At 43.2% G+C, this 288,358-nt stretch overlaps 11 protein-coding genes and 1 long non-coding RNA gene across 22 annotated transcripts in view; 5 read left to right on the plus strand and 7 right to left on the minus strand.

Annotated features, from left to right (window-relative positions):
- Positions 1-825: 825 nt before the first annotated feature.
- On the minus strand, positions 826-15,130 carry lurap1 (leucine rich adaptor protein 1). The gene is made up of 2 exons (XM_035416330.1): positions 14,253-15,130; positions 826-5,661 (listed from the first exon to the last, which is right to left on the minus strand). The coding sequence occupies exons 1-2, from the start codon at positions 14,460-14,462 to the stop codon at positions 4,975-4,977; spliced, it is 897 nt and encodes a 298-aa protein (XP_035272221.1). The 5' UTR covers positions 14,463-15,130; the 3' UTR covers positions 826-4,974.
- A 4,200-nt stretch (positions 15,131-19,330) lies between these two features.
- Positions 19,331-24,193, plus strand: ttc22 (tetratricopeptide repeat domain 22). The gene is made up of 7 exons (XM_035416258.1): positions 19,331-19,968; positions 20,314-20,369; positions 20,527-20,642; positions 20,741-20,859; positions 21,243-21,404; positions 22,282-22,434; positions 22,785-24,193. The coding sequence occupies exons 1-7, from the start codon at positions 19,402-19,404 to the stop codon at positions 23,319-23,321; spliced, it is 1,710 nt and encodes a 569-aa protein (XP_035272149.1). The 5' UTR covers positions 19,331-19,401; the 3' UTR covers positions 23,322-24,193.
- Positions 24,194-24,228: 35 nt separating this feature from the next.
- On the minus strand, positions 24,229-29,734 carry ttc4 (tetratricopeptide repeat domain 4). The gene is made up of 10 exons (XM_035416260.1): positions 29,380-29,734; positions 28,314-28,431; positions 27,784-27,945; positions 27,556-27,633; positions 26,905-27,029; positions 26,381-26,467; positions 25,898-26,142; positions 25,436-25,520; positions 24,960-25,042; positions 24,229-24,832 (listed from the first exon to the last, which is right to left on the minus strand). The coding sequence occupies exons 1-10, from the start codon at positions 29,491-29,493 to the stop codon at positions 24,730-24,732; spliced, it is 1,200 nt and encodes a 399-aa protein (XP_035272151.1). The 5' UTR covers positions 29,494-29,734; the 3' UTR covers positions 24,229-24,729.
- Positions 29,735-30,407: 673 nt separating this feature from the next.
- pars2 (prolyl-tRNA synthetase 2, mitochondrial) lies at positions 30,408-32,918 on the minus strand. Of its 3 annotated transcripts, none has more exons than XM_035412647.1 (3): positions 32,826-32,918; positions 31,559-32,149; positions 30,408-31,407 (listed from the first exon to the last, which is right to left on the minus strand). In XM_035412647.1, the coding sequence occupies exons 2-3, from the start codon at positions 32,129-32,131 to the stop codon at positions 30,526-30,528; spliced, it is 1,455 nt and encodes a 484-aa protein (XP_035268538.1). In that variant the 5' UTR covers positions 32,132-32,149; positions 32,826-32,918; the 3' UTR covers positions 30,408-30,525. The 3 variants fall into 3 exon arrangements, with proteins under 3 accessions (XP_035268538.1, XP_035268539.1, XP_035268537.1); XM_035412648.1 differs by having other exon boundaries at positions 32,779-32,902; XM_035412646.1 differs by lacking the exon at positions 32,826-32,918 and adding an exon at positions 32,674-32,819.
- A 1,130-nt stretch (positions 32,919-34,048) lies between these two features.
- On the minus strand, positions 34,049-36,004 carry si:ch211-121a2.4 (transmembrane protein 205). Of its 2 annotated transcripts, none has more exons than XM_035415961.1 (4): positions 35,794-36,004; positions 35,294-35,467; positions 34,867-35,030; positions 34,049-34,671 (listed from the first exon to the last, which is right to left on the minus strand). In XM_035415961.1, exons 2-4 carry the CDS (start codon positions 35,385-35,387, stop codon positions 34,369-34,371), a joined length of 561 nt encoding a protein of 186 aa, XP_035271852.1. In that variant the 5' UTR covers positions 35,388-35,467; positions 35,794-36,004; the 3' UTR covers positions 34,049-34,368. The 2 variants fall into 2 exon arrangements, with proteins under 2 accessions (XP_035271852.1, XP_035271851.1); XM_035415960.1 differs by having other exon boundaries at positions 35,691-36,004.
- A 251-nt stretch (positions 36,005-36,255) lies between these two features.
- Positions 36,256-49,888, minus strand: dhcr24 (24-dehydrocholesterol reductase). Of its 2 annotated transcripts, none has more exons than XM_035416085.1 (9): positions 49,820-49,888; positions 46,501-46,656; positions 45,664-45,769; positions 44,038-44,156; positions 42,490-42,753; positions 41,927-42,070; positions 39,634-39,831; positions 38,153-38,331; positions 36,256-37,838 (listed from the first exon to the last, which is right to left on the minus strand). In XM_035416085.1, the coding sequence occupies exons 2-9, from the start codon at positions 46,618-46,620 to the stop codon at positions 37,685-37,687; spliced, it is 1,284 nt and encodes a 427-aa protein (XP_035271976.1). In that variant the 5' UTR covers positions 46,621-46,656; positions 49,820-49,888; the 3' UTR covers positions 36,256-37,684. The 2 variants fall into 2 exon arrangements, with proteins under 2 accessions (XP_035271976.1, XP_035271975.1); XM_035416084.1 differs by having other exon boundaries at positions 49,334-49,880.
- Positions 49,889-50,382: 494 nt separating this feature from the next.
- On the plus strand, positions 50,383-53,889 carry LOC118225027. The gene is made up of 2 exons (XR_004764744.1): positions 50,383-51,251; positions 52,406-53,889. It is a non-coding gene; the product is annotated as an uncharacterized LOC118225027 (long non-coding RNA).
- An 8,886-nt stretch (positions 53,890-62,775) lies between these two features.
- bsnd (barttin CLCNK type accessory subunit beta) lies at positions 62,776-65,061 on the plus strand. The gene is made up of 3 exons (XM_035412455.1): positions 62,776-63,410; positions 63,730-63,815; positions 64,511-65,061. Exons 1-3 carry the CDS (start codon positions 63,234-63,236, stop codon positions 64,806-64,808), a joined length of 561 nt encoding a protein of 186 aa, XP_035268346.1. The 5' UTR covers positions 62,776-63,233; the 3' UTR covers positions 64,809-65,061.
- Positions 65,062-69,191: 4,130 nt separating this feature from the next.
- pcsk9 (proprotein convertase subtilisin/kexin type 9) lies at positions 69,192-75,731 on the plus strand. Its single transcript, XM_035412910.1, has 12 exons — positions 69,192-69,569; positions 70,173-70,364; positions 70,721-70,844; positions 71,067-71,200; positions 72,082-72,223; positions 72,367-72,563; positions 72,894-73,065; positions 73,275-73,445; positions 73,575-73,723; positions 73,847-74,012; positions 74,190-74,365; positions 74,704-75,731. Exons 1-12 carry the CDS (start codon positions 69,390-69,392, stop codon positions 74,899-74,901), a joined length of 2,001 nt encoding a protein of 666 aa, XP_035268801.1. The 5' UTR covers positions 69,192-69,389; the 3' UTR covers positions 74,902-75,731.
- Positions 75,732-75,823: 92 nt separating this feature from the next.
- Positions 75,824-127,451, minus strand: usp24 (ubiquitin specific peptidase 24). Of its 6 annotated transcripts, none has more exons than XM_035412905.1 (67): positions 126,597-127,451; positions 118,368-118,536; positions 116,465-116,532; positions 115,951-116,094; positions 115,531-115,653; positions 114,578-114,613; positions 113,679-113,807; positions 111,055-111,120; positions 110,860-110,934; positions 110,415-110,573; positions 109,846-109,960; positions 109,227-109,330; positions 107,856-107,963; positions 107,086-107,181; positions 106,572-106,733; positions 105,444-105,539; positions 104,428-104,535; positions 103,692-103,841; positions 103,240-103,371; positions 102,963-103,074; positions 102,505-102,581; positions 101,976-102,116; positions 101,834-101,887; positions 101,376-101,491; positions 101,162-101,228; positions 100,368-100,478; positions 99,699-99,797; positions 99,195-99,368; positions 98,728-98,813; positions 98,516-98,624; positions 97,454-97,612; positions 96,986-97,083; positions 96,667-96,762; positions 95,571-95,799; positions 94,878-95,040; positions 94,262-94,417; positions 93,018-93,088; positions 92,425-92,585; positions 92,154-92,215; positions 91,834-92,025; positions 91,415-91,529; positions 90,977-91,121; positions 90,738-90,857; positions 90,088-90,213; positions 89,753-89,851; positions 89,520-89,602; positions 89,286-89,427; positions 88,043-88,162; positions 87,472-87,692; positions 87,232-87,356; positions 86,713-86,854; positions 86,456-86,606; positions 86,214-86,309; positions 85,992-86,095; positions 85,669-85,782; positions 84,349-84,556; positions 83,671-83,760; positions 83,472-83,574; positions 82,755-82,876; positions 82,401-82,514; positions 81,961-82,026; positions 81,002-81,068; positions 80,771-80,849; positions 80,589-80,664; positions 80,392-80,478; positions 79,814-79,924; positions 75,824-79,614 (listed from the first exon to the last, which is right to left on the minus strand). In XM_035412905.1, the coding sequence occupies exons 1-67, from the start codon at positions 126,879-126,881 to the stop codon at positions 79,552-79,554; spliced, it is 7,947 nt and encodes a 2,648-aa protein (XP_035268796.1). In that variant the 5' UTR covers positions 126,882-127,451; the 3' UTR covers positions 75,824-79,551. The 6 variants fall into 6 exon arrangements, with proteins under 6 accessions (XP_035268796.1, XP_035268795.1, XP_035268798.1 ...); XM_035412904.1 differs by having other exon boundaries at positions 103,692-103,844; XM_035412907.1 differs by having other exon boundaries at positions 113,742-113,807; positions 126,597-127,450.
- Positions 127,452-127,620: 169 nt separating this feature from the next.
- bloc1s2 (biogenesis of lysosomal organelles complex-1, subunit 2) lies at positions 127,621-131,552 on the plus strand. Its single transcript, XM_035412911.1, has 5 exons — positions 127,621-127,824; positions 128,526-128,642; positions 128,975-129,094; positions 129,492-129,596; positions 130,682-131,552. The coding sequence occupies exons 1-5, from the start codon at positions 127,737-127,739 to the stop codon at positions 130,711-130,713; spliced, it is 462 nt and encodes a 153-aa protein (XP_035268802.1). The 5' UTR covers positions 127,621-127,736; the 3' UTR covers positions 130,714-131,552.
- Positions 131,553-261,236: 129,684 nt separating this feature from the next.
- Positions 261,237-288,358, minus strand: part of plpp3 (phospholipid phosphatase 3) — a 36,544-nt gene continuing 9,422 nt past the window's right edge. The window contains exons 2-6 of one of the 2 annotated variants that reach the window (XM_035414716.1): positions 279,895-280,052; positions 276,993-277,273; positions 276,329-276,386; positions 269,442-269,618; positions 261,237-263,241 (exon numbers count right to left, since the gene is read on the minus strand). In XM_035414716.1, the coding sequence (XP_035270607.1) occupies positions 263,113-263,241; positions 269,442-269,618; positions 276,329-276,386; positions 276,993-277,273; positions 279,895-280,052 (803 nt within the window). In that variant the 3' untranslated portion in view covers positions 261,237-263,112. Of the gene's footprint in view, positions 263,242-269,441; positions 269,619-276,328; positions 276,387-276,992; positions 277,274-279,894; positions 280,053-280,438; positions 280,594-288,358 lie in introns of both variants that reach the window. The other variant, XM_035414717.1, reaches the window with a different exon arrangement.

Genomic DNA, 288,358 nt, shown 5'->3' on the forward strand with positions numbered 1-288,358 from the left:
CCCTTGTTCTTATCCCACCCCTCCGTGCTCAACACACCCACTGTGGCTTAACCCAATCACATAAACAGGAACAAATATCCCTCTCCAGACTCAATACTCTGAAAAAAAAATTGCTTTATCAAAGGACAGTTAGTCCGGAGGGCCAACCTGCAGAACAAAGACATTGGGAGATGTTAATATCAACAGCGTCCAATGAGAGTGAGACATTTGAGTCAGCTGCTGAGAGGTCTCTTTAACACAACTCCAGTGTGTCTGGTGGGCAGGCTCAGTTACACTGGAATATTAGCCCACTTCCCATAGGAACTTCTTATACATTCCAGTGTAGCGCCAGGCAACAGCTCTCTCCTAAAGCTTTATCCCAGAGCTCTAATTATAATGAAGATGCAAGAGCAGAGACCTGGCAGAGAACTCCAACCAGGGTCTTTAGATCAATAGCTCGGATTTGAAATGACAGTTGATTCGGGTTTTGTGAGTCACTGAGCTGAGTCTGGGGGTGAATGGTTGAGCAGAGATATGAGCAAACCCAAGCTGCTCGCCAATAGCACAACACCAGCGGATACACCATGGCTTATGGGTACGGGAATTACAATGTGTCTTTGCCCCGTTTCCTTTTCTCCATTCAAATATTTGAGTTGATGCCAATTGAGTGGATGGACTAAAAGCCCTGGAGAGCCTGGAACACAGTCAGCTAAAATTCCCAGCCAAAACAATGGTTTTTGGCTGTTTCATTGAGGATCTGATTAATGACCATATTTCTTCACATTAAGACTCCCAAAAATATATTCATGCGCACTCAATATACATTTTCAAAGATATTTTTAAGAGAGGTTTACCATATAGGATATTTTAATGTGTATAAGCATTGTACAGTTGCATACTGTGTAACATCCAGAACAATAATGCATATTTCATACTTTCATACATTTTACAAAAGAGAACAAAAGCTTGGTCACCAAAATACTGCTCCGTGAACAGAGACATTCTACTAAAAAATAAACCCTATGATTCAAGCACGACCAAAATCTAAATCAAATTGGCAGCAGGATCCAGTGCATCGCAGTTTGTCTCAATGGCTTTTCTTCTGCTCCGGTGCAGTAAGGTGGACAAATACCTGGCACCATCCCCCCCACGTCTTTCCGGGCATTAAGAAAACACACACACTCACACGTACACACATGCATGTGCAAGCGCACACGCACACGCACACACGCACACGCACACGCATACACGCACACACAGGAAAATACAAGAAAGGGAAAATCTGAGCTAAACAGCTCCTTTCTTTCAGCGAAGATCAGGTGCTTCACACGCAAGTCAATACTGGGATTATTCAGAGGCACAGGGAGCGTTGGAAGTGGAGGCTCCATGGACCATTCCACACCCAGCACTGTGGAAACTTAATTAGCCGAGCTCTTTCAGCCAATCAAACACTGTCCCACAAGCTGCAACCGCAAGCTGCTCAAAGCCTCTTTCCGTGCCTTAACTCCTTATTGCAGTGCGCCGCTGGCTTCCAGATCTGAGAAAGTTCCCAGATACTCGATGACAGTTGAGTGGGATGTAAACCATGGCGTGGAGTCAGGGATACTGATATACAGTACAACATTAGTACATTGTTCTTCATATAGCAACTTTACCATCACTGCAGCACGACAGGTATAACGACTGAGCCTAGACACTCATACTATGGTGCAGAATAAACGAGCGGACGTTATTCTGCATTGGCTGGCAAACTGGTGCAAAGCAAAATATCACAAGGTAAGTTCTGGAAATGAGATTAAAAATTCCCACAGGAGAAGAAACTGACCAAAAACTGATTATTTATAGTAACTGAATACACATTCCAAGACATGGAACAAAACAGCCTAATTGATAAACAGTAACAATGGATTTACTCACAATACACTACATGGCCAAAAGTAGGTGGACACCGCTTCTAATTAGACAAATCTGGGTTTGGCAAATGCCAGGAGAATGCTTCCCGCGCAAATGCATAGTGCCAACTGTAAAGTTTGGTGGAGGAGGAATAATGGTCTGGGACTGCTTTTTTATGATTTGGGTTAGGCCCCTTTGTTCCAGTGAAGGGAAATCTTAATGCTAGAGCAGGTCCATAAAGAAATGGTTCAGCGACTTTGGTGTGGAAGAAACTGACTGGCCTGCACAGAGCTCTGACCTCAACCCCATCGAAATGGAACACCGACTGCGAGCCAGGGCTTATGGCCCAACATCAGCGCCCGACACAAATGCTCTTGAGGCTGAATGGAAGCAAATCCCTGCAGCCATTTTCCAAAATCTAATGGAAAGCCTTCCGAGAAGTGTGGAGGTGTTACAGAAGCAAAGGGGGGAACACCCTATTAATGCCCATGGTTTTGGAATGAGATGTTCAACTAGCACATATGGATGCGATGTTCAGGTGTCCACATACTTCTGGCCATGTAGTGTATATTCTAATATACATGTGTGCATATATATCAAATATATTCAGAAATACATTTTGAATTGCATTACAAACATATAATTTAAATTAATATCTGACAAATGGCTCTTTAGATCGAAGTCTGTATAAAAATGATGATTCTTCCAGATGGGGAGCTGATTAATATCACAAACAACCACAGAAAACTCTTTGGATCTTTCATCACTGCCAGGACATCTGCATAAGTAAACAATCTGGAATATTTAACACCGGGGGTATACAATAGGGAACACATACCCAACCGAAGCTGAACATTACCATTTTGCCATTAGAATTACTAAAAACCCCTCTTAAAAAAAACAAGCAATAAAAACAGTGGTTAAAAACAAAGGGTTAATAGAACTGTGTCTCTAAGGCTCTACACATTTTGGAAACAGAATTTGGCTCAGACCCCTCCCGTCCTTAGAACTGGTCCAAGGTCAGCGTTTTCGCATGACAGTCCTTATTGTACACTCGTGCATGACTGGGTCCTGATGCCTGCTGGCGCAGCCCTTCCAGCTAGTCACAGAGCTACTGGAAGCAGGCCATTCCTTTGAAAGCCTAAGTGCAGCAGGAAGATGGAGGAGAGGGGGTGGCGGTGTTCTGAGGGCGAGGGCCTTCAATTCGGAACGTTAAAAACTCAGCACCGCTCAGACCGCTGAGAGGTGAAGGACAGCTGCCATGCGAGAGGGAGGATTAGAGAAAGAAGAACGATTGTCAACATTTTAAACTGTGAAGAACATGAGAGGCTGGGCCATACTTTAAGCAAAGGTCCACTCCCATAAACCAAAACTCAGTCCACTTTGCACTTCTGTGAAGAGTCTGCATCAACAGCCTCAGTTAGACATCAGAAACTGATTACACATGCATCTCATCTTGCCTGAGAGAACGACTAGCTACAGTAGCTATGGGAGTGATTTAGGTGGAGGAGAGCTGTGCCCAGTGGCAGGAGGGAAAGGCCCTTTTTACAATGGCTCAACTCCCAGGGAGCCCTGTCTCCTGCTCCACTCACTGCTGCTCTTTCACGCCATTTCCCACCTAGTTAACTCCGACATCGCAGCACGAATCTAGCAGTCATGGAAACTCTAAGCACGCGTGGTCATGATCTCTGGCTTTTAACCGTGGCGGAATGTCAGCTGCTCCAGCAGGGTTTCCAGTGGCTCGTGAAGCACCGGACATTCTTCTGTTACAGTCACTTTCTGTGACTCCCCAATGAGTGAAGATGACTGACAGAAGCTAATTTAGCTAATGACTAAAACTGATACAGCCTTCAATGTGTTACACATTCACCCAGCCATACAGGTAACCCCCGACAAGGCTTATTGCTGCAGACTGGATGCAAGAACACAAACTACAAGTTAAATAATGTCGGCTGAATCATAAACGGGCAATCTAATAGCATGTACAACAGTGCAGTTAGCTTGAATTAAGTTATAGAATATTTAATTTGGTTATATTGATCACTACTATGCTGAAAGAAACACAGATACCAAAAGCAACAATAGACAGTCCTGTTCAAATTTTACCTATAATAACAACCAATGACACACCTGATTTACAGCAAAAGTGTAATGCAATTGATGTTATATCTGAATGCCATTATACATACATCTATGATTACACAGGTGTGCTTAAGTACACTTGTAATGGCAGCAACAAGGCATTATCGACCACAGCTACTGCAATAGACCCAAAGTAGATATTAAATTGATATTTTGGCCAACTCACAATAAGTACGCGTACAAACCAATTAGAAATGGATTATGGTATTGCATTAGCGCTGTTCCCGAAACATGGACTGACTCTGTCTGTTCGGAGATTAACGCACAGCAGTTCGGCAAACCATTTAATATAACTGCGACCAAAGTAAAATTTGTGCCAACAAACGAAGTCCTTTTTTTTTTCTTTAAACAAAAGCAGTGCTGCCAACCTTCACACTGATGGAGGACGCTGGCTGTGAAGTGCCTGTTCTGAACTCACCACCTTCAACTGCTGAGCGTGGAGGGGGTTTTACTGAAACAGACTATGCAACAGTCAGACCTGGGTCAAATACGTATTTGTTTTTTTATTCAAATACTTTTCACCACTTTATTGATCTTGTCTGGTGTACTGGAACCAATTAAATACTGCAATATTGCAAAAAGTGCAAACCCCACCTTCTGGTCATATTGGCAGGCTCAGTTACACCAGGCAAGATCAACAGAGCACAGAAAAAGTATTTGAATCCAAAACAAATACGTATTTGACCCAGGTCTGGCAACAGTAACTATGGAGCTAAGGACTGGACTCACCACTGATCATCCTGTGAGGCTGGAAACGAAACACACCTGAGGAGCACCGCACAATGCAACACTCGATTAAACCGTGGGTTACACTGGCAACTTCAGCCAGCCAGCAGCTCCCCCTGTACCTCAGCAGAGCTTTCACTGCAGGGCCACACTCTAAAGGCCTCCTAACAGAAACACCGCAGGGATGACAAAGCCCGGAGCAGGAGGGGATTTCAACCGCTGGCACTTCGCGTCTCACAAAAACGTCACGTCGTCCTGCGACTGCACCCAGCGCCAGTGGGCGTCGTACTCCAGGTGCATCTTGCTGTTCAGCTTGCACCCCTCCAGGTCCACCTTGCCGTTCTTGTAGGGTTTGAGTTTGGGGCTCTGGCTCTTGGCCAGCTTCTCGGCGAGGCAGGCCCGGGCCGACTCCGGGCCGCCCGCCTGCCTGCACCCCGCATCGGGGAGACCGTTGCTCCTGCCCGGCTGCGCCTGGCCGCCACCGGAGGCCGTGGCTCTCCCAGCCTCCGGAGCTTTGGGGCCCTCCGAGACCGGCTTGGCCCACACCGGCGGCTCCTCTTTCGGCTTCTCGGCCCTGACCGGGGGGGAGCCCGGCGGGGGGGCCTCCGTCCCCAGGAGGGTGGAGCAGAGGACCGACTCGGAGCTGGAGGGGCAGTACTCGTCCAGGTCGTCGGCCAGCGTGTCCAGGTAGCTGCCCACCGAGATGTTGTCCAGCTTGTCGTTGGGGTCGTGCAGGCTGCTCCAGCTGCCCCGCAGGGAGGTGTCGGGCCCCTCGCCCAGGCTGTACTGGCTGCTGGTCAGGCTGCTGCAGTGGCTGGTCAGGGTGCTGCGCTCCTCCAGGAGCCACTTGACGGCCTCGATGCCCTCGTGCACCGCCAGCAGCTGCTGCAGGATCCGCACGTCCACGGAGCGCAGGTGTGCCTGGGGGGCGGCCGGGTGGGGGTGGGGGAGGAGAGACCCAGACAAAGGAACATGGTAAACAGGGATTTAGAGAGAGAGAGAGAGAGAGAGAGAGAGAGAGAGAGAGAGAAAATGGAGGGGGGTAGAAACAGGAAGACAGAGAAGGTGTGGGAGTGAGGGGGGAGGGATGAAGAACCAGAGAGCGGAGGAGTTGAGAGGAACAGACGGGGGAGGGGAGGAAAATGGACAGACAGCAGTTAGATTAATTTGTCACCAGAACTCATGTCATGGGTAAAGAAGTGTTTATTCCCATGGCAAAGCCCTAAATAATGAATGAAAACAAAAGGATATAACTCCTACCGGCGCTGTCTCAGTGTCTGAGGGAGCGGACGAAGCTAGATAAGCAAAAAGAAATAAAACCGGCGGTTGCGTAAGAAAAACACATAATTCGAGACAGGAAATTGCCGTGGAGGAGAGGCTAAAAGATGCAATAATTGCTCAGAGAATTATGGCTCCTCAGTCAGCGCCAATCCTCCTCCTGCCAGGCAGCACCTCTGAGCAGCCGTGCCGAAAACGCCGTGCATTCTGGGCATTTCCCAGCGTGGCAGCAGGAAGGCTGCCAGGTGAACCCGTGAAGCTTTGAAGCAGCGGCTGGATCACAGAGATGTGCCAGCCCGTGCCCACAGAGCGGAGCGCTGTGCCAGCCTGTCCGGTGGTACACCTACACGCAGAGCGCAGGGCACGCTGCCTCCACAGCCCCCAATACGCCCACCCCCTCCCACCCCATCTCTGCCTTCCCCTCACCCTGCAGGTCACTCAATATCCCAACCCCCCTCCCCAGGGTACCATCGATCATTCAGCCCACCCCCCAACCCTCACTTCCTCCATCACCATCACCCAACACATAATGCTCCGGACGTCTCTTTATTCTGTCACAATATATTTCTAGACCGTTCTAAATATGATACTGTTCAATGAATTTGCTCATTTAATGTGTCATGAGTTTTGTTGTGCAGCTGCTTCCACGTCACACCCTGAGCAGTACATCTGCTACTGTACATACAGCTATTTGGGAGTGTTTCTGGACCCAACGTCCACATCTGTTGTTTATGACCTCCTACTCTGCGTCTGTAATGGTATCAGTGCCAGAGAAGTGATATAATGAGGAAATGTTTGAAATAAATTTTCAAAATGAAAACAGATAAGGAACTACAATGTGGATTTATATTTTAATTAAAATCCCCAGTCCTCAAGGCCCCCCTCCCCCCCCACCCAAAGGGTATTTGCTTGAAAATGTCTATGTCTAAAACATATTTTCCTTCAAGAAGGAAGTGTTAGTGGTGCAGTTTTCCAGAACAGTGACCTTAATCCACAGCAGATTTCAGCATGTCAAAAACAATAAATACCCACATATAGTAAATGAGGCACTGACACTTTAATATTGTTACCTTTTAGCCACTAACAGAAAAATTGTGGATAAATTAAGTACATTGTTGATTTGACAGACTATTATTTAACACATGGCGGCTCATAGCATAGATGATATTGTTCATACAGTGTGGTGAGGCTTGTCAAAGGAGGTGAATGATTATGCCACCTAAACTCTGACAAAGCTAATTAAATGAAGGCTCCATAAATTCAGAGTAGATGTATAGCGAATTCGTCAACAGCACTTTTGTACTCGGCTGGTCATAAACAATCACGTAGACAATAAAGAGCGGCGTTAGCTAAATGAGCTGGGATGTGGGTTACCGTCATATAAACACAACAATCAGACACAGGGAGACCATCCCTTCAGTGAACCCTTCTACAGCAAGGCCATAAAACAAGAGGTGGCCAATAGAGACTTTGACATTCATGACTCTGTAAGATTTCTCTCTCTGATTCACACTGTCACCTCAGAAAATCACTTAACGGAACAGGGATCCCAGATGGAGGCCGAGAGTTCGGACAGACAGATGGGAGACTGCGCAGGACACACGGACGGCCTGCTACACCAGCCCGGGAGCTGCGTCTCTCCGAGCCGCCGACGGATTTCTGCTGATGCCTAACCCTTAAATTAGCGGGTGAAGAACAAAAAGAGAGCGTTACTTGCGCGCGCCGTAATAATAATAAAAGCGCTGGCATCCGGGAGCGCAGACGTCAGGGCTTTTTTTTTCGCGGGGCAGGGCGCTCGTGAGCCGCGAGATTAACGAGCAAGGGCCAGGAAACCTTCCCGGGGGCTCCGAGCCGAGCTCCCTGCTGACGGAGGCGCCCCCAGCCGTGCCCCTCTCAGCGTGGGAGTCCGCGGGCAGGCGGGGTGGCGCGATGGAGGAAGCCGGGAGCGGACTGGGGAATGAGCCACTCAGCATCCCGGAGAGGGGGGGGGGGGGGGGGGGAGCGCCTCTGTTCACAGCCTTGAGAGAGCCCGTTTCCAACCACAGCCACCGCCGCCGAGCCAGCCCAGGCGTCTGTCGGCTAATCCCTGCGCGTTACCACAGCTCCTTTTCCCTTTAGCGGCATGAACCGTATCTCAACTGCACAGTAAGCACGCAGCAGTGGCTGACACAGTAGTTTCTAATGCACAAGCAGCTTCCGATGGCTTCACAATCATAGCCTTGTGCTATGTGAGCTGGTTTCCATCTTCTCTTGAATAAGAGATCACCCAGTGGCTACCAAATTCTGTCATTAGAGGATTAAGTAAGCGTTCCTTTTTTGTCAACCCAAAAACATATCACGACTCAGGAAGACACTTAATCTTATATTCCACCTTTCACAGATCGACATGAGCTCTAAAATGAGGGGGGAGCACTGTCCATACGACACCAACATGTAGCACAAATCAGAGTGATGCACAGAGGACATTTGGTGTTGGAACACTCATGATAGATGTAGCGAGACTAAGACTGATTTACTGAATGGTAAGTACCATGGGATCTTTAATAACCACAGTGAACCAGGATTTGAGGGTCTCATCAATTTAATCTGCCTCATTTCAAAAATCTCAAATAGCACAGTATCAGTATTACCAAACTTGGGCATCACATACGTTTGGTCCAGAGAGCAGGGGATAGCTCCACCCCTATCTCACCAACACCCCTTCTAATGCCAATATTTTTTTCCCAAGGAGGTTTCCACTGAAAGCGACCAAGTCAAGCCCTATTTTGTCTCAGTCAGCTGGAAAGAAAAGGCCACCAGGCAGCAAGGCTGCTGACTAAACCATTAGTGAAACACTCTCCCACTATTCACTACCAATTCATCACCCTGTTGTCATGGTCTCCATTCTACATTAACGAGCACGCTCTCTTAATCACCACCGCACTGTGAAGGAGATACACTCTAATAGGCTTTCCGATGAATTTTTCTGTTACAGCACCATAGGAAAAAAGGCATAAAACAGAAGCAAAACTACAGTACTCTAGTTGATTTTACATTGCCTTAATTGTGTATGTGCAACTGTCTACTCTCAATATTAACAGTTCTTCAACTTGAAGTATTAATGTTTTAGTAAATAATAATCAAAACAGGCTCTGAGACTCATTGAAAACTTGCATAGTATTCAGCTATTGGCTCAATTGCACCCATATAAAAGGGAGAGAGGGCGTCCAGAACCATAGATGTGAAACAACATGGATAAAATATTAAGTAATAAATTGGGACAGCTGGGAATTTGGCACCTAAAGGATAAAACTACAAAGGATTATAGCGCATATAAAACAACATTGACTACATCAATGCATTTGGTTTCCTCTACAAAAAAATCACTGCAACATCAAAGTAGTTAAAGGCATGCACTAGATTAGAATGTCACATTTTTCTCACATTGACATTTCTATTTTTTAAATGTTACATTTCTCCAGTCGTGTTTCACATTTAAATTTGTACAGCTGGTGTGCAATTATGGATTCACCACTAACAATAGTCTTAAAGGTGTCTTACTGGAACACAAAATGTAGCTGCAGTGAATAAGCTGAAACTACCCTGACAGGTTCAAATAATTCATCGCAACTTCACTTTCAATTATACATCCAAGTCATTTTCTACAGCCTACATTGTGTGAAAAACCTCTCCAAAAGTGTTCTGAACATTTTGAGAACATTGAGAACAAGCAAGTCAGCAAGGCAGTGTGAAAGCAATTTAAGGAGATGCACCAATCTGCCACTGAAGAGACAGTAAGGGACATGCTGGCATCAAATCTTTGACAGATGCCACTTCACCTAATGAACTAGATCAACATAGTTCATTCCATTCCCCTTACACTAGAGGATAAGGCATTTCACCCTGTGATTTATGGCAGATCCTATTTGCTAACCAAACATTGTTCATTCTTCAGTGAGGAAAAAAAACTGTAAAATAAAACATGTACACCTATTTGTTCCATAAAACAGTGTCATTTACACTTTCTGTATTTTATGAGGTAAATGACACTAACACTCTCAAAAATTGGACAAGAAAACAAATACATTTTATTGTTGTGAGGATAGAAATAACGCCTGTTCGCAGTTTGATCTGGTCTGACAATTAAGACAGGGTTAGTTTGTCACTGGGCTAAGGATGACTTTCAATAGAAACCTAACTGGAATCCAGCTTACCCATTCTGGTTGTGTGTCTCATGATGTGCCAATGAATCTGCCATAAATTTGATTATATCTTAAAGGAAATAGTAGTGTCAGACCTGTGAGAAAGGCTAGGAGCACTTAGTCCAAAAAATGAAGCTGAACAGAAGCAGTGCAACAGAATGAAATCTGGCCTTTGGCAGAGAAAAAGAAAATCTAGCTTTACTATCTTTTTTCTTGTGCAGTTTTCCATGATGAATAGGTCTGCCAGGTGTTCTTAATGCATCAGCAGCTAGCATCGCTGCTCTTTCTACAGGGAGCTATGAACGGGAGGAAGCAGATATCCTGACAAGCAGCGCAGCACAGCGTAGCTGCATCCTGCGCAGAGTACTGTGCAGGCTGTGCGTTCCGCAGGAGGAGACACAGGCGCTGGCACCGTCCTTCGCCTTCCGCAGAGGGGAGCGAGGCTGACTCACACCCCCATCCCTGCTCCATCTGCGCAGCCCGTGTGACTGCGAGAGGGGCGAGAGCATCAGGCGCTGGGTGACACACGGCGCCGATCGGTGCCGCTCTAAATGAGATGTAAAGACGGACTGGTCAATGAAGGAGGAAGCTGACACAATCATAAACGACTGAAAACTGAGTTTGCAGAGGTGACCAGAGGGAGCCCTATTAAAAATGTAGCAAATGCTGACAGTAAATCTAACCTGTGCCTTTAGCCTCACTGCACCATATGGAAGTTAACTCTGAATATGATGTCTGTGTCAGTGTAGACTAGACACCCAAGTGCTGGCAGTGAGTAAAGTATGTCTGCAAAGACTTACAACCACATTATAAACCCATAGAAACTCTCACTTTAAATATACCAATTGTACCTTTTTTTGGTATGTTTCTGGAACTAATAGTACACAGTCTGGTTCTACTTCAATATAAAGCAATAGTTGCATAATATATGAGCAACAGATCCAGTGTCCGACTGTATTTACACATTGGATCATCGTCTAGTCACAGTTAGACCCTCAGGTACCCAAGCAGATTAGGCCTATATCTTGGCCTCACAGAAACTTTCTCACACACAGATCCTTATGACTGTGACTGAAGCCGGAACGCAATGACAAGGCACGGGGTAATAACTTCATCCTAGCACAGAGCAACTGACAGCAGCCTTTCATGGTCCATGATTTGACTGATGCATTTGAAAAAGAATGCGCACACTTTGTGGGAGCATGTTTCTTGTGAGAACGTATCATATCGCTACACTCTGTCAACAGCACTAGATTATGAAATGGAATGAATATCATTCAATTCAGAGGAGAGAGAAAACAATCCTCCAGAAGTCAGTCTGTTTATTTGCCCAGACCCAGGTGAACTTTCTTAAAATATGCATATTCTGCAAATGTGGCTCAAACAGATCTTGTGGATGCAAACATTAACACTGTACTGTCTATTTAAGGTTGCTCTCCGATTCAAAAGATGTGACAGTTTCCCTGTTTTTTTCAGCTGTGCTTAAGAAGTCCAATGATAGTGTAGGGACTTTAAAAATAGTCAAACCATAAACATGCTCTTACTGTACTCTTCATGTAACGTGTACTCGGATCTAATTGCAGCAGTCTGCTCTCAGGTCAGGGTCATAAGCACAAAGTTTGGCCCTAGCCATTCTTATGGGGTGTATAACAATGCCACACGCATCAGGACAATGCTCGGGGATGAGCTTTGCACACCATTTTGCAAAGAGAGCAAACCGAAAGAGTGAGAAACGAGTGAAGAGCAGCCGTGGCCGTGAGGGGAGAGAGTTCTGAAGATGGTGCACTGTCTGAGGCCGTGGAGATCCACCCCTAGGGCAGACACCAGCTCGGCTCAACACCGCGTAAGTAGCTCCGCGGAAAGGTGCCTGTTAATCACACAAACGTCCGCGCCGTCCTCAGACTCTGAGGGCTGATGAATGGAGATGACCGCTGACAAATCACGCGGGCCGCCGCGCGGCGCTGCCTGCTGATTTATGGCGGTTAGGTTTTGCGCCGATGTTTCCAATTCAATCACGAGGATGACACGCCGCGGCTGATTTCCTCCGGGACGGGCTGAATATGCCTGTCCAAATGCGTCTCTCGGGATGAACAGAATATCCGAGCGGGGCTCAACAGCGCGCCTACACACTGAGGTGGATAGAAATGCCACAAAGGCCAATGAGGATGCTACGAGAAGGCCATCGAGCAAAGGGAAAATGAAACACAGCCAGCCAGCCTGCTAGTTCATCACTAAGAAGGAATTGGCCTTCACAAAATATGGCCTGCTCATAACTGAGGTTAAAAAAAGGACAATCTCTCATGCAACAATTTCTCACGGAACAATGTAGCATGGTAAGATACTACAGGGCAAACATTAGAAACATCAGTTTATAGTAACAGAGTGAATATTGATTAGCCTGCATTTTTATTTGCTTGTTACATAATTATCCTGACCACAGGAGTTAAACAAAACTGCAGGCAAAAGAAGTCTCTGCCAAAAATAGAAAGAAGAATTTTGAGTGCAGCATTCTCCAGGTCTAACCAACAGAAGTCATCATTTTTACCACCACAGTGGGATGCTGATAGAGCATCAATCATGAAAAAGAGATCATTTGCTGAGCAGAGACCAGATGAGTAGGACCGTGTTCATGAAACATTACATCTGCTTATTACAAAAATAGAAGCTTATTGTAGTGCAAAACAAATCATTTACATTTCTGGGGGGAAATGTAGGCCTACTGTATCCGTCCAGCTGTGTGTATTTATAATTCTTGCACAATGCAAACAAAAGGTTTTTATTTAGCAGCATGAGGATGTTGAGGAATACAAGGTGACATAGAGCCCGGCATCTCAATGAAATATTATGAGTGTTTTTGCTTTGAATCTAAAGCATGCCAGTTATTTACAAGGACAACACATTTCCTGAGGCAGTGACTGAAAATTGCCCACCAGTGGAGGAAGCACTCTGGGGGGGGGGCGGCGGGTGCAGTGTGGCACACTTCAATATCACCCAAAAGCCTTCTATTGTACTAAAGAGAAATAAATCAGCGACTAAAAGCACATCAGTGACTAGAGGGCCTTCTTAAAATGTGTGTAGATACAGAATGGAAATCAATCCTTTTTGAAATGTTGAAGGGGATTTTATGGGCAAAAGAGTTCTGTTACTGTGCCGCATAAGAACCCACATTACAGTCTGTGCATCTATCCCCATCCCCATGTTCAAAGACATTTTGCACACTGTGAAAGTGGGCTGCTACTGGTGGAGTTTTTTTTTCATACACCACTGACATGCACAACCAGCAATATATTGAGGAACCTTTAAACACTGTTGTGGAGCAACTAGTAAAACGCACTATGCAAAATGCTATTTGTCCACTCAGAAATGAATAGTGGTAACTTGTAAAAGGGAGCAAGCTTAAGGCTTACCTAAAGTAAAACCTAAAGCATACTCATTTGAAACACATAGATACCCCCATACAATAGCCAAACACGATCTACATACAAAATGTTGCTTATTACAATAAAGTATAAGGACAAGGCAGTTATGTCCAAAATGTTAACACACTGCAGTTCGTGCATGTGGAACTGCGTTATAATCATCATTGGTACATCCTGCATGGCACCCAAACCCCAAACAACACGCAGCAACAGATATATTGGTATCTCCTAGCAACCAAACCACCTGCCGGGGGTAGCTGACTGAAATGAAGCTAAATTATAGATTACGTGTATCGTTGTGCCAAAATCAAATAGTTTACATGAACTGCGTATAAAGCCAAATGTAGGCTAATTCTTAATCAGCTTTGGTAGGTTACAGCTTCCCAGGGGGAAAAAAAGTGTTTTTAATTATTTCTGCTCAAGGTTATAGAGATGCCGTGTTTTGTAGTCTTATGTTATTTTATACTCAGTGTCGTAAACACATTGTGTGAATCCATGTTTGAGTGATCATTTAATATTTTGCATTGTGTTTGAAGGTGATGGATATGACAATACACTTGCCACCAAACGCGTTATAAAGTCAGTCATTAAGGGAATAACAGTAACTTAACAATGCGCAAACGGACGATCTTACCATTTCCAGTTTTAAGTCTCTTATTTTTTCAGAGAGGCCCTTCCTCCCGAGGTCCAGATCTTTACACTCCTGTGTTTTTAGAATGCTGTCTCCACGATGTGAGGCATCTTCCCGCATCCACTTAAGCAGTCCCTCTGGCGTTTTCCTCCCAATTTTGATCTCTAGGTCTTTTAAATCTGGTATGGTCTCGTGAACATTACCTTCATCCATAATTTCCAGTTGCACTCCTTTAATTATTGCTAATAGCCTATTTATACCAGATGTCGTTGACAGTTAAGACAGCAGGACCTGTTTATTGCGTGAATGTCAATCTATTCATCATTTATAGTGTACACATTGAATTAACGAGAATGTGCTTCGTCGTATTGTTCCATCAAAAAAGAAAAGCATCCCAATGGTTAGCTATGACACTGGCTGCCAGCAGTAAAAAAAAGAAAGAAAAAAGCCTACACACTTGCGGCAAATTAATTTGGATAATGAGTATTTTCCAGACTGCGTGAAAACGAACTTGCTCTCCCACTTTCCCCCGAATTCTCCACGTCCTCCATTTATTGCATTTCCATTCAAATGTTTAAATGAGCTGGGAGCAGTCCACAGCTTTCCAGAGAGATGCGTCGACTAGCTACAAGTTACATCGCGTTCCGACAGCTAGCCGGGGACTAATTGTCGCATCTCACCATGTCAAATATTTCCAGGCTAACCATATTTATACACCAGCGCAGAAAATAGCATTATTGTAGAATAGAATATCCTTTTCCCGTCTTCCTAAAATGACCTCACATAATTGCTCATGCCAGGCGTCAGGCGAGCTTTAACCAAAGTATCTGGACGCAGATTCCACCTGCCCGAAAGCTACCGAAGCAGAAAACAACACGAAGCGCAACTTAGCCACCGTAAATATAGTAATACGACAAAATTACCGTAATATTCATAATATGAAAACTAAAATTTTAATGTTGACGATATTTTTAAAACTAGATACTAAATTCTCCTGATAAGATTTCAGCCGTATTTATTATAGTGCCACAGCTGCTATCAGTCATTATTGGCTTTTACAGACATGGGTACTCCCATATCCCATCAATATGTTGTTGTAAACATAACCATATTGAGATTGCTCTTGTAGCTTAGTTGTGGCAGTAATAAAAGCAACGCTATTGTTTTCTTTTATCATAAAGTCATACTACTATAGCAGCAAATATTTGTGCTAATGGGAAACAATTCTGTCAGATTGAAAGTAATTCCAGAGGTACAAATAATTCCAGAGGTAATATCCAAAGCACACACTGAGATAATGACTGGCATACAAAGTATGGTAAGTTTATGTGGAATTTCAAAGGTAAATTTTACTGAGGGTTCCAACATTCATTGGATCAGAAGAACATGTCTGGTGGCATTGGGTAGCAATTACACTGCATCGCTGGCACCCAGTTAAGGCGGGGCTCTCCAAGGTGCTATTGCCCTTGTGTTTCCCTGGATATGGGTATCTGGCTGCTTGGTAACAAAACTAAAACTTAATGAATTAATACATACATTCAACAATTTGATTATTATTATTATTATTATTATTATTATTATTTACAAGCACAACAACAATAAGAAGAATAGTCACCATCATCATCACCATCAACATCATTTACTCGTACATCTCAGGAGTGCCAAAGACAGTGTTGTCGGTTCTAAAAATGGGTAGATCTTTTCAGAGATAACATTTCTGAAAGAGACAGAAAGATATACAGATGGGATTAACTCCTTTTTTGTTTTGACATGTCTTTCCTCTTGTTAAAACTGAATCCATCTGCTGCCCAAATTTAGTGACATTTCCATTTTTCTTGGACAAACCCACTCAACATCAGGTTAAGGGGGAAAAAGCTTTTTTCTTTTCCTTATTTTTTACTGTGGCTGGCAGTGAATGAACATCAGTAAGGAGCTGAGTGGATCCTTGGCATTGTGCAGGCTCCACCTACTTTTAGAAGCTTCTTGTTCAAATGAACCTTCCAATGGTTAGAAAAACAGAGCAAGTGCCACCCCTTTCCCAGACTCCTTAAGAACAAGAAGTGAGCAAAAATGTTAGAACCTTAAAACTTTTAATCATCGCAGAGAACACTGAGCTCAATTCTGTGCATGCTGAATATTGCTGTGTACATGCACTACACAATGCAAATATCAAACTGAAACAAGGGATCCCTGGGCAGAGATATGACTATAATTATAAAATAATTATACATTTAAAAACTAGATAATTATACAGTCATGACAATTTCAAACATACAGAGGCACAGAAGATAATAGTGAGGCTGGTGACTGATGTGATTGTACATTACACAATGCATAGTCATTTTAGCACAGTTGATCCCTGCTCAGAACAGATCAGATCAGATTACATTTAGGCAGCTTAATGATTAAGGAGATTATATATATATATAGTATATATGTAGAGTAAATGACGGTTAACTGTACAACAACAGATGCTTTCATATATATGGGACACATCCTAATTCTCCAGAAAAAAATAATTTTCCTTGCTTTGTATGGATAGGGAGGTTTTCTTGGTCCGTAGACCAGTATCGGATACCCAGTGTCTCAACCACATGACCAATGGAACAGAAATGTACTTGGCTTGACTTTGTAAAGGCATGCGGAGTGAGAGAAATCTGGATACCATGGCAACAGCTGTTAAAATGTGAAAATTAAGTATTTTTCATCCACCTCCCACACATGCATCAGGTTTGCAATCCATCTGTTGTTTCACTGACATCAAACAGAGTTGCAATACACCAGATCTGATGTGGAAAGTATATCATTGCATTCTGTCACACAGTCTGTTACATGATTGATGTTCACAGGAGCATGTGTCAGTTTCTGGAGGCTGTGAGACACAGTTGAATGATACAGATGACCAATGTTCTGCAGACGCATTCCCTGCACTCTGCATATTCACCTTAGTGTTCCTTCTGGCTTTGGGCCCACTCTGATGACATCATTAAACAGCTGCAGCTTAATGGTAACAATTTCCCTCATGTTAAAGCCATTTTGGGGAATAACAAAAAAAAAAGAGAGAGAGAAAAAATACAACAGTCTCAGTTTTTCCAGCTCAACTGATGGAAAATATCTGAGAAAAAAAAAAAGAACAGGAAAGCACAGCATCATGTGAATTGAATCAGTGCACACACAAGGCCCAATCTGAAAAGCTTTCTCTTAGTTACTCCTGTGACTGTCTTCCTGATTTGTCTGAGAGGTCTATCTCTTGTGGGACTTCTGTGATACACTTCAATAAACCAAAATAACAGGTATGTGGTCTGTGGAGGCAAATCACTGTGTTGTGACCTTAAACATTTAATGTCATTGTATGGTTTAATTAAATCACAAAATACATAAGAGAATGTAGGAAACGATATTGACAAAAATTAAAGCCTGTGGATTGATTATAGTAATTGCAGTAAATAAATGTTTCAGATTAGACATTGTCAGATGGAAATCAAATCAGAATGGAAACATCAAGGGAAAATGCAAAATAATTCCCAAATGCTCTTCTGATGTTGAGCAGCTATACACCGTTTCCTGTAGTCCCCACAGGAAATGACAGTTCTTACCTTTTAGCCAAGAAAGAGTAAGGTAACAATAAGGATTAGAGCAGATTGTATGATAGATTGCAAAGTCAGGGCCTTATTTGCATTTTCTGGGCAGATATAAATTGAAAATGATGTAAGCTTACCTGGGTCTCCTATGTTCGGAGGCTGTAAGAACAGCAATTGCAGGTGCTTGAGTGCTTCGTTTGCATTACTAGAATACGTTTAGCATTATCAGCCTGAAAAGCCTACATTTATTATAAATTTTAAGTTAACATTAGCACCCCCACTGTAGTTACAAAAATCTTAAATTCCCTTATAAACATATTAGTCATAATGTCAGATGTGTTTTCCTGAGTGCAAAACTGGTGTTTCTCACAACATTATTTGCTCAGCTTCAAAGTAACAAATAATTGGAATATGTTGCAACTGTGACCTAAATGATGCTGAATTTTACAACAAAGTGTTCCTTATATTTAAAAAAAGAACCTATCTACCCTCCAGTGGTGAAATGCAGGATTGCAATTCAATAACAAGGAAACTTGAATCCTGTTACATTCAAGCACTATGTGCACAATGGTATAGATCATCTTTATCTAGGTAAGAACACCTGCATTTGGATTTAGCTGGGCTGTATGATATTGTATCAATGTTTTGGGAATTGTTAATATGACTGTCCAAAGTACACTTTTTAGGCCTAGGTCAGTAAGAGAAATCCTAGACTAAACCACCAGTTTTTTGAATTGGGAATCTCTGGAAATCGCTGCATACACAAAATATTCTTTAAATAACAGGGGAACAGAAACAAGCAGAAACGAAATGAAATCCACCAACTGAATTTACATTTCTTCATATTAAAAATGTAAAACATTTAGTCTTACAGAAAAATAAAGTATAGCAGTTATTGAGTTCAGGTGTATTAAAGTGTAAATTTTCTAAAATTATTTTTGAGTTTAATTTAGTAATAATATACACATTTTGCATGACAATACTATTAGAATCACTCGAGCTAAGAGAGCACATGCATAGTTGGGGTCACAGTGGAGCCCTTTGAGCCTGATCAGCGGATTCTGTAGTTACTAAGGCAACTACAGCCAGTGGAACAATTCAGGGTGACTCACATCCATAAACGAACACGCACACGATTTCTCAATATGAAAGTAAATGCCTCACCCAAGTAAAAGATTCCCTACAGTAAAACGGTAAGTGTCATTTTTACAGTGGTTTTGAGGAAACAAGAGGCTGTTTACTGTCATTTAGGTATCAGAATATCAATTATTAGTAGTAGTTGTTGCATTTTCTGAATCTGCCTATACCTTGCACTCTATAAATGGATACACAAATAAGCAAGAACTGATAGTCACAAACATATGTAAATGCACTCTTTGCACCTACTATCAGGCCTTGATAAGGAAAGAGGTGTGAGTCAACGGCACTAGTCTGACGGCTTGCAAGTCTTTCCTTGTCCTATCCCCTCCCATGCCATCCCCACTAAACCTGAATTACCAGTCTGCAGGTGCAGGCGGACAGTGGAATTCCGCAGTAGCGTGTGTGTGTGTGCGGAGTGGCAGAGAGAAGCCATGGAGGAAGGCAGCACGGAGGAGGACATCGAAGCCCTCATCGAGGGCATGGAGTACATCCCGGGCCACTTCCACCTGGACCTGAACCTCAACTGCGAGCCCCGCGGACCGGGGGAGCTGAGGCGCCGGGACACGTGGCTGAAGCAGGACAGCCTGCGGGCCGAGCTGGAGGCGGAGGCCGGGACCCAGCAGTACGCCGTCAGGAACCTGCTGGGCCTGCTGGCCTTCCACCTGGACGAGACCGAGCAGGCCGAGGAGGTCTTCAGGAGCATCTGCGAGGAGGACCCCGGGAACCTCAACGCCTGGGCCAACCTGGGCTGCGTCTACGACCGGCTCAACCGGGAGCAGGAGGGGGCCGAGTGCGTGGAGAGGGTGTCCGCCCTGATGGGCCTGGAGCCCGGGGAGTCGGGCCAGGGCGAGCCCAGGCTGCTGGCGGCCCGCTGCCTGGCAGAGCAGGCCTACGCTCACCCCTACGATGTGGAGCTGAACAAAGAGGGGGAGCTGAAGGAGAGGCTGACTGTTGCCCTCACCCTGTACAACAGGGCTCTGGAGTATGGAGGCCAGCTGGTGAGTCAGAGGCAGTATGTATGTGCAGTACTGTGTTGCCTTTGCAATTTTTTATAAAGTAACCAATGCACGAAAGCACTATGATGTTTATCAGCAGAAATATATATGATGTTTATCAGCAGAAATTTTAAATGTAGTTAATAACATTAGAAAGGCCAAATGGCCAAACCCTATAAGAATAACATGCTATAAAATATTCTAATGATTTCTTGACTTGAACAATGGAATTGAATATTTCTGTTTGATACCTGAGGAATTGACGAATTCTGCTGATTCTGTCTGCTAACTTTTCAACTAATGCCACTGTAACTGTTATCAATATTAAAATTATTCTGCACTTTACAGATACCTATTGAAGAAAAAAGAAGCTGGTATTTTAACATGGCAACAATGTATATAAGGTAAAACTTTTTTATTGCAACCACATAACTATTCATGTATAGAAAATATTTTTAAACGCTCTATGAAATGTATGATGGAATTATATATATATATATTTGAATACAGAACAAAGAAGAACTTGAGAAATTACAAGAATTGATATATATTTATCCCCAGACTGGACGATATGATGAAGGAGAAGACAGACTCAGAGTACACAAGACTATCCTACTACAACAAGGCCCTGAAGCTCCTCACAGAGGCCCTCAAGTCAGAGAAAAGCCATTACAAAGGTACAGTTACATGCAATTATTTCACACCACACATTATTCATCCATCTTTGAGCCATTCAACGGCAGGCATTGGAGGGTTGACGTTTGTCTGTCTGTAGCTCTGGCTTGGTGCTACGTGGGGATCATGCTAGAGAGGACAGATGAGTTCTCCATCGTTCCCATGTCTGTCCACGACTGCGGTTACTCTGGATCAGACCCCCTGTCCTGCTATGGAACGGTAGGGAGATGCCATTTATGTGATGACTGTACTGCAATGTAGTCTGTTTGTTTTAGAACTATTTGCTCTGGCATATTTTAGTCATGAGCTTTTAAACAGGAAAAAATACATGGAGAGAAATGGATTTCCCATCTCTCCTAAACATTCTAGAGAGATGATTCACAGATCAATGAACTCACTGTCCCTGCTAGGCTGGTTATACCTAACTGTGATGAATAAATAGTCTTATTTTACCTTCAGACCTGTTGAGTTTGTGCTGTCACACCTGAATATTTTAACTATGTAACGGACCCGAAGAGAGGAAAATTCTGAGACACTAAGGGTTGTCGTGTGACAGCTGCTACCATGTAATGTGATGAGCCAGGAGTTTGCTTCTCCTCCAGGCCATTAAAGTCGCCAATGAGGATGCGTTCATCTTGAACCGGCTGGCCAAAGTGTTCTTCCTCCTGGGCAAACACGAGATGGCCACAGGGATCTGCAACATGGCACTGAACGTGCTGCCCGACCCCGAACTCAACTGGCAGGCTTACTGTACCCGAGCCAAGGTAACAGGAAGGAATCCCGCTTCATTTACTCCCACAAATATCTGCCTCCTCTCATGTGAACAGAGCCAGAAAAAAAAACCTGCCCTGCAATTATCAAGGTCTTCAATATGTCACAGGAGATCCACGTTTCAGATAGCGAGCACTTCTCTTAGTGCTGAAGTCAGATTTACAACCAGGCACCTGAGTAAAAGCTTCCGTAAATCATCCATAGAAGCGAATGTTCTTATCGCCAGCTGTGCCTTGTGGGTGAACAGGCGTGGTCACGCTTGCTTTAGCACAAACAGCTTTGATATTCATTCACGTTACCTTTTATCCTTGAAAATGAAAGGCTCTTTTCCTCCACCCTTTCCAAGCTTTGCCTCCTCCCTCTTTCTGTTCCCCCTATTTTCTGTTCCCTTTGTTGTGTTTTTATTAAAACAGGGAAACAGAAAAAGACAAAGCTGGGCTTAGCAAAGAAGGTGTGGCCTTCAATTTCATGGATAAGCCTATGGTTAAGAGCAACTGTAAACATTTCAACTGTCTGTTTGCGTGCTCAGAGACAAAGCACAGCCAAAGAACAGGTTGTGATTGTGGAAGCACAATTGTGCAATTTGAAATTGAGTAGTTTCAGGTGCTCACTACCTATGTGGTTCTGCTAGCTGAACTCGTTAATAATTCCAGGGCAGACTATCCCCCAGCAGATTTATAGTAAAAATTTAAATCTGACACTCACATAGGCTTTGAATCTTTCCCCCCATTTTGTTAAATATATCAAATAGACCCAGCTACTAGGGCTGTAGCTCTCATTGAACAAGATATGAAGATACGACAACATGGCCCATGCATGTGCCCAGTATGATAAATGTAGTTGTGGGATTGTGATGTGTGTTTCCCACAGATTAATGTCACCACCTATGTGAGAGACCTGGAGAGAGCCAAATTGGGTTTGGCAGGCGTACCGGACCGACAGAAGTTAGCAGAAGCCAAGGCAGACCTAGACCGCGTATTAGAAGTGCGTCCCTGTCTGAGGACGCACCTGGAAATGGGACAGGTGAGCTCACGAAATTAAAAGGTCTCAAATTGAAAAAAAAGGAAAAATAAATACCTGCACACTCTAACTAAAGCACAGGTAGAATCATAGCAAAACCTGGTTTTGGCTGCGCACTGTATGGAAAGGTCACACGCTGCTCCACCCTCGTGTTCGTGAAGGATATAATTAATTTTCTGCGTCACACTGTTTGTGTGTCACCCTGACTCCTGCCACATAGACTTATGTAAATAACGTGGGTGGTGGAGCAGGGGGTGTGTGCAGAGTGCATGCCGTGTCAAACTCTCCTGTCAGGTGTTGATGGAAGCGGTCATAATGCTGTGACCTCACGTCCTGTCTCCGCACGGCCGCAGGTGTACTACTACATGGGCGTGGACGCCATGCAGGAGAGCCTGCTGGTGGACGAGGGCGCGGTCAACGCGGCGCTGGTGAGCCTGGCGCAGGCGCTGCAGTGCCAGCCGGGCGACAGCCTGCCCGAGCTGCAGCTGCTGCGCGGGCGCTGCCTGCTGCTCAAGGGCGAGGAGCGCAACGCCGCCGAGTGCTTCAAGCGGGCGCTGGCCCTGGAGGCGCCGGGCAGCCGCGACACCGCCGCCCTGCGCCGGCTCCTGGAGACCCTGCTGGCGCTCTTCACCCAGGGCGGGGCCACCGCCGACCCGGGCCCCGCCATCGGCGAGCTGGAGGCGTGCGTGCGGCGCGCCGAGGAGCGCTACCCCTACGAGACGGTGCAGGCCGAGCTGCGGCGGCTGTGCCGCGCCCACACCGCCGACATGGCCCAGCTGTCCCGCGCGCTCGTCCGGCTGGGCCGCACCGACCTGGTGCGCAGGCTGCTGGAGACCGTGCAGCCCAAACGACCGGGCAAGAGGCCGCTGGCCCGCTCGCTGACCGTGTGAGCCACGGACCGGGACCGAAACTCTAAAATCACACGACTATAGCGTACGGCACAAGAACAGGAAGCGCTAGGTGAGCTACATCACCTAACAAAACAAGGCATGGACTGTTCTTCGTGGCCACGTGATTATTAATTAGTCTAATTAAGAGCTGAAATTGGCTATTTTACCAGTTGTCCCTGAAAACCACAATGCCTGTAATTAAAAATACTTACTACAGAAAATACAAAATTATTATGAAATCATTTGCCGGCAAGGGGAAATTAACCTGGTGGTTCATGGACCCTCGCATCATATCTTAAACTGCGGGAGTGTTCAGGAACGGTACAGTTATTCAGTGTTATTCATGAGCCAATTGTTTGCATAAATAGTTCACAAAATGACTGTATCTTAATGAGCAGTATAAAAAAAAGAAAGCAAACCATAACTTTACACCATAGCTGATTAGCAGTTGTCTTGCCGTTTCAATTAAATTCTCATAAAGACGCAATTAAGTAGTTGCGTGAGAAAAAAAAACATTAATTTCAGACAGTATAAATACTTCAATTGCCAAGCATGCTGAATAGGAGTCATTTCAATGAAGCGCAATTTGAGCTGTTTCTCAGAATGTTGTTGCTAAGCTAGAACGGCTGGTTGGACTGCATTACTGTCGGAATGCTGGGGGTGTGGGGGTCTTTCTTAAGGATGATAAATGTCAAAATTCCAGTTGTGTTAAAAGACTTTGTGTGCTGTAAATGAGTGTAAAAACCATTTGTAAATTGAGTAAATATGAGTGAATTTGTCTTTTGTAGAATGTATGCCAAGCATGAACATTACGCAACTGTACTTACCTTCTAGAATGCAATATCAGAACAGGAAAGAGAAATGGTTTTCAAGTGTAGAGATAGATTCAATAATCATTTGAGTGGTGTCCTGTTTTCAGACTGGATTTTTATTAGTTAAAAAAAGATTTTGACAGTCAAATGTGTCTGTTTGTATCTGCATGTGAGTTTCTCATGATCGTGAAAAGACGGCCCAAAAAAGAATTCTTTCCGTAACCATGGTCTCCAGCTCTTCCTTCTGACCTCTTCACCTGCACATTTCCTTTATTCTAGTTCTACTCGATTCTAAAGCTGTGAAACTCCTGGTATTCCTCGTGCTTTTGGTACCTCTTCCAAAGCTTCCTTTTTTAGAGTCTTAAGTATTAATGTTTGTTTGCCAGATGTCCTTATTCAGAAAATCTACCCTTAACCGGATACGAGACGTCCTTACTTAGAGAAAAAAATAATTGGCCTAAGTACGAGTATCCAAGTACTCCACAGGAAACTCAAATCACGCCAAACTGTGAAGTCTGGGCTGTTGACAGCTGGTCACTGCTAGTTTGGTTGGTGACAAACAGTTTTCAGTCAGTACACCACTCATGCTGCTGATTTCATTTCAGTGTGTGAACCTTCTTCCCTGACAAGAACTCCTTACAGTAGGCAGACCCCTTTACCACGACAATGAAGCTGGGAGTTCCTTGTTTCACAAAACACCTGAAAGAAAAGGCCAAAGGGGTTTCTAGAAATATAATGTTCAGTATTTCCTGTTGTCTGATAAACTATTGAATATGATTTATTATAATACATACATGCACATTTTTCATATGAAGGAAATAAATACCTGTCATGCTGTAGGACACGTAGAAGGGGGATTTTCAGATCAACCTGATATAGTTGCTCTGTCTTGAAATCTTCAAAGTACAGCTGAGTATCGCAACAGGCAGAATTTCAGAATCAGTTGGAAACAACTACTCCAAATGGTATGCAGAACTACAAGCCAAATACGCTAATATCTGTATGGTTTACCATCCTTATCTTATTCAGTATTCAATAGAATACAATATTTATGTTTCTAATGCATCGGAAAACAGACGCAACCTGACCTATGAGCAAATATTAACATTCTAAAAATGAGACATAGAGAAATAACATTACATTATGACTAAATAAACCACATTTTAAAAACATGGTCAGAGACAAAATGCACATCTATGGCCACAGGAGGGTACTAAAACACCACAAAGCTTTGCTCTGTACTGTCCACACTCACTTTGCTGCAGTATACAAATTCAATCTGTAATTCATAAAATGGCTCACCAGTAAGTTCTGGGGGAGATATTTTCTGTCAGTATCCCAGGGAGGAAGCTCTTCCCCAAACATGACTGTCAGGTGATCTCCAAAGCTAAGAGAAAATTCATTCCATTCAGATAAAATTATCTGCCACATAGAGGAGTGTCTTTAAAGTGCTGAGACTGCAGTGTGGACGCAGGTGTACTTACGGTTTTGAAAGTGGTATGGAGCATCTTGGCAGAATAACCAATAATCATTTATATGCATCAATACCTCCTGTATATACTGATTAAAGACGCTACTCATCTTACACAGTTTAGAAGCAAAACATCAATAGTCCAGTAAAAGAGTACTTCTCCAACCGGATAATGGAGTAGTCAAGTATTTGTTAAAGGAAATCTGAGTTTCTGGACTAGAATTTTACTGAGCATAAATTCAATGCAGGTTGAAAATAAATAAAGAACAGGCACTTGGTTTGAATGGACATACCATGTGGACTCACTGAAGGCCGATATGAAATCTGTCTGCTGGTGCTCTGGGTACAGGAAGAGGACAGGCCAGTGCAGGGTGCCTTGTTCGTCCAGGAACACCGTAGCCCCCGTAGCCTCTTCAGAGCCCAAGCCGTTGCAATCGAACCCCGCCGCGGCTGCAGACGGGCAGCCTCCGCACTCCTCTCCACTGTCAGAACCGTGCTTGGAAGGCTGCTCCAGCTTAAGCAACTTAATGCCACGCGCCTGTGAAAAACACTCCCATCAGTTCCTGTGGTCCCGGCCAATGACAACCTTCAACAGGAACTCAGATACTTTGAATGACAGATGAAACCAGCAGTAAACTGTTGGGAGACATGGCGGACTGTACTGTTTGAGTGAAAATAACAAGTGTAAACTCTGTACTCCGAACCAACAGAACAAAAAGAAGCCCCCCGACTAAACGATTTGTATCGGGACACAAATATGCAGGACCCAAAATTACCTTGATGGCAGCCAGCAGGGCCTCCCTCTCAGCGCGTTCCTTCTTCTCCTTCGCCTTTGCTTTCCGAGCATCTTTCTCCGCTGTCCTCTAAAGCAAGGCAAGCCCGTCGGCATCATTCTCAGACTATGAACACGTTATACATCTGCTGATATCTCAAAGTGATTGAATACGCTATGGGGCCCAAAGTCTTTTGGTTGTTGTCACCGAAAGTACAGTAACAAGTCTAGAGCTACAGTAAGAAACCAAATGAGGAGAGTTAACTGGGCAAAGTACTGTAATTGATTAATTAAACACAGAGTTACAAAAAGGCCAGCCCCCCTCTAAGACGAGGGTTTGGGTCACTTGACATTTGATAATGACTCTACGCTCTGCAGAATATGCAGTACTCTATGAGGTTTATGGCAGGGGAACAAAGAAACATTTGATTACAAGCCGTCCACTTGCTTCAGACGCAAGACTTTCTATTGACCCTGCAGTTGTGTGGCACTGCTGATCCCTGTGGGAGACCGTCAAGCACTCCATACCTTCAGTTTGTCAGCCGCAGTTCGCAGCTCTAGCAGTTTCCTGTCCTTCGGCTGAATCCTGAGCCCCTCCTCACACCACTGCAGGGCCTCGCCATAGCTGCGCAGCTCCATGCAACACTGGGCACCTGCGCAGACGCAGGGAGAAATTATCTGGACAAAATGGCACCCGGCAAATCTCACTGGAGGGCAAACCTATATTTTTCCCAATCCAATTAAGCTTTACATGCACAAATTGTAAACATTTCAGCTGAATGTACTGGACTGAATGATGTAGGGATGTTACTTCAGAGCAGCACTACTCAACTCTGAGTCCTGCAGGCCACAGTGGCTGCATGTATTTGCTCCAGCCATGAACTACACCACCTGATTTCACTAAGTACTTTACCTCTTTGGTCCAGGAAGTAAGGTCACTAGTGAAATCAGGTGGTGTAGTGAATGGTTTGACCACATACCAGCAGACTCTGTGGCCCGCAGTACCTGGTGTTGAGTAGCACTGCTTTGAAAATTCGTTTAATATCTTTTTTAGACCCCCATTTTCTCTTTTTCTCCCAATTTTCACAACTGGAAGTCCATTCTATTTTTTCAACATCCTCTGTCATTTCAGAACCAATGCACGTTCAGCTAACCTTATTAAGGCAATACCTGACATACCTCTCAATAGTGCTTTAATATGGTCTGGTTTAAGCTTTTTCGCAGCAACTGAGTCATTCAAAGCGGAACGCATGTTACCTGCAAAACAAAGGGAGACATGGTTAACAAATAGAATCCTCATCCATCACCTGCTAAACCACCTGCAAACAAGTAAAACTATCACAGAAGAACACAGGCAATGCTGCAGAAAAGACTTTGGGAACAAGCACAAGAAAGGAACCTCTGTACCAAGGTGGAATTGTGCAGCTGCTCTGTTCGTGTGCAAGATGGCATTCAGGTCAGTGTCACTGCATTTCTTTTTTAGACCCGCTGAGTAAGCCACGATAGCCTTCTTGTAGTTCTTTTCCTTGAAGTAATCATTTCCTTCATCTTTTAAGGCCTTTGCTTGTTCTGGGAAGAGAAAGAAAGTGCATCTACAATACAGGCCACATGTAAAACAGCACATCTTAACCTGTCTTTAAGAACTGACGAGGCTGTCTGAAAATGAGCAAATCAATAATATCCCTAAAAAAGAGCAGTTTCATTTTGTGCCTTTCTTTAATCACAATGCTTAGCAGTGACACTACAGAGATGTGGTATCAATGACCATCTACATCCTAATCTTTCTAGAGGAGAACTCAAAACTGGCCTGAAATTGGATGAATAAAATATTGGCAGACACAATTACTGAGAATCTGTATAAGCAACAACACTTGCTCTGGAATCTTAAATTTGCCTTTTCAGGCAAAAGAGCAACAGAACTGAGGGAAAGGACATACCTTCCAGTGGTCTGTCATCATCATGAATAATGGACTGCAGACAGGCTAGCTCTGGAAATTTCTGGGGATCAATCTCTTCAGGGGCTGTCTTCATGAACATGGGCACCTTGTCAAATTCCTGTTATTAGGAGGGGTGAGGCGTGAGGGGAGAGGGGTGAAGGGGATCACTCCAGTTGAGAATATAATTATTTTTTAAAACAAGATTTTAAATAGCATTACTATAAAGTGCAATCTAGCAACTGAGTCAATCTTTAAATCAACTAGTAATCTCACTTGTCTTTGTTCAGAAAAGTACTCTTCGCAGACTTCTAAGGACATTTACACACAAAGATGAATTGTATTACAGTTAGATTTTATATGCGAGCCTCAAATGGACGATTTAAGAAAAACATTCGCCATCATTGTAGGCTATGACCTGTTGAATTTGCTCTCAACACTACACCTAGCTAGCTAAACTCAAAGGCGATTGGTTCAGGGGGGATGTAACTACACTGTAGCTAGTGTAGCTAGCCAGTTAGCAAGCGAAATACTTGCCTACCTGGTTAATTTCTGGTTCATTTCTACCCAACTAATGCAACGTTAGTCGTGTTCGATTTATAAATTGGCTTATTCAGGCAATTCGTTCTGTGCCGAGTCACTTGCCTATACAGCTAATGGATAAATGAATCCTGTTGCTCCATCGTCATAAGTCATTTTGACCCCGAGAACATTTGAACTTTTATGCTTTTGACAGCCGGAGAAATTCAGCGTAATAACGATACCATCCTTATTTTACACCTTTAATAGAAAAGGGTCTTTGCTATGTTGTCAACGTACTCAGACACTTTCTGCCAACAGTTCGTGTAAGATTGAGCGATTTAAAACCTTAGAGATCTCCCCTCGCGGTGATGATATACACAAACAATGCTACGTCTAGTCAAAGGGTTCGAGTATCTCAGAAGCAAAACGTTAGCAATGTATCGATAGCAATTACAAACTCAGCAATGCTGTCACCCACGGTGAGAGATCTGCGACAATCAAACAGTACGTGCACAAAGATATTTATGTGATTAGTACTAATTCCTACCTCCTCCCAGTTGTTCTCATTAAAGCCATCTTTATATTTATGCTGGGTAAATTTGTCCATGAACGCATCCATTCCATCATCGCTATCGTCTTGTGCCTGTGAAGTCATTTTCATCCACTATTTTCCAGGCAAGAAACAACTGTTAAGACTGTATCAGTTTAAGTTACTTAAATTTCACGAATATCACCAATCCCATTACATTAGTTATATAGATAAACTGAAAGTAAGGGCTAGCTCTATTTTTGCTGCTTTGATACAGTAAAGATGTCGAAGAAATTGCAGTTAGTTATGTCTATATTATATATTACTTTAAGTTATGTCCTAGTCCACACCCGATACCTACACTAGGAACCCAAATTTATCAACCATTCGATTGGCTTTTCTGTGTCACGCTTCTGTATTGCTATTGGCCTTAACGTAAATAGGCGGGATTTATCATTATTTTAACATTCTTGTACCGCCTCTACAATGTGGACCAATGGGATTGCCGATACTTTCATGGTATGTCCAATTAAAATGCAAGTCCTTGACAGGTTTTCATCACACATGTCAGGTGTTCTTTTTATGAAAGCGTGCTTTCTGTTGTGCATCAGTGAATTACGTCCGACTGAAATTATTAGACAAGTTCAACACGGTTCTGACACTCTCTGTCACAAACCGTTCATTAGTGATTACTGCACTTTAGTGTTTACTGCATTGCGGTTGAAGTATACTCCTTTTATACTACAGTTTTAGTGGTATCGTGACTAAAAGCAAAGCAAACAAATGGGAAGGTAATTATTTTGAATATTCTATACTAACTACAATAGACTACAATAGAAAACTGGAACCTGTACTTGAGTAGAGCAAAGATAAAGGAACACAGTAGCTATCTGGTTGGTCCACAATATCTGTGAAAATAATGTATTCTTGAGCTGTGGGCATGATATAAAAACAGGTCCTTTTTAGAAATGTGAGCACTGGATTCATTGTTGAGATCATTTGGAGAACAGAAATGTTTACTCGTATGAAGAGAACTGGCACTGAAACAAGGTTGTAAAGTCACAGTACTTTATTTATTACAATATTTCACTGACAAACCATCATTGCCCAGCAGTCACACCATGATAATAAAGTGTTTGTTTCAGAAGAGTGAAACAATTCAGATCAGACAGTCTCCACTTCACTCAAAAGGTCCATCAGCCCCTCCCTGCTGAGGAACAGTGTCTCCCCACTTTGTTGGCAGCACACCTCAAACCGTGGCTGCTCCTCAGCCGCACTCTTCCCGACCACAATCACGTAAGGGTACCCCAACCGGCCGGCATCCTTAAAACGCTTCCCTATGGTCAGTTGTGTCCGATCATCCAGGACCACCTCGCCTTTCAGCCTGGGCACGGACGTCCCCAGACTGTGGCACAGCTCTTCTGCCAGGCCAGCCAGCTCCTCGGTCTTGCTGCCCTTCTTAGGAGGCAGGACGCAGACCTGGTAGGGTGCCAGCAGGCCCGGCCATCGGACGGCGTCCTCGGTGGAGAACACCTCGATGGCTGCAGCCAGGATGCGCGTGACCCCCAGCCCAAAGCAGCCCATCTCAGCGAGCACCGGCTTGTTCTGATCATTGTGGTAAAAAGCATTGAATATATGGGAGTACTTAGTGCCCAGGTAGAAAGTGTGCCCCACCTCGATGCCTTTCGACTCTGCCAGGGTGCCCTTGTGGCACTGCGGACAGTCCGTCTTCCCCGGTTCGACGGTTTCCACGTTGGCAGAGAAAGTGCAGTTCCCGCAGATGAGCAACCTGTCCTCGCCAATCTCCGCCGGTAGCTGGAACTCATGAGACAGTTTTCCCCCAATGTTCCCTGTGTCAGCCTGCACCTGGACACAGCGCAGCCCCAGTCTGGCAAACAGGCGGGCGTACGCCTGGCACACAGCCTGGTAGGTGAGATGGGCAGCCTCTTCGCTGGTGTCAAAGGAGTACATGTCCTTCATGTAGAACTCCCGGCCTCGAAGCAGCCCAAATCTCGGCTTTGGCTCATCGCGAAATTTCCGCGTCACCTACAATATGTTGCGAAAGGTTAACATCGTAGAAACAGACTACTTGGTCAGCCCACTATGAAAAACAAGATTATATACAAAAAAATAATAAACGCTGCTTTCATGAATAAATCAACTCTTAAGCCTTTTTTTTGTACATAATGTGCAATACCTGATAGAGCAGAAGAGGGAGCTGTCTGTAAGACAGGGTTCCCTGAGAGGCCAGGAGCTCAGTCACGGCCTCCTCGTGAGTGGGGCCCAGGCAGTATTCTGCCCCATGACGGTCCCTTAAGCGGAACAGCTCCTTGCCCATGAGGTCCCAGCGCTCGCTGCGCCTCCACAGCTCCGCAGCGCACAGACTGGGCATGTCCAGCTTTTGCCCTCCGATGCCCTGCATCTCCTGGTCGATGAGGCGCACCAGCTTCTCCATGGCGCGCACTGTGGCTGGGAGGTAGTAGTAGCAGCCAGGATTGGAGGGGTGGATGAGGCCGGCCTGCAGCATTAGCCTCTGGCTCTTGCAGGGAATCTCCCCTGCCCGGCCCTCCATCCCTAGCTCCTGCACCTCCCGCAGGGTGGAAGGCTGGAAGAGCCGGGACACCAGCAGGGGAGATGTGCCTACGGAACGGGCAGGGCTGGATTTCAGGGCTGACCCAGCACAGCTAGAAAGGCATCGTGTGTGCTGGGTCAAAGCTCTAGGCTGATGGGCCAGCAGCTTTCGACAGCATAGCCACAGGACAGCTTCCATTATAAGTTCACATTAACACTACAGGGGAGAAAAATTGCACAGTATCATTAGTTCATCAGACCACCGATCAATAAGTGATGCCAGCTTCATTTTTTTGTTGGGGGGGGGGGGGGGGGGGCTATATCTATATTCATTCATTCAATATGGACACAAAAACCTATCATAATTATTTTACATAATCTTTAAATACAAAAAAAAAAAAAAAACAACGTAATAAGCAAAAATAACACTGTTTAGATAAAGTGTTTAACAACACATTCAAGGTCGGCAAAACTAGCTGAAGCTAAGAGCAGTTCCCTAGTAAACGAAAGCAACAAGCTAGCTAACAACACAAATCCGGACACACGCCACGCTTGCTATACACATCTTATGTGGCGTGAAAATTAAATGCCCTTGCTCGTTCTTTCTTTCTTCATAAATTAATAGAAATTAATTTCTTGTGCATTAGCGAGCAAGAAGGTAGTTAGCTAGCAATGTCATGATCAGCTAAATATAACAGCTACTAGCTAAGCAGCTGGCTGACACCACAAGAAGTTACTCACCAAAACCATGGACCTATGTAACAAGGGCAAGTGTATTTAAAAACCTGACAACGTATATTTATCGTAAAATTAAACCAGAACACATCATTTAAAAACTACGTTAACCTGTGTGTTATCGCCAGATCCAGAGCAAAGTATGGCATATAGACTACCTGCTCATTGCGAGTAGTGTGGAGGGCGGTAGCCACTTGCTAGTGGGGAAACAACGGGAACAAACGAAGGACAAACTACTCGAATAGGTCCGCAGCACAGTTAAGCGGTCCGCAGTTTTAAAAGAGCAGATAGTCCATTCCTGAACTTTTTCATTATTGCAACGAGATCAATTCTGACGATAAGTCAGTGCAGTGACATCGTTGCCATAATCTTCCTCAGCAATTCTTCTAACAGTCGATAAATTATGCCGATGAAGCAATATATTTAGAATTATGTACAAGTAAAATATAGGCATGTTTCAAAATACAGTAGAGACCAATTATAAACTAGCTTGCAGCGAATTTGCCAGATGATAAATTAGACTACTCAACTGGGCGTAAGGTTACTTTCTGAAACGGAAGAGATTCCATTAGACATTGAGAGCTCCTAATCATAAAATCAATTTAGTCTATTAGGATATTGTTAGAGATTAAATTTGTATTTTTTGCGTTTTACTGTTTTACTTTTATTTCTTCCTCCTGTTATTATCCTGTTTTAATTGTAGGCTTTGTTTTTTGTGTTTTACTTTTATTTTTCTTTAATGTGCTAATTTTCCCCCCAAGTGGCACAACAGTATTGTACCGTATGACACCCTCTTCTGGATAATTGGGTTCATCAACAAGCTATGTATGTTCCAGTTATTAAATACTGTGGGGCTCTCCAAGTGTGGTCCATGGAAGGCCATACAAGTCATCTGGCTGATGCTGGCTAAGTTACTTGTCTGTGAAAGACTTTTAAGAGGGCCACTGTCCGAAGGAAATCCATTAATTTTGCTCATACATATGTATATACATTTGTATTTGTGGCAGTGTAGTATAATAGGTGATGCACTGAGCTTATAACTCAGGTTGCAGGTTTGACTCCCATGTAGGACATGCTGTTATACCTTTCAGCATGGTAGTTAACCTGAAATGCTTTAGTAAAATATGCAGCTGTATAAAAATGTTTACTACTTTTTTATGAAAAGGTCACTCTAGATAACTGCATCTGTTAAATTTCATAGATGTAAATTGATATAATATTCATTAGGAATTATGTAAGAGAATCACTGCTTGAATAAAAGCAGAGCAAGCAGCCTGTTAATTTTTTACTGTTTTTGAATTCCCTGAACTACAAAAAGGGTTGTGTACTTAAAATTGTTTAAAAATATGCACAAGCCCACAAAAGAGATGAAGCATGGAAGTCACCCGTTTCAATAAGGTAATCTTTTATTATTTATTTTAAAATACAAACGTAATATTGCATTCACAACTAGATGGTGTGGTGCATGCCAAGCCAATCATATTCCTAAGCCTTACAATCTTTCTATTATTGTAGTATAGTAATAAGAAAGTCAAGGCTGGTTATTTGAATTGACTTGTTTCAACAGCACAATAGATAACATAAGACATATAGAGAGACCAAACAAGCTTCTCTTGCATTTGTCAAACATCAACGGTATATTTTTCTGTTATGGTAGTTGGACTTTCATTGACAGGCCATAGGAACGTGACTGAATGGAAGTCACAGCGCACAGAAATTCTGTGCCAGGTAATACATGCTACAGCTATTGCAAATGAGGCAGCAGAGGTTACAGAGGGAGGACAGCCAGTGGTAGAACCACAGCTGGTAGCTCAGCCTCTTGTACTCAGAATTTGATTGGGATAGCTTGTCATAGGCCTCGCTGCTGGCTGAGAGCCAGATGTTCTTGCTCATGCCCCAGGATTGTTCAATAAGGTGCATGTCAGCCATGATTTCCCACGTCATTGCACCAAAGTAGTGGGAATTCAGAGTGGCTGCCATCACACATGCAAATAAAATGAAGATCTGTGAAATAAAAAAGAGGACAGAAGTATACAAATCAAGGCACTTAAGTTCACACCAATTTCAATCAAAATGCACAATAAAACATGTATATTTCTACAATTTCTACTTCAGCTCTAGGATAACCACATTGTACTGTAGAGGGACCACACAGGGAACCCAAGGCTGTGGTGGACACCCCAGGTGAGTGGACTGTACCTGGAAGGTCTCCTTGTCACTCATCTGGTGGTGGGGATGATACAGTTCAAATAAGATAAGACTGAAGAAGGCACAGGCAGAGGCGATACGGTGGTAGAAAGGCAATAGTCGACTCTGGATATATCCATGTGTGTGTCTGTTCAGAGCATAGCCCATCACAAAGGCTATGTGGAAATAAATTATTATTATTATTATTAGCCTGAAATAAGGATTCAAATCAAACAGCCGATCAATTTTCTTTAATTTCAAAACTAATATTAAATAACTTGAAACTAAATCTTAAACTGTCACAACTTTTCAATACAAGCATTCGGTATCTATCTTTTTAGAGAGTTAGCAAATCAATCATAAATATAGGCCTACAATTAACATTTGGTTAATTGTACGTCACTTTTACAGCGTGGAAAATGAGATTGCAAGAACTTACTTGTAAAAAAGATGTACCAAAACTGCATGCCCCAGAAGGTGGAGAGCAGGGCGAGGTGCAGCAGCTTGAGTATTGGCTCCTCCAGGTTATTCATTTAGACCGCTTAAATTGTACCGTCAGACCCACACTAACACAGCATTGGTGCTGCCACCATGAGCCAGGCACTTACCGCGGCTGCAAAGCAACGTGAAAGGTTACGCGTTAGTCCTTTGCTTTTACTCCAGTGATTCTCAAATAGCATAAACAACCCATCTCAGTTACAGATTTAGTACAACAGTGAAAACGGTTGTTGAAGCGAGTTTTCGACTATTTAATTTGCATTTGTCGAACGTAAACTGACTTAATTGTGTACGTTAATTTACATATGCAGCTAAAAACCAAAAATGTAGGATGCTACCTGTAGCTAAGATCGCTCCTTGGCTGGAACAATAAGAATCACTTGTCTTTTCGTGCAATATAGGGCTATATATTCGATTTCTTCATAAATTCAATAAACCTACAGTACATGTTGCATTAGAAGAGCAGAAAACCGGTATTTGATCGCTCTGAACATGCCGCTCATTTGAAACTAAACACTCTCTGCGTCTTCTGGTTGACAACATTCCAATGACAAATGACGAGTCGCGAGATGCAGATGGAACGTTGAGCGCAACAACTGATAAGGGATTTGTTGACGGTCTTGACATGCGGGGTGCCAATTCATGGAAGTAGATAATGGAAAAGGTTTGTGCTAACGGATATTCCGCTGCATTCTCCCACTGAGCTCATCAGTTTGGTGCTTCAGAAGCTGCATCAACAAAGAAGTAGCAATAGATGTTTAACAAGCTAAAATAATCATATCAAATCAAGACAGTTGGCTAAATTGAAAGCAAAAATGTGCATACTTTATAAGCCCTACTGTGTAATAAATAATTTACTTAAAAATGATGAAATTGTTGAAAAACAAAATAAGTTCCCACTCATTTTTCTTGAAAGTTGAAATTTATTTAGTTGTGCAGAACCAAAGTCATACAGAGCATACAGTGCTTTTACTCACACCATATTTTAACAGTAAAATCCCACCCAAACGAATAAAAAAAGAGAATTACTCAATTTGATACAGGGATGTCTTCATGAGAACTTTTTCCTGTAGATACCTTTTTCCACCTGTAGATACCTTTGAACACAACAACCTCACGACTATTACCCACATCATTTCACCCTGTGCTTGCATCATATGCCATGCTCAGCTGTGTACCATTCACGACCCTGCTAAAACCATTAATGAGTTTCTCATATTGCACTTAACACAGTTCCTACACAACACAGTCATAGCAGACACTAGGGGGAGCCCAAGGAATTAATATGTTGGGCGCGAGTTAATTAGCCCATTCAACTTGCTGGTGATATTATTTACCTTCAGGAAATACAAGCCACATAAATCACGGATACAGTTGACCAAAATAATATATGCAAAAGGCAAACTTTGGATAAAGCACCAAAAAAGATTACAAGAAAATGTACACATGAATCTAATTTGTTAATTGGATGGCCGATAATATAACATTCCTAAAAGTACACATTGCCCCGAAACCCATTTGCTTTACCTCGGAGCTACAAATGATCCTTTTTGCTCTTCATGGGTTCCTGTATATTCTCTCATTTCCCTAGATTAAGGTCCAGTGATAAGGGTTTCCACTCAGGATTAATTGAGGTTACTGATCACCATGAGATAGTGAGAAGTATAATGAAGACTAAATTCAATACAATCACCAGCATAACGTATTCTGAGAATACATTATGAATATATCAGAAATATATCTGCCATTTCTGTCTCCTTCAGAACATATTATAAACATATCTTAGTACAGAAATGACGTAAAATTTTAGAATCTTGTATGGGCAATGTGGTCCACAAGGCATTTTATAGGTCCCACCCCTTTCATAAAATTAGGTGGACAAACAAGAAATATAAAAATGGACTTAAGTCTGCAGGTGGTTTGTTAAAATACAAAACTCTCAATATGAAAAGAGTAAATTAAAGTGGGGATTCAAGAGTTGGACATCTACCGCAGGTAAGCCTTGCTTTTTTATGTAAGACTTGTATGCTTTTAGACACGTTTTGAAGTTAATTATGTACAGACATACTAAAATTTTTTGCTCAAAGCTTTTTTTTTAACCACGAGAGAGAAAATAGATGTCAAAAATAGACTTAAACGTCTCAACCCTGCCATAAAAAAATTTGTATTACAAGTGTTGCTTGACAGTCACAAATGTCCTGGTAGTACAAACTGAATGACTGTTTCCTCCAGAGAATTACACTTTGAAAGGGTAAAACCGAGAGAAGTAAAAATATGTTGCTAGTGCGGTTTTTTTCTTCTTCCACGAAACCAGACTACTTCCAGCAGTTTGTCAGTGCCGAGCAGATTTGCAGATTTTGTCATAGACTTCAGGAAAAGCTGCTTTGCAGTCTAGCTCTTCCCTCAGCTTGTGATAGAGAGAGCCATCAAACATATCCCAGAATTCCTGCCGGTCCATGTACACATCTGCATACAGCATCTGAAATCTGAAGCAAAAATTTCTGCATCATAAATGGAGCATGGGCAGTGCAGATTTAACAGCTAAAGAAAAGTTATCCTGTGTCTCCTTGAAAAAGAAAATATGGAGGAGATATTGATAACACACAAAAAGATTATGGTTAATGGTTATTCCTAAATCGATCATACATATGGAATTAATTTTAAAAGTTCATGAAAACAACACACACACTACAATGTTGTATTGGTAATGTGTAAATTTGAATGAGCATGCACATTGTTCAAAATAACAGTTATATGCATTGTGCGTGTGTGTGTTTGTGTGTGTGTAACAGCTTCTTACCCATGGACCTCCCTCACAAACTTCTCCAGCTGTCGGGTGGAGGCTCGGGCCTGGAAGTGCTTGACGCTGGGCTCGCCGTAGGCTCCAATGTCCACATACAGCTCATCCTCATCCCCTTTCGGGTGCACCATGCCAGGCTGGCTGGGCAACACAAAGGGGCAGAGCCACAGGGGGTACACCTGAAAGCACCCACACCACCCCTGTTACCAACACCGCCATGCAGGGATCTGCACATCATTATGGAAACACTGTGTTTAAGGAGTTTAGAACTCTCAAAATTTTTTATCTTTGCTCTTTCTTCTGTTGTCGTTTCTCTGAGCCATTTTCGTCGGTGAAAATGTATTAAAAACAATTATTTTCTAGACCGTGAGTGGTAATGACATTATGTGACTATTAGTAATTTCAAATAAAGTATATAAGCAAAAAAATATTTTTCTTGAATTTGATCATTTCATGTAGAAAAATACTGGAAAAATGTATGTTCCAGCTGATCATATTTCCAACAGTAAGATACATTAGACTGCTTGATTATGTAGGTATGAACTAATACATGTAATTATTTATTCACTTTATGACATTTATTACATATTAGTGTTGACGTCAAACACATTTTTTGCAAAATATTGCATTCATCATCAAAATCTGTTTATAGATGCAGTGTTTCCACAATTTGCGACAGTACTGTATTTCTAGAAATTATTCCAAACATATGTCAAAACAAATGACAATATATCATAAATTTCAACTAATAGTGTCCTATTTCACAAGTCAGTTTTATGTGTTCAAATAATCGGTATGTGTAGTTACATGAGGTTCATAGAAGGATAGCCTTCCTTTGCCACAAAAATGACAACTCAAGATATAAATATTTTCACAGCATGAGGGGGCTAAACTATACACGAGTCATGAGTGCATTAGTGGTTATGGTTATGTACATTAGGTTTATGGGTTGAGGTCCTCTGGGGCACAGAAGTTCCTTACATAAGATGAACAGCATGAGCACAGCGAACAGGGAAATACTCATCTGGCTACATATAAAGTGAAAGGGCAAAAGCACTGACTTTAGTATTTGAGTGAGCCCTGTAACGATTTTATATTTTGCATATATCATCAATAGCAGTTTTATATTGCCATTGATGTGTTCCAGGAAGTGGAAATTCCATTTACAACCCCATCTACATTTGAGTAACAAGACCCACAGATGCACACGCACACGCACACACACACACATTTAAACACACACACACACACACACAAACACATACGCACACGTAGGCACATACATCCGCACACACCCATAATCACACACATAGACATACGCACACGCATGCACATAAAACTAAGCGCAATAACTCCAATCTACCTCCCCACACTAATGAAATAAAGTGGAACGTAGAGTGAGTTCAAGTCTCACAGCCGATTCTTCATGTCCCCCCCCCCCCCCCCCTCCAGAAAGGAGGTGGTGTGGGTCTGAGTCTTACGTGTATGTCGTTGTGGAAGCGGGACATGGCACTCTGAATGTGCTTCATGGGGACCAGCATGTCCTGGACCACGTGGTGCTGCTCATACAGCCTGCGGATGGTCTCCCCCTGGGTCAGCTTCAGCAGGGAGATCTTGGGCGGCACCATCCAGCCAAATAAGTACCGGAAAACGGGGTTGTTCCCAAATGGGATGATGTCCTGAACAGACACACAAAAACACAAGCCATGCCCAACCCCATCAGAGATTGATGTGTCTTTTAAGTTTTCCCAGGGCAAGCAAGGCAATTAAGGTCCAGGTGGGATGGCAAGGTGGGGGATGCCATGATATAGACAATAAAGAACCAGGAAGCATTAAAAGAACACTACGGATACCCCCCAATGCAAGCCCAGTCAAAAACAATCTGCATAATTTATAATGCAATTTCAGCAAAGGAAAGGCACAATCACCCAACCACACTTGATTTACTTGGTGCTAATGGCAATCAAATAAGGCATTAGCAGATATGATGCAGACAAATGTGCTGTGGTGGGGGTGGTGGGGGGAGGGGTAAAGTGCTGAAAAGAAGATGATGTAAGCAACAGGATGTAAGGGCTTCTGTGTGTCAGTCGTCTAATGCAGCGATATTAGCTAATGCTTCCCAAAGAGAAGAAAAGTACAGATTAAAACTTTAAATACATGCATATTGTACATATAGTGTGCCACAATTAGAAATGAGGGACAGAAATTAAAATCCAGTAACTGAGTGAATATGGAATCAGCACCCACAATTCCTTGCCTGTCAATCTCCCTGTGATAATGCATTATTAAACTAATACAATGAAACAATATTATAGTGGACCTTCAAGGAGAAGTCACAGCTGAATGTCACTAAGACTAAGGACATAGTTATCAGTTTTCTGACGCCACCCCATACCCCTTAAAAAACCACCATAAAAGATCAGGCTGAGATAGATGATGGTTGTAAATACCTGGAAACTGACCATGAACTGAACTGAACCACTTTAATATTAGCACAGACAAAGTGCACAAGGAAAGCTGTTTTTTCCAAAAGATGCATCGGATATTGTTATATCAACTGGGAAACCGGGACTCTCATATATACAGTTAAATGCAGAAGTCTCGGGACAGTGACACTTTTTTTGTCGTTTTGGCTCTGTACTCCAGCACAGTGAATTTGAAATGAACCAATGAATATCAGGTTAAAGTACAGACTGTCAGCTTTAATTTAAGGTGCAGGTGAGTAACCAAGTTTCAGCTGTTATCATCTGACTCCACGTTCAGTCTTATGACGAAGAGCAGTAGACTCCTGCATTCTATGTATTCCTGTATTCCTCCAGGCAAGTACACTGTTCATCTGACTATGACTGTGTTAAAAAGTCCTAAGAGTTCCAGGTTGCTGGCCTACTCTCTGTGGAAAGGAAGAATAAGCATAATGTATCTTTACAATAACACAAGCGGACACTGATCCATTAAAAGATGGATAAAGATTTTTTCGTCTTCTTGACATTCTTATTTTGCAGAAGGTTTATATTATTTCCAGAACAATCACTGATTTAGATACAAAAGGGCTCAACTGCTTCTTGTAAGGAGGGAGTAGACAGTCGATAACAGTCTGGCACCAGACATCTTGGAACAGACAGTGCCAGACAGAAAGGGTACTCCAACTTATGCTATGCAGAATTTTGCTGGATATACACCATAAATATGTTAATAAAATATTAATCATCAGAACCCCTAAACAGATTCTGAAAAGAAAAAGTTGCTTAGTCAGACTTCTGTAGACTTCAGTAAAAAGTTAACATTTTATACTGAAGCTTCACCCTCACATTACAGTCCCATTAGCGATATTGTGTCCTTTGGAAATCAGATTTTAGGTATCATTGAATTTACAGTTTTGAATTTTCACTGCACAGCTAGAATTTAATTAAATTATTAATTACCTCGGCTCATCAAGCTAATAGGCTGCATACAGAAATGGTGATTCACTTGTAGTTCAGACCACTGCAAGTAATTGTACACAACACAAGATCGTTGTGATTCATTGGCTGTCAAAATTTTATTTTTTAGTTCCTCTCCTCCTGTAATACTTCCTCATTTTGCTCAGTGTTGTGAGGCCATAATATGGTGATTCTAAATGCGAAAAAAAAACATCTTCCCTCTTCAGGCTCAAGTCTACGGTCTCATAAGTAAACCGCAATGTCATGAGAGACATGCAAGCATCACCCTGCAGCTGCTAAAGACTTGGGATGACTCAACCGGTATTATTAGTGTAACAAGTGTAGGAAGAGTTACCTGTAACTCCCAGAAGATGCTGCGCGTGTGGCGATGGTAGTAGTGACGTAGAGGAATGTACTCTACGGCGCTGCGGTTCTCTGTAAGGAAATTCTCCACGTGCTTAAAGAACCAGGGTTTGAAGTAAAGGCCAATGCGGTTGATCTGGGGAGAGCAGTGGAATAACAATTAAAAGCATCTGGGGAGAACAAAAGGAACAAAGGCCAGTACGTCTACAGGAAGTAGAGTGGACATGTATGCAGGAACAACATCAACAGTGGTGGATACTTTCTGGCTATACGCCTGGGCTCCTTGTGTGTATCAGTATGAAGCAGCACCTGCCAATCACCATTGGTGTTGTTCTATCGGTTGTTACCAACAAACTCTGTGATTGGTGGAGCTCCTTTCTGTTTTCTATCATGAAGGGGATGTCACAAATGTCTTTTCCCCATTTAATTATCCCATAGTAGTATCCTCCAAAATCAATTCATACACTGGCCATCAAGATTAGAAAGAAACAATGAGAATGTCGATAGGAATGTTGGTTGTCATAGTGATGAAAAAAGGCTCCTCCCCCAACTCACCTTGTCTGGCTCTGCCTCATCAGTCATCACTCCGGTCATGATCACGGCCTCGTCCAGGGAGTACTGCAGCCCTTCCACAAACTGATTCTCCTTGTTGGCGGACTCCTGGGCGAATCGCTGGCAGATGGTTTCCAGGCCATGCACGGGCTCGTATGTGAGCTTGACCCAGGTCCTGGCAGGGATGATGCGGACTTCAGCCGCAACCAGGAACCCCAGCGTGCCGCACGACCACGGAACGGCGTAAAACAGGTCGGTGTTCTCTTTCTGTGACACACGGAACACGGCCTTGCGAGGACTCCAACAGATAAACAAGTGTGCTGCACATTCAAACACGGAAGCAATACAGTGTGCCAGATCATTTCATTGCACTAAACCGTTCAAACAAATCCTTTCTATACTTTAATGCTATCTGCCATAGCACATCGGTACAAATACAATTACAAATGCTTATTTTTCAGAGCTTGCATATTTAGCTATTTTTGTCATTGAATTGGAAAAACCGGTGACTCACCAAGTATCCAATACATCAAATACACCACATAAGAAAGCGGTTAGACAGTGAATGGGACAGTGTAGCAGGCACACATGTGCAGCCTAAAAGTTGCACCATATTTACAACCCTAGGCACAGGGGATTGACTGTGGCACAACAACGCCTACTGTGTCGGGTGGAAACTTGGGGACAAAGCTTATTTTGTTTAGCACTGTGGAGCTCAGTTGTACATTATCTGGGATTGCTTGTTTGCTCGTGTCATTCCAGCAGAGATAGCTAATGAACCTTGAAGTCATTCAACTGCCGCAGCATTGTGACACACACACACATCAGAAAACAAGACCTCCCCGGAGAGTCCAACAGGTTGTGGAAGTCTTGTTAAAATAAAATACAGTAGTATGAGTACAGCCTTCTTGGCCACAAAGAAGTAGTAATCACAGAATATTTTATACATTGTCCTGAATTCTATCTACATTTGCTCTTTACTTTTTGGAAACACATTGTTCTTTTCTTCACAAACACAGTTTCAAAGTTAATTTTGGTTATTGCTGAACTTTCTAACCTAGGTGGGAGAGGATTAAAACTAAACACTTACAGTACATTTAACTGTGAGTCAGAGTTAAGGACAAATGTTGACTCAATCCAGGCAACAACTATTGACTCACACCTGCAAGTCCAGTTCCACTATGGCACAGTCTTAAACTATGAAGTTAAGTGGCATTCACACACCATGCTAATGCAGGCTTATCAATATTTTTCCATTCCTTTCTTAACTCAACTTGTCATTTTCTAGAATAGCCCAGGCATTTAAATGTACAGCGCCGTGAAAAAGTATTTGCCAGTTCCTGATTTCCTCTATTATTGCATATTTGTCACACTGAATGGTTTCAGATCTTTAGACAAAATGTAATATTAGACAAAGGGAACCCATGTAAAAATGAAACACAGCTTTTAAATTTATTATTTCATTTATATAATGAAAAATGAAATGATAACTTCAAATTATGTTTTGCGTTCTCTCTCAAGCATCGATGACCCTGGGTAGAGGGAACTCACAGCGGTACAGCGGACCAGACTGCCGTCGGCCAGCACCAGCTCATAGGCCACACAGATGTGCTGGAAAAGGCCGTAGATGTGGGAGGAGGACTCGATGCCTGTGCCCATGATCAGCCCCCCTGTAGGCAAACAAGACCAGGTTAAAACCTAGTATATGGCTGGACCTAACACACGTGATCTGGCCGACCAATGGTGCGACTTCATCACTCACTCAGTCACTCACTCACTCACTCAGTCACTCACTCACATTCGCGTTTGTAGGGCTGGCCCCGCTGTTGCGGTCCAGCCAAAAAAACGAGCGTGTCAGTCAGAGCATGCTCAGATAGGCTACTAATAAAAGAGGCTAAGCAAGGACACATACAAACTGACAGAATACAGAGGCAGCAGTGAATAAGGCAAGACTGATGAAGAGTTTTATGTTGCTGTAGAAAGCATCTCCCTTGGTAAGGAGCCCAGAATTACCACAGAGTACATCTGATGGAAAACTATTATGTGATTATAGGAACATGTCAATGTCCCCATTTGTTGCTTTACCAGTACTGTCTGTAGCATAGGTACTGTACTAGGATCATGACTTGTTGAATACCTGGCTGTATAGACATGTCAAAAGAGTAATACTGAAGTGAAATATCTGTGCAGGGAGGAATCCACTGTTGCTAATTCTCTTATTGATACTATGCCCTGTCAATACTGGGGAGAATATTTTACTTTACATTTCATCTCTGTTTTTAATAGAAAGCACTTAAATAAGAGCACAGATGTATATATATTTTTGGATTTGCAAACATGAACACTTATTCATAGTACATATTCATAACCTACCTGATATAAAGCCTACCAGTGGTTCCTCACTAATTAGCCTGTACATCTGTGGTGATGCTATAGAATTCAGTATGTAAGAGTGCCATCAGCATACAATACCACTTCACTTGAGAAAGGCAATGTGTTGAAATGGTTTTATCTTTCAACCCCATCTTAACGAAAAACGTTGAGTGCAGATCTTTTCTGAATGTAATGGCTTTACATCAAATGGAAAATGGAAATTTTATTATTTTCCCATTTAAAAATTTGGAAAAGTCTACATTTTTTTTTTCTTATGGCTTAATGAACACTTTGAAGTGCACAGGGTCTAATAAAGATCAATATTGCTTGGGTAAGCAGTTTAGGCTACAATGAACCAAGCATTCTCATTTTACGTGCACTTTCATTGGTTAGTCTCGACAGACTTCCAAATGAATTTGCAGCTGTGTAGCTGCAATGCATTAAGTTGTTGATCTCCTCATTGTCTGGAATCTAGAGACCATTTAGGAAACTGATCCAGGAAATGTCCCTGACCAGCACCCATTTCTCTGCCAGCTGTACTGTAATTGCATTTGGCCCAAGCATTAACTCTGCTTAAAAGAAACACAGCCCACAATGTGCAAATATAGGTATATAAACATGGAAGACTTACAGAGGTGGAAGAGAATATATTCATAGAGGAAAATCCTACCATTCCCATTTGCCTGATACAGCTACAGGTATATGTACATTAAAGTATTTTGATCATTTAAGCTGCTCACCCCTAGCACGATGTATCCGAGTTTCACCCTTCGATTGGAACGTGAAGACCCTTTCAGTACATACCCACTGTCAGGTCATCCAGTTCTGGCAGCACAGGAAGAGTCCACCCAATGGAGTTGAGAAGAGCAGTCACCTGTCCCATGTTTGCAAGAGGTTCAACACGTAGGATCTGTGGTGTTTAAAAAGCAGAAATCGTCAGCATGCACACATTTCCCCATGCACATGTACAGGCATTTCAGCTACGGGCACAATACATACAAAGAACAAAGAACTCTATAGGCCTCCTCATATCTGTACAAAGCTCTCAAGATGTGGAGGAAAGCAAACTCATTGCATAATTAGTAAGATTAGCAAATATAATTAGCAACATTTGTCTTCCCAGTACTCCTTCAAACTAACTTCACTCACAGACCTCCATTGCACCACACTTGCTTACCTGATCCCCAGCATTGGTTACCTGTTATTGTGTTTGTCCCGGTCTTACTTATCCTTTCAAAATCAAATCAAAGTTTTTATCATATATATCCTATTCATTAATTAATACATAAAGCTCACCTTTTCCATAGAGTGCCATAGATAAAGTGAACTTTATCTATGGCACGCTAGATAAAGAGGGAACAGAGTGGCACAAAAACATTGCGATTTCCAGGCAACCATAAACACTTCAGGCTATATTCTCAGATGTCACACACCGAAAAATTCAAATAAATTATTCGCTCATCTCTTCTATAATCAATCTTGTGACACTGAAAACTTCATTAGAATTAGAATAGTTTGATTTCATTTTGACAGATAAGATGCACCATCCATAAGCTAATAAGTGTTAGGTTGGATCTTGGAATCAGAGAGTAGTACAATCAATACAGAGGTACAGACAAAATGTTCTAGCCAATGTCTCACCTGCCGCTTAGTGTCCACTTCCAGAATGTCCATCATATTAATCATGATGTTCTTATGGGTCTTCTTGTACTTCCCCACCCGCAGCGACACAGTCAGCCAGCCTGGGCGTCCTGTACACATATAGGTCTTTCCACCCTCCTTTTTCCACTCCCGAACCTCAAAGATAGGAAAAAAGAAAATACTGTTTGAAAAGCATCTGGAGCAGAGACCCACCGTACAAACTTTAGACCAACATTACAAACTAGGAATAAGTCTAAATTAGCCCTCATTGAGCAACCTTTAAAATTATGCACTGTTAGGCCTACTTGGAATTGAAACCTACAAGTCTACTGCATGGTGCTGATATTGCAGTTTTCCAATGAAAATTAAATCTCACATCTTAAAGTCTATTCAAGTCAAAGAAATATTTTAATATTGGATAATTCCACTTATGATCAGGATTCATCCATCCATTCATCCATTTTCTAAACCTCAGGGTCATGGGGGGCTGCAGCCTGTCCCAGCAGACCTTGGGTGAAGGACAGGAATGCACTCTGGGCAGCTCACCAATCCATTGCAAGGCCCACACGCCATTCACCCACACATTCATATGGGCAACTAACATAACCTGAATGTCTTTTGATTGTGGGAAGAAACTGGAGTACCCAGAAGAAACCCACGCAGACACGTGGAGAAAATGCAAACTTTGTACCTTGTTGCTGTGAGGCGACAGCACTATGCACCGCACCCCAGTGCCGCCCTGATTAGGAATTATGAAAATCTTAATGAAAATACTACAGATGGGAGATAAATTACATGGTAACCCTTGGGAGTGTTCAAGAGCAGGTGTGGGACAGTGCTAACGACACACTAAACTACAGGCAAAATTACAAGCTGGATGAGCCGATAGGTCTGTCTTTTTCATTAAACTTATATATCTCTTAAAACTGGTTATTTGTTGCCCAATGACTATGCAAATTTGATTTGCCGCGTCTTCTCATATACAGTACAATGGCTCACGCCACACCTATGTCTTATTTGCCTCTTTGAACATTGTGCAGATGGGTTTCTTTAGTTGACCGAGTTTAACTGAGATGAGTTGAGTTTGTCATTTTAGGACCAATTTCAACTTATGGTCATTTTTCAATTCAGTCTCAACAGATTTCAGTTTCAAGTATTAATATCTGGCAAAAATCAACAAATGTTGGCTTCCTCGTTCAAAGGAGAGAGCTCTGCTGCAAAAACAGAAGGTAAAGAAGGGGAGCAGAAGAGGAAACACGCCTAATTAAAGAAGAAAACGTGCCAAACTGAGACCGAGGAGGTGACGCAAGGCGGATTTTACCTCTCAATGGAGCTTGACAAAAGGGTGCTGCCTCCAAATGCCACAATCTTTATCCCCCCAGACAATGGAAGCCACCACACAGCATGGAACTTCAGCAAGCCATCCAAAGCCACGCAACCAACCCTCCAGAGCCACACAGCCACACTCACCCAGATACTCACAGCATACTGTAATCAACCAGTAGGCCTACCTCCGCTACCGGCTATGAAAAAGGTTACTATAACTTATCACCCACAACCACTACAGAGACATAGGCTACAGCTCACTCAGTCAGACACACACAATCAACCAGAAGGTCTGCAACTCCGGACCAACAACACACCCATCAAACACCCCTACAGAGACACTCAGCAGCCCCATGAGGTCCACATCTGCATCAAGCACACCACATAAACAGACTCTTTATTGAAATAGACCCAAGAACCCAGAACATCCACTTTCCTCAGACCAAAACCGCATTAAGCACCCTGTGTCCAGTATGGTCATCCTGGTTTCATACCAATACAATACCACTTTCCCACACCTACACTTTTCCAGCACAGTCAAGCTAAAACCAGAGATAGTCTCTAAGGAAATATTACATATCTGTGCCGCACTGCAAAAGCAGCCACAAGGCTGAACATCTAAAATAGGTTCAAGCACAAAGTTTGGATTGGAGAAAGTTTACGTTAACACATTACGATTTTAAAACTTATTTTCTTGCCCTGATGCCATGATCATTTGGGGAGCCTATTGTAGATTAGAATACTTTTTGTTGTTTTAAATCCTGCTTCATGTCAAAGAGTTCGCAGTTAATTGTGTGTCTAGATTGTGTTTTTGTCATTAACAGGCTAGCCTATATCTTTTCATTTGTCATTCTCATTACATCCAGTTTATCAAGATGTAGCCCAAATGTGAAGATACAGCCTGTTCATGACTTAAAAGAACATTATTATTAAACCATGTAAACCATATAAACTGTCAAAATATCTGAACCCAACACAAAGTCGCTAAAGATTTGTTCGATGGCTTTAGGCAGTTTAGTCTGTGTTTAATGATTGTGACTTCGACTTGTGGCACAGTACAAGCTCACCATTTGCCTCGACTGCTCTGTTCAAGGATAGCTAACTAAAGCGCAAGATAAAAAATGGCTGGTTGAGAAACGTTCTCATAAATGAATCAATAAATTCCAGAAGGATAAATATTCAAATTAGATTCTCAGTTCCAGAGTGCAATATGACCACGTGCATTAAAGTTTCTAAGTTGATTTTCTCATTACATTTCACTTGATGACAGGCAGGGCTAATGCCTAGTGAGAAAACGCACGCAACATAAAGAGCAGACCTATAGCTATAGCATACCGTACAAGGCGTGTAGATAGCTATGATAACACTCAAAGCCTCGATGCTCACCTGACGCACACAAAGGAATCACGCTCTCATGACACCCAAATGATGGAGTGAAATATTTTCCATGTTTGCGAGCTTGAGTATATCTGAACATGACACTTTCATTTTTCCCCCATCTTCTTACCTGTCTCTGTATGTCTCTTACTCTCTGGTCATGCTGCTTTGGAGCGGAGCACATCTTGAAAATGATCCATGCTCGCAGGTAATAGTACACATCAAATATTACGGATAAAGGCAAGAGGAACAGACACACGAATATCCACCTTTGATGAATTATTACGTAATCTAGTCCTTTAACTTTTACCCATAACAAAAACAAAACTACCAACCCTGCAATATACAATAATGGGTCCATTTCCCCTTATCAAAGAAATCAATTAGCTAACTGAAATAGCCTTCAAGGCAGAAACAACATAAATCCAATCAAAATCCCTACACCTTGCAATGTCTGGCTACAGTGCAATGAATCCTCTTCGCACAATTTGATATCCACATAAAAACGTAGGCTACAAGACCTATTCAGTCGAAATTATAGTTAAGATATATACATGCAAGAAAACCAACTGCAACTTGCTAAAACTCAACAATCAGAAACCACAGAATTTGACACCTTGATTTTCCACGCGAAGGAGAACAGCAGTTTGACAGGACTGTCCGCCTCCAAGCGTCACCGATTGGCCAATGGATCGGCAATTCGGGTGACTCGAGCTGGCGCGTATCAACGTTTTATCCAATCGCTAAAGGAAAAGACCGTCACACCATTCACGAGCCTGCAATCGTTTCATGATCGTTAAGCAGTATTAAGTAACATACGAGGTGCTTGAAAGTGCGGCGCTTCCACACTGGGTACAGCTTTAAAATTGACAATAAAAAAATAAAAAATAAATATTCCATTGTGATAACTGGTTGTATAAACAAATCCCAACATGACAGCAAACTGTATTTCCCCCAATAACAATTATTAAAGTGTTAACAATTGGCTACTCCGGCTACTCTGAAGAAATACGTGACACGTTCTACTTGCAATTGTATGTCTGTTGGTGGATACTCTAATTTAGCATTGGAAATTTGACTTTGGGTTGTCTAAGGTAACTTGGAAAATGTGCAGCATTCTAATAGATTTAAGGGCGGAGCATCAACACAGACGCCACACAGCACAATTCTACTGTGAGGCAATCGCCAATAGCCATTATTTATTTCAACGGAATACCCCAGCGAAGCATCTTACCATGAAGTCAGAACAGAAGCGTCGCCTGTTTGTTTGGAATGATGCTTTTCTTAGTTTTTGAAATTGATTCGCTTATCTAAGGACATTTTTTTTCTCGTGAAGAAGGTATTCTGTGGATTCCAACACATTGCACAATTTGTGACTTAAACATTATTTAAGGATAAAAGTTTACTTTATGCAAATGGAAGAACAGTTGTTAAGAGAAGAAACCGGTACCATCACCGCGTCCATATTCATACGAGGAGCAAGAAAGAATATAAAAACCAAATGCAATATCCTTGTTGAATACACATGTTGGTTACCTGGCTAGGAAGACGCAGGAATGCTATATGTTAATGCATTTCTTTTATTATTCATTGTATGTTCACATCAAGCTAATAATCCAAATTAAAGAAGAAAAAAATCTAAAATGTTATGATTTTTTACTTCAGCTTGCTTTTTGAACTAGGCTACCGCTCATGGAAATGAGCCCCAGGCGCACCGCACCTTGCAGATAACGACAGGTCACCGACAAGTGCAATCCAGCCTCGGATCCTTGGAGGACAATGCCTTCCCTGCACCATGGGGCTGTAGTAATTGGAGTGTTTCTCATTGTTACGGGTGGGGCCACTGCTTTCCTGAAGTCCAGCCACGGCAAGCTGCAGGCGTTCAGTCTGTGTTGTGTTGTGCTTGGTGCTCTGCTTTTGATCCTTGGACTTTTTTGGGCTATGAATGGGAAAAGCAATGCTGGCTCTTACGGCAGCGAATACAGCCACGTCCTCTTTAACCCCCCGCCTGGTCATTTTCCCGAATCCCAGTCGGTTTTGTTCCAAAGGTTCGTGGTAGGCTTTGTCTTTCAACGTCCAGCTGAAATTATTTTACAGCCAGTATATTTATAGTCGAAGAGACCCTAGAGTAGCCTATATGCACGCTGGTAGAAATTATGATGTACAGTAGGCTAAATAAGTGATTATTTAAACGCAAGCATTTAACATAATATATCTATAATATTTATAATGCATTTTGTCAGTGTTTCGTGGTTGTTAAAAGCTTTTTGTTTCGGCAGGTCTTGGCTGGTTTTAGCATTACATTAATAAATGTATTCAATGAATACGACTTTTATTCAACTTTTTAAAACATTTAAAACGTTTTAAGTTTCTTGTAAATCACGTAGGCCAACACCCTATATATACTGTTTACTGTTCATCTACTGGTCAACAACGCTCAGATGGTTGTATTTTTAAGTTTCACGGATAAAAGCCATAAATACAATCACAGAATCACAATATTCACCGCAACGTCTATTTCTGAATGTAGGCCCCCCCCCCCCATAACAATAATATTATTATTATTATTATTATTATTATTATTATTATTAATAATAATATTACATTTTACAAACAATATTCTGTCAGTGTTCTAAAAGCAGCTTCGTGGTAAATTCATACACGTATATAAATACCATTAGTAATCATTTAGTCACACCATTTAACTAAATATTTGTTTTAAATAGAACAACACATTAATATTAATTTTATATTGATTGTCTGGTTAGGACTACTGGTATTAGGCCTATAATTAAAACTATACGTGTGCCATCTAGTGTTCATATATGTCACAGCGTCATGGGGCGTTCGGTTTACGATGATTTACTGACCTTGTACAGCTGTGTTCTTACTTATCCCACCAGAAAGCGCAGTAATATTTTGCACTCCGCTCCTTGGGGAATTAATGCATTTTATGATTTGTTTGCGTTGTACCCTGCACTACTCAATACGATAGTTTCACAATTAGAGTCCATCTTTCCCTGGTATCCAGGTGTTCGTTTTTGTACTTTGAAGATCTTGAGAAGGTACTTCTCAAGATGCTAAAGGTACCTTTGAAAGACATAAGTTCTCAGACCTTGGTTTCAGTACCGACAGATAGCCTGCCTATACTGTTAGTGGAGCATTTACTGGAACATTTGTCTTTGCTTTTATGTCTTTGTAGAACCCTGGAGAGGCAAAGATGCGCGGTATATGGGGAAGATTTTGACTACCCGCCTGTGGAGTCCAGCTATTGCAGCCCTCCACAGAGGCCACCTCACTGGGACCTGGAACCCCCACCCCCATATGAAGTAGCAATCAAAATCACGAGGAGCTCCACGCATCTGCGCCGTAGCTATTCGGACACGATGTTGCCCACGGAACCCCTTTTCTGCCGCTCTCGAGAGATCAGTTTTGAAGTCTGACAGCTCCTCCTGACCTCCATTCTGTTTCCAGAGAACAGACAAACGTGATGACTTACCTCCAACGTGTCTGTGCAGATCAGCCTAAGACTGTTACACCACCCCTGTACCACCACTTCAGTCAGTATCCACAGATGAGCCCTGGAATGTAGCAAACTCTCTGCACTTCTGTCTGTCTCTGGAGATCAACCTTGGAGTGTGACAACCTCCTCTGGATTCCTATCTCTGCCTTAGAGAGTGGCAGCACCCCCAGGGATCTTGTCCTTCTCTCCTCGATCCCAGGAGCGTAGACCAGATCGCTGGTGCTCTGTCACCCCTGAACTCTGAACCCAAAACCACTCAACAGCTTCCAATCAAAGTTTGTGAGTGCGGGAAGTGGGAGTGTAACATGGCAGGTATAAAATGGGTGGGATGGGTGAGGTATGTTTGAAATGTCCGTGACAGCTGTTAATAGTATGATTCATAGTTACTTAATGTGTGTAAACATAGCAAATGATAATTGCAAAGGGCCAAATTATTTATTTTGGGGGTGGGGGGTTTTGAAAAGAAGTGTTCCTTATATGGTTATATATTGTTTAAGCACAGTGTCTTGTGAGGTTGTGTTTGTGACTGATGAATAACTGGGTGCTCCAGCTCATCAACTGATAATTTATAAAAACTTGTATAATGCATTTCATGAATATATTAGTATATGTAGCATGGGACAAAGTAGCTATGGTAACTTATTTAACTTATTGCAGATTGCAGAGTAAGGATAAGCAACTTTGTGGAGTGCTCAGTCCTACAGATTAAATTAGTCTCTCAGAACAGATAAATTGCAGAGTGCCTTCATCACATATATATAGCATTATTTATCACACATATAGCATAATTACTGACAAATACATGTAAACAAGGTAACAGTTTCCAGAACAATAGGATTTGGGTAGTTTGAACCTTTTAATTTGCACTTTTAATCAGTCATTTTACCAAGTTAACACAGATTCGATCGCACCATCAAAAGTATTACTGTATGAAATGGCATGCATGAAGTTTCCAGAGAAAAGGACAAATTAGCATCGCATTTATCACAAGCTGCCTTTAATGTAACACTCTCCATCAGCTCACATAGCTCAAAACTGACATGCTTTTCCAGCTCACTTGATGTGACAGTATGAAATTTGACCCATAAAATGGTTTCCAGAATCCAACAGCTGTAGAAACTTACTGAACAGCATTCATTGAGAATAAAAATTAGTGTCATTGATATGGTGCCCCACCTTGCAATACAAATTTTAGCTCATAAGAGCACATTTCTGTGTGGTGTAAATATTAGAAAGACCTATGGTTGAGAGAGTCTAGTTGAAATGAATTTTAAAATGGCTGGTGTTGAATTTGCCCCTATTGATTTTAACGTTAAATTGAATTTGTGTTTAGCTGGCGGAAATGGTTCCTGTGTGGCTTTCTGACCTGAATGACCATCATTAGTCAGTAAAATTTGGCAGATTTCACCCCACGATCAAGACAGTCGTATCTTTGTCTCTAGACTACGCAAAAGTATATTAGAATAATTTTAAAGCAACTAAAGAAAAAGAAACTAGATACTGAACTCAGATATTTAAAATGCGAGTGCATATTTCATTCTTAAATATAGTGTTGCTGGGACTCTTGATGCAATATGAAACAAACTCCGTAATGTACCTGGCATAGGTTACGAAGCTAAACAACAGTGTTTTTTAGTGAAATTTAAACGATAAGACTTTCTGCAGAGCAAGTGAGAATGTGGAAGGGAATATCAGAATCCCTGGGATACATACGCTTACTGAAAAAATAATTCTAACTAATGGGTAACCTTTGGGCCTTACTAAACACAGATCTTCAGTCTCGTGTTTAATCTCAGTCTTACCAAAAGACATTTTGGACTCTCAGCTCATATTTACCCATTTCTAATCACTTTCCCATGACCTATTTCACTGAACAAGTTCTATATTTCTTGACAGCTGCAAACAAGTAAAATGCCTTTTTTTTTGTTTAGTCTTTTTCTACTACTTTTTCATTATCAGCATTTCAATATAAGCAAAATATACACTTGGATATCTTCCAACCCTTGAAGAGTACAGTACAACAAAACAGACAATTGATATTGATATATCTTGATTGAAATAACCACTATCATCCCTATGACTTTCCCCAATTGTTTTGTCATTTCTGTGATTTCCTCTGTTCGTAGTGTTTTCTGTGATTATATGGGCTTACACATTTTAATAATAGCCTATTGTCAAATGCTGGGAGAAACAAAGTGTGACAGTGTAAACAGATTCTGGAATGCACTGGGATCAAGATTCTCCTCCTTGTCAGTTGTTGCAGTCAGACGTTTGATGGCCCCTCTCAACAGTATTGATGCCTAGTACTCCTTGCCCCATTAGGTAATATCAGTGAGAACAGATGCTCATCAAAGACTCAAACCTCCCCGTATACAACATATTGTCCCAAAACAAACTTTAAAGAAGTATAAGTGGACACATGGTAACCATGTTTTATTTTAGCAATGCAAAAGGCAAAAAAGCCTAAAATTACACTCTTGGGCTATGTAATGTAATGTCTTGCTTTGGTCTCAAACTCCCACTTGACTATTCTGTGCCTATAGCAGGACTGTTTTCTGTGTGTAGCCTATGTATACCAAAGCACATTTCCTTTTTAATATACTTCATTGTGTAGTGGAATGTATACTACTTTTTAAAAAAAGGTTCTCAGGGGTCCCTGGCTGTTTGTTGAAAGGGCAAGAAAGAACACTGTTTTAGATCTCAGAACAATGTGCACTCAGGGAGCTCTGAAGAAGAAACAAGGAACACAGGGAAGCCATTCCCCTTGCATGACTAAGTTTATAACTGTATTTATAACCCACAGTACAAAGGTGTGAATTGTCTATATCAAGAGGAAATAAATTTCACAAATGTTATTCTCATTTGGTGGTAGACTATTTCTCACAGTTTTTAATTCCAACTGGGAATTCCATTTTAAAAGATGTAGACCATGACGTTGTTGAAACACATCTTAGTGGGGGGGGGGGGGAGGGGAATTCTGCTTTACAGTAATGTTAGTTAATTACAAATTTTACAGCGCATTCTTTAGCTATGGCTTTGCTTTTGTGCATGCAGCGACCGTGTAAACGAATCTCACGCCAGCCATTTGCACTTTCACGCTCTGGGGAAATTTTACCCATTCAAATGTTCATACATTTTGCAATTGCGTGTGAACCTAATCTGTACAAATCTATAAAAGCTCATATTGAATAGGCATATAACTACAAGCACCACATTATGTAGTTTGAGACTGCTCGGCTTACTGTGTAAGCCTATGGAAAAAGTTGTCACTTACAGTTCTGGTATTCGCAAATGAACAGGGGGCCTACATCGATCATCAACAAGTTTATTTTCATCATGACATACGCCTGTTGACTGATATCTCAATCAACAGTTTTTAATAGACGATGACTAGGTAGAAATAAGCCTGCAGATCCAACGATGGCAGTAAATCGGCTTTAAAGAGAAACTTTACCTTACAAAATAATACCACCATAATTATCCGATAGCCTGTAGGCTACAACAAAACGCTCAGTATAAAGTAATTTAGGCAATTTTTCTTTATATATAGGCTACTCGGAAGAGAAAAGTGGACTGGCGAAGTTAGTGGACTTTTTTTAAATAGCCGACGTGTTAGTGTAGGAGGCGTTCAAATTCATCAAGTGGACAGCAGATAGCCTATAAGATACCGCGGGGCAGATTCAGTTCGGAATTCACTCGACAATTCTAATTCAACGCTTCATCCAGCGACCAATTTTTTTTTTTAAAAACCGTTTGCGTATTGCAGCATTTGTTTTCTGAATTCAATGAGGGTGTAGCCAGGGGATGTAATAAAATATGCGGAAGTTGTTCCATAGAATCTCCACACGCGGAAAACGATTACCGGAAAACTGTTTTAAAAAGCTAATCATTGCGTGTATATGACATTTTCTGCAATTAAATAGATGGAACAGGACATTTATAGTTTACCATTACTGTAGGCCTATTCATTATAGGATTATTGTCATACCTTGTCTGACCATCACGGGCATGAAATGAGGCATAAATGGTGTGCTTCATCAAACCAACTATAGCTATCTGTAAGGGGACCCCACGTATTCCAGAAAGTTGCACATCTTTTCTATGACGTGAAACCTTTTTAATTTTTTGTTCTAATATACATCATAATTAATACATCATTATAGACATGGACGGAGCTATTCATATTCTTGTTGCTCTTTAACAATTATTTCAAACAGCATGTGAACTAGGCCCCCATGTAGAAGCTTTCACTAGCCCTGCCAGCTTTGTGAAACTTTTATAAATGTAAAATATTTTTTTCTATTAGGCCTTAATGTAAGATACAAAAGGAGTCATTCAATGTCTACACTTTAACAAAAATGTAGGCCAATATGACTTCAACCTAGCATCTGGAATTGGACCCCATGTAGAGACTTCATAGAAACATTTTATTCATTTTTAATAATTTTACAAATATACTATATACTTAATTCCTTATCATGGGCATGACAAGATGGATTGAAAGGCTGGTCCTTTACCAAAACACAAAATGACCTGAAACCAAATGGAAGATGATAGGCCTACAAACTTTCACTACCCTTGTCTGATTTGTGAAACCTTTAATTTCACTTATTTCCATTAAGCAATATATTTAATAGGCTATATCATTATGTGCATGTACTGTAAGGAGACATAAGCATTCTTGCTCTTTAATCAGAATAGTTAGGTGTACTTATTCCTGAGACAAACACCAATGTCCTCCGCATGTGTTCACTACGTGATTCTAATGTAATCATCTGGAAGTGGGCACCAGAAATGTTCACAATCTTGTAGAGTTTGTGAAACCTTTATTATTTATTTCGTATTGTTGTTATTATTAGTATTACTTCTATAATTATTATTGAAATATACCATATTTTTACTACATAGGCTAACTATGGGCATGGAGTATGGGGCTTGGGGTACTAAAATTCTCATTTGCTTTGATCAGAGTTGTGCATGGGTTGTGTGTGTGTGTGTATGTGAATATATACATTGAATGAAAACAACACTGGACGCTGTTGATCTTCATAGACTACACGATGGTGGGAGGTCAAATAAAGGCTGTGAAAAACATATACAGCCCATAGCAATACAGCACTGGTCTACAGTACATTAGTACATACAGAAATATAAGTGCAATGGACGTGAATGACAAATAAAATAACCCCCGGGGTGAATTCAAAACCACACAATAGCCTACAGAAGCCAAGTTTCCGAATATGTGATCGTTTGAATAAAAATGTACTATAAGCACCGAATCGACATATCGACCGAATCTCGAACTAAAATCTTTACCGCAGTCTAAAACTGAGGGGAAACAAACGTGTCTGCGACACTTCTATTGCTACACCAACGAGAAACCATTTTTTAAAGCGTAATTTAGCAGAGCAGCAGAGGCAGTTTTTCCCAGTGACCTAAATTTGCAAAATATTTCTCAATGGCCTTTGATTAGACTATTTGTAAACCAGCCTCCAAACAGTGCAATTCTTATCTCTCCATCTGCCACCCTCTTCCTCTCCCAGCTAAAATCCTGTTTAAACCTACTTCCTCTCGCCAGCAGTCCACGGGGTTTGGGAAGACAGGCAGGGTTAGTTGGCTTGCGCTTGGGGTTTTCGCTTTTATTGCAATGACTCTGTATCGATCGCCATGCACCATTACTGGATTCATAATAGCACATGCTAAAATTCTGCTGAACCAGTTTTGCTCATTGTACAAAAAACAGTAGGCTAGTCATCGATTGTATATAAACTTCAATGTATTAGCATTTTTCTCGTTCTATTTATCTTTGTTTGGGATTATCAACTTTTCTCAGCCATTTCTAAATAAATTTTAAAGTGAAGAGGACAAGGGAAAAGAACACTAAACGCACATTGGCTATATCCACTGTAGCCAAGTGCTACTAACTTGTTCTCCATCGATTACTTCGTTGGAAGCAGCTACTGAAATAAGTTTGAGGTAGGCAACTTCTTTATACTGCTGTCCACTCGCTAGAGCTACTGTCTTTGCGCGGAGAATCCCTAGTCTTTGCGTTCGCGATTATGTTGCCTCCAAACATGTACACCTCAAATGTTGATGTTAAATTTAGGTTCGCTTGTATGATGTTATTCTAATAAATAATAAATGTCTGATCGGAGCAACAGTATCAACGTCATAAAATGCAACAGTTTTCGAGATGTTTTTTAAATATTAAAAAAATCATGTTTAGAGTATAGCGAATGTGGCTTTTCAATGCAACTTGGACGTGATACTACTACTGCATATTTTTTTCAGTTGCAGTATTCTGCCTTTCCTTTGAATCCTTGTAATAATACAGGCGCTGTGACACGATCCTCGTTCGAACATGTACTGTATAGTAACGTTAGTATTTCAAGTTAAATTATTATTTATTCATTACGGGATAGGAAAATACGACCCACTGTGGATGCTATCTTGTAAGGAAGCAACAAGCGACAGAGGAGTGTGGCCAAAATTTCCAGAGGAACAAACATATGAATCCACTGAATATCCGAGGACAACGTAAATATTGTAACACAGCGTCTAGTGTCTAGCGAAATGGAATGTGTTGTCCTTGGGTTTAACGTTCATAATTAGTGAATGATCGGGTGAGCAAAAGGTCTAATTGCATTTTGTCTTTGTGACATTATCGGTGGTGCTCTTGTGGTCCACCCCTGCCTTTCCGGTGTCAGTCACACTAGAAATCTGGGATGTGAGTTGACAGGCAGGATGAAGTGACACTGTGCCTCTGCTCCTCATCAGGAGAGGGGCTAACAGCCACAGCCGGTGGTGTGCAGGCTCAAAGGAGGGATGCCTTCCCCCCACAGTGGAGTGCTGTCACTGGGCATCCTCTTCATGACGGTGGGGGGCTTGATATTCCTGTGCGTGGGTCAGATGGTGACCTGGATTGGTCTTGTGCTGGGCCTGGTTGGATTTTTCCTGATGGTGCTGGGCGTCTACATGGCGATGAAGTCTCACCCCGTGGCTGTCCCTGGTCACTTTCTGTTACACCCACGCACTGGTACACGCTACAGTCATCACCAGGCCATCAGCCTTCAGAGGTAAGGTTAGACAGCAAATGAAAAAAGAAGATGTATTTGGGGGGCAGGTCTGCTTTGTCAGTAGAAGATTTATGATTAAAACTACAAATCTAAGTAATGTAGAAACCCATGTGGTTCAGTGGATAATTAAAAGCTGAATGTCTTGCCTCTGTTGTGTTCTGTCTGCGGCATCTGTTCTGAAATGCCTAAGAGGTAAAGACAAGATGGAAAGTAATGAATGATCTGATTATAGAAGTAGGTCGAAGATGAAGCTTTGGGGAGGGAAGGGGGCTGCTTACTGCCTTGGACAGGACAAGGCTATTGGTCTTGTTCTGTTTAATTTGTGATTGTCACTACAGTTTATATTACACACTAGCACTGCTAACTGTCTAACAAGACTCTTAGTTGCCCAGGAATACACAAAGGCCTTTATCATCACTTTTTCCAGGAAATGTTGAGCGACTTTAAAAGTGGTTAGGAGGTGAATGTTCGATGAGATCTGGGGGGGAAAAAATACCACAAAACATTTGCCTATGAGTAGTCCTATGAATAAAGGAACCACATGACAAGACGTGGTGGGATATTGGAGCAACTTCCAATTTTTTATCGCCTCATAAATGTGCTGAGTGAAGTGAGAGGAAGAGGGGTAGGATCTGATCTGTTTCTCGTGCAGTGTGTCATCTTTGAGCTCGACCGGAGCAGAAATAGATGAGGCCGTTTGGCAAGTTCTGGCCTTAGTGCAGCACATTTATAAGATTAAGAGAACAATGCTAATAGAAAACAGAAGCTTTATTGCAGTCGTGTCCAAGTGGCTGTTTGACTGGTGAGCATGCTGAAGCGATCAGAGCAGCATGTGGTTGAGATTTCATCAGGGAGGCTGTTTGTGTGAGCGGAATAAACACATAGTTTCGCTGTTCAAGCTCAACGCAAAACTGACTCGCCATTCTGGGGGCCTGAGAAACAGAGTCCCTGCTTTTAGATGAAAGAAAATTACACTTCTATGGAAAAAAAACTGGATATTAGGAAGGCACTATATTCCACAGTACAAAAAGAAAGGGATCCAAGGCGTATTTAATATGGGGATAATCTGCTTAGATGTAATTGGGCTGTATTTGTTTGGCTAAAAAGATCAGAAAGGCAGCAGACCAGTTTCGTCCCTGATACCTTTTATCTATGCATCGCTGAATTTAACACAACAAAGACAACACATCAGGTGTCAGTTCCATTCTGTGTTGATCAGTGCTTGTCCAGTAAGTATGGCTTCAACATCCTTGTTCTGCAAAACCGACACTTTTCAAAGAAGCTGTTCTCAGTGATAGATAGCTGTGAACAATGGTGTCTACTACGGGAACAGTCTTCATGTTAATGCCTCTGTTCAGCATGTTTTTAGTCGCAATGCTCAGCCCTTCTATGTGTTGTCCTGCAGAAGGCTGGACAGGATCCGCAGGGCTGTGTCGGAGGACAGAGAAGCGGAAAGCGCTCCCCCACCAGAGCCCAATTTGAACATTGTCCCAGGAACGCCCCCACCCTGGGACATGGAGCCGCCACCCTCTTATGAAACTGTGATGAAGAGTGCCCTGGGCAACGTCCAGCACCTCTGACCCCCTCAGTCCCACTATTACTCAACACAGTGCCTTTACTATTTTTCATTGTAGCTGGACACGGTTCCTTGGAACTCATGTTTAAAAACTGCACCTTATGAACTCATAATGAGTTTGGCAACAGTCTGGCTGATGTATTTGGACAAATGCATATTTGTTTTCGAATAGAGGTCAAGAAAAGAATGATACCCTCCAAGGGTCAGAATGGTGCTGGTTTTATAGGCTTCTCACAGGAAGCAGTCATTAACCAAGCCACTGGCGATTTAACTGCTCATACTATTTAAAGATTTCAGTTTTCCCACATAAGAGGGAGAAGGGAAGCCAAGGCAGAATCACACTGGGGATCAGCAAGTCCTGGGCAATGGGACTTTTACCAACTCTGAAACACGAAGAGTTGGTGACACAGTTGGTACATAAAGTAACAAAACATATTCTATCCATTATGTTAAGGGTGTGCGTGTGCGGAGAGAGGAGGGCGGGGGGGGGGGGTGCACTGAGAATTTCTTTAGTGGTTTGAATCTGGAATCTAGAAATACTCCAGGGCAGCCTCCCCTGCCCCCCCCCCCCCAGTCCTCTTTTTACATCCCTAATGTCTGCCACCCAGGTAATGGCAGAAAGCCCTCAGTAGCATGCTATTGATCCAAGGACAGGTAAATCCCCAATCCATGTATGCTGGAGCTCTTGGTCTAAGAAATTATCTTTAGAAGTTGTCTCATAATTGTTTGTCTGTAAGAGGAATACTCAATACTTTAAGGCTGTTGAGATAGGATGATTAGCAGACTATGATTTTTAGAGAATCTCAGGTTTTTATTAAAATGCGATATGCATGCGTGCATTTGCTTTGTTCATACTGCATTGAGCAGTACAGTCTGTTAGTTATTAACTGATCACGTTTTCAACTGCAACAGTTTAATTCCAGAGTGTTATTAGCAAGATGTGGAACATGGATCCTTGCACTGGGAGTGTGTGTTTGTGTCCTGTCACGATTTTAGGTCTTCTCATAATTTTAATTCAACATGAAAAAGTCACTGTATTTATGTCTTACTTGTGTTTCTCTTGGTAATCTGTCTGACTATTCATACAGCTAAAATATTGATCGTCATTTTTTTAATGGAAAAAGTACACTTTTTATAACAGAATTTATTACAAAGAGCATAATTGAGAAAATAACCATTATTGGTTTACTCTGAATGTGTTGTCTGAATATGCTTTATTATGTATCTGTACATATTAAAGTATGAATTTTACATGATGGTCTGTAAAGTAAATAAAATATAACATGCATTGGCTTAAGGATGGTGCTTTTGTATAAATACAGGTTGATATAGTATATCAAAGAACTTACATAAAGGCTATATATTTTGAGAAATTAATCACTGGCTATAATGAATATTATCTTCCATAATATTCTGCATCTTCAAGGATTAACAACTATATTCTATGCAATTATTAAACAACTAGTACTTTACGCAGCAGGGTCGATAGCTCATTTTTGCACCCCGTTCAAGTGTCCTGTTAGATACTGCTGTTTTTCAGCAGCCAGCGGGTGAAGGTGAATGGGAGACAGGGCCTCTCGAGAGGGCAGCCTGGGGCAAGGTTACCTGGCCAAGTCTCATTACAGGTGCAGTGATATGGGTGACTCTGCAGCTCATTGGCACTTGGCACGGTCAGTCAAACTCAGCTGAATGGAACGCTGCCCTGCCCTGGTTCCATTTCACCTCTGCTGCATCGGCCTGATGTCTCAGAGCACGGAAGACAGGGGATCTCGGCGCGTCTCTGTCCCCGATGACCTGCCCTTAGCGGGGCCTGACTGCTTTGCTTCGGAGCCCCGCCGCCTCTGGGTCTCGCACCATGGTCGAGAACAAGCCTTACCGCTACGGGCTCATCGTCCTGGGGCTGTTCGTGGTGGCCGTCGGCCTCTTCATCATGAGCGTGGAGGAGCCCCAGGTGTATGCTACCTTCTGCGCGATGGGCGTGCTCATGGTGGGCATTGGCACTGTTTGGAGCATGTGCCAGTGTTATCCTAAGGTAGGAACACTGTTGAAAACAGTGTGCTTATACGTTCATCAGTATTATGAGTATATTACTTATTAGGGTTGAGATATACTTATTTGTATCTGCTTTGTATTTTTCCTTCTCTGTGCGTATGATCAAATTATATCATACACACTGCAACAATTCTGTTATTTCAGCGATTTTTAAATAATTCTGTATTACGTTTTGTATTCTGCTATTGTCTTTACTGTCAGTGCCACTTCTCTACTTCAACTGTAAGAACAGCGGGAGATACCTTGTTTTCGTGTAGTCAGGCCCAAAAGAACGGTCACTGCGCGTGCATTTCTTTCAGGTGACATTTGTCACGTACAGCCAGGAAGAGATCTGGAGTCCTGGGAAAGCTGCCAGTTTCACTGTGACTCAGGACTCCCATAAGAGGTAACTGCGGACATGCGGAGAGGACCGTGGTCTCGTGATGAGGAAGCTGGTGTTGGGACAGACTTGCGCTGCGATAGAACCATGTGATAGAAGCCCATACCGCTGTAATGAGTGGCTTGTTCCATCAGTCACTGGCTTGGCTCTACCGACAACAGTCTAATTCAATCTCTTCCTCTGATGATTTTTTTTATATGACACAATGGAGCACAGCACAGGGCTCTAATAGCCTATCAGTGGCCAGATCCCTTTTCCATAGAAATCACTCACGCTGGAGCGTAATGACAACTGCCTGTATCGGAGATATCCTTCAAACTGGAGCTAATGACTTACTGTGGTCTCACAATGAGATCAGTCTTTGATGTGATTACTGTGACTGTCGTATTGATGATCACATCCAGCAAAAGGCAAAAAGAGCTTTTGTCGCTATGACTACTAAAAACCACATACAATTATATATAAAACAAGGTAGAATCGAGTGCCGCCTTCTAATACATTTCCCTACATGCAGGACTGTCATTATCTATTTGATTCAACAGTTGAATGAATTCATTCTTGACACTGTGACTTAGCAACTAGAATGGTACATGCTAGAATGGAGAACAGAAATGAAACTACTGTCAGGATCTGAAAAACTCAGTTTGAGTTCCCCAGCGCAGGACTGACAGTGATATTGTCTCTCTTCTCTGCCCCTGTAGTGCAGCAGAGTCAGTCAGAGTGCCCCTGGCTGTCATTCAGGATGACCTGGAGAGCGAGGGAGACGGGTCAGCTCAGTCTGAGCCACAGGCGGGGACTGTGCTCCAGGTGCCGACGGAGCATTCAGGCCACAGCGCAGTGCTCGGACACGCAACTCAGAGCTGCCCCCTGCTGGTCCTGCTCCACACCGGCACTCAGCTGCCAGGGCGCCAAGCAGCAGAGCTAGAGTCTGAACCAGAGATGTATTATGGGAAAGTGGAGGACCCATGTCACCTCGGATCAGACTTGGACAGTGAGTGAAACTCACGGTCTGGACTGAAAGAGTAGGAGAAGCCAGAAGGTACCACTTGAATGTATAATTTTTTCAAGTATATTCAATGGAAAATGGTCAAATTTGGTTTGGTCCACCCAGCTCTTGTGATATTTTATTTTAGTTGGTGTCCACCTATCTATAACTTAATACTTTTGAAAAAAAAGGGTGGTCCAGGACAATTGTTTTGAGGAAGAAACCACATAGGTTTCCACTCATAAATAAAGTTTAAATGCAATTGTATTTCCTTTGTGTGATTTTAATTCAATGTGAGAGAGACCTGAACCATCTGCACAGTCTTAGGTTTCTCTTCACAATCACACTCTGTTCACCACTGCTTTGAAACTGAAGATTTACTAAAAGCAAAACTGCTATAAACTACACAATCTGCCATTAAAAACCTGCACCATTAAAACAGAGGTAAGTCAAACAGCTGCCAAAGAGAAGGAGGGGTTAATGAAACTCTTGAGGATAAAGGCCCTAGTCCTGATTACCTCAGATTCCAGCACACTGCTGGCCCGTCCCTCAGATGAGATCACACCCTGGCAACAAGCAGGCTCAGTTAGGCCAGCCACTGGGAGAGCATTTGAATCACATCCTGGATTTTTTTTTCACAAGGAAACTGCTGCAAAAGCTCTTACAAGAGCATGGTAGAAAAAGAAGCTTTTTGAGGGGGGACTGACAGCGAGTGAAGACTGCATCTGGCTTATGGGTCTCTCGTAAACTACAGTTGAAGAAGCGAAGGGCAGAATTCCCAACAGTCCTCAGAGCCTTGGCAGCATTCCTGTTTGTTTTCTGCATAAGTAGATGAACACTTGACTCAGCGGAGAGCTCTGAATGGGAGTCTGCCCTCCCCCTGCCCCCCAACCACCCCGCCCACCCCCCAAACCCCTTAGTTGGATATCCCCCTATCTGCCAATTACAGCGGCAATTGAGAAGTGCCTATGGAGTGATGTTATGTTATAAACTATTCAGTGCCTACCAGTAGGGAAGCCCTTTATTTGGAAATAAGAGAATCCTGAGGCCTCCAAACTCAAAGATTACATGTTCACGTGATGCCACGAAGTGGTATCAGTCAGTGCTGCACACTGGCATGTCCTTATTTGCAATTCTGCTCTGAGCTTCTTCTGCTCATACTACATACATTTGCCCTTTACCGTGTGTACATACTACTATAACAGGGAGCTCACTTAATGAGTTCAGAGAAGGGCCACTAAGTGTATCTGCCACTGCACAGATGTGGCTAAAGGAGATTGATGCACTGTAAAAAAAAAAGAAAAAAAAGTTTACTCCCAAAAATGGTACTGAAGTTCCAAAATTATTACTTCTGTACTTGCACTGCTATACATAGCTGTTCGCTCTATCTCACACTTACGAGAAATTAATAAATTGTTTAGTAATGCTGTGGGATATGTTGTATTTTCATTTTAAAGGGATTGTTCACTTTTTGGGTTTTTATTATTGCAGTTTTAATATATGTTTTTGATTTACTCAAACAGTTTTTGTTTGCAAGCACCCAAGGACAGATATTGGAGACACTCACAGAAGTTTCTGATGACCTCCCAGCTAAAACATGAATTCACTTCAAAGCAGCTTGTAGAATGATGCTATGCCCCCAGAGGTTGCATGTATGTATATTACTTGATTTTTATTTTATTTTACTATATTTAATATTAAGATATGTTGGAACTAATGCCTGCGGTGCTATAGCTGAAGTACTGGCATGATTTTAAAAAAACTGATATGGTTAAAATTGTGAGTAAATACTGTATAAAATGAATCTGTTCATATGTACAACCAATAAACATCATTGCTGTAGAAGCTACTTTGGAGTTGCTTGAAGTATATGTTTCTTTAGACCACAGACACCCAGATGCCCTTGACCTGCTTCATTGCACACAATAACTGTCAGGCTCAATCAATATAATATACTAAAACTGAAATAGTACAAGCTAAACCCACGTAAAGTGAACTATCCCTTTAAGGGGATACACCTTGGAGAAAGTGAAAGTGGCCAGACATAGTGATCAATGTTAGCGATCAGACTTATCTGCTCTACAGCACTTTTCCTTCAAAGGCCCTCATTTAGTTGCTTTGTTCCTTTTTTTCTGCTGCATTCCCTGTCACCACTCCCCTAATGGGCATATCTCTGCACAAAAACAGATCTGTTTTCAGCCGAGCCCCCTGCACGTCCATCACCATTATAAATAAAGCCACAGAACCTTCCTGCCTGCTTACCCATTACCCCTAGAGAGCATGCTCAGTTCATCTCAGGACCAGGAAACATCCTCATATTCCCAGCACTGGTCCAGCGAGGAGAGTGATGCTCATCGATCCCCCCCACCCCCCACCGGATCTCAGCATGCAAGGGGAACCAGCTGACTTCATTTCTGCTAAAGGCATGCCTTGACCAGGCTTTTATGTCCTGTACTTAATCTCTTCCACCGTTTTCCTAATCCTGTGCAATACCCCTAGCTCTGCTTCCGCTAAGTCAAGCAGTTCAGTCCTCCGCCCATTACTCTCTTTCCTCTACGCCAGACTGCTGGAGCCGCTCGTATCATCATGATTTACATAGCAGTCAAAGCTTTCTTTCTATCATCCCCCCCCTGGTACTCTGGACTCATCCAAGAACATTGCAGCGCTTTGCGGGCATCTCCTGGATGATCACCAATAAACTATACGGAGCCTCTCCAAAACAGCCCCGTTGCGGTTCTCCCCCTTAGCTCTTCTCTCATTGGACTACTCTTGCCCTCAAATTGCAGCTCAAATGTAAAATGCCGCAGTCCTAATCACACCACCCAGGCTATTATGGTCTTCCATCACTACCTACAAGCTGGCTTGTGCCCTGTGCTCCTCCATGGTGGGTCACCCCACTTTCCCTTCTGACCAAGGCTTAAAAATGAGGGACGACTCATTCATAGCCTAACTGGGTCTAATTTACATAGTGGGCTGCAGTGCTTTTAGCTGTAATGATGAATGTGCACATTACGGTTATGATAAAAACATGAATGCCAATATGTATGCTTTTGCGTTTTATCGTGTCCGGACAAGATAACTGTGCTGGCTTCACAGGCAGCTGTGTGCTGGACTGCCTTGCATGTGGTCATTTGACACTTGTATGCTGAACTGTATTTTATAATGCTCTGCGAGTTTTCCTGGTGAAGGATGTTTAATAAAATACTGGATACCGCGATAGGTTTTACTCCTGACAACTGCCTGAGTTCTGTGTGCTTTATTTATTGTTTTCCAAAGCCACAACTGGCATTTTCACCTTCAATACAGCAGAGAGCAGTATTGAGTTACCACTGGAAAAATCTATCTTTGCCGGTTTTTTTCCCAACAAAGCCCACAGTCCACACGTTTTACGACCTGAGAACCAGGGACCAACCTTCTCAGCATGCAACAGACTAAGTCACAACATTTCCACACTATACAGGATCTTACCTTTCTAAAGTCAGTGCTTCTCTTCCTGCCAGCATTTCAAGGGACTTATGAGAATTAATCTGTTCATGAGACTGGCAACTTGGTGAGACCCAGCAACCTGTGCTGAGGTTGTATATATCCTACTGTACTGCTGTACACCTGGTTATTTTAACACAGGTGCATTTTGGGATATAACAGAGACTTAATGTGCAGGCGGCTGAATTAGCCTAATGCACACTGGCATCAACCAGATCAACTAGAAGGTGAACTCAACCAGAAGAGTGATGTCATTGACAGTCCTACTCACTGAAACCTTCCCTCAGGACCAAGGCAATGGTCAGTACCACTGGGCTGGCCAATGCCACCATAGACTGAAGCTGCATGAGCAGAAATGTATCTCAGACCACACACAGGAATCTACAGTTTTACCAGCACAGGACACCCAGCAGCCCATCCTATATAAACATTTGGCTATTTCTTAGAAGCACTAACTGTTGTTCTCATTACAATGGGCTAATAACATAAAACTTTTCTCTGTTGTATTGTTATCTGGTTACATTAAGTGAACCCACTGGCTATGTTTGTATATAATTTCAGTAGATAAATGCTAGTTATTTTCTTAAAATCGATTAATGCTAAAATGTCTCCTAAAATGCTAAATCAAATTCACAATAGGTGTCTTCTTGGGAATGGGCTAATTTTGTAAAGGAGAAATAAAATGAAAACTAGGATATTAAGTAACAGCTCATGCTTCCCACGATAGCTCGTGTATCAGTATCCAATTGCCCTTGTTGTAGTAACGTCGTTTGTTACCATATTTCTGCAAACCACGTGAAATCCGACTCCTTCACTATGAGTGCACATGTGTTCATTAACAATGCAGAATCGTTCGATACAAACGGAGTGGCGTGACCCCCCAAAACGTCACAGTCCCCGCCTTGAGGGTAGCGCCAACTCAAGAAGATATAGTATCTGAACACTATTATAATAGCCAAAAGCTTTTAGGCTATTTATTAAGGCATTGCAAAAGTAATTGCGAATCACGTTCAAAAAGACAGTAGATTGTTTTGTTTTGGATCATATTATAATTCTGTGTTAACTGCAGTCATACAGTAGAAGGTACCCCATCATCATCAGCCCATTGTACAATGGCGCAATTAGTCAAATTTTTCAACTTTGCTTTTATTTTGTGCCTTGTTTTGCCCTTTACCGCGTGGGCTGAAGACTACGCTGAGGACGATGGTCTGATTCTGTCTGTGACTCTTCAAGATGATACCCAACCAGAACCTGGAACTGAACCAACTGCAGATTTTCTCAGGTGTAATAAGGTAAATGCTAGCGAATTGTCCTCCTATTGTCCGTTTACTCCCGCATTTGATGAATCACGACCATCGCTGCTGCGAGTCAAACACTCTTGCACCACTACCTTTCCGTGTCAATATTACTATTATTAGTAAAATGGCCACAATAGGAAATCTGTACTGGGGGTCGTTAGCCGGTTATAAAGTTTTTCAGCAGCAGACTCATTTAATTTTGTAATCAACTCTGCACTTGTGTCCTCACAATCTATGTTTATTTTCCTAATCGGAGTATTATTTTCTGAATAACAATTTAGGAAATGTTATTGTTTTTATTGCATAAAAGGATGATGTCTGAAATAGAATTAGCTGTTAAAAGCATCGCAAAAGCACCCTGGGCAGACGATTATAAATCGTAGCTAAGTATGCTAAGGATTTCAACCTTGGCATTTTTCAGGTTAATTATATCAGTATCATTATCATATAACTACAACAGTTCATAAGACTTCAATGCAAGCCTTGTAGGCCCTGCCGCTATGTATAAAACGTGTTGCTAATGTAAAACGAACACAAACTTTAAAACAAATTACACGCCACACCCCCACCAGTAACCAACTGTGGTTTTACGCACAGGACGCATGGCGAATGCCTGGGCAGTATATTGTTGTAATGCGCGAAGGCACTCACGAGTCTCAAATGGAGCGCACGAAGCGGAGGCTCTTGGCACGCGCGGCCAAACACGGACACCTTATAGAAGTCCTTCAGACCTTCTCGGGAGCTTTCCGTGGATTTCTTGTCAAGATGAGCAGCGATGTGCTTCGCCTGGTAATAAGCTCTAATACTCACGGCTTTTGGAGAACAGGGCTAGGTTGACACCTGCATAATTACAATGGATAGCACACTCAAACACACACGCACACACACACACACTATAAAGGCCCTACCCTTTTTCATGAGACTGAATATGTGTTAGATATGAAATACCCTGTAACAAAAAATGCACGGTGGACTGCATTTTCTTAAAAATAAATACATTTTTAAGAAGCCTAGTAGCCAGTTAGTTTAAGTGCTTTTTAGATGGCATGGCGCATCTTTTGGTGTTCTGTAGCGGTTTCAGACTTGGTTTGGGACAGGTTCTTTAAGCTGATGTTTATAGATGTTTGTTGATGTTTCCATTTCAGGCAGTCAGGCTGCCGCACGTGGACTACATCGAGGAAGACTCTTCCATCTTTGCGCAGGGCATTCCGTGGAATCTTGACCGGATTGTACAGACAGAACACGCTGCTGGAAAGTACAGCCCACCAAGTAAATTCAGCAAGTTGGCTTCTCTGTGGCCCTCCAACATCACACCGTCCCCAAGGCTATGTGTTCTTCATCCGATGCTAAATGCTGCATAATTTGTCAATAGTTCATAAAATTATAGACTTGGAAGGTGTCTTTTATCGTATATTTTGGGTCTCCTGCAATGTTGAATGTTACGTGTGCGGTATGCAGTGCCTGTGCTCATGTCTTTCTGTTTGCTCTCAGATAACGGTGGGCAGGTGGAGGTGTACCTCCTGGACACCAGTATTCTAAGTAGTCACAGAGAGCTCGAGGGGCGGGTCCAGGTCACTGACTTTAACAACGTTCCAGAGGAGGACGGCGTCCGGATCAATCGACAGGTAGATCACACTAAGAAAGGACTTACAGACAGCTTGCAGTACAGGAAAAAAACAATAATTAAAATGGATATTATTATTATTATTCATTATTATTATTGTTATTATTATTATCGAGAATATTACATACTATAGCATTCATTGGATAATTTTAATTGCTTAACTATCAAGCTCCTTCATGATTAATTCACCTGGTAGAAGTGCCAACACTGTGTTTTCTTGTAATGCACATAACTTAACTTTAAAGATATATTTTGCATTTGAATAATCTGCATTCTGCACTGCACACATTCAGTATGGATGCAAGCCATGCTCAATATAAGCATTGATCGTAAATGGTGCAGTGTCAGATTATCACCATTGGGTGGCAGACGAGTTTGCAAAAGCCGCTTGTTTCTTAGCAGTCCTCTTTTCCATTTGCGAAAATGCCTTAAATAAAAAATTGCCATGGTTTTCACTAATATACTGGGATACTAAACGTGGCCTTTTAATCCACAGGTTATGAAGCTTGTGGAATTTGTTGTTTCAAGATAAAATAAAAAGCACTAGCAGAGATTTTATACCAGATTAAAGGCAAATAATCTGTTTGTATCCATTTGTTTGCCAGTGTTTTAGTTGAAGACTGGGCTCTGGTGCTCAGTTCAGATTCTATGTAACATTGTATCTACAGTATCCCAAAACATGTGTTTGCCGTTTACAACTTTCAAACCATTCAAACTCTTTTTCTTTTTTTTTTTTTTTAAAGACAACAGTGGTTAAGGAGATAGACAACAATGTTTATGCACAGGCAGGATGACAAGCCACAATGACAAAGCTTATGGACAAAGCCACCCAATTCAACACACCCCTCTCTTTCTCTCCCACACTCCCACTCCCTCCCTCAGGCCAGCACGTGCGAGAGTCACGGCACCCACACAGCCGGAATCGTTAATGGCAGGGATTCGGGCGTGGCCAGGGGGGCCATTGTGAACAGCGTCCGTGTGCTGAACTGCCAGGGGAAGGGCACTGTGTCCGGGGCTCTTTCAGGTAGGCAGAGGGAGAGTGGCCTGTCAGGGGCTCCTGTGTACCACTCAGCCAATGCTCTGAAGGAGCGGAGGCGATTTCTGCCATTTCATTGGTTACTGATTTGGGTGACGTTTACACCGAGGGCCGCTTACGCTGCCTTGCAGCCCTGGAGTACATCCGCACAACCCTGCTGGCCCAACCGTACAGGCCCCTGGTTGTGCTGCTGCCCTTCGTGAGCGGGTTCAGTCGAACCCTGAACACCGCCTGCCGAGAGACGGTGCGCAACGGCGGGGTGGTAGTCGCCGCGGCAGGAAACGACCACGAAGACGCCTGCCTCTACTCGCCCGCGTCTGAACCACAGGTAACTTCTGCAGCAGAGAACTGAACATGCTAAATGCTATCCAACCTCTTCCAATCACAGGGAGTCCAGTCTTCGCAGGGAACATCTAGCACCGTGATAAACAAACCCTGTTCCTGGAGATCTACCCTCCTGTAGGTTTTAATTTCAACCGTAACTTCGCACACCTGACTCTACTAACTAGCAGCTCAACAAGACATCTAGCTGTAGAATGAGGTGTGCTTTGTTAGGACTGGAATGAAAACCTACAAGACAGTAAATCTCGGGAAACAGAGTTGGTTACCACTGATCTAGCAGATGCAGTTTTTTGAAAGCTGATATCCTCTATCACAGGTGATCACTGTGGGTGCCACAAACTTCGAAGACCAGCCGGTGAGCAGGACTAACTACGGCCGCTGTGTTGACCTCTTCGCTCCCGGAGATGACATCATCAGCGCCTCCAGTGACTGTCCCACGTGTTTCACTGCCAACAGTGGAACGTCACAGGCAGCTGCCCATGTGGCCGGTGAGGAGGCAACAGAGGCACTGCTGTCCAGATGCAACTCGAGCAGACCACACTCACATAATAATGTGACATCATATCTGTGACTCATCAACAAAATCAAATTAACCAGTCTTGTAGACTTGTCTCCTGTTTGAGGTTTTGGAACAGTGCAAGATGAAAAGTACACGTCCCTGACAGTTGAAGTATGTTTTTGGTATTTTCTCCCTTAGGGATAGCTGCTGTGCTCCTCAACTCTAACCCCAACCTCACATCCACCGAGGTCCTGCAGCGGCTACTGCTGCACTCTGTCAAGCACGCCATGGACCTCAGTGCCTTCCCCGAGGAGCATCGTCTGACCACTCCCAACATGGTGGCCGCGCTGCCCACCTCCACGTCCGAAGGTCAGATGTGACAGCGGTATATAACCAAGGCGTGGTTGATTCCCTGAAGAGGGATGCCTGAATGGAAGGTGGGGGGGAAAAAAAACACCGACGGTTAGGAATGAAGTCTGTGTTCATTTGTTGTCCCAGGAGAGGAGTTACTGTGCAGGTCGGTCTGGTCGGAGAAGTCTGGCACCTCATCTTCGGACACTACGGGGGCCCGCTGCGGACCTGGAGAAGAGATGTTCAGCTGCTCCAGCTTCTCCCCCAACGGTGTCCGTGCGGGAGAAACCATTTCTGTGAGTGGAGGACACCCTTGGACCCACAATGCACTGCTGTTTGCGCTCACACACCGCTCTTCCACATTGTGATTTATACGTGAGAACGTCACCTGTGTGCCTTGCCTGGTTTCTCTTTGGCAGAAGCGAGAGGGCCAGCAGGAGTGCATCGCCCATAACGGACCTGGCGGGCAAGGGGCACACGCCATCGCCCGCTGCTGCATTTGGGCCAGGGCAGAGTGCCAGGCCAGTGCCTCCGAGCAGCAGGGCACAGCGGTGGCATGCCCCAGCCCAGACCACCACCTCACAGGTACGACCCCCACTTAAGGCTTCTTATGGTCAACAAGCATGGATTCATTACACCGATTGTATTCTGAGAGTCAAACACAAGTTCAGAACTGTGGGTACCCAATGGGAACAGTGAATGCGTTGTCAGAAGGGTCACCACACACGTGCCTTTGATTCCCTCTGACTCCGCCCCCTTCAGGCTGCAGCTCCCACTCGGTTTCCGGGGGAATGGCCGACTCCACGCGGCCCCTCCACGGCGACAGGAACGCGGCGTGCTCCAGCGGGGAGGGCGCCAAATCGCACGCCTCCTGCTGCCGGGCTCCCAGCCTGCAGTGCCAGCTGAAGGAGCACGCGCCGCCCGGCTTCAACGAGCTGGTACGGAGCGCCTCCGGGGCTCGCCCGTCGGGCACGCCCACCGGGCACGCGCACGCTCACCGCTGCATCGGGCTGTCACGCAGCCAAGAACCAGCTCACGGCTGAGCCAGGCTTGAAAAACACATCAGCATTTCATAAAAAGCACACGCAGGGGCTAAATCTCTACACATTACCTCTCCTTCAGAGCACGAACACTTAACATTGCAGTAGATTAATTACTTCCTCTGTCCGCGTAAGTTCTGTTTTACGTAGATATGATAGCGTTATATGGACCGTGTTTCCGGTCGTCCTGGCAAGGTTTTTGAGATCGAGGCTGTGCTTTGTCTCACGCGTCCCAGGTGGAGGTGTCCTGCGAGGCGGGCTGGACCCTGACGGGCTGCAGCACCCTGTCCCGCGGCTCCCTCACCCACGGGGCCTACGCCAGGGGGAACACCTGCGTGGTGACGAGCTCCGGGGGCGGCGAGGGGGCCGAGGCCTTCGCCATCTGCTGCCGCCACGCCCAGTCCCAGAAGCGCACCGAGAGCAACCGTAAATAATCTCCAGCGCCAGAACCCCGGCCCGTCGGCCCCCGCTTTTAGAGGGCCCTCTCGCTGCACTCAGCTCTTCCTTTATGATATATATTTTATACATGGATTCCCGTCAGGCCACTTTCGAGCGTTCTCGCTAAACGTTTAAAGTACACTCGGAGACGAGAAGAGATCGCCTGCCTGTCCTGGCAGCTTCCCGTTATCCACTCCGTTTGAGCAACGGACTTTTGAAACAGCGTAAGGTACGAGGCAGTTCACCGGCTCCGCAGTCACAGTGGTTCTGAAAGTACGAGGCGACGCGTTCCAATTGGCAAGTAACTACGTTGTTGCGCAACGGCAGCCATTTTGTGTAATGGCCATACAATCTGACCTTCCCACAGCCTCGGGAGTTTACATGTAGCCACGTTGTCAACAGTTACCATTTACAGTTTAGCTGTCGTCTTAGTAAATTCAGCTACACTTCACCTGATGTCAATCATATTTTCTTCCAATAAAAAGTCCAGAATTACATGTCCAAATTACAGTGGCTGAACGTTTGATTAGAATAATGAACCACAATGTCCCTTATTAAAGCTTCTGAACTCTTGATTGATTCTGAATATGAGGGGTTAAATTGTGAAACCATTTCAAGGATCAAGGTGCCCCTGCATTTCCTCCCAGATGCTTTAATTCCAGTGCAGATGAACCAATAGTGCCTAATACAGGGTTTTCCCACCGAGCCTACTGTATTCATTTATGCATGCAGGTAACACTGTATCAAAATGTATTATGAACCAAAGTATTTTAAATGCACTTGTATATATTTGTACTCATCAAATGGCATTTTTACAATAAAAAGCCTTTTTAAAAATGCATTATCTGCAATGTTTTTTATCATCTTCAGCACTAAAACCACAAATGATCTTCAGATGTGTAACTCCACAACACCATATTTGTAAAAGGTTGTGCATTCCAGTTTATTTTTTTTATCAAATATTCCCATAATCAAACTCTGATGTACAAATTAACACTCCGTTTTAACATGCATTACAGAATTCCGACACTTCATACTTCAGCAAAATGAATGCTCAAAGCAAAATGACACTGAATAAAAACCCGTATGCTCACACCCACCCCTTCACCCCAATTTAAAAACAAAGGACTGATTGGAACTTTCTGAAATAGACTACTGGTGCCAGACTGGGGAAAATACCCGACGATACTTCTCGTTTATTATTATTAAACCCTGGTAGTTTTACTTAAACCACAAATTTTGACTGGATGTTTCTGTAATCATTGTCTCGTTGAAGAGTGAATGCATTGTCCTTGGCAACTTGACAAAGTTCGGAGAGAGAGAGGAGGCTTTTGCTGTCACAGTATTAAGTTTTCACATCATGCTCTGACCTCGTCACAAATGTCCTTCAGAGAACGTGGGGTGGGGGTGGGTGTGGGGGGGGCAAACGACAACACAATCGTGCCTTTTGTGAAGGCACTGAACTGCTCCCTCAACGGTCTTCTTCCCACAATGCATCTCAGAGGGGCTCTCCTGACGGAACAGAGAGGTTAAGTAAAAAAAGCCCTTCCAACTCAGTGGAAGAAACTACGACTTGATTAATTGCATATCAAATGAAATCGCGTGGATTCCCACCTAGTTTCCCCCGTCCCCCCGGGTTTCCTAACCCCATCACCACTCTCCATCGGAGCGAAAAGCCTGTTCCTTCACACAGTGAAACCAGGCTAACTTTTGCCTTCCGAAGTTGAGACGCGCAAAGGCGGAAGGCCGGCCGATGTGTGGATCACCAGTATGCCACAACCACGTAAAACAACAGACGCGCACATGAGCGCACACGCACGCACAAAATGCAAAAAGTATTGTGAAAACCACATTCAGCTGCAGGGAGTAAGAGGAAAAACGTTTCACAATGAGGTGCACTACAAGCAGACCATCTAGAATATTCTGCTTTCTAAAAAAAAATATGAATGGATCGGAAAAGCCCTTGTCCTCTCCACTAAATGATAGAACAGTGAAAAAAGTGGCCAAGAATCACTTACTGAGAAGTGCAAACTGTAAGGATGCCATGGAATCAAATCCATCCACTCAGAAATTCATTCTGAACTTCAAAGTAACATTCCAAGTTCTGTAGTTGCTAGGTAGGTCCACACACTGTAAACATTGAATTGTTAATTAAAGCTGTATACCCAGGCATCTATGCTGTAAAACTGAAGGTGAAGCAGCACTTTCCCCACATCATACCCTGCCAAAACAGCACGAGGAACGGAAGGAACGCAAGAAAAAATATCAAATGCAAGCGGCCTACTGAATTTAGGGAAGGGCCATTCGTCACTGCGGTGCATGAGCTCATCGGCTTGCTCGCAGGTAGACCAGCCTCGGCGGCGGTCCGTCTACGCGCAGCCCCGTTCGGTACCTGCGCGGAGTCCGTAAATCTGCCTCTGCCATGCTGTTTACCCCAGGAAAGCCAGCACACGGTGGTTTACTGGGACTGATCTGCTGTACACCTCTGTTCCTAGCGGCAGGAGCGGTGCACTCAAACAGTCTGAAGGATTTTTTGTAAAAAGGCACTTAAAAGGCTCCTTCCACGGGCCGCAGGTTGGGATAACGTGCTAACGTGCTAACGTGCTCCCCCCTCCCCTACGCACAGACGTGCGATAAGGCAAAAGAGAAAGCAAACGAAGGGCTGAGGCAAATAAAACAGCTGAAATAACCCCTATTAAAGCCAAACGGGCTGTCGCATCGTCTGACCTCCAGTATATCACGGACCAGCTCCAGTTCCATTAGACAACGGCGGCTAGTAGCGCACACTTCTCTGCGGACCGGAGGAACCGTTTGAGTGAAACGTGAAGCAGGCTGTGTTTCTGCGACTTCTGCTTCCCACGGGAGGGTGTAGGTCACTTTCGCCGGGCTGAAGACTGACGCCGCTTAGCAACCTTAACGCACCTGCAAGTGCTCTGTCGCACCCAGTTCCACACCATGATTTGGCAAAACCATGTACCAGGCTTCAAGAATCACACTGCCGACGTTTTAAAGTGGTGTGTGGAATTTTCAGCGGAATATAATTCATGTCTACCACATTAGACTCTAAAATATACATACTGCGTCTAATGTTTGTGATTAAAAAAAAAAAAAAAGAAATCAGTTGGCACCCAAGTATTACCTCTCAGATTAATGTGCTTTCTTCCAGCAAGTGTAGTGTGGAGGCTCTCCATCAGCCAATGGCACGAGAGATTGCAGAGGCCTCTAAAGCCGTTCTCAGAAGGAGCAAACGAATCTGACAGCGTAAGGCATGGTCAATCAAATCACAGGGCAGCAAGGGTACAGAAATCGAAACGTGCAAAAAAAAAAAAAAAAAAAAAAAAAAAAATACGAGAAAGAAACCCCAGACGATTCAAATAATAAAAAAAAACACTAATAAAATCCAGCAGACAAACGTCTCACTGCTCGTCGTTCGGGAGCCTTGTTGAAAGAGCAAATTCGGGTCAGGCGGGCGGAGGGGAGGAGGGGCGGAGGAGTGGAGGAGCAGACTCTCCTCCCTTTTCACCGCTGCTCTCTCCAGCGCATCGCTGTTCTCAAGGCCGTCCATCCGCTCGGCCTACAGCCCGATCCAGCGCTCCGCGGCCACAGCTTCCCAGGGGCACTGATCCGTGCGCCGTTCTCACAGCACTGTCAACGCTCCCCAAGACCAGGCCCTGGCTGCCGTGGACGCGCACAGCTCCGCACAGCACTATGGGGGAAAACAGTAGCCTGATTCTGACCCGAAACAAGCAGCCTCCTCACTGAACCTGCAAAACGCACCTAAAGCAGTTCTCTTCAGAGGCCTCTGCTCAGCTAGTCCCACAGAAAATCTGTTTGGGAAAACTGCCACTGTACAGATAAAACCAAAACAAAAGAGATGCCTGCACCTGTGAGCTTTCAATTAACTCTAGAAAGGGACTCGTCAGATGTTGCTTTCAAAATATATGAAACTGAATTTGACCTTAAAGTGCATTTAAAAATATCCTCAACAAAAAAAAAAGCTTATGACTAATTTGACTTTCCAAAATCTGACAAGTTCTTGCTAGAGGGAACTAAAGCACACAGATACAGAAACTCAGAAAGGCAGAGAGTACTTTAAAATATTATCTTACATTTGAAATTACATCTATGGAACACAATTTTACATTATGAATAGTTTCTATTTAATTACATTGGCAAAAAAGAACAAAATCAACCTTTAAAATGAACCCACTCAACACCTTACTTGTTTTGCAGCACTGTATGGTAATGGAAAAAAAAAGAAAAAGAAAAACGGATTTGACTTCATCTGTTGGCCTGGATGGTATTCACACATGAACCGTTTAAAAAAAAAAAAAAAAATCTACAAAGCCCCTTAGTAAAAGCCAAACCGAATGTGAAGGTGATGGCAGCAGCTTGGGTCCTGCTGATGAAGAGTGGAAGAGTGTACGTTCACTGAAGTCTGTGGCTTTACTAGGGTGGGTGGGGGAGACGCTCCCATTGGTTGCATCGCGTCCACGTCCTCCGTTTTCCTGACCCCGCGGAGGTTACAGTTACCAGTTACAGTCTTCTGATTGGCTGCGCAAAAGCCACAACCCTGTCTCCACCGGAGAGATTATCAAGGTCCTTTTTCTTCAGCAGTGGAAAAACCCCCATCTTGGTGAAGAGAATTAGGAGTCCACGTCTTCCAGGTCGCTCTTGGAATCCCCCAGCATCATGGGAGACTCCGAGCCCTGAGACAGAGAGGGACAGGGTGAGCGTTCTATTCACAGCAGCGCTCAGAGATTCAGAGGCCTGTAACAGTGCAGCCAACTAGGAGAATGACCTCAAGAACAACTACACTGTGCCAGAAACGACTCTGGGCTCATAGGCTGCGTTCGAACCTGTGGCACAGGCTGGCACAGGCTGCTGATCGGGGGCGCAGACGGGTACCTGTCTCAGACTGCGATCCGAGTTCTCATTGGCCGGACTTCCGTCTGACCCGTTGCTGCTCCCGGACTGCTCCTTCTCGTTCAGGAGGGCGGTAGCGTACGCCAGCGTGTCCTGCAGGCCACCGGTACATCGTCAACACTTCTACACTCGCATACTCATTAGCACACGCGGTACATCGTTCCACTTCCATTTAACACACATCCTGTACTAACCAACAGAAGAGGGTTCTGACTCATCTCGCTGAAGGATATATGAGGTAAAAGCCATAGAATCTTATTCAGGCGATCTTAAAGAACATATGCATTAAATGAAAACGATCCATCTGGATAGGATGCGTTCTGCAAAACACCTTTTCCCATGAAATGGAATACTATTGCAGAAACCTGTGCTGTTTAACGTCTTGGCACTTGAAGGTTTTTAACATAAACTGACATCCAATTCTGAAGCAGATGAACTTTCTTTCTTATTTCTCCTAAATATGAAGGGTCTGACACAGTGCACCGAACCCTCGTGCCCGCGACGACCTCCCCACGTCTGACACCGGCTTTCCGATGCCGGATTTAGCCGGAGCTCCTCACCTGCGCCGAAATTGTGCGCTGGAAGGTCTTGGCGGTGGACGTCTCGTTCGAAACGTTGCTCTGGGGCGTCCAGTAGTGTTCTGACATCTGCAAGGTAGAATCAGCCTCAGCACCTTCAGCTCAATCGGCCTCAGAGAGAGCCGGTTCACCCTGGCCCTGAGGCCTGGAGGCCTACAGTGGAGAGCGAGGAGTCTTACCTTCTTCTGCAGCCATTGCACAGCCCAGCTCCAGTGACTGGAGAGGTCCTTGAAGTAGTCCTTGGCCGGAGCGCACCTGTTCAAAAGCACCAATCAGAACACTCCTCTAACAGAACCATCCGGAATGTGTGCCAATGGGTCCCAGTATAAAGCCTGGGACAGGATGAGGAAGCAGGACTCACTTCTGGGCCAGAGTGACCAGGAACTTGACACACTGATAGCAGCGGCTGCTGTCCACATTGTTGCTTTGGTGCATCAGAGCTGCAGGGGAAACCACACTATTACTCACCCGGCTCAGTGGACCATGATATTAACACTGACTGTGCATTTAAAAAGCCCACATGCAACCTGGGGAGGGCCTTTTTCCGGGCTGGAATCAGAAAATATAACGCCAGACAATGGCGGATACCTACCCAGCAGCCCCTTCTCCGATTCAAATGCAAACTTCAGCCGCTGCGCCTGCAGAGGATCTTCTACCATCTGCAGAATGAAATCACCACATATTAGCACAGCGGTAAACAAACAAGAGAAGCTTCAACAGAGTAGCAAGAGTGTAGCCGTCTAGCAAAGCCTGCCCCAGGCCCTTCGGTCACGGTGAACCGCCAGTTATCAAAACAACAGGAAGCCATTTTCAGCTTTGGAACGGTGCTCAGACGAGTCAAATATTTACTAAGAAGCGGTCGTAAGAGCAAACGTGACTAATGGCGCACTCAGCGAGTCGGCAGTCAATACACCAAGCCTGAAAGCCTACAGACGGAACTGAACGAAGCCGATTTAGCGTTCGCTCGGCTCGAGCCTGCAGTGCTCCCAGGCGCTGACTCTGAACCCAAACCTGCAGGGCCTTCTAAGCGCGACCGTGGTGCGTTCACACACGACGCTTAAACCCAAACCTGCAGGGCCTTCTAAGCGCGACCGTGGTGCGTTCACACGACGCTTAAACCCAAACCTGCAGGGCCTTCTAAGCGCGACCGTGGTGCGTTCACACGACGCTTAAACCCAAACCTGCAGGGCCTTCTAAGCGCGACCGTGGTGCGTTCACACACGACGCTTAAACCCAAACCTGCAGGGCCTTCTAAGCGCGACCGCGGTGCGTTCACACACGACGCTTAAACCCAAACCTGCAGGGCCTTCTAAGCGCGACCGCGGTGCGTTCACACACGACGCTTAAACCCAAACCTGCAGGGCCTTCTAAGCGCGACCGTGGTGCGTTCACACACGATGCTTAAACCCAAACCTGCAGGGCCTTCTAAGCGCGACCGCGGTGCGTTCACACACGACGCTTAAACCCAAACCTGCAGGGCCTTCTAAGCGCGACCGTGGTGCATTCACACAAACCCTCGAACCGTGGTCACCGTGCGGTCGGCTCACTCACCAGGATCTCCAGCAGCATCTGGAAGACGTTCTTCAGCTCGTGAGGAGGGGCGGTCTCCAGCTGATTCTAAAGACAAGAAGAATGACAAACTCATAATTACTGCTGAGGACGGAGAACATGACCCTCCACTTCCTCAAGTGAAAAGCAGAAAGGTGTTCTCTAAAAGCAATCACAGAAATGGCTGCACTTGACAGGCCAACTCAGAATGTTGGAGGGAGCAGAATTTAAGCTTGCTCTTGAACGTGTTTACCGCACAGGAATCTCCCTTTACCCCTCCCACAGCACTCTGCTTAGAGAAACAACATGGCTGAACAATCAAACTATGAATGGCTAATGAGGGAATAGCAGGAACACAGAAGGGACATGGCTGTGGTACAGAGGCAGACCCTCCCCTCCCTCCCTCCCTCTCCCCCCCCCTTCCCCCCACCCCGCTGGGGTACCTTGAGGAGCTGCAGCACGCTGAGGGAGAAGTGCTCGTTGCACAGGGAGCAGTAGGTGATCATCTCGATCAGGAAGGAGAGTGGGCCGGACAGCTCCCGCATGGCGAACATCACCTGCCACGGACGCGGGAGAGAAACAGAGCGTGAGCCACCGCAGGCCCCCCCCCCCCCGCGACGCCCCCGCCGTGTTTACAGCACGGCGGATAAACACGAGGACGGAGCTGTCACACAGCGAGAGCCGCTGGGTAAACACTAGCGTCCCCGCGGCGTTAGCGTCCCCGCGGCGTGCAACGTTAGCATGCCCGCGGCGCGCGCCGTTAGCATCGCTGCGGCTGGGCTGCGGTGAAGCATTACCTCCAGCAGGTAGGGCTGGCCCTCCGGTTTGAAGAGCGAGGTCTCGATGTCGGCGTGCAGGGGGAGGAGGGGGGTGGAGGCGGGGAGGCTCCCCGCCGCGCTGTGCTTGTAAGAACCCAGAGCTGAGAAACGATAAACACATTTCAGCAGCTGCACAGCGTCAAGAGAGCTTCTCCACAGGACAATACCGTAACTGACATCACAATCACGACCGCAGCGCTAGCCAAGATTCCAGCTCTCTGCAAAAGCCGTGCGCAGACTGACAAAAAGAAAACGAATCCTGTTTTGCGATGGCATCTTCTGGAAAGCAGAGGAAAGCCTTTAGGGTAATGGGTATATCACTGGAACGCAGCTGAACTTCAGAAATCCAGGGCAACCTCACAGAACAATAAAAATATCTGTCCAGGTTCCTGAATTAACATTCAGATAATTTGAAGGTAACAATGATAAATTAATATGATGTTTGAAACAGTTCCGCTGCACTTTTTGTGGTGGAATGCGTGACCCAAGGGGCTCAGCAGAGTCCATTTCACCTTCACGCTGTGTTCGAACATTGATCATGAGTTTGTGGATGCATTAACTGAAAGGACTGAAAGAGGACCCAATCGTGTTGAGCTTGTACTGAGCTATGCTTCTTCCTCAGGCACATTTGGATGTTAGAGTGTATGAGTAAAACGGAAGGCGGCGGGGCGGTGTAGAGGGGTGCAGTGTACAGACCCACAGTCCTGTGCGCTGACAGGTCCGAGTGGAGCACCACCAGGGCCAGGGTGTTGTGCAGGTGGAGAAACTCGCGGGCCTGGGCCGGGCTCCAGCGCCGGTTCTGTGGGCAGACGGAGGGAGGGAACCGGCTCAGCGCGGGACAGAGGCAGGACCGGCCCGCGGGGTACGGTGGGCCCGGCGGGGCCAAAGCCCTTACCTGGTTGTTCTGCCGGTTGGGTCCCAGGAGGAAGATGAGCATCCGGCGGTAGGCGGAGTGTTTGAGGAGCAGCTGACAGGGTCCATAGCCCTGAGGGACGGGACACAGCGGGGGTGAGCACCACTGCCACCACACTGCAGTAAAGCCTGTCTTACTGTTTTAGTATTGTAATAACAACTTTAAATATTTTATTCCGCCTCAAGTAGAAAAAACTAGCTTGTTTTAAGGTGCTGTTTGCTTGACAAGTGAAGTTTTTTTTTTACCCCATTGGCAAATCTTGAGTGAGTCTAAAATGTTGCCTCATTGACAATAGTTTTGTTTTATTTAGCAAAAAAGTAACAGAAATAAGATTTAAAGTCTGTAAGACTAAAATACGTAATGAAATTGACTTGGTTTTTGACTTGGAAATGTTTGGTTTTTGCAGCTTTCCTCAACAACTATCATCTACCACAATCTCATCCCCACATGCACTCTCTTCCCATACTCCTGAGCTCCTCTCATCTAGCTCCAGGTACATGTGTCCTTACTGCAGGTGGGTTTAATAATGGTACCTTCTCTGATATTAAACTGGAGGCAAGAAACCTAAACATTCTTACACCGTTTCAGAGAGCAAAGCAAATCCCCCACGACCTTGAGAGCGGTTAAGACCATGTGACCCTAGGCTGCTCCGGGTCTCACCCTCTGCACGAAGCTGCTGAAGAGGGAGAAGTACTGCGAGCAGTTCTTGCAGTTCTCCGGGACGTCCTTGTCCAGCAGGGACAGCAGGACGTCCAGCAGCGCGTCCACGCCCTGGTCCTGGAAGTTCAGGGCGCTCTCCAGGGTCTTCTCCAGGACGGTGGCCACCACCACCCGCACCTCCCGCACGCTGCACTCCAGGAGGCAGATCCTGCCAGGCGACGGGGGGGGGGACGAGGACACACCAGGGTCATTCTCCACCCCGACCCCCACGCTCCTCATGACAGTCAGTCACAAGCACACAACCAGCTGCCCGACAGCACAGTTTCTCAGGCCTGAGCGAGACGTTTCTGTGATAAGGAACCTGGGGGGGTTAACCCAGCACCGGACAGATGGCAGCTAATGCATGCTCACAATGGAAATACTTCACTGTGCAGAACTGGGTGTCAGGGGACCCAGGATTGGAAGAAGAAACACGCACTGTCAATAAATACAGGTGATGTGGTCAGACGTTCTTGCATCTCCTAATGTGTAATTACTTATTTAGCAGGAAGGATTTCGCAGCCCGTAGAGATGGTAAGAGCCGATCGAACGTTCCGCTTTTCCTGCAAGTGAAGGCAGGCCGGAGTGTGGTGCGATGGGCCGGCCCAAAGTGGGCTCGGCCTGCCAACCGTTTCACTAATTTCCAGGCCTTGACAGGGGACATGGTGTGATAGCGGAGCTGCCCCAACTTTCGATCCCGACAGCCAATCGAACGGCAGCCTCTTCCCTGGCCACGCCCTTTTCGATCGACGCGCTTCCCCCGCCGCGCCTGCCGGTTCTAAATATTTACATTCCTCAGCGCGAGACCACGTCCAAGTTCTTGCAGCAAATCCAAACACGAAGAGCCGGGGCCACACCTCTAGTCAGGTGCAAGGCATTTCCCCAAACACGGACTTCACTCGGAGTGCGGTTTTGGCGTGTTGGGCCGTGAGCCAGGGAAAAGCAATCATAGCTGCAGAGGCGGGAGGCCAAAGCAGGCCAGGAAGCCGCCCTCGAGCGAATCTCAGCAAATCTCAAAAACCGGCAACACAAAACTGCCTGGTGCCGGAAACTCCCATTGTCTTCTTATTTAAACCACAATGGCTTTAATGGGTTCGCTTAATAATTATTCATTTAAAGTCAACACCATTTACATCGTGTTGACATCCTATAGAGACAATGGGACCTTTCAAAGCAGAACAAATTCAGCCGTCCAATCAAACTGCAGCTTCTTATTTAGCATGAGAGCGGCGTTCTGACTCGCTGAACGTTTTAAAATCGGGCTTCCAGGGGGCCACTCACTTGATGATCTCGCGTCCCTCGGGGCTGACCAGGTACTGCACCATCCACTGGCACGCCTCGCTGCTCTTGGACAGAAGCACCTCCACAGTGGTGATCCACTCGTCCGTGTCTGCCCTGCAAGGGGAGAGAGATTCTGTCCATCAGCACGACCTGATCGCCGCTGGCAACACTGTTGCTACGCTAGCAACAGTAACACTGTTAACCCTGCAAACTTTCCACTGATGTCACTACACTGCCCAGTAGTCATGTCTCTGTGTCATCCAATCATATTCCCCATAATCACTGTATCACCAGAGTCAGTCACTGATGAACACTGCCCATACCTGAGCTTCTTCTTGGTGTGCAGGTAAGTGTGGAAGAGGAACTGGACAGCCAGCTGCAGGCTGACCTTGGCCATGGCCTGGTAAGCTGGGTGCTTGAGTTTGGTCTGCAGGCCCAGAGAAATGAAAAACAATATCAGTGTGTGACCTCCATGCAGTGAGCTGGTGCACCTGGGCACAAGCCCTCCCCCCTCCCCAGGGACAGAAGAAATGGCCATTACGTACGGCATTGACGGAGGCCAGCGAGAGGGTGAAGCTGAAGTAGTCGCTGTTATACACGTCCCTGTTCTTCATGAACTTCAGGTTCTCGTCTCTCACCATCTGTCGAGACACGGGGCCTTGTTATTAAGCTGCTTCTGATGAGGGACTTTTAAAGAACGTTATAAGTGCCCACCACCATCGCTGAGCATCCTCGACAGAGGGGTAAATGAACAGATGAACAGGGGTAGTCACTCAGAAGCTGTTACCTGGTAGATCCTGACCGGCATCTTCTCCACAAACAGCCCCTTCTTCTCGCCCTTCCTCACCAGGCGGGTGAGCAGGGACAGGCGATCGTTGTTGGCCCTCGGGGGCCGCGGGGAGGACTGGGGGGAGATTTCGGGGGACGAGGGGGCGGACCTGAGGAGGGGGGAGGAGCTGTAAGTCTGGGACGCGACCCGAAGGCTTTGCTTTTTCGCTGCGGGACGTAACCGGGGGTGGGGGGGGGGGGGCATGCGGCACTCACAGGGACAGGTCCTCGGCCTCCTGCCTCATCACGCTCACGCGGCTCTTCTTGGGCTGGACGGGCGAGTTCTGGTCCGATATTCGCTGGTAGAAGAGCATGTAGGCGTTCCAGTACCGCCTGCGCACATCCGGGTAGGGATTGGCTGATGGACACAGCAGCAGAGATGTTTAGCCAATGAGAGCCTATAACAAGGCGGCCCAGCAGATCTACCGTGCTGTAGGTTTTCACTCCAACCCTAATTCGGCACACCTGATTCCATCAACTGGCATGTTGACAAAATCTCTCACTGCTGAACGAGGTGTGTTTCGGTTGGAGGGAAAACCGACAGGATGTTCGATTTTCAGAAAAAGGGTGGGGCAGCCTATAAATGTCTGTTACAAAAGCCTGCTTAACAAGTCAGGGCGAGTGTATCACGGGTCGAAACTCTGCTCCATTTACCGGTCCTTCCGACCCTTCCGGCATAATGCAGAAAACAAGGGAAGAGGTTGGGTTCTGGGGTGAATCGGGAGGCTAACTTACACTGGTCGTAAACTTTGGGTCGGTACTCTCCCCCGAAGCACTCGTACTCCAGCGACTCGTCGTTCATGTCGAACTCCTCCACCATGTTGTCGTTGAACTTGTACCATCGGCCTCGGGCACTTCCACTTTGTGGGGGGGGGGGAGGGAAACATGTCAGGGCGGTTGCGTCGTTACCGCTAACACTTCACAGCAGCGCGCTCCCCTTTCCGAACGCCCGCGCCTTCGCCCGCCGCGACTCACCGGCGGTCCTTGATGAAAGAGTAGTAGTGGCCGGCGTGGGCCTGTCCGCTGTGCACCACCACGCCCACCAGCTCGTAGTTTTCGGAGATGGTCACTTTCTTCCGCGGGGACCCCCCGGAGCCCGGCTCCCCGCCCCGCCCGTTCTCCCCGTGGTCAGAGCTGGAGTCCTGGCGTGCCATGCCGGAGACCGTGTAGGGCTCCATGTTCAATACCCAGGGAAACTGTTAGCAGAGGAAACAGGAAGTACCGTTATCCATCAAAAATGGGTTCCATAAGAAGGAAGCAAAGGCAGCCACTCGTAGGTCCATTTCTTTATATCTTAAGGCACACAATGTGATTGATAAAATTTAACTGCAAATTTGCAGACAAATCAAAAGGATACATTCACAATAAATGATGGCGATGGTTTTATCGCAATAAGATGAGGGCACTACTGCAACAGTGCACTTAGAAAGCCAGTTAGAAATGACGCAGTACACTTGATGCAGCACACTTCCAGCGATTGCCCCAACACAGCTCCCCCCATCCCATCCGAGTTCAGCCATGATGTACGCTGGGCCCGTGGCCTTACCCTGATCTGCTCGTCGTACTTGATGGAGCGCCCGCTCTCCCAGTCGAAGCCGAAGCGCATCAGGTGGATGACCAGCACGCTGGGGAGGGACTTGATGCAGGTGCGCTTCACTGTGGTCCTCTGGAGCAGGAGAAGAAAAGGGTAAGGTGTGCAGCCACGCTATGCAGACCCCCAACGGGCTCACACACTTCTAAAGCTGCAGAAAACTCATCTGCTTTTCTGAAACGTTTGGAAACAAGTCAACAGTGCAGGCTTGCCAATACTCAAGACTATTATGATTATTGAGAAAACAAAAACATGAAGAGCTAAGCTAGCATTGGTTAGTAAGGGAACTTGGGGGGGGGGGGGTCACTAAATCTGGATGGCCTGTTCTTTTGTTTTGGCATCTCAAGCAAGTGTTCCTGCTAGCACAGCAGAGACTAAACTGAGTGTTTAGCATGTAACCTACTATTTACTCAAAGTACATTCTACATGTGGGGAGGTCTGCGGTTCAAGGGCCAGTGAAGAAAAATCCCCATCAACTACAAAATGGAAAATACTTTTATAAATATTTAATACATAAAAATATCCAGAGTAATGAAGGCTTCGACAAAAGCTTTCCACAGCTTCTGAAATGTAGACATTTAATCATCGTCTGTGACCGACTATGTCCATTCGTTGTTGATGGAAAAAAAGAAACAGACTAGATTGTTGAGAGAGACATGCTGGGGTACATGTAAAAGCACACCCATCTAGCACATCTAAATCATCATGAGCAGTCACCTTAATTACAGCAGATTCATGCATGATAATCCCCCAGTCTTGCAGGGGACAGAGGAGAGGCCTGTATGACAGGACTATAGGCCATCTCAGTAATATTTCCAAGAGTATGGAAGTGAGTCTATTGTAAGTGATAAGTTGAAGATAAAGTTAAATAACACTGGTCACAGGCTTTATAACAGCAGCAACTGTAGCACTGCCTTAAGAACGCACATTTAGAAATGATATTTTATCATTTTATACATAACAGGCACAACATACAAATTTTAAATAAGCCTGCATTAAAAATTGTAGTAAATGAAGAATACGAAAGAAACTGACTTTCAAACCAGGAAAACAATGTATTGTGGTCAACGTTATTAATTGAGAATGCCAAAATGGTTATAAAAAATTTAAAAAAAACTCAGCATACACCTGTATGAATTCCAAAAAAATGGCACTGGGGATATAGAGTAAAGGGTTGTGGACGTTGACATGACGCTACCTTCTCCTTGCACTTCTCACAGTAGTAGGCATTGCTCCCTTCCAGGACCTCTCCCCTGACAAACTGGTCCAAGGAGATCTCCAAACTCTGGCAGGACGTCACGCCCAGGTTCAACGCCATGAAGGTCTCCTCCCGTTCATACCTGCGGACCCAGAAACCAGGTCACCCTTTCCTGCGCCCAGCGGCGACAGCTACCGGCAGCTACCGACAGCCAGTTTCAGTTTTCCCGCGTACCTGTGCGGGCAGTCCTTGCAGATCTTCTGATCGGAGAAGATGCCCTGAAACGTGTTCTTGAAAATCTGCTCTCTCCCAATTTTCTAGAACGCGTGGAGAAAATAACAAAACGCGTCAGTTCAAATGAGTCACCAAGACTAGCGGCTCAAAACCACCCCAAAGGGCTTGTGCCTCTCTCCGCCTCCTAAAGAATATGCAGGTGTGGAATAGTGGAGAACGCCTACGAGCCATACCTTCAGGTGCTCGTCCAGCTGGTCCACCAGGCTGGTGAAGAACTCGTAGGCGTCCTGCTGCTCCCGCACGTACAGCTCCTTGTTCCACATCTTAAAGATCTGCAGAGAGCAGGAGCCAGCGGTTACACCACAGACTGTGGGTTACACGCCACTCAGGCAAACCGCACCAGACATGAGCCTGAATGCTACACTGTGCTCTGTGGATTAACCTTCAGAAATAGCCTTCTGCTCCCACACAACAATTCACTCTAATGAAAACATTTCACACTGCTTTAGGCCACACTTCCCTCTAAACAGAAAGGCAGCGGACGGCCTAAAATAATTCAGCGGCCCACCTTCCAGAAGTTCTCGGGGACGTAGTACTGCAGCTTGCTCTCCATCAGGTGGCCGAACAGCGACTGGACCTGGCAGAACACGCTCTCGTCTGGGTTATCCGTGTCGTCCTCGATGGACAGGAACGCCTGGAAAACCATCAGCATTTACTCACACATTACATGCAACTCACACCGTTGTACCTTTTCAAATTAGTGTACTTTTAAAGGTACTGTTTTCCCTTGTGATATTTACAACAAAAACTAAAAAATAAATTAGAAAACCAAGTGCATTACTTGTGACTGCAGACCTACTTTCCAATAAGTTCTACTTTTAGTCCTCATTTAAGCAAATAAATATATAAATAAATAACTTGCGCAAATTAATCTTTCCTTTCATTATGTGCTAGCTGCTCTTACACATAGTATCTGTCTCCCCCTGGTGGTGGAGCCCTGCCATGTTCACCAGCGCTTTGTGGCCAGTTTCATGGCACACGTGCCCTTCTTCTGAATCATGTCCATTACTTCAGTGTTAATGGAAATGTGTGCTCCACCCCATGGCCCAGCCCTCTCAACTCAGGCTCCACCCCTTGGCTCTTTCCTTTCAACTCAGGCTCCACCCCTTGGCTCTTTCCTTTCACCCCAGGCTCCACCCCATGGCCCATTCCTTTTACCTCAGGCAGGCCAGGCTGCATGTAGAGCTGCTGGAAGACGGCGTTCATGTAGCAGGTGGCGCCCCCGTTCTTCAGGCCCACGAACCCCGACACCGACCGACTGTCCACGGGAGGCAGGAACTGAGGGAGCACAGCAGCACAGGCCGGACGTCACTACAGCACGCGAGGAGCTCGCGTCCATGATGACCACGAGCCGCGGCACACCCAACGTACAACCCACAACCCCCTTTTCGACTCACGTCAAACTCCTTGGTGAGCGAGGGGTCGCACTGGTGGTGCATGGAGAGGAGCTCGCGCGTGATGAGCTGCAGGTTGGTGATGGAGCTGTCCGCCAGCATCACCAGCACCTCGTACGCCGCCAGGCGGCTGCTGACCGTGCTGCACCTGACCCAGGGGAGACGCGGGAGAGGTCAGGGTCGAGAGCCGTGCCCGAACACGCCGTACTTTTACACAAGCTCATTTTCTACACAATTAGCGGCCGTACATCGCCTCAAACTTGCTATTCATGTTCTCACGATTGCTAAAATGTCTTTGTAACAAAATCAACCATTTCGATTTTAAATTAAAAACTTTTTGCTGATTAATTTGAACAGGGACAACCTACTGTACAGCAGCACTGATGAAGGCGAGACTAGACCGCGATGTACAGGTGAGCTGGGGAACAGTGGAACGCTTACTTTGGGTGGAAGTCCTGGATGGGGGCCGAGGAGCTGGAGGGGTTGTTGCTGTTGAGAATGATGCGCGACGCCCGGAACAGGAAGTCGTCCAGGAGCTGCTGGATCAGGGAGGGGCCTGCACAGGAAGTGATAAAACACAGGACTCGTACACAAGAACTCCCATTGAAGACCAGTTGAAGACCAGGGCTTTACTGGCTCAGTTTGGGGGGAGGTTTTTTTTTTTTTTTTTAACCTTTATTTATACAGAATAAGTTGACTGCCGTTTTACTTTTAATGTTGACGGACACAACAGAAACCCACGGGGAGAACACGCTCCTCTCCACGCAGAAAGACCTCGGCCGGGATCGAAATCCGGGACCTTCCTACAGCGAGGTGGACAGCGCCATACACCGCCCCCCCCTCCCCCGGCGCGGACTCACCCAGCTGCTCCTTCTCGTTCCCGCACAGCGACAGCAGGGTCTTGATGAGCCGCAGGTGGCCCGCCTGCAGGATGTTGTCGGCCTCGCTGGTCTCCAGCTCGGCGGTCCAGGTGGGCTCGAAGTTGTCCAGCCAGTTGATCTCGTCCTCCAGCATGACCGCCGGGCTGATCTGCAGCTGCTCCATCTCTGTGGCTGAGAGAGGCTCAGGTCACACACACACACACACACACACACACACACGCACACACATACACGCCCACGACCCAAACCCAAAAACCACCGCGGTACAGGGGAGGGATGCCACGGCTCGGCGCACTTACAGGTCAGGTCGTCCAGAAGCTGGCATCGCAGGTCGAAGTACTCTGTGCACTGAGACAGCAGCCTGGAGGAGACAACAACATCAGCAAACCCACTGGGGAATGTAGGTGCAATAAGCAAATCACATGCAATTCAGTATGGGTCAACAGAAGAAAAGCTCATTCCAGGATCCGTGGAAGCTTCATATTTACATAAAACTAAAAAAACTGCCAGAACACGCCACACACTCTCCCTCCTCACTGTCCTGTCCCGGGCCGTGTCAAGGGGACCCACCTCTGGTTGATGCCTCTCATGATGCTGGTGGGGGACCACAGGGGCAGCTGGGCAGTGAGAACCACCTTGAGGAGGAAGAGGTTGGGCTTCTGCAGGTCGGGGTACCCGGAGGTGTCCGTCTGGCTGAGGGTGTACAGCTGGTCACAGGCCACACGGCGGATCTGCAACGGGACAGGGTTTAAAACGAGGGCTTAAAATAGGGGAGTCATGCCCATCTATATGCAGCGTATGCATCCTGATCTTATGCCATCACACAGCAGGACAGGGACTATCAGAAAATCTGCAGTTTCTCCCCTAAACAATATTTTATTCCCATGAAATAAAATAAATAGAATATTTAAAAATATGACTGTGCACATGCATGCACACACACACACAGACACACACAGACACAACTGGGCAAGATTACGTAAAAAGAGGACAAGTAGTTTGCCGTTTTTCTCCCCCACCGAGTTTTAATTTGACAGATGAAACGATGCAGATTCACCCACTCCAATCACAGTTGTGATTTCCTTGCATCATGCAAGCAGCCTTTTCCGGGAAAGTGAAAACCTGTGACAGACGGCAGCCTTATTTCACCCGGATGATCGTACCTCTTCACTGGGCGATCCAAGCAGTATGTCGATTATAAAATCGCTCACACACGGCAGGTTGTAGAAGGAACCGGGGGGGGGGGGGGAGCAGAAGAAAGCACTAGATTAGGGCTCTCTTCAGCACCATAGAGTGTCCATCATTCCCAGGGATGAACTCAGGGCATCTCGTAGAGCCAGCTACAAAGCCTAACCTTACACTCATGCCTTAATAATTCCAAAAATATGTGAAATGTGTTGCATAACCACTTTCCTGCATGAATTAAACAGTTTCACATAGCAGATGTGACATGAATCACGGTGTCTTGCCAGATTATAAACGTTCAGTCATGACGCAGGACTCCGGTGGGTGGGCACACACACACAGATATGAAAAAGGACAAACAGGACCCGGGCCTGTGAAATTTAGAATGCATTCCATAAATATCCGGATAAAATAACACAGTGTTATGTTCTGCAGATATACACTGAGGTAAACGACCACCTACATGTCTATATCTTCTATAGCTAAAATTATAAATAATGGCGCAGACATGGACATCAGCTTTAAGGACAATTGTGCAAATGAAAGTGCACAAATCATTTGACACTGAAAAAGCCATGTTTAACCATAGCAGAAATTTTCATCCAAATCCTTGCGTTATTGGCCTCGTTTAAGAAACCACTTCTCTGATGGATTTATGAAACCATGGAATGACAAACCTAAGCTTTCAGGTCAACCTAAAAACAAAAAGCTGCCTTAGACTTATGAATGAATAAATACGGGCCACTGATGAGCTTCAGTCATTTACTTCAGACCATAAAATGCTAAAGCATTCAAAAAAAAAATTACCAAAGGGGGGGGGGGGGGGAATTCCAGTCAAAAAATTAGCATCTTTAGCAAAGTCCATGCAACTGGATCACAATCTGGCTGTTATGTACTGTGTGTGTACCAGACCCGGGTCAAATACGTATTTGTTTTGGATTGAAATACTTTTCTGCGCTCTATTGATCTTTCCTGGTGTAACTGAGCCTGCCAATATGACCAGAAGGCAGAGTGTGCACTTTTTGAGAGTATTTCATTGGTTCCAATACACCAGACAAGATCAGTAGTGTAGAAAAGTATTTGAATCCAAAACAAATACGTATTTGACCCAGGTCTGGTATGAACTTAAGGCATGCTAGCGCATGCTAAGCCTTTGACTGCGCTCATTGCATATGCACTCATATCACTCATGTAAAGGTACTGGGGAGTTGCGGGGCCTCACAGAGTTGCTGGCAGCGCAGCTGCAGGCAGGTGACGAGCAGAGACAGGGCCTCCCGGGCGATGATGGTGTCCTTGATGGACACGCACTGCTGCTTCACGCAGATGCCCGCGTGCAGGGTGGTGGCCTCTCCCTCGCTGCTGGAGCTGCAGTTGCTTCCTGCGACAGGCAGAGGGCGCACACGTCACAGTGAAAACCACTGACGGATCAGAAACGATATTAACTGGGAGATTAAACAATATTAACTGGGAGACTAAAATACTTATCTAAATGACACATTTATCTACACATTTATCAGTGATGAAAGACTATTAATTAAGGATATAAGACAGGTTAGACTTGGCTGAAAAAAATGCTAAGTGCCTATTATTTTTATTCAAATGCAATATTTAAAATTAAGCCAATCTGAAAAGCATAATGAACCTGCAGGTGCACTGCTACACAGTGGTTTAGATTGTGTCAAAGAGCAAGTGGAAGAGGTTTGCAAGGCCTGACTATATTACCTACCAGCAGTAGGGGAGTGTGGTGTGGGGCCTGACTGTATTGTCTAAGAGCAGAAGGGGGACGGTGGTGCGGGGCCTGACTGTAGCAGGCAGCATGGTTCAGTGTCAGTCCTCACCTGTGCTGCTGACGCGACTGCGGATGCCCATGGGAAAGAGGGAGTTGGTGCTCTCTCTGATTGGCTGGCTGCTGCCCACAAGGTCCAATCGTCCCGCTGCAGCTGCCCACGTGAGTCGCATGAAACATGCCACTGTTGAGGTGAAGTCACCAACCTCCATGGTCTGACAACAGACAGGGAAGAATTAAAAACAACACACCAGACAGCAAGCGGCATATAAGAATATTAAAAGACAAACAGAAACATATTAGACATATTAGTGTGTGGTAACTTGACTCCCATTTAGTTCAGGACATCCCTTCAATTAGTATTGCTAATATGAGGAAACGGGTGAGATGACGCACAGGGTAAAAATCACTCCACTGTGTCATGTCCTGACAGCACACCAGAAACAAACTGGGAAATACTATATATATATTTTATTGCTTTTTTTCTTTGAAGCAACACATTCTTGAGCATAAAAGAAGCAAAAAGAGAGTACTTTTAGTAACTTTTACTTGGTATTCTGCATTTTGGGTGAAAATGTATACATATACTAGCTGAACGTTGAGGCCTGCTTTCCACCAGTTACTGTATGAATCTAGGCCTACACCATTAAGGCCGCTGTAGGCTCTCAGCACTACAGTCGGAGGTCCCGTCGATCCCCCAGCCTAACCGCACATCCCGGCCCCGCCCCACCCCACCCCCTCTGACCTGGATGGCCACTCGCGCCGCCGGGATGATCTCCTCCACGCGGATGGAGGAGCGGTCGGACATGGACATCTGGCGGTAGGAGGACTTCTCGGGCGTGCCGCACAGGGACAGCTGCCGGCTGCTCTGCCGGCTCACGTTGCGGAAGGGCCGGGACGACAGCGCGTCCACGCCGTCCTTGCCCACCTCCTCGTCCAGGATGCTGGGCATGGTCTGCCCTACCAGCAGGAACCTGCAGGGGGAGCCAGAGATGACGAACGCGGCGCGAAAAGGACACGCTTCATGGTCAATAACCTTCAGGAAAAGGACGTTAAGCGACAGGGATCGATAACTAAAGAATGTTCTAGCGCTTAAGCTGCAATTGTGAAACACTCCAAGGCTGCTATGAATAGAAGTGGCCTGAGACCCAGGAGGTTAGAAGCTGTCGGGAGAGGTGTGCTTCAAGCCCACGCATGAAGGAAGATCACGACTCTGCAGTCCAGCCAGCTCACTCCCCCAGCATGGGGCCGGGGTGGAGGAGAGAGGCGCAGAGGCACAACCTCATCATGGAAACTGCCAAAACCTCCAGCTGGGGCACAGGGCCTGACTGAAGGTCACAGATAGAGGGTATCTCTTCCTTTCACAGCCAAATAAGCCAATGGCATGGTTTTAAAACCTCTGAGCGCACTCTTAACCAAGGCAGTCACGGTTACTGAGCCTCATGACCACTTCGGCTCTGCAGCAAGTCTAACTGATCAGATACTCAAGTGTTATTGATGAACAAATCCTCTATCACACAAGACAGGATGCCTGGATCAACGATATTCAGTTATTTTCATTTTTATTTATGTATTTATCACAGTCTAATAAAACCAATAAATCAAAACTAAAAATATATATATTCTATTTTAAAGAACTCTGTCGAAATGACAGCAGCCTGCATTTGACATTTATTTCCTGTATTCTTCACTGGGAGCGAAACCAAGCTTGAATCTTTGGAAGAAACTCAATACACGCAACACCCCACAGGGGTAAACAACACATTCGCACCCTTCCCAGCAGTGTGAAAGGAAAGTGCATCTGTGGGGGGGGTGGGGAAGGTGGGGGGGGGGGAGGATACCTCGCCAGCTGAAGGCAAATGGAGTAGACCCCCTGTCTGGTCTCATAGTCCACCTCGGAGGGGATGGAGTCCCTCTGCATGACGTTCACCACCAGGCTGAGGGCAGGAGAACGAAGCCACAGATGAGCACTCCGAACCCAAGCTAACACGCTACTGCACCACACAGAGGCCGCAAGGCCCTGCTGAACAATTCTGCTCACAGATCATTTATGCATCCCCTTTATCTGCATTCCAGAAAGATCATGTTAATAGAAATGCTATCTGCACTATGCTGCCTGAAGGAGTGAGGGGTTGGATGTGTGACTGTTGGGGGTCATACCTCAGGCCCCCTGCTTTGAGGAAGTTCTCACAGAAGGACTTGACGCTGGTTTTGGCCATCTCGTCGTCGGACGTGGGCATCAGCTTGGAGCTCAGCACCTATAAAGGAGAGATGAGCGAACGAGGATTAGGACGGGGGGGAGAGGTCTGTGAGACGGGATGAGATGATCGTTGGTGTGATCGAGGGTGTGCGGTGTGTGAGTGACCACAGGCGCGTGTGGTGTGTGAGTGTAGGTGAGTGTGTGGAGACGTGTGCGAGCTCTGCTTGTGTGTCCGTGTTTGGAAACGTGTGTGTGTGTGTGTGTGTGTGTGTGTGCGTGCGTGCTCGCGCGCGGCTGTGTGTGTGAGCACCTCCAGGTTGTACAGCACTCTGAAGGTGGACATGCCGGGGGCAGGGCTGTGCGTGTAAGTGTGCGCGTGTATGTGGGTGTGGCTGTGTGCGTATGCGTATGTGCGTGTGTGTGAGCACCTCCAGGTTGTACAGCACTCTGAAGGTGGACATGCCGGGTGCGGAGGAGCGGAACAGGAACTCCAGTATGGAGGCGGCGCTCTGCTGGTGCTGCTGCTTGGAGGACAGAGACGGGGACTTGGAGGCCTGGTTACCGGAGCCCAGCGTGAAGAGGGTTTTCTGCAGTAAACACACACACACACACACACACACACACAACACACACACACAACACACACAGGAGCGCTCAGTACTGCAAACAGGGCAACACCACAAACAGTCTCATTAAAACCGCTGCTCATCTAATTATCACTCATTACCAGCATCAGCACTGCAGGGATTTCCATTTTCATCACAGTTTTATATTCAGTGATGTAAAAAGAGCACACAGAGGCATGTAAAGAGCAGTAACGGTACTGCACTACATGTGCATGTATCCCACTTTCATCTTGTAGCAAAGAACATACACTACATGACCTAAAGTATCTGGACACCCCTTAGCCTGAGGCTGTTTCTTATGGTTTGGGCTAGCCCCCTTAGTTCCAGTGAAGGCAAATCTTAATGCAACGACATTCTAGACGATTCTATGCTTCCCATTATGTGGCAATAGCTTGGGGAAGGCCCTTTCCTGTTTCAGAATGACAATGCCCCCAGGCACACAGCGAGGTCCTTATAGAAATAGATCTGTCAAGAACGGAATGGAAGAACTTGACTGGCCTGCACAGAGCCCTGACCTCAACCCCATCCATCACCTTTGGGATCAATTGGAAAGCCAACTGCGAGCCAGGCCTAATTGCCCAATCGGTGCCCAACCTCACTAATGCTCTTCTGCCTGAATGCAAGCAAATCCCTGCAGCAATGCTCCAACATCTAGTATAAAGATTTCCCAAAAGAGTTGAGATTAATATTGCAGCAAAGGGTGGACCAACTCCTAATGAACGCACACAATTTTGGATGATATCTTGGATGTCAGGTGTCCACGTTCTTAAGCCATGTAGTGTATATATGGCACGGGGTCATATGTAGAACACAAATGAGTGAGTGATGTTGGTGCTGCAGACAGAGCAGGGGAGAGGAGAGTACCTGGTGGCTCCACACGCTGGATTCTTTTGGCACAAAGTTATCCAGAGCATCCTGGACCTCGGGGTCAGTGGGGATTAAGAGCAGGAGCTTGCGAACACGTAGAGTTATTCTGAGGAGAGGGCAGTGAAGGGCATCTCTTTAAAAATGCTGGACCGTATCAAAGAATAAAAAAACAAAAACGTTTTTTTGTCTGCTACAGGACGTAGTCTCACCTGGGCTCGTCCAGGTTGGCCAGCTGGTACAGCATCTCAAACACATTACACACCAGGGCCATCACCACCCCAGGAAGAGACTTCTCCTGAAGAACAAAGGAGGACATTACAGGGTCACCACTAGAAGGCCACCTTAAAACGGACAGAAGTCTCGCCCAGCATTGAGACAGACAGATGAAACAAAAATATGGGGTTGGGGGGAAAGCAATCATAATTTCTCCAAAAAAAATAATTTGTCTTAACCTTAAGCAGTTAAATTAATTCACAAAACCACTAGATCTACTGAAAGGTAAACTGGGTCGTTTGGAGGACAACAAATCAGGATGTTGGCAGGCCTCAGGCGAGACTTCTGTCCTTCCTCAAAAAAGGGGGGGGGTTGGGGCAGGTTGCAGCACTGCGCTTTCGCCTGCAGGGGGAGACATAACCACAGCAGGACAGACGGAGGCAGGGGGCGGGCGGGCGGGCACCTGCTCCAGGGCGTAGGTGGTGTTGAAGACGCCGCTGCTGCTGCTGCTGGCGCTGGCCGAGGAGTCGGCCGAGCTGCCCGAGGGGGTGCCCGTGCCCGAGCTCTTCACCGTCAGGCTCTGCTCGTCCGAGAAGCCCAGCTGGTTCAGCAGCTTCTGGTCGCGGTTCATGGTCAGCTGGGACAGTACACACCGAAAAGGGTTCACACTGCAGTCCAGCATACCATGGGCCACACACACACTTCTCTATACAAATCACATCCCATAATAAACTTTAATGAGTAGAGAAAGGATTATTGACAGCACAATATGGGATTACAGCGAAAAGACGGAACTAAAATGCTTCATGAACAATCGGCTATAAGACAAAATAAGACAAAAACACACCTCAAAATTCCATGGCTGTAAAGCACTATTAAAATGTTGTGACAAATCTGATTCCAACTGAAAGTTTTTAAAAATACACTTTCAACTGAAAATAACACAACACAATAAAATCTGATTTACCACGCTGTCATTGGCAAATATCTGAACGTTGTCCACAGGGCAGCTTAAATGGTCTGCTATCTTCCATCTGATGCTGCCGATAGTTTCATTGCTGTGGGCCTGCAAAAGGGATAAAAGCACATATTATAGAAACCAAAAATAATCGGGTACAGTGAAATCTCTGTGCACCATCCACAATCTTAATTGAATTTAGAGAGCGTGACAGCCAATTCTACATAGACAGAATGAGCAGTAGAGACTTGATAAAATTCTTCTATTTATTAACCTTTATTTATAAACATGCATGCAGGCTCTTTTGCCGCAACGCCCTGTGAATTCCCCTGAAGTAGCCGAGCCTGCATGTATTTGGATTGCAGGAGGAAACCGGAGTACCCGGAGGAAACCCACACAGGCACGGGTAGAACATGCAAACTCCAAACAGAAAGGCCCCAGCCTGGATTCAAACCCTCAGCCCTTCTTGCTGCGAGATGACGAGCACCTTTCAACTGTTCCGTTTATGCATTTCATGATCGGACTGCAGGTACCGTGGATTACTGAGAAGCGTTACGTATGTTTTAAAGGCAAGAAACGAAATGCAGGAAAAGATTGCGGACAGTGGCTGCTACACCCTTCAGACGCCTAACAGACCACTGAAAGAGAGGGCCGCACAGAGGACACACACACACACACCTCCAAGGAGAAAGTGTCTTTGGTAGATTCGTAGGTGACGTGGAGGGTCACGGGGTGGCCGTTGAAAGACGCTCCGTGAGGTAGAATAGTCCGAGGGACCGAATACAAATCCTAAAAAGACAAAGACAGCAGTGCGGTTACACTCACAGACAACGAGCCGGCCATAAGCCAACCACCGATAATGAACAAAGCAGTAAACGAACAATCGCTTGAGCGTGCAATAATGAGAGCTGAAACCCTCTTTTGTGAGGTGAGAGAAACAAGAAGTAAAGGAGTCATTTGAGGAAATTTGCATACAAGGGAGTAAAACGTAACAAATGACAGACGGATAAATTTTTCAATCAGGGAAATATGGTGAACGCTAAAGTGTGTCCCCCTTGTATTAGTGATAATGGTTCTCAGCCTCCTGCCAAGCAAATGTTTGGCTTTGCAACAGTGCTAGAGAGAGCATAAATGAGGGAGCCATTTTATGTGGGTAGAGGGTCAGGTCAGTCATCAGCATGGATATTACGGTCTGAGCAGATAGAGGAGGCATATCGAATCACTTCGGGTGTCAAGGATGAGTCAATTAGAGCTAATAACGCGACGGACCGGGTGTCGGCATCGCTTAAAATTAAATACTTCTGGGGAATTCGATTCTCATCCAATTAACGCCTAATTGAACGGAACATATCTTCAGTCTGTCCCCTCCTGTAGGAACTACAGCACAATGAAGCTCTATCCGCTGAAAAGAAAGGCAACATGCAAACTCCTCATCGCTGAGCAATTATAAATGATAAACAGACAGTCTTTACCTCTATTGTGATGACGTAACGTTCAGCAAGTAACAGAAGCCTTTCGATGATCACCAGCTTTGTTGACCTAAGGAAAAAAAGAACTAGCTCATTACTTTGCTCTGTAAATGTTGGCTTAAGTAAAATAGGAAATGGGGGAAAACGTGTATAGTTGGTGTAGAAGTGGCGCTGGTGCCCAGTGGCCAGTGCCCGGGCAGGGTGTGGAGAAGGGTACCTGGAAGGCGACTGCACAGAGGTGGCGACGGTGGGCATGGCGGTGGCCGTCAGCATCTTGGTCGCCCTGGTGACGGCGTGCGTCAGAGTGGGCCCACCCAAGGCCGAGCTGGCGGCCTGCGTACAGCGGGGAGAGCGTGAGACACTGACGAAAACACCCGCACCAGCATCACGGACACATCACGCTCTGGCAACCCTGGAATTCCTCAGCAACACAATGATGTGGACAAACACGACGTGTGAGAGCCAAAGGCTTCTCTCCCTGGCCTTGAGCCCCCCACCTATCCAAAGTCACACCCTCACCTGCTTTTCACAGCAGTCGGCATTTCTGTGTGCAAAACCTTTCTAGAACATTCTACACGGCCAACTTAACCTCCTAAATTCTAAATGATACATTCAGTCCAAACATATTGAGTTGTGTATCGAGTCCTCCGTGAAACAGCAATGGAAGCTACTGACCTCCAGTCTTTTATAGCAATCTGCGATGAACTTCTTGTGCAGCGTCACGGAGTCCTGCGGACAGACAAAAGGGCGCGGTTAGAGAGCGGCTCAGGAGGGGCTGGGTCCGTGCCGTGCGCCCCCGCCGAGCGGTCGCCCCCACCTTCTTCATTTTGGGGTTGAGGTTGATGTAGCTGTAGGTGATGATGAGCTGGATGGCCTCGTTGGCGATCTCCTCGTCCGGCGACTCCATGGCGATGCGCCAGATGAAGTCCATCCCCGCAAGATCCAGGCGCTCCACACACTGCGCACGGAATGAAGAGGACAGGAGAGGAGAGGAAATGTCAGTTTACAGACTCCAACAAGTAGTTTCTTCCATCTGACAGGTACTACACTCATCCATTTTGTTGAATAAAGTAACGGGCACAAAAATGGGCAGTCGGTAATTATGCATTGTGGATTCAATAGCGATATAGCACTCTGTGGGTGGATGAGGAAAACACAGCTATAAAAAGAGATTTGAGAATTTCTTACAGCCTTACAGGCATGACTCATCCTGGCAAAAGTACTACATTTCCATAACCTGAGGGGTAAATTACTTAATATTCGTCTGTTCAAGCCGAAGGCTTAAAATGTGTTCCTCGTCTAAGCAGAAATCGAGATCGGGGCGGCAGAGTCGACGGGTTGCATACCAGCTGGGTTCCTTGGCGTTTCAGGCGGTGGTCACTGAGGTTCACGTTCTCAAAGAAGGTCTTGAAAAGGTTGAAGCCTAAAGAACCAACACAGATGCCGTTTTTGCTCATCGTTATGAAACGAGTCGGGCAAGACCTCTGTTTGAGCCCATTCCTCAGCCACGACAGCACCAATGAGTGTTAGATGGTGATGCTGTGCAAAACGAATGTCCAAGCAGGAGACAGCAGGGCTGGGCTACAGATCGGTTCAGATGATATCCACTCCCTCACTACTGCACACACCAACTGCAGGGCTACAGTGACCCGTGTTGTCTACAGTGTCCTGTGTGGACTACAGTGTCCAGTGTGGGCTACAGTGTCCTGTGTGAGCTACATTGTCCAGTGTGGACTACAGTGACCTGTGTGGACTACAGGGTGCTGTGTGGGATACTGTGTCCAGTGTGTGGACCCTTCCTCACCGTTCATGGTGATCTCATAAGGCTCCAGCTTCAGGATCTTCTCCTTGAAGAGCTGCTGCTGCACGTCACTCTCCAGGTCGTGCTGCCCCTTGGTGAACCACTCAAAGCACATCTACGAAGGGGCGGGAAAAAGCCGACGGTCAAGCGCTGACGGACAGCCAGGCGAAAAGGCCAGTACAAGTGAGCTTCACACCAACTGCGGAACCATCCTTCCAACAGCCGCGACAGCTGTATCGCGCAGAGAGACGGGGGCGGGAAATCGAATTTGGCACGGTACCTCTCTGTCCAGTTCGCAGACGTCCATCCCGGACACGAGGCACTCCCACACCTCCTTGGCCCGGTTCCACACCAGGTACAGGCTGGCCTCCTGCAGGAAGAAGGCCAGGAACTTGAGGTGGCCCTCCAGGTACTGCGGGGGGGGGGGAGAGGAAGAGCAGGAGTCAGCACTGACAGCCGGTCCAAAACCGAATCGATCGATAACCCCGTGGGACCGTTACATGGGAAAACAAGATCAATGGACCTTTATAAAAAGCCGAAATCTCACCTCAGTTCAAATAAATTATTCAATTCGTAAGCGAGCGGTACTGAGGGCAGCGGGTGCAGTGGGGTTACGAAAGGGGCATGGGAACACGTGCACAGCGCCGGGTACACAGAGGCGACGATGACCTAACGCCACGCAGGGCTGCGGCATTGAGGGGGCGGCCCCCGTGACACGCCGCCAGTCTCTACCTCTTGGTAGGAGTAGCGGCCGTCCACGAGCGTGGACCCGGAGAGGCCGCCCTGGCCAGCGACGGACACGGCCAGCCGGTGGCAGGACACCAGGCTCCCGGTGATCAGCTTGACGATCTCAAAGTTCTTCTTCAGGTCCTGGATGATGCTCTGCTGAGCAGAGACACAAGGAGACCATGAGGCCACTCTATTCTCTATGGGCCATTAACACACAAACCGGAAAACACGTAAAAAGCCCAAGTTCAATAAAACTAAGCAAAATCAGTTCAGCATTATAAGAGCAGAATGCGGTTCTATCATATTTGTGCAATTTGGTCTATACTAAATGCAGAGTTAACATATTGGTTCAGTGCTAAATAAAAAAAAGTAGACCACTTTTCAGTACTGTACACACAGACTGGTTATGCATTATGTAAACTACAGAGCTTTTACATACTGGTTTGGTACTGTAAAAGCAGACTGCAGAGGTTTAACATATTGGTTGGGCATTGAGGAAGCAGACTGTAGAGGTTTAACACATTGGTTGGGCATTGTAGAAGCAGACTGTAGAGGTTTAACACATTGGTTGGTCATTGTAGAAGCAGACCGTAGAGGTTTAACACATTGGTTGGTCATTGGTAAAGTAGACCGCAGAGGTTTAGCATATTGGCTGGGCACTGTAAAAGTAGACTGCAGTTCTAACATGTTGGCTGAGTACTGCAGTGTAGTAAAGCAGTGCTGCTGACTGGGGCCTCACCTTGTCCTGTTTTTGGTAGGTCTGCTTGATGAACGAGCGGGTGATCTCATGAAGCTGGCGAAGAGCTGGCACTACCCACACGGCCTGTGGGTTACTCTGCTGCGAGGACTGCACGCACACACGCACACACGCACACACACACACAGTTAGAAAGGATGCCCAATCAACCCAGCCAACAAACCCCAAACATACACTTAAACATACATTGCAGCTTTTAAAGGTGTGAATTGAATCATGAATGATGACCACTAAAATAGAATGTGAGATTTCTGTTACAGTATGAGAAATACAGATGGATTCTCCCATAGAAACAGCAACTGCACATACTGGGTAACTGATATAAATATATGTTTTTTTAATTTTCTTTTTTTATTCAGGGAATCGAAGGATCAATGGGAATGGACCCGAAAGCTACTTCTCATTTCATCTCAAGACATTACTGTTACACACAATTTAAACCTTGCCTCGGCTCCAGGCATACTGATCAAACCTTTAAAATATCCTCATATGTATGTTTAAATATATCAAGGGTACACAGTTCATGATTAAAAAGGATTCTGCAAAACCGTTAATGGAAAGTGAGAAGCACCGACTGGAACAGCCGTCTGCCCCAGCACCAAAACAAGGAGGAAGCTCCACAGAGTTAATCTTCCACAGCAGTTAATCCTCCACTCACCTGTTCTCACCGTTAGCCAAGGAAACATTATAACACATTATGTACATTATGTACACTCGCAACCACCATAACCGTGTCGTGCGGGGAGAGAAGACAGAGACAGCCTCACAGCTTAACCGACACCCCACATCTCATTTGGAGAGCAATGATGGACGTTGCCGCACCACCGAAACCCATGGTCAATCGAGAAGAGGTGGTATTACGAGAAAGGCACCAATCAAATGCCCCCGACAGTGTGATCAAGCATCATTTTCCAGGGAGGGTTGCAGTGAGATCGGAAGCGAGTGGTGATTGGTTTAAGGTTTAAGGATCGAGGGAAAACCCCCGGACTGTTTCTTACTTTGGACAGTGAGCTGGGTTTCTTCTTGCCCCAGGAGCCCGTTAGAAAAGAGACCTGTGTCTCGCTGGAAGGTTTTGTTTCCTCCTGCGTTAGTATCTAAAAACATACAACTGCAATTTCATTCAGGCGCTCCCTCGGTAAGTGAAACGCACAGCGCTGGGGTGGGGGGGGGGGGGGGGGGGGGGGGGCGGAGCTGAGCGGGGGCCTCCTGGCTTCGCCACCGCGGCCGCAGGCGAAGGGCGCCCGGGGGCGACCCGCACTTATCCGGCGCCGCGGAAAGAGAGCGAGCGTTCGTCTTTGGAAGCAGACAAAGTGGCCACTCAGAGCGGCGGGCTTTTCCTCCGCAGACCGCAGCACTATAAATACCGCTCAGAGAGGGCACAAAGCAGGAAGTGTTCGTCAGGAGAGAGTGACAGCTTTAGTATTCAGTGGATGCTCCACAGACGGAAGGAGGAAGAGAGTGGGGGGGTGGGGGTGGGGGGAGATAAGCCTGGCTTTGGCAGCTACACACACATTCACCAGAGGAAGGAGGCGGGAGGGATCAGCCTGATCACACACAGCTATTATTCGTATAACATAATCAGGTATTCATCAGTTGCTTGTCATGAGTTAAAACACACAATTGTGCATGTATTTCAGATACAAGTTTTACATTAAACCTAAAGTCTCACTGCAGACTTTTTAAAACATCCACCAGAATCCCAAGGCTCCCGATTTTAATACAGAGGCCACAATTCTCTGAGCCGAATGTGACGGGCCCTCTTCCCTCAGTCTCAGAAGATAAACGGCACACTGGCTCCCATCCACCAAGCATTCACCCCGCTGCATAAATTAATCTGACACATTAATCTCGCTTTCAAGTTAGATCTCTGGGAAATGTGGTCCCACTTCAATTTATTTTCCTCTTGTAAAATCGCCAAATATTTGTCTAAAGCGTAGGTTTCAGGGTACATCTATATATTCGGGGACACAAATGAAAGCTAACCACTTACCTTTTTCCGTTTTAAAGATATACAGTTTGAAGCAGCTTTTTGGTAGCTACCCGTGCCAAGGCCGTATTATGAAAAGCAGGAATGTACTGAGACCTGATCTGTGGACATCCCCTGGGGTCTGAAGCTCACAGCTCACCTTCTTGATGTCCTCAATGCACTTGATGATGTAGTTCCTTTTGACGGTCTCCTTGACAGCGTACGCGTCGCTAAGGATAGTGAGGTGCTCCTCCAAAGCCTGCTGCACCAAATTAACGGGCAACGTGGGCAGGTGTGCCAGCTCCCAGAGCACCTCCAGCACCTGCGACCGCACACACACACACACAGGCATACACACACACACACAGGCATATACACACACACATAGGCATACACACGCACACACACACACACGCATACACACGCACACACACACACACATATGCACACACACACACACACAAACACGCACACACACACACACACATACGGACACACACACACGCACAAACACGCGCACATGCAAAAGAACTATGCTTATTGATACTACACAACAAAGGACTATAAAGATAATAAAGAAACAAAATAAAATAAATTAAAAAAAAAAAACAAGCCTCTGAAATTTGCTGGGAACAATACCCTAGAAGCAGACGATAGGGAACAGGCACACACACCTTGCCCGTAGTGGCCTCAGAGCGGGCCTCTCTGCCGATCCTCCCGATCAAACTCAAGAGCTTCTGGCGAACGCGGTCGCTCTCCACCTCCCAGCTCTGCGGAACACACACAAATCCCAAAACTCACTTTCCCTATAGTCCCCTGTAGCAGGGGTGTCCACTCCGGTCCAGAAAGTGCCGGGCTAGAACACCAACCTGCGCCCATGCCGGCCCTTTTCGGATAAAATTAGGCACCCCTCTCCTCTACACTGACAGCAGTCAAAGGCCAAAGTAGAGGTTTGATTAGTGTGGTAAAGCTAGAGATTGGGTATTTTATCAAAGGGTGCCATGCAGCACAACTTTCCTGTTAGCACTGACAACTGGAAAGGAAAGTGGACAAAAATAAAATCCATTGCACAATTGGGACAGACATGGTGCAAATGGCCTGTTATTTGCAGGGTTTAGATTTTTCAGAACTGAAAAGTACAGTACTTTATTGTAAAGCAGTGGAACAAGACAATTGTAAATAGGTCTCCTGCAAAACTCACATAATGCACAGCGAGGTCCATAATGTTTGGACAGAGACTTTCTTTTTTTCCCCCTTGACTTGATTTGGCTCTGTGCTGCACAATTTTAGATGCAATCAAACTATTTGGGTTTTATATCGCCAATATGCAAATTCTAACAGTGTCAAAGTGTTTTAGGCTGGCGGTTTCTGGAGTTTTTCTTTAAGGCGAGAGATTTAGGGGAGAGCCTAAAATGGACGTGTAGAGGAGCATCTTTAAGCATACCTTCTGGATGAGGACAAACAGATGGCTGAGCTGGTCGAAGTTGAACTTGACCGCGGCGGCCGCGATGATGGCGTGGATGTTCTCGATCACCGTGGAGGACTGTCCCGCCTGGGCACAGGAGAGGGGTACACCATGAGCACGTAGCCGAGAGGACGCCCAACCTTACCCAAAAACTCGGATCCAGCCTTCAAAACGTCCCAGAGCGGTGGGCTACCGCTAGTTTCTAGCCAGTACAATGGATAACATGAGACAGGAACTGAGGAACACACTGCAGTGTAACCATGGCTACCACAGATAAAAAAAGGTCAATGCTCCTTTCACCCACTCGAGGGAGGGGAACCGTCAGTGTCGGCTTCTGCTCCCTTCTTTTTGTCAGTTCCTGTGTGAATAAACTGGGCCATTTATCAATCCCACCACCGCCCTTCGCATGGCTCCGGTTTACTAATAATGTCCAGTGCCAGCTTCCGTACTTTGTTTTACATCCGTTCAAATATGCATGAACTGAGCTCGGTCTCAATGGATATGAAGTCAAACCCAGACCTTTGTAGGGCTGTGTTTATTATTCATGCTACTGCGTGCCTCGACGGAGGCAAAGACACAACCAGCACATCGGGGGAAACAGAAGAAATCCAGTCGAGCGTGAAAAGACAACGACCGGAGAGATGGCGCCAACTGCTTCATCTGAGACGAGCAAAGTTCCTAAATGGCTTTTGATTACGCGTGCGAGAAGGGAACAGACAACAAGACTGCAGCGATAGAAGGCGGCGGCCATTTCATTATCCAGCTCACAGCAAGGACCCCAGAGACGGAGAAGGTAAGGATCTGAAACTGGCAAAGAGCCAGGCACTATCAATCAATTAAAACTGCTTTAGGATCCCCCGCAATTCCCAAAGCTCTTCCTGGAAATAGTTTGGAATCCAGAGCTCCAGGGAATTCCTTTGAAGTAGCAGATGCATTCTTCTTTTATTTATTTATTTTTTCTTTGAATGAATTTGAGGTTTGTAATGTTTTTAACACCAAACCGTGACCTATCGCAGGTCTGGGCCCCACTCCTCTGAGATAAACAAAACACAAGCTTTCAAACCACAAACAGAACTACTTTCGCCCCTGAAAAAGAACTGAAGTGCACAGTAGTGTACTAAACCTTCTTTACGTAAAGCAACATTATAAATGGTTAATGAAAAACGAGTTTGCTACTTAAATTGCGAAAAGCAGGGGCAAACTAGCAATGGGGCAGATCTGTCTGGCTAGCCTCTTCAGCACAGGATGAGACTGGACAGGATTTGGCTTCTTTCAGTCCCTCTCACTTTGACTTGGCCATTTATTTACAGCAGCCAGGCCTGAGTACTGTCATTCTGTGGAGATACAGACCTGTATTCTCCAGATTTTGGAAAGCTCGTCCAAGGAGAGTTTGCTGCCAAGGAGCTCAATGATTCCCTTTATTCGGTCACAGTACTGCGCCTGGTCGATATTACCTAGAAAAGACAGAGAGAGAGAGCAGGAATGGGGAGAGGGATAGATTGAAAAGAAAAAAGATGAAAACACAGTAAAAAGGCGATGAACTAAAAAAAAAAAAAAATCCTTTGCTTTGACATCACTGGCTTGACATTGCTGGATTCCTCTGAATGCTAGAGAGAAGAACTCTAATGCCAGTCAATCCCAGGGAGACTATCTATGATCAGATGAGAAGATTACACCCCTATAAAAGGTACAGGACACTGCTAAGGAAATCAAAGCACTTGCATAGTGATGCGACTGTTGAAAATGTCCTTCAGTTATGTCCAAGGTCAAATAAATGAATAATACACTAGGGACACCAAGATTACCATCAAGAGCTTGTTGCTGTAAAAACAAAACTCAATATAGATGTAGTATTTTACACCAGAATTTAACACAAAGAAGACGCGTTTGTTAATTACGTATTTTTAGAATGGATGTGTAAATTTGTAGAACAAAGGAAGTCCAAGTCTCAGAAGTGTTTTAATATTACCTTCAAGGGCTATTGACAGGACTGAGTTTTCCACCAGCCAATCCAGCAGTCGGTCAGTGTCTATGGCGTTTTTCACGGTCTTGGACACAGTGCTTTCCTCTATCAACTTTGTCACCTGCGACGCAGATTAAAAAAAGAAGACTTAACATGATCAGAGCGACTACTCTTATTTGGAGAAAATATTCTACGGGACACCTTCCACACCAAGAAATTTTCACTGCTATTGAAATAAGAAACGAGTTGAATTCCAATATAATCACCGGCATTAATTTTCCACACATTCCATCTGCTACTACTACTACACTGAACAGATTTATGGCCAACCAAGCTGACTCTGGTGTGAACACACAATCTGAAAGTCATGCCAATCACACTGGCCTGGGTGTGGCCACAGGGGAAAACTCTGGGCGTGGCCACAGGGGAAAACTCTGGGCGTGGCCACAGGGGAAAACTCTGGGCGTGGCCACAGGGGAAAACTCTGGGTGTGGCCACAGGGGAAAACTCTGGGTGTGGCCACAGGGGAAAACTCTGGGCGTGGCCACAGGGGATAACTGTACACCGTCGCTGACCTCTTTGAGGGAGTTCATTTTGGCGCTGAAGTGGGGCGTCTTCAGCATGCGCAGCAGGATGTCCAGCCGCAGGTGGTCCACCACGGAGACCAGCTCCCGCTGGAACCTCATGCACAGCAGCTTGATGGCCGACAGCAGGTCGGGGATGCTGACCAGCCGCTGCGCACACAGAGACAGGGGGGCACCGCGATCACATGACCACCAGCAGGAAGGCAGCAAGCAACCACAGCAATATGGCACAAAGATGCTTTCAAAGTTTAGCTCCCTACATTAGTCTACAAAAAAACAACACAGTTATCCAGTTACTGTACAGTGCCATCATGGCTCAAATTGAGAATATTATGTTCTCATATTCACAAGCCAGAGGGATTCTATCAGTATCACTTACATAATAATTTTTGAGATAAACTGAGTAAGAGGACAGGACGTGATGCTATTACAGTACCTTGTCTTTCAGGTCTTTCTCCTCCAGGTTCTGCACGTAGGTTATCATCTTGTGGATGACGGGATCCAGCATGGGCTGAGGGCACATCAGAGAACAGAGCTTGGATCTCTCCACCGATCGCCGTGCCGACTACAGCACCATCATCACAGGCAGGAGCCGCACCTCCCGCCATACCAAACGCCGCCTCGCACTCACCTGGACCAGGCTGGAGTTGAGGTACTCAGCACAGACTCCCAGGGGCTGGACCAGGGCAGATACGCTCTGCAGTGACAGACAAACAGCCGCACACTGACACACAGCACAGCCCAGAGCCCCTTTCACAGTCAGTACAAACCACACCACAGTCAATACAGAGCCAACTACTCAAACTAAAGCAGCAAAAAGCTAACTTTGACCAAATGGGTGCACTGACCTATAGACAGTGAGGTAATTTCTGGGTTGTGTGGGGAGCTAGCCTATGTGGTAACCCACCAGACCAAACCACATTGATGATACTACAGCCTACATCATCTCTACACAACAATCTAATGCTCATACTCCATTAAAACGTTTGTTTTCTGAACAAATCGGTGTGTAAGTGTGTGTGTGTCGTAAGGTCAAAGGTTTCAGGGCAAGAGGTGACATCCATTTTGAGAAGGAAGAGTCACACCTGCTTCCCAGAAGAGCTTATGATTGAGCACGTACGCCATTGTAAAATTCCACACATTTTTCTAAGTACTTGACCTCGCGCAAAAAAGAGTTGCACTTTACATGTTGTGTCCCATTTTGGTTTTCAGCATGCTGACTGAAATTGTTCCTTTGTACCTCTCTGGAGGTGAATACATAAGTGGAAAAAATGAGGCCACTTTAATGCTACTGAAAGGGCTACTAGGCTATATAACAAAATAAATGAAAAATAAATAAAAAAGTAGTAATTAGAAGCTTATCATTAGGTCTAATAAACCTTTATTTGTGACTAGTGAATAGGAGATGAAAGCACAGTAAAGTATATTCAGAAATGCATCAGTCTGCAGTTTAGAATAAAAAGCAGGCCTGAACATAATAATGTGGGATAATTGATTCCTTTAATGTTTAAACTGCTCAAATAGACCACATTTAACACCCCCACTGCACAACTGCATCATGTCTCATTTGGAAAGGTAGCTAAGCCATCTTGTGTCTTCTGACAACTGTGTGCAAACCTATTAAGCGACAGGCCAGTTTCCTTTCTCTCGAGCTCAGTCTCTAATTGATTCTCTTCCAGCAAATGACTGAGAAAAGCCAGCTGGCTAATGCTATAGCTAGCTACTAAGCGAAAGAAACAGAATTGCGCATCTGCCTAAACGCTTCTTAAATAGGCTAACTGAGGCAATGCACTCTACTTAATGATCAAATCAAGCTTGTCGAGCTTTTGTAAGCTTTTGGTCACTGTAGCCAATGTACAGTACTGCTTGACACGTAACACTGCTGCAATCGCAGAAGTTCCTTATTTTAGCTCTATCAAAGACGATGAATTGAGGAAGGTATAAATTGGCTTGCGGTTCATCGTCTGCTTCACAAAATTAGATTTCAGAGGGGGCTGAATTTTAAGTGTTAATTGCAGCTTTATAGATCCTTGTAGAACACACATCTAAGCAGGAGTACTTTGCATAATTATGATTAAGTACAGTGAAAACTACCAAAGCATGAAATTACATTTAGAAAGTATTAAGTGGTGTCACAATATGAATCATTAATCAGTTAACCTGATGCACCCACGTGTTCCTGTTGACTCATAAAAAAACCCAAATGTGTTCAAATTCAAAAAGCAGTTTCTTTACAGGGGTGCAAAGGTAATCGTGAAGACCTGCCGCGATAACTCACTATCCCAACCGCATATCTCTTACTCTTTATGCGGCCTCAGAAATTCCTCGGCGATATTTTCTGAGAACGGACAGAGATGAATTCACCCATACAGCACAAGCCGTAGCGTGTGTGTGTGTGAGTGTGTGTTATGAATAAGCAGGGTCACTCTCTCTGTGAGGGCTCAGGAGAGAACACCTCTAGAGCAGTATGTGCAGCTGAATGGAAAAATAGCCTTCCAAACCAAAGCTGCTTCGTGCGATTCCACCCACATTTAACTAGCGGTCTTACATGTGCCACACTGTTCAAAGACATGAGGGTCACAATCATAACGCCAGCTGAAACCCCAAAACCCAAAACCCAAAACCCAAAACCCTCTGTTACATGCAAATTTTCCGGCCTGACAGCACTACTGAGCGAGGCCCACGCAGCAGTGCTGTATCAAACGGTCTGGCAGTCTCAGCAGAAGGTACTTGTTAGAGAGATTTAAATCAGACAGCTCTTCAGTACACAGAGGGAGACGGAAGCAGAGTCTGACAGTAAGGGAGCGAGCTCCTTCATCATCGCGTAATCAGCTCCAGTCAAACTCACAGTTCAGGTCTACCTCTAGCAATTCTACATGCCTTCCTCATCGCTTTGCTCCTTTAAGGAGATGAAAAAAAAAAAAAAGCATTTGCAGCCTCCCTGCGTCCACCCCCCCTCCCCCCACGTTAGCGTTCGCTGACATGCCAACATGCGCTTGTCTTATCTGCCGCAGGAAGGCCGCATCGCGAGCACCTCTCGTTTCCGAGCCCTTCGTTTCCAAGGGGCCCCAAGAGGACCGGTGAACACGCTAACAGTACAACAACTAAACGCACATCCTGGCCTGCAGAATTAACTTCTAATAAGCATATCCCCCCCCTTCCCCCACCACACTCACACACTTTTACAAGCAGTACGAGAAATACCAGCGAGAACAGTTAGCACACTGCTCCTCCTGACCCAGGTTCAACAGTTACCATGGCCTGCTCCAGCATCATGGCCCGATCCGTCTTCGTCCGGTCACAGCTGGCCCCACTTACCCCGATTTCGATCTCCTCGGCATTCAGCTTGGTCTGAATCGCGGTAAAGCCTCCCATCTCCCCGAACTAGAAACAAGAATTCATCTCTCAGAACAGGAGGAACACTGGCCGCGGCGGGTGCAGCTCAAGGCATTAGAATGAGGCACGATGACGCTTGCTGAGATGTAAACCCACCGCTCTGGCAATGTGCCCCAACAGGAAAGCAAAGACAATGAATGCGTGCCAGATAAAAAGCCGTCTGGAACCTCAGCTGACCTGCGACCTACGAGCAGCCTCGTGGAAAAAGCAGCAAGCTTTACTATATGTTAAAAAAAAACGTCAACGATAATGAAGAGCTCGCTGCAACATCAGAGAAAAGTTCACGGCCTGTGATTTACATTCTGGCTTTCCTGCTGTGGCAGGATGTCCAAGAGATGAGGTGTTAAGCCAAACTGACAAGGTGTCCACCTATGACTCAAGGAGAAGGATCAATGAGAAAGATGGGCAACTCTGGATGGTGTGATATATGGAGGACAGGATGGAGCGAGGGAGGGAGAGGGATGGGAAAGGGGATGTGCATGTGCAGCACACTGTTGGAAGGGTGGAACAGGCAGTGGGAGGGAAGGAGTGACAGGGTGGAGGCTGGATATCGATCTGGACAGGAGGAGGGAGGGTATCTAGAGCCCTGTAAGGGGAGTAAGAGGGAGTGTATACAGGGTTTGTTTGTAAAGTGGGCAATATGGAATAGAGGACTTGTCTGTACACTGTGAGACAGAGTATACAAGTGCGACTGGGAGAGTGTACATTACTGTTTAAAGAACCCTTCCAAAGAGCAAGGAAGGATGCAGAATACTCACTCGGTTCACCAGATCCACAAGCCAACCATGTGGCTCCTGAAAAAGAAGAAAAAAAAAGTTTTACGCCCAATTAATCAAAAAACGAAAGCAGAGTCATCGTATCCCTCTGTCCTCTCTATATTCACATTTTCAGTTCACTTTTTACCTACTTTTGCTTCCTCACTTCCTCATCTGTTCAAAACTCACTATTTTTGGCATCCTGAATACTTTGACGTCAGGGCATCCTGAATACTTCGACATCTGGGTTGGGGTCAAGTCTCAGCTGAACTGAGCATTACAGAAAAATTTCCATTCAATTCTTACATTTTACATTTGAATTTATACGTGTTTATTTCATTTATCGCTTCAATTTCAATTTTGATGACAACACCTAAATTTAACTGGAATAAATTCTGAATTTTGAACTGACCCCAACACCATTTGACTTTCCAAAATAAAACCTTGCATACATTTTTTTAAAGCTGTATAAACACAGAATCTGCATAATGCCATTCCAACGGTCATTTTTCTCAAACAAATTTTCATCCAATAATGGCGCTAAAATAAACGGCTTTTCAGAACTAGCGCAGGTCGGAAGCATTATCGCAAAAAGCGGATGAGCTCCGTCAGTCACCAAGTGGTTAAAGCACAGTCCTGTTGTCGCAAAGTTGGTGCACTGGGCAGCAGCTGTGACTCACATTTCCACCCTGACTGCAAGCCAACAACATCTTGCTTATGCAAGTGAGAATTTGGGTAAACAGTGTTTCTCTTCCCTACCGTTCGGCTACATATCTCTCAAAGCAGAACAAGGACGGAGCAGGAAATACGGACAACCGTACTCCGTTCTGCGGTTTTCTGAGTAAATAAGTTCAACTTACTTAGAGAAAAATCACACAGTAAATGACACTACTTAACCCTGTCTCTTAATTATTGAGAAGTCAGAGGTCTGGTGGTAGAGGGGCAGTGTGGAATACCTTCTGGTAACTGGAGCTGGGGGACACAGCAAACATGCTGTCCTCACCGAACACCTCTGCCCAGTTCCGCTGCGAGGATTTCATGCGGTTTTTGAAGTGGTACTCATTGTCTGGGTTAAAGGCCTTCAAAAAAAAAACACACCAACAATAACAACAATGGTCATTTCCACATCTAGAACAACTACAACCAATACAACCAGCAAACCTACAATCACCAGGTGTCCTAAAGCTTCCCTGCTGTCATCGACCAAACTAATTGTCAGTTTCGCTTTATTTATTTGTCAGAGACCATGTGAAAATACATTCATCACAGAGAGCAGAGACGCTCTGTACCAGACTCAGCTGACAGCTAATTTCCATTGAATCCCTGAGCAGGTAGATAAAAAACAGCAAGAGTAAAAGTGGTAGAGCCAGTCATACCATGGTGAGAACTCCCAACAGCCCCACGGGGATGGGGTCCTGCTTGACCCGCTCGGCCACCAGATCCACCAGCAGCATGAGCATGTTGTAGATCCCCTCGTGGATCTCTGTGCCCCATTTGTGCACGGCGCTCGACGTCAGCAGCTGCCCCGAGGACAGAGAGAGAGGGAGAGGGAGAGGAGGGAGAGAGAGGGGGGGAGAGAGAGGGGGGGGGGGGGGGAGAGGGGGAGAGAGAGAGAGGGGGGGAGAGGGAGAGCGGGAGAAGACGAGGGAGAGAGAGAGAGACAGACTCATGAGGAGGGAAACAGTGTGGTGACTAAGTTCCAATGCCCATGAAACACAAACTGTATGATGTCAAGCTTATGAATACTGCATGTATAAAATGATTATATCCTTGAGTGTTAGGTAAGAAATTCATTCTAAATTGGAATAATGAATATCGTTATTAGAGTGCATCTCCCATACACACACACACACACACACACACACATACACACACACACTCAGTTCCTACCTTTTTGAAGGCTTCTGGCATGCATCTGTCTATGAACCTCTTGCAGTTCTCGTCTGCGTCAGCAAGACCTGGGCAGATAAGGGGCAGATCAGATAATTGCTGAATAATTTGGGACGGCGGGGGAACAAGGCGCCCTTGTCCTGGAGCAGGGCAGTTGGGGGCTTCCTGGTCTCCACAGCAGACTGACAAACAGATCAAAGCAGCATAAAAGCCTGCAAAGATAAGTCACTCACAACAGAGCACCTGGTCTATCTGGTATGGCAAGCTCCATTCAATCTGACACCAGGAACACACAAATCGAGAAAGACACGTACGATGGATCATAGAGTTTTTCTCTATATGGGTGAAATCAGAGTACCTGATAATCAGATTTTCAGGGAGAAATTGGGTTGTGCAGTGAAGAAAGGGAGCACATAGCTTTAGCTCGTAAGGAGAAGCTACAATATAGCCAATGCCATTTCAGCAAGCAGTGTGTTAAAGGTGTCTACTGTACTGTAATGGATGGAGCATGAGAGACCTTATGTGCTACTATAACTGCAGCTTTGAAACAGTTTTATTCCTTTTTGGAAACCAAAGCTCCAGGTTCAATCAACCTTGTCAAATGCAGGGTAGATAAGCAAGGTATCACTGACTTGCATCATTCTAGTCATGCATCCATCCAGCAGCTGTGGAAAGGCCGCTTCTTCTCAGCATTTAGAACAAGCAAACACAATTTCAGGCTCTCTGCCACGCCCAACCCGCTACTGGCAGTGTAGAATAAAAAGATCTCTGTGGGACTCCTTATCCTCCCTATTAGTACCATTCAGGCCATGGGGTATTTTTCCATCGTGGCATGGAAGGTTCCAGAAGGCAGACCATTCTCTGGAAAGGTCTTTTTTTTTTTTTTTAAATATACGTGTAACTCTGATGATGTGCATAGGTCGGAATAGAATTTGCGCATGCGCTGTTGATAAAAGTGCCACAAGCACAGGCTAGGTCCACCCCTCCGTCTTAATCACGGAACTTCTTGTCTCAGGACGAGCCGATCCGAGTCAATCTTCTTTCCAATTTGAGCGCATGCTGTTCACCGCGGCCGGCGAAACCTTCAGAACAGCACCTTTTCCACCCGTTTCGCCTCAAAATCAAATTACATCCGTCTAGACCACAGCAGGAGTGCCGCGTTTGGCCTAAATTCAGCGTGAGGATCGCAGAACGGAGAGCGATTAGCACGGAGATGTAGTGGATGGACCACAACCCGTCTTGTCTGACATTTGCATAAACTTAACAAAGGTTACCATATCACGTTGTTAATCCATTTCTATCGGGAAAGAAGAACAGGCATTTGTGGATTTGCAAACGTAAAAGTCAGGAACTTGTAAATAACTTTTTGAGAATGATTTCCCTCTAATTAGCATGAACACCTGTGGTGATCTTTTAGAATTATGCATATAAAAGGTCAGCTACAGAATAGCAGTACTCCAGGGGTGCATGACAAGAGCCAGTCCATTTCAGGATTTTGTGCCAACAGAGCAATAAATAAATGCTACAGAAATATGGCACTGCACCACTATACACTAAAAACCGGTAACAGACTGCTTGTAACCGACACTTTCCTGCAGAGTGACTATGACAGCTGCGTGAAACTAGGCATTTCATGCCAATTAGTGCAGCGCAAAACGTTTTCAAAAATTCATTCACATCCGCTGGTCTGCTAGTCCAAAAAAAAAAAAAAGACCGTTCGACAACACGTATTTAATAAGAAGGCCAGCTAATGAAGACGCGTCCGACTGCGGAGACAGAAAGAGCGTTACGCAGAGACATGCTGAAAAACCGAAAGCGCGTTGCTTACAGCACGCTGACAGGCGAAGACGGCCTGTAAGGGATACGGGAGAAGTCACTAAGAATACACGCGGCGCGGCCTCACCCAGTCTCGCCAGGCACGTGGAGGCGATGAGGCACTTGCCCAGCGACTCCTCCCTCTTGTAGGGGATGGACCAATGGTCGGTGAAGACGCGGCTCTCCAGCTCGTACAGGTTGGTGGTGGGAAACTCCATGTTCCCGCCGGGGCAGTTCCCATTCTCGTCGTTGCTCCTCTGCCAGGGAAACAAACCAACACGTCGGGTGGAAGGTCACACCAAGAAAGCACGATCACAATTCCACAATATTACTCCTTATTACTGTATTACTGCCTAGGAGGACTAAGCAGACCTTAATACAGTAAAAGGGCTGGAAACTGTGTTATGAAACCATACAAAACAAACTCAAAGAAAAAAAGGGTCAAAGTTTAGATTCATTTATAACAAAAATATACATATAACCTAATATACACATTGTATTGTGTGTATATAAGAAACTATTTTAAATTTCCATTCCGATTTAAATGTAACATTACAAACGAACCATTATTTTATACTGACTACTAGACTGCATTTAACCTTTTTCTTTTAATACGTTAAACATATGATAAATGCATGCAGTCAGGGAAATGAACCTCCTACAGTATTGAGCAGTGCTGCTGTGTACAGCGCAAGTCTTTTCTGTTTGCTATAATCCTCAGATGCAGGCTACCTAAAGTTTTCAGAAGAAATGCTGGACAAAAAAAAAAAAAAAAAAAAAAAAAACTTGATCCATCTTCCCAGAGATTGCTTCAATGAAACCATAACTGCTCCCCAAACCCCTCTCAGCCCTCTCAAACGTCTCGAGAACACTGCTTCAAGAATGTTTACTCCATTTTGTATTGCAGCCAAGGGGCCAAAGAACACATCAGGCCCCGGACTCCTCTCAGACATGGACCCATCTGATGAATCGCTGTATAAGCTGCAGGATGAAGGCAACATGCTTTAGATAAAGAGATTTAAGAGATAAGTGGTTAACGTCTGAAAATTATGTTTTTTGATTACAAGAAATATGAAAGAAACTGCAGCTTCATCAAAGGACTCAACACTTCAAGTTAACGCCATGACGTGCAGGTGGTGTTTATGTACCTACCCACACCTTCAAATAATTTAAAGATTCTGATTAGTGAAAACTAGAGAAGATACGGACTAAACTTAATAGTCAAGCAAACAAACATAAAATATAATTTTGTACCTTTCCAAACACAGGCAAAGATTACAGCAAACCAACATCTAAATGTCAATGTCTGTACAGTTACCTTAAAAATGTTGGCAACCACTGACTTGCTCTGAAGGTCAGTGTCTGTATTTCAAAGGGGCCTCCATAGATTCTGTAACTCACACTTTCAGCTCCTCTCTGCCCAGTTTGGTTAGTTACAAATTTTCATCTTAAAACCTTAAAGCTGTAATTACTCATTTCAAAAAGGCACAGGGGGAAATTATGACTCATTAGCCCAATATAAATAATGTTCAAATAAAAAACAGACCTGCACACGTTCTCAATCAAAAAGGTTTTTGAATTGACTGCCTTTTAAAATTTGAGGCATTCAACCGATCAAAGCATCTGTCCAAGCCCATGGAAATACTGTACAACTGTGGAATTTGTTTTCTATTAAGTCAGAATCATGGCTGACGATGACAAGTCTCTGAGCCCAGCTTGAAACAGAGCCCCGCAATCGCAATGCCAACGAAAGAAAGGATTCAGCCTGGAAACTGAAACACTTCTATATCTGTGGCCTTCAGGTTGAGATGGGAGGCAGAGGAGCCTCAGCACAGGTATGGACGAGATCTGAATGACATTGAGTTGTCCTTGAATGGAGCTCCCTTCCCACGGCAACGCTGACACAGCAGACCTGTACTACAGCCAAGATGGCCGCTCTCCTCGCCTGGGCGTGGCAAACCCCTTCCCTGGGCAAGACTTCAGACACACCTGACAGTACAATAATGCGAAGACTTATGAAAAGATCAAACCTGCGTTTTTCACCGTATTCCCCACACAGCTTAGTGGCAATCAGGAAGTACCCATTGCACACACTTACACTACTCACAACAGCTATTTCTAAAGTATCTGTGTGAAAGGACAAAAATTTAAGGTGCAACATGTGACTGTTTGGTCAATGTTTTTGCATAAGTTCTGTCGTGGTCTTATTCCAGTCAGATCATCGGATGAGTGAGCACATGTAAAATAAATGTGTTTTAGTAACAGTACGCACATTCCAAATGGCCGCTCGTCTTCACGCCAACCAACTTTGTAGAGACCGCATTTTCCCCAGACAGTTCTTTAGCATTTTGCGCAGACAGTGTTTTGCTCAGTTGTTTAGCGGTCCCTGGAGAGCCATACTATTGCATCACTGATACAGAGTGAGCACAGCACACCAGACACGGGCACAAAAATGCCAGCTTTGAAAAAGAGTCATAGTTATAAAAAAAAAAAATGTTATTTTGTTGGTGGGCATTATTGCACATTTGCCATATATAGGAGGAGCAATGACCATGATTCAAACAGATATTAATATACTCTAATCAGAGTAAAATCTGACATGTCTTATGTAGCACAGCTTTAGAAAGGTGAATGAGAGTTTAATTTCAAATAGCAGAAGTGTTGGTTTTCATTTTGAATACCCAAATGTGCTTTTAAAAAATGATTTTAACCACACTGGACTTCCAATCAGGACCATTGACTTCTATTAGATGAACTTTTCAAATGCTGCTCACGAAACAAACAGGGCAAAAGCGCAGAAGTGAATGCCTACCCACAGTGCTGTTGTGGGGCCAGCTTTCGATTCACTGCTAGCACGGAAGAGGGAACGGTACGCACTGCCTCAAACACAAACGTCATTACACATCACACATCTCTCACATCCTCAATTGGTACAATCTCTCCCAACCAGTCTTCAGGATTCATTACAACCTCGTAAGGACGATTCTCTTCATCTCCCATTCAACACCCACAACCCCGTAGCGCTGACCGTTCAAACACAGACAAGCCTGTCATTGAGGGAAGATGGCTCAATGTACTCGAATCCTAAGGCACAGACAGATGGCTGGAAGAGAACACAGAATCTAAAGACTGCAAACCACAATGAAACTGATTTATATTTACCAAATGAATACAACAAATTTGGTAGCCTAATGGGGGGAAAAATAATGCCTTTTGTTGCTTCTTTTTTTTTTACTTTTAAGACTGAAACAGATCAAGTAAAAACATGAATAAACATGAGTCTCAGAAGAGGAACTGCATGTATTTCACAGACAAATGAGAAGGAAGTGATCCTTCACTCTTTCATTCCGCCTTCCTTAATGCTTCAATACTGGCTCCCAGGATGAGAAGTGTTAGATCGATACCGACAGTGAGATGAGATGACGAAGGGAAGCATAATCAGAATAGCCCTACAAGAGCAGCAGGACAAACTTGTTAAATGAAATTAATCCATTAAAGTCGTAGAAACGCCTCTAGTTTACTTTGTATACCGCACTGACCAGTTTGACAATTCTACACTTTCAATCAAACCGTTTCTGTTACAATCACAAGCAAACCGCAGTTATTAAAATGATCCTATCCGTCCACGTGAATTTGAATTAATACAAAATCATTCCTACGCAAATGAGTTGGCAATGAAAAGAAAGCAACAAAAACAGCATGATAAACTGAACTCATTCCTCAGTAAAATTCTAGGTGGACATTTAAGCTGCACACAAAGCCCAAATTAAATATTAGAGTGACTTCCCACTCATGCAACCGAGTTCAAACACATTTTTAAATTCTAAATTTGTGATACTTCAGTTCAAAGAAATCACTTGACTTCATTAAGCAAGAGCTTAAATTAAACAATGTAAACAACACTGATGTTGTCTGTGGTCTGTGGTCTGAAAATAAATCAGAACGCACCAACGTTCCCCCACCACGCTCAAAAATGATTCTGCAAATCAGCTGTTTAACTGAAAGCCTAGAAGACGCACTGCTTTGGTCAAGTCACACGCTCGTCCTCTTGCGAAAGCTCCAGGAGCTCGACGCCTTCCACCGACTGCTTCTAGCCAATGCATGTTCTCACCCAGGTGCCCGTTTCCTTTTTCTACAGTACTTCTTCCACGTGCTTTCTGGTGGTTTTGTTACGTGGTGGTATGAAAATAACTGCCAGAAATTATCCTTTTTATTGACCGTTTGCACTTCTTGTAAACTAGGCTAGCGAAACCTGACACTGGGCTTTATTCTAAAGAATATGTTCCTTCTACATGCTCACAAAAGCAATTACGGTGGCTCATAAGCACCTGGCACTATCAAACTCATGTTTTTAAACAAATATATGACTTCTGTGAGCATTGTTCTTAAAAATAAGTACAGAAAAGCAGTTGTAAATGAATGAGATAATTATAATGACATTGTCCTATATAACAATTTCAGTAATATCAATGTTTTGTTTGGCGGTATATCTGTAGAATATTGACTAGATACCTCAGCACCCATAGTGGAGTTGTTTCGGGGACAGGTTCAGAAGCTTCTATCTGCCTGTTACCTACCAGTATTACAATATCAACTGAAAGTGGCCTATCATTTCATTCTAATCTTATTTGTGAGTTACATCTGCTGAGGAAATGCTTACTTGCTTGGCTTGACCTGGGCTAAGTTTGAGGCAACAATCCTGGGAAAATGAATGTGCATCCCAAATTCAGCACCATCATCTGGAACACATGCACTCATACATAATTTCTTCACTTAGACTACATGCATGTTTTGGTTTAATCACATTACACGTACAGTAGGCCACATGTCCAAACGGCGTGCAATTACAGGTACCCTGAAGAACAGGAACTAAAAAAAAAAAAGTTTTGCATGAAACACGTAGATGCACGATGCAGGAATTCCCATGATTCCCATAGATGCATGAATAGTTAACAGTATACAGTACACACTCAAGTGAGTAGGTAAGGGAATATGCATTTTCAGGCATGCCCGACTTATTATAGATAAAGGCCCAAGAACACAGCTCAGAGAAAAATTCAACCGACAATGTTCTATTTTATACTTACAACGACAGTTTCAGTTTTAAAATGCTTGTTGTCAAGAATGAGACTTGCCTTTATGACAAAATCATGTCTGAGCCATTATTACAACACCTGAGTTGGAAAAGACTGAAGGTTGCATCCATTGTACAGTAATTGGCCAAGGATGTCAAGTGTGAATGTGCTGGTGCAATACTAAAGCTAATATTGTGCTTTGAGTGAACCTTACTTTCCTGAAAATAGGCAGAAATCACCAGAAGATTGCAGGCAAATCTACAGAATATTTAGGCTTCAGAACAAAAAAATTCATGCAATTTTTTAATCCATTGCAGTGAAACTTGGAAAGTTTCATAAATGAAGGAGTGTGCCTCTAGGCAACCACATGTGAAGCCTACACACTGCAAAATAAAAAAAAATCAGGCCTGAAATTGCTAGATAAGTTCTCCATTAACTTCGCACTGCAGGACCTGTATATCTCCATCACTTCATCAGCCTTGAAGGTGGCTACCATAATATTACCTCATTTAATGCCTAGAAAATAAACACCACTGCACCAAATGCAGAAGACAGCTATTGAATCAGTAAACAACTAGGCTACATAAGTCAATCAAAATAAGCAAGACAAAGCCTTACACTAACACACAAAAAGTTAAATTATTGAGCCAAAACCTACTCTGCCAACGGTGACAAAACATTCCCTTACAATTGTCTATACATGGCTTTCGATGCTAAGAGATACAAATCACAAATGGCTCGTTGCAATATTAAATACACATTGAAATGGAAATGGACGTAAATGACTGAGTCTAATAAATGAATCGCCTCAATTGAGGAAAATATTAGCAGTGGACAATTGCCCCGAGTTTGTTCTCTGTGCGAAACAGTGAATAAAAAGGGTGTGTATGTACAAGTCCGTAGAGACGTGAACTCCCAAGGCACATAGCAGGGTGATCTGAGGGCTAAAGCAGATGACGAGTGTTGCAATCGGGAGGTTTACTCCCCTGGTTGTTGTGCAGTGGCTCCAACGACAAGTGAAGTAACAGAACCCGCCTGTCTGTTACTATGCGTTCTAATTCACGAGAGACCGCTCGCAAGTATCACTGTGACTTGGAGCTATATTTAGGATGGGTGCATGAAGCCTGCATCCTGTGACATGCTCCAAAGGAAAAACAAAGCACATGTAATGATTGAAAACATACAGGTCTGGGAAGTGCTGGGCTATGAAGTGTGTATACACACACACATACATATGCATATATACTTATATATATATATACACACACACACATATATATGTATGTATGCATGTATGTATGTATAGTCATCATATTTAGTACTTGGTTGCAAATCCATTGCATTTGATGACTCTCTGAAGTCTGCAACCCACAGACATCATGTATAAATATATATAAACACATATTTATGTGTGTGTGTGTGCGTGTGTGTGTAGCAGTTTCATGTCTAAAGTTCACAGTATGGAAAAGTATATGTATGCGTGAACTCTCAATATTGGAACACTGGCCCAAAACAATTACTGCAATAGATGTCATGCCACTTTAAAACGTTTTTCACAAACTGATGAGGACACTTGCATGGAGGACATGCATATGCACGTGACATTAAACAAGAAAGTCTGCTTTTTCATTCATAAAGGATAATTTGCATCAGTACTGAACAGGAATGCAGAGTGGTTTTATAAACCAGTAGAGCCTAGCCAATGGGGAAACTGATCCAATATTAGTATTTCATAGTTCTCGAATACAGTCAAATTAAAAATACAAATTTAGAACTTTTATGTTGAACAGTGCTTAGTTACATGGTTTTAGTTGTTAAGAATATTAAGAATAGCAGTGTGGGGGCAGAGATATTTACATATTTTCGTTATTCTCCAGTTTTAGTTGTAGTAGCTTCGGACATATGGAGGTATTTATAAACCAATGTATGAACAAAGTCCTGAAACAGAAAATGTACCATCCACTAATTCTCGAGGTATGTACGGTACAGGAGAAGGCAAGCTACTCAACCAGTTTTAAAATCTTAGCACGGGAATGAAAATCGCAAGCTAAATTTCAACTTTCAGAAACACTGACAAACATTCCACCTGTTTCGACAGCACTCCCGTCCTCTAGCTCGCACGCTAACGTATACATTAAACATAGTGATTCTACTTGACCAATACACTTCCAACAAGCTAGGTTTTGTGAATTTTGCAGAACCTTTTCACTACTGCAGCTATCTGTTAGCCTGATAGCTAGCTACTGTATCTCGGCTTCTTGATTCCCAGTCACGTTAGCTATGCTCACTAATAGAACTAGATAGCTAGCTCTACAGCCACAGTTGCATCATGGTGTGCAACTAGGTATAGTCTAGTGTCCACCTAACAGCTAGCCAACTTGCCGTAATCATCTAACTTTCTATTGAACATATGAAGAAATTTAACCAGTCAGGTTGACTACGGTTAATCATCTAGCTAGCTAACATTAATTTACCAAACGAGCTGGCTTGTGAGTTAAGCTAAGCGAATGTAACGCTGTGCCAAACGAACAGTGAGGTAGCTTTCCAACTGATACCCAAGGCGTTTTCAGATCGTTAACGATAACTTGCTAGATGTATTTTAATCATTGATTCATTTCACTGTAATTCACCATTATCTTGACAGCAATGCAAACGTTAGACTAGTCGTTGCAATTATAGCTATTAACTGTTAACCAAAACCCAGCTGTTTAAATCTATATCGTAACCTATATCATATTGTTTTAAGATTCAATACCCCTCGTCGATACCCCTCCCCCAATCCGAAGTAAAAACCACAAGCCACCAAGTGCTACGATCACGTTAGCTAGCTAGCTCAAGTTCTCTTCATTTCTCCACATCATACCAAGGTGAGGGAATATTTATCTTCAGCAAGTTGGCACACTAATTTAAAATATAACACCACCATTCATCTAGATAATTATCGATATGTACATTATCAATATGTAACTATACATATTGATAATATTTCAAATATAAAAAAGCATTCCATATTCAATTCCATGTCCATATAGCCAAAATGATAAGTTAATGTTATAGTCAAGTCAGACTACTAGTCGACAAATGCTATTAACGCTGGCCACCTTGATTTTTCCCTCCTTCGCTCGATGACAGCTCGATGTCATGCGAATCTGTCTGATGTTTGCAAGCTAACGTTAGCTACTGGTGGCATGCATATTACATGCCCATTTAAAATTTAAATAACGAGGTAGCTCGTTACTTACCTCGCCCTCCACAACATCGTGGTAAGCCGGTGGTGGGTCAAACCCACCGGTACCACTCCCACTCCGATTGTTGGTTTCTCCGTCACCACCGGATCCAGGGCCCGGGGCAGGCCCACTCTCCATCGGCTCATACCCATACCCGAGTCCGGGGCTCTCGTTGGTAAGAAGCGCGACTGCCTCGTTGATGTCGTTTTTGGCCAAGCGAAGAGCTTTCCTGATAGCTACGGGGTCAGGAAAGCCCATGCAGAGCAGCGTTGTCATGTGTTGCTCCTCTTCGGTCTCCATGGTTCACTTGTCTCGGTACTTCACTCACTAATATTGGGGTTTACAGCACAGACTTCTGGCTGTGCACGCCGCCATGTTTACAGTCCGTGCTAACCTCTTCCACCCAGTCACGATGGGTTCCCATAACAGCAGTAAGAACGGGCGGGCCCGAGGCCCACTACGCAGGCTGCGTCGGAGCGTCACTTCGGTCCACCCACTTGAAGGCTCAGTATGAAGAATGACATACCATTCATGTCAGAATTTCAGGAACCATGTTAGTTAATAGTTTTCATGTTATATAAAGTGTGTACACATTTACGATGGCAAAAAAATCATGCTCGTGCAAAAAAGCATAATTGCCGTAGCTGTTGAATATTATTAGCTCGCTAGATAGCTTTGATATAAGCGACACAGTCAACTGTTTACTTCGTAATCACTGAAACTAAAATAAGTTACGATTGTGAAGAATTTCGTCCCTTCTATCAAAACAGTGTTACAGCCAAGATAGCTTCGCAACATGCAAGTTACTGACGTAAATGGCGGGATTACCCTGCCCATGTTCACTGACAGTCATTTATTACATTACAGGGTGGGGTCGCCAGTTCTGTGTTTCGAACAAAAATGAATCACGTGAATTATTCTTCAATCATGTGATTGCTAAATCTTACAACGGAAACATTCTGCGCGGGGTATAATGGGACATGTAGTGAGAAACTCGGTGAATACACCGAATGACTTTTATATTGTGACTTCAACTTCCAGCATCCACCTCTGCGCGTTCCCCTATCCCGCACTTGAAATGGCAGCCAACGGGTAATAGACTATTATCCGGTTTGTTCGTATTCGTTGTAATATCATCCAGAAAGCATTCCGATAATGGACATTGATCAGCGCGGAGAAAGTACAGTTTCAGACGCTGCATCTGAGAACGTAGCACCAGTTCCTAAAAAGCCCGGCAATAACAGTGAGTTTTTTTCTAGCTTGCTAGCTAGTTCCTGTTTTCACCGTAATGTCTAACTAGATTGCGACACCTAATTGTGATCTACGATGCGTTTGGAGCTAGTGTACAAGCTACATGACCGTAACAGGATAACTCCTTGTATAATTTCTGGACTTCACGCATGTCGCATGTGCAATGCATGGTGTATCATTCTGAAGAATGAAGGCTTGACTATGTAGCTCGACTGTTTCTGGATAGCAGACATTACCGTAGCTACAGAGCTTCCATTTTGCAGGTTGTTCTGTGCTTTAGCTATGAAGTTGGACCTTTAAGTGGATTGACTCGAATAGCCTAAATTAATGAACTACTAAGAATCGAGCCCACGACACTACAGCCAAAAATGCACCTACATTGCACTGCCAGCAGCACAGCGTGTAATGCTATTTTGCAGCTTGAGCTTCAAGTTAATGTGTGCTTGCTTGCTTGCTTGTTTTACATGGAACATTCTATAGGATTTTGTCTTGTGTACTGAGCTTGAGTTGCTTCACTCTTGTTTTAAAGATCGTATAGGCCTACCATTTACAAGTTCTTTATTGTTAGTTAAGAATTCCCAGTATGAGACTTTTAACTGGTTAAATAAACCCCACCTCTCCATCTGTCTGTTGAGTATTTTAGCAGGTCCACCTTTCATCACTCAGTTTTGTACTGCTGAATTGTTTTTGCAGATGACGGTGGTGTGGAAACTGCAGAGGAGGCCACTGAACCTGCTGAGCCCAACATCGATGAGCTCTGTAGGGACATGTTTGACAAAATGGGTGTATTTCTTCAAGGAGAACTCACAGGTAAACTGCCTCATTGTAACTACATGGCACCCATTCCCACTGAAGAAGGAAAGTACTTGACTAAGATAATGGACACCCAAATAATCTAATGAGAATTAGAATTTAATGGAAAGAAAAATCCAATATGCATGTAATTAGGTTGCATATGGATTTGTCTGAGTAAGACTCTTGTATGGAAGGATTGCTCATGTATCAATAGCCATAACCATGCCCCCCACACACACACAGCATGATTTCAAATGTTTTGCTCAATGAGTGTAAGGTAGACATTTTTTTCTCCGTTAGGCATTAACCTGTTTTTATGAAAATACCTGTTTTGTTTGGTTTTTCAGCTACTTGTGAAGACTACAAACTCCTGGAAAACATGAACAAACTCACCAGTCTGAAATATATGGAAATGAAAGACATATCTATAAACATCAGTCGCAACCTGCAGGATCTTAATCAGAAATGTGAGGTTTGATATTGAAACAGGACAGTAGAACTACTCAGTAGAGATTCCAAGTGGTGCATGATATTGATGTTCGGGGGGGAATTGGTGCTCCCTATGGGCTTGATGGAATCCAGAATGTGTTGGCTGTGGTCCAAGTGGTCACTGTGTAAAAGCATAAAAGTCCTGACAAGTCGTGAGTTTCATTCGCATAATTCAAATTCGGTTTCCAAATTGCAAATGAATTATTGATTCAATAATCAGGTGTTGTTTATTTTCAACGGTTGTACCATAAATATATTTTTAAATGTTTTGCTGAAAATTGCAGCCTCGTCCATTTTGCAAGTTCTTGTAAGTCACCAAGCAGAAAGCAGGGTCTCTTGTATTTCTAGCTAAACCTGTTGCTCATGGTTTTTTAGATGCCAGCTTGCAGCCTTACCTGGACCAGATCAACCAAATTGAAGAGCAAGTGACTGCTCTGGAACAAGCGGCGTACAGGCTGGACACCTACTCCAAAAAGCTGGGTATGCTTCACCTGGTGGTATTCTCAGAACCATGCAGCATTGTGAATGAACCACTTTGGAACCCTGTTTGCACTGCTGCCATCCTGTTTCTCAGTAACTGGAGATTAATCAGTTCCTGACAAATCAAAGTTCACCGTTGTTAAATTAGTATTTACACTTTAAACCTGCATATGGGTCTGTATTTCAATGATGTGTGATCCATGTCAATGTACATGTGATTGGCAAAACAAACATTGATTGTTGCCATGGAGTGGCATTGCGAATACCGTTTGAGCCCCTACAATTTTTACTTCACTCTAGTGTGTTTCTTTTGCACCTCTGCACCTTGACCTAATGCACTTGTTGTACGTCGCTCTGGATAAGAGCGTCTGCTAAATGCCTGTAATGTAATGTAATGTAACAATTGGACAGCAAGCCAAACTTTATGCCGATATAAACAGTGCAAAATGTAATAACTAAATCTTGAAACGTTAAGCCCAGATTTGGATTTTTCAGGCTTTTGAACACCATCTGTTAGTGGCATGTGTATTCCAGGAGCACTTTTGGCCATGTTCTTGTCATCTTGTCTTTTTTCAAATTTTCCAGTCAGCTTGCTGACTTTATAGAGGGGTCTCGCAAGTGTCCAGAATACAAACTCTTGCTGGATGATGTATATAATTATCAGTTTTTGTGAGGCATTGTTTTTTTGGCTGACCGGCTTTTCCTCAGTCTTAAGATGTGGTGCAATGTCATCACAAGGCTGTTGTTTCAAATACTATCCTCACTGAATCACATTTTTATGACAAACCTTAAATTATGCATGTATTTAAAATTTTCATGATAATGCAGCATGTGTCCAGCCTAAGCCAGTCTCAGCAGCATGCAAGTTGGTTGTGCTGATAAGGGCCTCTACTTATGAGGCTTTGCCAAAAAAAATCATTTGACATTTTTGTTTTCTCTTCAGTGGATTGGAATGTGTTATCTTTGTCTTTATTGGCTGTGTCGGTCCTTTTCATGCAGTGAAGTAGTTATGACCTTTGAGTTTGCTATCAGTACTCAGAAGTCCCAAAATGAGCTCATGTGACCCCTCTGTGTGTCTTTTATAGAGGCCAAGTTCAAGAAGCTTGAGAAGCGATGAAAAGTGGGTGGGTCCAGCTGCATGGATTTGCTAGTGCCGCGAGATTGCCAGTGGCTGGGCCAGTCCGTCCTGGATGCTGACCCCATGCAGTGCAAGATGATGTCTGGAGAACGACGAAGGGGTTGGAAAATGAACTTGGGACCTTAGCGAATGAACAAATTAACTAAAGCTGAACTGAGTGAAAATCTGACATCATCAATGATGCCTTCAGTAGATGTCTTCTTGACACCACAAGGAAGCTGCTTCTAGCTTTGGTGAACTGCAGATGTTGAAAAGTTCTACCGCATCTTGCACCAGCTTGTCTCAGAGTCTGCACTTGTTTTTAACCATGTTCTTCACAAATTGCTGTTGTCAAACTGCATGAACCGTAGATGCATCACTAACAAACTCTTGCAATAGCAGAATGATTGTGATTTCCCTTTATTGCCCTGGAACAGAATTTCATTATCCATGTGTTGCGTTTTGTCACTCTGGTGTCCAGCCAATTACAGTGTTTCGTCCCAACCCTTAATTTCTCAATTGGATACATTTTCTGGCCTCAGTTGTTCCTTTGCATTAATTTGAAATACTGAGGGAATTGGCTATTTCCTATGTTGACAACAGGTTAGTGATTCCTTGTTCTTAAGCACTGCTGAGAATAATTACTGTACAAATTGATCCAACACATTTTTAAAACCAATATATTTGTATGCATACCCTTAGAAACATGAAGCTTTTATATACATAGGCAGCCAGACTGAATACCTGATTATGTAAAACATAAAAAGCGTGATTTGTGTGCATTCTTGCAAAATCAATGGAAAACAATAAATGTGGTAGATTTTTAACCAACCAACAGATGGCAGTATTACTCTATCATGTTTATGTCAACATTCATACATACCTTAATTTAACTTGACCATGTAGTCTAGTCGAGAATTATTTACAGTTAGGTGCATTCCCCATTTGAAGTACATTTACTTGCAGATGGTGTTTCATTTAATCAAGTTATGTGTAAAATATGCTTATGTTGGTTTGAAAATGTAAAGATTGTAACAGTTCATTTTTGTATCAAAGCAGCTGTACCTCTTGGCTGTTATGTTCATGTGAAGACAAAAGACGCAGTTGAAGCAGAAACAATAATTGGGAGCTGTTGTCTAGTTTTAAAACCGGTTACGCATGCATGGTATGATCCACGGTGTGGGTGATTATTGATAAATGAAAACTGTTTAAATGCATTTGACTACTGCCTTTCAGTGGTACGGCATCGATGACTGTTAACTGCAGTCAGCGTTGCAGAGTCATCACCACTAGAATAGGGTCATGTGTGAAATTCCGTTTGGGTAATGGTCACATTTTAGTATTCAGAGAATGCATGGAGCTTAATCAAGTAAACATGCCTAGTATTATATTCTTTGTCTCTGGCATTAATGCCACATGAGGTAGATAACACATTTTACTGGCCAGGTACACAAAGGAATTTTGGGCCTTAATGCAGTCTTGCTCTAGCGCAAATATATATTCATTTTTAAGGAAATGCGTTTCTTAAATATTCTGATTGCTTTTCACTGCCATTCACAGCAACGCATGAATACAATTTATTGTGCTAAATGATCGTTCACATTAAAGATGTTGTGCAATCAATATCATAAAAAAAATAGTTGTGTTCTACAAAAACTGAGAGAGCCAATGCTATGATATCTAGACCATTCTAGTTAGTAGGTGTTTTTATTTTATTTTTCCTTATACTTTGCACAGGATTTTTAAGTACAAATTAGCCAGGTCGTGTTAACGTATCCCATATACAATATGATCTGGTGCATCAAGGCTGAAACCCAAAAAGTACAATTCACTCTTTTTTTGGTATGAAAAGCAGTCTGGAAATTAGAATGTTGTCTACATAAGAGAAACTAATCTGAATAATACTCCAATAAGAAACTTTCAAAATTCAAAATATGTCCTGGGATATAACTTTCAGACTTGAAGTGTTTACACTACCAAAGGTATATGAACACTGAAATGTCATCTCGACAGTCCTGACAGTGGACAGTCTTCCATCCTCATCCATCATGGTAGGACTGAAGCTTTCCTCCCAAGGCTCCTGCCTTGGACCCGGTCCTCACAAGGCAGGCAGGTATTCCCATTGTTATTGCTGGAAAGATAAGAATGTTTTCAGTAGTGTAAACACTTGCACGTATTTACCTCTGTCCCCCTGACAGTGATTGACACCAGAATACACACCAGACCAGCCAGAAACGGCCCTAGAGAAAAGGAGTTTTTATGTGGAATTTTACGTTTCCATTCCCTCACCTGCTCTAACTTCTAACTAAAAAGTTTAAAAACAGTGTGTGCATGTTTATTTTTGACTGTCGTATGCCTGCCTACAACACTGAATGCAAGTAGAAGATGTAGTCAAAGAAAGGTCTATGGTGGCTTTTACAGGCTCAGCCCAGACCAGCCGATTGGCTAACCAGACATGAAGGAAGTTGTAACGATACTGTTAATGCAAACTGTGGTTTTTTTATGTACACTAGTAACGGGTTGATACCTCAGCAATTCTGATTCTCTCAGACCAGTGCAGTAGCAATAAAACATGTTGTGGTGCAACAGCCTGTGACCACAAGGTGCCAGCAGAGATGGGTGTATTGCAGTGAGAGTGATAGATTCTCCGTGCTCTGGAACACAGCCCCTCTCTCAGAGATGGGTCCCCACACTCCACTCTCCGCTGTGCAGCCAATGAAATTTGGCCCTCTGCTTCATTTCATTCAGCAATCCTGCCTCATGTCCACTTGTGACCAACTGACAGAAGTAGCATGAAACCTGACCAGACTCAGTTAAGTAAGTGGTCCGCTCTTGTGAATTTCCACAAACCTGCGAATGACAATCGTTGGTCATGCAACATCCCATATGTTGATGTTAAGAAGTGCTCTGGCAGCTCTTAATTTTGGATCGGCCAGCAATGTTATCCTTTTCCATGTATTACCCACCCCCGCCTCCCTACCCCCTCCCCTTCCAGCCCCGCCCTGCCCTCATCCTGCCTGCCTGCCCGACTTGACCGGGCTGATTAGCTGCTCTGTCAATTCCCTGGCAGACTGAAACCAGAGACCCCCCGCGGGCTGGAAGTGCAGGCCAGAGGTCGGCAATTACTGCATTATCAAATGTAAATATTTATTACGAGCAGAACATACAGCAGGTAATGTTGTGACTTTGCGTAGGCCCGTGTGAGCACCTCAGCTCCACTTGATTGATGGCTGATGACGGCTTGGGCCTCCAGGCCAAGCTGAATTTATCTCAGTAACAGTTTTTTTTTTTTTTTTTTTGGCAGGGTAGGGAGGCAGAAAGGGTTCACCATTAAGAGGCAAGCAGGTGGGAATATTTCCTTGAATGGAACACTATGTAATCTGCCAGTGAGCGCAAGAAATCATATGACTGATGCTGTTTATGTATAGTGACGTATGAGCCCTTCAGCCATTTATATTGCGTTCTTAATGCAGCTAGATTGGTACCTTGCACAAGTACATGCTACAAATCCCCCACCAGTTTTTTGGATGCATCAGCATCTAATAAATAATTCTAAGCTAGGGCTTCGGCCAACACTGGATTATCCCCACCACGCACGCACACTTACGTAATTTTTTAAATGGATAGTCTTCCCATCAAGACAGGAAATGTCCAACCTTTTTCTTTTTTGAATCTCCATGATGACACAGCTAGCCAATTCTACAATCTCTTTACAACTCATACAGAACAATGTTTTTTTGTGAGTATAACAATGCCAACTTGATGCTACTCCTGACTCACTACTGTTATTCAAGACTGTTCTACTTTTATTCTAAGGCAAATGTGGTATTTTAGACCTCAGTTCAGACATGCATCGCAGAGCACTCATTAAATGAGATGTCTTGTTCCTCCAGGTCTTGCCAAAATTACCTTTATATCTTTCTCAATTAGGTTTCCACTGTACAAGTAGATGATTTTGTCCTTTGTTCCTAAACATACTGTAGATTTACTACACACATGCTGATACGAATGTGGTTATGGCCAGGTGTTTTCTGGAAACGTGAAAATCAGTTTGCGAATAAGGTCACATGTCAGTGTAGGCGGTATGCAAGATCACGTAGATTACTGGAGACTAATTAACAATCAACACAGGCAATTGCTCCTTCCTGTAAGGTGGCAATGAACTGTGTGCCGCAATTACAGGTCCACTCCTTGGGGGCATGCCGTATTATTGTGACACTCGGCCTGGCAGGTTGGTACTCAAACGAAGAGAGCTTTGACTGCGGGCACAGCTCAAACTGCTCACACCGTTCAAAAATCACAGCCAGGTAGATTCATAGTAGGAGCCACAGAGCGCGAGGTCTCAAATTGACCCCAGCATAAGGAATAACTGTCATTCTCTCCCATTAGATGATATTTTTGTCCTGTTCAAAAAGGAAGTCCACTCACATGCAATCCTTGTTACAATTCTTACTGCACATGCACAGTAATATGCGTAATATGTGATATTCTGTCATTCTGTAATTTGATCAATTTCATTAACAAAGCACGGCAATGCTATACACGAAATGATGAAAATTCTTTTATTCTTTCGTATAGTAAACATAAATACAAGTGGAGACTTACAGATTTATATTGATGATTAGAGGAATGATTGATTGCTTGTATCCCTGTAAGTCCTGTCTAAGACCTTTAGGGTAGGACTGGGTAGCTTGAACTGCAGAATCATAAAAGGGAGTGAGCTGAAGGCGTGCACATGGGCACACAAACATAAACTCACACACACACACACACGCACGTGCAATGCACATGCACACATACGTAATAGTGCTTATACACAGAGACACACACACGTGTATGCACACATACGTACATGTGTGCGTGCGCACACACACGTCCAATCACAGAGTTTAACCTCTATTACAAGCAGCTGGGCCAATTCAAGCACTCATTGCCTCCATGAAGGGGTTGGAGGATTGCATCCATGACATCAGCAGATTAAAAGACCATCATTTCCCATTTCAGTCTTTAATCACCCTCCCCCATAAAAAAGGACTCCCTGCGTGGGTATTGTTGTAGAGTCAGTGCAGTTATAGATCATTGTTTGATCTGGCTCGCATATCCATTTACAAGCTGTTCTTTGTCGAACAAGCTTTTGGCTCAGATGTGGGCACCTGGTTTGGTTTAGGATGAAATGACGCGGTTGGGCCTCTTGTGAAGGACTTAACCGATGTTGTAGAACTTTCTGAGTCGTGAGTTGGGGGTGGTTGAAGAGCTGCGTGCTGTTTTAACAGAAGGGTGCAAACCAAAAACATTCTGAGCTCATTCTTGATTGTCTGTATATGATTGAAGTTTATAGTGTTGCAACTTTTATATTATGACTGCAATAGTTAATAATGATCATTTGTGATGATTTCGGTTGTTTGAGACAACTTTGTTTGTATTTGGTTTGATTTAAACAGTATGTTAATTAGCACAGAGCAATGCTCAAGTTGTACATTAACACTGTTGAATCCTCATATCTGCTGTATTGTAAAAACATTGTGTGTGATCTCAATGAACAAGCAAGTAAACAATTAACATTCACAATCTACTGAACAGCAGTCTTATTTCAAACAAAGCATATCCTGCCAAACTTTAACACCAATGTGAAAATACATGGGCAGTCAGGAGGTTCTTTTGAAAGAAAATGTCCCAGCCAAAAATACAGTGCACTGGGCCTCACGCATTGCGTGACCTGGCAGAAACAGCTGGCTCTTTCTCTTTCCGTCTCAAGCGGTTGTCATTACACAATTAGAAGTGGGGCACTCCACAATGAACTTCCCCGCCGAGGGTGAAAGGGCCTCTAAGGGCAGGTTTGTGATGTCATCGCCACTGACGGGGCGTGGCACCGGTGACCCGTGACTCTGGGGACCCTATATATACACACGCCTGGGCATGACACAACAGGTCCGTGCCGCACGCACACACACGAGAGCTCTTCGTCTGTGCGGGAGTCGAGTCAAAACAATAGCAGCCTGATACTGACAATCGCTCACGTTTGTGCACGTACCATTCACTCAATTAGAGAAACATGAATGCGAATCCCTGTGCGTGTGCCGTCGACAAGCTCTTCCAGCAACATTTCCATGCGACTTTGAGCACGAAATAGTGATGTGTGTCAGGACTGTGTGACTCATTGTTATTATTCATTTGTCATGAGTTATTCAGCTCGATTCAATTTTATTTGTATAGCGCATATTATTATTGTTACTATTGGTATTATTACATGTATTATTATCAAGACAATGTTCTGGCAGCTCCATCTCCGTAGTTCTCTGTCTGAGCAGGGCAGGTGTATGGTTAGAGGAGCAGGCTGGTGATGCCCTGCTGCCTGGCTGAGGCTGGGCCAGGCTGTTGAGCAGGCCAAAGCCTTGCACTCAGGCAGGACCGGGGCCTACATGGTCAACGCCCGAAGATAGCTAAAGTGAAGCCAAATTTGTCTCATGCTCTTGACAAAGACTGATATGCCACCTGTGGGAATGTTGGATTCACGCAGTTATACATACATTATTGATGGTTTCCTGCTCTGTTTGCAATAGATAACACACAGTTTGAACAAGGCAAACATGCACACACGCACACACACACAGACACACACACATGCACACAGTGAAACTTGCTCCCTCCGTGCCCCTGAGTGTTCTCTGCAGAAGCTATGCCCTTTTCCCCAATCCAATGAATTACCCAGACATTCAGACCATCCATCACTGTCCCTCCTCCACAAGACCTCTGATTCTGCTTAGACACATTCTCTAGAGGCCAAACCTTAATCTGCTGGGCTTTTCTTTTCTGTGACTAGCTTTGAAATATTACTTAGCTTTAGGCTAGTAGTCCACTTGTAACTGTGAATTATGCATCGATTCCCAACACTTGCTAAATGGTTCTTACAATTTATTTTTCTCCTCCGCACATGTATTTACTCATTTTCAGTGTCACTCCATAGTATTAAAGTTGGCAGTGTATGATTGAACAGCACTGGATTTGGTTACACTTACTTGCATCACATATGTATCAGTAGTTAATTACAAATAAGGGAAAATTAACTAACAGTGAGTATAAAAATATAATTAAAATGATCAGCCACTAACATAGATAATCTGATACCTTGTTTCCACTAGCGAAGTTCAGTATTGTTAGATTTTTGATGAATTACATTTGGGGTATACTATAGCAGTTGATAACTGCTTATGCGAACAGGTAAACAACTGCAGTACTCCAAACCACAAACATTCCCCTTGGAGGAATATAACATTTTTCTGGCTTACCGCCTTCTCGCCCTGTGCCCCTGGGCACTGTAAAATTATTTTGATACTTTGTGTGTGTGTGTGTGTATGTGTGTGCGTGTGTGTGTGTCTGAGTGTGTGTTTAGGAAGGAGCTGGTTGGCTGGGGGGGAGGAGGTGCTGTGAACCTCCACTGCTTGATGTCAAAACATTCATCTTGTGCATCTTCCCATAATGCGAACTGTTGGCCTCACATCAGCCCTGCTTTGTTGCTTTTACTGTAATTCTCTGCAATGACAGAAGACAAGGCTGATCTCTGCAGTGTGCGTGATGGGATTTGTTTCTTGTAGTGTTATCGATTAGCTGTTCTGTGGCCAGAAGCATGTCTGTAGGGATTCCACCGCTGAGTTGTTTACCTTAATGGTTTGGGGGGGTCATTTTACCTTGAAACCATTGAAACCAAGAGCAAGCAGCCTTTTTTGTGAGCTGGCCTCCTGAACAAAGCAAACTCATTACTCACTTTGTTCCATTATTTACCCCCTTTGTACCTTTCGGGTGGAAAAGCAACACTTGAGCCTTTTTATTTACCTTTTCACATCACCTGTAACAATGATAAATGATCACGCCTGTTCCTATACAAAAGCACAGGCAACGGGGCTAATACAGTGCTAGATTCCGCTGCCAGAAAATAACACCAAGCAGGCTGAAAGCTTCAAAAGCCGTTTAAATATTGTGTCCATCCAAACCTCACCCTTTGTCATTAAAGTAGTAGATCGGAACAACATCACTGTAACTTGACTCACTTCACTTGTTGGGTTAATTTCACCCTCAAATTCATTCAGAGTAACGATATGTCCACCCATGAAATGGCCAGACCTAGGTGATTAACACTATGCCGATTGCTAAACACAAAGTACACAAACTCAGACGAAAAAGACATCAGCCCTGAACAAATGATTGGAAATACTAGTTTCAGTTTTCATTTCTTAACATCACTACAGATACATACTGTGGTGGTGCACACATTACTCAAAATATAACAGAGCGGTTTAGACAGCTTCTGAACTCTGATCAATTAATCAGTCAGCAAAGAAGTCATTGAGGTTGGACTCAGGGAATGTGGTCAGCCATTTTGTGGTGGCAGATTGGCTCTGCTTTGCTAGTAAATCTTCACAACAATGCCCTTCAACAGGGTGTCTACTGAGAGAGCAACAGACGGGTGACTCTCAAGGCTGCAGCATCCTCCTCCACCAACAGCCCCCATAAAACAACACGCTTTATGGGGACGTAAATAAAGCCGACTGAAGCTACAATGTCCACACAACCCATTGATGCCCAGTCGTTCCCACAGTTTAGATTTTATCTACGAGTTTTGTTGTTACAAGCAGAGGGCCCCATCAGAACTGATGAAAACTGTGTGAGCGGACATCTGCTTGGTGTCGGACCATTCTCACAATGCTTACAACCAACCATGCTGAGGATTCCTGACTACTATGGCTAGAGAAACAGCTTTAGATACTTATCTTCTACCTATACATCACATCATTTAAACTGACTACAGGTAAAAGTCTTTCTGGCCTTAACTCTCCATTAACTTACAACATTATCTAAACAAATTATGACTTTGTCTTTAAATGTGAATAGAACATTTAAGGATATACTCATTGCTTAACTAATTTCAGTAACCACCCATCTCTTGACATTGTAAAAAAAATTGTAAAGTCAAGTTATTTACATTTGCTTTGTTGTGGAAAAACTCCTAAGTTATAAAGCAAAGAGCTTTGCATTTAGATGAATTCTAGGCAGAAGTGTTCAAAAAAGAGCAATAAGAGCCATTGCTATGGTAGTCCCATTGTGTTCTGTCAGAGACTGTCAAATGAAAATTCAATTTCATATTGCTGGATCAACTCCTTTACTGAGTGCGGGTTTGGCCAGAGCAGTCTCATCCATCACAAAACCTCTCCGCCAAATAACTACAGCTTGTCACAACAGCGAGCATCATTGCAAGCTTCTCTTTTTACCCAGTGTCTCAAGGCATGTCACATTCTGCTTTTGTAGTGCTATGTGTTCATGGTGCTACCCAGTGCATAGTAACAAATGGGGGAGGGTGGCACATTCCAAAGGGAAACAATGGATATCAGCATAGATAAACTCGACTGATAAATGTCTTTAGCACGGTTCTCAGTGGATCAAACAAATTCCTCACTAACCGTGCTGTTGTGAGGATGGTCTGTACACATGCCGTAGAAGTGCCACCTCCCACCTCCCACCTCCCATGCATCATTGCTCATTCAGTATCCTAAAGTGTGTGTGCTATCTGGTTGTTACTGGTTTTTGTGAGAGTACAGCCAGGCCCTCCCACCCCCACCTCCCAACCCCCACCACAGCGCCACCTCGAGGCTAATGTAGACAATCTTCTTATCTCTTCACAGCGACGTGTTTCTTCTGCATTGAAGCCATTTCTTCCTCTGGCCTAGGGAAATGTGCCCTGACATGCTGTTTGGAAATTGAGGTTAAATACTCTCACATGGATGACTGCATCGCATGCCAAACCTGCTGTCCCCACTGGCAGTCCCCTCACTCGGTCCCACAGGGTTTCAGGTTTCACCTGGGGTAGAACGGGGACATACAAACAGACGAACAGTTGGGCTGCTGCTCATATTTTTGATGAATGACCTTGTTTCACTCACAAAAAAAGAAGTATTATGAACATCATACATTCTAGACTCCTGATAGGTAGTCTTAATAATGAATATGAACTTCTACTGAATCACTGCAGTCTGTGTGGCTTTAACAGATCTTTTATTCTGCAATATAATGTTTTAAAATATGTACTCAGCTGGAACACTGAATACATGCCAGAATTTAATTTGAATTACAATTTATAGTTCAACATAAATATACAATTATAATGCAGTCTTTCATTTTCTTGAAGCGCATCCAATATATAGCTCACTCCAGACCTGCTCAGAATATACAGGCAGTTCCCCTTCCATCGCCTTCCATTTTTTACATGTGTAACTTTACTTTGTTAAATAACAGAAAACATTACTATGTATCTGTATTACTACCTTCACATATGGCCATTAATCAATAATGATTGCTTTTTGTGCAGGTGGCTATAATTTTATTACTATTAACCTTGTTGTTCAGGTATTTAGAGATCATCAAGTACTATATTACACGCTTTCAACTGGCTGTGCCGTTTCCTATTGGTCACAACCTCCTCTTGCCACTCATACCTTTCATCCTGCACAGCAGTGTAATGGGTAGAATTACTCCACTGGCTAACAATTACAGACCAGGGATTATAATATTACCTAAAACAAGAATGAAATGAAAATACAAAATGAAAATGGTCTACTAAGAGAACAACTTATTGAAAACTGCTGAAATGCAAAGCCTAAAAAAATGATAGATTAAACAAAATGTCAACAGCTGAAGCAATATGCTGGACTTGTCTACCCATAGCGGGATAAGATCAAAAACCCAATACAGAAAACATACTGTAAGTGCATCCATGTGTTATGGGTTGTACAGAAGACATGTTGCTTGGATGTGTTGCTGCCAAGTCCATGTGGATGGAGTCACAGAGAGTCTTTCCTACAATGCTGAGCTCAGTAACCTGTGCATATATGTACTGTATATGTGTGTGTGTGTGTGTGTGTGTGTGTGTGTGCGTTGTGAGGGATGGAGAGGTAGGGTTAGGTGAGGGGCTTCTGAGGCAGGTTCTTAGGTATTGGGGAATGGGCCAAGAGTGCTCCCCTTCCACAAGGCTCAAGGAATCACATGTGTTACCACTTTCTTCATTAGCCTCTGATTTAGAAATGCCTCATGCAAAAACAAATGGACTTGCTTATCTTCCCTTAAGGGAGCTCTACTCCCTCCTGGTATCACAAAATAGCCGCAGGGCTCCAAGATCCCTTTAAGCATAAACATATTGTATTCATGCAGATGTATGAGGAAAATGGGGACAAATGGATAGTCTTTCCTATATTAGAAATGAAACCTTCCTAATATATCCAGAAAGCTTTTCCAGTTGTTCTCAAACAAATATGCATATCTTGGTAACTCCAGCTATTTACTTATTTACAATATCTTTGACAAATTAACCCTCACTAAGATTCTTGGTTAGATCCATTTACAGAAGTAAGCCAGCAGGGGGAACTCATAACAGATACTTTTACAGTTCAGTGCCATGAAAAACAATTTGCTGATTTCCTCTATTATTGCATATTCGTCACACTGAATGGTTTCAGATCTTTAGACAAAATGTAACATCAGACAAATGGAAACCGTATAAACAGCACATTTTCAAAATGATTATTTCATTAATCTAATGAAAACAGTACTCAAGCACCCATATCACCCACGTGAAAAAGTCATTACCTCCTTAGGTACTCAATCAATCAATTAGCCAAACTGATAATTAGATTCAGCTGATTGAACACTGCTAGGCTTGTTTGCAGCTAGCCCCGTTGAATCTAAACCTCACTCATATTGAACCTTACCATCACAGTGAAGTAGCCACCACAGAGTTTCTACAAGCTCACTATGGGATGATCAAAGCAAATTCCAGAAGAGATTTGAAAAAAGAAGTTGTTGAAATATATAAGGTTACAAAGCCATTTCTAAGGCTCAGGGACTCCGCTGAACCACAGTGAAAGCCATTATCTCCAAATGGAGAAACCTTGGAACAGCAGTGAATCTTCCCGGGAGTGGTCAACCTGCCAAAGCTTCTCCAAGGGTGCAGCAACAACTCATCCATAGAGTCACAGAAGATTCCAGAAGAACATCCGAAGAACTGCAGGTCTCTATGGCCTCAGCAAAGGTCAGTATTCATGAATTTACATTAAAAGACAAAAGATGTGAAAGACTGATATCAAATTATAGGAAGTGTTTGTTTGAAGTTATTGCTGCTTTAGGTGGTGCAATCAGTTAAGTTTAAGGAGCCAATTACTTTCCACATGGATGATACAGGTGTTTGATAACTGTTTTTCATTAAATGAAATAAAAATAAAAAAAAACATGTCTTATGTTTACTCCAAAATGCAATAATAGAGGAAGGGGGCAAATACTTTTCACGGCACTGCATGTGTTCCAGTAGGAAAACATAAGATGATGATTCAGTTATTTGTTCATTTGGCCAATGACAGGAATGCCTGAAAACAGCAGTTTGCCAGTCTAATATTGTTTTCTGTTCTGAAGATATTTCTTGGCTCCAATATAATGGTTGATGGCCACACTCAATTTCCTGGTAATATATACGACACTGTTGCCTAGGTAACGTGGTCACAGTGCCTGAGTTACTGCTTCACTTAATTAAATTAGACTCACAAGGCTTCATGAAAATTAATGCAAATTACACATTTTATTAGACTGCAGTCTGATGTGAAAATGCAGCATGTTCAACACCAACAATACCCGTTATATTAATGCAGACTGCAAGTCATGTGCTAGAAGAAGAATCATTTGTTCCTGAGAACATGTGACCTCAATGTTCTTTTTCTTTAATTAAAAAAAAAAAATCTGCCTCATATTGCTCTTTCACATCATTGTTTCCTCTTTTCTAATTAATGATTGCAAGGTGGATCCTGATGGTGTCATTAAACTACGATCTGCGCCAATTAGTGTGCACAGTGCCCCGAAAAGCCAAACCTTTTATGTGGTTTGTTTAAGTGCAATGATAAAACAGACAGTTTAATAACCATGTGTGGGAGAAATTGGTGTAACGTTTCTTCATTTTGCTAAGACAGGATTCTGGCCATTCATGTGCCATTCATAGGGCAAATTCAGGGGATAAATGGAGCAAATTACAAGGCCATTGTGGTCACTGATCAAAAACATGCAGGTAGGCTAATTGGACTCTAATTAGCTAATTGCTTGAGAGTGAATAGTGAGTGAATGGTATGTGTGCCCTGCGATAGACTGGCCACCAGCCTACGGTGTATTCCTACCTCTTGCCCAATCCACGCTGCGATTGGCTCCAGCAGCCCCCGCGACCCTGACCAGGATAAGTGGGTTAGATACAGTAATGGATGAATGGATGGGTGCTTTCATAATTTCATCAATCATTCTAAGACTTGGTTGGGTTACGGCAAAGGAGTATTTTTGTGGCATTCTAAGACTCGGTTGGGTTAGGCCCAGGGACTGTATCTCTGGGATTCTAAGGCATGACACATCCATTGTTGTGAATGATGATTTTTTTTTGCATACTATGCTATTGTGGGACATAATATTGAAGCACTATTCCTATATTGTGTTGAACACCTATTATTGCTTTACGCAGAAGTTTTATTCCATCAGATCAGGCCAGGTTTTTGGTAAAGATGGCACAGCCAAGCTAGTGTCATACGACAGCTTTACACAGGGCCTCTGGGGCTTCACTGTTCTACCCCATGCACAGTAAACAAGATATCTGTTGCGTGCAGTCAGCGTCCTCACGGTACACTCCGAGGGCTCAAATCTATTTATCTTGGAAAGATCCATTGTTAATATGACTTTATTATTATTCAGCTAGCTCCATCAGGCAACTTGGCAACATATCCCGGCTGAAACCAATGAATACTGCTCAGGTTGTGTTGTTTCACCAAGGGGAAAAAAATCACTGGTTTATTATTGGAATGCAATCCAGTCATTTGAATACAACAGTCGGTGGGGCCTCTGTTTTGACATGTGGTCAAGGTTCTTTCCTGGTTAGCATTCCTTACTTAAAATGCTGATCAAGGGAAGATTCAAGTTGGCAACAGGCTCTTCTCACAATCTGGATAAGTGATTATTCTTTGATAACGAGCACATGCTGGTGTTTCAGTTTTTTTTTTTTTTCCTTCCAGTGGGGGCATCATAGTCATACATCGCACAGAGCATACACCACTGCAGGTGTGACTGTGACCCTCCTTCTTGGCCTTGGAACTCACACACTTCTGAGGTGAGGATGACCTTAACTTAGCCTTCAGTGAATCATTTGGTTGAGATGTCATATCACCAAACGGCCCTTCTTCTGTAAATCAGCCTGTGGTCAGGCTCCACCAGCTGTGGCTAACTACTGTAAAAAAATTTAAAAAAAAACGATGGGCTTTCTAAACCACAGTCCGCCCTTCCTCTGGAATGCCAGGTCAGTCGAGCAGATTTACACTTTATACACCCCATTTACGCCCCATCCTCCAAATATGTTCCACATGGTGTTTTTATTAGGCATATATCTTCACTCATTCACCTAAGCCCAGGGATCCAAAATGTGACTTTAACCCAGACTGGTTTTCAGCTCTAAATTCGTCACACAGCTCACCGGACCGGCCATTTGGTTTTCCTTCATGTCACAGGGGTATGATTGTGATATCTTCATGGACAATTTTCCTGCACATGAAACACGATTACAGGTTAAATGATGTTTTAGACCTACCATTAGTTGTAAGTTCTTTCAAAGATTTTGTCAAATGGACTCAAGTGCTATACACTACATTAGCATAAAATATATCTATTCTGCCTTTCTATTACACATGCACATGCATATAGACAGGTACATTTGCTTTCAGGGGTCCTGTGTCATCAAAGGTTACCATGTGTGACCCATACAGACTATGTCAGCATGACTGAGCAGCAACAGAAAATCCAACCACAACTGTCTACACGCATCTGCATATTCTGCATAATGTAGGCACCAGTTCCTGCTAAAATAAGACACACAACTGCAATCTACACTACTTTTCAGAGCCATTTATGCAATAACCAAGCACATTCTTTCACAACTGAATTTTTGTGTTAAATTAACACAAAACCACATTCTACTCTTTAAGGTAGCCCTTTGAAAGAGAATAACAGACAAAGCAAATGCTTCCGAGCATAGTGAGGTCCAAGCAGGAGGCCTATGACTTGGAACCTAGTCCCAAAATGACCAAATCCGCTGGCAGAGGTGGTCCTGGTTACACATACTGAGATCATGAGTGTGCCCATGACTCACAAGCAAGATTGTGCTTTTCTCTCCCAGCGTACTGGCTTCCCTGACACGGGCAATGTGGGTCTGCCAGTCCAGCCAGGGTGGAGTACTCCGTTCCGCAAATCAATTTCAATACCTTTAGGAATCTGCATGGGCAGCGTGGGTCTGCCAGTGTTGCCAGGGTGGGCTGCTCTGTCCCGCAAATCAATTTCAATACCTTTAGGAATCTGCTAACTGTGCCCAGAGCGGTACCACCTCCACCCCTCCTTTACCTCCCACACATACCCAAGTCATTCAATCTCACCCTACTCAAGCTGTAATCAAAAGCCATTCGCTAGCTCAGTTTAAACAGCTGTGTTTTTCACTGCAGGAACTTGGGTCAGTAAGGAAATGTTTTTACGAATAAAGCAGCAGGATTTTAACATTCCGTTGTTCTGCTTCTTTACATTTTTAAACTTTTGCAAGTATTAAAATGAAACATGAGTACAAATTGATCAGGTTGTGTTCAATGAAAACCTAGGACCTAAGTGTTTCTGATGGATGGCTCTGTTCTCAAATGCTGTCTCAAACACAAGCATGATTCTTTTATAACCTCCTCTACTTTTTTAAATTTAAACTTAGATTGAACCAGAGCAATTCCAAGGGGAGTTGGAAAAACTGCCAGGAAATATACAGACACATGACAAGGTGAAGCAGTATTATTTTTCATGTATTACCATTTCAATCGAAGCATAACCCATATGTTTCGCATTTCCAGTGCACTGTTGGCAGCGCTTCAGATTATGTTGAAAATCTCATCCAGGATATCATATACAAATACACAGCAGCATACGTACACTGAAAACATTCTGAAAAATTATTTTCAGAAGTATCATTCAACTGCCTCAACATCTGAAAAATAAACAAAATTGCCATAAAAACCACATTAATCATGCCCTTTTCATTGAAAAAGCAGAGGAAAACATCACTCTGCTTTCCTTTTTACGTTCTGCATCTCTGGCACAGCAAGTTAATGTATCACCATCAAATCTCGCAACACCTGAAGTAATAGCCGCAGACAGAGTCTCTTTGCCCCGATTCCGCACCAGGACCTTGACCTGAGCACATCTCCTGAGTTCATGTTCCCAGCCCCAGCCTGAGCCCCACCCTGAGTGAAAGCGGTGCTTCCTGCCACACAAAGAGCCCACCCCCCCCTGCGCTCCTGGAGAGCGCCCCCCCACATCAACACAGCACAATGCTGCTGCTGGGAACTCATTAATGCCACTGCTGTTTCCCGTGAGGAGAGAGGTAGAAATAAGGACAGCCCCTTTGCCGCGGAACTAAAAGCCAAAACCACCAAGAACGAGAGAGAGACAGAGAGATTAAAAAAAGAGATTTTGGGGGGGGGGGGGACTTTGTGTTTTTTTTATAGGGGAGATCAGAGAAGGACTCTAATAGGAACCTGCTGATATCCAGGCAGTTGGCACGAAGCTGCTTTTAGAACGAGGCAAAGAAAATTCAAGCAAGCAGCTCAACCTCATACTGCCTGTTTTTAACCTGGCTTTAGATCTAGGTCACCACATGGCCGACTCTTGGCGTGGCTAGTGTGCCAAATAAACATATTTCAATCAAATTTCAGTTTGCCTGGTAAGACCTTTATTTAACTAAGGACTTAGAAGAGATTCAAAAAGAATATTTTCATATCCCCTTATTTGGGACTTTATTTGAGTCCAAAGAGTCAAAACTTTATTTGATATTATTGCAGTACTCAGCTGGATATCATATTTAACAGACCAAATAATTATGGTCAGAAGCTGTTACAGTCTGTGTGCTTAGTTATTTTTATTTATTTATCAATGTGCTTTGGAAGCATATACAATCATTGAGATAAACACACTACTTCCGACACCTATTTCCTCTGCGATACAAAGTGTTTCCATCAATACATCTCTGGCAAACATCCATGTATGAAGATAGGATAGAGAGGAAATGCTGGGGTATCCGTGCACAAACAATGAATCTTTGATAAACTATAAAAAGATGGCCACGTTTACAATGCACTGCACTTATAACATGCAGTGAAGCACACAAACAGGTCCCCACTCCTGGCACTTTTTCCTGTGGCACACAAGCCGTGTGAAGATCTGTGATTAGCTGCTAGCTTATTTGGCAAACTCATTATCCCCTGTCCCCAGGTACTTCACTGAAAACGGCTGGCTAACGGACGAGAGATGATGCTGCAAAAAAGGGGCTGAGAAAAGGTATCACAGTTCAGGTTTTGGCTCTCAGGGATCTCTAAATGTATTTACAAGACACTTTTATTGGCTACTTTTAACTGATTTGGATTTGGTTGGGTCATGTGCCATTTCATCTCAGAGGTAACCATGCTTGCAGAACTGTGAGCTGTGAGGACCTCACAGCAATGAAATGGTCACGCATTTCACAATCCCTGAGGGCAGGAGGAGCTGACGGATGAAGTATAATTATTAGAGTTAAGAAATCCATGTCGGATGGACATGTGTTTTTAAATATGAGATGTCTGTTTACGGTAAAGGGCTGAAACATCTTTAAACTATCCTCTCATCTGAAATACACTCTTTCATTACAGCCCCTTCATTACAGTAAATCCTCTGTCTCTATCTTTAACCCCGACTTTAACCTGTAAATAAAACCTTCACGTTGACACTGTGGTCTTTGTTGTAGATCTGCTGGCTGATTTAACTGATCTTGGACAAGCTGAACAGAGCAGATGTGAATTCTTAGAGACTCCTGCTCCCAGGCAACGCTGATTGGGGTTAAGGTTCTGATAGCTGTCCTCTGATTCACCCGTGGCTCCTGGGGCCAGCAAACGATATATTACTGTAAATTAAAGTCAATCAGGACCTGTCCTCTTTTTCATTTGCACATACTGTCTTTCCTCAGACAAATACTCCATTATGAGCTGCTTTCATTCAACAAACCATTCAGAACAAGTTTCTTTTCAAGGAAAATTATTATAAGTAGCCCTGTTATGAATGTGACAGTTGAGAATGTGACAGTTTACTTCTTTGAACAAGTTGATTTTTCCACTAAATTGCTGTTTGATTAATTTGAGATAATGTGTCACAACGCATCTTGCGCTACAGTGCCATCTGCTGGTGGGACCTTGATCCAACAGTCCCCTACTGCAAAAGCCACTGTTGAAGCTCTCAGGTGCTTGGGGAATATGACAATTTTTCTGTTTACAATCAAAGAAGTCTCCTCTTCCATCTCCCTGCCCACTCACCCTGGTGAACCTGACCGAGTCACAGACACGCAAATTAATTAGAAACTACTGGCAAATTTCTCCCATCAATCACTCTGACTGAACATTAGGCTACAATTGTCCGGTTGGGACCATGAACCAGACATGAGGAATAATTTGAAATCTGGACATTCTGGAAAGAAACTGTATGTCTGGCAACTCTAACTGGATAACTAGAGGTAATGTTACTCAGAGGTCTAACAGAAAACAAGCCAGCTCTGTATTGCTTTTCATCCCCTTGGCTCTTGAATGAGCCCTGTCTGCTTGTTATTTTGCTTCACTGTGTCTGGGCTACACAGTGGCTAACTAGCTATAGCAACAAGCACTTCGTTGAAATCTGATCACACCCATCCACCGCTACCCACACAGAAAAGAGCGCCATGCCCAGAAACATTCGAAACACATTTTAGAACAGGTAAAAGGTGCATGAATTTTCCAAAAGTGTGTAAAGACAGAGATTTCCAGTACATCATAGATGCGTTAGTATGGTTATTTTAAATATTTTCAAGTTAAAAATCCTGCATAGTATGCCTTTAAAATAATTATTGATAATTTTTTGGTAGATTTCTTAATCCAAATTATTAACACATGTAACATTTTATATAATTTGCAACATAAAACAGCTGTTCATATTCCAGGGAACCTGCAGCATCCATTACATTTTATTTTTTTAAGAAACAGCAAAAATCAGCTGTTTTCTGTCCTTCCAGCTGCAGTAAAATGATGTGGGAAAATGCAATAGCTTGTTCTGGGTGGATTGAGTCTAATTTGCTTGGATAGAAAATTACAATAAAAACATGCTTATGAACCGGAATGAAATCAGAAAATTCAGAAAAGAAAGCACAGGTAGAGCACTTAAAATGATCTAAATACACAACAAAAGAGCCTCTCATCCTCCTCTGTCAGTTTGCCCATACCCACTTGCTTGAAATGTATTCTATAACGCAACAAACCACAATCACACACACACACACACACACACACACACACACACACACACACATAACCCTGAAGAATTTCCCCCCAGTCCAGCATTAACCACACTGAGTTGTAGACCCCAAACAAATACATTTTCACTGACTGAATGACTTTCCCATAAGAGGATTACCATAGGGAATTACCCGAACAAAGGCAAACTTGAAACTCAATAAAAACTATGCAAGGCAACAGCCAATCCAACCACAATAGGCCACAAGCCCATTTAATTACTCCAATAATAATACTGCACTTATGAATATAAACTTGCTAGACAGCTTGTCTGTCCACAGGATAAGTTTGCAGCTTAAGTTGATGATGTAGTGATACATCTTTGGAGTGTTTTCATAAAGGGGTAAATTACTTTTAATTTTCTGGACCAACATTTAATCAGAAGGATATCTTCAAGGCCAGTGCCAGGCAATAGGCTGAAAGACAGACCATAATATCGTTCAAGATGCTAGCAATGGCTCTGGCATATCTATCATGGGAATCCAACTTTTTTCAGAGCAAGAAAAATAAATATTTTTTTTTACATAATGAATAGATTTATATTGCAGGGGAACTGCTTACATTTGTAAAACGACAGTGAATTTGACTGTTCAAAATCTGCAGTAACTGAAACTACAGAAAATTCTTACACTACATACATTCATGAAAACAAACACATGGATCATTTCATAAACTCATTCATGGCTTCATACACAAGAAAATACTAGAATACTAGAAAACTCTGGATCAAGCCCTGTTGCCAGATCCAGAGTATTTATATAAATATGAAACCACATCTTGGTAAGGAATGGGCTGTTAAAAACTACCATATAGCTGTCGGTTGTAATGGCCAAGAGTTCAATAAAATACATTTTGTTTCTTGCAACAGTGGGTTAAGGACATCTGGACGCACTTCTTGCAAACACAAGCCACCTGTCAGATTGATATCATCTATATTACTATACTCAGGCTCTGCGCTTACTGTGAAAGTGCCATCATGTTGCGTGATGTGAGGTACTGCTTGTGGCAGAGATTCATACTGACCACTGTGCTGCACCCACAGAAATACCCCCTTCACCTCCAAACAGTGTGTCCCATGATAAACAGGACCCTCCGGGTCATTAACCTCTTCAACATGGAGATGCTTCTGCAAGCCCTTAGTTGAAATAAGCATGAGAGGAGAAGGGGAGGAGACCAGAGGAAGGAGCATGTGCAGAGAGCCTGCAGCTCCATGTGTTAAACAGATTTATATCTGCCCTGGACTGAGGTCTCTCAGCGAGAGGATGTGGATAACAGAGTCATGCGCACACCATCCATTTTTGGCATCCGATAGCAGGGGTGATCTCGCCCCAGGCAGTTGGGGGGCGGAAGCAATGCCACATCACCCCTTCACAGGCCAAATCCAGCAGCGAGCCAGATCTGTAAGATCAAAAACTCTTGATTTGCAGTCTTTCACAAAAAACCGTCCCAATTTACTGCATAATGTGTGTCCTGCCATGAACTTAATTTAGACAGCAACTCTTAGATGAGAGGATTAACAAAGTGACTAAGTGGATTGAGTCACAGGACAAAGTGGATTGAGTCATAGTGCATGCACTTCTACAAAAATACATCACCGAAATGTGGAAGCGCCAACTGATGATGTTGACCAATGCCACTACAGGAGCGATTCGCTCGATGAATATTCATCCTACCAGCCAAGCAATATTTCTGGTGAACTTTGGACACCCTAGGGCCTCACAGGAGCCTCCATCCTGGAGTTCGACTAATTCTCCAAAGGTCAACAACATGATCGCCTCCTCGCCACATGACTGCAGTGACATGGAAAAAACTGCCAGTCTCACTTAGACCTTTACCACTCCAAGGAGTATTTCGCTGTAAAGTGCCAGGTCCTATGTAACACACAAAATTCAGCATTTCATTTGCTTATGGCTTGTGTCTGTTTTCATTCTGTAGCATCATATCAATTATGCTTCAAGAAAAAATTATCAGTATCTGTCATGAAATTGTTTCTACATTGTAAACAGACACATGACTGTTTTTGGGTTAAAGTTTTGAGTTTGAGAGCCTTTGTGATTTATACTGGTGATAAAGCTGATTTCCCAAACATATAAGTAAATCACAGAGTTAATAGCTGTGAAATGTCAATTATGTTGTCTTAAAACAGGCAAACAAAGATGGAATGACATTTAAGGAAGGAGGGGTCCATTCATCTCAAACCACTGACTAATTTGTCCCCAGAGTTGTGTAGTACCCCGATAAAGAACTCAGTTGATTCAGCCACATCAAAGTCCAGGACCAGCCTGCATGAACGTCCATTCAGAACATGAAAAACACAGATAAATCATTTATAACAAACAAAATAACCCTCAAGAGAAGATCACTACACAACTAACTGATAATTCAAACTCAGTGGAAATAAGTTAAAAGTACAAGTACATCCATTCAAAATATTTATTCATCTGAGAAGATAGCATTGGGATTCAACGGTAAATTAAATTTGCCAGTAAGGTAACCAAAGACATGTAGCATGGTCAAGCTCCAAGGTCAACTTATTTGGCAAAGAATTCAGTAAAGAAACTAAATTTAGTTTTGACAGTTACACCTGGAGCATGGGCTCATCACTGTCAAATTATCTTTATGCATTTGCTCATATAAAACAAAAATAAATATTTCTGAAAAGTTTTAGAACACACATTGTTAGTATTGTTAGTCTCTAGTGGACAGAAGAGGGATATGCCTGTGCAATATGGTTAATTTTACAATCCAGCCTGACCCATTTCCTACAAAAACAAAGTTCCAGCTCTTTTGCAGATGATCGAGGAAGAACTGGAAACGCTTTGACAAAACATTTCACAAAATGTTCCTGACCGGCACGTAAGCACAGCGCTGCAGAACATCAGATTAGTGCACCTGGCTCCATTTCAGACACGCATCCCTTACGTCAATAACATTAAACTGCGGGAATGAGTGTGAATCATAACAGAGTTACCCAAGGCTGCGAATTCAAGCAAAAGCCCAACACAAATGCATGGCAGAGGACAGTTGCTCCCTTGACAAATAAAATCGGCCATTTTGTTTTGTTTTTTTTTTCCCATGAAGGCTACATTTAAAGCAAGGCACATGCCCTTAGGTTTACATCAGCCATATGAAATTGCATAATTTAACCTGGGCCTGAAACGAAACGGAGCTGAACGCCACTTGATCCCCCTGCCCGTCTGGCGGCATGCCTCTCTGACGACAGGCGTCCTGAGATATGCAGTGTATCCCACACTCACTCAGTTCAGTGAATCCGGCTCTCTGCCTACGAGCTATATTTTTTATGCAGTCATGCAGTCCCGGTACATTTCATCACATGGTGTTATATTTAATGACATGCATTGCGAGCACAGGGCGAAATATCCGAGGCTAATCAAATTTTTGTTATACACTGATTGACCCGTTCTTTTTAAACAAAGACATAAATAAATGATGGCTGTCGTCTTTTCAGAGCAAAGCTACGTGTGTGAGCAATGGGGGGAGTGACTTTTATGACTACGGTTGAACTTTGGTATCATTTCATGTATTTTTCACACGGACACAAAAACCCATTCTCAAATAAGCGCACTCCAAAAACACTTGTACCAAAGCTCTCATCTCTCTCTCTCTCTCTCATATGAAACATTATGGAAATTCCAGCTGCTTTATCTAATGTGTTAGCGATTATCCGTGAGTGCTCTGTAAACTGTCAGCCATTTTAATTTTTCGTTTTGAGGCTCGTTTCTAGCTACGTGATTGAACATTTTCTCGCGTTCCTAAAAAGCGGAGAGCTGGACGCAGGGCCGGTATCACGGGCTGTAATAATATTTGACATAATTAGCAAGAAACACAAACAGCGGTGCACCTGGCTCTCTGGCTGCTCTGGCTACGAGGCGCTGGCGGAGTGGAGCGGTGATGGGGTCATGCTTGGCTCTCTGACTGCCCTCGGCCCGTCTCCCCGCCCCGGGGAGCGCCGGTCTGGCATCGTTTGCGCGTCTGGGGAGCGTCGCTCGCCCGTCCGAACGCCCGCCCGCCTGTCTGGCCCGGCCCGAGGAGGGTCACGGGGCTGGCATCTGTCAGTGTGGGAGAGTCATGGCTCGCCCCCCCTCCCCGGCAGTGTAAACAGAGCTCTGGGGCAGGAGCAGCATAATGGCCCCCGTGCTGTCAGCTCTGTGTCTGAGAGAGGGGAGATAAAGCAGAGAGCACTCTGATCAGGCGGCTCGCACACCCCCCCCCCATCGCCTCCATATATCACACAGAACTGCTGTCGCCTCTTCTGCGAGCTCTCAATGGGCAGATGGCTGAGAGAGATGAGCTTGGAATATTCTATGTAAATATAGAATGTGTTACATTCTTCGTCCAGGGGTCCTTCTTTGGGTATGGCGTACAGTATGCTCTGCACCCTTTTAAGAAGGCAAGCAATGTGCAGTGCCAGTGAACAGCTTGAGTTATGGATGAAGGAAAGGCATAGGAATCACACAGTTTCCCCACCGTGAGCGATGTTTCACTCCACTTCGTTTTTAGGGCTAAACTTTGAGTGACATATGGGAAAAACAGTGGTTTTCCCATCTGAATGATGAAGTACAAATACTCTCTGTAAAGCCCAACCTCAAACTCAACACTTTTCTGATAAATGACATTAAGCTGGATTCCTTCTCTCTGACCAGAACAAACCCCTCACTCACAGACACATCTCAATACAATTTTGTGATTTTAAACTGTTTACACTGTTTACTGAACCCCAGCTGATAAACAACCCCCCCAGACACACAAATTTAGGAAACTCCACAGGGAAAATGACAGAGGACAGAGGAAAAGTGAGGGGGATGAAATATAGGTTGTGTTGTTGATTGATAAAAGGAGCCTCCAGCCGAGAGACACAATGTCGGAGATAAACACAGCAGGCCTAAGTGCCACCAGATGCAAGGCTCCAGAACCCGGGTCCCAGCGGAGGACCCCCGACCTGTACGATTTCACCGGCTCGTGATCCAAGGGAACTGCGCTTCTAGTTACATCACAAATCGGTCATGTCCAGGTTGAATTACCTTTCTCGACTGTGCATGTGGTACTCATTGTGTCTGATAAAAAAAAAAAGCAACATGTAGACCACACTGACAGGCCTCGTGACCTCACCAGGATGTTTAGAGTTCATCAGAGCTGAGCAATCGTTGGATGATTTGATTGCTGTGGGCTGTTGGACCACAGTGCTCACTCACTATGACGCAAGACTGGGCAGGTTACTTCATTACTTCCTCTATCTTTTCGAGGTAATGTCTTCATTCTAATGGAGCCCGGAAAGCATAGCTGTCAGAATGACAAGCCCATTTTTTTCCCTTGTTGGCGTCATAAAGCAGGGTATCTATATCTTTTTGTTTGTGTGTTTTTAAAAAAAAATTATAACTGCACCAGGCACGTCACGGGGCTATCAGTGGTGCTCGCACCTCCTGCAGTTAACCACCTGTAAATCAGTAGGCGAGCCAGTGGCAGAGATCTACTGAGGCTGAGAAACGACAGGAAAGGCGTGCTATCTGAAACCTGGCCAAACTACTTTATTCGGTGCAGTGTGTTCTTTGGCAGGCCACTCTCTCTGCCTTTGATCTGACATTCTCTGACTGCAGCGGTGGTTCATTCAGCCCATGACAGGGAGTGCACTGCGCTGCACCAGAACATCCCAAGCACATACACTATCTGTGCACCGCACACACACACTGTACCTCTGCTTCCTTCCTTGGTCATGGGTAGGGCAATTACAGCTGAAAGAAATGTACACCGTAAACCCCTATCTGCAGTGTGTGAACTTGGCCACCCAGGCAGAGGTTTGGAAGTTAAATCCTGCATTAATTCTACTTTGTTGCTACTTTGGTTGGATGTTGTGTTCTTATCGGTTTTCAGCATGAATCAGCACTGGTAGTGAGTCACACCGTTACTTCCTTAAGTGGCCCCTACAACTATGCTGTTGTAGTGGAGTATTTAAATGGAATTCTGTTGAAATAATAACATTTTGTAAACCGCACACCGCAGTGGAATATGCTAATGCAACCCAAATCGGTCATTCTTTTTTCAGCAGTATATGTTTAAAATGCATTTTACCAACCTGCCTCTTCCCCACATTACCTAACCATCTCACATTTTCTACACTATACAATTAAACATGTATATATCCGTACCAATATTAATAACATAATACTAGATCTCCCCTTGCTCTATAAAATTACAGGACAAAAACAATAGTCAGATTTTTATTTTATTCCCTTTTTTTTGTTAGACAAATTACACTTAATTACACTTAAAAATAGCAATGCTGCTCTAATTTAGTGAGAGCTATTGACAGAGATTTGATTTTGCTACACAGGAAGGTTGCAATGACGTAGAGCCACTTTGCAGTGTGTTGCATCAGGACAACTTATTCTTGGGACTTGTAGCTCAGTGATGCCATTTTTAAATGTCCTATCGTAATTCATACAATTGGCTGAAATCCTATCTACCGTGTGTATCAAGCTTAATTTGTAAGACTCCCCTGCCCTCCAAATAACAGTTTGTCAACACCCCCTTCCAAGTACAGATGCAGATAGTACTGTCTCTGTGACCCCCTATTACTCTCTACTAGGGCAAAGTGCTGCTTTTCACATGGGTTTCTTAGGCACTTTATTTGCCACCAGACTTACAGATTTTGCCTCTCATTCCAAAAGAAAATGCAAAAGCACAAAACATGCATGTCCAGCTAGAAACACATGCTGCCTGTTTGGATCGGTCTGATTGTGTTTAAGGAACAAGGAGGTTGCTTATATTTCTCAATCCCCTGCTTCTGGCTGTTGTTATAGAGAAGGGCTGCAGTTGTTTGCGCCATCTTTTAAACAAAGCCAGAGTGGATAAACTGTGAGCCAGCTGGTTTATTTACATACCTCCTGCATCTTCACTGTAGAAACACAGCCTGCTGGAAATTAAACCTGTATTGTGATGCAGGAAGCCCAGTCTCCCCTTTCCTTGCACATGAACCTCTAGAATGCACATCACAGCTATGTTCATGTTCTTCTTCAGGTTCATTTTAGAGTTTGAGCTTTGTCAAATATTGTTGGAGTGAATCAGCTACAGAATGTCCAGCACTCATGCCTGTGAGCTCTTCTAACTGACAGTGGAGCATGCTTCTTGAAGAATAGCCATGCCGTTACAAGAAAAAACTGTTCAAAGTAATATGAAAAAAACTGTCACCCAGTTTAGGCCAATGTTAGGCCAGTGAGGTTGGTCCTCCACACCATCTTACTGAAGAAATGCGTTGAAATGCTACTCACAGGAACGAGCTACAGGACCTAATTAAATCAGAGGACTTGCGATCACTAGACAGTGACGAATGGTGTATCCTAAGAACCTTGCATTGCATGGTATCTGTTTTGTGTTACAACTGGAGGTGTAGCTTTCATGTCCTGGTCCTGAAGTAACCTCATATCTTTCATTCTAGTTGAGCTGAATTCCTCTTCCTTCTGCTAAAGTAAAGGACTGTTATTTTAGTAATTTTCCAATCCAGTCCTTGGAAGCAGAGGGAAACAGTTCATTTTCATGGTGTTGATTGAGTTTTTCCATTTCCACATTCCTTAAAGCAAGCTTCGTATAAAAAGCAGAAAGAGAATCAGACCTTCAGTAGATGGATGCTGTAAGTTGTGAATTTTCACGGTGTCCCCTTACTAAAATGAAGCCCCGCGATCCTCTGTAGACATAGACAGACACAGCATGTCGCCAGAATCTATGGCTGGTACAAAAAATAACCTGCAATGTGCCACCGCCTGAATAAAGCTGGAGCCAGTGAAAGGTGATCAGTGAAAGGTGATCACACAGAGTTACTCGTCCTTAATGTAAATCATCATTTGTTTGTCAGGTGGCCCACATTTAGCCCACGTTAAAGGGATGCTGATCAAACCGTTCAGTAATTTATACAAGGTCAGAGAGAAGACCACAGCTGTGAACATTATTAAATCATATCGCGAAAGACTGGTTATTTAATGAAGAGGTGGCAATTTATCCCACAGATGATGACGCATACTGCACTAATGACATGCACATGACAACTGGGGTTGGCTTTTTTGTAAATAAGGCTACCATTTTCTATCAAATGTAGTACTGCAGGTATTATATTTATATTGGGTGATTAACTATGGTTCTTCAGCTAGGGACGGGTGAAAAGTCAACATCTAAATTGACGTTAAGTAACAACGAAGCAGGCTAGCACATGCATTTCTATTTACTAGTGGCCTCTCATTGACTCATTTGGTACACTAATAGAGGGGTGGGTGAGAGCACTGCAACATTATTAGCTGGGAAATAAAATGTAAGGCCGCACACTTTCCTGTATTGCTCAAAGCATGGGTCTAAATATGGACCTAGTCTGTGACACACAGCATGACTGAAGACATCCGGTTATCAGGAAGTGCCCTGAGCGGCACGCACATTGGGCTGTCTGCACACCATGTGCTGGCTCAGAATCACTACTGAGATCGAACCGAAATTAGAAACCCTCTCGACACTGAACTACAATTTCTGTCCCATTTTGACTTATTGTAAACACGCACGGAAGCAAAACATCATGTCTGATACATGGCCCATTTAATACAGACGGTTTACTGGAAAGCTAAATCATTAGAGACTTCTTCTTAGCTGTTAATTAGGTAATAAGTAACTGGCAAGACCCTCACAGCCTTATTTATTGCATGTATTGTGCAAAATATATTTCTCAGATACTGTGTCAACTGCGCTACCTCCATTGCGAAAAAAGGGAAAATATTATCTTGACTTGATTAGTTGTTAGTCTAATGGGTTTTCCCAAGTTTAAGTATGACCCCATGAAACGCTTCCATTCAGAGGTGGTATCACTGGGAAAACCACACCTTTCCAAAGGATATTTCTTTCATAAACAACACCCTCTGGCTTTCTCCTCACATCAGATGTTACAATATCAAAAGCAATAAAAAGAGACACGTCAAGGCTATTGAGACTAGCTTCACCAAGCAATATCACAAAATATCAGTTTAATTACATCACTGCGCTCTTCTGTTTGAATTGGCCAGTGCATGTTTTGACAGTTTTTTTCTGATGGGGGAGGGACTTGATCCAAACACTAAACAGACGACTTATACTTCTAATATCCCGCTTCCCAGATAAAGGGGTGTGCAGGATCAGGGATTTTTTTTGTCCTGATTGATAATTCTGTTTAATTTAAATTCATCTAAATTAAATGAAAGGTATACTGCCATCACTTCTACAACTTTCCTGAAACATGAATTTACACAAGTAACTATTTTTGGAGGATCGAAAAATGCAAAGCAGAATGTGATGTTTTTTGTCTTCTAAAATATAGCAAACTAAAGGTTAAAATAATAATATGGGAACCATTATAAAGCTTTCTTGCTTTTAATTTTATGTCCATTGTACTGCCAGTGGACTACAAAAACACACTAAATGACATACAGGTTTTTCTGGCTTAATCTAATCAGTTGCAGGGTTCTTTCGACAGCAGAATACTGTCAATCACAGTTATTCCTGTCATCATGTCATGAAGCCTTACAAAAAATAAATAAATAAATAAATAAAAATGTGGCGTTCAGTTTCCATTAGAAAAGCCTTATACTTAGCAAATGCTGAAGATCTCACATGGTGGACATTCGATATGCCATTCTTATTATCTGATTGTATTTTATTGGCAAGCCTCCCACAGCACTGACCCACCGTTGCTCTTATTAAGTAAGGGGCCTATTTAGCCATTATGAGAATGAATGTAGCCCCTAGATCTTGTTAAATAAACTGCAGGGAAACTGGAGCTTGGGCTGCCCCTGGAGTTACAACAGACCCCTGCTGAGCACTGCTTGACATGGCCATGGCTTACCGTGGTGTCTTTATAGTGCTCTCCGTCCAAACACCATGGGCCATAGCCTGCAGTGTAATATACAAGTCTTCCCTTTAAACCACACACATGCGCACACACACACACACACACACACGAACACACATATAATCTCCAGCTGTATGCATTAGCTACATCACTGAATGTACATCCCTTCTAACGAAATTTGATTCAAATAAAAGAAAAGAATAGTTTTATTTTGGGAAGATCTGAAAAGATGGATTGTTTGTTAATCTTGTAAAATACAATCTTTGCAAGCAAATATTTTTATGGCAATATATAGGTGTCTTAGATACTATAAAGACATGATGCAGAGGTCGTAAAAGCTGTTTGGTACTGATAGGATCATATTTTCAAGGGCTTGGCTCCCCTCTCATGGTTTTAGGAAGTCATAAAAATAAAATATACAGCTTGAGGGTGATTTCAACTTCATTAGAAAATGTGTTAAAGTGTTAAAATAAGGGACTGACTGAAGAATTCCAATTCCTTCTGATTTATTAATGATAATTTTTCACTTGGATGCATTTCAATTGCGGGTGTTAACTCAGATACCAAATTTTTTTTTACATTATTTTTACATGAACACCACGAACCAAAGAGTAAGTTAAAGTAATGCTTAATGTTTTACCCTGGCACCCCCAAACCCACTATCCTTAAAAGTAACAGGGGCTCAGTAGCAGGGCTAATAGTATTGAACATTATAGACCTGCAACATTGTCTGCTTCATCACACATCCAAACCTGAAGCTGTTCACGTCACACAAAAAGGTGAGGTTTTATGATGGCATAAATTATCTGGAGGTGAAAAAAAGAAGATATTGCTGGCCTAGATGACCTAGATATTTAACATGAAAACATGGGGAAAAAAATGACTTAGCAAGAGGAATGCTACAAATTAGGTGGTTCAGTTCTGCTGCTTCTGGAGTCATCGTTACCTCGGCAGACATCGTTAGCATCACATACACTGCAGGCATAATGGGGGCGCAGGATCTGCAGGCAGCGCTCTGTGCTGTCACACTTCATTGAGAAGCCCCTGCTGGAGTCGATCACGTCTGAAACTGGATCTGCTCCCCGGGGGGGGGGGGAGGAATAATGGCGCAAGGCTGCGTGCTGCTCTGCTTCAGGTGGAGAGCCGAATATTGCCACGTTACTCAACACCAGCCCTCTGCTCATCAATCAGGGTCAGTCCGTTCACTCCATCCACGCAGGCCTGCTCCAGACTCCTCATCAAATTTCCTCATTTCGTTGTTGTTTAATTATTGCACGTATTGCTTTATTTTAGGGCGATCAATATCAGCGCGAGTATAATTTTTGTTAAAACACATTCACGTTCTACTCCTTTTTCAATACTTTAAGAGATGCGCACACCCACACATACATGCGCGCGCGCGCACACACACATGCACGCAGACACAAACACACGCGAGCGCACGCACACACACTCTTCCACTAAACAGGTACTAGAGAAAACGTCCGTTGTGATTTAGTGAACGTGTGACTTTCTGTAAACAGTGCACCATTGGAACAGGCCGTACCAAATAAACAAGTGATAACAGATCTTTGACTTTATCAAGCCCCAGGTATCTTTAGTCAGAGCCTGGAAATCCTGTCATAAATGGAGCTCCATACACCCTCCTGAGAAGCGGAACCAGGCCATAAACATTCCCCCAACGTTTGCTGCTCCTACGCAGGAAGTGAGGCGAAGGCCAAAGAGAAGCCCCTGTGGGCCTGGCATTTCTACGGAGCCTCTACAGTCGAGCGACCTGTGGGGACGCCTCACTCTGCACCAGCGCTGCCAGCGTACCATAGCCGCTATTCAGTTACGACTTGGCAGCTGAAGGCCGCACCAGCCTTCTCCCAACTGCTAAATCGTTCTTTATACTGTCGTTTTGGAATTTAGAAGCCTGATTTTTTAAACATTTTTCTTTACATTGCTTAAAATTTTGCGGCCCATCTCCTGAGACACATATCTAGGGGCTTTAGAGCTAACATTAAACATTCAGGTCTTATATTTGGCAGCAGAAATAAATAAAAAGCTTAAGAACACCCGATGTCTCTGCATTAACCACACACCTGGTAGATGTCTCCACAGCACAGATAATCAAAGTATTGTGCAAAATATGTTGCAATGTCCTACTGCCTATCCCTGTATTACAGATCACATTTAAGACGTTCTCTATTATGAAAGTAAATAATTAGTGACATACGCAGTCTTTTACACATGGCTTTACTCGTAAATGTTATGGCACTAAGGACCCTGATTGTGACTGAACAATCTTGACGCCCGCCCTCCCAATCAAGATCTCACAATGGGTGTGTCCATTCCCAGTGACTCGGCCCATTGGTTCCCCTGCGACGCCATGTCATTTCCTCTCATTGTTTCCTGGATCTGGTGGAACTTTCTAAAATTAGTTTTTTGTTTAAGAGTTTGTACAACACAGAAGCTTCCTTTGGCTGCCAGGCCTAAGGGCTGTTATTGATATTCTTTAAAATTAGTTGCACAAACAGGAACCTAGGGGATGCAAATTAGGATGCACTGGGGGTGTGTGTTTTCCTTTTGCAATATTATTTATAAGCAGCCCAGGATCCTGTTTCATAATTCCTGATATTCCTGGTATCCTGTACTAAGAAATGCACTGAGAAATTTCCTTCTATATAGATTGACCTTTGCTCTAAATCGTCCTCATATTCACAGAGTTCATCCCTTGGGAAGTTCTTTTAAAGCACGTAATGTCACGTTTGCAAAATGGTTAAGTCCGGTAAAGGTATTGGGCTTTTTAAAGAACAGTTTCCAGTCATCAAGACTGTACGGATGTCAGGCCAGATGTTTTTCCTCTCAGTAGCTCAGTGAATGAAGTCCAGGTAAATAAGTGTTCTCTTGTAAATATTTTGTAAGCACAGAACAATGTGACTTCTTAATAATATCTTGAACTTGGAAAGGAAATTCACAAATTTCTGATATCCTCTGCACAGGGGATCATCTGCACTGGCTAACTGTCATATTGTTAAGGCGGGGCATGGGAATAGCCAACACACTCCACTTCCATACTGCACAGTTCTAATTTTGGCAAATTCTTTTTTTCCTACAATTGGAAAACAGATTATTCAACCCTCAAGAATTTTGCATGCAGTTATTTTGCATGCAGTTATTTCCACGAATAAAACGAAACCCAAAATGTGTGAAATATTGGATTTGAATGCATTTATAAATGACAGGCACAGCTAGAGATATTTTTTTAAATACTTGTAAAAATGCCTGTAATGATTGAGGAAGCAATTTACCCTTCTGAGATTTACAGTGTGCATCAGCAACAGTCTGAAAAGTCATGTTTATCAGTTCAGTGAGTGAACCTTTACAGGCATTCTAAATTATTGGGCACACAGTCCTGTATCATAGTAACCCTATTATAATGTTACACAATACTACTACCTCTCGTAACATCGCAAATGCTGTGGTAGTTTATGTCTTTTTAAATTACCAGTATACGTGCATACCATATACTTCTATAAATAATGACATGACATTTTTACACGAGTTTGATCTATACTGGCTCTAATTGTGCATACCTTCTCAGATAAGTGAGTTGATAAAAAACAGTGTTTACACAACATTGTAATGTTTCTCTGAATTTTTTTGCAGCTTTCATTAAAAAACTGGTAGTTGATGTCTATTGCCACAAGACTTTATTAAGTAAGTCGGTAAGAAGAGGGAAAGACTAATAAGAACATGCATTTTGAGGGGTGGTTGAAAAAGGGATTGGCTGAAATGTGCTAAACTCATTAGACACTTAAATTATTCTGTGGAGTGTTGCTGGTTTTACCATTTGAGTACCCGTGGAACATCCTGATTACTTTTGTTGTCTGAGCTCCATGTTGTCTCTGGCATCACACCGCGGTCACTCCCCTTCGCACACTCCCCAGGGTCCTGGCTCTGAGCCCGTGCCAGGAAATTCAATTTCCATCGAAGTAGCTGCTTCCCTTATTGCTCCAAGGCAAGGGGCATCAAAGCTTATCACGCGCTATTTCAAAATGGCCAGATATCCCTGTCCTGAAACGGCGGTGACTGGAAATGGCAATCATTGTGGCACCTTTTTCGTACAGACACAAGGGGCCTGCTGACTCCACGGCAGCAATTTGCCATCCCCAACACTCCACCCTTACCCTAATGGCCATTGTGTAGATCGATGAATCCAACTTCTACAGTAAGATAGCAGTAATATTCTTCAGTTCCAAATGGTAGAAGTCGTTCATTTCCATCTATATAAACTACTACTATATAAAAAATTGGGAAAATATATAGATTGGCAAATACATTGCCTTGGGCTTGGATGAGTGTGTTTATACAAAGTGACCTGCATTTCTGAGGAGTTGTTCAGCTGACTGAGAACCCTTTGAAGAAGGTTGAACATAGGCACCATGGGGGTGACACACAGAGGTGGCTGGAACGGTGCAGATGCAGGGGTGGCAGCGGGAATGCACTTTCGGGGGGGGGGGGGGGGGGGGGGGGGGTACTCTTTCGATCCCCTCCACCCCTGCTGTCCTGCTGCCGCTGAGCTTTAAGCACCTGGAGTTTGCTGATTTTGGCAGACGATTTGACAGAAGGAAAAATCATCACTTGGGACTGACTTTGCAGACATCCAGCATAGACATAAACAAGGCTCCAGATACTGCACAAAAATCATATCTCCTATTTATGACCTGTAGAAAGCTCTCAGATGTCTGTGCCGATCTCACATGGGCCACTGTCCCCCTGCTCGCTAACCTAGGCCTCCTACAAATTCCTCCTTTCACTTCTGAGGCATGAACCATCACTGATATGAAGCAGTAAGGCCAATAGAATTTCCTTGTCAAACAAAATAAAAAAGGCACTGTTTATAATAATTAAAGGCAAAACAAATATACACATTGTAAGTATATACTAAGATACAATAATAACAACATATCCCGAGCTCCAACATCTAGAATAAAGGCTTCCCAGAGTAGTGAAGATTGTTATAGCAGCAAAGGGTAGACCAACTTAATATTAATGCCCATAATTTTGGATGAGATGTTGGGTGTCAGGTGTCCACATACTTTTGGCCATATAGCGTAAGTACTGGCACATATATTTGATATAAAACTCTTGTAGCCTATGTATGTTTTATCTGTTTGCATTAATATTGGTTCCATATGCTTCCATGGTATCAGATTGTCTACTATAAACTGCTTTGTGGAATATAGCTATAAAGCTCCACATAATCGAAACAGACCAAACCAATACATTTGTATAGGATGTCATACAATGAAGGGGCTTCTATTCTGGGAAACAGAGCAGTTCAACATAGTTTACTGACTTGAAAAAGTTTCTTAATTGGTGAATAAAAATGTTACTAGTGGTTGTCACTATAACACTTTTTTAACCATTTATTCCCAAAGTTCTTCATTGCATGTAACAGGGAGCAGGGCGTTTGCAATTTAACGACTATGTTTTACTGGAAATGGTCAAAGTAGATTAGACCCAGCAGAGTTCATAATGGAGATCACAGAGGACTGTCACAGTCCATAGCATCTGAATGAGATGGAATTCTAATTGCCGTCACTGAGTGTGTGTGTGTGTGTGTGTGTGTGTGTGTGTGTGTGTGCGTGTGTGTGTGTGTGCGTGTGTGTGTGTGTGTGTATGTCATTGCACACATGCACAGAACTTACTTTGTCTCCTGTTTCAATGCAATGTGGAGAGCCATCAACATGCATTTTGCCTTTAATGAGTCTTTAGGGTTATCAACTGAGAAAGGTTAATGGTGAAAGGTCAGAGAACATAAAAAGATAAAAACACAACGTGGCTTGAATTTCAGGCCTCACAGGTTTACTGACTGTCATTTCAGGATGTAAAAACAGTCAGTTATTTTAGGTCATATATCCAGTTCTACATTTCTTAATTTTTAATACAAGTATTATATGTAGGGAAGATCAGGGAAATGTATTTTAAAGCCCCTTGTATCCTCTTCCAAGACAGTATCCAGGAAATATGAATACAAGTGTGACTTGAATGCATTATCATGTTTTGGTAATGTTCAGAGAAAGATCTGAAGAAAAACAGTAAATCAAATTGCCCCACTTATAAAAAAAAGTAAGTGATTCAGAACAGTGGTAAAGTAACCAGCATTTATATTCAGCTATTCAACAAAAAGTATGTGGCTATTCAACAAAAATGTTCACTTCACAATCATATTATCATGACACCAAGTTATTTTACGTACACCTCTTTGAGTCGACAAAAAATTCTTCATTATCATCATGTTTGAAAAAATATTTCTAAAATCTCTAAATCAGATGGACATTCGTCCAAGCAACACTTCTTGGCTCCTCTTTCTGGAGAGGGAACAAGGGAAATACACACTTAAGGACATTTCTGCTCCAGAACATAAACCGTAACAAAAACAGCATCTGTGAAGAAAATCTGCACCCATCCATGTGAGCAGAGGACTCAGGAAATCAATCCATCTCTACCCTTAAGAAACAACGGCCAAACGTTTGTCCTTTTTTGCTTGCAACCAAAAAAAGACAAATTAATAAACACAATTTTAAAAAAAGGTCCAAACAATAACAACGTCTGCAAATAATTCCACTGGAACAAGGGAACACACATGGGAGAGATATTCAGAAATCAAGCTTTTGGCTACAATTTTGCCACATTGCACATTCTGTAGCCTAGATTAGAACCATAGTTCCTTTTGCTCTTCCAATAGTTACGGGGTGTGGGACTGCTCAGTGTTCCTGCCCCTCAGGTCTACTGTCTCATCCGTCCCAGTCACCCCTGAGAGAGGGGTCCGGGGGAACGTGCTGGCCGATCCCTGGTAGCGCAGACAGGGAGGGGTCGTAGCCTGGAATTGCTGCCAGGGAAGCTGTCTGACACAAGGGGTCAAGTGACTGACGTCAGGCGTTCCCCCCACCCTGCCGGACAGGACATCCTGTGGGCCGGGCTGTTTACCTGGAGCTCTCCCTCCTGCCACCGGAGGGCCTGCAGCACAGAGCCCGTCTGCCTCACGTGCTGCTTCCCAGCCAAATCAGGACATTGCACCCCTTACTGTTCAATCCAGGATGTTTAACAGCCAGCATTTATCCACTTAAAAAATATATTCTCACAGATTCTCACGGTTTTCTTCTATGGCTGAATAAATGCTCACAGTCTTTCAATTGTTGCCTCAATCACGCCAGCTCTCTGCTAAAATGCATGGTTGAAGCAACAGTGTGATTCCTATTGTCTTTAGTAAGCCTGGACCTTTAAGAAAGGTCTCTTATGGTCAGACCACTCCTATATTGCTAAAAGATACTACTTCTGTTTAACACAGAAGTAGTATCTTATGCTAATAAATCAGGTAGTCTTCTATCTGTTACACTGTATGTACAAGATATTTCCTCAGTATTTTTCCATAAATTATCTCACCCCAGCTGGAGTTTGCGTAGTGCAGGAATGACCCAAAATGCCACAGTGGTTTAGTTCAGATAAAGGTGAGGAAAAAGAATGCGGTTTAAGCCAGATCGCTGTCAAAAAATGGTAAACTGTGCTTCCATTGCTTTGAATTATGTATAGGAAAAGATTAAAAACAAGGTTTCTTTTCTGATTTCTGTACCATTCTCTTTGCTCACAAATATCCTCCCCAAAATGTTTCAGGGAATGGTTGCATTAGAAAGGCAGCGCTAAGCTGTCTGTGGAAAGATAGTCCCCTTGGGGTAACTGATTTGACCTCCAGATTTGCACACACTCACACATAAACATATCATCTACGTGACGATGGACGTCTGTCATTGGGACCAGACGACAGCCTTGGCTTGTTGTTCATTCCCCTCTCCCATGACATACACACCATGCTAAACCCAAGCATGCATAATCACTGAATAAGGAAAATCAAACTTTCAGATGAATTACATTTTTGAGTGTTCATTAAACAGGGAGCACATTAGGTGACCTTAGTAAAATATGCAGGCCTGGTGCAAGGGCATAATGTTAGTTCAAGTGTTGGGGGGGGGGGGGGTTGAAATGCATAGACAATAACTGCAACCCTGTAGTGGGGTCAAGGGGCATGCCCCCCCATTCCGCCACCACCCCTCCCCTCCCTCCCCGAATACATTTTTTAAACAAACAGCTGCGAAATGATCATTTCTGGTGAAAATACCTCAGGCTGCTGATCAATACATCGCAATGACAACATGAAAGATGGGGATCTTTATTACATTGTAATTATTCTTCTCAACGTCATGCTATATTATTGGGGCGGTTATTTGGCCTGTAATTTATCTACCCCATAAATTATTATCCTTGGCTTGGTGAACAGATTTCTCAAACTGTATCTTTGTAGGCTTTACATTTGGCACTCAATCCTGCTATGATACCCTTGTCGGATTCACTCAAGCACGATATTTGGCTGATGACCTGCAATAATGACATCATACTAGTTCACTAAAGCCAGATACTTGGATGATGATGCATAATGATGGTGCCGCATCTTTTGTTCGAAGGTCTGTGCTGCTCCAGAATCAGAACTCCTAATTGCTCGGGTCATAGATAGATAGCAGCTGCTACTACAAAAAATAAATAGGAACAGACAGAAAAATTATGTTTTTAGTTTTGCACTAAAACGTTATTCCAAACCTGTTGCTATATTTTTACTGATACTGATGTGAATAGGTGAATATTTCTGCATTTATTTAATCTTGGCTTGCCCACTACAGTATATACCCATGTAAGCCTCTCAGCCCTCTCATGTCTGAAACTGATTCAAAATTTGCTAGTGAGACTTCTGAGAATGACTAATAAGAGAACACATATTACCCCAATCCTTCATCTCTGCACTAAGTTCCAGTTGCTTTTACGGATTATTTAAACATTGCATTAATTGCAATTAAAGCAAGACATTTGGTGTTCAATTATATTATTGAGCCTTAGTTGCAATACAGAACGAGATCTTATAAGGATGCCCTTCTGACTGTTCCAGAGTTTAAACTAGAGAGAGACCAGACTTTATGAAGAGATGAACCGGAGGCACATTTGTGTCTTCTTTTAAAAGATGTATTTTGATAAACTTCTTTTAGAAATGTATGCTTATGCTACATTCACACTGAAACAAAGTAAATACAGTACATGAGAGGACTAATCTTCTAATGAGCTCAGTATTATATGAGATAAATATGGACACATAATTACAGCACACCTAATTATGCAGAAAAATAATTGGCCATTTGATGTCTGCATTTTGTGTCTGTGGGACGCCCTCTGTCATCTTTAAAATGTCATCTTTAAAGCCCTGTCTTTAATTTATGTGTTAGTACTGCTTTTAAGTGCCGCTCGTGGGGGTTCAAAGAGTGCCTCTTTTCATTAAAGTCCTCTTAAAACATCCTTCATCTGAAAGGTCACACCCACACGACACCTTCTCTTGATCACCGTGGCACAGAGGCACCATCCTCTGCCCTGACGCTCATCCATTACACGGTGCTGTATTCCTACACCCTGTTTGGGTCTGCTTCTGTGCTCGATAAGCCTGCTCCAGACATGCCTGGAACCCCCATGACAAAGGGTCAGTGCACCCAATTCAATCGTTTCAATCTTGTAAGAATGGCGGGGACCTTTCTGAGGTGAACTATGCAGGGGGAGTGTAAGAGCAACTGCCTCTTTTCTAAGAGACACAATCAAATCAAGTCTCTTAATCCATCTGAAACCTGAAACAGACTGACCTCAATCCACACCTGTCTTTAAGCCGGAAAAGATCAAAACTGTAAAAAAACATTTTTATAAACTACCATGCTTTAATTGTTCTTTGCAGTACTGAGGTCAATTTCATTTGAATTCAACAAAAAATGATATTTTAATATACCCATTGAACACTGTGAGCATTTTTCAGCCAATTACAATTCAAAATATTTCCTGAATTTAAATGGAACTGTCCCAACACTTGAAATGTGTACCTATGTTCAGGACGGAGTAATTAAATAGTCTGTGAAATTTGTCTGCTTTTATACGATATGTGAAAAAACCGAAGAGGAGCAGGGTCGTACAGTAGCATGATTTATCTATGAAAAATAACAACGCTAATGTCATGTTATTAAATCATTCTTTTTCAGTGGGTGATTGGCGAATCATTAGATATCTTTAATTGTATGGGCAGAATTTAAAAAAAAGATTGTTTAAGGGCTTAGATCTAGCTTCATGGTGGACATTTTAAAAATGGAATTACGCACTACCATGCAAGAGTACCGAGGTTAGGCAAGCAAACACCGTACAAAACCCAGCGCAACTGAAGGCTTGTGTGGCATCTCCGGAGTGTAAATCTGGGCGGCGATCTCTGAATGTGCCACTGCTGCCCTCGAGAAAAGAAGGAGCGGAGGAGTGCGTGTCTGCGAGAGCCGGGGGTCGAGTAAACTTTGGCGCGGCGCGCTGAATTGTGGGCCCTGCTCTTTGGGGAGCAGCGGCGCATTATCAACTAATGAGGCTAATGGTCTGGGAAATCTGCAGGGGTCACATGATTTGTGGCAGGTCCTGGTGCCGCCAGCCTGGTGACTAGGCCGCGCCGAGGGCTTGGAGGCGTAAATCTAATGCCAAACGCACAGCAGCCAGCTCACAGGAAAAACAAACACAGCATCTGACCGTGCGCGCTTGATTTAGAGAGAAGCTGTTCGCGGGACCTCCCCGGGGAAAGCTATGTTCTGTCCGACTGTGTTTCAAAAAGCGCACGCACGGCTGAGAGGACTGTTTCCAACACAAGCCTAGCAGAGCAAGCCCGCATGCTGAAGGGCCCAAGGCTGGACTGTCCTGTTCAAATGAAATGTAATTAGTGATGACTCAATCAAAGCACTAATTGTATTGGCAAGTTATACAAAACGAACAGTTTGAATTAGTGTCTCAGACCAGTTCTATCGGCAGCTAATTCCTGGTACTGTACAGTATAGATAAAACACTTTTCCCGGGCTGTTGGTCTGTCTGGGTTTAAACCAGCACATCCTACATTTCCTGTCAACTCTGAAAAATGGTTTCTGGTCAAATATATACAGTAGGTAGATATTAAGGCTCTCTATAGCTACTACGGTGAATACCACAATTGAACTGAGCCGTGGTGAAAGCAGTATATTTTATTGCAAAATGGAACAACCAGAGAAAATGTAATAAAACTGAATGGAGAAGAGAAGGAAAATATAATGGGCACTTTGTCAACACAACATCCGCATAATCTTGCACACATACACATGCAGGAAAGGCCCACACAAATATCAAAGCGATTTACATAGAAATGATTTCAGTAGCTAATGCTAGCACTACTGAAGTTAATGGCATGTCATGTTTGGTCTTCAGTGCTGTACAAGCCACAGAATTGATGAATAAACCAGTTTTTTCCCCTCATTTTTTTAGTTAAGCTCATGCTGGATAACAGTTAGTCGGCATTGATAGCTAAACCTACTTAGCTAGCTCCTGCAATCACATGATAGCATGCAGGCTAACACTTATAAATTGTTCATCCTGGTGTGCCTCCTCACGAATGTTTATTTGGCAGAATCAACTGCAAAACCACCGAGTCTTGAGAAATATACCTTTTCCCTTGATACAGTCATAATTTTTTTATAATTTGTGCCAACATTTATACCAATATGCCCTGACCAAATACAGTAGACCATTGTGAGATTCTTTTCACCCCATAATGGGGCCCCTTGCACCTTACCACAAGACAACAACACGCAGTATTGTTTGTCCAAAGTTGCATGTACGGTGGAATTGTGAATAAGTAATCAAAATAAACACCTAAGAATGTATAACCACATTCCCACTGATCCAGCCTGACTGTAGTTATGCAACGCTTGGATAGAAATGCCCATGTTTCCATAGCCCTGCTTTGGAGTCAATAGAATTTTGGCAGTTGGTCAGACTCCATCATTTGAATTGCAGAGTTTCCCATTGGGTCACCTTGGGCTGGTCACTGGAAAGTAGGCTTACTTATTTCTCACAGTTCCAGCACCGATCTATTCAGTTTTCCCTTTACAACCAGGTTAACAAATATCAAAAATAAAGATTTCCTTCAACTCTATATCACCTCCTCACCCCCAAAACACAGCCAATAAGAGCTGTGCCATCTGAACATTATCGAACTGCAGCTGAGTGCTACATGGAACAGCGAGGGAGAATAAATATGGGCAGGCTGTGGTGTATGTAATGAAGACCTCAGTTTACCTTACCTCAGAGAGAGTGAAATCATGGAACCTTGAGTTTTTAAAAAATGTGTTCTTTTTTATTGTCATAAAGCGCATACACAGGGTGTGTCTACATAGAATGGCATTCCCAGATTAAGGAGAAAGGGAAGAAAAAATGGCTGCCCTCATATATATCTGATCCCCTAACTGGGCCCATGGGACTGAGTCTGACAGAGGCACCACCTCAGTGCATCGTACACAGACAAAAAAACAATAACATCACCCTATCTAACAGCACTGGTCCTGTGTTGACAAACTGATGGTGATGAAGGGGAGAGGTTTGATAAAGGGGGTCTCTGGGCTCCTGGGCTCCAGAGTTCAGAGGTGTGTAACAGAATGCTGCTGACAGACCTTCCCCAGTGCTTTGTCTACTTGTCCGCAGTCCCACAAATGCTGCTTTAAATTTTTTTTTTTTTTTTAAACGGCTTCTGAGCATGTAGATGGCTTAATGCCGTGATACACTCTCCCCAAAGAACAGTGTGACAAACACGGCTTTGCACTGTGGTCCGTTTTCCAGCGCATAATGTGTTTGCGTGAGTGAGAGTGTGCATGCGTGAGTGCAAGGGTTCGTGTCTAAGAGCTGGTGTATGTACGAGTGTGCATACACAAATGTGCAAGTGTGTGTGTGTGTGTGTGTGCACCTGTGCATGTGTGTACCTGACAACTTGGCCTGTACACAGGAGGGAGACACACCGCTCACATCACGCTGCAGTTACAGTATCTAAGCGATCAGCGCTGGTAAACATCATCAACAAACAATTCAAAACACAATCCCTAGACAGCCCCATTAGAGAGCGTGTATGACGCCATGCTAATTGAAAGCAGACCCCGTTATAAATGACAGATGAAAGGGTCTCTCATTGTAACTGCTGCTGGGGACTGACAGTGGGCCTGAGGTCATTGTGTAACATCATGAATGAAAGTGATAAATCAATCAGGGATCGGCGTATCTGGGCTGTGGGCTTTCTCCGTCTCCGTCATGGCTTCCCCAGTGAGACCAGCCTACCCTGGGAAAGAGGCACCGAACGCAGGCCACAAACAGTCCTTAAAAGAACACTGGAAAATACATTCTGGACCTTTCTCAATTTCTGACTTTATGTGCTCCAATGTGGTATCAATTTTCTTGTCAGTCGTTAGTCCTTAAAATGCTTTTTTTTTTTAAAAAGAGATGTCCCCTAATTTGTCATCAAAGTAGCTTAATCACTTTTTTCTTTTTCTTGTGGCCAGTGAATTCTTGAAGTGAATTTTAGTTGGACGTTACTGCATTTCCTCCAGATAAGAGGTCAAAGTTTTCCTGTGCACCATAAGTAAATTGCTGACCAAAAACTTAATTTGACCTTCTTGTATACAAAATTCTCCCGTGAAATTATTCATTGTAAAATATATACTTGACAATAAGTATTTGACAATGTGATGTGAATCATCTAGAATATTATAAGACTGAAGCCAATAATACAGTATCATAGATTGCATAATTATTTCATACACTTCACTTTTTTTTTTTACTGAAATAAAATACATGCATGACATGCATTTAAATTTCCCATCATTTACTGTGTCTTATCACAAACGTTTCGGCTGCAAAGGAATCTCTTTCCTTAAGAAACAGCCGGCCCAGTATGGGTAATTCTTGGAGAATAATTACCATTCCTTAGAGTACAAGATGGTCCTGGGTACTTTGGGCCGGTGGTGGTTTCCTGAATTCCTGCGTAGGCAGAACAAAATAAACAGTCCAAAAGGAAATGAGGTAGGAATTCTGCTCTCATCTTCGCAATCCATAGAAAATAAAGCTTTGGCCAATCTCGCAGTGATCAAAATGTTCGCACTGTTCATGCTTTTATGCCTAATAACAAATATTCTGTACTTAAAATATTTTTAAATTCAAAACACCTAGTATATATATATATACAGTGAGCTCTATAATATTTGGGACAAAGACATATATTTTTATTGATTTGGCTGTGTACTCCGCAAGTACAGATTCTCAGCTTTTATTAAAGGATATTTTTTCCACATTTTGGTTTCACCATCTAAAAATTATAGAACTTTTTTTTTTTATAGATTTCAGGACACCATAATGTTTGTGACAAATGGCTCTGTACTCTGCAAGTACAGATTCTCAGCTTTTATTAAAGGATATTTTTTCCACATTTTGGTTTTGCCATGTAAAAATTCTAGAACTTTTTTTTATAGATTTCAGGACACCATAATGTTTGTGACAAATGGCTTCACAGGTGTTTTTTATTAGACGGATGTGTTATTCGTGCTGGTAAAAGAAAGCTCTAAGTATCAAGTTTTGATTTTAGGCTTTTGATTGCCTTTGGAGCCTGTTATTGGCATTTGTCAACAATAGGACCAGAGCTGTAGTGGTTGGACCACATAATACCCACCCAATACTTTTGCATGCTGAGCGTATATACAGGCGTATCAATGTCAGTGTTACTGGTGCACACCACTACATCCCAGGAAAATGTATACGCTTATATTAAGCATAACTAATATATCTTCTGATAATTCCATCTTCTGTTTCAGTATGTAAATTATGTTTAAAATTTTAATAGCAATAAGTCTGTGTGTAATATTAATGGTTTCCTTTCCTGCCACAAACAGAGCATGACATTTATCATCCTTTTGGTCTCAACAGGAGTGATCATTTCATAAAAGTCATATTCAGGAATCAAATTATTGAAATGTTAATTGAGAATGTCATTTAGTGAGATCAATTAATTAATGTCTGTGGTCGGTATCAAAATAATTAAACATGACTTAATATGACTTTGATCTTTAGTAAGTACCAAAATAAAATTCAAAATAGGTTATAGATCATGGCACCACACTGCACCTCTGATGTGGCTCTTGGAAAAAGGCCATTTTAAGACCTTGCCTAGGAAAACAAGGAAGCACTACCAGAATCCAAATTGGCCAGAACCAGGAGCAGAGCTAGCCTGTCATGCATACAGTATGGGAGCGAGGCATGATGAGAAACAGAGTGTCACGCTTAGAACAACTCAAAGGGCTCCATTTTAAAGATATGATACATTTCAGTGCCAACTCTGATTTTAAAAAAAATAAACAACGTTACTTGTCAAAATTCATTAAAGTGTTTTCTGTGTATTAGGCCTAAGTTAGTGTGTCTCTACACGTGTGTACTCAGAACCCAAGAGTTTCATGAAATTACCTTTTTAAAATTATCTCTCCAGGTGAGAACTGCCTAGAGTGCACCAGTGTGAGAAAAATGTGAATTTAAAGATTGCATAACCTGATAGTTCCCATAGCATTCCATAGTGCTTTTTTATGAGGTCACTCTTACAACTCTAATTCTAGCAGGTTTTGCATGTAACTCAATGCCACTGCCTCTAATTAGGAAATGGAGCAGGCCACTGCTGAGAGGCAAAGCAATATATTGCCATCAAAGGGCAGTGATGTATTGTAATAACACTGTTCTGGAGTGGACAGGACACAGTTCTCCCTGGGCCAGCAACAGTGTGGCTGGCTCACGAGTGATGTAAACTAACATGGTGCAGTAATCTCCTCTTTATATGATATGTTTTCACAGAAAAGGAAACATGACATTGTATCGCTTGTGACAACGGGCCTGGACATTCAAAAAACTTTTCATAAATTATTTTTTACTTTTGTACTTAAAAAAGTTCCTACGAAAAACCAATATGGGATTCATGACACGTGCGCAGACCTTTGTTTTTGTGCATATCCCAGGCGTATGAGATGATGAGCGCTGGCTGTTTGTAAATTTTATGCGCAATCCTGTTCATGTGATTAGCGGAAGGAAACAGCCATGAACAAATGCAGATAAGAAAAACAAGTAATGACTGCCAAAATATTCTTGGAAACGTTCTTACACAGTTTACGATCAAATGTGATTGTACGCATGTTTCGTGAATGAGACCCAATATGTCTGTCTTAGTAATGTATAATTTATGGTCCAAATAATGTAATGAGGTCATTGGTTCACCCCCTGTTACTAGATACATTTTTTGTGCTGTGCATCTACTACTTAATTTGAGTTCTTGAACTTAAAAACAACTCAATGATACTTCTTATTTCCTAAAAGCAAAGTTAATCAGTCATGTGAGTAAACATGCATACTGTGTATTTCTCTCACGTTCCTTGACTGTATAAGTAAGTTTTGCCGTGTAAGCTTAGGTTTCTTAACTGTGGGAGGTTAGCAACAGGCCTATTAAAATTAAGGTATGCATGTGACCCAAGGTTTTTTCGAAGGACACATTCAGTCCTAGGCAAAACTTGACCACCATATCATTAATACTAGCTGCTGAATTTCCGTCGCCTACTCACATCACGCTGTGCACACGCTCTACCATTTCCCCTCCTCAGTCAACCTTGACACTCTGAGAAGGAAATGGCATCCCAGTTGCCCCATTAAAGTAAAATACACCCTAATAACTTTGCTTTTATTTTCGGGAAACATTGGTGCTCTCTTGCGCAAATTGTAAGGATTACCTTACACTGTTACACCACCTCAATATTTCATACACAAACCCAACAGCTCCTAGGGCAGTCTAAATGAATAGCAGATGTGAGATGATGTATCAGCACAAGCCGTCCTCTGAAAACGCCAACTTTCAGCATAGGTCTCTCGTAGGCACCTTCTTTCACAAAAACAAACCTTTGGTTCTGATAAACAAGCCTGCCAGAGACCTATCAGCTGGCACTTGCTCCTCAGCTGAAGATTGTTCTTGATATATGTCAACTTATCTTTCCCCTCCCTACACATATTTCTTCCAGCTGAAATGTAGGGCACCACTTTGTTTTCATAGCGGACGAAAAGGTGGCCCCTAGTATCTCGTGGGTTTGGAATGAGGCACGTATAGGGGTCGCAAAGCTGATAACCACAGTGAAGACATCCTAGTCAGCTGACCATGGCAGACACAACTGAAATCTGAGTTCAGTCTGGCTTCAGCTAATGTTTATTAACATTAGAAATTCTTCCCCTTATTAAAAGCTCTGACGTTACTCCACCCTGAAGTTTATTGGTTTTCACCTTGTGTGCCCGCGGTGAATTTGGATTAATTTACAGACCTTCGACCGGGGACTTGGGGACGGGCCGGGGCTGACCAACAGCTCTGGGCTCAGGGGCCACCCATTAAACGTCGCTGTGTTATTCCTGCCCCCCATTGACGAAAGCAATGAAACCCAAGCCCTTTTGCCTTGTGGTCCCTTTAACAACAGGGTGGTGTAGCACCACCTCTCCTTCTCTGGCTGTGTGAATTTACGGCACTTCTGAGGATGAGGCCAATGAATTCTGCGAGAGAAGGGGGAGAAAAGGGAGAGGAATGAAGTGATGAAGTGGCAATGAACTGAAAGAGAGAACAATAGGAAAAAATGGAGTTTGGCAGGGCAAAAAGACGACAGAGAAAGGATGTAAAGGAGGAGATCATCGGGGATAGTCACCGAAGAGGGGGAGAGATGAGGAGGTTGGTACAGGAGAGGTAGAACTCTACATTAACTACAATACGACAAAGAGCATGATAAGAAATGTATCAGTTAAGGCATCTGGATCCCAACCACCTCATGCTAATGTGGCAGCACAGCTTTTTTAGCTGGAGATTTATTCTAAACAGATGCTCCACCAAATGATTTAGTGGCCCATATTGGCCTCATTTCCTGTCCATCCCTATCAGGAATCTTAATGGCTCTAGTTAAGGTTATGGCACTGATTGATCTTCTCTTGAAAAGCTTGTATGTATATGAGAGATTACAGAGATAAAAAATGTCAACACTGTTTCCGGCATCAGGTGTTTTCTCTTATATTTGCTTGACGGAGGTGTATGAGCATGTGAATGCCTGATACAGAGTGCTAGGTCACCATCTGGTGTTTGAATAGTAGTGTGATTTGTTCCCTAAATTGGGGACCTTGGTCTTTAGCTCAGTAAGCAAATTATATTGGTATGTACTGTGAATGAGGGCCTCAGTGCTGCACCCACAGCAGACCAACCTTGGCTACTTATGAATTGCGTGAAAAACTAAAAGTATGTTGGAGGCATTATCTTCACGGATTTATAAACCCATTGTTTCTACGACTATAATCTGCACAATTATTGATCCCCATGGTTTAGTCAATAATCAAAGTAAATCATCTACATCAAACAATTGCAGTGAATTAATTTTGTGTAATTATATATGCAAAATTAGTTTCGATAGCACTCGACCCCGCAATTCGTATCGAAGAATCAGTCATTCAGTTGCTGAAAAGCGGGTGAAGAAAATGGCACAGAATGTCTGTATTTCTTTAATGAGTCAGAATTTTTTAATTCTGACAACGCAGTTATTTTAAGCCTAGCTATTTAGGAAAATTCATGGAAGGAGGAAGGTATTGCATTTGTGGTTTTGGAGCAATTTCCATTTTAAAGTCCAAATGCCTGATGCCGTTGGCTCTGGCCTTTCCAGTGATAAGCTTTGCCTCCCCCAAATGATTTAGTAATAAAAGTGACTCCCCAACTTTTTAAGTAGCTTTCAATTTAGCTGAAGATTCAAATCTATCAGACTGGAACTAATGAGTATTTTGGTGTACACAAAATCTCGAAAATGACACTTAAAACCAATGTGGTTAATATTGTGGCTTATTTTAAGTATGGCACAGAGCCTAAGTTGGCTTAAGGGCCTAGAATATGGCCTATGGTTTCACAGCATGCTTTGTCCAAACGATGTGAATTGGAGAGATGACCTAGACCTTTTGCCATAGAAAATGAGAACTATCAAAATAGAGATCTGAGTCTAACTTGACACTTGGGAAATAGGGAATCAGCATTCTTCCCTGATTACTTTGGAGCAGCTTGTTATCCCAGAGGCACACAACTGTAACACTAAGCTGGACTGGTAAATTAGGAAATAACGGGAAATTCAGTTTATGCAGACTACAATCACATTTCATTGAATTATTTTCCCAAGGCAGCCAATTAAAAATGTTCTGGAACCCATTTACATGGATGTATTTACCAACAGACAGGTAAATACAACCCCTGTATTAAACAATAAGAACACATTATAGCATGATAAAACTACTGAATGACAGGAAAATTTACCCACTTCTGATTTAAGGAACAGATTTCAAGGCATAGCTGAGGGTGAAGACACTTACCCAGGGTACTGAAGGGAGCAGATGAAGGAAATAAGCATGTACAATGTATAGGGCAGAAAGAACAATAAAATGACTGAAAAATCCGCTTTAAATAACTGTAAGGCTAGAGTTTCAGAAAAAGTATAGTAGGTGAACAATATGCAGTAGTGAAACAAACTGAGTGACAAGAGGAACGTTCTAGACAAAATAGCAAATTACACAAGGAAGTTATATAACAAAGAAAATGGCAACTATCTGACAGATCTGTCAAGGAGAAAAGTGGCATAAAAATAACAACAGAGGAAGAACAACTCAACAGATGGGTGTAACACCCTTAGGAGATGCTGAATAGGCCAGAGCCATTAAAACCTCAAGAGACTCTGTTAGCAGTAACACAAGAAAGTCCAAGCAAAGAGGAGTCACACATATGATGAAAAAGGAAGGCAACACACCCAGGCAGAATTTTTGAAGGTGAATTGAAGATTAAGAGGGCAGGATTAAACAGAATAACAACTTTTTAGAATAGGACTTAGACTCAAAACTAAAGTAAAAAAGCCCATTTTTCTTGATAACACTAAAATCAGTTTTGCAAAAGCAAACGTTCCACTGCTAGCAATTTTTTTTTTCCAGCAAAAGTGAATTGCTGAAGTGAAAAGCTGAAAAACATTTTAAAAGTCCAGTATGGTAATATCTCACAGTGAAAGTTTATAATTAAGTGAAGCAATATACAGCGAAACAATACACCTATGATGGCATTTAAGGCAAAGTTACTCATGCAGATGAACTGACTGACTCTTTTAAGGTCACGTCAGGGGTGAGGCAAGCCTGTCTTACGCTGCCAGTTCTCAGTCTCATTGCAATTTACACCTCACCCCCCCCCCCCCCCCAAAAAACAAAAAAAAACAAACAAACAAATAAATACCAAGTAAAAACACTAAATACTAATGTTTTCTTTTAAAGCCAAGAGAGTTTGTAACATGCAGAAAAATTAAATCAACAAACTGAACCCATATGGTGGCTTCTGGGTGGCATTGGCTAGAGTAGCTAGTTCTCAGTACAGCAGTGCACCCCAAAATCTGAAATCAAATTCTGACTATGCTGGAGCTAGAATTGTCATCATAGTGCATAATATGCCCTGTTGATGCCTGGGGGGGGAGGCTTTCATTTCACTCAATAACAATGACCCTGAACAATCAGGTGCTTGCTGTTTGCCCTTATCTAGCTTCACAATATTGCAGCGTTTGGTTCAATACCCACACGGCTCAAATTCTAAAGGAAAAACTGTATTAAAAAAGTAATTGTTTTTAAACTTACCACAAAAAAACCAGTCACCAAAGATACATATATGTTGAACTGTAGTAGGCAGTACCCTTTATTATCATTGGAAATATCACCAATGACTAAGGCTGCAATGGCTAAGATGTAAATGGCAGGATTCAAAATTTTTGCTTTCCAAATGAAAGACATTTGAGACTTTCAAGTGATACTAACTAAAACAAAGCCCATGTTTATGTTTGTTTATATTTTCAACCAACAGGAAGCAATGTACCATGAACCACAGAGGTACACCTTTAGAAACCAGATATACAGCATCACCGGACAGGCGTTTTTCCTAGCATATAAATGGATAGGCTGGAAGAGGCTGATCTATAATCACATGGTGAAAAGAAGCAAAAAGAGTCTAGACTCTGCAGTAAAATATCTGGAGAAGATGGTGCAGAGCAGGGTGAGTTGGAGAAAGCAAATGATGGCATATAGTTCAAAAGGCTGAAGTAAATAATTCTTCTATCCAGTTGTATTAAAACAATAACCACCACCTTCCAGAATGAGAGATCTTCCACATGGGAAATATTTGGGGCCAAATCCTTTCAGTCAACTGGCAGGCGAGGTGGTATTTACCCCTATATGATTCAGCAGAGGCACCAGCCTCCAACCACAGAGCAGGGTGGTGGTCTCTTCCCAGCATGCATCCTGGCCCTGTATAAGGGAAAGTCTGAAAAACAAAACATTACATCATATGTGTCACTCTTCCAGTCCCATCATCCAGCTACATACTATGAGTGCCAGATCGACCAAAATGAATTGCTATACTTCATTTCTCTTGTGGATTATCATAAAGTACAACTCTCATGTTAGACAAAAACAGAAACCCTGCCATCTAAAGTGCAGACACATATGCCTAGCCCAAAACATGCCTGTTCTAATTGACTGTAAAAATCTTGGTACTGTACATTGTTGCTTTGGCTGTTATCCATCTGTTTTAGAGCCCTGAATTGAGCCAAATGGTGAAGTCCCCAACTACAGTCATACATACATACTGTGAAACAACAATGTTACAGTGACACAATTAACAAGGAAAACATACACATTTGTGCCTACACAGATTTATTCACAGCTATACATTAAGATGTTCATTTCTTTTTCGTCCCATTTGGTAATTAATGCTAACCCTTAAGGATGTTACTAGCAGTAATCCATTGTTGACCAAAGATCTATTTCACATATATTGAGAGCTTTTATCTCAGAAACAGTATCAAGCTGCAGTGAGTATCATTAACCATGGGCCTTCTGCGAAAGATTCGTTTTTGTTACAAGATATACACCAACATTTGAAAGTAGCATTCCTAGTTAGTCTTCCGTTAAAGCAGTTTTTCAGGCTCCAGGGGCAGCCTGCAACACATGAAAGGCCAGTGCTTTGGGAATATCTCCTGATTGATTTTCCTGCTTCAGATTAGGTTTCAGACACACTGTTCCTTTTTCATACTGGAGACATTGTTAGTTTGTTTGAGCACTGCCACACAAAATAGATAAAAATGAAAGAAATGTACTATTATTATTATTTGCAGTCAACAAACTATGAAATCTGAAAACCAGCTAACTTATGATGTCTTTTAAACCCAAGATTATGTATATGGAAGCATATTGTATAGCTAGCATCTTAGCCCCTTCTGTATCGCCCCCTTTAAAATAAAAAAAACAAGCCTTAAAAAGACATAGACAAAATAAAGTGGTAACTGTTCTTGAACCCTTTTAATTACAGACATAATTCAGGCCTCTTCGGAAGGTTAACCCTTGGTAGTCTGTTTTCCAAGAGTCATAATTACTCTAAATGCTTTTGAAAGAAAGTAACAGAAGCTCAAACATAGTGGAAGTGGAAATTACTGAGGATTTTGTTCACTGGATCCTTGCCACCGACTTTATAGTGATTCATGTCGCCTGTGGATTTCCAAAATGCATAGAAGATGAGAACCCCCAAGCTGGTTTTGCCACGCCATGTTACAAAATAAGGAACTGTTGTCACTACAGCATCGGCATCGTAAAATGGTTTATAGAGAGAGAACCGTGAGTTTTAACACTTTCAAACGGTATATCATGTGACCAGACTGATCAAAAATTTCACAATAAAAAAAACTGAATGAATGCAAATAAACCTACTCTGTGACTGAAGAGGTTAAAGGTGTTAAAATCTAACCAATCAGTGAACTCCTACTTCAGAGTGCTCCTATAAATTTTGTCCTGAGAAAAAAGTGGCAAGGAATGTATTTGGCATAGACCAGGAAAGCCAAACAGTCAGCATTTCGTGTGGAGGCATCATTGCACAAAGTTCTTGCTTCCTTCAGTTTCTTTTCCCCATGGACAATGGTCTATGTTTTCCCTCCGATTTAACTGCAGCCCACCTAATCCAACTGGCTGGCCCACAGCTGGCTCCAGCCTCGTCCCATTCACCGCCCCTCCCCTTACTCCATCTCTGCCCCCACCTCTGGGCAATACCGCTTCCTATCCTGCCCAGGAGCGAGGGGAGTGCACGCTACAGTGAAGGTGAGGCCACGTTCACTGAAGCAGAACATCTGAACCCTGCCCCCAGATGATATATCATCTCAAATCTGTCATACTGTAGGTTTATGTGGCATGGCCATGGCTGGACTGGCTGAAAAAATTATGTAAACGATAACAGAAAAGCTACTGTCTCTAGTTTTTATTCGTTTATTTAAAAAAAATTTGAAAAAAAAGGTTCCTTCTCCCATTCACACCATGATAATGGAGTGCAGAAGTGATACAGTACAGCTTTCAGATAACCAGACATGAAATTTTAAGGATGCAGGCAAAAGTAGAGAGAGAGAGAGAGAGCTTTATGGTAGTATAACAATGTCCTTCAAGTAAATGGGGAAAGGTTTGCCTCAAAAATACTTTTTAGTGGGTGGGGTGAAGTTAAATATTTCCAGTGTTCCAGGGGAAATATATATTGTACATACTGTACTTAATGGAACTTTACAATGAGTTGTACTCCTTTTTGAGCTGTATTTCCTTGAGATTGCTGATCTGGAATGGTCAAACTAGTTGGATCCTTGAGGTCTACATGCACCATCACATCAGTGTTACCAGATTTTAAAATAACACCACGAGGTGTGTTAATTAAAGGCTCTAGTCCCAGCAATTCATAGATGGATTCAATAGTGGATTGAGCAAACAGCCTTGGTGACTAATGTTTTCCTGTAAAGATCTATCACAACACATCTGCCCTGAATCAACTGAAATCTTCAGTTATTCTGCTGATTATCGGAACCTGTCACATTCTGTTTGGGTTGACTGGATTGTGTTGATTAGTTACCCCAGTTGTGCCACACATTTGATAGAAGGAAAACAATATATTTGTCCCTGCTCAGGATTTGTGTGAACTTCACTTGTTCTATGCCAACCCTTCATTGGTCCTAGCCTCTTCAGTACTTTTCCAGTGTTGTATGCAGTTCTCCTGTTTATTGTGTATCGTCTGTATTTTTTTTGCAATATTTCTGAACTCTCCAACACACCGAGAGATCAGCCTGCCCACCCACCTGCTCCAGTTTCTATAGTATCACCTGAGCAGGCAGACAGTAATGCAAACTTTTTTACTTCAAAACCCATCGGCTGCTGTCTGAGTGGTACAACGGACATCTGGGTGGCCGCTGGGGATTTGACGCAATGCTCCCTGACCTTTGAGCTGCAGCCTTCCAGTTCCCCAGTGAAAGAGCTAAAGTGGCTTTTGTAATTACTTTACTTTCTGGCAAAGTACTTGCCTGGGCCACCACTCTGCCGGGGAGATCATCCTCTGTGTGTTCCAGCATTCAAGTTTTTGCTGCAGAAATGAGCAAAGTTAGCCTAGCATGACAAAAACTGATGGCGTTGCATCAATGCTTGTGAACTGTAGTTGACTACACTATAGAGTTTTGCCCTCAACAATTGTCCTCTGAACTACTTTTGAACAGATTCTTGAGTACTTACTGGCCAGGCTGAGGAAACCATGCAGCTATAATGTACCCAGCTGTCACACCAAGAAATTGTGATATATGAACTGTATCTACTGAGGCAAACCAGGGCATTTCTTCCCCTGAACTACAGAAAAGCAAAACTGCTAACTAGACATCGAGTTCTAGCAAGCCAATCCCTGTCTCCCCAGTTCCCAACTTCTAGAATGGTTTTACCTATTTCTCTTGGTTCTCAGTCTAGAACTATTAAGAATTGGTTTTATTGATTCTGGGGCTGTGAGTACCTTTATGGACTGTGTGTATGTGGAGAAGAGCCCTCTCTTCTAACCATCTCTGAGCCTCTTTGTTACAGCCTTAGACAACCCCTGGGATTGTCAGGTGGTCTTTAGCCAGTTCTTTCACCATATCATAATATCCTGGAACTAAGAACACAAAGCCTGATGCCCTTTCCAGGCAGTTCGATGTCTGAGGTGAAAGATTAACCGAAACCATCCTCCCCGGTTCCTGTATTGTGGCGCCAGTTTCATGGGGAATTGAATCCGTGTTTTAGGAGGATGAAAGAGCCAAACCTAATCTGAGTCATGAGCCTTATAATCGCCTGTTTGTCCCCACAGCTATCTATGAACTAGATAACATTAGGTAGGAACATCTCTGATTGAGAACCAATTGCTTGGTAGCTAGTCAGCTAGTGGGGCTAATGCCGCTAGCCACCCCATTTAGAGTTTATTGCCACCATCTCCCTGACTGTCTCCTCGAACTAGCTGTTATTGTGAAAAGGACAGTCATAAGGTGGAAATTATTAAATTATTTCAAAATTAAATTAAGTATGAAATTTTACCAATTTATTTATTTATATAATTGTACATTAATTTATTAAATTATTTATTTTATTTTGGCACATTTAGTCCTCCATACTTTACCTGCAATCTGATTGAATGAAATACCAAGTGTGAAAGCATAACAAATTCAAACCCAAATCTCTTGAACATTGGGACATCTTTGTGTGTGTAAATGCATGGGAACCTCCAAGTCCGTATGCATGTTAAACCACCAAACAGTCCTTTCAGTTTCCAACTGCCAGTCCTGGTACCACAATTTTAGTTCATACTTTTTTATTTTATTGGATTTTCTTGTCTTAAAGACCTTTAAGTTTAGTTTGATTGGATGCAAAAAACTTAAGTGTGGTTTGATTGAAACGCATATGTCCTTAAACTGGCTAAGTGGGTTTGAGCAAATTTAACGACATACCTTCATTGGGACTATTTGATGGATCCGTTGGGTAATCTGGATCTCAGTGTCATGTTACAATGAGCATAATAAATTATGACACTACTGACAAAACTACCAGAATATTAGTATAATAATGAACATGTGTTCCAAAGTTTTATATTTAAGTGGTTCAGTGTTAAAAGGCTTGCTCTTTACACTGTATTCAATGGTGGTTAAAGCTGATGCATATAAAAATATATAGAGCAGCCAAGGATTCTTAAAAAAAATATCTTCCATATGAAAGGAATCTTGAGCAGGAGAATATTTTTACTGACAGGGTAAAACATGTGTATTATCTGAAAAGCCAGTTAGATTATATGCTCTAAGGGAGATAGGAGGTAGTTATATGTAAAAAAAAAAAGAAGAAAAAAAAGAAATGCATTTGTTCACCACAGATTGACTTTAGACATTCTTTGAAACTTGGATGGACACACACAATTTCAAGTGAAACCCAGGATGGGGCTAATATAACCTGTTTTTGCATAAACTATCAATGGTTCATGAGGTTATATCATCATAAAATACCCAGGTTCATTTCCACCAGCTCGCCAAAACACTCATGGATAAACACCACAGGCATGAGCTGGCCCCCTTGCTCTACCCCTTTTCCTTTATTCTGCTCAGTCCCACAGGCCCACATCACACCTTTTGGCTCAGCCACAGATGAGGCAAATGCCAACAGTGTAAATTCTCAGGGCAGTGCCTGCACGTCAAATTCATGCTTTTTTATGGTCCACGGCTCTGGACCAAGTGCTCAGGGGGTTTGCCACTAGTGCAAACATCACCCTTTTCCTTCAGCAAAAGGCAGGATGTGGTGCATCCTCTTCAAAGGGCCTCATACCTTGACTATTTTTCTTGGCATTCTGCTTTGCATTGCATGCTGGGGGAAAGCTGAACTTGAAATGAACAGCCTGGCTTCAACCCCCAGGTAGTAAATGACTGCAATAAACCCTGCCTCTCGTACGCAAAGTATATGCATTCACTTTCAGCAGTTCGTGGAAGGGTTGACATTTTCTTTGATTTCAGTGATTTAATCGCTGAGGTTGGAAAAAGAAAATAAATGTATAAACCTGTGATTTAATGTATGCTACCACTATGGACATGGAAAGGTGGTGTAGTGGGTAAGAGACTAAAGTAAAATATATGAGGTGTCAAGCTGTGTGCGGTTTTTCAACTAAAACCATTCTTTTTGATTATAATCAGGCCTACTAATTTGAACTTTATACCGTCTACGACCTGTTCACCTTACACTACAGAAATATTTCTGACATGACAAAATCCAAGTTAAGGCTCACTAGAATAATGCATTATAGGCATTACAAAAAAAAAAAAAATCTTGTTAAAGAGAATTCCCCAGGGCTCCAGTGATTAAAGAGAGGCTAACAATTTACAAGCTGCATAATGAGTTATTTTGTTTTTTCTTCCACGAGTCACAAAAACAAAAGAGAGATAAAGGAACACTTTCCCGTCAGGGGAAGGGTACCCCACAGAGTAGCATTAAAAAACTTCCCAAAAAAAAAAAAAACGCCCACAACTGGGTCTCTCACCACTGGAGCTTCTGGGTGCACGATCAGTACAGGAAAGCATTTTGCATTGTGCTCCCAGCAAGGATGAAATTATATCGCTGCGCTGGGCATCTCCTGCATTAAACAATAACACTTGACATCACCACAGGGAGAACAAGGTGAGCTTTGTATAAGTAGAGGGGACTCTGCATCGGCCCATAGTGGACTTAAACTCCGGGGAACAGTATTAGTGAGGCTTCAATGCATTAAAATGGAAAAGCTGAAGGATTCTGCAAGGGGAAAGGCTGAAAACATTCTTGATTCCAGCATGGGGCTTTCTAAACGATAAATAAATTACATGGTTAACTCTTCACCATATTAAATGGATGCCAAGTCCATTCGTTCCCCAAAAACTGTGCTGTAACAGTAAAGTATTTCCCCACAAATTAAGAATTGGGCAGCTGTTCTAATTGTTCACACTTGAAACAGGTTCTGTGAAATGTAGCTAACTAGCTAACAGCTAATTACTTAATGTAAAATTATGTACAGGCTGAGATTTGGGCCTTGTCCCCACATGATTCTGAGCCATCCTCACCAAACAGCTGTTCCTTTCACAATCCCAGTGTGTCTCATTCAGTGGTATGACTTGGCAAAAGACTAGCCAGCCACTACATGCCAAAGAAAAAAAAAACAAGTGGTTCCTTGTGGAAGGTCAGCTGAAACTTAATTCCCATTCATATACTATTTTTATTTTTCCTGAGGTTGAACAGTTTTCCTGCTACACAAAGCCCCCTTTCCATATTTCCACAGAACAAGGAGGACAAGAGCAAATCTGAATTGACTTCCTCTTTAGGTGAGACGAGTAGGCGATTAGGAAGACGTTCCACACTTTCTAGTTCAACATTCGTCAGTGGTAGATACATCTCCGTCAGTACTTCATCAGCCTTAGGTCAACGTCCGTCGGTCTAAGCTATACAGTGTCGGGGAGTCGACCCCAAAAGAGTCAACTCCTCGAATCTGTCCTGCAAGAGGCAGTTGACTCTAATTCAGTGATTCAAAGAGTCGAGATGAGTCAACTTCGCAATTATTTCATTTTAATGAAAATTTGTCACAAACATATCTAAATAGAATTCAGCATTTGTCTGCTAGGGCTTTTACTAGTTCTGAGTTGTGAACGCAGGAACAACGCAGCATGAACCACGGTTGGTAGCAACTCCTAACATTGTGTTTATTGAACATGGTATGTTAAAATAAAGCAGTTTAATGTTTGAGATACCAGATGTGAATGTTTAAGTGATATGCAGTATATTGTGGTGGTGAGCAGATGTACAGTAGTGAATGTGTTTGAGTTGACAAAGCGGCGTACTCGCACCAAACAATCGCTACCATAATTTGATAATTAAAATGCGAACATTTTAAAAAATAGTGTCCTAGCAGGAACGAAGGGTTTGCTTCATTACACATGGTAACAATGTACAGTTTATAGAGGAATAGTTTAGACTGACGAATGTTGAGCTAAGGCTAATGAGCTGAGATTGAGATGTCGTTTCAGGGCTACCATATCTCAGATCACATTCATAGACAAAGGCCTATGTGCTCTTGGATTATGACTATAGGCTATAGCCTATAAAACAATTGAAATAGACTTGCAAAAATAAAAATGTATCAAAGTGGCTTATAATTACTACAAAATAAACTTTCGCCTATTATAAATAAAACAGAGGCCAACCACAAATAAAACCGATATCTAACTAATAAAAAACAAAACAGATGTTAACCTATAGACTAAATTAAACAAAACAGGCTTTGGCATATAATGAATCATGTGACTTCTTTTTTTCCTTTGGAAGTGCGCTTTCAAGAAGCAGAGCGCATCGATGGATTGTGCATTCAAGCCATTTCTGATCTTTGTATCAAACTTTCAATTGTCTGCAGACAGAAAATATCCTGTCAGCCTCCACAGATGTAGTCTGGATCATGACAAGCATGTCAAGCAGCTGTTGCAGATGTTTTAATGAAATTAAACCGCGTATATTTTGTTAAATAACAGCACTGGTGTAAGCTAATGAAAAAAGTTTTCCCATTTTCTTATTACTTTTCTCGGGAAACAGGAAATAGTTTGGGCAGGAATTTCCAGGAACCCCTTTCAACAGGGTGTTAAACCCTGTTGAGACATTGAAAGAGTCATTGCAAAAAAGACTTTGAAAAATACACCGTGAGTTCTATCACAGTTACTGTAGAGTTCTGTCAGTTTTCCTAACAACTGTCTTGAGTTTATGTGGGGACTATATTCCCCTCATATTATGTGTATGGCACTCCAGAGTGAAGCTTACATTGTGGACCTGTTGTGCCCACTGAGCTAATGTAACAGCAGATGGCTCCAATATTATTTTCACTGCTATCTTTAGTTCCCTTGAACGAGGGCCAGCACACACAGTGCATACAACATTGTTATTCCACTTTCTAGCATTATTCAGTCGAGCATCTGTTCTCACAGAACCCAAGAACCCTCTTATTTACACTTTGCAGCACCAAATAAAAATACATAGAGGTGTTATAAACCCTGGAACACGTCTTTAACGTTGGGTTTTCATGTACAGTGTACGTAGCTTTTAACTCCATCGAAGGCATCAAAGAGGACAAGCAGAGAGCGCTGTTTAATGACTAACAGATACAGAGTGCTTATGGCCATTCCAAGAATGTTTATTTAGATGGACGAGCCAAGAGTGGCCAGCTGGTTCGAGTTGCGAACAATACGGGAAATTCAGCCTACATGTGCTATTAATTTAACCCCAACCCCCCGTCCCCCTTCCCCTCCCATCCCCACAAGGAGTAGAGCTATCTGCCTCTTGCTTGCTGCGCTGGTCATCTGCGGTACCCTACTTTCTCAGCTTCTAGGCCAGCTCCGTAGACAGAGGAAAGAACAAGCTCTCTCATTTGTTGAGCGCTGCGGGCGGGACGAAGAGGCCAGGAACCTTGGGCGGCAACAGTACATCCATTGATCACGTCAAATGCAGGAGAGACAGATGGTCAGCATGAGCTCTGTCTGCACCCCCCCCTCTGCACTTTGACCTGGCTCATCCAATGTGTGACACGATCCAACGCCAGAGGCTATGCAGGCTCTTACATCAGCTCGCTTTCTGCTTTTCTTAGACCTGAGCTCTTGACCAGCCTGGGTGTAGGCAATTCTCTTGCAATAACAATATGATCTGGCTTGACTCATCAATTCCCACAAAATGCCGTGCTGTCTTGCTCTCCGTCTCTATAGGTCAAACAGACCCAGTGGCCCTGAATGCACCCTGGCTCTTGGCTTTTTTTTAGGGTTAACTCAGCTTCACATTCGCTTTGGTTTTGGACCACCTGTGACCATGTCCAAGCTGATTTTGCTACCCACGAGAATGTGAGAATTCTTCTGCTCAATAATTTACAGTACATTAACCATCCCCTCTACAGTGCTGATCCACTGTGGCTTAATATTGAAGTGATTCATGACAGAGCCTGTGTGTGCAAAACTGCAATTTAATGCAACTCACAGGATACTTGCTGACCAGTTTTCTTGCTCCAGCACATGTGCATAGTGCAAAAGGTACGTATCTCTGAGGTAATACAGCATTACCGAGGGGAGCGTGTGCAATGATATCTATAACCATTGATAGTGTTAAAGGTCTACCGCATCTGTCGCAAATGTGATGAGCTTTGAACTGCAAAAATAAAAAAGCTGTGAAGTTGGGATAATATTTGCAGACTCTTAAGCATGCAGCGCTTTTATTTGAACAATCAGACGTCTCTCTTAGCTCCCTCCTGTGCAACGATGGGATGCATGATACTGTAACATTAAAACAGGCTTATAAAACTGGTGAACCCTTTCATTGGCAGCCTGACTGGAAAGAGTCAGTACCTCTGGCATTTACCATTTGGATAAGCTACAAAGGCCCAAGCTGGGAAATGTGGTCATTCGGGAACTGTGGGGTAGGCGAGAAGGGGCAGAACTTTAAAGGCGCTCGGCAGGGAAACTCAATGGGAGGCCGTTTCAGCCAACGCAAATGATCACCACTACTGGATCAAGACCAGGCCCAGCCTAGTCATCCCTGTGCTAGACTGAAAATGCACAAAATTCATTACTGTGCTGTAATGGGACTGCCCAGCTCTCATCTATATCCTTTCTAGTGTATAACATAATGTGGAATTTGGCAGGCAATGAGCTTTGCTCAGGAAGTGGTTGTAAGGTAATTTCCAGCTCCCACACACACAGACCATAGCAGAAGGCCTGTTTTCCTTGGGAAAACTAATGTCGGGGTGCTATTTGCAAATTAACGCCTCTTTGCAAGACAGTGATGCCAACACATACAAATTTAGGAAATTTGACAAACGACACACTGCTGATCATCAGTGTGGCTTGTCATTGTGTCAGAAGCTCAGAGCCCATTTGAATGTGTTGGTCTGCTCTGTAGGTGGTGCCACTGTTGCTGATTGCCAAGGATGAGGGCAAACTTCAGGTAGGAACAGTACAAGGTCCTGCCTCAGACAAAAGGGCTCCCTCCTGTCAGTTTAACGAACATAGAATCTCTTTCTATTCTCCTATAGCCACAGAAGAACATGCACGTTTTTAATTTACTGGAATTCTGTTACACTAATACAGAAATTTAGACATTTTATTTACAAGCACCAATAAAAGCTGTATGGTCATGCTCACAGTTCCCTGAAAAGTATTTGTTGTGGGGGATAAAATGCAGAAAACAGACATTTGTTTTAGTGAGCCTGTTCACTGGGCTGGATGGTCCCGTGCTACTTCAAGTCTGTTTCACTTCAAAAAACAAAACACAGGGGACGCAGCAACCTCCAGAGCAACAACACTCACCTTCCTAAATATACATGGACACACAACTTACTAAAATGTAATAAATGCTTATTTAAAAAACGCACACACATGCACACTCATGCTTACATAGCCCATTCAAACACTTGTATGGACGCAAACATGCTGTTAGGCCTCATATAGACACGATCACTTCAACAGAGCACTTCCTGCAATATCAAAGCTGGACCCACTGCTACTGAATTTGCTCTCATAAGTACTTTTTTTTTTTTTAAAGTGGAAGGTTGTGCTAATGTTTGCTTTGCTCTAATCTATATGGGCTTTTAGTCCCATCGGACTGTTGCAGGACTGTAATGGTTTACACAGCGGCCACAAAGCATTTAATATACAGCGGAGGGCACATCAGCGTGCTGTGTTCCTTCTAAAAGACCATAAATTTCATCCTCCCCTTCTGGAGGAACGCTTCAGCTGGCACACGCAGAACCTTTAATGCAGTTACTCTCTGGAACCAGAGGCAATCTAGTCACTGTTACTAAGCTCTTCTCCAGGTCCCAAAGTACCACCAGTCTGACTTATTTTTAAGGCATTAAAAAGGCCCATTTTCAGTCTCAAACTAGCCTAGCAAGTTTGGTAGCGGACTCTGTTGGAGTGTTGCTCACAATGTAAAAGGAATGTGGGCGGTACGAGGAGTCTTGGGTTTTTGGACGCACTCGTGGGTGGCTAGCTGCGTCCGTGGGCCAGGTGTCATCTCCGCGATTTAAAATAAACAACCCTTGGCCAGGGTGGCCCTGTCTGGTCTGCACTCAGCATGAGTGAAAAGGGGAAGTGGGAGAAGAGGCAGGTATCGCTCTGCAGAGAAAATGCAGAGAGGTCCAGAGCAGGAGTGTTACCCTGTGAAAATGACCACAACACACACACAAGGTTCTCTGAACTCCATAAATTTCCCAGCTTTTTTTCCCACCCAAAGGTAATGGCATGAAAAACGAGCCTCGAGTTCAAATGTTTTGGCAGAGGTTTTTTTTTGGGTTGTTTAATGCTGCCACACTTCCCTGCTGTGACGGTGGTGTCATGTGCTAGCCATGTGGGCTCGGCTGTCCGCGGTAAGGCTTGGTGTGAGCGTCTGTTCAGCTGTGCTCCAGAGGCAAAGCCTCCTCAACCTCAGTGAGCCAGGGGGTGAGCCAGCTCCATCTAGCCAGGGGGACTGTGAGGGGCACTCACGTGGGCTGGCTCCATTCACAATTCACCGAGGCTGTGGTTAATGCACACACAGGAAGTGGCAAAGTTTAGCTCTCCCATAGTGGCTGTAGTTCAGCAAACAGCTGCAAAAATGGGCCTGCCCATGGAATTTAGCTGAAAAGATGACTTTCTCTCTCAGCCTGGTTCACTTTTTCCCCCAGCCATTTGTATATTTTATACAATCCATCTAAAGCCTTCTGAAAATATGTGAATGATACTTACATTATTTTATGCAGCATCATCCTGATTCTGTACATTATCTTGAACCGAATAAGTGAGATGTGGCTGCATTATAATAAAGGGCATGCACAGGACCGTTACAGAGCCTGATGCTAAAGTATTTGAAGCCAATGTGCACACATCGAGCCTGTGGCACTGCTGGTCTCTGAGCATTCTGTACCAGGCCTGGGCATGTTCTAGTCCAAGGTTTAGGACTGAGGCCTGTGCCAAACCCCAAGGGCAATGCACCGAGTCATGGCAGGACAGGCAGTTATACTGTTGCCAAACTCAGGCTTCATGTGTGCCAGATGAGCTTGCAGAGATAGCTGAGGTTTCAGGAAAACAATGGTGATTGAAAGCCTTATTGTTGCATGAAGTAGACTTTAAGAAACTGTTCTTGATCATGTCAGATGTATTTAATTTCATGTATTTTCTAAAACGACTTCTCTTTTATGTGGGGGGCTAGGGCCAATACTGTGCTGCCCTTTTTCCACTGGCCTGTCAAATGAATGCAAAACTATGAAAGTGCCTAATGAAGAATGTTTTTTTAGAAAGAGTTCAATACTCTTCCCAAATCCTTTCCACTTTCATTCATGAGGTAAGTGAGTTCCAGTCTTTATAGACTGTGCTAATGAGAAGAATAGTTTACAATGCAGCAAACCTTTTATAATGTAAATGTAACAAAGTATATTCTAAATCTAGGTTTGTATTTTGACTTTAAAGTGGGCTCACAATGTACTTAATCAATTATCTTGACCTCAGAAACTAAGTTCCCTTTCGCCAAAAAAATGCAAATGACATAATATAAAATGGAAGAAAGAATTGTTAGTAATTACATAATGATGGAAACCAATAGCCAAACTGACATATTAAACTGTTGGTCATGTTGAAAACATCCACACTGTGTTTTGTCTTAAATCTCACTACAAGGGATAAATAGGATGTTGTTAATTTAATGGTCAGAATTTATTCTTTATAACGTCAGGTCTAATGAGTTGGAAAAGCTCACTGAGAAGCAGAGTCTTCCACCTCCAATATTTCCTCCAAGATATCCTTGCCTGGTGTATGTGATGTCCACTCCAATCTGCTGCTAAAAGCTCTTGGCTTGGACACGAATACCACCTCTGGGACAATTAATTAGCTGCAAAAAAAGCTCTGTATGAATCTAAAGATTGTTGTTTGAAGTGTTCCCTATTGATATGCATTTGTAGGTCATCGCCTCGGAGCAATGTCAGAATGACGTTTCTTCAATTCGAAATCAGCTTTGGCCTCCATGGAACAATTGTGTAAATAAAACACAAGCGACGCTGTAGAGCTCCATCTGTGTTCCATTACACATTACAAAATATTAAAACAATATCATCATGAAAAGGGGGATGGAGGAGCCCCTGGAAATGCACTGCATTTTTTTTTTTTTTTTTTTAACCTATCTGGTTCCTTCCCACAAGCAATGCAGGAGAGTCAACATTGCATTTACTCACACTGACGTAATTACCAGTCCAATTTAATTAAAGTTGAAGAAATAACAAGTCACCATTCCAAATGTGTTCTCAAAACACAGTATTATGTACCTATCATTAGGTACCACGTTTTTAGACCTCATAATAGGCTCACGTGGCACATGTAATTTCATTAGAGTGAGACTTATATAAACAGGTGAAGAGTAGACAGGAGGGGGTGACCAGAGAATATAAGCTTTGCATTCTGGGAAGCATTTCTAAAAACAATCCAATGGTGTGAAGAATGAAAGATGGCCTTCAGTTGGATGCCCTATGCTTTTTTTTTTTTTTTTTAAGTGTGATGGCTCCACCCATTGGGCCATCGCCTTTGACGGAAACAGGAACCCTGTTCTGTTTTTGTTACTGTTTCCTCTTGTAGAGGAACCCTCCAAAAATGCTGCTGTGAATTGTGATTGATGAGCTGGGTAGGGTTAGAGAGGGACCACAAGATAAGTCTAAACCATGGAGGTCAAACGAGGGCAAATGAAAATGGGGGACGTACAGTTAATAAGGCAAAGGCATACAAGTCATCCAAAGGGAGGGTGAAACCACTGCCAACCTTAGCTGAATCCAGTTGCACATAAAAGTCATTTTTAAGCACTGCCAGCTTTTTCCATTAAATGATCCTTGCTAATAGGCCAACCTGCTTTGTACTGCAGCCCACCTCTGTGTGCACAGAATTGCTAAAGTTCATGGCTGCTTTATGCCATGTAAGGACGCATATCCTGAAAATGCCATAAAATATAAATTGTTCAAGATTATTCAACATCACTTGGAATGAAACATAGATATGGGTTGGGGGGGTTCTTTTCTAGGAAGAGAAAGGGAAAACAAAATGAAAGCAATTCTTAAAGAAAGGTGCTTGAAACAGTTCCAGTTCATTAGAAATTCTTACCTGTTGATCATTTATGCAAAGGTGAGAGTGAATTGTTTAACAAAGGGAAGTGGATAGCAAAATTTATAAAATAGGTTTGATGCATTTAATTGTATTTAAATTTACCTATTATAAATTTAACAACAGATGTGCATAAATAACAAACTGTATAACAGAGACTAATGATGAACACATTTCACTACACGGACAATAACATATTCTCTCTACATACTCAGCCACCTTTAAAAAAGTTTTTTTTAATATGTTTTCTTCACATAAGCATACAACCTAAATATTTGTACAACTTTGCATCAATACTGAACTTCTGCCAGCTTCCTGAACGTCATGTTGATTGTCTGGAATTTTCTTGCCTGCACAAAAAAGTTTTTTTTTTTAATCACCAAAAGCCACCAAATTAAACTACACTTCCACGCGAACACAAAATTATTCCACTTATTCCACTTAACTTGTCGTCTATAAACCTATAAGTTTGGTCTACAGCTGTGGGTCGCACACGATGCTGTGTGTAGTAAAATCCCTCTTCATTTTATTCCACTGGCTTTATTCTTTACGTGTCCCAATGTTTTACTGCACCATTTTACTGCACATTTATAAAGGCAGAGGTATCATTTCAGAATGGAAGGATCTTATAAATCACAGAGGTACATTTTTGGGATTTAATTGGTTTTCCTTCTGTCAGGCTTTACAATTCAGGGTCGTTCAGCATGATAAAGAGTTGTGCTATACTGTAAATGCACCATATCCAATCACTGATGGAAAAATACAGTGATCAATCCTGCACTGAGATTTCTGCACATTTTATTTGAGATTTAAAAAAAAAAAAAACATTTGGCCTGGGAAACAGATATAAATCTTAGCCTTTTAATTATTGGATTCCAAAATCACATACTGGGGCTCAGTACCTGGAATTCTGTTTCATGCACACTTACTACGAAAATCTTGTGTCTCAGCAGATACTCACCTCAGTGATGGATAAATAGCTAATAAAATCTTCCCAAGGAAGCCTCTGTATTATAGTTTGATTTCTTGTGATGGCCTGACAGTACAGAATTAGCTTTCCCTCGATGCAACCCCTGTCTCCCGCATATTCCCTGCTTTGCCATAAAAGAATGAAAATAAATCTGTCCTCATCCACAGGATCGAACAGTACAGAACGTCCTGGGCTGCCATGCCAAATCTCAGCTAATGGCCAGCGGATTTGTGCACAGATACATCATTTGATTAGAAACATATGAGGGAAAGCCGGCAAGAGTTCAAATGAAGGGTGTCCAAAAAGATGATTAAAAAGACAGAGCCATATTGTACTTCATTAGAGGAGGACAGGTGTGGAAAAAAAAATTCTCCTGCTTTATATCCTAACTTTTTTCATTTAATATCATAACCATGCGCTGAACTAAACAGAAACACTGAACTCTAATTGCAGAGAGCTCCATCTATGGACAAGTGAGAACATTATGCTGATATCTGGGCATAGAGACCATGAAGGTAGCACGTGTACACATTATTAGGTGACACTGGGACTGAATAACAGAGGTAAAATGAAAAGATACAGTACATGTAATGCATACTGATTCTGTTTGACATTAGCTTTTGACCTAAGAAGACATCTCTATCTCTGTGACCCTGTGTGGTTTTTTATATTCTTTACAGGAAATCTCTCATACCATAGCTAGTGTGGTCCAGGGTTTGAAACAATACCCTACTGAGTATGAACTTCAGGGTGTGTAGATAAAGCACTGAATCATCATTTGAAAAAGTATCAGATGTTTTTTTTTTTTTCTCTGAGCTCTCCAGCTGAACTCTACTACTATTCTGAGTTTCTTGACTGCTCTGAACATCTCCAGCTGTCTTTGGGGTAGCTGAGGAGGGGATCTCTTGGGGTTCCTTTGTTGGGATCCCAGGACCATAAGGGTGGATCTCCAGAGAACACTCAAACTCATGAAATGCTGTAACTTGTGCAATTGCATCTGGGGATTGGTCAGCTAGTTGCCGAAATTATTTCGATAGTCTAGAGCCCAGTGAACAAACAGAGCCTCTTCTGGTCGAGCGATCAGGGGGCAGAGTTAGCATTAGAGTAGCAGAATGTTGGAGAACTGCTTACCCTTTTGTTCTACTTAAAGTCAGCATTCCTTTTTAATATTATAGCAGAAAACCTAAGATCCTAACACAGGGAGGTCGGATCCAAAGCAAAGGAAGGATCAGCTAAACCCCCCAGAAAGCAATTAAACTCTTAGTGCTCATAGCTTTGGAATGAAAATGGCAAGTGGTTCCAAGGTCAGGAGTAGGGATGCTGCGTGATTCCTTCCAGGCCGCTATCTGAAGAGTATGGTCAAGGGCAGAACAGTTGTAGAATAAACACCAGCAGAGTAATCTGAAGAGACTTTTGTTTGGTCTCCATGTGACAGGAAACAATTTTGAGAGAGCTTGATTTACAGTGTTATCCTCAGTCACCCCAGCCATGCTGTCCTGTGCTTGCCAAACTCAAGCCTTTTTAAAAATATTAATTTCCTTTGTATTACTGAAATGTAATTTGTCTTTGTCTCCTATTAACCTGTGATTTCCCTGATAACTTTGATTGGTTGATAGGGGAAAGCACGCGATTTTGAAGAGACAGTGGGTCGAGAAAGAGACATTGCCATGGTTTCTCATGGCCTTCCATGAACTTCTCCCCAGTCTGCTTCTCTTCCTGTTTAGGGATGGGAGGACCCAGCATTTGCGTCACAGCCATCCATTCTACCCTCTGTCATCCTCTGCCTACAGACTAAAGTTACCCTCGACTGTCAGTCTAACGAGCAAACCTGGCCATTCACTGAGCCCTCTTGCCTTTCCCTTCAACACGACTCACTGCTCTTCCTGAGAGGGCATGGAGGCATAGTTAGCCTCACTTAGCCTCCCTTTGTCCTCAGTGGTCACATAACAATGAGTTCCACCTACAGGATTTCAAAGCAATTTTCACTGAATTTAAACCACACAGTTCCATTGAGCAAGTCAACGACAGAACAAAAGTCAACCCGCTATTATGCTTCCAGCAATCTGTTTTTTTCCCCCCCTACAGTTCCCTTCAGTCCCTCCCTGACGCCAAGTGTAGCCCAGTGACAGCTTTGAGCCTTTGTTTCAGTCCAGTTAAAAGTGTTTCATTTTACACTGGCTGACCAGAGAGAATGAGGACCATTCCCGTGCCAGGGCTCCCAAGAGCCCAGAAACGACCTCAGACGCCGTAAAATGCAAATCAGCACGTAAACTGACCCTCTCTAAAGGACACTGCACAGACCTTGATGAAAGTTCAGTGCATTCTGCACCAAACCTGCTTTCAATGAATGAAATGGACAGCTAGGGCCTTGATCTGAAAAAAGTATGGTGCGTGTGTAATTTACGTTGTATACCTATGTGTGTGCGTTTGCAGTTTGAAATGACTTCTTTGGGAAAATATTATATGTATCTGAAAATGTACACATGTGAAAAGGGTTTTATTTTCTCCAACAAAAATCAGAAGGACATTGGCCATTAAATCACTGGTCTGTTGTGTGTCACTATCTATTCATTTAAATAGAATCCTTGATGTTGAATGGATGAACAGATATACTTTGATTTATCCACTTGCAGCTCAACATAATGTTTGAATTACATTCACAAGATGCATAGAGCAATGATCAGATTAATAATGTCCAATAATGAATTAATCTAACCCTTTCCTCATCATGTAGCTAACTTCCATGTATCCAGGATTTAGAAATATTACATCTGAGTATGGAGGCTATATAACAGTACCTACAGTACAAGACACTACAAGGATGAAACTTTTCATTCTTTATAATTTATATCATAAATCAATTTACCCTGTTAATGGTAATCCAGCAAAAAATAACTAGACAAAATAATTTGACTGCAAAAGGTCTATATTTTAAAAAAAAGTCCTATAATTAAACCATTTGTAAATGCTGAATGAGATTTTAAATCATAGAACTCCTTTCCTCTCTACCATATACAGTGAACTAACTTAAAAAAAAAAAAAAATTCAGCCCTGGAACTTTGTCCCAGTTTCAGAGTGACAGTCTGTGGAAAATAACATCATGCCTGGAAATGTCGACAAACTTGCATTTTCCACCCTTTTACCCGGAGTAGTAGGGATTTCCTGCCAAGCTGAAGTTGACAGCCCACAGTTTTCTCAGCTATAAATATGTGTATATCTGTCAAAGAATGAAGCTAACATACTGTATGTCCGGTCTTTTGGAGATTTAAAACATCTTCCCTGTTTTCACTGGAGGTTTTAATGGGCAGTCTTCTGGCTCTGCAAAGTACACTTTTAGGGTTGCAGCATTTTCTCCAGATAGTATGGCAGAGAAACACCTCACAACTTTATCACGTTGTTAGGATTATACATGGGTGAACAATTACCTCCTGTGTGGCTCCATAATATCAGTGCGCAATATGGCTGCCCTCTGGCGCATTTCAAGGTTGACAGTGCCCCACAGCTCCCATTATAGAGAAGGAGATGTTGTAATTAGCAAGACATTATGGGAGTTTGTTTTTCTGGTTCTGCCTTGCATCAGTCACCGAGGGGCAGAAATCACGATTTCGCAAGGTTTGAGGGTGTGAGGAGCAGAGGGGCTGAGGGGCGAACTCTTGTTGGGGGTCCTCCATTGGTTGGATATCAGCAGCATGTAATTGAACCCTTGTGTATGAAAGTGCAATCCCTGTGCCAAAAAAGGTTAATTCTCTGTTCTGATCCCATGAATGTCCCTCCCATCACCCCCCCCCCCCCCCATTCTTACTTTTGTCTAAATGGGCATGGGTGCAACTCAGAGTATTTAGAGGTAATGGAGAACTACAGCTGCTGCTGATTACGGAACCCAAAACATCAAGGCCCATTGCCTCAGGGTGAGGGGTTACTGGACACGGGTTCAAAGGACAGACCCCCAAGACTGTATTGTCTAATTCCCATTCTGCTGCAGTGTCAACACAACTACCCCCAGCAAACATGCATGCAGGAAAACCCAGCGCTGGATCAACTAAAGCTCCCTCAGAGACGACTTTAAATCTACTCTTGGTATCATCGTCACGTGTTCTGCCAGTGCCAACCCATTCACCCTGCCTTAGACTGCAAAACTGGAAAAACAAACTAAACTGAAGCTGGAAAATCATGGCGCAGAGGAAAAGAGTGGAGGAAAACAAGGGAGGAAAGAAAAGATATGAGATAAACGAGGCGGCTACAGCAATACCGGCAATGTTGTCCACTTTCCCAGCATTTCCCCGATTTGGCTTTGTGCGAGTAAACAAATCTGCAGTTGGTCAATATTTGAGACAAGGACACTAAATCAACATGAACAGTGGTGTGTATACAAGGGAAGTCATAAAGTGCAGGCTCCAGAGAGAGTCCAGGTTGAATTTGTTAGAATTCTCCCCCATTGTGCAAGACTACAACATCTGGCCTGTGGTTATGTGTCAAGGTGTCAAAACCAAGATCCGGAAGAGAAAATGGTTCAATCCCTGAGAGTTGAAACCATTTGAATGCTGGGTAAAGGACGCCCCCGGGATAAATACTGTATGGCTGCCACAGGCAATAAAAGTTATTGTAGATCCTCTGTATAAACCTTTCTGGTGTTTTCTCTAATCTGCTTTGCATTGACATATCGTTTGCCTAAACTGAACAGTTATACAAAATGAGTATATAGTATAAGTGTACTGTATGTCTCCATCATTTACAGTCAGCTCCATAATGTTTGGGACAAAGACAATATTTTTATTGAAGGGTATTCTAATGCATTTTGGTTACCATTTTGGGACAAATGGCATTTCAGGTGTTTTTTCTTTTTCGGGTGTGTTCAATTGCTTCCTTGGTGCAAGTATAAGAGAGTTTTCTGTATCTAGTCTTGATTCTAGGCTTTTGATTTCCTCCGGAGTCTGTTACTGGTGTTTGTCAACATGAGGACCAGAGTTGTGTGCCAGTAACAGTCAAGGAAGCCATTATGAGGGTGAAAAAAGAGCATTCAGGAGGCAGGTGTGAATGTGTCAGTAACTGCTGTTCGCAGAAGAAGTCATGAACAGAACTACTGTGGCTACACTGTAAAACAGGATGGCCAGGTTACAGTTTGCTAAGAAGAACCTAAAAGCGCCTCATCTGTCCACCAGAGTTCGGACTGGTGGACAGATGAAACCAAGATTGACTCGCATCAGAGCGATGGCAAGAGCAAATGAACTGCCCAAAGCACCACCCTTATCTGTGAAACATGTTGGTGGGGGTATTGTGGTTTGTACGTGTATGCCTGCACCAGGTACTGGCTAACTTGTCTTCACTGATGATGTAACTGCTGACAGCAGCAGCAGAATTAATTCTGCAGTGCACAGATTTATCTTCTCAGCTGAGGTTCAACCAAATGCCTCCAAACTCATACTCACACCCAAACATACTGCTAAAGCAACAAAGGGTTTTTTCCAAAGCCAAAAACTGGAAAATGATTTACTGGCCAAGTAATTTGGCTGATCTGAATCCACTTGAACATGTGCTCTAGAGAAAAGATAAGGGAACTAGCCCCTGAAACAAGCAGGAGCTGAAAATGGCTGCAGTACAGGCCTGGCAGAGCATCACCAGAGAAGATACTCAGCACCTGGTGATGTCTATGGGTCACAGACAGAAATCAATGCATGCAAAGGATATGCACAAAGTATTAAACATACTTAAAAACTGAGAATCCAGTGTAAAAGCTGAGAATCTAAACTTTAACCCCTTGTGAACTTTTTTAAAAATCTAAAATTGTGGAGTGCAGAACCAAATCAAGAAATAATATACTTTTGTCCTAAACATCATGGAATCCACAGTATGTGTGCCTCCTAATTGAAGTTTAAAATATGAAAGGATAGATTGTACCTGTACACTGGTTTGACTTACAGTCTACCTGACAAAGCCTGAAGTGGTCAAAATGGTGTCATAACTATTAAATAATGGAATAATTGTCAGCTTTACATCCGTATGCAGGTACGGTTTGTTTTTCCTGTTTAATATTTTAGCATTAACTGAAATTAACTTAAAACATATTCATTGGTGCTGGTTGATGATTTTCTTTAATTTTGTCTAAAAAAAACAGGAAAAGGAAATATGCAGGCAGGTTTATTTAGCTGAACTACGGGATATATGTTCCACAGTACATAAGCCTCCTCCTTGACTGATGCTTGCCTGCAGCTGCCGTGTTGCTGATGTCTCCGCTGGGTCACTGTCTGGGTTCTCAGCCTCCCAGGGGTACGCTCTGTGATCCAGTACAATCGTTCTGGCCCCAGACGCAACCGCAAGGGTTGAGATGTCCAGGCTGAGCCAAAGTTCCAGCAACTTCTCAACCTGACAGGTGCACCAAATCATCTCTGTTCCTTCTGGCAGATGGGAGGTGAAGTTTTGTTAATTACTCAGGTCTATTACAATCTATCTCCATTTTTCAGAAAGCCCGGGCAATTAATTCCCCTCCAGCTCTCAAATGATGACAAAATATAGAGGTTAATGTGTTTGCATATAGTATATCATGCAACGTTCGGCCACTGAATCAGTACATTCCAAGTGTCATAAAGTTCATGAAGCTACTAACCTCTATTTATCTAACCATGACAGTAGTGGTAGAGCTATTAGCTTGCTGCAGCAAAGTGATTGGGGGTGTATTCCCAATCCTTATAACACCTCACTCAAAAACAGTGTGTACTCAGGTGACATGGGGATAACAATGTGAATTTGACTATGACAAGTGACTGCCTTGGGGGATGATATCTCCACCTCTCCTGCAATGAGACCCTGAGAATGGCGACAGGTCTTAGCAGTCCCTACACAGTGTGTGTGCGTGTGCAAGTGCGCGTGTGTCACTTACAGATGTACCCCTGAACTGACTGATGATGAGGAAATGTTCCCATTGGGTCTTCATGCAGAGGAAATCTTCCCCGACCGAAAGCAAAATCCGCCTTAGTGATATAGTGTAGCCTGACCCGGACATTAAAACAATAATAAAACAATTCCCGGAGGGGCACTTAGCTTTACAATTCCTTTCTGGATACCGAGCCTTCCTTTCACTTTCTTGGGTTGCATCAGACATTTGGCAGCCTTTAGGCAATTATGTCACCTTTTGATGAACGCTCGGCCAAACAAAACACTCGCTTCGCTGCTGGAACTGCGGTGCTCAGAGCGATCGTCTGTGTTCCATACGGCACAGTCCCCCGCCTGCGTTCCATAAAGTACAGATCGCTCCGGAAAAAAAAAAAAACTGCGATATGCCTTAAATCACTCTAGCGTATGATTTTTCACGTGGACCCTCAGCTGTGGTTATGTAAGGCAGCTGCGTGTCCAAATCTCAGTAGCTTTGCTAACATTCTATTTTTCATCCATTTCGACTGCAAATTATCAGCTTGATTTGATTAACAGGTTGTTGATCATATGGTTATCAGTTTGATTTACATGTAGAAAGTCAATGTAAGGGTGTAGTTACGGTTAACCCTGGGCTACATGGAAAGCAATTGGAAAATAGTCAGAACTGCAAACACATTATCTGAACAGATTGGACTGGACTGAAGCTTATTTTTGTGAAATATACAGTGCAATCATATAAATGACTACCTGCAAGGTTAGACACACTGACTGAAAATGCTGACAGCACAAATTCAATTGAGTTGAGTAATGACACAATGGCTCATAATGCTGAATTTATGTATTTTTATCCAGAAAAAACAAGACAGTGTGTATATCTCATGCCTACTCAATTATATTCAAATGAAAATACATCACAGGGAACAGAGAAACATTTCCTTGTGTCAGCTTGTGAGAAAAGCAGATTGGCTATACTCACTGTTGGCAGGTTAGCATGACAACTTCAATCTTGCTGATGGCTCCCAAATAAAATAATAGTTATCAATTTAAAGTGCAATTTTAGTGTGACTTTAAATGGATCTGTCAGCCCTCTGACATACTTTGTATTAGCATTTTAGAAAACTGCATGACATGGAAGTTAACGTGGTAGAATCTTCCAGAATTTGAAAAGTAAAATTCAGCTAAATGCACAAAATACCATAGCTGCTATTTTGGCACCCCATTAATTAGACAGGAAGTGCACATCTTAACTTGGTTTGTTGTTTAAGGGCTCTGACAAGGAAGACTGGTGGGGACATACAGTGTACTGTTCGAGTACTCTGTGGGTCTGCGTCCCAGAGTGCTGTGTATTAAGTCCAGAGCATGAAGAGATTCAACTGCTGTAGACCAGAATGTATGAATGAATTACTCTATACCATTCTACCAATTTCAGAAACTATATTTGAAATCTGAAAATGCAATAAAGCAATGCAAACACTATGGAGAAACAACTGCTGTCATCATATTGAATTTTAGAGACTAAATCTTGTTTGCTTCATTCATAGTTGTCTGATTGCATGCAATTCTACACAAATGTATGCATATTCCTTGCCGCTGTGTACCTGTAGGAATGAGACATCTTCAGTGTCACGTGAGTGTGAATTCATAAACATGTGCATACTCTTGCCGTGCCATCGCCAAATCTATTTTTCTCTTTGATGAAAATTCTCAGGGGTTTCATCTGAAGGTTTGTTTTCACACACCCCCTTCTCTTATCTTCCAAGCTCTGTAGTTTCATCAATGTCATCTGTGCAGACTCACTAATGACATCCACTAGGCCAAGGCTGTGCTCTTTTTTTCTCTGTTTGTTAGTTATGCCATAAATGTCAAAATATTAACACACTGTTCCTCTGAACAAACAATTGGGTAAACAGCTCACATAACTGCTTTGCTCAAGCAGAAACATTAGAAAACATTTATGAACATGTGCACTAAAGATATAACTTTGATCTCTTTATTATGTCTGTCTTCAGTGCAGGATATGCAACCAGTGAATGACAGCTATGAGTTTGGAACTCCATAATAGCAAAACAGTCTTTGTTGACCTTACTGACTGTTCTCTTCCATGCCCTTGTCCTGTCAGTGTCCACATTTACAGCCTATCATTGTGATCTTCAAATACAGGAGATCCTCTGAACTCAAGGCTGTTCAGAGCTGTTTATGATTCAAAAGAAAATGCTAACCATCTTGTGTTCTGATATGTGAAAATATTAGCATCTACAAAATAATGTCATATAATTATGATTACTTTATAAACAGCAAAAACAGAACGATTTAGGACACCAAAACTAAACAGTAGAAACACAAACACAACCCAAGGGTTAAACTGCTTTCTTCTAGCACAGTTAATTCTGAAAGTCATGCGTCACTGTATTGAACAACTGAGTAAAATGTGCACACAAGATGGCATTGCCTCAGTATGAGTGTGCTCCCATATTGGAACTTTGTTCCCACTCACTGATTTTTTAGCTGGAGTTCCACTGTAGTGTACTGTACAGCACTGTACATTCATTCCAGTATACACCAGGCTATAAGTAAATCAAAACCTTTTATAAACTGAGAATCACTTTAATGGTTTATAGTAATATGTTTTTATAAAGTGTTGGTTTTCTGAACACTTCTGAGGTACAAACATCCGATAGACTGTAGAGTATCCAGAAATGGGAATGAAAGGGGACCGATAGGTCTATTGTGGATGCCTATGATTTATTATATTTGCATTAATTGTGAAAGTGCTAGGAGCAGCACATCTCATTAGAACCACAAATCATTGATAACTCAGCAAAATCCACGTTTTGCCTCTCCAAAAAGGAGAAGGCCTGCTATAACTGTGAGTGAAGAGCGGAGGGCTGCTGGGGTTTCTGATCTGATAAGATGGGCCTTGAGAAAGCCCCCTGAGAAGCTCAAGTGAGCGTGAAGGACTGTGTGCGCAGTGTATCACTGATAGGGCTCTGACCGCTGTGAAAGCTTAGCATGGGATGCTGAGTGGCGTCATGCTCCTTAAGACAGAGAGCCATCCCGGGGAGGCAGAGCTGAGTTGTAAATTCTTACAGGCTTTGCAGCTTATCCTAATTGCACTGATGTGAAGCTGCAGGATGAACTGTAAAAACATGCCCTGGATGGGACAGGGCTCAGGGCAGGGTCATTACCCTACTTCAACTGCAGATAGTACGTAGACAAATGACGAGAGGTCTAAGTGGCCCTGTCAGTGGAAATGCAAAACCTTTAGGGGTCAGTGCGAAAACCTCAGTGACTAAATGGACCAGTTAAACCACCAGGTTGTCTCTGTGTTTTTGTTTCAAAAGTAGTTTAAACAATAATAGTAAATGGTTACAGGTGCAACAGCCAGAGAGTTCTCCACTTTATATTTTCCGTGATTATTTTCATGTGTGATTTTGATTTCTGTATATATTTTTGAAAGTGCTGTCTCCATGCAACCAAATGAATGATTGACAGGTTTATGCAGCAGTGCCTCTGAATGCCCTGGTGGGAAGCACCGGTGTGCAGCTGGCTGAATACACACCTGGGAACAGGGAAATGAGGTCATGAGACGGGATGTTATAGTGGGAAGCAGGTGGGATGCACAGTGAGGTGTGTTTTAATTAAAAGTGATCATTAAGGCTGAACAAACAGGCCCTTCAACTGTAGTTTTCTCCATACCAGGCTATACTGCTCTTTTGTTTACTCAGGTACAGCTGTCCTCTTGTTTCCTCTGGGGATCAAGACACCATAAGGTGGATGAGTTCCACTGCCTTTTGAACTGAACCATAACAGGTCACTGTGAGCCATTCATCCCCATCACTGTGGAGCCACAGCAGTTCAGATCACACCTGCACCCACCCTTGCACCAAAACCAAGATAGATATTTATTTTACAAATTAAATTGCAAATTAAATTGTAAATTGCAGTTGGATATGGAAAAAATATTTCTCCAAAATGAAAATCCCCTAAACATGGGGTCAGGTACATCATGTCTCATGCATGCATGCATGCACATGTGCACACAAGCACATACACACATACACACACACACACACACACACACATACACACACACACACATTGACATGTCAGGCAATAGGAGGCACAGGTTGACTCTTGTTGTTCCTGTCCAGATTGGGCCAAAGCACTGTTCATCTGCTCAGCCTGGCCCATGATAAGAAAACAAGCCCCAGAACGGAAGGTGTGGAAATGGATCCTTCCACAACAAACAGCAGACAGGTCCCCTATAAACAGTGCAGTGAAAACAGACACGGGTCTGGGAGTCATTACCTACTCTCGTTGAACATTCAGAGCTAAGACAGCTTGTCTCCTCACACTTTCACAGAATGCATGCTAATGGCTGACGTCCATTCTCGCAATGATGAGTCACTTCATAAAATTGCACAACTGCATGAAGGTCGCTCGCTGTGTACAAAATTCCTCCTTTGCGTCATGCGTCGCACATGCTCGCAAGACTTACCAGATGTGGGAAAGCTACCTCTGAAGTGAATGAGGTCTTACGAGGGCCCCGAGCAAACAGATCACTGGGGTTTTTCGAAGGAAAGTCTGTATGACAAATTCATACATTAGAGATGCAAGCATGGAAGCAATACAGATGCATAGGCGTTGACCTCAGTTTTCACCCTGCAGGCCTTACACATGAACCCAAGACGCAGATAAAAACAATGCGAGGAGCAATCGCCAACCAACCCTCCGATTAAAAAACAGACTAGACCTGAACGTAATTTCTGTCAGCTCCGTGAGCCGCCATCTAGCGAGAGCTTGGGTTTACTGCTACAGCTCCAGATAAACAGGGATTCCTGTGGCGTCCAGAGGGCTCTGCTACCTCTGGGAATGCTCATTGTAATACAGAGTGCTCTGTATGTTAATATCCGCCAAGCCAAAAAATAAACAGGATCTGTGGGTCCTGCTGTGAGGCCCTATTCACAGTCACTCTCTGTTTCCTCTCTTGTTTGGCAAAGTGTCCAACCGCTTCCCCCCCGACAGTAATGCACACAAAGAGATATTCTCGCGAAGCCCTCCTTGGACTCCGCATCCAGTCCAAGTTCTGGTCATCTTTTAGTCACTGTTGTGAATCATCTCCGATGATATGCACTGGCAGCTGTGTGTGTGCATGTGTGCGAGAGAGACAGAGAGAGTGAGGGAGAGAGAAAGAGAGAGAGAGCTTGCATGTGTGAATAAATGTAACCCATACCCCGTGCATATGCGTGACAGTGATACCCCTGAGCAGAAGTGAAATTCAATGTCAATGTCATTCCAACGACAGACAAGCGAGCACTACTGTGGCGGCGAAGGCTCTCGTACTGACGTGGACACACATAAAATTCCACCAAGCACTCGCACAAGTGTCATTATAGTGCGCTGCAGTTATTTGAACTTTGTCCCAGCTAGCCCTCCCCCACACCAGAGAATGTCCGGATGCTCTCAGATGACAACTTTCCCTGCACAATGCGGCCATTTGTGCATCCTCATCAAACCAGATTCCTTCCCAGTAAGCACGGCCCCCTGGACAACAGTCCGCACATTATTGCGCCATTAGGGCTCTGACCTCTAACCAACTGAGCATTCTGGACCTCTGAGATTGGAAGGGAAATATACGTTACAGGCCGAAATTATGGTGAACTCCAAAGACACTGCCGGCTTTGTGAGGACACAAAGGCCTTCTTCAATTAAAAACAATCAAGCGGCTTCCCAGGCAATGTCCCTAATGGGCTGCGTTTCCAGATAATCTGCTTCATCCCGGGACATTCCAACAGGCATCCCGAAACTCTTCGCCCGCCCCCCCCCCCCCCCCCCCCCCACTAGTTTGACAGCCGGGAAATAGGGTTCCCATCAGAGGAACAGACACTGCAGTCGGCCACTCTGGGGAAGAGAAACAGCCGAGGAATGGAGAGGGGGTGAAGGCACGGGAAGAGGCGTTTTCAGATGGGGATACTTTACTACTGGGTATTTTAAAAAATGCTGCACTCCCTTCTCATAATCCTACACGTGTATGACTTGGCTCTGACGATGGTATAGGTGAACGAATCGAGAAAATCTTTGAAGCCTTAGTAATGTCAGGGGGATTTAACGTTAATCTGAGCTTCCTTTCAAATTAATTTTGTTCCCAGAACTTACGTACGTTCTGCTGTGTGTCAGTTCCGCTAACCACATTTGTATCCAATTTAAATTTCATTCAAATTAATCTTAGAACAGAAATCCAAGTTATTTCCTGGTATCCTAGATCAGTCAAAAGTCATTAATATTGCCTGAATCTCATTCAAAAAAGCAATGACCAATACATAGCCATTTCAGAGGCTATGATGCATTTTCCAGTGACGTGTTTGAGGACAACAACAGCTTTGTGATGTTAGTCAAATCACGCTGATCGACTTTCCAGTTGCTGCTCAGACTCTCAGCTTCTGGTGCCCGAAATTTCAGAGGTCAAAGCGTGACCCGATCAGCATTTGGAATGCTAAACAGAACGGTAATAAACCCATTTCCTGTTTGTGTTCCGGTCTGTTTGGAAAGACCTAACAAACTGTGTTGAGTGTAATGTGTACAATATACCTATGGACATCACGTATTTAGTATTCTCTTTAGATTTTGTTTTTGTTCTAATAAATGTTGGCAATCAGGTAATCTATACAATTAAACTTGATTCTTAAAATATCTTGATTATCCACCAATTAGAAGTGGCTGTATATTATTAAGCTGCCTGCTTTTGTACCCTTCCATACATGCATCCCTCCTGAATTTATTGAAATTAATATTTCAATAAACAATGAAAAGGGCTAATACACAGAATGTAAGGATGAAACATATTTTAAGGTGCATAATTCCACAAATATCCCCAAAACAAAGTCTGATTCTAATACTAAGACACAGTTTGTGATGCATTGCAACTGAAACGTGTCACATCGGTGCTGTGTAAAATATGTTATTGATGATAAGACGTAGCCATGCATGACTATGTTTTTCGCCCCATTAGCAGAGTAGCTGATGGATGCCCAGAGATTAATGAAGTTAGAAAGATGTGGTGTAGCCTTCTTGAGCTGATGGAGGGACCAGTAGGGTGGGGTGCCACTGCATGTCTCCAGTCAGACATCATCACCCCCTAGCCCTCCCCCCCCCCCCCCTCCCAAATTGTGGTCAGTCAACACCACTTCCTGTGAGCAGACGACCCACTGGGCTCCACACTCATCATCCTTGCTGTATCTGTGGACAGCTGTTAGATTGACTGGCCCCAAGAGATCGCCTCTCACTTTCTACTGCTACATAACCCAGCCCAACACAGTCAGATATCACAACCCACTTTCCACTGCGCCGCAATAACACAATCAGCCATCACAGCTCACGTTCAACTGCAACGTAACCCCACCCAACACAGTCTGATACTGCAACTCACTTTCCACTGCAAGACAATAAAACCCATCACAATCAGTGATCACAACTCTAGTTCCACTGCAACATAACCAAACCAAACGCAGCCTCAAATTGCAATTCAGTTTCTACTTCAGCTCAACCAAACCCAACACAGTCTAACATCACAATTCACTTTCTACCGCAAAACAACTCAAAAGAGAAACACATCCTCATTCTCTTACAATACAAAACAATCACAGGCAGACGTGACTTTCTACAACACACCACAGACCACAGTGAGATTCCCTTTCACTTCCCAAGATAATGCAACACAGTGAGGCTTTGTGAGCCAATCTAATAGAACATAGTCATGACCGGGGACTACGACTTGCCCTGGGTTGTAGGAGAAGACACGAGCCTAAGGCCAAATGAGAAAAATTCTGAATTTTCAAGAAATTTTACATTCTTTCAGAAATAATTTTCCCTGTTTTGTCTGAAATCTTTCAGTATTAAAAAAAAATGTCCTTCCTGCAAACTTGAGAACAATATAGTTTCTATTTGTGATTATCTGAGATGAGAACACATTTTTCCCTGTATCCTTGTGGGAAATGCATTTGCTTCTCCCTTTGCCTGACTCCTTTAACACCCCTAAAAGAAAAATAAAAGAAAAAAACTATGGAAATACATCAACAATTACCATTGCCACAAAAACTGAAATTATTCACACAGCACTGTATAAAAACAATTTGTGCATAATTATGTCACTAGGCAAGAAAGAAAAACAGTCAGCTTTTTCCTTCTTGACACAATTGTTTGTAACCAATGAATTAATTCCTGGCCTCTTTAAGAGTGAGGTTATTCCATCGCTGGCTTTGATAGCTGCTGAGTCCGGGCACAGACGTGCCCCTACCCTTAATTTCTTTCAGGTGCATCTCTTTCTTTCAGGCGCCTGCCTCTCCCCCAAATGCTTCCATATGGCCACACAGCAAGCTCATTAAAAATTCCAGGCCTGAAGAAGACTACAGAGAGAAGCAGTAAAAAAAGCTCCAAGCGTGTACAGTAAAAAGTCAGTATGTTGGTGCCCCTAACACCAGCCTGACAAGACACCATTACATTGAAGCAACACTTAATTTGCGTCTTTGTTTAATGCTGCATGCAAGATTTTTTTCTTTGGTGATGTTTTTCATCCAGCTGAGGCTTCAGATGAAGCTAAGGCAAAAATGCATATCATAGCTAAGGCTAAAATGCAAATGCATATGGCAGGAGACAATGTACTGGACCCTTTTTCTACATTCTGGCCAGTGGTCTGGGATTATGCAGAACTCCTGCTTGAGCAGCTGAGTGTATGTAGAGCCATGGCCGTCCTGGGCAGGATGTCTCTGCAGCTTGTTGATGTTCTGGGTAAACAGCTGGTGTTCTTTGAGAGATGATTTCATGGGCGGTCGGTAGAGCAAATAAATCAGCACAGAAATATTTCAATGTTGAATAATCAACTGATGGCCCATTTTTACTGCAGCTGTAACTGTGTGTAATTGAGACATCTGAAAATACGTGTTTCTAAACCTTCAGTCTGTTGTTCATTCCCTTTACAAGCTCAAAAGTTGTGCCCATTTAAATCAGCAAAATGTAAATTTATACTGGGGTAATCTCAAAACTAAATAAACACCATTTAAATAATGTTCCGTTTGCGACTTGGCCTGACAGATCCTTCACAAGACGGTCATTAATCACGTAAATTCTTTTGACAAACACAATAGTGAGTTACAACAGAGTACAGCATTTTTGTTTGCACAGAAATTAAAAAGCCCTTTGAAGAAGAGCGCAATTGCGTTTCTGAGAGAACAGACATCGTAGACATTTACATTTGACATTCCTTTCTAGGTTGTAGCTGGCCTCGCTCAGTTCCAGTCTTCCAAAGTTGTGGATGCAAAAAAAAAAAAAAAAAACAACACAGTAAATACGAAAGGCCTGTAGGATCCCAGCGTGCACACTGTTCTGCCACAGCCATTTATTCTGAGCATGGGGAACCTGCGCTCCTGGCAGTGGTTGTGTCACAGCGCTTTCTGTTTGCGCCCAAGGATGAGCGGAGAGGGCTGCGGCCTCAGAGAGGGTCGTGCTCCTCGGAGAGGGAGGTGACGGAGTAATGAAACGTAGGCTTCAGGCCCGGTGCCTCAGGGCAGCTCAGAGCTCGTTTGACAGTGCGGGAGATGGATTCGTGGCAGCGGGAGAGAGAGAGCCCCTCGGACAGCCGATCTGATTTTGGAATGAAATCAATTTGTGCCGAACAGCCTCTGCCAAAATCCCGTCCGTCCCAGCAAGTGAGGGGGGTGCTCGGTTTGGCCAGATTGTGTTCAACAACAGGCAGAGCGCGGCCTGAATTTTTCAGACCATTACACGCGATTAATCCACAACGGTTCTCACAGTGTCCGGTACCCCAGTGTTGGCACAGCCAAGGGCAAAGACCCCAGAGGACAGGAGATCGCACAGTTATAACACAGCACATGCGCTGTGCCCAGTACTCTAACAGGCAATACACACACATTACATCACTGAGCAAAATAAGGCAAACCGTAACGTGATGTAAAAAGTACTAAAATGTAAAAAAAAAAAATTAAAAAAAGAAGATCATTGCATTAACAGAGAATACGGTTGATGCTAAGGGGTTGTGTGTTTATATTTTTAAAAAGTTTATATAAAATCTGGGTACTTTTTGTATTCCCTGATTGCCTAGATTATTATATTCTTATGAGGATTGAATGATTTCTCATTAAATAAACCTGCTCATTTTCAATCCATTTTTAAACTTTATTGTAAAATGGTACAGATTCTTCAGATTGAATAAACTAAGGGAATCATACAACAGGTATAAAGGAAAACCTGTACGGTTCGCATTACATAGATTTTTTTTTTTCTGGTCATGTGCTGCATTTATTTTGTTTCCAGCCTTCATGATTTCCGTTAGGTGGATTTCATGCCTGCTAATACGCACTAGTTCTCTTGCACAGGGCTGAACCTTCCGCTTCCTCTGTGCTGGAGCCTTATCAGTTCCGTCCCACTCCCTTCCCTGCACTAGGAGTTCAGTTTTTCAAGGAAGTGACTCAAACAAACATCAATCATTTATTGCTCCAAGGCGATGCATTAGTTCAGTATCACTTCCATTCCACCCCCCCACCCCCTCCCCCACCCCGCAGACTCCACCCTTACGCACGCAATCAATAGGCAATTGAAGTCTGTCTCTGCCCGGAAACCCAGTGTTGTAGGAACAGAGTAATGCCTCTAACTCCCTGCCACGCCCCACACTCTTGAATGGTGCTTCAATGAGTAATATATCACTTGCTTCCACTTAACTCTCTTGCTGAGTCATAGCATAACTATGCCGAAGGCTCTCACTTTTAAAAAAAGTACTTACAACTGCTTAGTGTTACTAGATGTTTTTTTTTGTGTGTGTGTGATAGTATAAATGGTATTCAGAGCTGAATCACGTTGTGATTACTGCATGTTTATCATTATTATGACGTACAGCGTATGGCACATATGCTAAAGGTGTGTCATCCAGACCTTTTTCGTGCTCGTAAAAGAGGAAATAAGGACAACTATTGAATTGTAGTACGTATCTCCAGAATTTAACGAAGGTCTTTTAAAGCTTTTCCTGAGAACAGTCGGGAGGCATCCTTATCTTCTTCAAAAGCCTCCGGTTACGTAGTTAGCACGATGACTTTAGTAAAGAACCGTGCCATCCTAATTAGGCCCTGTCTCCTCGGTAGAATGAAGGCGTGGGGGGCAGGGGGGAGGGGGGAGATTTTACTGCTGTCTTTGATCTGAGATGACTGCATGCTGTCCAGTGCCTGCCAGGCTCTCAGCCTGAGCTTACCTTAAACGTCCATATCTGAAGGTACTATTTTAGCTATATATAACCTTACTGTCTTGCCTAATCAGAGTCACAGTAGTTCATCCTTTTGATATTAAAATTAGACATAATTACAGAGGTTTCATTTTCTGGGTATCAATATCTGATGATTTAATTCTTCAAATATTTTAAAATAAACCTTACGGATATGTGGTATGATTTAAAAAAAAAAAAAACATGGCACCCCATCTCAGATTTCACAAAGTGAAAGATGATGGCATCTGTTAATATTATTAGCATGTTGCATACACTAGCGTAACATTCATAGGACTACATTTGATTTGCTTTCATCATATTTACTACAAGGCCATGAGGACACTAGAAGTTTTTAAGAGTGTATGGGGATATAGGGGAGCAGTATGCTCAGTGGAGGAAGGAGAGCTTCTGTTTGCTGAGGGCATTGGGTGACTGAGTAGGGGCGGTTTTTATTTTTTTATTTTTTGTCTTCTTTGCTTTTGTTCACTTAAGTGAATTTATTGTCAGTGATGTGTAAAAATTGGGTTTTGAACTCGCCATTGCACTGAAAAATAAAGGATGGTTAAAATTCATTAAAGTTCATCATTATGGAGTTCAACTTGCACACGTTTAGGCAGAGACACGGAATCTGATTTCAGATGGAATGATGCATAGATGGTAAATGGACTGCATTTATATAGCACTTTATCCAAAGAGCTTTACAATTGATGCCTCTCATTCACCAGAGCATTTAGGGGTTAGGTGTCTTGCTCAGGGACACTTCGACACGCCCAGGGCAGGGCTCGAACCGGCAACCCTCCGACTGCCAGACAACCGCTCTTGCCTCCTGAGCTATGTCACCCCAGTAGAGGACCTAAGAGTTAAATAGAGAACACTTGGTAATCTGATGAACTGGCACAGCCCGTGTTTGTAGAATGCAAATGTGAGCCAATGTGAAACGGATATTGTTTTTCTCCCTGCATATTGGGAGAAGGCCTCACCACTATGAAATGCAATACACCTGGTGCTCGTTTCCAAGAAACAAAGCCATAAATAAGAAACTGTCAGCCATAGGGCCTCCTATTGGTACCTGAGTAATCCCCTGGAGTAACAGAGCAGCTCATTACTACGTGAGGCCCTGACAAGTGTAACGGTTAGAGGAGTGTTCAGCCACAGAACACAACCGATCGAACAAAGGAGCACATTAAAGTGCTTTTTTTTTTTTTGGAGTGACAATGTAAATGTCAGAAATTACAATGCAGCTGATTGTGCTCATGTCCACGGCCTCTCACCTTGCAACAATATGTGGGCATTCCATGGCCCACCACGCGTCATTTTTACGTAAATTTGCGTAAAGTCACTGACAATGTGCACGGGCAGATGGATTCAATTCTCCCTGGGAGTTTTTTTGAGCCACAATGGATGACGGACGTCTGACTGGAAGAATCTGTATTCTCAAGGCAGTACATCCCCATGTCAGACGAGGAAAGTGGAAACAAACGAAGATCACTTCGGCTGCTACCAGAATTACCTTCAAGGCCCATTGCATTATGGCATGCAGCGTGGTGTATCAAATACTTTGTTTCTGTACTTAAGAACATTTTTAGGGTTTCCGTGCTTTTCTTGAATGCTTTCATTTTTGACTACTTTTAAATATATACTTTTTACTGAGATATATTTTTCCAGAGATCTGTCTTTACTTGCATTGGTAAATCTATGCAATTCTTCAATGGCAAAATATCAAATCTAAATCCTAGAAAATGACTCCCATAAATTGCTCAGTTCATGCTTTTGAATTAAGTTTAAGCCAATGTAAAACTTTATTTTCCTATCTAAATCAGGTTGCCAAATAACTGCCACGTCCACAAAGAAATCTTGCTGATGACAAAAGCAAATTGTTCAGTGGAAGATCATCACCCATGACCCAATTTAAGGGACATTTTTGAATATGTTCATAATAATTAGTTTGAAGAAGCATGTTTCCATGTGTTGTCATAAAATTGTTGGCAAGCTAAGTAACTGTTAGCTCTTGTTACAAGCCTCCAAACAGCATCAATTTGAAAAAAGAAAAGAAACAACGCCTTTAAAATTAGAACCAAATTAGCCCAATAACCTATTGTTAATTAGGACAATATGGCTCTAATATTACCATATTAGCAAGTTTGTTGGCTTGCTGGAATGTGCTGGCAAACAGAATGTGATTTGTGTGATTGGTGGATAGGTAAACTTATTCCATACAACATATTTTGGCAGCCTTATAAGTAAACAAGTTAGCTAACATTTATTTGACAGAGTTGTGAGCATGGGGATTTCCATTAGCATTTTTTTTTTCATTTAGTATATAAATATACGCAGTTAAATGCAAATGTATTGCAACAGTGCAACATTTTTTGTTGTTTTGGCTCTGTACTCCAGCACATTAGATTTGAAAACAATGACTTCAAGGTTAAAGTGCAGACTGTCAGCGTAAATTTTAGGATATTTACTTCCACATCAGGTGATCCATGTAGGAACTACAGCGCTATGTGTGTATAAAGGGATCACCCCCTTCATTTTAGTGGAGCAAAAGTAATTGGACAATTGGCTGTTCAGCTGTTCCTTGGCCATGTGTATTTCTTTGCATCATAAGTTCATGCACAAGAAAGCTAACAAAATGTCTAGGGTTGATTGTAGGTTAAGAATTTGCATTTGGAGTCTGTTGTTGTTGCTCAGCATGTCTCTCAATTAGTGTCAATGTCAGAAAAAAATGTCAACATGAGGCTGAAAATTCAGAATAAATCAGTCAGAGAGATAGGCAAAACATAGGGTGCTTTTTGTTTTGTTTGCAGGACACATTTTGTACTCATTTTAAAGTAGGTACTTTTAATAAAGTAGTAGAGGACTTTTTGCTTTTACTGAAGTTATTATTAAATAGAGCATCTGTACTTTAAATCAAGTATAACTCCTGGCTGCCTTTTCCACCACTGGGCATGCATACTCATTTGCAGCACACCAGAAAAAACATCACCATGCTTCAATAAAAGCATTCTTATCTAGTCTTTAAAATCAAATTTGATGTATATTCTTGGAGGTCGTAGAGCAGTTTTGTTTTCATATTTTGAAAATTCACCAAGAAAAACAATGCTAAAGAGAACAACCGGCCCTCAAAGACATGCCAGTTTTCACAAGCTGTAAGGACAGCTGTGGAAGACCTCAGCTGTTCCAATTTATTTTTCATATTCACACATTCTTATCAGAGGGGGTCAGAATACTGGGAGTACTCTTGTTGCCATGGCAGACAAATTAATTACATGGGATTCTTCAAGGATAGATGTGGGAACTGTGCAATTGGTGGGTCACAAGCACCCTATATAAGTGGAAGGTGAGGTCCAATAAAAGCAAATCCAATGGGTCATAGTAACATAACTGAGTGTATCTATTATTCACCAATTAGGGTTCAAGACAGACTGAATAGTATGAAAGTCACACTCAGGCTAATAATATCTTGAGGACACCAACAGTGAGTGCAGATTGTATTGTTCAGTAGTAGTCATATTCCCAATATACACATCACCATGAGGACACAAAAGCAGGGAATGATGATGCCGTGAGCCTGTTGCTTTGAGCGTCCTAGGCTCAGCGTCACTGCTACAAACGTAAGTTCCCCTTGTTAATATTATTGGACCGAAACGAGAGAGCTTTGTTCCAACTTGCACGACGCACTTGGAACATCACGGTGCTCCTCTGCTTGGCTTGAGTGAGGTGCTGCCAGCGCTCCAGGTTGGGAAACCGTGAAAGGACATCCAGGCCCCAGCAATATCCTGCGGTGTAAAAAAACCAGTTTCCTGGGTCCAGGGCAGAGTTTCCCCTTTCAGGGCAATGCACTGTATTTGACCCAGAAAGAGACCCCGCAAAAGGGCATTTTGAGACGGAGGTCAACGGGTTCAGGTATCCCAGTTGCAGATGGGATTGTTTGTTGACTCATTCAGAAACTCCACAGCAGAGAGAAACTCTGTTTGGTTCAGTCTATTTTCCTTCTAAACCTTTGCCTGCATTGGTGAGTGATAAGGATTAGGCCTATAAGCTCGCTATCTCAACACAGAGCCCTGCAGTCAGGAAATGCATCTCATATTCACTTCATGGTATGTCTCAAGAAAACCATGTTACTGCACATAATAAACATTAAGCTTATTTTAGCCATGCCAATTATAAACATATAATAAATACATTACATGAAGAAGTGTAAATGAAAATATATATGAAAACCTTATCTGCAGACTTCTTATTCAGCAGTAAAAGTCATGTGACACTGTGTAGACAGCTCATCAGTGCAACCAGCCTGTACACTCAGTGGTATTAATTGGATAATAAATTCATTTGTCTGCTCTGTTTGCCACAAATAAAAGCTGGACACAAAGAAATTTCCACAGAGGCTGTCTAAATGGTAATTGGCCTTGTGTTATATAGATTACACAGCATAATGCTTCAGCTTCTGCCGAAGTGTCTTAGCATCCAGTTAATATGTCATTTGTTATATTAGTTATATCAGTTATGTCGTTTGCCATTAATCTGGAGCTGTGGCTGTTCTGTGCTGGAAATAATAATAAAGTAACGAAACAAGAAATCCTTTCATCATTTTATCCAAATGATCCCAGTACTCATCTGACAACAGAATTTTAATGTCGTGTCTTGCTGAACCAAGCTGTGGCACTACTTCAAAGACCCTTTGCACCCAATCCTGCAAAGCTCAGTTATGACACACAGAGTCCCTCTTTTGACATGGATATGGTCAAAAGTACCAAAGAGGTATTGGGTTGTGTTTGAGCTCTTCATGAACCGATGGTCATAAGCTTCTCCAGTGGTTTTGCTTTCACCTACGGCTAAGCGGGATCTATTGGTGTCAAGCCCCTACACCTACGTTTAAGCCAATCTCTTTTCCATCTGAAATCAACGCGGCTAACCCAGTGAAGGTGTTTACATTAGTCGAACTGAGAGCTGACATCAAACTGATTCCCATGTTTATAGAACTTTCTGCAGACTTTGAAGTTTTCAGTGGTTCCAGTTTTAGGTTAGGATTTGCAGATACTGTGGAACAGCATTGTTTTCATTGCTGTAGTGTAGAAACTACCCTAGGGAGTATGCATTTATTTAAACTTGATTGGCTTTAATTCTGCAAATGCAATGCATTTTTTTTTTCTAAACTCAAACCACATGTTTATCTGATAAATGTAAAATTTATGAAAAAGACAAACAGGGAACACAGAACTATGCATATGGCTGCCTTTCCAGGTGTTTAAAGAAGAGTTATGGAATAATTTACAGAGCATGATGTGCTAATAAACTGTAAACTTACCATACATAGTTATGGATATTAATTTTAAAGCGAAGTTATTGAGGCATTGGATTCCAAGAATGGGGTTGGAAAAGGAACCAGTTAGTATACTTTTGCTATAAGATGTATTTAAAACGTTGCATTTGTTCAGTTTATACGTATACCTTTTAACAATAGCATGCTTGCAGCATGCACGTTGTCAAGCTTTGTAAAAGCAGGTTGCTTTCTCTCAATGTTCAGGGTTCAATACTGTGCTAGGTAAACCAGCAAAGTAATCAGATGGATTGAGTTCTTGGAAGCGAATTACACCTCCCCCATCCCTACGCAATTCCCAGTACCATATTTCGTTCTCAAATTTGCAAAAATTGACTCCATATGTTCTAACAATGGGCTGAGAAATACAACCAAAAACATGTATAACAATTACTTGTGTAGATACAGTGCTGACCTTGGCAAACCACTTCTGTTATTGCATATATTTCTTTCCAACAGCACTCATTGACGTTTTTTTTTTTATATTGCATCAATTTATCATAATCTGACACATAACATATTCCTCTGGCCTTCGAAAGTGAGCGCAATTGTGTCTGCAATTAGCATGTGTGAGAGAGACACTCAAACAGTTATTCTGACAGCTCGATGCGTATGCATGAAATTGGTGTTTAGTTTAATGTATTATTAGTTCAATGTCTTCAATGTGATTTATTGCAACCGAACCGCAACATCTTAGAGAATATGTTCTACTTTCGTTTGTAAATTACATACATTTTAAAGGGAAAAATCAATAAATACATTTTTTTATTGGATGCATCTACACTCAAAAAACGTGTTGGAAGAGCGGGAAACATTAGCACACCAGGAGTCTCCTAATAAGCAGATGAACTAACTAAATTATCTTTGGGTGAAAAAGTTGTGATTATTGTCGCGTTCCCTCTGCGGTTTCTCTGGCCTCCAGGGCACAGCTGATTGCCTTCCACTGAGACACGACTCATGTTGCACATATGCCCTTCTTTGGCAGGGATTTCTACCCCCCAGTCACTGTGAGGAAAGCTGAAACCCTAAAGATGTTTCTCATTTTCACATGCCGGCTGTTTTTCTTTCTTTTTTTATATAAACAGTGTCAGGCTAATTGCAAACTTTTGTTCTCATTGTGCCCTTACAGTCAGAGGGGGAAAAAAAGATCCATTTACAATACAAGAGGGTAGCAGTGCACTGCAGAAACGGCAATCTCTAGCTTACATGTGTACAGAACAGCAAATGGGATTTTTATGGGTTTCAAAATTTCACCAGCGCACAAGGAGGGAGAGGAAAATTTTACTCACTTCTCCTGCAGTGTTATTGATTCTGTGCTTGCTGACTCGTTGAAGGTTCATTGATTAAAGTAAATGGGTTTGAGTTCTCGAGTTTCCTTTAACTATAACAGAACTGAGACCATCTGAAGGCCAACACAGGATGCGTATCATGGAATGCAGCTTGAGTTCCTGCTGCCCAATGCCTAGAGCACATCACTGGACACGCCTGGCGACAAGAGCAATCTACACACTCATCTTAGAGAAAGAATCAGGGTTCATATGAACGTGAACCCCAAATCTCCAAATGCTCTTCAGCCTGAACCTTGTTAAACCTGTTCTGGTGATGTGTGGTAGCTTCATCCCTTCATCACTCTGGCCTTTCTCCGCATGTCCAATCAGTGCCCCTTATGGGGACACTATTCTGCAGTCTCCATTACACACTAAACCATACTTGATATGAGCTCTAACAGAAAAAAAGGCTAAATTCAGTCTCCTATTCAGCTAGCTGCTCCACGTATGAAAAGCAAAACAGATAACATCGCCATAAGTGGGTTATTATGTGAAGGTCAGTCTACATTACAGTTCTGCACAAAAGGCCATCTTACAGTCTCACTGATGTCTTTCCCATAGATCTAAATGCAGATGTCACTTTAGTCACTATTCCTATTGAAACATTAGCCGGTGTAACAGTCTTTGTAACTGAAGATCCTGCCATCCGTGCCCCAATAATGAACCCTCTTTCAATGTCACTTATATCCTCTTGCCATCTTGAGCCTGCTCAGAATGTTTATGCATGCCACAGAGCACGATAGGATGTCAATTGCTTAACTGTATCATGTAGTATACCTGTATGGAAGCATCTGCATTTGTTACGTTTCTCTACTCTTTTATTCAGGTGTTTCCTTTGTCACCCATCTGTATGTATCTTGCTTTCTTTGTGTACCCAGTGTGGTATATTTGCGTCCATTCCCTTGATTGATGTTCAGAGGCCTGGATTTAAAACTGGAACCATTTATGCGTAACTATAAGGGATGATGAAATAATTGTTGGTCCCTCCACCTTCATGTGGGGATTTAAAGGGCATCAAATGTTAAATATTTCACTTTCCATATTTTCGACCTGATAAATCATTGAAGACAATTCCCGTTCACAACAAACTCCATATGATTATTGGCCATTACAGTGGAGAGCATTAGTGAGAGTGAGAGATGCACAGTCTGCATTTCTAAAACATCCATACATCAGCTGAATAGTCAACCATTAATGGATATGGCCTGATAGGAATTTTGAATGAGCTAATGTCATCCTCAGAGATGAAATTAGCTCAGAGCTCAGCTGAGTGCTGGTGGTGTAAGGGATGTGTTGAAAAGCTGATTTCCCCATCCAGCTGTGGAGACTCTTGGTCAACATGATTTCTTCGGCAAATGGACTGATGGCTCCCATAGCACATTTGAGTAATATGTGGAAATAACCCAACTTTCTGCAGAGAGCTTTTCTATATGCAGCGACAGAGAGCCAGCACAGGTGGATGTGTCAAGGCTTACTTCAGAAGTGCACTCTAGCGTTAGCTTTTCTGGGGGGGACGCGATAGGCTGAGGAGGGAGTAGGAGGATCCCCAGAAGACTGTGTGGTATGTCAGTACGTTTGGTTGCACTCTCAAATTTCCTTGAAGTTCATAGTGAAAATAAGTGCGTTAAGTAGGTGCATTGAAATGTGTGACTCAGAGGCCAGAGAGAGAGAGAGAGAGAGAGAGGTGTTGCTGCATATAAGGCCTGCAACAACAAATATATATACTTTTTTTTTTTCTTGTTTCAAGACAGAGAACATTAATTATCTTGCGCCTAGCTACAGTTTTCCCTCTTTTTTTTTTTCTGGGCCTGGATCTCGTCCAATCGGCCCGAAGAGGCCTTGGCGATTAAGAATCCAGTGATGTAATCCTCTGGGACCCACCCCATTAACCGGCGGTAAATCACCGTGCTGCGTTGTACCGTACTGCACCGTCCGGGCTCCCCCCTTGTAGGGAGGGGGTGGGGGCGACCCTCTGTCCAAACAATTGCCTCTACTCTCAGATCTGAGAGTAAATGACGCTCTGCAAACAGAGCGGGATAAATAACCAACATCTGTTATGGGAGCGATCCATCACGTTATGGGAGACTTGGAAAAAATTGTGCAGGGTGGTTTATTATAAATGCCCATAGAGAGAAAGTAGTTTTATTTTGTTGTAATACGTGAAGGAATATATATATATACATATATACTATATGTACTTTTCTTCCTTTCGGAGGAACTGAGGGAAGGAAATATATCTGAAGACAGTAAATCTTAAATAAAACCATGAGGTCTGTTCTTATAAAAGCTATTTGATCCCTGAGAATCTTTGGGTGCCTGGGTTCTGTGGTGTATCGCTCATGAATAAGCTGTATGACAATGCACTTTATAGGTCTGAATTTCACAGTAGTCGGATTCCTTAGTGGTACCATAATCTTGGCAGGCCCCACTGCTTCTTCACCCACAAAGTTCTCCTATCACAGCTTCCTCCATTCTTTCTGTATTTTTACTTCATGTATTTCTTCATACAGCTAATATGGCTACTTTAAATGTCCCTTTGTGTACGCTCCTCACTCGCCTTGGTTTGTTACTTCAGATGCACTTCTGAAGGAAATGGAAAACATTCGCTGCTTGCACCTGTTCGCAGTGTCTGCTTATTCCAGCTCTGCGGTCACAGCACAGGAATGCTAGGAGGCACCGCCAAAACATTGCATATTTCCTTCCAATTTCACTGCAGGCCATTAGGAATCATCTACAAATCTTAAGGAATCGTGGCATTTACTTAGAATAACATGGTTGTAGTTTAATTTATACGGGAGAGTGACATACTGTGCAACCAACCCAAAACTGAATTTTTTATTGTGATATACATAAATGATGAACTTGCACGTAATTTATAGGTACATCTAAATCTTACAACTGATGGCCAAATAGAGCTCCACTTGTAATTTCAAACATTCCAGACCATAACAGAGGAAAAAGGTTCCCAGTGAAGGATGGGTTGGCCAGCAGATTCGTCTCCCAGTCCAACTGCTGAAAGCGGAAAAGGTCAGCTTGTGTATTAGTAATGCAGCATGCACGTCCAGCTCACCATAACTCAAGCTGAAGAGCATGAGGCCTCTAAAGATGAATGCCTTCCAAGCAGTTTGAGAGTGATGTCAGCCTGAGGGGCTCAGGCTGGGTTATTAGAGCATTGCCTAGATTGTTTTGTAATGTGGGACTGTGTCGGAAAGGATCTCTCTGGTCAGTGTTCTGACAGAGGACCATTCAGAAAAGGGCATGGGTGGGTCCCTCTTTCAATCACCAAGGGAACTGGAGCATAGTCATCAATGGGGAGGATCCTCTACTTGCTGTCCTTAGAAGACCCCAGAAGCTCCAAACAGTCGATATCTGGACCAAGCCCCTCCCCAAGCATTCCAGGGTGAGGACCAGCTGGCATGGTCCACTTGGCGGCCCTGACGCTCCACATCTGCTGGAGCTCGTAAAGAGGCCTGCAGCCCCTTTTTTCCTCTGCAGAACAATACGACTGGTCACAGTACCGTGTCAAGCGCTGAGAGTTCATTGTGCTGACCGCGTCGTAACCCGAAACACACTCTCAGACGCTCTCAAACTTAAGCTTTTATTGGAAAACCTCTATTTCCGCACTGTGCTGGAGAAGGCAGGAGAGGGGTTGGGATGGGTTGAAGAAGATTCTGTTTCTGAATGGAGACCATTGCTTAGAATGTGAATGTCTTTCCATGCATTTCCATACAAGAATACTTTCGAACTGAATTCCTCGAGCTTCCCTCTAAAAAAAAAAAAACAAAGCAATATTTGCCCATGAGCATAAATGAAGACTGAGATGGTGCTTGCTGTTACAAGCCAAACTGTGTGACGTACCTCAGACATATGTGAAATAGCCATGGAGATAGCCCACTGGCCATTGGAGAATAGGCTTACAGTATATAACAGTTATTCAAATTGGGGTCAGCCAGCAGTCATGATATTAGCATCAGCACTGATACAGAGGGGAGTTTGGATTGAGGGGAAGACAGCTAGACACAACCAACCATGTTTATCAGTCTTCATAAAATAAACAGTATCTGCTTTGTATGAATGCCAGACCCCTAGTATCTTCAGACCAGACACATATTATCTCAGCTGTATTGCCTTCCATAGACACATTTTTATTTCGCACAGTTCCTGCCAGTGATCATATTTGTTCACGATCATGTGATATAACCTGTGATATGATGGTGTGATCATGCAAGATAAAGTCATTATGAAAGACGATCCGTTGCTTCTTGTAAAGAATGCTCAAAATGCTCAGTTCTCAATTCAAGTAACCCTTCAGCTTTTTTTCTTAATGAGTAGTAGTTTTAATATATGATTTTATCCATTTTATGTTCATCAATATATCTATTTCTTTAATGATTACAAACCTATTGCTTTGCTGATTCTTGCAGTTGTTGCGCAGTTGCTTGTGTGTCAATGTATGCTTCATGTTAATTTTCATTTTGCCAAGCAAAAGTACACAGACATCTGGAGGGTTTTCAGCAAGCAGTTCCTTAAAAATTCTCCTGGGTGATATTTTTACATTTTTTGCACGTCTCCTCATCTCTGTGTGCTTGTCTCCTGCAAGGGTTACTTGGTGGAAGATTGCCAGACAGTTTACAGCACTGAGTGCATGGGTTGGAAATATACACGGACAAAATATGCTGACTTGATTCTCTCTGGACTTACTGCTATGAAGAGATATACTCTACTTACCTTCGCATTATAAAATGCTATATTATTTTGGACAGTATCTTGACATGGGTGGGATGCATGTAAAGGTGCCAGGCAAGTTAATGGCCCAGTATGTCCAAATTCAAATGAACACAGACCACTTGCTGTGGATACCATGGCATGTTATGCAAGCAACAGAAAGACAGTGAGCTGCAATTATGACAACTAGAAACAACAAATGAGGAAGACTTCTTCCAGGCGCCACTACCTACAGACCAGAGTCTGCTTCCCTCAGCCAGGAAAGTGACTCTCAATTTTATTTGTCACACAGCTTCCTCCCCTGCTATATATAACTATTCGGATGAGTCCATTGTTTTTGAGTAATTTCTCATGTTCCAGCCAGCTTTGATTTGCAGTTGTTTGGGTCTATGGTCTGAGTGGTTGTGGGAAAGGACGGGAGAGTCTTGGCAGATGTGATGGGAGCAGGATGGCAAGACAATCAGGTCAAATCCATACACCCAAGAGTCACATACATCCACAAGACATCCGGTTTGTTTGACTGAGCGTGAGCATGCATTTAAATGTGTCACTGACATCACTAATCACTAGTTTACTTAAATGCAGTGGTCATACTCAACCATCTTTGGTAGTAATCTTCCATTTGTGCAGGACAGTGTGGAGTGAATCTGAAGCAAAACAGTGAGCCATCATGCAATTTCCCACGCAACCACCAGAGGGAGGCTGCACTGCCTGTGGCTGAACTGTTGCTCAGCGCCAACCCTGGCTCCAGTTTCTCTCCTTAGTGCATTCTAACATACATTGATGGGAAATGAATCATTATCCTGCCTGCTTCAGATAATGACTTTTTTATTTTTTATTTTTTATTTTTTACGGTTCATTACTTCATTTCTTTTTTAAAAAAAGTAAAACTGACACAGACATAGAGTCATGGCTGAACTTTCTGTCTGAACCAACAAAGGATTATTGCTTCATGTTGTATCTTGTCTCTGAAGTTGTTGTCTCCGTTTTGTTTGGATTAAGCTCAGTAAAAAAATGGTGCTTAGACTAGATACATAATTCCCTGAGCATGTCTGCTATTACCATACCAAAGTGGGTTTGCATGTTAATGAGAATTATAAATGATCGGATTCCATGATTTAAATACTGGCTATGTCGCAACCATGGGACAGCTTCAATCTAAGCAACATAGAGGTATCTTTTGTGTGTGTTTTTTAAAAATTATTATTTACAAATTTTGGGACTCATTTTTGTGAGATAAAGTCCCTCTCTATTCAATCAGAAAAGCTTTTTCTTTTTTTCTGCTGAAGACAGACCTTTGATGACTTTTTGAGGTCTATGTCTGTTATCACTTTTTTTCAATTGTTTATTTTGGAGGAATGAGAAGGAAAGGGATTGGAACGTACACATTTTTTTTACTAGTCAGCTGGACTAGTAGCCTGAAATTTCCACCTACCTGGGTGTCATGTCACTTGCTCTCCAATTTGTAATTGTTTGACCCAACATTAACATTTTTTACTGGGAGATTCAAAGCCAGGTCAGACAATCTTTACATGCTGAATACCACAGAATGTACAATTCTTTGCCATTCAGAAGCCATTCCTCCCTCCCTTTTCTACGCAGCTACATAAACAGATTTTTCTTTCTCGCTCTCTCTCTCTCTCTCTCTCTCTCCCCCTTCTCTCTACTAATTGTAAATAGCACTCATATGTTAATCAACTCAGGCAACGGGGCCAGAAAGCTGGCCAAGGACCTATGCATTTTAACGTAAATGTTTCGCTTTCTAGCTAGCTAAATTTCACTTGTTGTTGGCTACGACTCTCCAACAGGATTTTGTATCTGAAAAGTTCACCTGCTGCTGCCTACACCGTGACAAGAGATTTGTGCATTCAGGTGCTAATCAAGTACTCTCGCCACCCACAGACCAGCTACACAGTAGTCACCTTTTTTAAAAGTTAAGTGCTTTTCATCAGTATGTAGATGATGAACTTGGCTGGATTGCATTTATCTAAAAACCTCCTTGAATGTCTGTTTTCCAATCTGAAAATCTCACTAATTTCATGACCTAGTGATTCTCATATTAGTGTCACCTGAGATAAAAAAAAAAAAAACCACTTGCCACTGGCAAGCAGACGAGCCTTATTTCCCGCCTTTTTTACATGTTTCCATTACCGGTTGCTTACATTTCAATACTGGATGTCGACACATTTAACCACTCAAGCATATTACATATGCATTATAAAGAAAATGCAAGTTCAAATAATTTTCCTTGGGTTACTCTGTTCCGTATGTGGAAGTATATGCACTGTGTGACATTTAAACACATTAGATGTAGTGAAGTATCAAGCTGCACAAAGAGTGATTGTGTGTTTAACAAAATTTCCAGTATTCCTTCTGGTTTGCCTCGAGCTCTTTCATTGACAATATTCCAAAGACCCAGTCATTCCGCGCATACTTATGACTAACTGTAATATTGTGTGTGTGCGTGTGTGTGTGTGTGTGTGTGTGTGTGTGTGTGTGTGTATGTGTGTGTGTAAACATTGGCATGGATCCCTAGCAAAAAAGAGCTGCCAGCTCCTAAGGAACTATGAAAGAATTAACCCTGGAATTGTGCATCATATTTACCACAGTAAACTAATTTAAGGAGGGGCAGTTGGCCCTGTCTGCCAGCATGACTTGTGGGTCCCCCGAGGCCTGGCTGTCCCCAGCTCCAGCTGTGTTCCATCACCCTGACCCGACTGTTAGTCTCCCAGATCCCTTCTGAGGAGGCGTAAACCCCCAGCTCATCAGCCACAGCCATCTCACTGGCTCAGAACCAACCGGGTCATGTTCCGGGAAGGCTAAGCTGGCTAGCGATCGCTAACGCGCTGAACGGGGGGGGGGGGGGGGGGGGGGGCGCCTCAGTTTGTCTTCCCACTCGTTTGCATCAGTGGCAAAAGCCATGGCTGCTCTCAGCCTATACAAACTGCGCCATCGCCTCTCTCCATGCGGAGAACTCGGCCCGGATCACTGGGTCACACGCTCCAACGCCAAAGCGCCCCATTGGTCCGCTCTGGTCCAGGTGAGCCCTGAATCAGCCTGGAGTGGACAGCCCCAGATGTGAGAGAAGGATGTTGGCGGTGGGGTGGATGGTCCAGGGATGTATGGGAGGAAGTGCGCGGGGTATAGGGAGCTGCGATTCCCCATCGGCTGCCATGTTGATTCAAGGGCAAATGTGTCTTGGCGTTGCAGCCACGCTGAAATTCCAGCCACGTTTAGTAACGGCACACCGTGAGAGCCGCTCCCCGCTCCGGCGGTTTATGAACAGACCGTAAGGCGTGTGCCGGAGCTGGAGCTGGAGCGGGAGCGCGGGGTCTGTTGACATAGCCCGGGGGGGCAGATGTTTCCAGGCCCGGGGCCGTGCGCGGCAGACAAGTGCAAGGTTTACACAGCCTCGTCAGGACTAATGGCAAACACCGGCTCTTGGCAGGAGGAAGCAGGCGGCACCTGAGGCGGAGTGCGCCGCACACTCTCCGCCCATCTTCCTCCTCCTCCTCCTTGCCGCGCCTCGCCATAGCGATCACATGATAAACAGCTGCAGGCTGGATGGGCCTAGAGCCCACCGGGGGCGGGGGGGGGGGGGGGAGTGCAGTGCCATGTTTGGACTACCTGCCACACAAGCATGCCACAATACAGGACTCACACTCAATACACGCAGGAACACTTCCAACTGTGTGTGTGTGTGTGTTACTTTCTGCAGATAATACAGGCAGTGTGGCAGGCCCATTTTTAGTTCAGTCTAATTACACTTGTACCGCATTATTACTCATGTGTGGATTAGTGTGTGGGTGTTCGGTAGTGTTAAAATTTGAATTTGTATTCCATGTTTCAGCACTGTTGGTCTAATTGATATTACCAGAACTCTACATTTAAAAGAAAATCTTGCCAGTTGTTTCTGTTTCATAGATGGCGAGGACTAAATCCACAGTATATTTTAAACAATGCATAATTCAGTTATTCGTTCTTCAGAAAGCATTTATAACCGCAAAAGTCTTACCCTTGGTTTCTATTTTTAGTCTCAAAGCAGTTGTTGTTTGTGTGTCAACATTAAGCAGTCCTATTTAACACCCTTTATTTCAGGCGTGGCTGGTTGGACTGGTCTTTGGTTGGGCTATCTGATACGGGAGTCTTGAGGACAGGGAGAAAGGTTAGTACATGTGCGACACTGTTTATATTCCCCAGAGAGAGAGAGAGAGAAAGAGAAGGGGGGGGGGGGTGAAGAAAGGAGAGGGATTCAACTGCAGCCTAAATACTTAGTCTAGTTTCCAGATGAACGTTTGAATGGCAAATGATTGGAATACAAAACGAAAATACATAATTTGCTGAATGTCCTCCACCATCACTTTGCGTTAAGTGCTAAATGACTTCCAGAGTGCAGCTGCAGGTTCAGATTTCAGTGTATGAGAACATGTTTTCTGAAAACATAGAGCATGGCATCACCTTTTTTTTGAAATTTTGCTGGTGGTCCTCCCTCCCTGAACAGATCTATTAAAGGAAAAAATCACGCAGAACAACACAGAAAAGATGCTAAACATTTGTCCTTTGAATCCAGGTTAGCAGCTTTCAAAACAGAAACAAATCTAATAACATACCAAGTCCAAAAGAACATAAATTAAATGAAAATCTGAGTCACCATTCAGGATAGAAGTTGAGCACCATTATATTGTGGTTGTTTTGTTATATTTAGGTTACGATCATAAGTAGAACATCGTAGTAGCTTTGTCGGCTGTGGACGGGAATGCCAAGTGTAAATGGTGGTGGACAGATATAGGTGTGTTTTGACCACTGCAGCCCTGAGGACAACAAAACATGAGAGAGTACTGAACAGGACAAACCAGCGCTGATGGAGAACCAAACCAGTCTGCTGGCTGTGATCTATCTGATGTCCCATTTACTAGCCAGGGGACAGAACATGTAGGACAAATAACATTCAACGCACAATGAGATGGAAAGCAGTAAAAAATATCAATCCAGCTGAACCTCTGGCTGATTTAGTTCCAGTATAATTACATTTGTATTTGCAGAGTTAAACAAAGAAAACATTTGAAGTTTTAAATCAGAGTTTTGTGATTAAATAAGCCTTTCCTCCAGGACATGGTTTAATTCAATTCCGTATCAATCCCTCGCCACCCACGCCAAGCTGTTATTTTAAATTAAAAAACAAAAACATCCGGAGGCATCCGCAGTGCGCGAAAGCCCCGTGCTTCATTTGCTGGAACGCAGACAGCAACTCCCTAAGCTTAGAAGCCACTCAAGCTGTTTAGCGCAGTAATATCCTGAGTGACATTGCGCCGGCGCTCCAGCTTAAAACCAGCTATCCTGTTTACAGCCGTCTATTTCAGGAAATCAATGTCTTTGTATTTTTTTTTGTTTTTTTCACTTTTTATTTTGGAAATCCGCACGCGTCGCAGCGGTTTTAATGAAAGCCGAACGGAGGCGACGGCACAGGAAACGCGGCGGGGGCGGTGACGCACGGCCCGGCCCGGCCTGGCCCGGCCTCCTGGATTTCCGTCTCCTGCGGATGAAAGGGAGGGTCGCGGGTCTCCGCCGCACCTTCGTTCGGTTATTCTCACACAGATAAGGATCGGCTTGGAGCATCTCCAGGGGCCCGGAGCCAGCAGGGCTCTGTGGGCGCAGCGCGGCGTTGTTTAATTAAACGCCTCGACCGCCGGCTGATGAGTCTGATGAATGGCGTTCACTGTGTGCCTGCTCCAGCCTGCCTGTGGGCTGTCTTGGTTTAGTCCCTCTTATTCATGCTCATTTCTTCCTGGAAGTGTACTTGAAATCCCCCTCCCCCTCCCCGCACCCCCTCAAAAAAAGGATGAAGTGGTCGGTTTTACAGTAAGTACGGACAGAGGAGGACTTTTCAATTGACCGCGGTCATTTGAACGAGAATTTTCTGACTGCATTTTAAGACAAAGTGATCCCACCACTATGGTTGATTAATGGAGCTTTAAATATTGTTTCCTCCTCATCAATCAGACTAATGTCATTTACACACTATTATGCCCCATTTTAAGTGAATTCTCCTTCGATATTAAATATTTAATTCACTGTTTGTTTGTCCGATGCTTGTACTGTGTCTAAAATTAACTGTCCATTAGTGGCATTTATTTATTTACACTGAATATGTCAATGTGAACGAATCAGATTTTTTTTCATCTACCGATTCCAAATCACATAATCGGCATCTGGTATGTTTCACCCCCTTTATTTTCTCACCGAACAATGATAGTGTCTTAAGCCAAACTTTGAAAGAACACTTAACCCCTGGACTTCAAAGGGTGGGGGGGGGGGGGGCACAGACTGGGGTCAACTATTGCCCTCGGCTCACCCCTTAAATAAATGACTGGAAATACACCAATCCATCATTTTCAAATGTCGTAGAATGCAGTCTCCATGCCACCTGCTACCCCCAAAACATCTATCACATTGCAGACCACTCTATGGCTGTCTTTCCATGTTTCATATTTCATCAGTCTGACAATAGTGTGGCTTTCTCGCTTGCCCCATATATATTGAGTAAAATATTTAACTCACTCTTTCTATTTTATATACAACTCCTTTGTATGTTACCCTTCCTGAAGTTCAGAATTGACATTGCTGGATTCGACTTACATAGCCATTGGCTGTCATGTTCAGCTGGCACATTTCAATGTGAATACAACTAAGCTCATTGTGAGCACCAGTATTACACATCTTTTTTTCTGCCAGTGCGCAATAAATGACTTTCACTTTGCGTAATTAGTGTCTTGATGAGTCAGAGCGTCTTTAAAGTTCTCAGACATCGCTTCCGAAAAGGCCTTGCTTCACTTTAAGGGAACCTTAACCCTGGAAGCCCAAAGAAACAACGCGGGAATGTCCAGATACCATAGAGTCATCGTTTCCCTTCTGTACTCGCTGGGATCGTTTAAGAAGCAAAGCACAAAGAGAGCCAGCCAAAGAAAGCAAATGAAAGCAAGACGCATTTGCAGCCCCAGGACGAGACATCATCTTCCCGGCCCAAAAACCTACAGAGGAAAACAAATATTTTTCAGATGTATGATCAGTCATAAGACCTGTCATATACAATGCAGTCAGTACGTATTTGGACAGTGACATCATTTTTGCACTGCGCTCTGTAAATTGCATTTGAAACGATGAATATGAGGACTAGATTGATTGTACAGCGTACATCATTAATTCTAGGACATTTACATCTATATCCAGTGATCCACGTAAGGAGTATTTTATGCATAGTTGTTTCAGGAGATCAAAAGTAATTTTTTTTAGCAAACTCTAACCTTAACGTTCTGTTCTTAAGGCTTACCAGTTGTTTGCAATCTTTGAATGAACCCCCTGAAGTTATGCTGATGAAATCCTCTCTTTATTTGAACCTTTGACACTTCTTTTCCTACATCCTGGAGAGTGTTCTTGAGCTGTTAGAAGCAAGTAGGAACTGAACATGGCTGCGGTACAGGCCTGGCAGAGCACCTCCAGAGAAGATACACATCACCTGGTGATGACTAGTGGTCACAGACAAAACATAACTAATTTAATTTATGTAACATTAACTAACGTTATGTAGAAAGAAGTACAAATACGTGTAAAAGCGTATTTTTTATTAATAAATGATCGCATGTATTGAGCCTTCGATGAGCCCGTGCCATATTATTGTGAATACAGTCAGGGCCGGCCCTAGGATTTTGGTGGCCCTAAACAAATCTGTGGTCGAGCGGGCGGGGTTTTGCTTGCTAAAATCCTTCTTACATTACATTGTTATGAAGTGTTCTGTTCCAATTCTGCTTAAAATTTACCGCTAGTTCCGCGATAGGGGATGAATAACGTAATTACGAAAATAACGTTATTTACCTTAGATGAACATTGGATCGTGTGGCCCCCCCTAGCGGTTGTGGCCCTAAACAACCGCATAGAGCGTTTATGCCACGGGCCGGCCCTGAATACAGTCGTGGCTAAAGGGGTTACCGCACTTTCATTCAGGGGCCAGGCCATTTAAAGTCTTCTCCAATCAGACCCTATTACTAAGCAGGGTAAGTGCTCAGTCTGCTCAGTGAGGCTTTGAATGCGGGGCATGGGAGTGACTCTCTCAGTGGGTACTGAAGGGGAGGTTCATGCCAGCAGCCTCGCCGCTCATTCCACGCCTAATCACCGCCATGGTAAATGAGCTTTCCCTCTTCCAGGTTACTGTCTCACATTAGGAGGCTTCCCACAGGAATGTGTGAAATGTGAATTAGCAGGCCGTCTCAAATGAGCCTGCTGAGCTCTAAAGAAGGTTCCCAGATGCGAAAAAAAAAGAGAGAGAAAAGACACCCACGATTTAAGGTCATTTCATTCCACCCTTTCCTCGCCCCCACCCCCACCCCCCCACACACACCACGCCAAATCCAGGCCCGACCCTCACAGTCTCCCAGCGTTTTCTCTTTCTTATTTGGATGGATTTTTGGGGGTATCAAGACAGGAAATCCTGACAATCCTGACAATCCTGACCTGGGGTACCTGCTTTCGGTTCGGCAGGCTCTTTAAGGCTTCAGTGTATGCGTGCATGCTGTCCCCAGCTCTGGCACGACTGGACCGCAGATGTTTCTAGCATTACTCCAGAATTTACGGGAAGAAAGTTAACATCCCTTGGAAGTTAAGTGTTGCAGATATTTGCAGTGCACGTATGTGGACATATATCTCAGCAGCTCAGGGAGAGAGCTACGGCGTGATAAATATCTCGTTTTAACACTCGTAAAGTGAAAAATGTATTATTTATTTTCCAAATGAGTCTGGATATAGGGCTGAAGGGGACATATCGGTCAAAAATAAACAAAAATATTTAATTTATTTAATTTAAAAATAAAATTTTATCAGGCAGAGGAAATAGAAGTATAATAATATACAAGGGGTTTAAGAGATTATAGAAGGTTTTGTAAATATAAAAAAATTAGTAGCATTTTATGCCTAACACTGCACCATGCCAAAATGTTGCTAATATACCACCGTGCCAAAATGCAGCTCATATACAGTACCACAACCTCTGAGCTTTATTGCTTCATTCCCACATCACACAAATCCTAATTGTTTAGAGTTTTTAGAGCGTCACGGCCAACTCATTATTCTATACGTTTCCCACTCGCTAACCGAATATGGCTAGGATACAATACTTACAACCAGTAAAACTACTTTTTAATTCTAACATTTGAAGAAAAATGTGTACACGCCTCATTTTGATTTGCAATAATTTGTTCTCTATAGACAAAAAAATTCTCTATGCTTGATTGCCAATATTCGTGATTCAAGATGCAGATGGTCACCCTCAGGATTCATTCTAAATGCCTCTGAAGATCCCAGCAGAATTTAAGACTGCAGTAACCACACACAGTCAAGTACACTTAAATGGACCATCTGTTTCTGATTTAAAAAATGTCTTTTAATTCCTTTTTGCCCATTCACACATCATAGGCAAAGAAGAGAATTCAGAGTTGCGTAATAACTTGGCAGAATATGAGGACGTTTTCCCCACTCAATAGTACCAAGCTTTGTTCTCAATGTCCGGACAAAAACAACGGCAATGGGCTGCTCCATGAGGGAAGAAAGCAATGCCGCCAGTGATCAGCTCAGACCAGCAGGGTTTTAACCATACAGGCCTTGCTCTCTGGATCAGACACAGTTATGAGGGGGTGGGGACGGATGTCATTTTACACACACTTTCCAACAAATGACTGAGGTGGACAACTGGTAGTTTGACAACTGGCGGTCGACCCTGGAACAGGTGTGGCTTAAAATCCTGTGACGGCTTGACGTCCTCTCATAGAGGTCACATTTCGCTCCTGGCCTGAAAGAGAATCATGTTTGCTCAACCACAAGCTCCCACTCTTCTCACTTTCACCCTGAGGAATGCCAGATGTACAGGCTGAATCTAGAAGGCCCCGGCCGGTGTGTACATCTGCCTCCATACACTATACTTCATATTTCCCTGCGTTCTTATGAGCCGCAGTGGGGATTCACAGTATATTTCTAAACGCATCGCGAAATCGAAAGCACATTTCCAAAATCACATAGAATCACCCTTAGAGACTATAAAATGGTTATTGATGAACAGTAACATATAAAATGACTGTATGTTTTGCACCAGTGACAGACCATTTTTCTCCCTTGGTCCTCGTTGTTAATACTGAGCTGGAGAGAATGTGATGCTCATCCTAGCTCTCATTCCCCCACAGGTGGAGTGCAAAGTCATCAATCACATCTCCTGTAGAAATGCCACGCAGCCAGTTCAGTACAAGTTGAATGGCACATAAGATGTTGATTAACAGAGTTGTGCATTAAATAATTTTATCCCCCAAAATGCAAGTTCCAAATATTTTACCCATTAATGGTAAAATGGCGAGCCATCATTCTCATGAATTTTCTTTCCTTCTTCTCATTATTATTTAAGAAGATACGAAAATGACTCCCAGTTTCTCTGGAAATAAAGAGCAGAGACGCCGCCAGTGCACACCGAGATTAAAACGTCTCGATGAGCCATTTAGGCAGCTTTTGCCCATTGGAGGGGGGGAGATCACATCGGACTTCCAGGATAAATCCTGGCGGGCGTTTTATGGTCAGTCTGCAGAGAGAGAGAGAAAGTGACCGGCGTTGCTTGTGTCCGCGGCCATTAGCGTCCAGCTAGCCGTCTGGCCACATGAACACATTTCCTGCTGGGCTCACATTGTGTTTGCATTCCTCAGATCCCCCTGCTGATGCCCAGGAATTGTAAAAGTGTTACAGCAGCATGTTCTTCAGGTCTGGGACTGAAAGCGATCCCCCTGCGGCCCGGACACAGCATAAACATTGTTTATGCTTGACCTGCAAGAGAACGACCAAGATGAATTTCTGTTTGATTGCCCCCCCTCCTCCCCCCCCCCCTCAATGTACAGAGAACAGATCCTCGTTTAAAACATGATGCGGGTTGAATTGTTAACGTGCACGTCCAGAAGGTCTACGAGCCGTAATATCAGAATCATTGGGAGTGACATATTGCAAAATTGGCTAAGTTCAAAAAGGTGAAGGAAAACCATGTGGCTCTACAGCCTGGATACAAGCCAAGTTGAAGCATAAAAACACGACAGATTCAATGCATTTACAGCCAGTGAACTACAATAAAATCATAAAAGACACGGGCCCTCATTTATCAGTGCTGTGTACGAACAGAAATGTTTGTTAACCCTGCATGCGATCATTTCTTAGCAAAGTGTCGGATTTATCCATTTGTACTTGCACTATAAAATGAGCGTGTATGCACAGCTCTTACACACAGCATCTTGTGGTTGAAAACAAGAACTGTGCATAAAATACCATCCACCAAATGGGGAAATGATTTATATATTTTACCAAATGAACGAACTGTGAAGAAAAAAAGATGACAATACATTAATAACCTGTCTATATACATATTTCATTTATAGACGGTTAGCCTACAAATGGTTTTCTCAGGGTGGTATCCAATTCATTAACATACGTAAAACCATTTAAGCTTAATTTAATAATTATGTCAAATACAAAGATGCTGGAAATGTAGGTTGCAGGCAATCTAGGTCTCCAGTTAAATCATGTAAAATGTCACACTGAGGCATTGATTGCTATTTGTGAAAAATGGCAAATCTTGCATTGCTTGAGGATCTGGCACATGCGGAATATGCAGTTTTTTTTATTTTTCTTTACGTAAATGAGACTTGCCCTGCAAGGACACGGTGGTTTAGAGCTTGTGGGATTTATCAAGGCAGATTGCTTACAGGTGTGTGTAAATCAAGCCCACTCACAAAATACCAACTTTCTTGTGTACACAAACATTCAAAATGTTCTTTGTCTGAGTGAATTAAAAAGCTTTTAATGACGGCCCAGGACGTTAGAAAGCATGCTTGTTTCCCCTGTTCATTACCTTCGCTGTGGCATTGAATGAGTTCAACGGATCCAATTTCAACCCCAATTAATCAGTTGCTGCCAAAGGATTCACTATTGGTTAACAAAATACAAATTGACAATCCAGCTCCCTCCCACATAGGATTTAAGAGACATTTTTACTTGCTGAGATAAAAGGACAGGTCAGCAAAATATCTGGAACAGTAGACTGAAGAGGAAATTTAAGAGAGAACCTTATGGCTAGATAAACAGTCCACAAAGATCGAGTTTACGGGGGCAACACCACAGTCAGAAGCCATTTCATACATCTTCAAACTGTCGACTGCAATTGTCATGAACAATCCGCTCAATTTATGCGATCTACTGTTATTCATTAGCACTCTCAATGCACTCTGAAGCTGAAGCTAAAGCAGAACTGCATATCAATGATAGGTTAGTGGGTACTGAGGCAACAGTGTGATATTAATATTTGTTATATGAATTATATAACTCAGTTGAGAATATACAGTTTCTTGAGGATACTTGGACAGCTGCCATGTCCTTTGGTTAAGTTCTCTGTTCTCAGATGCCATGTTGCTGAGAACATTTAACATTTGCAAAGCAGCAAAAAAGGGCATCGGAGAAGCAGCAATAAAATCATGCGCCAATTGAATTTTCTAACACTAGCTGTGTGACACGTTCTCAGCGCACTTGTGCGTTCAACTTGCGTGTGATAATAATACCCCAGCAAGGCATTTTTTCAAGCGGGCTAAAGTATAAAGGAATTCAGACTACTCTTCAGGAAAAATGACAGTGAATCCATTCTTTTCTAAGGTACCCTGGCTCGGTTTAATTGTGATAGTGACGCAAGTCAATGCATTCTGAGCAAAGTGGTTACAGTTGGCATTAAGGTAGAGAAAGAAATGTAGAAATATTTGTGAGAACTGACAGAAGAAAATACATGAGCTCAAGATGTTTTTGATCCAACATAATTCTTAAATGCCTTACACTGTATAATCGGCTCTCCTCAAGTTCTTTGTCTATGAAAACAAAGAGAACCCAGTCAAACTGTGCACTGCTTCCATAAATTTATCCGATGAATGGTACAGTGCTTTTGCAGGAGCACTTTATATGCCATGAATTATTTTTAAAAAAATAAGCTTTTTAAATTTAATTTTAATTTTTAACACTCTTTTATTAAATGGTACACAGAGGGATTTATACACGTATTTGTATGAAGTTATAGTTTTTGTGTATATAAATATTCCTTAAAAAAAAAAAAGATTTATTTCAAGATCGACTAAAAACCATTTGCATTCGTGCAGGCCTGATACTTGAATGGTTAGTGATTGTCACGTGATGGAGGAAGGAGGATAAGTGTGGGCCTGTGACCGCGGACACAGACACCGCACTGTCCTCAGTGAGATGAGCCGTTAGCCGATCTCACAGGCAGACGAGCCGGGAGGATTGCGCAGCTGGAGTCCGTGAATTTCCAAGCGGTTTGCCCGTTCTAGTAATGACAGGGTACTCGAGTGCGAACAAACACAGCACAACACTGGAAGAGAAAACACACATCATGTCGCATTTATGACGCATCAAACCGTAAAGGGTTTTCGAGTTACTCGAAAATGTTTTCTTCCTTCTTTCTCTTCCTGCTCCGGGCTTGTTGACTGCGGTTTGAGAGCTTGGCCATTAAACGAGCCTTGCTCATGAGAAGAAATGCAACTGCGACCTCAAATGAAAGCCAGCTTTCATTACTGAGTGCAGAAAAACGTGCCATCCCAGACACGTTTGCCTGTAACAATGTACCAGCCGGGGGGTAAGAGTAGGCACCAACTCCCACAGCCTCCTTTTATACCATTCATAACCTGCAGCTATGGTTCTTCTTAAGGTCAAATATTTAAATAAATGAACTCTGATTTTTGTTTTCCCACAAGCACTTTAAGAAAAGTACAGCTTTCTGTCTGAATAATCATTCACTGCAAAAAGATTTACTTTCACTGACATGCTGTTGTTTTCTTTGGGTTCTTAATCTCCTCTTCAAGAAAATTTATGTGAACAAAAATAGTACTTGTCATGTTTTTTTTTTCACTTGAGTATCTTTACACTGATCTAAGTAGGCAATAACTGCTCTCATGGTTGAATATTCAAATGATCATATATCATTAATACTTACAGTAATACCTACTCACAATGCTAATTCTTTAAAATTGATAAACATAAACATCTCACTGGCAATCATGCTTCAGACCTTACATGTATAAAGCTTTGTCAGTTACTGCTGTATTCAAAAAAATAAATAAATAAATAAATAAATCATAAAAACAACGCTTGTTGTGGAATGTTAATAGCAGCTAGCAAGTCTGTTTGCCCACTCTAGTGACTGGTGAGTTATGAATTCTGCCTCCCGTTGCCCCCAGTCAGCCATTGTGCTTTACTGTGCAATTACCAGCTATTAACCAGAGTCACCCGGGTCAAGAACATCATGGGCAGGGGAAGACCTGGAATGAGGGAGTAACAGGTCTGGGGAAAAGGTCCCTCACAGCCTGCAATAAAAACATCATCCAAGGCTTCTACCTCCAGGCTGGCGTTGCTTCATCTCCTGTGGCAGACATATTTGGTGTGTTTATTTTAAAGGCGGGAACCAGAGAAGGTGTGCCAGTGCTCCCTAGGGTCTCTCCAGATACTCCACCACAAGGAAAATGAGCGTCCTATTATGAAAACACAGACCCCACTTCCACCCTGCTGTAGCGATCTATCTCTCTCTCTCTCTCTCTCTCTCTCTCTCTCACACACACACACACACACACTTGAACAAACTGAAAATATGAAAACTAGATCAGGGCGTAGGAAGGCATGGCATTTACTGTGCTCTGCAATTAGCACACCTGCTCCTTTCAAATGACCTCCTTTTCCCACCAAAATGTGAAATTCTCAGACATGACCCAAACCACAAAGCCTTGTCTGCCAGCTAATGTGTAAAATCAAGGTTCATGTGGAAATGTAAGGCACATATATTTCAAGCATTCAAGCTTAACGAAGTGCACATTGTGTGTGTGTGTGTGTGTGTGTGTGTGTTGTAGAGAAGCACATTGGTTTGGAAGTCTGCCATTCTCAAGTGTTTTAGTATCAATGTACTTGCAAAGTACATTTATACAAAAAAACAAAAAAAAAACAGTCTAAACAAACTACTTACCATACATTTAAATGTTCAGAGACGACAGGCTAACAGACCACCTAAAATTAATCTTATATCTGTGTCTTTGGTACATACTATATCTAAACAGTAACAACAGCCTTGTCCCAATTGTATGTGAGCACAATGTTTAATTGCACATTCCAGGTGTTTTCAATGGTAACAGAGACTGCTTCAAAGACATAACCACAAATAATTATGACTAAAGATGTATTTTCTCACTTGTTTTGCACAAGGCAGGTCACAGACTGTACCCTCGTCATAGTTTGCTTATCAGGATAGTCCAAGCAGGAATGAACCAACTTTAAAATGGCGCATCATAGCAACCTCCCTGCTCATCAACCGCTCATCATCAAAAATCAACTGTGTTGTAAAGCTAAAAAGTCTGGTTATTTGTTCATATCTCCATTTCTCAGAACCCCAAGTAAAGTTCAAGAAAATGAATAAGTTAGAGGCAGAAAGGCATGCAGGATTGCGTCTGATGTGTTATAAAAACCTCATGAAAGAAAGAAGCAAGCATATTAAGTTACGGGACCAGCAGTATGTACAGGGCATGCCCACATCAGCTTCAATCTCCTGATGAGAAAGCAGAGAGAGAGAGAGAGAGAGAGAAGGAAAAAAAAACAAGTGAAAACAGGCCAGTGAATGGGGCCAGAGCTGGAGGAATGTGAAGGACAGAAGAAAGCCCCTTGTGGTTTTCTCATGCTCTGAGTCTCAGCTGGCCAGGCACTGAGGCAAATTAAAACAGTCAAGAGGCCGAGCGCAGAACAGAATCACACTCTGACAAAAACAAGTTCCAAGTTAATTGATTCAAACTTTTGAGAAATCTTCCTTGACCGTTGCAGAGATGGTTACACTTACTCAGAAACCTTTTGCCTTGGAGTTTATTGCCAGTGTCTGCTCTGAAATATGAAAATAAAGAATGGGGAAGGAAAGTGGGCAGCAAAGTATGTTAAAAGGAAATGCTAGGCCTTTCCAAAACCTACACAGTTCAAAATGTGGGAAGTGGGCTAAGTTCTACTTTGAAAATGAATACCAGGCTAAAATAGCAACGGTACAGTGATATGCGCTTTGTTCCATTGTTGTTTACTGGTCTGGATGCCAGTTGACATCACGCTCACCGATAGGAGCGTTGCACTTATTAAAGGGTGAATTACTCGCTGCAAAGTACTTAATGTAGTCATTAGTGGGAGGGAAAAAACAAAGTCACTTAAAGTCTGGATTGTACTGCCACACAACCTACAGGAATGCTGCTCTCCTGACAGCTGTTCCCCCAAATTGCCCATAAATGACAAAATGACTCCAGTCAATTAAATTGAAACTCCAAAAGCCAAAAGAGCCAAAATGTCATTTTGTTCTCTCATTCCCCCTTTCCAGGTCACAATATATATCCAGTAAACAGCTCTTTTCAGGGGGATAAAATAAATAAATAAATAAAAAACTAAACATCTGGCTTTCGGCTTCTCAACAGTTTTATCAGTGACCGAAATTGAAGCAATCTGGAAAGAGGGGGAGCAAGCCTGAACTTTCACAATAAGATGTTTTCAGAAGGCTTGTATTCGTATCAATGACCACCTACCCAGGCTCCACTGGTCTAGCTGTATGGAAAGGAGAGAAATTTCCTCCTTGTAGCTAATGCAGAAAACAATTTTAATCTACTATTTAGCATAGAAAGAGAATGTAGGTCATTTAATTAATTTCACCAAGTAGGAGAAGCTGAAAAAAAAAAAATTGAGGCTCTTTGTCTGGCCAACTCAGCACATTCCTGAACTGTGGAATACAAACCTTCCTCCCTTTAGGACCTTCCATATTGACACAAATAAAACTGAGACTGACCTGGATTGGCCCATTCCCTTCCTGAGGAGCAGAAACAGGAGGCACAGCATTTTCACTTCCAGCCTGACCGAGAGATGACTGCAAGCCAGACACTCCAGATGAGATTTATTGCAAAGAAGGGTATTTAGGGTTTCGAAGAATTCACTGAGCAGTATGCATGCCGTAGGAAATCTAAACCGATAAAGAAAAGTCTGTGACATTTTGCGAGACACATTGTTAGCATGTTAACCAGAAATTGTCAACAAAAGTTAGCTCCTGCTCTTGTTTTAAAATATTTTTTGTTTTTCCACAGATATCACATCACCCCCCTCCCTTTTCCACCACCACAACCAAATGAATTACCCCAAATCTTCTTAAAACACTAAGTCACTACAGAAGATGATTCAACAGCATTATCCTTGCAAAGGGGAGGGTGTACAAAGTATTTTATTTAATTTTTTTTACTTTCCACAGAGCAGAATGACCTCACAACCAAAGCTCTCTACAGTGGATTAAACTCCCAATTCTCCTCCAGGTCACTGAGCACAAATGGTGCTTTTATGATTCTGAAAGCGTGCAGGCCACAGTTCAGAAGGTACGGCCGAGGCCTTGGCGTATCCCTCTTTCCCCGTTCCACCTGAGCTCCCGGCCGCCCAGTTCAAACGGCCGCTGCGGTTAATGAGCCCTTCACTTTACTCTTTTCCGAGGGCCGTTCGGGGCGCTGTGTGAGCGAGTGGAGCAGACTGTCGCGGTGGGAGCAGGGGGGTACCCAACGGAAAAAGGCCCTCAGCGAGGAGGAACCCTCGTGGGCCCTGCCGCGGCGTTCGGAAGAAACGGGCCCCGAAAAAACAGGATGTCCTCTACCCACTGAGCTGGCCCCTGGAACAGGCGATACCTGCCCTCTCTCCCCCGCCCACCCCCCCGCCCCCACCCCCTCCGCTTTAAATCAAGCGGCGCTCGACAGACGACAGGATGTAGTGAGGGCCATTGGGTTCTCGCTGGAGGTGCGCAGCGAGGTCGAACGAGTCCCAAGCCCTTTGCCCATCAAGAGAAAGGTGATGTGAGAGCGTTTTGGGGGGCGGGGTGCGGAGGGGGTGATGTATGAAGGCTGGCCCCAACAGCTGCCTGAGGCCCTGTTTGGCGTGAAAGGACCAGCGGGTCCGACATAGTCCCACAGAGCACCTCGTGTATTTGCAGGCGCTACGGTATAAGTAACTTATGCCAAGCCCAGAAAAAACCTTTATCTGTCCAGCTCTGATACACTGGCCTTATTTATAAGAGGCTGGGAAATCTGACCTAGGCAGTCAAAAAAGAGGACTAAAATAATATACAGGTCCCGCTCCTGTTTATTGTTCACAGTCAGTGGAGTGGGCCTCTATATCTACTGGAAACCTTTTACAAAATCGCAGGGGAGCATGGACTGTTTCTTCATGCAAGCCACAGAAGAGCCACCCCAGATTCTCACTGACTTCCAGTGCTTGCAGACCAAAATGGGCCTCGCAGACAAGTTTACTTTTGGCAACGATTAGCCCGTGTAGGAAACCCTGGTTTGTTGTATGAAGACATGGCTGTCTGCTTGAAGGCTTAGTTTCATATTTTGTCTGATCTTTAAGAGGCTTGTACATTAAGTACTTTTGTGGTGGGTTTCGACAGACTGTAAACCACTAGCCTATCAGTGGTCCATAAAAATATCAAAGGGGAAACACAATATCAGTTAGCTCAGAATGGTTGTCATTTACTGCCGGTGATAGTAATGACATACAAATGTTCAGCCATTCCAACACAGCGGAGGCAATGTTATTAGTACCTGAAGAGAATCCTGTAGTAAACCGCAATGATATCAATACACGTTTGACAGCCCTCCTCCTTGCATTCACCACAAAAACTTTGCGCACATGTGGCGAACACTTGTGCCTGCATCGCTGCCGATTGGACGGGAGGAGATCCCCGAAGACAGACTGCTCTCTGTTCCCCCTGGAGGACGACAGCAAAGCATCATCTGCCTTTCATCTCCATCTGCTACCTGCTGACCCTTGACCCTGCGAGGTCACGGGCTACGCAGCCCGCTGACGGCATGGGGCCCAGGATGCCTTGTCTCACTCCTGCCACTCCAAGGCCCTGGAGGGGAAAGGGGGAGGCAGAGAGGGAAGTAAGGAAAGAGGGAGCGAGAGAGAGAGAGAAACGTAGACAGAGAGAGAGAAAGAGAGAGAACGCTTTCATAGCATGCTACAGTGAAGTACGCCTGATGCTAATTCACATGCTAAACAAAGCACACGAGCCCCCTTGTATTATAAATGCAACCCTTAACTCTTTCTGAAAATGAACAACAGAAAACGGTGGAACATAAGGCGGAAATAGAGTACTGTTGATAAATCTCGGGTTCGAAATCCTGCATTGGATTTGCGGAGCAGATGGTGCCGATAAAGATGGCGATGTCGTTCGCAGGGCAGTACTGCCTCGCGTCGCTTCCAGACCAAAGCCCCGCTGGAGGGCCAGAGCACCTTTAAAATTATGTCCGGCCTGCCCTGTCACATTCCAAAGCAGGGCTTTTTTTCCTGTTCTCATATGCGCGAGGGCAAGGATGAAAGGCCCCAAAAGGAATGACACCTTGTAAATTTCCACCTTTGCCTCTCCTCACACCGAGAGCATATTCCTGTTCCTCTTTGAAGCTATGCACCACTTTCCTGTCCCCAACCACCCCCCCCTCCCCGAACATACACATGTACGCACACACAAGCGCAGACCAAAACATATTTATTACTCTGCTATAGTACCAGTAAATCGGGCAAAACTGCAGGCACCTTCCTCACCGACATTGGCACCACAGCCGCAGAGCTAAACCCTGAACGGCATTCATTTTCTCAAAGTTCAGCCCTGTTGACTCCGTCCCGCCAGAAGCACTCAAAAACATCATTGTTCCGTCAGATTCAGCGCACACACAATGAGGCGTTGGGCTAAATATCAGAGATGTCTTTGAGGGAAAGGAAAGGGCTCCTCCCCCAAGCTGAATGAACTGCAGATTTTGTAAAAAAAAGAAAAAAAGATGCAGTTTGGAGGGATCCTGCATTGTGTCATTAGTATGCTGTAGGCAAAATAAGGGCATGCCACGAATGCAGAGTCCTGTCGTCTTCACCCAACGCGTCCGTGAGTGACACGTCGTAGTCTCAGGAAGCGTAATATGATAACACACATAAAATTTTCATTTGGGCCATTCCCACAGAATTCCCATTCCACAGTTCCTTGGAAGCAGGGCCTTGCCGACAACTGGTTAAATGAAGCGTAGGTTCCTAATTCACGCTGCTGTTGAGGCCAATGTAGCAATTTCACACACTTCACCCTTGTCAAGCTCTCACAGCGCAGAAGAGCCTAGTCCAACGGACAGTGCTGACCGCCTGGACTTCAGGCGCTTACAGCCATATCTGTCTGAGCCATTGTTCGAGGTGGATAGTGGGAAGAGAACAATAGGTGCGGCTGATTTGTTTTTTATTATGATCGCTTGTGTGAAAGGGGCAGCACCGTGGTCACTGGCCCATTCAGAGGGGGGCTTCCTGGCCTCCCTCAGCTGCTGCTGTGAAAGGCAGGGCCATTTTGGGAAAATTCAGCAGCAGAAAACGTGCTTTGTTCTGGGCCTGAACTGCGCTGCAACAGGCGTGAAATTTGCTGTGAAGCGCTGGACCTCCCCAAGTGGCCCACAGCACGGTGAAAACTGCTCTCATCGGCACAATGGTGGCCCTTTTAAGAACAGACAAATAAAGCATTTTCAAAACACATTGATTTGTCTAACGCAGAGAATTTTCGTATTCTGTCTGTTGTTGATTTTGTCAATGGAATATTGAGGGGAGCAACTGGCAGCAACCACACCTTTTGATGGGTGCAATTTGATGCTTCACATGATCAAACGGCAGGGGACCAGCCAATGGAGAGGCAGACCAATCTCAGATTGAACAATAGCTGGAATAGCCAGGAATGTGGTGTCTAATGAGGTAATTACTGAGAAAGATGGTTTGAATGCTCACTCAATTTTTTCCTTTTCTCTCTCTCTCTCTCTCTCTCTCTCTCCTCGTTAGGAGCCCTCTGGGTCAGCACATGCTTGCATTCATTCAGCCAGGCAGGAGTTGTGGGGGGCAAATCTACACAGTAACAATGCAGCGTGGACTCCTGGATGGGTTGAGAGATTGCTGACTGGAGTCTCGAGTGTACAATTCGAATAAAAACCTGGAGAAAAAGGCATTATTTATTTCCTGCGGAAAGATAAGAGCCCCACACACGGGACAGTGCATATTGTTGTGGCCTACATCATTACCGGCCTCCCACATAAATTGTTACCAAAACACGTCATGAATAACTTCACTTTTTTTTTATAGAGATTTATGGAAGATCTTGGTACGCTGTGAAATTTGGCTTAGACACAGTATGCTTCGCAGTGCAAAAATATTGAGAACATGTGCCTATGGCCAGCAGTGATGATATGAAAGCGTTAGAGATTTGCAAAGTACTAAATCAGATTTCACAAGATGCGTTTACAGTTTCACCTTTTCCCTCAATTCTTTTTTTTTTTTTTCAGAAGGACAGAGAGCCAAGTTATTCCTCTGTGCCATATGGATGCTTCTATATCAGCAGTATGTGAATTCAGTGCATCTTGAGGACATTCTTTTTCTGCAAATATGTTTCGATGTACTCAGTGAATGTGATTGTTTCTTTGAAAGGAATGACAAATACACCTATTTAAAATGGAATCCTTGATTGACTAGAATTATTGCTTACATTGTAATCCTATGCATTGCATTCATGATGCTAACATCACATTTGAATTTTATCATATCATAATAATAAGGAAATTACAATTAAGCATCACTTGTTTTCTCCAGAAATATGAGGAGTTGGATACGCAAATAAAATACACATATAGAAATATTCCATTGCGATTAGCACATGATCACCGTGGGTGGTGACACAGATCTACTGAAGCAACAGTGGAATTTCAGGTGAAAAGGCAAACAGGGAAATTTAGGAACAAATGCGGCGGACACTGGGTCATTCAGAAGTGAAACACGTTTTACAGCTGTCCGGCATTTTTCAGGCCCAAAGAGAGGCACTGAATGGCTCTAAGGGCAGATGTGTCTAAATTAACTGTGGAAGGCATTTTAAATGCACTCATGTCTGTATCATTCCAGAAATTCCTCCCGCACCTTCGTGCGCAATACGCCATCCATCTCAAATCCAAAGTGCAGCTCTCCTAACGCATGCGGAATGAATTTGATGCATGTAATGCATATTGAAAAATGTAAATCTGTGTGGACACAGTGCAATGAGGGGATCCCATTCAGTTCATGGTACAGCTATAAATTGCGACCAATTTATGACTGTACCGTGAACTGAATGTGATCTTCTCAATGTGCAATAAGTGACATGTTCCAGACTAATTTTTAATTTAATTCCAACTGCATTAGTGCATGGTGTAAATCACTCACTCGATACTCCTCTGCTTACAGTAAATGACGTGAACTGGTATGCACTGTGTCCAAACAGGCTCATCCATTGCCAGTTTTCTTGTTTCAGAAAATTGCCTCTGTCGAGTTTGGCAGATGCGGTCCAAGTGGGTGCGTAGCGTTGCTTGGAATGTCACCCTCCACCCCCTTTAGGGCGTTGGGGTGAAAGCTTTCACTGCAGCTGGATGCTGCTGCTTTGCGTGAGCTGGCCAGCCCAGGAGAATTGGCCTAGAGCTGGCAGGGTTCCAGGATTTCATTAAGCCCCCTTGTAAACCTGGAGATCTCTCCAGTGAGCCTACATCTGGAGTGAGAGAGAGAGGGGGGGGAGGGGCAGAGAAGGGGGGGTACAGGAGGCGTTGTCCATCTGCAGCATTTGCTTCTTTTCATCCAACAAAATAACGACGACAGTGAAAAATGGGCTCTTTGCTGTAACCTGTTAATGTAACATTTTAAGGAGGCTTCTGCAGACCATGGAATAATGCCTGATACGAATGAGATAACTACCAGAACAGCCACACATGTCAGCTCCAGGTTCTGCGTGTTTGGTTTCACAGGAGTAAATAGCAAAGTGGAAATTAAACTTGCTCTATTTTCTTTACCTATTTCAATGGCAAAACATTCATTACCTTTTCAGTTTCATTCTCTCGCTGAGCACAAGCGATTCATGTCCACCCAGGGACATGATTGTTTGCTTCAATTGTTTGCTTTGTAGAAGGACGTGGAAAACTGATCATGCACATAGTCCCTATTAAGGCCTCACAGCATCTGTACTATACTGCCTGTAAATAAAATGATAACAAATGAATCTGAGTAAACTTCAAGCATTCATTTGTGCACATTCAGTCTAAATATGGAAGCATGTCTCATATCTGTAATCTGGGACTGAAGCCATTGGATTACAACAGATAACTCTTTTACAAAAGACGGTCACTGTCTGATTAGAGTAATCTTCGAGACTTGTCAATGCACGGTCTACATAATTGTCTATACAAAGGGAAATGCAGTCACAGCCACCGACAGGTGTATTACAAGAATGTTTACTGCACCAAATCAGGAGAGCTTTAAAGATCGAATGCACAAATGTCACGCAAATGAACCCGGTCAAAAGTGCACAATCTGAATGATTTACAAAGGATATAATGTCTACTGGGGAGAAGTACCACACAATGCATCTGGATGAAAGCTTAAAAAATTAAATGTCTTGTGTCCGAGGTTTAAACCACAGAGATGGGCTTTGTGGTCATGCTAGAAAAATAAATATTTGTTTTCTTTTCTCATATGAAGCAACAGGGTCAGAAAGACTTCCCTATTCTCATGTCCGTTTCTATTTATTTCACAGGAAAAACATTTCGCATTTATCTTTCTACTGCACCAATCCTTATTGCTGTAACACAATGTGCAGAAATTGTACACAATACATGTCCCAAATGACAATGACTCAGTACTTCAAAATTCCCCTCTTGATGCAAGGACTTTGTTACCATCTAGTGACCACATGACCTCTCATGTATAGTGTCATATTTTATACGAAAATCATGGCTATGAGTCAGAATGAGGATCACATTTCTTCACATGGAAATATTGTTGACAGGCATGTGCTGAAAGAGATGTAGTTTTTAATGTGAGAAGTTCAAATGGGGTTCTGATCCTGTATGTTTGTTGAAGATTTCACGTAGCTTAAATAATCATGTGGCTTCAGACGACGAGGCAGTCCTGATAATGTCTTCATAGCTGAAAGTGGAGCAACACACTGATAATGCTGCTGTCCTCTACACGAGCCCCCTTTCACCTAAACTGTAAAATGTATGGAAAGAGTCATTTTATTGAAAGAGATCACAAGCATATGATGGGCCGTTCAAATTCAGGCTTTAAGACACAACAGGAAAGCTTTTTTTTTTAGTTTATCTGAAGTAAAACAAAAACTACTAGGATCAATGATGGTTTTCAGTTTATCACTGTGAGCAACACCACTGTTGACAGATGAAGTAATACTGATAAATGCACTGGCTGTGTACTGGCTCTACTATGTCTGGATAGTCTCAGTGGTTAACTGGGAACAGAAAATGACTTTTTTTAATCTATTAGAGGGCGTTGGCAACAATTCCTATCAAGGCTGTTCCCTCTTAGTTCTTTCATCCATGCGTTCACGCCAAAGCAAAGCAGATGAGGCACCCTTAATGATTGTATTGTATACGCACTGCAACACAAAGGCATTTCTTAAAGAATTTATGCCTTTGGGAGAATAAGCATATTGAAAATGTGAGAATAGTGACAGAAGAGGTGGTCTGTCTGTGAATGATGATTACAGTGGAAGAAAAGCAGTACAGGGTAAAGTAAACATTTGAAGTAAATAAGAATGTTTGATTAATTGAACTGGCTCATAAATTTGACTATGGCTTAAATATTACCCAGCACTCTGTCAAGCCTGGTCTTGAATAACCCAAATATCTCTGTTTCCTCTATGAGTTCTGGTAAACTGTTCCATGCATTAATAACCCTGCAGCCAGATGCTAAAAGCAGTAGTATCAGATGAGAGCAATAAAATTCAGTTTAACTGTGAAATATGACTCAAAATTGCAAACATCACATCCTTAACTGTCTCTTATTTTCCTTCTATATAACCAGCATCTACCACCTGGCATTTCTTTTGTCTGATGTTTCTAAAATATAGACCCATATGATAATTGACTCTGCAGTATCTCCTTAACAGCTATAAATTAAAACTGATGTTAAAATACATGTTTGCTATGCACAGAACTAACAAAACAGCAATGTCATAAAAAGACCAACAGAAAGAAAGAAAGAACAGCCTTAGAATGGATAATATCACAATCAAAGGTACAGAATCATCTAAAAAGTATATTATTGTGAGCATAAATTAGCCAATACAACAGCACTGAGCAGACATATCTTATCTAATCATACCTCCAAGTGTGTTTTCAATAAATTATGTTTAAGCATATTAAAATCTCTTGCATCATTTCATAAAAAGATACATTTGGAAATGTACTTCCAAATACCATTACAATGTCAATGTTCAGATCACAAATATGAATATAAATACATATATATATATATATATATATTTTTTATTTTTATTTTTTTTTTACAAAATGGACATTCCATTATCTAAGAAATGTAACACTGCTCCCTGAAATAGAGGAAATTGCACATTATAGGGTCCACTTAGGAAGTTTCCTGAATAGCAGGGTTTTGAAGGCGGATGCTTTCAAAGAGAAAAAAGTTGTGAACCACTGAGATTTGAGAACTTGGCACAACTAATAAAAACAGGACATTTTATTTTTACAAAGCAGGATGTTTTATCGATTAATGCTTTATAGTTTCACGGCATACTGTTGATGGGAGATGGGCTTGCATGCAGAGTAGCTCTTGTTGGGCCCAAAGGGAAGAAACCCTTCCCAGTCAGGGAAGATATTTCATTATGACAAACCCAAAAGCTTGCCAGAACCTTGTTTCCCATACCTTGATCAGCACGCACTGTGTAAATATGCCTCAGTGCTTCGATGTGAATAACAACCACAAGCTGAACATTGGCAAATGCAGTCTTCTGCAGACAGTCACCAAAGCCTTTCCTCTAATGTAAAAACAAGGATTCTGCTGTACAATTCAACTTCTAGATGTCCACATGTAAGCACAACAAACCTCTAAATGGTGATGCTTATTATCAATGTTGTTGTTGCTAATAATAATAATAATAATCTCAAGATCTTAAAACACTTTACAGTGAAGGGGCAGGAATCACCCAACCATAATTTGATAATGTGGAAGCAAAATGGACATGGGAAATATTACGAAAAATGTGGGATAAATACTTTAACAAAAGCTTTATGGCCTGTTCAGGACCTTCATCAGCATCAGAAGCTGCATAAAGCCATCCAACATCTCATATTATCATAAAATAAAGACTATGAACTGTCTGGACAACATATTGTATATTGTGAACAGTTCGTACACCCTCTACAAAGTTTGACCAAAATGCCAAAGATGATAGAATGCTTGGGATCCAGATTTTCACTAGTGCACTAGGATTCATGTACACAGTGTGCAAGTGGCCCCAATCAAGTTTCTCTGGTGGGACACAGTGTTGAATAAAGACATTTCACAAGACGAAGAGAAGGGGTTTAAAAATGTGCTGACTCAGAAATTTCTCTCTTACCTCACAAAACAGCTGCAAGCACAGTCCACACTATATCCACCAGCTGTTATTCTGAAACATTTTATATCTCAACTATCAACTGAGAATAATCCAATGATGTTAAAAGCGAGATCAAATAAAATGGAACTGAAGGCGCAGTGGTTGCCCAGTTTTCCCTCACAAGGTTCCAACAGAAAGAACAGAGAATTTAAAGGGGGCAAAATAACATCTCATGACTGCCAAGTGGACCTGATAGAGTTACGCAAGACAGCAAGCATCTCTCCTTTCATATGAGTGGGCCATTCAAGTGAGCTCGAGTGGGCCTGCACGTCTGAAACAGCCATCGTGGCGTGCACTGGAAGGGGAGCTCATGTTTCAAGAGCAGGGGCCTTCTCCTTCCCACGGCTCCACTCTGGCAGATGGTGCAAAATGTCAGGAGGATATTCCCCCCCCCAACTCCATTTCTATCCATCAGAGGTAAAAAAGAAATATAGAGGGATTCTGTTTCTGTATGGAGGCACTGGCTGAAGATTTACATTACTAAATAAAAAGCCAGGCCTAATTCCAGTAGCCCGGGCGGTACATATGACCTTGGGAGAAATGCTGGAAACCTGGATACAGAGCAGCTATTTAGATGTAGATGACATAATCACCTGTGCTTCTGCTGTGTAGCCAACATCTGCAGAGCTTGTTATAAGACCCCCAGCACTAATGTGACTCTACCCACCTTCACAAACATTGCTTTTCACTTACTTTCTGTGGAAACTGTCTGAAAGTTTCCAAAGACAATTCCACTGGAAAACATAGTCCTGCCAAGACCGAAAAAAAAACAGGACAAATACAAAAATAATGCACAAAACAGATCCGTCTCAAAGGTCATCCGATATTTACTGGTCATCTTAGAACACCTTCAGTCAAACCTTCAAACTGCAACTTTTGACCTAACAACATGAAGTTGTGGTTAAAAATGAACATTCAAATATCAACATTCACTGAAAGAAGGAAATGAAATCGCATGCAATAGAAAACCTGCCAAAGCCTGCCAACAGCACAGAACAAATACACAGAAAAAAAAAACAAAATAAAGCCACAATAATTATTTTCACTTATTTTAGACATCATGTTTGTTAAGAATGAAATATTAAGTGTACAGAACTTTTTAAGCCTCCTCAGTCATAGTCAAATCATGCGTTACTCATTATTAGGAGCGGAATGCTGAACAAGCAATTTGAACTATTTGTACACAGCAGCGTATGTGTAGAGCAATAAGCAGCACATTCCTGCTAAATGGGATATCTTCCAGGCTCAACATGGGACAAATTCAATTTAAATTCCTGTCTCATGCAATGTCTCAATAAAAGCAGCAGTTAGGATGAGCATGCTCATTTTAGCACAAAGAACCTTTTGGTCCAGGAGTTACCAAAAGTCTGAAAATATCACTTGGACAACATTTTCTCAAGTGAACCTCATTCATGAGGCCATACTGTAAGACCATCAGAACAGGCGGTTTGACTACATAATTAAAAAATAATAATATAGCAAGCAAAGTCACTGTATACATATGCAATTGTGATATTCTGTTACATTAAAACGTAATCAGTGACTTTCATTCTCCAGGTCAGCCATAACTAATGCAGTTCAGGCACATATTTTATATTTGGGTTTTCATGCTTTGTTCGTGTCGGTGTTAATTGTCGGTGTTAATTGTTTTCAATCCGAATCAACTCTGTAGCATAAAAATGTGAAAGAGTTAGGGAATGTTTTGAGTCACGGGTGGCTCACTTAATGGAGCTGTGGGGGAATGGGGGTGGTGGGGTTACTTTACCCTTTTTTTTTATAGTAGCCTGGAAATTATTTTGTTCTGCTGATGACAAGGCTGAGGCACCAAATGTATGGGCACACAGAAAACGGATACACAGTGCAGAGCAGAAGGGTTGGAGTCATGTACTCTAATCACACAGTTCATGGAGGCCTGTTGATTGGCAGCAGTGCTACTAAATTAAAATGTAATTACACACGACTTGCTGATTTTCCAGTTAAAACAGTTTTCCTTCATCCTGAAATTATTTTCCAACTATGAATCACTCTAAAAGCAGTCAAAGTATAAATATGTTAAGAGATAAAATTGTCCAAAGTTATAACAATAGTTGTGTTTTCTGACTAGTCGGCGCACCCAAACATATTACAATTTATTTAAAGAAGGCAATGGAAATTAGAAAATTTGTTAAATACATCATGCTATACACTAGAGTTTAGGAGCAATAGGGGAACAGGCAATCATCCTGGATTGCAAATTGGTCCACAGTTTGTTTCTACAGCAAGAGTGTGCTCCAGACTATGGACATGTAGCCTGTAGAATCAGATGGATTGATCTGGAATGAGATGAATGGGAGGATGCTGGATGAGATGATCTAAAGCTTAGGCGAGGGATTGGGGTTCAGGGTGCAGGTGGCCAGTGCGATGGCGGAAGCTGGGAGAGGTCACACGTGTGAAGAGCAAGGACTGAGAAAATCATCTGCAGGGGGTCATTTGCATGGGTAAGATACTGAGTTTTGAATGTTGGATTGATTGAAAGAAAAGCTTGACAGATATGACACTTCAGGACAAAGCAGAGAGGGGACATTTGTTTGTGGACAGGTCAGTGGTGCTTTTGTATTTCCTGTATTGCTGTTGTGTGGCACAAAACCTGGCCCCAGTCACATTTTTGTTTTGTTTTTGTTTTTGTTTTGTTTTGTTTTTAACCTGGCTGGTTAGTTATATTTATCTTTTCAGAGGCCGGATTAAGAGCATTTTTAGATTTATCCATTTTTAAAACCATGAGATAATTATCTCACTAAAATAATAAAATATGTTTTTCCAAGAACCTGTATCATTATTATCATCTTTTTAGCAGACTGGGGTTTTTCATTTTCATATCCCTTACCATGCATAGAAAACTGGAAACTGGCAGAAGCCAGCTTGAAGGTTAAATCTGGCCATGTACTGCATCTTGAATGTCAGAGAATGTAGAATTCTCTTTAACCACACATTTGGTTCTCATTTACAAATATGTAGGCTAACAATCTCAATGGCTCTCCCGTTCGTTGACAGCACAGTCAAATAAATATAACACCCTGAGCAAACATCCATGCAAGCACAGGGATTTGTGAATCCCAGTTCACGTAGTAAAACTTTTGAAAGCAAAGCACTTGCAATAAAACACATGAGTACAGCTAATACTCATGTGTACCTGAATTTTACCAAAGGATGAAGACTTACTATAAAACTGCGATGTCAAGAGGAACACTTTAAGGAAGCTGAAGCATCACTCAAAACACATCTACTACAATCCTGAATTTTACTCCACAGAAGCAGACAGGCAATATCTGAATGTTACAGCAACTTTTAAAAGTCATGTTTAATATTCAGTAACAAAATTATTTGAATCCTAACTGAAATGTCTTTTTTAACTGTAAGGGCACTAATATGGCTAAAGGTGATGCTGATGGAGAAAATTGGTTGAGTATATTTTACGATGGAGTTCTTCCATCAGCCTGGCTATTCAGATTCTGAACAATGTACAGCAAAAAGTGAAAAAACATACATACCACACACTAAAATGTATGAATATATAGTGTATATTAAATAATTTATATAAGAATTGACATATATTATGCATAGATCCCTCATGATGCGGTAATACAAAGAACCAATACTGTCAGAATCAAAGGTAAAATATCATAAATGGAAAATAAAAAGGTAGGTCAATCCTGTATTTTAGTTAAAAGGATGTTCTTGGATTACTCTTCATTTAATACAAGCTTCATCACAGAATCCAGAATGACAGAATATTCTAATACATCAAATCTGTGAAAATTCAATCATCCCAGAATCCAGATATGTCTGGAAGAAGCAGCTCTCTGGTTTATGCAATGTCTACACAACAGCTAAAATTACATTAGAATTGTACAAGTATGGTTAATTTTTTCATTTTGACGTGGGTGATTGGCACAGATTCACTTCTTGAGAAGTGATTATATTGTGTTGTTCTCCAGTAGTACCGATTACAAATACACCATTATTTGGGACAGCTAAGAGACAGTATGATTGCTTATGTTATCTGTGGGAGCCCAAAATACAGCTAGTGATAGTGTTTTACTTGTGGACTCAAAAATGATTCTCAGGTTTTGGTTAGGACTGATTTAAAAGAAGAAGAAAAAAGACAGACGCTCCTGGAGTTTCCAAGACTGGGCTGGAATGTTGACCATTTCCCTAAAGGAAGTGTGAAGCAGAGCCCAGCCCAAGCTCTCTCCTTCTCTCTTACTGCGTGGGACTGGGAATGGCCTCTGAGGCCCACACCTCTTTCCTGGAGGTCCTGTCTTCCATCCAGCACTCCAATACTCCTTAAGCTTCTGTCTGTGCTACCTTGTCATTATAACCATTACAGAAACTCCAAGTTTATCTCCATGGTTAATGCATAAATTGAGAAGATTACAGTTTATGATTCATTGTAATTTCATAATTGCCATCATCATCACCATCATCATCACCACCACCATCCCTTATTAAAAAGGGGAAACGATGAATGTAGACATGAGAAAATGGTGAAATTACAAAAGATTCACTACAACGGTAATGATAAAATTGATGCATAACTAAGAGAGATTGTTGCCTTTTTATTTAAAGTGAACTTTTATTTAAAGTGACAAAATAAACGCAAGACTGGAACTGATTCTCTGAAAGATTAAGGATTATAACAATATGCCTTGTTTAAAGATATGAATATCAAAATGAATTTGTACTACTGACTAGAGAGAGCAATGTTTTGCCTCTTCATAAATCAAATAAAGAATTATTGAACAGATTTAAGCATGCATAATAGTATGTTGAGTTCATCATTTCAGTCAGGCAAAAGTAATCCAACTGTCTTTAAACAATCTTAGATGTAGCATTTAACCATATGTTTTGTCTGTTTTTAAACATTAAACATTTTTGCTCACTTTTTCTGTCTGTGGTGTGCTGTAAAATGACTGTAAATATTATTGGGGTCAAAACTACTAAGTTAGCAGATAAATTCATTAGAAAAACAATATTTTTCAGAATTTCCTTTTCAGGGAAACAATTAGTGTGGAATTTTCCTTTCAAACATCTTCAGTTACATATATCCAATATCCAATCATGCTGACTTCCAAGGCTGGTTCTGAGGACTTTCCACATTATAATTAATCTGGCTTACTTCTGCATACTGTTCACATTAACTGCAGTTTACAGTCAACAAACACCAAACTGCAAAATACCCAGATAATTAAGCAATGTTTGTGCTGGATGAAGTAAAGTCAAAATGTTTCCTGTCTAGTTTTTAAATTATTTTTCCAGTATGAAAAAAACATGTTTTGCAATCAGATACACATTTTTTGGTAAATTATATGTTTTTATTTCTTTAAGATATTATGGGTGCCAAAAAAGAGAAACATTTCTGACAGCTTTTGCTAAAAGGCAAATAAAAGCTTTAGCTTCCTTCATTCTATGATTTTATCTTGGCATTTGATTAGATGCCAAGTACTCAAGTACTTCATTTTATTATTCCAGGGAAATTGTTTACTTTGTCTTTTAATTATTTCTTGGTAATATCTTGATATTACTGTTTTGAGGCTTCTTCTAATTTTACCACTACAAGACATATGAATTTATTAAGATGTATCAATTTTTTTCTGTTTAAATTTGTTTTCTTTCATATTCATATGGCACTATTTGAACATCACAAGACTTGGATACAATTCACAGATTTTGGTTACATTTTAATAAACTTTAATAACTGATGAGGTCGTCAATAAACTTTATTGTCAAATGATTGGCAGCAGCGTTCCTTCTCAGCGTAAGAAAGCAGACTGCAGACAGGATGTTGCGATCTCTGACTGTCATCTGCCAAAATGAGTCAGCTGTTCCCTTGGACATGAATCATCCAAGCAAGCATGGACACTTTGGGGCCTGTCAGTTCTTTTTCATTTTTTCTCTCTTTTTCACAGTTGTACGCAGTTGAGTCAGTCTGCCTGTGAATTAACAATAAGCAGCTTCTAAAAAAATGCTTATCTGCTGGCTCCCTTGAGGTCAGTGATAAAGGCCTGCCTTTGTTCCTGTCTTTGGGAACAACCCCAACACAAGTTCCCATATTACTCCGAGAGCAGCAGTGCTCTCACCCGATGCTAACTGGTTATCACTGGGTTAAAGAAGTCGCTTGCTTAAATCGATTCACATGCTTTTCCCCTAAATGCATTGAACTCTGGCCATAGAGCAAATAAGACTGAATCAATTAAAAGGCTTGGTCAGACCAAATATCCAAGTGATCAATACATGGAATCGATTCACAGAACTCTGCTTGCAACGGAAACAGAAATGTTTTACTGACTGCAATGAAGACAAAAATAAATGAAAAAATAAATAATACATCCTTGAACCCTAGCCATTATAATATAACTGTCAATTGTTGACAACTTGACAGCTGTTTTCTGCACACACTGATCCATTATTTTGTAATCTACTGGAGGTAAGGAAGCAACTGTTATACTTGCAGGAATCATCGATAATCTGAAAAGAGAATGCACTCGCCATTTCATATATTATTGAGCAGCACTGAGCACGTGCAAAACATCATCCAAGAATACAGCAGTGCAGCAGGGCAATTAAGGGCACAGCTTTTACACCGCACAACAGCAAACAAGAGACAAGCAACCCGAAGCACTGGGCATCCACACGCTCCTCGGGTGCTTGGGGGAAACGGTTCGAAAGCAGAGGTGCGGAAATGGAAGCCTTCGGGAGGCCGGCCCGCGGTTCGCGCTGAAACAACAATGGCGCGCGTGGAGGCCTGCCAAAGAAAAGCGGCGTTTAGCTTCATCTCCCCCGTGCCGAGGGGGCCGTAAACATCTCCGAGCGAGAGAGGCAAGGAGCCTCCATTAATCACGCGGGGGCTGCAGGCTGCGGCGCGACACGCCGACGGCCCCATTTTGCATCTTTTTGGAGACTTGGGGGGGGGGGGGGCAGGGGGGGGGGGTTCCATATGTCCGCTTGTGTCACACCGCCTGGCGTGCAACGATTCGTCAGCAGATACACCATGCTGGTGATAAACAACTGTTTGGATTAATTCCTACTGTTGTCACAATGTATGTTTTTTGGCCTGGGGCCAGCTTCTTGCTTCTTGCTGACACCACCACCATCCCCCCCCCCACCACCCTCCCCCAAACACACACACAGCCTTTATTGCATCAGACCTTCACCGCATCAGACCATCCTTACTTAGTACAGTTCATTATGGCCTTACAGAAAACAACTCCATTTGTTTACAGTAAGTTTATTGCCATTGTCACATTACTTAATCGGTACAGCTCATAGGCATCGGTTGTAGGGAACAATTATATTTTGCTGGCTTTTATTGAGTGCTGTTTAAAATAGTGCTTTGTAGGACTATTTCTTGGAAGAGTTGACAGCTTCACGAAAGAGGCGCGTCAGCCCACCACAGCCACAGCCTTGGGAACAGCACAAGAAGCCAAGGAAAGCTGGAAAAGATATGTAAATCTGAAGACATATGTGGCAAACTGTAAGAGCAGTGTTCTCCTTCCCGTGCCTTTGAACTCTGCAGAGAGAGTGCAAATGGATGCAAATGTTTTTGTCTTCCCTCTAGATTATACTTGAGGAGCAGCCAAAAGCTAAACCTCTAAAAGCACTTATTGTGAGGCAAGATCTTAATCCATACAGGGTTTTGACCCAGGTGGTTGGTGAGCTTTAATGTTGGAGGGAATTTATCCAGAAGACTTCAGTCTGGAGCATGTTAACTTATGCCTCTGTGGGGAGATTGAGAAACTGTGCTGTGGGGAGCAGAATATATTCAATTTATACTACGGCCTAGACTCCACAATACTGATATCAAGGGATAGGACATTAAATCAACTGCATTAATGTAGGTCACATACCTACAACCCAGCTTACTTTTGTCTGGTTTATGAATGGGTAATACCCATAGTAAGAGGCGATTAAGGAGACCTGCCTTAACTGGCAACAGACACGCCCCGTTTTCTCCAGTTACAAGTCTTGTAACAAAGTACTGATTTCAGGAGAAAGTCGTGATCTGACTTTCCAAAATAAGTGTAAGTAAATTCAAGGGGAACAGTGCACACTTTCACAGCAGAGTCAATGGCTGATCAAATTCTCAATACGATGCAAACGGGACTTTTGTTGATAATGAGCTTTTTTTATTTAAAAGCACATGTATTATAGCTAAGTACATTTAGCAGGAAAAAAAAATTGCTAATATTTCTTTTGTACAAAATGAGACAATACAAAAATACTAAAAGTGATTTTTTTAATACAGTTGTAGGTGTACTTCCTTCTTTTTACGCATATTAAAAACTTACTATCACAAATCTACAATATTTTAGCTTACTAAATACAAAAATCTGTCAATCAATGCTTTTTTAAGCAGCACTTTGTAAATAACACAGGTCATGACACAAACTTTTTATTCATAGTGGATATAACTAAAAAGGTTCAGAGATAATATTTTACATAGTTAATTTTTAGTGATCTATACATTATTTATATATTTATAAAAAAAATAAAACAGCTTGCTGTGGTTGAAATGATAGGACGGACTATACAAAGAGAAGGATGTGCAACATTGTGGAGTTGTCATTGTTTTCAGGGTTTCTGAGTATGCCATAAAATGATTTGGGTATCTGTACAATTGCTATTGTTAATAACAGACAACATTAAAAAATGTTAAAGATGAATTCATATCAAAGAAAATTTTTTTAAAAATCCACAGTTTTCTTTTCAGAACACAGTAACAGTCCTCTGGTTACACAGTGACACACACACTCCGGACTTGGCACAGTTTCGACTGCAGGCGCCCCAACCTGTTCAGGACTTATCTACACACACCACCGATGGGGCCACGTCTGGTGTACATCGTGGACACACACACCTCCGTCATCGAGTGATTGAGTAAGAGGAGGACTCCTCCCTGCCAGCGGAAGGAGCCCTCAGCCAAAATGCGCCAGTATGCCATGGGAGTCAATCCCAACGACTGTCACAACAGACCCCGCCCCCTTCCTCCGCCCCCACCCCGCCTTGAGCCCCACCCAAACTCCTCTACTGAACACCCGAACACTGTGGAGCGGCACGGCACAGCCATGCCCCACACAGCACTGCTTGTGATGGGAGGCAGTGAGAACTTTACATCACCCTAAGAAACAAAAATAAAATCCTTAGTCATACCTCCGGCATCCCCCCCCTTACCCTTTAAAAACGCAATGTCCCATGGTGCTAGGCCACTGTTCTGAATGTCTATAATAAACTTGATGGGTTGGCAATGAAAGCATTCACATTTAAACTTTCACTTGCACTACCTCTATTCTTTCCAAGTATCACAAACAGATCCTTGTGATCCAAGAGGTATTGCATAATCCCAGGCTTCTTCACTTTGTGTGAACCCTAGAACCCTTTCTGCATCATACAACTATCAACAAGCTTTCTTATAGCTATTCTTCCAAGTAGCAAGTGGTGACAATTTGAAATGAGCTTGGATATAGTGCTATAAGTTATTTTATATTGTTAATATATCTGTGCTAGTTACATTTGAGGAAAAAAAATCATTCCTATTACTAAGGAATTTGTTGTCCTATATGAAGAAAGGCCACAGAGAAGGACAGGGTATAACTGGTGATGTCTCAGAGAGCACATCAGCCAGCAATACATCCCATCCGCCCTTTCATTTTTTCTTTGTCATTTTTTTAACCCCCCTTCCCCAACCCCTCCCCTAACCCAATGTGTGATTATTTCTCTTGAGTCTGAGAAAACCATTCAAAGTGAATCTACAAGAAGTAGTTAACAGGCTCAAAACCCAACACATCTGGGGTTTTTTGTTTAGCTTTTTCTTCTACAGCAAGGGCTCAATTTTTTAACAAAAAATTAAAGTCTCAATAATAAGAATAAACTGTCTCTCTTCCCTACATTCTACTGTCAGATGAGAAGGGTGAGCAGCAGGGTGGTTGCTGGTCAATGGTCACAGGTGTCTGTCCTGGGCGTGGGTTCAGATTGTCTGGGCAGTGCTCCCTCACACCATATTGTGATGATTGTTCCGCTCTATGATGTCTGCAGAGGGGAGCAGTTCCTTCTTGATGGGAGAGGGCGGAGGGGTGGCCATCTTGGCTTTAGGCTTGAAGAGGTCTGACACGTAAAAGGCCTAGAAGAAAACAACAGAGTTGTCGGTCACAAATTGGCTGCAGTTCCCAAATGCAGTTACTCGGGTGCCAGGTACGACTAATCTTTATAAACCTTCTGTCTTGTATATACACTAAGATAAATCATGTGATTCACAATTTCCTGTCTGTGTGTTACAATAAAATGACAAGTGAGGTGTGAGTGTATATCATTGCTAGTGCTATCAGCCACAATGAGCAATTCAGTAGAGGATGTGAGCATTTATGCCATCTTCCAGACCTCTGTGTCTGACACCAGCTATGCTGAACTTGCCCCGACTGCACAGTCACACTTCCCTAAGATAATTATAAGTAAATCACCACGTGACTCATGCTCAAAAGAAATCCAGGCCATTAAGAGAGAGGTTTTCTCAGTTCTGGTCTGACAGTATGAGGTCACTCGAGCCTGGCATGGGAGGTGGGAAGGGGGAAAAGATACAGAAAGGCAACTTTTCCTGAGCTCCAATGACATCATCGGTGAAACAGGATGCAGAGGCCAGCCTACCAGGGAGTGGTAGAACGGAAATGGGACCGTGGAAAGAGCCTTGGTCAGGAACCTAACGGTTTCCTCCAAGACGCTCTCAGGCTACCCCAAAAACCCTTACCTGCCTCACCACCCACCACACAGACAAGCTATTACGTTACAAAGCAGTAGAAATGGAAAAGTATTGAGTGGGATTATGTGGCCTTACTTGGGCGCACATTTCTTTTCCTGATCTGCTTCTGAAAGATTAAAGTGAGCCGTCACAAGGATTTTTTATTTTATTTTTTCAACACCAGTCGCCCCATACCGCATCAGTGTCATTCAGGCGAGATCAGCAGCTGAGATGTATTTCAGGGTGAAATGTGAAATAATAGATTCTTCCAACCTCTGTGTCTGGCCTGCCCCTGTTTACTACGTGCCAGGGGACGACGGCGGAAGCACACAAAATATTTCGGTTGGCGGGCGCAAGCTTGGCTATCAGGTTTCCTGCGCCGCTGTCACAGAAGAGCTGGTCAGCACACGCTCCCAGTCACAAAAGAGGAGGCTTAAAAAAAGCATTCCGTTTCCTGTTATGAGCGGAGGGCTTCAGGACACACGAATACGCCTCCTAGTTGGGAATGACTCTGAATAACAAAAGCAACGTAGCACACTTGTAGTAACTGGAGAGGGCCCGTTCATACTCTCCACTTCCATCAAGAAGCAATGCTTTAATACAATGGGAGCTGAATCACCTGATTGGACAAACCACAGCTTCTGAAAAAGGTCAGCAGGCTGCTTTCCGGAATTAGATAATTCCATTTGCTGGTGACCTTTCAAAGCATGATGTGATTGCTGAAATAAGGCATCCACTCACGCTCAAGGGTACCAGATGATGCCATTTCCTGGTGACATTTAACAGAATGACATGGCCTCATTAGGAACCAAAATGTATGGGATCCATTCTCCTTTCATTCTAGATAAGGAGCACAGTTCCTGTTTGAAGAAGGAGCTGTGGGCATGAGTGGGCATGAATGGGCCTGGGACAGGCCCAGGTGACACATAGGAACGAGCTCAGGGCACCAGCGTCTCACACGGGGCTGACTCAGGGTTTTGACCCCCGAACTTCAGCTGCTAATGAACCCTTATCGCGGCCCGAGGAAGTTCCTGTGTCATAACCTGTGGTACTAGAGCGACCTTCCCATGGCCGCAGAAACCATTGTGTTGAGACTGCAAAGTCAGCAACAGGAGGGAGCAACTGTGAGATTGGGCTCCTTGTTGGAGGACGGCCGGGGGTCCAATTCACACTGTAGGTTCAGGGATCGGTCTGTCTCCGTCCCGATATTGGCCACTAACTGTCACTAGCTGCCTCTAGTGTTTACGTCCCGTGTGCACAAAAACAATAAACCCGCCCATTTTGTCATTGAAGGATTCTTTTGTTTTATGGAAAGGCGCATCACCCGCATTCATGGGAGGATTGCAGAACGAGGAGTGTTTGGAATAAGGGCACTGGAGCGACCTGCTGAAAATTCCATCATCCCGGTTTTAATAATGGGAGGAGACAGAATGCTGAATGAAGCCAAAAGGACTTAAACAAAAAAAAATGAGCCTCCTGTTGATTAATTTTAGAATTTCATCATGACTGCCCAGCAGATGGAACTCTTTAAGAAGGCGAGTTTATGGCATCTGACTCATAGAGACATTGAGTCAGGCAGGAAATCACAGTGTGAAAAGTTTCTTTATAGTGGTTAGATTTTAAGTGTCCACATACAGTGTATTAAGAATAAGAAAAAAAGAAACCCTGCCCAATACAAGTTGACTTATTCTGAACACTTGTAAATATACAGGGGGGCTATAAACATCAATGGAAAAGAAGTGAGAAATTTACCAAATATTTCAACAACATCTAAGGGCAGGCCTTCTTCCAAAACATTTTTTTTTGCCTAGGGCAAAATACCCAAGACAAACCATTTTAGATGTTATTGTGAATGCGCTAGATCTTGCATGCCTTGCATTTCGTTCTTCCCTCCCCAGTTTGTCAGCTTTATGCTTTGCATTTTAAACCCAGCGTGTGAGGGGAAGGAGACGCTTTGACGATCCAGCGCTGAGTCCTTTACCACCCTCAGGCCTGGCAGACAGGCGGGGAAAGGGCCTCCACCGAAGGCAGCGCAGCCCTGGATGTTGTCTCAAGGCACTGGAGCGCGTCCGTGAACAGCAAAAAAAAAAAAAAAAAAGAACCAACTCGTGAAGCCAATTTTTTAAAATGCATAACATCTGGTGGGTTTAATAAACGCACGAAAGCCCAAAGCTTCGGCTTCGCTCCTCCTGGCTTTGTTGCGCAAGTTTTTTTTGTGAGGTTGGACACAAATAAAAACAATGAAATGTGTAAAATTAGAAAATTAGAAAAAAGACCAAACAAAAAAATAAACTGTCATGGATGAACTTGAGATTGGACACACGACTACCTTGCCAGAACCACTTTACTTGGGGACTCTTATCTTGGGAGGACCCTCTGCTTAGCAGCAGAGATTGACAACGTCCCCTTTGGTCTCTCAAGGAACTATGTGATATGGTTGTGACAAGGTCAGAAAGCACAAAAAAGAGGCCAGAGAGAAGAGGAAAACTCACTCTAGTGGTCTTTCACAGCTGCTTCCTTATGCCCGACCTTGTCTGCTATGCTACAGGAAGAGCCCATCAGAATTAGAAAACAGCGCAGGCCCACCTCCTACCCTCTGGCCTACATCATGCAAAAAAGCAAAAAGTGTGCCATCTTTATGAAGGGCATTTCACCCCAAGCAGGAAACAGGTACAGGATGTGACCGACTTCATTTCAGGCTTTAGAGAAATCAGGGTTGTTCCTGTTTAACTTAAAGGGTTCTCTTCTCTCTCCGATCTGGACTTGTCAACATTTGGGACTCAGTTATAGTGGACACATATGGTTGGACCAGCAGTAGAGTACGTTAAACAGGTCGTGTCTGCAGTGGGTCCTCAACAGCTTTGGAGATTCACAAAGTCTGGCTGAGATGGAAGGGGAGGGGAGCGATGTGGAGGGAGTCCGAGGATGTGAGAACAACCTTCTCAGCTGTAGCTAACAACATGTCCAAAAACCGCTAGCTGTAATTTATCTGCAGGCTTCACTGCATGGAACCTAAAACCTAACAACGATCCTGAGGGGCTAATCCGTGGAAAACTTGAACTTTCACAGCCACAGTATGTGTGGTACTCTGGCATTTACACTAACAGCACAGAGGAAAATAGGCATGCCATCCCTATGTGACAATAAATAACACCCACCCAAGATGTCTTCAAAGACCTGCCGTGCTTTGCGTCAAAGTGTGATGTATTGTACTTTAGCTCCGGATGACTGTTTTTATTTCTTCTCCAACAGCACAGACTATGAGATCTCTCCAAAGGCCACTTCTTAACTGGGGTTATTAAAGATATTTTAATTGCGCTCCCTAAGCATTTGCAGATGTGTGTTTTGCTGGATTTCTTGGTTGAGACGGCAGAGACGGGAGCCTGAGTGTTTCCAAGCTCCATAAATCCGGCCAACTATGCCTGGATATGTTGGGTGTGCCGGTTTTGAGGGCCTCACTGCATGGAAGAAAATGTACTGTGCGATTTGGGGAACAGAAAACAATCTAAAAAACAAACAAACAAACAAGAACACGACAGTCTCAGAAAAAGACTACACTATCAGACATCAGTTGCACTCCTTCTTGCAGATAGTTGCATTTGAGTTTACTGATAACTTATCTGCCCTTGAAAGGCCAAAGGCCTAATTGCAAGAGTGAAATATTCTTTAGACGTGCTATAACACTAATCGTGATTATTTTACATATCATGCATGTACAGTTCCAAAAATTGAATGGAATGCCAAACCAAATCTACTCACGTCTCATATAGCAGATGCCTATATTTGCATCCATAAATGTGCTCTGTAGCCCAAAATATCTAACAAGGTTAGGAGACACAGTCATGGGCCCACAATGTACAAAAGAAGTACGACATGAGATGTGTGTGTAGTCCCTAGGGCAATGGACTCTCAGCCATATGCATTCCCCCTGCACGGACAGGGGATCGATTCCCATGACACCAGAGCCATGGCACTTTCTCAGCTGAGGTCACATCTCTATCTGTTACCCACTCTGCCTTCTGTCCATCTGAATAAGGCAAAACAAATTTTGAAGAAGCACAACATGGCAGTTCCAGGAACCGGTCTGGCTGACGAGCCCAAGTTATCAAAATAAAGGCTGCAGGCATGAAGTGTGTCTCTGCAGTTTATCGCATGTAAGTAACAAAACAAACAGTGACCCTTGTCACGGGTTAAAAAAGCAAAACCCAACCACAAGCCTGCGAAATAAGTGGTTCAATTGCTATTTTTTAACAAAAGCTATTTCTTCATAAATTCTTGAAAGCCACACGATAAAGGGAGATGGAAAATATCCAGCATAAGACTTGACGGCATTAAAAAAAGCTATGCTAGGTGTCCTCAATGCTTGGGTGGAGGAGCATTGTCTGTGGCAATTTGTTTGACGAAATACATCCCTACAGACTCCGGTGCGCGCCTGGTATCAGAGCCAAAAGTAGTGAGCCTGCCAAGAGCTACCCTGAAATCAACCTGGTAGCACAGTGACAGTAGCTGTGCCAAGGCCTGGCAGCCATACAGAAAAACTCTGTGAAAACACTTATTTTATGGAAAGAACAATTTCCACGTTTTTGCATTCGGGCCCCCGCACGAGAGATCAGGGGGCCTCACAGGGCGGCCGCCTGCTTTCCAAAGCGCTCCTGCAATAGCGGGAAAGGGTCCGCGGAGCCTGAGAGAGGCAGCCAAATGTTTTTTTTTTTTTAAATGGCCTCAAAACAATTAACAGCATCTTTGAATCTGTTTCAGAAGAAAGCTGATTTTTTTTTTTCCTCCTCAATTTAGTTTTCCTTGGCGTCATCCAGCCCACCGCCATGTTACGCGTACCGCAAAAGTCATCTGGCAAAAACCAAGACGCGAGGTGTCAAGTGTCAAATTCACAGATTTGTTTTAATGCGTGCGTGTGTGTGTGTGTGTGTGTGTACTGTATGTGGGCATTGGCTTTGCTGAGGGGGAGCGTGCTGCTTGAGATTTGCAGTGGGGCTCCAGGCAATCCTCTGGTCATTAAGAGGAATCAGGAGTTTTTTTTTTTTCCACTCCGCTGGCTGCACAATTTCACAGAGCAAAGGAAACATGCAGAGATGAGGGCGGGGCTGACAATGTCTTGATTCACTTCCAGGCCTATTTCATGGTTCGCTACCGGCTCCAGCCCGTGTGGAATGAACTGTCCCCCATTCAAAAATAAACAAATAAATAAAATATATGGTTTGCCTTAAACACAAGATTCTTTATGGCCTAAGCCAGAGCAGCATGCATTCCTGAATCGCACTGGATGTTCCAAAGGATCAATAACTCACACTCAAATGTGACACTAGCACTAGCAAACAGGGTAGAGCTACAATTAATGCTCTGTTAATGAGTGTAAATTATTTCCTATAAGCGTGAGCCCGTAACATTAGGTCGACCCGAATATGAATGACGTCACTCAAAAAAAAAAAAACTAAAAAAACAAAGATAAAACAAAAGCAAAACGCTACATTAACTACAGATGTTTCGTGTCTTCCTGTTGAATACTTGTCCAGTGACGCAGCCAGGGCGAACAGTGCGTTAGTGACGCGGTGTTGGGAAGCAGAACTCACTATGCAGTAGGCCACCAGGGCTCCCTGAGCAAAGCCGGCCAGGACGTCGGTGGGGTGGTGCTTGTGGTCGGAGACGCGGGACAGGCCCGTGTAGAAGGCCATCATGAGGAGGGTGAACTGGAGCAGGGGGCGGAGCAGGCGAGCTCCACGCCACGAGAACCGGGCCTGCAGGTAGAACTGCGGGAGAAGAAGAAGAAGAAGAAGAAGAAGAAACTTAAGTCAGACACAAACACTAGGCATACGCTCTTTATTAAAGGCATGATCTTTGAGGGTTGCCAGCTTGAAACAATATGTGCTACCTGTATGTCACATGTTCAAATCCCTCTTGGAACATCATTGTGTTTTTTTTCACTAATTATCCTAATATGAATTTCTCCCATTCAAATACAGCTTGAATTGTAATATAACATGTAATGGGTGAAAGAAGAAATCTCTTGAAGAGGAAATACAGCTTATAATATTGTTATAAAATTGAATAACTACTATAATGTATTTCTTGGAGATGTGAATTCCTTTGGTGAATTTCAAATGTGCAGCCATGTTAACTATGTACCGGTCAACTTTAAAATATTACACAATCCACACTACTGAATGAAGGCAGAATTGCAGACTCAAGAGGGAAGAGGAATGAGAATTTCACACAATACTTCACAACACCCTTTCCTTTGAACTTGTTCAACCCACACCTGAGAGAAAGACCACTGTTATTTCTGGCTAAGCACACACTTCTCCAGCATTATTACAAACTTAAAACCAGAAAGCAAGAGGAAGGAACAACTACAATTCTTGTCGTTCTAACAAATATTCACACCGCAGCTGTACAAATACCAAAGGCACTGTAAGAGGAGAAAAATATACACGCAAGTCCATTTTCAACACCCTTCCAAACCTCACCCGTCATTCTCTGAATAAACATGAGTGTAACAGAAATCAAATGTCTAGGCTTTCTCTACTTATATCACTACAGCATGGCGGGGACAAGTTTTACACCGAAGAAAAAGAAAACAGACCCAGAGAAAATGTTGTTCGGCTAGTGGACCGGGAGTCCCCGGCCCCCTCTGGAGGGAAGCGGCGAGACAGGAACCCAGACACCCTGAACCTAAACCAAGGTCAAACAGGGACCCGTGGACTTCCTCTGTTTATTCTCCTCCCCAGAAAATTCGTTGAGGTGAATTGACCTGGCCTTCCTGTGTGTTGCAGGGGATGGAAGGGGGGAGGACGAGGAACATAGAGAGCCAAGAGATCGCATTCCTATCGCCCACCGACAGAATAATCAGCAAGCGTTAAAATACCCCCAAAATAGCCATCTGTATCAGTCGTATTCCCATAAAGGTGTGGACAAGGTCAAATCCCCGCTTCCTGGAACAAACGCAATCGAAAAACATCATCATCGTTGTTTTTCTTTTTTTTTTTTAGGAAGGAATTCCTCCCTGGGATGTTTTGTATATATACTTCCTCTGAATCTATTCTCAGGTATAGATCGGAAAAGGGTGCGAACCACGGCGTTGGCTAGACTCATTGTTCTGTTTTGAGATCCCACAGGATATCACACACAACCAACCCGCCCATCTTCAACCAGAACATCAAATGCCGCCGCAATCATGCACCTCATAATTGTTTTGCCAGGCACGAATGCAATCAAAGCAGCTGCATCAGTGCAATGTTACAGAGCTTAATCCCAGACAACACGACTTTAACCCACGTCTGGCATGCGGAATTACTCCCACACATTTCAAGTTTTAATGGGAGCAGGAAAAACCCAAACAATCTTTACCGTCCCCCGACTCAGCAACCACAGTAGTCTTTATCCACTTTGGATCAAATGTGCTTTTAGCAATGACAAGTCTCTCTCAGCGGCTTTTATTTCTGAGAACCTCCACAAGAAGGCCGTGCCGAATATCATCGGGTTCAATTTTATATCAAAGCAATTTAACTTTTGTTTGGAAACTGGAATTGATTTATATAAAGGGCCAAAACTGGCTACAATAACAGTGGATTATAACAGCAAGTTATAATCCCAAAACCAATTCCAAAACTGGCATCAACACTCTTCTGGATGCTTTCCTGTGAATTCCAGGATTCCCGCGAAACAGATTTACTATCTTCATTCCAACTTCCTGGCCGGCAGCAAACATTTATCAATCTACTGCTTCATCAAAATAATTAGGAACTACTTCGCACTTAAAAGTGGCAATTACTTGGGGTTTTTCCCATCCAGAAATTATTATGGTTGGCGACACTTCCGTAGACTGATGAAAACAACCCGAAGCATGTCTTGAATTCACATAAAATTGGGAAATTGAAGTTGTGAGAAAACACACAAATGCATCGTGGTTGGGATTTCTGAAAGTGAGTTCAGGGTGGCCCCTTGGACCGACAATTATGAGATATGAGACAATACAGACCTTTTCAGCAACAATGGCCTTCACTCATATGATTCATGCTACCCATAAAAATTTCCCGCTTGTGGTAAAAACAAAGCAATCTAGAATTATTGTTTTCTTAAAAAACATTTTCCCTAACAAATTCAACATCCAGTTTCAAATTCCTTAAGGTCTAAATCTTATGGTTGGAAGGAAAAAAAAAAAAAAAAAACATTCATTTGACATATAAAACCCAACGAAATGAATGGCATTCGCTTCCCCTGGCGGCGTTCTCGCTACGCCCCAAAAGCGTCGGTCACATCTCCTCCCTCAAGTCCCTCTCCCCCCATCAGGGGAGGGAGCAGGACAGTCCGGAGCAGCGGCTGCGGCATCGGGCGGGCCCCCTCTCGGTCTCTCTCCCTCCAGCACACTTTGCACAATGCTGCACAATGCCAGGAATGCTGTTTTTCTATTCCGCACTTGCATAAACAACATGCCACAAAGCAAACAGGACTCTGGGGGCAACGTATTTGTTGAGATGGTGTTGATACTTCAAATGGTAACTCGTTAGCAGACCGCTGCAGGGTAGTGGAAGGGGGGGTGGATGATGGTGGGGGGGTGGGGCAGTTGCTGCGCACACACAGACAGCAATTCCATTCATCTGAAAAGCTCAGTGTCCCACATGCTTTTCAGCTCCACCACCTTCAGACACAGTTCAGAAAGCATTACTCGCTTTGGGATTCTGTAGCCAATGGAGATGTAATCCAACAACAGGCCTCTTTGCTTAAACGCGTCATAAAATCTGCTGCAAGGTTATTTAGTTCAAGCAGACATGGTAGTCATGAAGTGCCCAGCCATAAGATGTCCATTAGCATTATATGGATTTTATCATTGCTGGTAAGCTAAAAATCAAGACTTGGACACGTATTGCACATTAATAAAACAGCTCTTTGTCTTGATGTCACACACATTCTATTTCATTTGAAATGGAATACTTAGGCTAATCAGTACAGAAACTTCTGGATCAAGCTTCCAAACAAAGTCATTGAGAAGGTCATTTTTTTTCTTGGAAAAAAAAATAACTTCCAAGAGCTGCACTAGCCGAAAGTTTCAGAACCAAAACCCTTGGTGTCCCTAATGTCCACTCCTGGCTATCAATGTGGAGTCAAGGAAGGGAAATGTGCTTCACCCACAGGATTTTAGTGACAGATAAATAAAGGCTTCCATACAAGCCCCTACAGATGACATAAATGGCAGTTACGAAAGCCAAATCAAAGTAGTGGACTAAGTTGCCCTGCAGGCCATATCTTAGGGTGCTTAGAGAGACAAAGTGCATCTGATACCCTCATCCAATGCTCTCAACAGCCCTGGCACCATGCCTATACAGAACAATTATAGACAGCCATTCTGTCCTCCAGCAACCTTTGCTTTATACCTCTTACAGTGGGGAGGTCTTACAGACCTGCTTAGTGACAAAAAGGGCCCTATTGAAAGGTAGAGACCGTCAACTAGAAATGGAGCGGGGTATAAGTGTTACGGAGCCTCTGAACAAAGCAGCTATGGGTCACGTTACAAAAGGCACTGCCTTCTCTTCCAAATATTCACATACAAAACAACTAACTTCTACACATGCAACTGACAATGCAACTGAATTGACCATACCACTTGTGGACACAATGACATTTCTGCCATAAAGTTTCTGCATTACCAGAGGGATTACAAAGACAACATTTTCTAACTCGACTTTAAGCTGTCCATACTTAATCTACTATGGCCAAGCTGATGACACCCTCGAACACCTTCACAGCTTCACATAAGGGAGTCCATATTTCCTCTGATAAAGGCATTAAAACACTGACAGAACCAGTGGCCAGCAGAACCAGTGGCTTGTGTACTTTCTTGCTGCTCAAACAACCACTTTGAATTCTGTGTTTTTGCATGTGCACGCGTGTGCCATCAGCCAGACTTTATTCTTGTCCTCCTGCGAGCACAAACACTTCACTTCGACTCCACCAGCTCTCTAACATTTCCTCCTGGCCTGTGGCACGCTGCAAAGGCTTGGCCAGCACTGGAGTGTCACTGTGCGGTCTGGCGGCTACCTCCCCCGGCCAAACCAGAAGCCATCAGCGGCAAACGGAGAGCCGTCAGCGAGGAGGTCACAATGAGGCTGGGAAATACCCACTCTACAAGCCCTGGCTCACCACATCGTCCACTGACATCACCCTTATCACAGCCTACTGGAAGAGCAAGTAAGGGGGATTCCCCACAGGCAGCAGTGGAAAAGGGTTCAAACCGTTCCTTTTCCGCTCTGGCAATATGCACATCTGCTCTTATGCAATGTTAGCACCTTCATTTCCGGGACTGCGGCATTAAGCCCTAATCTGGCAACCATTATTAAAGGAATGAAAGGAAAAAAAGAAACAGAGAGGAGTGGGCGAAAGGGAAAATCCACCGTGGCAAAGTCAAAGGTGGGCGATGCAACCCAGTTTTGAATCAAAAACAATGACTCATCCTGTCATGGTTTTGACTAAAATTTACATTTCAATGAGTGGATGGGGATTATATCTTTTTTTCTTGAAAGATATGATAATTATTCAAAATACTACTACTTTCCTTTCCTTATCAGCTGAAGACAGATTGTCTGAAGGCTGAGCCCGAGCTAGGAAAAGACACAGCCAGGTACGGCACCCACACAAGATGGAGCCTGTCTGTGCCAGCGAGGCAGCAGATCCGATCTTTCGTTCGGGGGGGGACGGTCGGAGGAAAGTGGCCTTCAAATGTCAGGACTGCCTAACATCTTCAGGGGGCCTCGCTCGGTCCCCCGACAGCCTGAGATACCATCTGCGGGGGAACGAGTTAAGCCTCGAGCCGGATTCGGCGTTCGCGGCCGCGGAACAATGGCGCACTTCACCGCGGCCCGTGCGGACCGAGCCCGGGTCACATGGGCCTGCTCCTGAGATGGGGTTTAGAGAGGGGAGCGCAGCCCTTGGAATAAGACCTGCCTGCCAGCTGAGCACAGCAGGACGGCTGCCAGAGGCCTCAGAGTGTGGGAGGTGTGTAGAGTCACATCGAGGGAGGCTGTGTGCACGTGCAAACACGCGTGTGTGCCAGGGAGAGAGAAAGAGAGAGAGAGAGAGAGGGAGAGAAGAGCCTATGGAGAGAGAGAGAGAGGGAGAGGGAGAGAGAGAGAGAGAAGAGCCTATGGAGAGAGAGAGAGAGGGAGAGGGAGAGGGATAAGAACCTATGGAGAGAGAGAGAGAGGGAAAGGGAGAAGAACCTATGGAGAGAGAGAGAGATAGGGGGAGAATCTTTGTGTTTATACTTCAATCCACTGTGGATAAGAATAAGAGTGGTTTACATAATCTTCTCACAACTCCTGTCCAATTACTATGTACTACTATGGTCCAAAGAGCAAAATCACACTGCTTCTATTATTTTAAGCATCCTATTGTTTTTACATTTAAAATAAAATTATTCCATTTATATAAATAGCAATCATTTTCCGATGTTGTTGAAAATATGCACAAAATGCACATAGCGCTTCAGACTCTGTCAAAAGAACACATAGAAGGACTGATAAAAAAAAATGTGGCCAGTGAAATGTTTAGTTCTCCTGTACAAACCAAAAATACAAATTCCTTTCCCAGCCACAACTCGGATTCATTAATTCACAAGATCTCTGCATGGACCTCAAGTACAACTTCTAGCATAAAGCGACCGCAACTCTTCAGCCCTATTCAACTGCAGTTTTTCAGATTGAAGTAAGTTTTAATACAAAGAACAACATGTCCAAAATAGAACAGAAATATAATATTCCGACGGAGGCACTCAGTGCTCAGCAGAACACCCATATTATGCTATAATCTAACCTTTAATTGTGCTCACTGTGGTCAGCAAAATTATTTACTTGCCCCCAATATATCACAACTGGCAGCTACATGTATAATGATGATTAAAAAATAATAGCAATAATCATATTTCCGTAGTAGACGCCATTATCCGGGGCAACATACACAGCTTAGATTTTTACCGATCTGTTTACACAGCTGGATATTTTAATGAAAAATATGTTCAGTACCTTACTCGAAGGTGCAATTGTAGGTACTTGTGACTATCCACTTAAAAATGTAGTGCCTTAAGCACTCTGCTCGACTTGACATCCTTTGAAACTAAATACTGCTTGTTATTCACCAGATTTTCGTTTGACTGGAGATAGCCTCACTGCAAGCTGAGTTGTCGCAGGCTTGTAATTTGTCTTGCACCCTGACAGGGGGACTGAATGGTGGCATCAATACTTCCCAGGTTTTCACATAAAGTATTCAGTTTCAGCTCATGCTCTCAGCTCTCTGATACTCCAGTATGAAGAATTTAGAGTTGGCCACATCTGTCTGAAAATTAAAGCCCCCTTCTCTGGGAAGTCACTGTGTGTGCGAGTGTGTGTGTGTGTGTGTGTGTGTGTGTGTCTGCACTTGTGTGCATGCATGTGTGTGTGTGTGTGTGTACGTGTTTAAAGATTGTACTCACCGCCAGGTACAGCATAGTGTACATGGAGAAAGAGGCGTGGCCTGAGAAGAAGGATTTCCTGAGGAGGAAAAAAACAAAGACAAATAAACATCCATAAATTGGCCTTCAGTCAGCAGTTCCACTTTATAATTTAATTTCTCAGAAATGGCCATGTTAATTAAATTTAAAGTTAATTAAAAATAAAATTCCGCCCTGCTTACTATTTTGCATTTAACCGAGCTCAGACCAGATGCAGCTCCTTATAAAGTCAATAGAGTCAATCAGTGCTATATTTCTGTAATACTTTGCAGGCATGGCAGATAAAATCTGTATTTAAAAGAACATTAAAAAGTAATAGTAAAATTACAATATTGTTGTTGCAGCTAGCACCAAGAGATTTTGGATGTCTCATCTCAATTGAAACACTAGAGAGTTTCAGTGACTATTAAAAGGCAGAGATGATTAGATAAGATCTCATTTCAGGAACAGCTTTAATGCGATTTCCATTAAGATAAATTCCATTGTGCTCCGTACCGCATGTGTCCAGGCATGTTGTGATTCAATTACATTCTATCTGATTAGACAAGGCCAGATGAGACCAGGCCCGTATACACCAGCTGATAGTGACCGGAGAGACTAATGGGGGGGGGGGGGGGGTCAATTGGGGTGTCTTGTACAGTCATACCTGGCCTCCTGCACTTTGCTGTCCGACCCTTGACATTTGTAATCCGTGATGTAACCCAGGGTGCAGTTGATGGCTGAGAAGTCTGGTTGGCACACATCCAGGAAGTGGGGGCGCATGCGGCCGACCGACACCTTGGCAATGTCTGTGAAGGACTGGCTAACCGCGCAGCCGAAGATGAAGACGCCGACTTGCTTGTACAGGGTGGCGACGTACGGGTTGCCGATGAAAGATTTGGAGCCCTCGTTCAGGTAGTGAATCCTGTAGCATTCTCCAATAATGATCTGGACAAGGGAGGGGGACACATTGCATGTAGAGAGGTTTCTGGACCCCGGCCATTCCTCCTTACAAATTAGTTTACCAGATGAGGAAGTGATAACAACACTCAACAGTAATGATGCCAACATTTTCAATGTCCTCAATTGAACTGAGTGTTAGATTGCCAAACACAACAAATAGGACAATAAAGGGGATGGATATGACAGACACAAAAACACAGAAAAGCATGGCCTGCCTTGCCTGGTTCAGAAAGCATCAGAGGAGTTAAATGTTCAGAAGGTAGCAATGACAGCAGATGTTTTGGAAATTAGTAGGTTGAGAACTTTTAGAATGTACGCAGAGGGGCCAGAATGGGCTGAAGTCTTGCTGCCAACGCTGATCAGCATTTTAAAAATCAAAGTGCTTTTTTTTATTCCTCCATTCAAACAGAAAAAACCAAACAGTCCATCACCGAATCACTCAGCACTTCTTATATGCGATACACTTAACAGAACTCTGTGTAAGTAGCCTCTCACCCTAATAATGTGCGTTCAATAGCTGGCAGAGTGGCCCTGTCCCAGCAGGGCTGCAGCAGTAACACTGAGCCACACTGTTCCAGCAGGGGGTCTGCAGCCAACCCCAGGTGAAACGCGGAAGTGTCAATCACGCAGATCACTGGGGACATCTCCCTGGACCCCCAGCGGGCCCCGACAAAGCTTCACTGTGCTTCTCCACTTCTTAGTCGAGCTCGAGATAATATTTACTGGACCACTGCTGAGTCTTCCAGCGTTTCATCTCTGATGCAAGGGCTCCAGTTCTCTAGTTAACTCTGTCCGTCCACCCATATATTCCACCATAACACTTAATTCACACACAATATGTGTGTGTATATATACACGCGCTATGGTGCATACTGAGGAACATGCAGTGGACTGCGTTATTATCACATCTTGATGATACTCTGATAGGCTTTGTATAGGTAAATAGAGGTAACCTACAGTCTACACTGGTGGACTGTACTCAGAGCAGATCCACTGAGGAGTGTATATTTTAACTCTCATCATTTGTATACATCTCCCTCACTTTTGCCCTAGGTTCTCCACCACAACTTTCTGCCGCCCTCGAGCACAGACGAGAGAGTGGAGAGCGGAGCAGGGACTGGGACTCCTCGCTGGGATAAACAGGGGGAAGGGAGACGCCGTTAATTCGCTGCAGCTGTGCAGGCCGCCGGCTCCCCGGCCCCGTGAGCGGTGAGCAGACTGCAGACTGCTGGTTTTGATAAGGAGAAACGCTGAGCTGGTAGACGTGTCTGCTCCCCACCAAAGGTGGGAGACGCCTTTCCGAGGCACTTTTCTGTTTGGGTTTCCACAAGGAAAACCCGCCCCAAAATTTTCTGTCTGAGTTTTTGGGATCGCCTCCACAGATCTTATGTCTTTAAAAGGTGTGGAGAATCTTACGTGCTGGAGCCAGGATCACAGAAACTGGCCTGATTCTTCAAACGTACAACAAAACACAACGCAAAGCCTCTCATCTCTTCTCCGCCTCTACTGCAGATATAAAGTGCACCACTAGTTCAAATCTGAGCATAACGGCCTGCTTTTTAACCTGTTCCATGCAATCATAAGTCCCTCCAGCAATCATAATTTCCAAGCAGCATCTAATATGTCAGGCTTAATTATGCATGAATCCCACATTCTTCAGTCTCCAATGTCTGCCCTTCGCCTTAAAGAGAAACAGCTTCAGCAGCAACTAGGATTCTGAGGAATTTCCACTACAAACCCCACAAGCTCTCACCATTCAGCGGTCTTCATGGGCTCCCGGCATTGAAAGCCCCTGTGAGGAGCTAAGATTCTCCCGTTTTTATAAAGACTCAGTGTGAGGAAGCCAAGCAGTAGGGTGGCATGTGAATGCACTGGCAGTCAAGCACGCTCTGAAAAAGCTTCACATGCAGGCTCTCTGGAGTGCCCTGCAGAACTGCTCCTTCTCTCTCGTGAACTTGCACTTTGTTTCTCTTTCCACTCCTTGCCAGTTCCGGCTAAAGGACGAATCTGGACTGAAGGAAGCATACAAGGGGGGTGTCACACACACTATTTACGAAGCCTCTCTGCTTTCTGTCTCTTACATAATTTGTAACATTCCAGTGAGCCAGCGATGCTATGTGGTGATAACGCAAGAGATTAATTCACAAGAGACAAACAACATGGAACAGCATGAAACCCAAACAAAAAAAAGAGGGAAAAACATGCAGGAGACGTACGCTAAAAGCTGAGCAATTGATGAATCTTTAAAAAATAGCAATTCAAATGTAAGGTTTTCTATTCACACACTCTTAAAAAAGCCTAACAATAATACCTATATAGCTTTCAGAGTACAAGGCAAATAAAAACAAATTCAATAATGAATAAATAAGTAAAGAGTAATAGGTATTGGCTCTTTCTTGTGTACACTGCATTTGTAGAGTTTGGTGAGCTTCTCTCTCCTGCACTCTTGACACATTTAAATATTAAACATTATATATATATGCACATAATATATGTATAATATATATATATATATATGCACATATATATATATATATGTAGTCTCTGTATGTTTATGTGTACACAAGGCAGAGCTTGTGAAATATATTTAAAGGAGAAAGACTTACAGAAAGAATGGCAATAAGAATGCCAGCGGCGCAAAGCACTGCGTCACTTATGGTGTCTCCGTTTTTGTACGGGTACTTGATGGACTCGTCGCTGCAGTAAAACCCGCGCTGGTAGGGCTTGATAGTGCTAGTTTCGATAATCAGGAAAGGCAGGCCAGCTACAGCGAGACAAAGAGGAAGAAGAGACACAAAGGTTTTCCGGTCAGTAACAGGGACACAAACACAGGAGTGCACACAGGGGGGGCACGGCGCAGGCTGCCCGGCAACATGGGGACAGCGGGACAGGGGCGGTCCGCTCCACGGTTCCTCATGTCCCCAAAACCACTTTTCAATCTCTCGTTCGCTCTTTAAGGTTCCGTGACCCCTTCACCACCTGAGATTCCCCCTCAGACTGCGCCCATTGTCAAGTCACCATTTGGAATGCGCCCTGCAGTTTTTTTATTTTTTTTTTATGGGTTTTTTGGGGACAGCGGAACACAGACGAACACCCCTGTTCCCCTGCGCTCCCCCCATGTTCCGGGGGGCTGCACCGTGGAGAACTTACAGAGGTGACCGGCAGAATGAGCCCCACGGCCATCAGCACCGGGGAGGGGATGGTGCTATTCTTAAAAGAGAAGCGGATGCTGTCGTCGCTGCAGTAGAAGCCGCGGTGGTAGGGCGGGATGGCGGACTTGTGCAGAATGAGGGAGGGCAACATGACTGCGCAAACAGACAAAACCGGGGTCAGCCCTCCTGCTGGCAGTACCTACCTGCACCGTCTACTCACGGGCCTGCAGGGGCTCTGGACAAGCTACAAGGCTTTTCATTTCAACGCTTTTGGATCGTACGTCGTTCAAAACATCAAAATAATAAAAACGTACGATAAAATAAAAATCAATAATCGATTACATCTGTTTTTTACAACTGTTTAACCTCTGCCACACACAAACACACACACAAACATGTACACACAAACACAGACACAAGCGCACACACTCTTCTATTACACTCAGTTTTTGCAACAAAGACTTGCATCGAAAAATTTTAAGAATGAGTCTGAGAGACCCTTTTGTAAATAATTTTGGTTTGGCACGTTATTCTGTATCTGACAAACAGAAAATTTGACAATATGCGCACATCAAAAACAGCTTCATCACACCTCCAGCAAAACACACACACACACACAAAAAGATTCTGAATCAAACCAAAGTAAACATTGAGTTTAAATTGTGGTGGGGAACTTCAAATCTCTCCCTTGAAGAATTGTAAACTCGTGATTACCTAGAAAAGCAAAGCTAAATTTCCACTGGCCACCCAAACTTTTGTATTTTTTTTTCCCACGGGGAATTTTGAAGGCGGTGCCTGGGATTACATGTGGTTAGGAACAGAGGTAACCTGAGTGAACAGCCCAAGGTCCCTGATCCAAGCTTTGCACTCAAAAATAAACAGGGCCATCTTTGAAGCGCGGCAGCCAAGGGTCTCTCGTTTCTGTCCGAAACGGTTTACTGTGCCAGAGGGCAACTGGCAGGACACCAGACACACTCAGAGCAGGTCCACCTTAAAAACTGCACAGGAAGTTTAAAAGGTGTGGTTCCCATGGCAACATTTACATTTCTCACACAAATCCCCCATACCTACATTTTAAGAAAGGTACAGTAAATAAAAATACAGTTTAACTGGAAGCACTCCTAGCATCAGTCATATCATAATATTTCTTTTATTGTTCTACAGTAAAAGCAGGAAATATAATATAATTATTACTGACTCATTTTAAATAAATAATACTTTATCAAACAGCGTGGAGTAACTGTAACACCATATTGCAAGACTCTGAGACCAGTGGATAACCCTGCAGAAAAAAATAATAACTTTGTGGAATATGCAGAGAGCAGAATTAGTGCTGTTTTAGATGTATACGACATTAATATTCTGTTTTCGTTTTTTCTCTACCATTTGAACAGCTGGAGAGAGGTTGTCCCTAGTTAAGCATCAGCTACGTCACTGGGCAGACACCTGCAAAAATAAAAGCCGGAACTCTGAAGCAGTGGAACTGAGAAGAGACCGGAAACCAGGAGCATTAATAATGGAGGGGGGGCTATATGCCAAGTGTTTTTTCCCCAGTAAAAAAAAAAAAAAACAGGCTGTTTTAGTTGGGGATGACAATGAGATTTGGAGCCAGGGTCATGGACAGCTGGAAAATGCCTGCAAGGTCCTAAAAGGCATACAAGGTCCATCGTTTATTTAAGGTCACATTTAAGCACCCCGATGAATAATGCAAAATCTCGTTCTGCCGAAGGTCTGCAGATCCTTAACTTTCAAATTCACCCCCTGAAAAGGCCACTCTTGGTAATTTTACACCGTCTGATTTTCATCTGAGAAAGAGATGATCGTCTCAGCAGACTTTAGACCCATTTCGGCATTGCATCTGCAGCCGACCCACGGGGGAGACTTCCAAAGAGCTGGAGCAAACAGCTTTGAGCTGGGAAGCTCGTGAGACGGCGAATAAGAAATTCCACTCACAGCGGCGCGATCTGCATCGGCAGATTATGATGCAAATGAAGGGTATTGAAAAGGGTAGCCCCGGGTTTTTTTTTTCCGCACATGTGAAAACCGCTCCAGAGGGAGCTTTGCCCTCAGCGACCAACTTAAACAAATTATAAGCCGGTCTGAGAATGTAAGCGGGAAGCTCGGTTGCAGAAGAGCGGGACTTGGGTTTTCTGTTCTGCTCCCGGGATAAAGAGGCCATTCCAGGTTCCACCATGCAAAAGAGAGAGAGAGCGGCGCGGCCTAACAAAGCCTGAATGGGCTTTTAAAAAGAGGAGCCCAGTGGCAGGGGGGGGTGGGGGCGGGGGGGGGGGGGGGGGGGGGGGGGGGGGGGCGAACTCGGCCCTCTTTTCCACACTGCGTCGACCTGTTCACAAAAGCCTCTCTTGTCCGTGCCCACTTCCCCAGCTCACAGGCTCCGCCATGCCAGGGGAACATTGTTTTGCCCTCCATGCCATCTCCATGAGAGCAGTGTGGTATGCAGAGATTCCCCCAATGCCACCCCCAACCAAAAAAGCGGAAAACAACAAAATCTTTTGAGCCGATGGTAAAAAAAAAAAAAAAAAGCACAATCTTACGCAAAATGTATCCACAAATGCACGTCCAAGGGAGAAAATTAAAATAACCGTGCAAATGCTAATTTTGGAGAGGGAGTGTGTGAGAGTAGGGGCTGTCACATCCCCACGTTTGGGAATGAGGGAGCATTTGCAGAAAGGAGACAGAAACCTTAAGAGAGGCAAAGAAAGAGCTGGGCTGGGCAGATGCAGAAAGGCCTGTTGAGCAGAGTGAATTAAAAAAAGGCCAAATCGAAAGAAAAACCTCAATGGACCCACATTCAGAGGAACTCCTGCATTGCGACAAAGAAACACAAAGCATACATTGACAACTAAAGATTCCATTATTCACCTTCAATGCCAGGAGAGGGGGTAAGGACAAGTAACAGGTCACATTCAAATTACCCTAGCACCCTAGTAGCATTTGAAAAACCAGTCAAAAACAAACTGCAAATTTTGGCCCACCGAAGAGAATAACCACCATTAGGGAGCCAAAACCAGACGGTTTACTTTATCTCCACATTGTTTCTATGGACACTTCTCAAATGTTGTTTATGTAACGCTAAAATAAAACATTAATTTTCACTATCATAATAAATATGGATAAGTGACTTGACTCCACGAGTGTTCCAGCAGAGGCGGGAAAGTGTTAGCTTCGCTTTCCCAGGGGCATGGGGTTTACTTTGCATAAACAGTTCATCTGCCCATTGAGCTTTACAAACTGGCCGCTCAATTAAACCATAATGAAACAAAACTGGGGCCGACTGGGGGGGGGGGGGGGGGGGGGGGGGGGCGGGAATTCAAACTACAGCCATGCAAAACAATCACAAGTGGGTGGCAAATGTCTGCAATATCTTGTTTCATTTGCTTATCAGATGCGGACATACATTTTTCTCCTCCGTCTAAAACGGGAGCGTGGGATGGGGGGGGGGAGGGGGGGTTGGGTGTGTGCATTTCCCAGTCTGTGGAACGGGCACTGGCTGTAGAAACGGGAGACATCGCTGGCGATTAGGGCGCCACGAAGGCTTACGGTGTAAAGCGTGAACCGTGGAACATATTTGGCACGGCTTTATCGGGTCCATCTGTCGGTGGAATGCATACACTTTCTCTGATGTTCGGCTGAACCCCAGTGCCTCAGTACATCTGAAGGCAAGACGGGTTCAAGGAATGGGGCAGAGGCGGGGAGCGAGATCTGGATATATTTCTTTATTGCCGTTCTGACACTGGAAAAAAACCCCATAAGCCCTGTGATTTCATGACAATCATCAGGGGAGGTGGGATTGACTGCCTGTCAGGTACGAGGCCATCTCACTGGTCTGAGCGAAGATTATTTAGGAGTGCTGGTTTGACTGGCTCCAGGGTTACACTGGACAAGCTTGCACGGTAAGAGATCAGGTTATACTAATGTATTCTGACAGTGTACAGAAACTCCATGGAGTCTGAACCAGCTTTGTCTCATTATCCAGGCGAAACTCAGACTCGGGTCACTCATCTGTGCAGTAATACCAATCATAAAATGGTAGAATAAAATCTAGCACAAGCTCAGTTCACATGCTTCCCAGTTTTATCATTCCCAGTCACAGCTTTTCACTGTCAAAGAGCACATGGACCCCTTTCTTCAAGAAGCCATAACAAACCAATTGTCGCTTCACAAAAGAGTGATTACTAACAGCCCTTCAAGGTCTGTCACCATGGTCACGTTTGACACAAAACAGCACTGCCTTAAAGGAATAGCTACAAATTCCTGGTGAAGAGATGTAGTGATACCACAAGAATGACCTCTCAAAATTGTGTCCTGCCATCTCACCGTTGAATGAGATATTCAATCCCCAACAGAGAATCCGTACTGCAACACACGAGGCTTGCATAAACACATAACGCAGATGTATGGATGACGTAAATTTACTTCAGAATTCCTAGAACCATAGTCTTATGGGAATGACTGAAATATAATAGTATTTAATTCTCTACGCTATTGTGTAAAATTAAAATGTCAATGTGGTAACGTTCTGTGATAATTGCACCTCTTTATAACTATACACATAATTTTATGGCAATTAAGATAAATTAAATATCCCCACATGACTGTGAAAAGTCACCTGAAATGTTCTTTCATCCATATGTGTGTGTGTGTGTTTCTTTAATTCAACCAACCAACAAATATGCTATTCAACTCCCTGAAGCCAGACAGTAAAGGTGAGGGCAAAGCACATGTTCTAGCCCTGGTCAATCTGCCTGCTTCTTCCCCATCCAACTGCAACAAATGATATTGTAATGTTTTCAGATTAAACGTGAATGGCGCAAGTGGAAGTGAGGTAGAAAGGGGGCCATTCTAATCTTGGATAACTGAGGATATCCTTTTTGTCTCGCATGTGACCATGTGACACTTTCTCCTCAGGAAAACAAACAGCAAAAACCCTGGGACAATGGGGCGGAGGGAAAAGGGCAACTGAAAGGTTGGCCTCGCCAGTCTATTAACCCCGCGTGCCTCCTCCACCCTGCCCTGACAGCACCATGACAGATGAGCGCTGGGCTCAGGGTTCAGGGTTCAGGGATCAGGCTCTGGGCCTTGGAGGACTCTCTGAAGGAGGGCGCGGGGAGTGCAGACAGGGCTTCACTGGCATGGGATGCCATTGCCTGCCATTTTTCCGCCCAGAGCAGCAGCAGCTGCAGGGACTGCTCTCACTCCACCACGGCACGTACACCACCAGCTGGGACGCGGGGACCGGGTACGGTGGCACCTGGGGTGAACTCAGAACGGGGTCGCATGTCCTGTCCAATCGCAGCCTTCCGGCATTCTTCTGACAGCGAGATTGATGAGGGGGAACAGGGGGTAGAGCGAGCCCGGGCACAGTGTCGTGTACCCTCCCTCCGTCTCTCCTTTCAGCAGAAACAAAGGTCTCTGAAAGTCCCACAGTGCCGTCCTCATCACCACGCTCCCATTCAGAGGGCGATTCTAAGCGCGCTGCTGCAGGATCCAGCCGCAAGTGCCGCTAAATGGTGCTAAATGCTTCTTGCCAGTATAGATTAGCCCTCGCTGCCATTTCAGTCCTCACACACCGCTTTGGGAGAGAGAGCAGACTTCACACAGCTGAATGGGGAACAAGTTTATCCTTTGAATTCTGATACTTACAAATTCTCAAAGCAGCTGCCAGCAATACCTACTCCTGCTGAGAATGCTGCAACCGAGAGTCTATATGTGACCTGCTTTCACCCTGGGGTGGCCCAACGGTAGCCAATAGTGAATTACCAAGACCAAAGTCCAGGGCCCTGCTTCAGGGGGCTTTGTTTTGTTTGGTTTCTGGTCCATTAATTGCATTTATCACCAACAATCTTTGCGTTGGAGCAGAGGGCCGCTGTCCAGGGCTGATAAGCTGTGGGAGTGCTTCTCTGGAGAATGGGTGGACAAGTGCCAATTCTGCCGGCACGGCCTGCCGTATTGTTCACTCCATCAATGCTAGCAGGGGCTGAGACAAAGAGAGCTGGCCGCTGGGAAAGGCGGTGGGGGAAATGTACATTAATTAGTCAACATCTCCAAGTGCTGGGGATGGATGTAGCGCCGAGGAGAGGAGGAACAAGTCGGAGCGTCATGTGACCCACGACAGGCTCAGAACCCTGTCGTCCCGACATGAGAAAATGGGACTCTGGAGGAGGGTGTGAAGGAACGGAGAGACTGAAGCTATGTTTGTTGATGGCTACATGCCTGTATTTTAGCACAAAAGTGTCTGCTTTACGATTACTTACGTACAGAAGGAGAGAGGGAGATCGAAAGAAGGACTGGCAATATAGTTCAATATACAGTTTGAGTATGTAGTGTTCTGGGTGGAAAACTCATCTCGATGACCTTGAGGGAACATAGCTATACATTACACTTCAGGGTGACATCCTGCCGGCATATATTTAGAAGGAGGGAAACGGTGATCTTTAAATCTGGCACCACACGCGTTACTGTAGCAGGCATGTGCCTGCAGTGTGCAGATTCCTGGGAAGTCACAGCCATTTTAAACAGGGGTGGCATTTCTGAAGCGTTCCTGGCCCTGACACAGGTCACAAACACAAAGGGCCAACTGAATTCCTCCCCTCCGTGACGAGTGTCTCACCTTAGCACACACTCACACATGCACATGCTCACACACACACACACACACACACACAAACGGGGAAGGTTCCACCACGGACGAATGCCTGACCTTTCGCCACAACTCCGGTGACAGGTAGGTGCTAAAAAAAAACGAGACAGATGGAAGGACCTCAACATGGAGGCCTTGTGCCTCCAAAGCCGGTACTGAAACCTTAGACAACTGCATAATGCTCAGATATTTCCCTTTGAAGCACTGATTCTCATACGCTCATACGTTTGGAAATCAAGACCTTGTGGAGAGTATCCATCACCATGACACTTTGACCCGCTTAACCCAATACATACAGCTATGCTGTATTACATGTCACAAAAGATTAAATCCATTTGCGCAGCTCTATAACTGTGATGCTTTTTTATACTGGTGGGGGGGGTGGGGAGGATTGTTTGAAAGTTTGGCGTAGTGTAAAGAGGGGGAAGGGACGTGAGGTTCAGGACTGGCTGGAGCGTGCGCCACTCGGGGAGCTGACCAACGGGCCGGCCGCAGGCCCCTTCCCCGGGCCCGGCTCTCCTCTGGCACGGGCAGGCCGCTAGGCCCCGCTTCAGATAGCTTTGTCTATGCAAGCTGCTGATGTCAGCAAGCCGTGGATAGTGCCAATCCCTTCCTTTCTCATTCTCTCAATACATTAAACAGGATATGGGGCCAGGGCCGGGCTGAAACATGTGCTTACTCAGAGAATTTTTTTTTCATAGAAATAAATGGGAGCCCCACTCTTTTTACACCAGGCCCCCATAGGACGTTCTGCGCACTTCACTTTGCAGTAGACACCGAAGAAATAGTCTTTCTTGGCATCTCTGCGCCCATATTTGTGCTACTGTAGTAAACACTACAGTACTCTCCAAAAATGGTTCTGCAATAACCATTCTCCTCATAATCCCACATTACAGATCTCATTTAAGAATTTGCATTTTTATTTTATTTTTTCCAGAAGGATGAAACATTTGCTCTATAAATTTTTACAGAAGACCACAAAGTAGCCTATATCAAATAAAAATTTCAAAATTAATTTGTTTTCATGACACAGCTATCAAAATAAAGAAACAAACCAACGCACGGTTTCCACTGGCAAATGTGAGTTACTGTACACAGAAATGCCAGTGTTCACCCATGTGCCGTGCATGCGTAGCTGCAGCTCCCACGCGAGTGACCGCACGTTTTCAGCGGCCTGCCTGAAAGCAGCCTTTGTTGGTCATCCTGTTCCCCGAAAACCGAACAGTCCGAATTCAAGCTCCTAACCGGTCCCTCTCC

Source organism: Anguilla anguilla, chromosome 4 (assembly GCF_013347855.1).
Source record: "Anguilla anguilla isolate fAngAng1 chromosome 4, fAngAng1.pri, whole genome shotgun sequence".
Lineage (NCBI taxonomy): Eukaryota > Metazoa > Chordata > Actinopteri > Anguilliformes > Anguillidae > Anguilla > Anguilla anguilla.

Coding starts and splice junctions, on each gene's coding strand:
- lurap1 (XM_035416330.1), bottom strand. CDS start 14,462: ATGGATGAAGGTAATGTTCACGAGACCATACCAGATTTAAAAGACCTA. Junction 5,662..14,252: donor GAGACTTAAAACTGGAAATG/GTAAGATCGTCC, acceptor GCCGCCCCCCAG/GCACACCTGCGCTCCGTGGA.
- ttc22 (XM_035416258.1), top strand. CDS start 19,402: ATGGAGGAAGGCAGCACGGAGGAGGACATCGAAGCCCTCATCGAGGGC. Junction 20,860..21,242: donor CCCTGTCCTGCTATGGAACG/GTAGGGAGATGC, acceptor CTTCTCCTCCAG/GCCATTAAAGTCGCCAATGA. Junction 22,435..22,784: donor CGCACCTGGAAATGGGACAG/GTGAGCTCACGA, acceptor GCACGGCCGCAG/GTGTACTACTACATGGGCGT.
- ttc4 (XM_035416260.1), bottom strand. CDS start 29,493: ATGAAAATGACTTCACAGGCACAAGACGATAGCGATGATGGAATGGAT. Junction 27,946..28,313: donor TGATGACAGACCACTGGAAG/GTATGTCCTTTC, acceptor TTCTCTTCCCAG/AACAAGCAAAGGCCTTAAAA. Junction 25,521..25,897: donor GCCTTCAGTGAGTCCACATG/GTATGTCCATTC, acceptor ATTTTCTCTTAG/CTTTGGAGATCACCTGACAG.
- pars2 (XM_035412647.1), bottom strand. CDS start 32,131: ATGGAAGCTGTCCTGTGGCTATGCTGTCGAAAGCTGCTGGCCCATCAG. Junction 31,408..31,558: donor TCCCTCTTCTGCTCTATCAG/GTATTGCACATT, acceptor AACATATTGTAG/GTGACGCGGAAATTTCGCGA.
- si:ch211-121a2.4 (XM_035415961.1), bottom strand. CDS start 35,387: ATGAATAACCTGGAGGAGCCAATACTCAAGCTGCTGCACCTCGCCCTG. Junction 35,031..35,293: donor TTGGTACATCTTTTTTACAA/GTAAGTTCTTGC, acceptor ATTTCCACATAG/CCTTTGTGATGGGCTATGCT. Junction 34,672..34,866: donor GTGACAAGGAGACCTTCCAG/GTACAGTCCACT, acceptor TTTATTTCACAG/ATCTTCATTTTATTTGCATG.
- dhcr24 (XM_035416084.1), bottom strand. CDS start 49,564: ATGGACCCATTATTGTATATTGCAGGGTTGGTAGTTTTGTTTTTGTTA. Junction 38,332..39,633: donor GCTTCCACAACGACATACAC/GTAAGACTCAGA, acceptor GGGTGCTTTCAG/GTGTACCCCCTGTGGCTCTG. Junction 37,839..38,152: donor TTTGTGAGGGAGGTCCATGG/GTAAGAAGCTGT, acceptor TTTTTGCTTCAG/ATTTCAGATGCTGTATGCAG.
- bsnd (XM_035412455.1), top strand. CDS start 63,234: ATGGTCGAGAACAAGCCTTACCGCTACGGGCTCATCGTCCTGGGGCTG. Junction 63,411..63,729: donor TGTGCCAGTGTTATCCTAAG/GTAGGAACACTG, acceptor CATTTCTTTCAG/GTGACATTTGTCACGTACAG. Junction 63,816..64,510: donor ACTCAGGACTCCCATAAGAG/GTAACTGCGGAC, acceptor CTGCCCCTGTAG/TGCAGCAGAGTCAGTCAGAG.
- pcsk9 (XM_035412910.1), top strand. CDS start 69,390: ATGGCGCAATTAGTCAAATTTTTCAACTTTGCTTTTATTTTGTGCCTT. Junction 71,201..72,081: donor GCGTCCGGATCAATCGACAG/GTAGATCACACT, acceptor TCCCTCCCTCAG/GCCAGCACGTGCGAGAGTCA. Junction 72,564..72,893: donor CGCCCGCGTCTGAACCACAG/GTAACTTCTGCA, acceptor CCTCTATCACAG/GTGATCACTGTGGGTGCCAC.
- usp24 (XM_035412904.1), bottom strand. CDS start 126,881: ATGGAGACCGAAGAGGAGCAACACATGACAACGCTGCTCTGCATGGGC. Junction 114,614..115,530: donor CCAGCTCCAGTTACCAGAAG/GTATTCCACACT, acceptor CTTCTTTTTCAG/GAGCCACATGGTTGGCTTGT. Junction 102,582..102,962: donor TTATGAGATCACCATGAACG/GTGAGGAAGGGT, acceptor TTGGTTCTTTAG/GCTTCAACCTTTTCAAGACC.
- bloc1s2 (XM_035412911.1), top strand. CDS start 127,737: ATGGACATTGATCAGCGCGGAGAAAGTACAGTTTCAGACGCTGCATCT. Junction 128,643..128,974: donor TCTTCAAGGAGAACTCACAG/GTAAACTGCCTC, acceptor TTGGTTTTTCAG/CTACTTGTGAAGACTACAAA. Junction 129,597..130,681: donor CACCTACTCCAAAAAGCTGG/GTATGCTTCACC, acceptor TGTCTTTTATAG/AGGCCAAGTTCAAGAAGCTT.